The 288,358-nt window shown below is 40.6% G+C and overlaps 1 protein-coding gene and 1 long non-coding RNA gene across 2 annotated transcripts; both read left to right on the forward strand.

The window, feature by feature from the left end:
- Positions 1-41,117: 41,117 nt before the first annotated feature.
- On the forward strand, positions 41,118-42,002 carry LOC134210159 (uncharacterized). Its single transcript, XR_009978809.1, has 3 exons — positions 41,118-41,307; positions 41,660-41,773; positions 41,851-42,002. It is a non-coding gene; the product is annotated as an uncharacterized LOC134210159 (long non-coding RNA).
- A 40,926-nt stretch (positions 42,003-82,928) lies between these two features.
- On the forward strand, positions 82,929-239,975 carry LOC134210164 (transcription factor Sp9). Its single transcript, XM_062686190.1, has 4 exons — positions 82,929-84,388; positions 237,931-238,226; positions 238,296-239,086; positions 239,147-239,975. Exons 1-4 carry the CDS (start codon positions 84,281-84,283, stop codon positions 239,548-239,550), a joined length of 1,599 nt encoding a protein of 532 aa, XP_062542174.1. The 5' UTR covers positions 82,929-84,280; the 3' UTR covers positions 239,551-239,975.
- The last annotated feature ends 48,383 nt before the right edge of the window (positions 239,976-288,358 follow it).

Below are 288,358 nucleotides of genomic sequence, written 5' to 3' on the forward strand. Positions count from 1 at the left end.
AAAAATGTTATTTGGCCAAACGGCTGGATATTTTCGACCATATTATCCGTTAAGTAGTCAACATCGTTGTTGGACCAAATGTCATTTTCGACCAAATGGCCCTTTCTGTCAAATAACCATTTCGGTCGAACGACATTTTCGGCCTTATAATCTATTTGGCCAAACAACCATTTCATCCAAACGACCTGTTAGAGAAAAGTACTTTTTCGGCCAAATTACCAATTCGGCTGTATGTCGCTTTGGCCAAATGAAATTTTTGGCCAAACTGTCTTCCGTTATCTTCCATTTGCCCAAACGTTCAATTCGGTCAAATACAATTCGGCAAATACAACAGGCTTTTTTAATAATTTTCCATTGAATTTCCGAAGAATTTCTTATGGACAAACAATTCCCTGCAGAAATCCAAAAAAAAAAATCTTCATAAATCTGATTTTTTCGTTGAAATACCGAACGAATTCCGTAAAAAATTAAAAAAAAAATCACGAGTAGTTCTAAATAATTCTGGTTAGAATTTCGTAATATTCATTGTGGAAATTTCAGAGAATTTTCCAGAGAAAATTTCGAAAATCCCATGCGAATTCCTATGAATTTCCTGTGAAAATTTCAAACAATTCTCCGTTGTAATCCAATTTTTATGGTGATGTCCACATTTTGAACAATATCCCCCGGAAAATTTAAAGAATTTTCTGTGTAAATATCGAAGAATACTCAACCAAAACTTTCCGTGTTTTTTCGGAACATTTTCCTGTAGAAACTTGAAACAATTTTCCTTAGAAATTCTAAAGAATTCCAAAAACTTCATAGTATTTGCCATGGAAAATCCGAAAATAATTTTCAAATGAATATTTTGGAGAAGCTCAGAGAATTTTCGGGAAAAGTTCATCAGATTTTTCCGTCTAATTTCAAAAGATTCTTCCGTTGAAGTCTTGAAAACATCCTTAAAAATGCAGAAAAAAGAAATCCTAAAGAAATTAACATAAAAAATCTCCACGCCGAAAACGCCGCTGCCGCCGACCAAAATTCTGACAAACGCCGCCGCTGCCGATTTTCGGACCGGCGCACACCTCTACTGGAAATACTGCGGTTTGATATCAGGCGTAGTTGACATGGTAGACAAATTGAACTCAACTCCCGGATAATTTGGAGAACCTAGAGCATCTGCGTTGTACTTATTTAATGATGAAGCATTCGCATGGGCTCTTAGGACTTATATGGACACGCTGGGTCGCTGTTGGTTTGATATCAGGTGTAGTTGACATGGTAGACCAATTGAACTCAACTACCGAACAATTTGAAGAACCTAGAACAACTGCGTTGGACTTATTTGACTGGTGAAGCATTTGCATGACCTCTAAGGACTTATATGGGCACGCTGGGTTGCTCTCGACTGGATACTAGTCGTAATTGACCTGGTAGACCAATTGAACTCAACTGCCATACAATTTGGAGAATCTAAAACATCTGCGTTGTACTTATTTGAATGATGAAGCATTCGCATGGGCTCTTAGGACTTATGTGGACACGCTGGGTCGCTGCGGTTTGATATCAGGCGCATTTGACCTGGTAGACCAATTGAACTCCACTCCCGGACAATTTGAACAATCTAGAACATTGTACTTATTGGAATGATGAAGCGTTCGTATGGGCTCTTAGGACTTATATGGACACGCTGGGTTGTTGTCGGTTTGATATCAGGCGCAGTTGACCTGGTAGACCAATTGAACTCAACTCCCGGACAATTTGGAGAACCTAGAACATCTGCGTTGTACTTATTTGAATGATGAAGCATTCGCATGGGCTCTAGGGACTTGTATGGACTTGTTGGATCACTATAAGTTCATGCTTCAGGCACATAAAATTTTAATTTATTCAGAGCAACTAAACCACAATCTGCCAGATGTATTGGGGGCCTTGAAAAAGCTTTTGTTACATTATTTGCACAAATCTCATAAAATTGAATCATATTGAATAGCTCTGTGCATACGGGTTGTTAAACAGACTATTAAATCTCCAAATATGACCAGTTTCATATACACTCAACCCTCTTTTTACGGCAGTTTTTTATACGTCACTTCGTTTTACGGCCTCCTTTTTACGGCACGTGACGTAAAAATAATTTGAAACATTATTGACATCCAAAAGTAAGCCTATAAGAAGGCACTCTTAGAAACCCATAGAACAAAGAAGATGCTTTGTATATTCATCATTTGCCTTCAACAATTGTTCCATTCCAGGCCATCCAAGAATTTTCTTGAGTCTACACGCCTTACCAAGAACCTAAGGTCTACAAGCTTTATATGTTTTTAAAAAGGGTTCCCTAAGAAAGGTGCTCTATTTGATATATTAAATCAAATTCCGTTCCAGGTCATCCAAGAATTCCCTGGAGTATAGGTCTTGAGGTCTACCCGCGTAATCGAAGGGCTGTTATCTTTTTTTAAAAATGGTTTATGACCTATATGATCTATTAAACCAAACTCCATATGTCTTAAGCGGCCGTTCCTTTCCAGGTCATTCGAGAATATGTCCTCCGAGTATTTGTCTTTCACTTGCGTCTCAAATGTAGGCAGTTGCTCTAAGATCTCCAAATTGTCCTGGAGTTTGACTCAAGCTGCGGTAACAACCCAATTATGTCCTCCAAGTATTTGTCTTTCACTTGCGTCTCAAATCCAGGCATATGAGATGTTGTAAGATCTCCAAATTGTTCTGGAGTTTGAATCAAATTTTCTGCCGAATCAATTAAGGCTTCCATGATGTCCCATGCCATGGTGTCAGCTGAATTATGTTCTCAGAGTATTTGTCTTTCACTTGCGTTTCAAATCCAGGCATATGAGTTGTTTTAAGATCTCCAAATTGTCCTGGAGTTTGAATCAAATGGTCTGCCGAATCAACCAAGGCTTTCATGATGTCCCCAGCCGCGGTATCAATCCAATTATGTCCTCCGAGTATTTGTCGTTCACTCGCGTCTCAAATGTAGTCTCAAAATATGAAATGTTCTAAGATCTCCAAATTGTCCTGGAGTTTGAATCAAATGGTCTGCCGAATCAATCATGGCTTCCATGATGTCACCAGCTCAGTAACAATCATTATCGTAACAACTGATAACGTTGATCACAATCAACTTTACCGGCGATAACGATAAATTAACGATTAGCAACCCTGAAAGGAAGGTACAAGGTGGTTTGATTTGCTCATATACCGTCGCATGCGGAAAGGATTTCTATCGACGTGTACTGGCGACGAGCAATTAGAAAACAGTTAAGATTGCACTGTTATAATTAGAGCATTTCAAGTACAACTTCATTAGGATTAGATTATTTCCCCTATAGCATCATGCAAACAAAGGCACAATTTACCGTCAACACCTCGTTAATTCAATTTTAATTGCTAGAATTTTATCCATCATTTTCAGTCATATCAAACACCATGGTCACATGCACACGGGTCCTATGCAAACACTACTTTTATTCAATCTTTGTTGACATTTCTCTATACTAATGTCCTCCACTTCATTTCAAGTACTTGTGCTGTGAACTGGCCAGCAGTTAATGATCCTCCAATGCGAATTCCTGTCCAATTTGTTATTCGTACCTAAATGATTGTGGTCATTTATAACCCATTCGCTGGTTGAAAATGTGAATGGGACGACGACTTTTGAATGGTGTGTTTGCTCATGTTTTTAAATGAGTTTAACATTGTGACAACGATTTGTCATCAGTTGGGCTGTAGTGACACGGCCATCGATGCACCTACATTGGAATAGCGAGTTTGTTATACATTGTTTCACGAAAACTCCGTTGTTTCTGCTTCAGATCCGCGCTCCCTTTGATATCCGACCGAACAAAAACACCCCAAAAAGGAATTCCCATGACCCGTCGCGAATCGAGTGCAGATTTCTGATTGATAAATCACATACTTGGCTTTCAATCGAGAGAGAGAGGCCGGCTGCCGTTACGAACGCTACAAATTGATTGTTAAAAGTACCCATCAAGCATTCATCGACACGGTAATAACTATTATTAAAATTTTTACACATTTTAACAGGTTTTCCCCCGTGGCCCGGGATGCCTTCCGCTGCCGCGGAAACTCGAGCAGCCAGGGCTGCACGTGGTAATGTCTGCCGCCTGTTATATCAACCGGGGAGGGCAGGCCGCCGAGGCGAAAGTCTACAATTTTAGAGCACCCATTTTTCCCATGGCTAACATTTGGGCATTCGAGACTTGCAAAGAGGCAAATCGAAAGCGAAAATCCGCAGATCAATCCATGGAGCAGTGGTAGATTCTTTCTCATATCGAAATATTTTCAAAGCTGTATTATTAAATATGCTTCAGTCAGTTGTTCTTATTACATTGTCTTTCTCCCTATGTTCTAGCTCATATTTTATTTTGCATTCGTTCCACTTCTTTTTTTCTTTCCATTAGTTTTTGACGGGACCTTCCTTAGCCGTCCGGTAAGATGCGCGGCTGCAAAACAAAGACCATGCTGAGGGTGGCTGGGTTCGGTTCCCGGTCTGGCCTGGGAAATTTTTATATTGGAAATTTTCTCGACTTCCCTGGATATAAATGTATCATCGTGTTAGCCTCATGATATACGAATGCAAAAATGGTAACTCGGCTTCAAAACCTCGCAGTTAACAACTGTGGAAGTGCTTAACGAACACTAAGCTACAAGTGGACAATGTCCTAGTGAGGGATGTAATGCCAATAAGAAGAAGTAGAAGCTTTTGACGGGCTTGCATTTCCATTTCCAAATCAAACTCCGCAACAGTTCACGTTGCGGAGAACCAAAAATCCAAAAAAATGTTTCGTGAATTTCGAGAAATTTATACACGGAAGAAAAAAAGTACCCAAAATTGAGTATTTTAAAACTTACTTTTGAGTTATTTTTTCTCTTCTCTTTTATCCACATTTGGGTGAATAAATTTTCCGTTGGGTACTTTTTTAACATGGGAGTAAAGGCAAACTACTTCGACCCTACTTACTCAATTTTGGCTTCCCGTACGGATGTTCGAGGTTGGGTGAATGTGAGCAGTTAGTAGAAGAGAAGAATGCAGCATGGGCGAGATTGCTGCAACACCGCACGAGGGTGAACGAGGCACGATACAAACGGGCGCGGAACATTTTTTGGGGGAAAAAGCGCCAGCAGGAAGATCGAGACCGCGAAGAGACGGAACAACTGTACCGCGCTAATAACGCACGAAAGTTCTATGAGAAGTTGAACCGTTCACGTAAGGGCCACGTGCCACCGCCCTTTATGTGTAAGAACATAAACGGGAACCGTCTTACAAACGAGCGTGCGGTGATCCAAAAGTGGCGACAGCACTACGAAGAGCACCTGAATGGCGATGTGGCAGACAACGGTGATGGTATGGTAATGAACCTAGGAGCACGCGCGCAGGACACAATTTCACCGGCTCCGGATATCCAGGGAATCCAGGAGGCAATCGGCCGGCTGAAAAACAACAAAGACCCTGGAGTTGACCAACTACCAGGAGAGCTGTTTAAACACTGGCTAAAGCGGTAGACTGGGGAATATCCAAGGAGGGTCCCATCTACAAAAAGGGTGATACGCTGGATTGTAGAAACTACCGCGCAATCACATTGCTGAACGCTGCCTACAAGGTATCCACCCAAATTTTATGTCGCCGACTAACACTAATTGCAAGGGAGTTCGTGGGGCAGTATCAGGCGGAATTTATGGGTGAACGCTCTACCACAGATCAGGTGTTCGCCGTACGTCAGATATTGCAGAAATTACGCGAATACAACGTGCCCACATATCATCTATTTATCGACTTCAAAGTCGCATATGATACAATCGATCGGCACCAGCTATAGCAGCAAATACACGAACACTGATTTTCGGATAAACTGATACGGTTGATCAAAACGACTATGGATCGGGTGATGTGCGTAGTAGTAAAGTTGCAGGGGCATTTTCGAGTCCTTTGAAACCCGCAGAGGGTTACGGCAAAGTGATGGTCTTCCGTGTCTGCTATTCAACATTGCTTTGGAGGGAGTAATACGAAGGGCATGGATTGACACGAGTGGTACGATTTTCATGAAGTCCCTCCAGTTATTTGGTTTCGCCAACGACATTGATATCATGGCACGTAACTTTCAAAGGACGGAGGAAGTCTACATCAGACTGAAAAGCGAAGCTAAACGGATTCGACTAGTCATCAACACGTCGAAGACAAAGTACATGATAGGAAGAGACTCAAGAGAGGTCAATGTAAGCCACCCACCACGAGTTTCTATCTGTGGTGACGAAATCGAGGTGGTTAAAGAATTCGTGTACTTGGGTTCACTGGTGACTGCCGATAACAATACCGGCAGAGAAATTCGGAAACGCATCATGGCAGGAATTCGTACGTACTTTGGACTCCGCAAAACGCTCCGATCGAATATAGTTCGCCGCCGTACCAAACTGACTATCTACAAAACGCTTATTAGACCGGTAGTTCTCTACGGACACGAGACCTGGACGATGCTCGTGGAGGACCAACGCGCACTGGAAGTTTTCGAAAGGAAAGTGCTGCGTATCATCTCTGGTGGGGTGCACATGGCTGTAAAACCCTTGATTTTCTCAGTGGATGGTTATTCTACAGGGTCGGAGCTAAACGTAATCGAGTCACCACTTCCACTCCTGGAAGGCTGCCAACAGAACTCACGACAATTAGGGTGATCACATGAACAAAACTCGGTGACCGAAAACTATTGGTATTTGCCAAATGATTGAATCCGCTCAAAAGCCACAGGGTTAAACCTAGTTCAAAACAAACCGCTAAGGGAGGGAAGTATGGAGACCCCACTTGGGTCCGAAATACGTTACCAAATTTATGAACAGTAGTAAGCTTTCAAACACTATGAAAAGTTTCCATGCCAGAGTTGAATTGCATATTAACAAGTATTATATTATACAATTATAGGGTACGAGACATAATTTTGGTACATTTTTGCTTAACCTATTGTGACGTCACATGCTACTTGCGGTTTCTTATGATGGTGGTTATGGGTCATTGTGGGTGGTGCTGATGTCGATGATGGGTCAAATAATCCAGCGGCTATCGGCCGGTGACGCTCTTGGCCGACCGCAGGGAGATGGTTCGCGAACGTTGTCACGCGGCGTGGGCCACGAGTGTCGACCTGGGTTTTTTGGTAAGATGACGGCGGAGGGCCGGACGAGTGACGTTGGTTCACAAGCGTTGTGGAGCCGGCGTGGGCCACGGAAGTCGAGCTGGTTTTCTGGCCAAGGGGACGGCTGTGGGCCGAACGAGTGACCTTGGTTCACAAGCGTTGGTTTACGACCGGCCGCGAAAGTCGAGCTGGATTTCTGGTCAAGGGGACGCAACTTGGTCACGGGGATCTGGCAACGGACCACGGGAATAAAACCTGGTCACAGGAGTCTGACTATGGACCACGGGAATGGATCTTGGTCACGGTGGGGGTCCGGCTACACACTACGGAAGTCCTCTGTTGATTGGTGATAGCCTCTACAAGAGTGGACATGCGACTGGAGCCGACTAATGACCGACGATCGTGCCCGCTATAACAACGTGCTCCCACGTTTCCTGTGTTTCTTTCGATTCACAAACACAATAGGTTGCGCCCCGTCAAAATGGCTATCCACCATTGTTAATATTTCTGGCCTCATGTCTAGTAAATCCCTCCTATAACCACCTTTAAACCACAAATTTCACAATCTTATGATATGCATTATGAAAATTTACCTTTTTCTTATAGAATATATTGTTCGGTAGTAGTGACCGTTGGGAGCGGTTTGACTATATTTGGAGCTACCCTAGAAGTAAAAGGACATTGTTTTTAACTATGATTGCAATATTTAACAGTTTATCTACTAACTATCCACTTATTGCACTTTTTGGACCCTATATTTAGCACTACTATACACCGAATCGTTTCTTTTTGTACCTAAGGAGACTAAACACAGTATAAGAAAAACTACTACACGTTTTTTTCACTTGATGTGTAACTTACAGCTAGAGATCTAACGCGACGCGCACTGAGGCTGCTCACTAAGGCGGTCTGAAACGAATTAATTCTAACTCCTGCTAGCCAGCCAAGCCAAAGCCCGAAAATCATAAGGCAATACGAGTAAATCCGATGATCCTGTATTTAATTATTTTTTTTTTACCATCGTTGTCGGTCCCCTGGCCCCGCTCACGAATTACCCCTCTTGGGTGAGTGGAGCTTGGTAACCGGTTTGAGTGAGTGGTGCTTTGGAATCGTGGAAGGGTACGGGAAATGAGACAAATACAGGGTGGAATTCAGGTTGCGGCCACATACTGTTATACTGTTTGCTTGTGATAAAGTATTGCGAGAAGATTGAAAAATTCGAACAGGGGTCCGACGGTCGACTGTCGGAAAGCTGTTCCGCAAACGTCAAATCACTTGTTGCACGGTAAAATTTTTTGGTTTGTTTTTTCGGTGTGAATGTTGATTATTAAATTCAAGGGGAATATGCAACTTTAAACAAGTGTTACATGCCGCTATATTTTTTAAACAAGTTTTATAATACTTTGAAGGCATTTGGTCATATATTTATGTGATTTTGAAACATTTTAGATTTCTCGAATATTCTTGATATCAAGAAATATCAACACTTTTCGTACAGTGCATGCCATTTTGAAGTTTCCGACACTCAGTCTGCTTCTTCTTCTTTGCTCCGCAAAATTAGAATTTTTTTCTTTTCTCGCAATAACAAGCTCATAATGTTGAAACCATCGGTTACATGGCGGACGGTACGTGGAGGCAGCGATGCCAGAACTACGGAAATTTGAAAATTTCTGCGGAAATCTACGGTTTTTTTTTACTAGCACACTTTTAGTTTCAATTGGTGTGGTTTTAAAATCTAGTTGTTGCTAAGTATGAAATGGTTCTAAGTTAATCGAAGTTGGGTAAACAATATGTAAGTTCCTGATATATGGGTTTCAATTTAGAGGGAAAGACCGTTACAAATATTTATTGAAAATTATGTCCTATTGGGCTCCGAAAGGTCAAGGGGAGATAATATTAAATATTTATGAAATGGAAAAATCAAAAACTCCGTGGATTTATTAAAGAATATCTTGAAAATTCTCAAAAAATGGAAATTTCATTGTTTCCCCCTCAATTTATTAATTTCGAACAAAATAATCTGAGGGGGGGAATGTTTTTTGTGTGTCTTTATTAAGGAGACTTTCAGCCCGAGGCTGGCTCGTCTCCGAAATGGTGGGACATGTTTTTGCCTTTCTCGTATACAAAGTATACGTAAAGGCTATAGGATCACTCCAAAACCGAACTTTTGATAGAAGGCTCGGAGACCCATAGTGTTATATACCAATCGACTCAGTTCGACGAATTGAGGTGATGTCTGTATGTGTGTATGTATGTGTGTGTGTGTGTGTGTACAAAAATGTGAGACACACTTTTTGGTACTTAGCAATATTCGATTTGCTCGCAACAAGTTGCAGTCGACGCGGATTGCGGTCTAGTTGTTTCCTATTGAAAATTGGCCCGATCGGTCATTGCGTTCCAAAGTTATTGGAAAAACATTGTTTTTCTGCCAAGGGTCCCCCCTTGGGAAAAAAAATTCAAAAACGAAAAAAAATTTTTTTTTCGCGAAGTTTGCAGCAATGCATTCAAATGACCGCAAATACATATGAATTGAAGGAAAAAGTAAAATCTACCCCCCTAAAGTGCTATTTCGACCTCTCTTATGTGATTTTCTTATTATTTTAATGCGCGAGAAAGGCACCACCAACGCTAGGTGGATTGATCTGGGTTTTTAATAATTATATCGGCTTAATTCAATTTTAAATATGAATATATAACTCACAGACAAATAGGCTATACGCATAAAAATCTTAAACTGGATTTATTCGTAGGAAAAATGGCGCATTCATACACCAAAACAATTAAAAAAAAATCGAATCTCTTTGATTTAAGGGATGTGTAGATTACTTCTGCATAAGGTTAACCGCATTTTACAAATTTAATTTATAATAAATATGTAGAAGTGGATTTTAAAAAGCGAGCCGTGGGCAATTTTCGTTAGGATTTGAATCGAACGAACTTTTATCAACCTTCCATTTGAAGAGAAAGGAAAGAGTATCAGCGTTGAAGAGAAATCAATTTCCACGCTAATACTATTTATGAATCTTAATTTTTTTTTTCTGGTCGATCATTGACCGAGATTACCAATGCCTAAAGTCTAGTAAAGAATCACATTGAAAATAATTCTTGTGCATGATCCATGAAGCTTGTTGCAAATAACCAACTCATTCAGTGAAGTCGAACATCCTATTTAAATTCTTGAATAACACTCTTGCTCTTGTGTTCTAATCCTGAAGCTAAAGGGGTTAGACAAAAAGGTTGAGATAAAAAAAAAATTGTCGAAGTTCAAATCAGTATAACTTTGTGTAGAATTATCTGATTTCGATGAAATCGGGACCTTTGGACGCGGAAACTCTTTAAGTATACTGTACCCATGTAAAACCTCAGATTGGTCCTTGGCCACCGGAGATGTTCCGGGTTTTCCGATGATATGTTAAAAATGCATTTTTTCTTCTGCTTGTCGTTTTATCTGACGTTTACTGCCATCATGTTTTATACTTTCCCTGGAAACTAAAACTAATATGCTGACCAATGCTGGCTGCAGATCGAAAATCCGTTACGTATACGCAAAGATATGGCCATTTTCGTAAAATCGGTAGGGGATTGGCCATACACCCTGAACAATTGTCACTTTCGCAGAGCACCCGACAGTGGCAGTGGGCACTATCATTCTGGAAATGTTTCTGTTATCATAGTCTCGCAAAGCCATGAAGTTAGATACTCATATTTGCATTATACCGATCTGTTATCATTCCATAATATTCCCGGGACCGTTTTCACGGAAATGACCATATCTTTGTGTAGTTTCGATGGATTCTCGATGTACAGCCACCATTGGTCGGCATATTAGTTTTAGTTTTTGGAGAAAGCATAAAACATGATGAAAGTAAACGTCACATAAAATGACAAGCAGTGGAAAAAATGCACCTTGGACATACCTTCGAAAAACCCAGAACATCTCCGGTGGCCAAAGACCAGCCTCGGTTTTTTGTAGAAATTCCCTTAATAATCGTAGCATAGCATAGCATATGTGATTGTACAAATCGTGGGTGGCTATACAATGCTCAATTGAGCAATCTACTGTATATTGTCGCAAATTGATATTTGGTATTAGTATCATTTCCTATACAGAAGCAGTTGCATACCTGGCCACGTACTCACAATCACGGAAGGAAGGAAAGGAATGTTAGTTCGACATCTACTAGTGAAGATGCAGGAAATCCATACTACCTGCATATATGTCTCGGGAAGGAAAATTTGTTTTAGTGGGAAAGGTGAATAATAGTAAGCTCTATTCGACAATATAGAGCGTTTGTCAATAACAGTATATGCTGTAAAAATAATGAAATATTCATCAATTTACTTACGAACCGTCCTAAGGAAAAACAAAACAAAACACAAAATTTCGGCAAATCGCGCGATCGTTCGGCCGTCCGAAACGCGAGAGCCAACTCGCACTGAACTAATTAACTTTATTACCGGCCGCGCAATGCAAAACACAAAACTTCGAAAGCAACTCCTTTATGATATTCCGAAGAAGTTTCTGAATTCATTTGCGAAGGATTTTCCAAAGGAAGTCTTGTTGGAATATTGAAATGAATTCCTGGAATAGTTTTTGATGGAATATCTAGAGGATTTCTGAAGGAATCCCAAAAAAATGAAGGTATGCCTGAAGAATGTTTTGGATGACTTACCGAATTAATTCCTGGAGGTTTTTCTTATAGAATTGTTTAAAGTATTTACAGAAAATGTCTAGAAGACTTTCCAAAGAATTTCTGGATAAATTTATGAAATAACACCAGGATGATTATTTCAAGATTTTTTGCGAGGAATTTCTGGAGGAGCTCCTGGATTAAATAGAAGTTTGATAATAGATGGATTGTAATCTCGATATTTTGAGGGATTTCTTCAAAATAGGGTTTTGTTTCTCTTCTGTACTGGATTAATAGTTGTGACGCCAAATTATGAATGAACTAATTACGTCAAAATTGTTGGTGAACCAACATTACCACAACTATTGGACCGCCAGCGCTACAGCTCAATAATTTGAAATGTTTTGAAAAATAAGAAGTCCATAATATTAAACTGATTCTATGTTGAAGTTTTCAACAGAGCTCAATCAATAAAATGTGAAAACGGTAGTATCAGCTTTGGAAACAGTTACTGACAAAAATATGTACAGCAACTGCCATTACGGCGAGTGTGGAAGTATGGGTATAGGACACTATGCCTTGAATTTATTTCCTTTTTGGTTTTTCATGAAATTTTGGATATAACAAGAGCAGTAACTAATTTTGACGGTTAGTGTTCTTGTTTTTATCTAATTTCTATGCATTGAAAAAAGTTGGAGATCAGTCGTGTAATGTTCTGTATACTAGGATTGTGGAGGAGCGCCGAAATAGGGCCAGCCAAAATTTTTGAGTGAATCTACGGAATCGATGTTGAAGCAATCTGGCATCGCTGCGTGGAGGAGGCGAATGAACAACGAGTTGCATGACTCGTTGAGAGAACCATCCATCGTTCATACCGGAAATGTCAGAATGTCGGACAGTAATCCGGTGAAAATGGTTCTCGACAATGATCCGACAAGCACAAGAAGGTGAGATGCACAGCAAGCAAGTTGGATCGATCAGGTGAAAGACGATTTGCGGACCTTCTGCAGACTGCGTGGTTGGTGAAGTGCACCCATGGACCGAGCTGAATGAAGAATACTTTTATGTATTGCACAGGCCACTCCGGCCTTAGTCTGGTAATAAATAAATAAACTTTTAGCGCCATTTAAATGTTCCTTGTAGTGCTGCTTCCACCTCTCGAACACCACACGTTGCGTTCGTCCGTCAAGATGCTTCCATCCTTATCCCTGCTCATTTCGGCTCGCAGCACGAAGCTTGCGGGATGAGTTGAGCTTCTGATAGAACTTGCGTGTTTCTTGAGAACGGCACAGCTGTTCCATCTCATCACACTCCGCTTTTTCCAGGCGGTGTTCCTTCTCCTGAAAAAGGCGGGTCTGCTGTCTCCGCTTCCGTCTTGTAACCGATCGTTACAATAATTCATTTTGTTGGCTCCACCACAAAACATATAATAGTATATTTTATGAGTGTACCAATAAGATTGTAAAGTAAGTGACCGCTCTCACGATTCGGTGAGGCTCTCACGTTCTCTATCTCAATCCATTCGCAATGGATATTGATACCCATGTAACGCTACCGAGCATACATTCAAGAGAATATGAATTAAGGTATAGGAGGTAAGTTGTAAATGTCAAACATCGGTGGTCAGAGTCGATGTTAGCGCCACGATTTGTCCTGACGTCGATAATGTCGGAGAAGTGCCATCCATCAATCAGAACGTGGTCGATTTGTGATTCTGTCTGCAGTGGTGATCTCCAGGTGTACCGATATGGAAGGCTGTGTTGGAAGAAGGTGCTGCGAATGGCCATATTCTTGGAGGCGGCGAAATCAATTAGCCATAGACCGTTTTCGTTCTAAACTCCTCCTTTTGGCCAACCTAAGCGTTCAAATCTCCTATGATGATTTTGACGTCGTGGCTTGGGCAGCTGTCGTATTCACGTTCCAACTGCTCGTAGAATGCTTCCTCATCATCATCAGTGCTTCCGAAGTATGGGCTATGGACGTTGATTATGCTGAAGTTGTAAGACCGGCCTGTGATCCGCAACCTGCACATTCTCTTATTGATCGGCCATCACCCGATCACGCACCGGCGCCTTTGCATATCGCCCATCACTATGAAAGCTGTTCGCAGCTCGTGTATGTTGCCGCATCTCTGGTAGATGGTATGATTACTTTTAAACGTTGGCACCATTGATCCCTTCCAACAAACCTCCTGCAGAGCTACGATGCCGAATCCACGGTCCTTGAGCACATCAGCGAGTATGCGTGTGCTCCCGATGAAGTTGAGAGATTTGCAGTTCCACGAACCGGGTTTTCAATCGCTAGTCTCTTTTTGTCGCCGATGGTTCCGATTTGTACTCTCTTGTTGATGGTTCGTTGCGTATGTTTTTTTAAAGGCTGGCTTGCCGACCCAAAGCCCCTAATTTCCGTAGGACCATGGTGCACAGTTTCACTTAGAGTCCATCGCTGGCACGGACGATTATTAGCCGTTCCTAACATGGAGAACAGACGCTGCTGTGAGTCGCTCATGACATGGAGAACAGACGCTCAGTAAGATTTGCACCTTCGGAGAGGAATTCGTTGACCTGCTCCAGAATGATGCGGAGCCTGACAATATGGTCCACACAGGATCTTCCGGCACGGAATTCGGCCTGCTGCCGCCGGAGAGTCGCATCGATCTTCTCCTGAATCCGGGCTAGGATAATTTTGCATATAACTTTGAGAACGGTACACAGCAACATAATGCCTCGCCAGTTATCGCATGCAGTCAGGTCACCCTTTTTGGTACCTTCACTAAGATACCTTGCATCCAGTCGACTGGGAAGTTGCGGTGTCCCAGAGATTGCGAAATAAATGATGCACTAGTTGAGCGGATGTCATGGGGTCAGCTTTAAGCATCTCGACTGATATGCGATCGACTCCTGGGGCTTTATTCGATTTCATGCTTTGGATTGGCTGTTTGAATCTCTAGCAGTGATAGAGCTTCGGTATTGACGCGTGTTATACGTCGGATCCTAGGCAGATCATGCCGAGGTGGTGGTAGCCTGGCTGGAACTTGAAAAAGTTGTTCGAAATGCTCGAGCCAGCGTTTCAGCTGGTCAGTTGGGGCGGTTAATAACTGATCATTCGCGTCTTTCATCGTTGCATTCATCTTCGCCCCGCTTAAGGTTCGTGAGATATCGTAGAGGGGGCGAATGTCCCCGGTTGCTGCGTCTCTCTCTTCTTCGTCGGCCAGAGAGTCCGTCCACGCTCGCTTGTCCTGTCGACATGAGCGTTTTACTTCCTTCTCGAGAGCCGAGTATCGTTGACGGGATAAGTTGATTCCATACCAGTAAACCATCCGTCTTGCTAACTGCTTCATTTTTACTATTCCTGAATGGTTGTTGTGCAATAAATCTAACACCCGTTTTTGGTATTTCTGTGGGATTATCACTCTGTCAAAATACAATAATCATCTACCAGCTCTAAATCATGTTGATTTGCAAATACATCAGCATATCGCTTGAAACAAAAATCGAGTTTTTACCCGCCTTGTTTAAAATGTCTACCAAGGGCTTAAGATCTGTATAGATTGTGAATTTTTGTCCATATAGGTAAATTTGAAGTCTCTTTATGGTACAAACCAGTACTAGGGCCTCCAAGTGCAGTATTGGGTATTTTTTTTGGGCAGGTTTTAAGGAAAAGGATGCAAAACTGATAGGCTTTTCCACTCCGTCAACTATATGGGCTATCAATCCACCAAGTCCGTAGCTGGAAGCATCCGAAATAACAACCATACGTTAATTAAGTACCGTCCATTTAATTCCACCAGTTAACTGGTGGAATTAAATGGACGGTACTTAATTCGTCTTAGACGGTTTAATACATTCCACTAAAAGAGCCTTATATATTTTTCTGAACCATAGGTTTTTTTGGGCCCTCCTTAGCCGTGCGGTAAGATGCGTGGCTACAAAGCAAGACCATGCTGAGGGTGGCTGGGTTCAATTCCCGATGCCGGTCTAGGCAATTTTCCTCATGATATACGAATGCAAAAATGGTAACCCGGCTTAGAAACCTCGCAGTTAATAACTGTGGAAGTGCTTAATGAACACTAAGCTGCGAGGCGGCTCTGTCCCAGTGTGGGAATGTAATGCCAACAAAGAAGAAGAAGAAGAAGGTTTTTTTTGGGTCAAAACATTTAAAAAAAAATCTGTTCTTACAAGCAGCTTTTTACTCTCCTCAAACGCTCTTTGGCAATTATCATCCCAGTTTAACTTCACATTATTTTTTAATAAATTGTATAAATAATGCAGTTTGGTTGATAAATTTGGTATGAATTTGTGATAATAGTTCATGAGGCCTAAAAATGAATTCAACTCTGATTCGTTTTTGGGGACTTCGGCTTCTCTATTGTTAAAATTTTATCTTGGCGACTCGGTGATTCTCCACAGGGTTTCATTGATTCCGTCGGGATGTTCTGGCCCGTAAGACTCGTTAATTTCGAACCACTGCTGCGTTTCCCTGGATGAACAAAATCGCTTGTTTCCAGGTGATAAAAATCGGTGATAACAGCACACTATGTATTTATTGTTTGCACTACTGTTACCTATCTGAATAGAACAAAAAGAAAGCAACTCTTAGTTTTTGTTTAATTAAGTAGAAATCACCTTTTGGTAACCCTATTGTAAATCATCAAAAAAGATCCACTTAAGAATATGATTCTGTTTCTCTCCCTCAGACAATAGAAAACCAAATAGAAGAATGACGATATCGTATAAAATGGCTACAGCACTTTCTAGAATTGTCCTCTTTCTTTGCACTTTACTCGCCTTACTTTTTATGCCGGATGAAAGCTCCGTGTGCGATGCAAAGCTAGCTAGTCAAATCCGCAACGAAGTTCACTGCTTCCCAGTTGGTCGGTAGTTCGTTCTAGCTCCGTCGGAATGATGTTGATGTTCCGACTCTGCCACCGAAGATGGTATCGAACTGTATCGAATTCCTTGGCTCCTAATGCATCGCAACTCCGATCTACTCGCTGGGCGTCTTAGCATCAAATTACACCTTTATATTAAGTTTTTGAAATTTTCCAACACTTTTCTCGCTCGTCGCCAATTTAAAATCTTTTAGAACAAACCGAAACTGTGATAAGTTAAGATGATGGATAAGATTTAGTTTTTCGACTTTCTGCTTCAGAGTATCTGAAGTAACTAACATGTTATTCAACTTTCTCGTTACAGGTAAATGAACATATCAGACATCGCACGACAAACGTACGAAGTTTGACAGTGATTGAAGATCGCTGATTTTCGAATGTGCAGGGTGAGCTACATATACAACAACTATAAATTACTTCTAAGAACAGATAATCTTCTTCTTCTTCTTTTTCTTCTTCAGATAATATGAGTTCCAAATTTGGTGAAAATAGGTTTCCAGAAAATCGGGGTACAGAAATATTTAAAGGTACCATTTGATTTTTAACCTTAGTTAGTTATAGTTTGCTAGAAATCAAAGGGGAGAAGGTTTGTCCAGATGGATCTTACGCTATCTACCAATAACATGTCGTTGGCGTAAATATCAATGCTGGCTCGCGTTTTGTTGGTATCCCAGCCTTCCTGCTGCCTTCAATTTTTCCAAAAGAGGGTAGTTGACAAACCTTTCCGTGTTCTTACAAACACAGGAGGTCAGGAAGATTGAACGGAAATTGGCTGCATCCCGGGCAAGAACGTCATAATGGACTGGGAAATTTGTCCGACATTCATCCGAAAAAGATCATTTACGCCAAGTTTCCTTTAACAAAGCCCTCCACAACCACAGACAAAGAATGTCATAGTGGAAACTAATGCCAAATTTTGTATGACTCGATACTATCCTTGTAGAGTTTCATAAAAGTGGAGTGATATTTCAACCTTTCTGATAGAAAATGACAACAACTGTGCCCGCTCAAAAGGAAGCTCATACAAAACATCCAGAAACAACCACCACCATGCATCATGCATCCATCCATCGTGAGGTAACATTTTTATTTTGACTTAGGGGCCGTCCAGAAACCACGTGGTCATATAGGGGGAGGGGGTTTGGAAAATGACCACGATAAGCCACATGGGGGAGGGGGTGTTGCTCTCGAACCACGTGGTTTTCTTTAACACGAAAATTTTTGGTAAATAACAATAGCGGTGTAAAAAGACAAATCATCAAAATTTAATGATTTAATCATTAAACGCAAAGCGCATCTTAGGGCCGATGCCCACGTATCGTCTTTTCAACTCAGTGTTAAAATGAATTTAGCAGTAAGCATCGAGAAAACCCGGTAACGCAGCGTCGGTCGCAACGCCGATGCATATCTGAGTTATTTGGCCAACTTAGCTTAAGATCCTATTTCCATAAAAAAAATAAACGAAAAAGCAGGTTACGTTTCAGTCTCAATTTTCACCAAAAAAAATTGGGAAAGAAAAATGAAAAAATATTTTCTAAAAATTCCGCCGCAGATGGTTTTTGGCATCACGCCGCACATAGGGGTATTTTCGCAATCTAGCCGGAATAAATTATTTTATCTCTCAAATTGCTATATTTCACCTTATTTTATGATACTGTGATGATAATTTAGCTGAAATATCAGTTATCTTAATTTTCACTTTTTGACCCATGTGCTTTACCCTTTACAACCCTGAAAAACATTAATAATTTCAATGAATTCGTTCTCGCCATTGCTGCTACCGAAATCAGTTCAACTCTATTTGTTTGCAAGGGGAAACATAGAGCTAAAAGATGGTGTCAAGGAAACTGCTGTATGACTCTTCCTCTTTTCATAGGGATGTTGAATGTATGATATAGGTCATAAATGCCTTAAATACAGTACCAAACTAAAAACATCCGCTTTCAAAATGGCGCAAATTTGCGCAAGATTTTTCTTCGGGATCCTAAAAAATAGACATAAATGCGTCCTCTCTATACTGAAATATTACCGAATATCATCGAATAAGTGTTTTATGCTTATTGAAAATATGAGGAACATTAATTAGATTTAGCTCGAAAATCGACTTCGAATTACTCTTTTGTATTTCTATTCAGAATCATTTATTCTTGTCAAAAACACGTTTACATGATACTATTTTGTCTACTTTTTCATGGTATGTACTGATCTGTGGATTAAAGTGACAAATATTTGACCACAATAGAACATACCGAACGTAATCAATTTCAACAGAGAAAACCGGAAATTTCCTTAATAAAAAACCTCTAACTTTCTAGAAGTGTAGTGGTAAAACTTTAAGTCTAAATAGAAAACCTAGTACTAGGAGTGGCTCGTCTACTATTCAGAGAAGTTTGAGACATATTTAGACTGCTCTAGGACAATTTTGAAAATTTAACTTTATTCCGGCTAGAATGACGAAATACCCCTATGTGCGCCGCCGACACTTTTGCATCAGCGGACTACAGCTACAATTTTGAAAACTGTTCATGTTTTTACAATAATTCAAGAAATTTGTTGATCAAAATCATTATCATATCAGGGGGGAAGGGGAATTTAATTTCTTTTTGCTCTTTTTTCGTTTCAGAGAGCGAGCAAAGGCGCTTAAACCTAGGCTATTAGCCAGGGCAAGGCTAATACCTTCGCCCCATCCGAGGAAAATCATCGGCAAGGATAATGGAGTGACATAAATTTCTTAGCAAAGTCACTCCCAACGTATTTCCACAAATTTTCTATCATTTGCTTATAATGATACTCCTACTACCCCTACCCCTACCCACCATCCAATTCCTTGACATCTATGAGGGCGTCGGTGAGTCGCTGGCCTCTCGTTAAGTAGATGTCATATCATCATTTCCTTCCCTTTCCTAGTAACGGAGAAGATGGGCGTGGCCGGCAATGATAGCTTTCATGTTGAATCCCAAATGGAAATCCATAAGCAATTGGGGTAAGAAAGGTAAAGAATATACATGACAACTATCAGTATGCAATCTACGAAATACTCCGTTACAACGCAACGCAACAATAATTCAAGAAAAATCTTCAAAAGAATGTCTTGTGGATATTCAGGAAAAATCCAGTAAAAAAATTTCCTGTAAAAACTTTGACCTTACTTCATACAATCCTGATAAAGTGCTAGCATTCAGAATGTTTTTGAAGAATTCTCTCTGGAAAATTTTGCTACAAATTGGTCATGAAAAAAACAAAATATCGCCAGTGTAAATGCCGAAAAAATTCCATGTGAATTCTGTCTGAAAATTCAAAACAGACTCGTGGGAAATACATATAATTTTTGGTGGAAAAAATGTTCATATTTTCATATTTTTTTTACATTCTAATGAATTTCTTCGACAAGTTCTTCCGAATCTTCACCAGAAATTCTATTTCATTTCCAAAATAAGTTTTTCGAGCATTTTAGGGAGTGCACTTCAAAATGTTTAGTCTTCAGTTAGCCTTACGAGCAAAGGCATAGGATTGCCAATCCGGAGATGACGAGTTCGATTCTCGTTCCTGTCTAGGATGTTTTCGGGTGTCAAACATTGTCGACACCCTAGGTATAATGTATCCTTCGTACTTGCTACACAAGATATATAATCGTACAATTGCTGGCATTTAAAACTTTCAATTTATAACTGAGGAAATGCTAATAGAATAAACTAAGTTGAAAAGCAGACCAACTTCCAGTTGGAATATGGATCCATAGAAGAAGAAGAAGTCTTCTAAATTTTTCAAGAAAAATCTTCTGAATTTTCATGAGAAATTAAATAGCCAATGCCACATGAAACACTTTGATATTACCGTTGATTTTTGTTTTTGGATTTTTGTTTTCAAATTTGGAATTTTGAAATGAAATTTTTACGCTCTTTGTGAGTTCTATCACATTTTTAAATTTTCCAAATATTTTTTTATTCAATGCATTATTTAGAATTTCCACGGAAGAGTCTATGGATTATCTTCAAAAATACTTTGGATTTTCAAAGAATAAATTTTTAGAATTCTCAAGGTTCCTGTTTTTTTAATTTGCACCATAAATTCTTCCAAAATTTCATGGAAATTCATTCTTCTTCGGAAAGTCATTTTGATTTCTTTGTAGGTTCAGCTAAACATTGCTTTAAATCTTTACCATGCAAAGAAGCACAAGAAATGATTTAAAAATTTTAAGGAATTTTCACATCAGAAAATCTTTCAAATTTTGATTTAATTTTCTAAGGAATTCTATTGGAATTGCTTCTAAAGTACAACCTTCACAAGTACTACAAAAGTGCAATTTTTTCGTTATTTCTACTTGAAAAACATCGAAATATCCTCGGGAAATTCATTATTGGTGTTTTAGATGAACTTTTTTTCGATTTTCTACTGAAATCTTAGGAATTTCCATCGAAATATTTTGGTATACTCCAAATAATTTCTTTTTGGAAATTAAAAAACTGCTGAAAATTTCTAAGATTTTTTTTGAAAACGAAAAATTTCCATTGGAAATTTAGAAGAATTTCCTTTGAAGATTCATTAAATTGGCCCAGGATTTTGAAAAATCTTTAGAGATTCTGTAAAAAAAGTAAGCTGGATTTTTTCTAATTTATGCCGGAAGTTCTTCGGAATTTGATGTTTATTGGAATTTTCATGCATTTAGGATCCTTCTACGGATTCTTCTAGTTCTTCAAAATTTCTACCGAACCTTTTTAGGAACTTTTCCATTGAATTTCGAAAAAAATCGTTGAAATACTGAAGATTTTTTCGTGGAGACTCCGAAGAATTTCTTCTAACTATTCTGAAGGGTTTCCTTGCAACTCCAGAATAATTATTCTTGAAAATTAGGAAGATCTTGGAATTTAAAATTCATCCAAGAAATACATGTAGGCAATTATTTAGGATTAAGAAGCCTAGTTCTTATGATATTGAATAATTAGGCTAATTGATTGAAAAATTTAATAATGCACCTAATTAGAACATTTAGGTGCATTTTTAAATTTTCGATCAATAATGCACAAAATTCTAGTAGTTCATATGAAAAGGTTATGACACAGAGAAGTTTGCATTTAAAAAATCAACATGAAATTCTAAATAAAATGCTTTTTAAATTCATAAAAGGATCTTAGAACTAAGAAGAGTCCTGCGATATGAAAAAAAGTGGCAGTGTTCCAGAAAAAAAACTCCAACTCCTAGGGTAATAAATAGTGTTATAATAACGATTGAAATTGAATTCCAAAACAAATCTCAACCCTTTCAGGACGGATGGGTCATATATGCCCAGCGTTTTAGATTGGCTATTAAATCACAAAAGAGAGCTAGACCACCATTTTCTTCAGTAAAATTGTTCATCTAGATATTGGTTTTACAGAAAAAAATATGGGAGCTCAAATTTGACTGACCCTGAAAACTCAGTTATCCGAAACTTTGGGAAGATTTCAATTCTAAGAGCATGCAAATGAAGTTGAAATGTTTGAATCATTCTGAACACTCAGATAAGATGGGTCATCCTGAACGTTAAGCCAGTGATTGCTCTCAAGTTCAGCCCACGACTTCAATCATGACATTTGTAATGTCCTCATCATCGGTATGTACCCAATCCGATGAAATAAGCATATGATCCTAATTTCCATTAACATGAGATCTAAGAGACAAGGTACCCAAAATTATCTGGAGTCAACATCAAGCTGCACAATGACTATGCTTTTTTTGTAGGGCCTTAGAAGTACTGGGTTCACGGACTTGAATGATTAAGTAGTTCAAACATTACGACTTCCAGGACGTTTTTTAAAACCTAAAAGTTTTGTATAACCTAAGTCGAGTCAAGTACGAAACACTGAAGACGACCTTACTGTTGAGGTCGAAATACGTATCTGTCAAGGTACAATCAAGTGGTGGAATTAAATGGGAAGGTACAAACTCGTCTTATGACAAGTAAAGACATTCCATTAAAAAGCTCAACATTTTTTTTTTAAATTAAAAAGTCTGTAGTAGCTTGTACAAATAACAATTGCCATATCAACCCAATGGACCTAATGGGATATTATATCATACATCATTCATAATTTGGTTAATTGGATAAATCGAATGATCCGAACTCCAAAATGATAATTGATCTATAATACATTCATTCTTCTATGAGTCCACCATTGACTGAAGCATATTCGAGATATGGAATAGAAGTTCCTTGGGAAATTATTCGAAAGACATCAGAGTGAACGAGAAAATATGTTTAGTATGGCATCATTGGATTCCACGAGTCAATATCAAGATAAAATTTCAATGAAGAATTTGAAATTTTGAGAGATGAGCCAGCTCTAGATTATTTATTAGAGAAAAAATAGAATCTTCGAAATAATGAAAATTTATAATTTCCATGCTGGGTTTTAGTTTGATTTTGAATCAGTTGAAATTGTCCATCTTTAAAATTGATCGGATTAACCATATGTTTTAGTTACATAAGTTTTTTTTTAAATTTTTGTGCTTGAAAAAAAAAACCACGTGGTCAAAGGGGGGGGGAGGGGGTGTCTGCCAAATGACCACGATAGACCACATGGGGGGAGGGGGGGTTGAAAATCTTCAAAAATATGACCACGTGGTTTCTGGATGGCCCCTTACGACCATTGCCACCCCGAGGGTAGGAAAATTCTCCTCCACCCAACCTTCAACCATCATCTCCCAGACCGGGCCTTGCGCTCGTGCTCAACACGATTGGTCATTCCGATCAAGCCCAAGTGGGACCCATCAAACTCGCACACGAAGCCTGTCTCTTTCCATCCCACGGCCATAAAACGGCTTAGCAGATTGATGCTTTTGGGTGACTCGATTTTGGCGTGCATTAAAACTTGAAAATCCTGATTCTGGCTTTTGTGTTTGGTTTAAATGCCGAAGGGTTGAGCTTTGCTGTTCATTCGAGTCCATTATTTAATATGGCTGCATATAATAATAATTATTATTATCGTATCCAGATTAACATTTAAATAAGTTCCGCCTGGTGATAAAAAAAACATCGATCTTCTTCATCAAATGATCAGCTTCTGTGTGAACCAAATCATTTCAAATCTATTAATTTGCAAAACCATCGTTATGTTTAGTTATGTATTCATGTATTGCATTATTACTGTTTCGTAATAAAAGTTAATCTATTTAAAGCAGCTGCTTAAATGCAAGAAGCTGATCCGACTTGCAATTTCCTTCCGGAGAAACTTTGCAGATCATTATTACGGAGCAAAACCATTGTGTGTGGTATCAGCCTCTTGCATGAGCATGCTTAATAAAATTAAAACTACAACTGATCTCGTTCCAAATTTTGTTGCACCTTGTCAAAAGTCATGTTCACAATCCATCTGCTTCCCGTTTGGTTCGGCGCGGCTCCATTCGGTACCGTACCCGGCCGATGACAGGCGTCGATGTAGTCGTTAAGTAAATGACGACCGCAATTGTCTATTAATTATATCAAACGACCGAAAGGCTTTTAATTGCCGCCACAACTGTGTAAAAGCTTAATGACGTTCGCCCCCTTTTCCACTCGTGCTGGATGGGGATCCCAACATTGTAAAAGTTGTAAGCTGGCTGAGGCTTAGCGCGGTTACGTGATAGATCGTGTCTTCTGGACTCGATGCTGTTACTTTATGGTAATTTTCGTTCCAAACAGCCTTTTGCCACGGTTTTCGCCGGTATGCGGATTTTCAATTTTGCTATCACCCGTTCGCGATCGGACGCATCGTTCGATTTACATTAGTACATACGGTTTGAGATAATTTTTCCGCATCAGAGTTGGTCCCCCCAGAGAAGGCCTACATCATCCAGTCTGGCAACGAACAGTCAGCAGCAACTTTGGAGATCTTACGTTCGCTCAAGAAGCGAGCATAAGATTTTAATTAATTGATAAGCGGATGATGTTGGACTCGGCTGCGCTGGGCTCGGCGCAGCACTTTTCGTGAGTAATTGCAAACATAAACAATTTCGCATATTCTCGCAGATGTGGCCAAGTGCGTTCGAGCCAAACAGCAGCGTCGACGGGTCCATCAACAGCAGTGCTGCCAAGTTTGATCGTCTGATACTAAGGTGCTGAAGAGGTTTTTGGTGGCAAGTACTTCGAGAATATCATTTTCCTCGTTGTTGTGCGATTTAAACATTTGATTTAACAGGTCATTCAGCCAAACAGATGACCAGAGCCGTAAACTAAATTTCAAGTAGTAGTAGTCAAATTAATTTTAATTTTCATTTTTGTTTTTGTGGTACAATAAATTTAACAGTATAAGTGTTACTGCCCTTAGGCACTTCATCTTTATCTTTCACTTTCACGAAACTTAATTTCGTTTAAGAATAATATTTTTATAGCAATTTGTTATTCTAATGTACATTCCGGCTCGCAAAGAGCTCTGATAGTTTTAAATTCGTTAATTTGATAACCTAACGAACTATTCAGATGGTGGACCTCATAAGTTTGTGTCCTGGGAGGGGTGTTGAGGATCATCCTCAGGAATTTGTTCTGCACTCTTTGGAGTTTGAGTTGATGGGTTTTAGCGCAGCTCTCCCAGACCGGCATGCCGTATTCAATCATGGGGAGGTGATTTGCTTGCAGACAGTAAGCTTATCCTTCAGTGACAATGACGACCGGCGGTTGATCAAAGGGTACAGTAGTTTCAACACCTGTAAACCTGTTGCCTGAAAATAAGCTTGCTGTCGATGGTCATGCCAAGGTGGTCGGCCTCGTTGGCCCATTCCACTGTCGTGAGGATGATTTTGCAGACGTCAGCCGGAACAAGCCTGAGGAATTTCGAGTGGGGGAAGATGATGATCTGGGTCTTCGCCGCGTTGATACAGATCTTCTTGCTGGTTAAATAGTCTGTCAGGACATCCGGGCCTTGTTGGAGTTTTGCCACGAGCACTCGTATGAATCGTCCCCTGTAGACGATAGAGGTGTCATCTGCGAACAGTGACAAAGTGCCACCTTCTTGAGGTTCTGGCATGTCGGAGGTGAACAGGTTGAACAGCAGGGGCCCGAGGATACTACCTTGCAGGACGCCTGCGACGATGTCGTGCGCATTGGAACACGCTCCGCTGATTGAGACCCGGAAAGTCCTAGCCGACAGATAGTTGCGGATGATTTTCACTAGGTAGCTGGGAAGATTGTTGCGATGTAGTTTGTACACCAGACCATCATGCCATACATTGTCGAATGTCTTTTCGACATCGAGTAAGACCATGGCGGATGTGTGAGAGACATGCTTGTGCCGTCTGAGGACGTTGTTAACTCGGGTCAGTTGGTGTACGGTTGATCGACCACGTCGGAAACCAAACTGCTCATCGCGCAAGATGTTATTTTGTTCGGCAGACTCGAGTAGACGGTGGTAAATTGCTTTTTCAAACAGCTTGGATAACCCTGAGAGAAGACTGATGGGACGATAGCTTTTTGGAGAAGAAGGATCCTTCTCAGGCTTCCTGATGAGAATGACTATCGCAGACTTCCAGGACGATGGGTAGTAGCTGAGTCGCATACACTGATTGAAAATCAGCGAGAGGGGTTCAAAGAATGGAGCACTCATGTATTTGAGCTCAAGATTTAGGATGCTGTCGAAGCCTAGGGCTATTGACACAGAAACCAGTCAGCAGTCCATCCCTATCCACCGTCTTTGAGCGAAGCGACGCGTCTATAAACGAAGCGCTGCGTCGACTGTCAAAGCATTGCGTCAATTCAACGATAGACGTTAAACTCAACCTTCATCGAGCTGCTTACGATCGCTTCGTACAGTTCTTTCCGGATCAACAGTGCAACTGACGAGGTGGTTTAACTTCAGTGAAGTTATTATTATTTATTTATTCAGACTAAGCCCGAAGTGGCCTGTGCGGTATATAAGAGTCTTCTCCATTCGGCTCGCCAACCACGCAGTCTACGGATGATCCGCAAGTCATCTTCCACCTGATCGATCCACATTGCCCGCTGCACCTCGCCTTCTTGTGCCCGTCGGATCGTTGTCGAGAACCATTTTCACCGGGTTACTGTCCGACATTCTGGCTACGTGCCCGGCCCATCGCAGTCGTCCGATTTTCGTGGTGTGAACAATGGATGGTTCTACCAGCAGCTCATGCAACTCGTGGTTCATTCGCCTCCTCCACGTACCGTCTGCCATCTGCATCCCACCATAGATGGTACGCAGCACTTTCCTTTCGAAAACTCCAAGCGCGCGTTGGTCCTCCACAAGCATCATCTAGGTCTAGTGTCCGTAGAGAACTACCGGTCTAATGAGCGTTTTGTAGATAGTCAGTTTGGTACGGCGGCGAACTCTATTCGATCGGAGCGTCTTGCGGAGTCCAAAGTACGTACGATTTCCAGCCACTATGCGATCCGAATTTCTCTGCTGGTATCATTTTTTGCAATCACCAGTGATCCCAAGTACACAAATTTTTCTACCACCTCGATTTCGTCACCACCGATGCAAACTCGTGGTGGGTGGCTCACATTGTCTTCTCTTGAACCTCTTCCTATCATGTACTTCGTCTTCGACGTGTTGATGACTAGTCCGATCCGCTTAGCTTCCCTCTTCAGTTTGATGTAGGCTTCTTCTCAAAGTTACGTGCCATAATATCTATGTCGTCGGCGAAGCCAAATAGCTGGACGGACTTATTGAAAATTGTACCACTCGTGTTAATCCCTGCTCTTCGTATTACCCCTTCCAAATCGATGTTGAATAGCAGACACGAAAGACCATCACCTTGCCGTAACCCTCTGCGGGTTTCTAAGGGACTCGAGAATGCCCCTGAAAGTCGAACTACGCACATCACCTGATCCATCGTCGCTTTGATCAACCGTGTTAGTTTATTCGGAAATCCGTGTTCGTGCATTAGCTGCCATAGCTGGTCCCGATCGATTGTATCATATGCGGCTTTGAAGTCGATGAATAGATGATGATTGGCGAATGGCGAACACCTGGTCCGTGGTGGAACGTTCACTCATGAATCCCGCCTGGTACTGCCCCACGAACATCCTTGCAATTGGTGCTCGTCGACGGCATAAAATTTAGGAGAGTACCTTGTAGGCGGCGTTCAAAATGTGATTGCGTGGTATTTGCTACAGTCCAGCATATCGCCCTTTTTGTAGATGGGACACACGACACCTTCCATCCACTCCTGCGGCAAAACTTCCTCCTCCCAAATCTTGGTAATGACTCAGTGCAGCGCTCTAGCCAGTGCCTCACCACCGTGTTGGGGGTTGTTGTTCTTCAGCCGGCCAATCTCCTCCTGGATTTCCTGGAGATCCGGAGCCGGTAAAATTATGTCCTGCGCGCGTTTTCCCAGGTCCATCACCATACCGCCATCTTCGTCTGCCACATCGCCATTCAGGTGTTCTTCGTAGTGCTGCCGCCACCTTTGGATCACCTCACGCTCGTTTGTAAGAAGGTTCCCGTTTATGTCCTTACCCATATCAGGCTGTGGCATGTGGCCCTTACGTGAACGGTTTAATTCTCATAGAACTTTCGTGTGTTATTAGCGCGGTACAGTTGTTCCGTCTCTTCACGTGACGTGTATCGTGCTTAGTTCGCCCTCGTGCGGTGTTGCAGCAATCTCGCCCATGCTGCATTCTTCTCTTCCACTAACTGCTCACATTCGTAGTTTTACCAGTCGTTTCTCTGATCCGGGGGCACCGTGCCAAGTGCAGCGGTTGCGGTGCTACCAATAGTTGATCGAATATCTCTCCAGCCATCTTCAAAAGACGCGCCTAGCTGTTCTTTCGTTGGGAGTGCCACTTCCAGCTGCTGCGCGTATTCTTGGGCTAGTTTACCGTCTTGTAGCCGCCCAATGTTCAGCCGCGGCGTCCGACTCCGACGCGTGTTGTACACCGTCGAGAGTTTTGAGCGCAGGCATACTGCAACGAGGTAGTGGTCGGATTCAATATTCGCACTGCGGTAAGTGCGGACGTTCGTGATGCCGGAGAAGAATTTACCGTCGATTAGAACGTGGTCGATTTGTTTTTCCGTTTCTTGGTTAGGTGATCTTCATGTAGCCTTGTGGATATTTTTGCGGGGAAAGAAGGTGCTTCGGACTGCCATTCCGCGGGAGGCTGCGAAGTTTATGCATCGTTGGCCGTTGTCATTAGATACGGTGTGCAGACTTTCCGGTCCGATGACCGGTCTATACATTTCCTCCGTTCCTACCTGTGCGTTCATGTCACCGATGACGATTTTGACGTTTCGCAGTGGGCATCCATCGCATGTCTGCTCCAGCTGTGCGTAGAACGTTTCTTTCTCGTTGTCCGGTCTTCCTTCATGTGGGCAGTGCACGTTGATGATGCTATGATTGAAGAAACGGCGTTTAATCCTCAGCTTGCTCATCCTTGCGTTGGTTGGCTGCCACCCAATCACACGATGGCGCATCTTACCCAGCACTATGAAGCCGGTTCCCAGCTCGTTGGTGGTGCCACAGCTTTGGTAGAAGGTAGCCGCTTGATGCCCGCTTTTCCACACTTTCTCTCCTGTCCGGCAAATGTCCTGCAGCGCCACGACGTCGAAGTTGCGGGGATGTAATTCATCGTAGATCATCCTGTCGCAACCTGCGAAACCTAGCGACTTGCAGTTCCAAAAAAAATGCTATCACCCTTTTCTTCTGCATGGAAAAAAAATAACACCCACGACATATTATGTATCATTCGGTTACTCTCTCATCATGACACGAAAGCATCTTCCAGTAAACAACCATTCCCGGCACACCATTGTATTGCCAGCATCTCATTCCATAATCGAAGAACACAAATAGTGGCACACGTAAACATGGAAACCACTCTTAATGAACTCCCGTGCAGTGGGCGTCTCGACTCGCAATTGTACTCGCAACTCGTGAAGTAATATTTCACTTGTACTTCAAATCACTACCACTACTTCTACTTTTTTCGAATACATGTCCAATCCACTGTGCATTCACAGTTGTGAAACAACCAGCAACAAAAACCATACCGCAAGTAAAAAAACAGCTCCAAATCATGGCCGAATATCTATTCTCAGTTGAATCAAACCTTCCGTGTACCTGTGACCTTTCGGATTCGCAACACCAAACTACTTGTAGGCCATCGACCATCGCTGAGCAAGAGGCTCTTGGATAAACTGTGATCACTCCAATCCACAATAACACCGTTCTTCTTGCGGGCGTCCCACCAACGCAGAGGAAGAAACACTTGAACGCGAACATTCACCACGCAGAACTGTGATTCGCGTGATTCGTCTACAGCTACAACAATCAAACTCTCATTATTAAACTCTATCGCTCCCCAAGACAACGCATGCGAAAAAACGATTCTCCTTTTTCATGTTTTGCCTTTTATTCTTCTTCTTATCCCAGTTGACCGCCTTTTCATAACGGTATAAGTGATTCCAATTCGCGAAAGGGTAATTTATATTTCACAATGGTTTCCATATCGGGATAAAACACATTCATAGCTATATAGATTGTACGACAATTCCCCGAAAACCAATTCCCCGAATGCAATTTCCCCGAATGCAATTTCCCTGAATAACAATTCCCCGAATGTAACATTTCCCCGAATGCTTCTCTCTCTTCTTTTTGAGTTCGGCACAAAGCGATCCGGAGGTTGCGAGTTCGATTCTCAGTTTGGCTTAGGATGCTTCCGGGTGAGAAGCATTTTCGGCTCTTTGAGCACAGTGCGTCCATTGCACACAAGACATTCATGTAACTGGCAGACACGGGAAAGCTTTCAATAACTGTGGAAATGCTAGTAGAACATTAAGTTGAAAAATAGCCCAAGCCGAAGTGAAGAGATATTGCTTTCTTTAAATGTATTAGTATCCTTGGTATGATGAATTCATCTGCCCAGTTTAAAGCAAAAGGAAGTGACAATGTCTCTCTCACATTTGCCCGGTATAAGGCAAAGATGATAGATAGTCCCTTCTTTAAATGAACTCGTTTGTCTGAAATAATGTGAATCAATGAGACAGTGCCTTCTTTAAATGGTCTCGTCTTCCCGATGTAATGCTAATGGAGGAGATAATGCCTTCTTTATATAAACTCGTCTATCCAGTATAAAGCGTCTCGAGAGAGAACGTCTGTCCATAATGAGGCAAGAATAGGAGATAATTCGTTCACTATATGAGCGCGCTTGCCGGATATAATAAAGAATTGATATGGAGCAATTATATGTTTCAAAACTGCTGCTTTGTTACACTTATCCAAGAAAAAGCCAATTTTAAGAACAATTTAAAAAAAAAATGCCTAATGCTATTCTGAGAAAATGAATTCGGCAAAATGTTTATCGATAAAATGTTATACATTCAATACATATTGCTTATATATTTTTTCCTTATTCTGGCCAAACTGGTATCAAAATAAGATAGCACATTAATCCTTATTATCACTCTCAATTCATTCATATTTGCATTATTTCGAGCTAACGCCTATTTCTCAAGAAGGGATCACATCTACCATTGCCTTAATTCGTGGAAATGATTTCTTTTAAAGAATGGATTACATCCATATTATCTTATTTCAGGAAGATACGTGTTATTAAAGATAGAATAATAACAATAATAATCTGGGGAAACACTCCCTAAAGGAGCGACGCATTTACCATTGCATTAGTCCAAGCAAATGCATTATTTTTAAAGAAGGAATCACATTCACCATTGTCTTAGTCCGGCCAAACGCAATATTTTTGTTTAAATGGATTCACATCAACCATTGCCTCAAACTTCTTAAGAAGGTATTTACAGGACGGGAGTTGAATTTCGAAGATAAAAAAATATTTACCAAAAACGTTTTCAATCGGAATTGCCGTTAGCGATTCTGCTTTTAAAAAAACACAGCCGTTGTTCGACTATTGTAGATCAAAAAGCACCTTGGAAATCATTGTACCCTGATATTTTTATAATTTAAAAACAAATCTTGGAGGATCAAAAATATCTAATACTACCAAAGGATATTGAGCTGATAAGCGTAGCCTAGTGTACTTTGTAGATTGGACACTAGTGATACTCATGTTTTTCTTTTGAAATGCTTATTCAAATTGCTATCAGAAATCAAGGAAGGTGTGATCCTTGATTTCAATCTAGGATTAAAATCACAAAAGCGAGGATTACTACTCCTGGCCACGCCCATGTTCACCAAAGGATATTGCGCTGGTAATGTTCAATAAGACACACTTGAACGTATCTTTAAAATCTGCTTTTTTGACGGACGCATACAGTCGATTGCGAATGTTTGTAAGACGTACCTACTATGTTTTCGGGGAATTGTTCCATTCGGGGAAATGTTACATTCGAGGAAATGTTACATTCGGGGAAATTGCATTCGGGGAATTGTTACATTCGGGGAAATTACATTCGGGGAATTCGCATTCGGGGAATTGGTTTTCGGGGAATTGTCGTACAATCAGCTATATAATATCAGGAATCACGGCTATGTTGGAATACTCTTCAAAGGGGAGAAGCTTTCGATAATCAAAGGTAATTCAAAATATTTTATTCGAGATGCTAGATGCATCTGATTATTCGTGGTGGTAGCGTTTGGCTGAATGCAGATGACGTTTCATTTGAAAAAGATTCAAAGAGTACCCCGATCTTTCGAAACTCAGCCAACCTTGTAGCCGACACTAGCTATCAACAAAGTAGAAAATTTCTGTCACACATTCCAATCCATTGCACTTATATTCAAAGAACAGTACGAAGGCGTGTTTTTGATAATTCAAACCATTGTAATCCAACTTTCCTCGCTCGCCATAATGGAGGCTGCTATAATAAAAGTGACATTAACTGCATCCCGATCCTAAACTGAAATTCCGGTCGAAGCAATCGTTGAATATTCTGGTAACCAATGACTTCAAATGAGTTGTTTATTCCTCTATCAACAAACAATTTGAAATCTTATAATTTATTACTTTTTCTTCTATTTTTACCTGGCACTTTTCTATTTCAGCGATTATTGGATAAAATAAAACAATGTGACCCCAGATGGAACATTCAACGTTCATCCCTGATGTGTAAATTATTATGCAGTATTCAAGCACATTCAATGCCGCCGTCTGAATTTATTGCGAAAGGATTCACTTAAAACGAAAGGTGAAGCTTAATGGGCTTTCGGAACGATGAACATCTTTCTGTTCATAAGGAATCCATCCAACAGTCCGGCATGACCATTCAAAAATTGCCGATATTGGGTAGACATTCTATAAAACTATTCAATTAGTCACGTCAAAACTACAATTTCCCGGATAGCTGTACGTTTGATGCTCATACGCTACCTAGTCCAGACAACCACGGATGAAAGTTCGTAGGATCTACATTATACAGTAAAATTTGATTCGTTCGGTCTTTTATAAAAAGCGGCTGCAGTCTATTATAGATTTGATCATCTTATAATGTTTGCAATCTATTTCGATATTCAAACATTGATGTTTGCTACATTACTATACACTGTGAAGTATTTCCTACAAATTTGATACAGGTTCTGGTACCAAGTACTGTGCAAACTAATGTGGTCTCATGTCACTAGTAATAAAACATTCTTCAATCAGATACGCTTCTCAAACAGATAGATTTATCTTTTTCAAGTTTGATATTTTCTACGAATAGTTATTCAGCTCTTCTTCTTCTTCTTCTATGGCTTTACATTCTATATCCTCGACCGGACCGAGAATCGAGCTCGCCATCTCCGGCTTGGGAATCCTACGTCTTTGTTTGCAAGGCTATCTGGAGACCATGAATTCAGCTATTTACCCATATTTTTTACGTACACCGGAACTTTCTTACAAATCTGATTCATTTAAACTTAGACTCTTATAGGTCTTAAAGTAGGATACGGGAGATTGTATAAAGCAATACACTCATTTATAACCATTCGAAACCAGCATTCAATATCTCAATTCAGTCGTTAAATAGCGCTAAATATTCGGGAAATCATCGCCAACATTCGCTCAAATAAATGACTTTCATTAATTCTAAGACAATAATTTCCCATTACGCTGGGATATGGATACTCTGACGTAGTGAGTAAAAGTGTAAAGCCGGTCATATCGCCAGGCTCGGTACTGGCACTCGGTATAACACTGAAGCTGACAATATGACGTCCCTAATCCTGAATCCCAAGGTGTCAGGCGACCCGTGCCGAGGGAATGAATGGCCTGGGGGGTGAAACAATTAGCCAGACAGTTAACGGAGCCTGTAATGCTGGGTAGACACTCTTCGTGTTGCATTACGGAGTAAGATCTACCACACTGTGCTCTAGTTCTTACTATTCTTGTTAATACTTATGAGTGATGGTCGAAAGAGTATGGAACAACTATAATTTGCTTTTAGATTACCCATATTTTGCTCCTTTTGGATGGAGTCAATGGAGTAAATTGTAAAAACGTAACTCAACCTTAGGCTGGTTTTCGAAGCCGACGACATGAATCTCCAAGCTCCAGAGCGCTGATTAATTAGGAAAGAAGCGGATACGAATTTGGTGGATCTGCTGAACCCTCTGACTGATTAGAGCTCTGTGTAAAGGTGAGATTCGGAAATGCCAAACGCAATGAAATCAGATCTCTATACAAAAACGAATTCGGAACTCATAAGAAGAAGCAAAATATGTTTGAACTTCAGTACCGATGCATGGTCAAAATCAGTATTATCCCACTTATTGTTGAGCCGAAACTGATTGAGGGGCGCGCCTTTGAGAGTTGGTATAAGCCGTTTTTCGAAGGGTATAAATAGCGGCACCTTAATCCAGAGGTTCCCGAACTGTGGGTCGCGACACCCAGGGGGGTCGTGGGCTGTTCAGTGATGGGTCGCGAAAGACAAATTCTTAATTCATAATTTTGTTACTATTTTGTTCCAAAAATCTATTCCATATTTTGAACCAGGATCAAATTAATGATTGGATGATTGAAGAACAACAATCCTGACGGGGTCAACGGCCTTTTTTTGTTATACGATATTTGGGCAAGTAGAAGAAGTCCTATACAATCCAAATGTAAGCCCCGAACCCAATCCAAACGAATCCTAATCCAATTCGAATCTAATGTAAATCAAATCCAAATCTATTTAAAATCCAATCCAATTCTAATTCAAATCCAATCCAAATCTAATTCAAATTCAATCCAAATCCAATCCTAATCAAATCGAAATCCAATCTGAATAAATTTTAAATCCAATCCAAATTCAATTCAAATTCCATCCAAATCCAATCCAAAAAATTGACGAATTTTTGACAAATACAATGATAGGATATAAACCAATTGATTATAATTTGTCCAATCTAACGCAAACTCATTTTTATCTAATTTCACAAAATCAATGCATCTGGTACCTGGTGGGTCGCAAGCAATATGGGATTCTGCTAGGTGGGTCGCATATCCGAAAGATTGGGAACCTCTGCCTTAATCGAAAGAGGCCTTACATTAAGCTTGAGAAATATATGAATAAAATATGAATACTTCATTTCTTCTCAATAGAAATGGAGAATAAAGACATGCACTAAATAAATGACATGGGTTTTAAATCCAAACAAACGTTCAATGAAATGGACGCAGTGGTTCATCCCGAACAAAAAAAAAAGACAATTGATTCATTGACTGGCCTCCTCATTCCATACTGATAAACTATAGACAAATGTATAACCGGAAATATTTTTTTTGAGAATTAAAATAGATCAAAAAAGCAGGGAGAGGACCAATTTCATGACGTTGAACCAAAGATGATTTAAACTTTTTAGTACGGCATCTGTCTTCAATAATTATTGTCAAATTGTTCCAATAAATTAGCTGAAATGTGCGTATATGATAAGTAAAATATTTCACAATTTTCCAAACAGACTAAACTTGGCAAAACGAACAGTTTTATAGAAGGATGTTGCAAACAAAAGGATGTTCGTTGTTCCAAAAGCCCATGAGGCTGCACTTTTCGTTTTTAGGGAATCATTTCGCAACAAGTTCAAATGGCGGCCTTGAATATGCTTGAATATTGCATAATAGTTTTTGACATCAGTAATGAATGTTAAATTTCAAAATTCAATCTGTTCTCATATTGTTTCACTAATCGCTGAAGTAGAGAATTGCCAGCTGAAAATAGTTAAAAAGATATTAAACTTAAAAATTTAAATTCTGGTGCAAATTGTTTGTTTATAGAGTAATAAACAACTCATTTGAAGTTATTGGTTACCAGAAAATTCAACGATTGTTCATATCGGAATTTCAGTTCAATGTCGGGAAGCAGTTAATGTCACTTTTATTATGGCATCCGCCATTATGGCGAGGGTGGAAAGCTGGATAAAAAAACTCTTAAACATTATAACATTTAGTTTTCAAAATGAACTTGTTGTGAAAATAAAACTTAGAAGTTGGGAGCAACACGTTCTTATTGGTGTATTTAAGCACATAACATATAATATAACAAACATTGGAAGGCGAATTCCTGTTAAAGCAAGCGTTTCCTGACAGAATCACGGAATGTAATCGACAGAATAAGCTTCCCTCTATCAGATAAGGGAATTAGTTTTAGAGAAAAACGCCCACATTCAATGGAATTCATAAAACAATGTTTGTTTACAAAATAAGTTACGCCCAAATCGCAAAGCGGTCCCGATATGTGTAACTTGGGTAGCAAAAGTTGTACCCTTATAACACTTTTTATTTGTTATACGGAACATCGAAACGTCAGAAGATAGTATAACAGTATTTGATCTAACAAGGGGTCACGCGACTTATATTGTAGGGGAAAAGCTGGTAAAATGAACAGTTGGCTATATTGAGATTAAAATACTAATTAGGCGTATGTTAACCATGCACAAGTTTTCTTCTAAATAACATGAGGTCTTCTTCTTCTTCTTCTTATTGGCATTACATCCCCACAATGGGACAGAGCCGCCTCGCCGCTTAGTGTTCATTAAGCACTTCCACAGTTATTAACTGCGAGGTTTCTAAGCCAGGTTACCATTTTTGCATTCGTATATCATGAGGCTAACACGATGATACTTTTATGCCCAGGGAAGTCGAGACAATTTCCAATCCGAAAATTGCCTAGACCGGCACCGGGAATCGAACCCAGCCACCCTCAGCATGGTCTTGCTTTGTAGCCGCGCGTCTTACCGCACGGCTAAGGAGGGCCCTCAAATAACATGAGGTACCTAAGCTAATATTTTGGTTTTGAGACCGAGCGAATAGCTATTACTATCCAAAATATCAAACGAAGCCGTGAAAATTGGGTCTGATGTAATTTTCAACCATTTTTCCGTAAGCTTTAGTTCTTAATAAATTCATCATAAAATTGGTTCTAACTACAGCGGCAAATATGACAACCTTCACAAAGATGTTGCAGGGGTGAATAGTAAAATTACTGGTTTGCATCGTTATAGGAAGAGCTATTTATCACATGGCATTTATGCAGGTAAAATGAACACTTGTATCAAACTTATACAAATTTATAATAAAAGTTGTGCAATTGTGAAGCGGAAGTTCAAGAAACAAACCATATCAAATAATCAAGATAAAACTTTTAATATCTAAATTTAATTTCAAAATAACTGATATTCCAAAACTTTTTTCCTTCTTTTTATTATTTTGATAATTAAGAGCTTTTCAAAAGATAAACCAGATTTTTCATAAGGCTCTCGTAATCTCAATTGGTTATATTTACGGTGCTGAAGTTGAAAAAATGAAAATTAAATGTTACTAAAGAGTTTTTGAATCGATGTTCATTTTACCCCCAGGAAGTGTTCATTTTACCCGCACTATTTTTGTACATACAAAATTTCGATGTTTTTTATTTCGAAGAAAAACCACGTAAAACGATGTTTATTAGCGAAAACAATGTTCAGTGCAATAAGAATATGAGTTAAATTGTTGGTCTAAGTGGTAAAACTAGCAAGTTATTCTCGTATTATTATTTTATTCAACGCAGGTCCTTAACGTGTTCATTTTACCACCTTTTCCCCTATATCTGAATACGATTCGCGTTGGAATTATACAAAAGATTTTTCCTAGTGGCGTTGGGTGTTTAGGAGCTGAAATTGTTTTTTTATAATTAATTGGAGATTGGGGTAAACAATATTAAAGTAGAAAAGAAAGGAGTTTAGGGTATGTAACTGATTTAATTATTGATATTGATTCGACAAACTCGAACAAAATCCATTCGTACGCCGCGCATGGGCTCTTAACCAGTAAACGATGAATTTGTTTGATGTTTGGTTGAAATATTATGTTTTTATTCGAAAACCGTATCAAATGCTCATTCATTGCTATGAGCATATTTATTATCCGCATTTCTCAAACATTTCCCAGCGCACCCGAATTTGACTTTTTTCTAACATGTATGTAACCGACTTTTTGTCTTTCAAAAGTCTTCTACACTATGTTTCCTTAAACTATCAATAACAACAAGTAGAGTTTCATTTATCGGATTATTTTGAAGGAATATCGATTTTAAAAAGTTGATGCCTCACCTGGATTTACCTGTTTTTGTTTCCTTTTTACATGTCGTTGAAATTGCTCTACTTTTGGTAGAGAGTATTCGGAATACTATCAACCCAAAAGCAATGTTCTAATAATGAAAAGAATGCCATGAAAAGAGATGACATTAATATCGTACATCGTAATAACCTAATAACGTAATAATCAAATTACGTGCATCATGGCATGATAAAGATTATCTTGATTTCAATGTTTAATCATCACATTTTCATTTAATATGATATCCAAATTCGAATCACCTCACAGTTGCGATGCTCTCCTGCTTTATGATAAGCGCAGGAATCAATATTCGAGCAACGCCTAACAATATACCGTTTGTCGTCAACCGAGTTTGTTACTGACAAACGCACCCAGCGACAGATCTTTATCAGAACCCGAACACAATATGACAAGAATCATTTGCCTTGCTGGCTCTGAAATTTCCAAGAATACGATGGTAATTTTGTAATCATTGTTCGATTCTAGAATATTTCCATAAAAGCAGAAACTATGATAGTAAGAAACCGAAATTCGCTTTAGAAATAATGCGAAATAACGGAATGAAAAGTTAGCAACAAGATTGTCTTCTTTTTGTTGCTGACAAAAATTTCCGAATCTTTGTCATTATTATCCCCGACAAAAACAAAGCTTTGTCATTGGTTCTCTTTGTCGCTTGTTTCGCAAGCGCGTTTCAGAAAAATTGATTCCCTGGATAAGCTAGATTGATTTCGTACGATTGATAATTTATAATGTTGCTTCTAATCTATCTATTTTGTGATTGTTGCGCATCGTAGACAAACATTGGTGTATCCCTCGTCATCCTTTCGAAAAAAACCGAAGACTGCGTATATAAAGATTCGTTCTCAATGTAGAACAGTTCTAAGTAATATACTTTTCAACACATGTTGAATAAAATCTAGATTTTTACCATGCTGACTCGAAAATATTATATAAATTTTAGAGGAATTTTATTTTCGTATGATAAATAAGTTAAAATGGATAAAAGACGAACATTTCATCAAAAATCGCCTGAAAATAGAAGTTTACCCTACAAATAAATCAAATTAGATTTCATCAAATATAAATTAGCTAGTAACAGCATAGGAGAGACCTCCTTTTGGATGCAATCCGTCATTTTTAAAAGCAATGTAAAAAATTGATGATAGAAAAATAAATATCATTATAATTTGGCTACAGATCTTGCTCTTTGTAGTCTTGGAAAAAAGTGTTATAATTTTCGGATCATATGGTATTTTCCCTTTTTGTGGCACAGACCTGTTGGTCCATATATATATATGGTAGGGTATCTGTTCCCATATTAATAACAGCCCGTATATTAATCCCAACCGTCGATAAACCAAATAAAAAATCAATTTATTTACAATTTCTCACATCGTATGTACACAACAATGGATGGAACACATTCTTGAATGTTTGGAATATTATTCAAAATTTTGTTTGAGTAATGTTTTAATTCACAAGAATCAAATTATTAAAAGATAAAATTAGAAAGCACTTTTATTTGCATTTTCCTACCTTTGAACTGATGGTTTGATGCACTGCTTGATTGCTACTAGCAGATTCATTTGTTTTCACGCCAGTGTTTTCCACTCAATTTCGGGCTAAAACAATTCTATCCCTTCGAAATTCACTTCACAGCACATAAAGCACACCACATTTTCACTATGAATATAATTATATTTTAAAAACCAACGCGATTTCCTATAGTTTGATATAGGTTTCTTTCGAACAACGTCTCAATTATCCTTGTCCGTATTCCAAACTGTTTACATGGCTGGCAGTATCTGCAAGGGTTGCCGACCAACATTTTTATTTAAAAAAACTTTCATTGTGAAATTCAACTCTTATGTTTGTGAAATAAATTATATCGAAAAGATAAATTATGACAAACACAAAATTGAACTGATAAGATGGAAAACTGCAACAAAAACAGCAATTTTGTAATTATATTTCAACTCAAATACAAAATATTGAAGAATTCAGCATCACTGCAATCATATCGTTACGTATACACACATGTAATAGTGTGCGTATTTTATGTTGGAAACAGTATTATTGATATAGGTACAGGCATAGGATTAACTGTTTTTGAATGTTATTGAAATAGGTGCATGGCGGTAATGATGTTTTTAGCTAAATACTTCTATAATGTGATAAAAATTTCATTTTTGAAGTTACCAAATTGTTTTCAATTAAAAATTACATGAGCCGAGCATAATTATTCACATGTTTCTTGATTATTAGGTGAGAAATCAATGCATTTCATATGCGCATTGCCTTATTGTTATTGATATAGGAACAGATACCCTATTTGTTTACACTTGAAAATGACAGAACGATGTCCCCGTTCCCAATTATAACAGTTTTGGCTCATCAAAAGGGGGTCAACTTTTGGATTGGATTCCCGGATAAAAATTTACAGTTCTTTGTATGGTATGATCCATTGGAATTCAATTGGTTGTATGGTAAATAATACAATCTATTGTACTTTTATTGTAGATTTTTCACGGTTGTAAAAATCCTTTATTGTACTTACTTTAAAAGTACAATACATTCAAATGTGACCGATACATTCTATAATATTTTAGTTGTTCGCTTATGTTTTATATTGCTCATCCAAAAATTAAACAAATTATAAAAGTATTCCATCTCGGTGATCAGATAATCCGTTTTAAAATAAAAATATAATTTTAGAATATTTCATTGATTCATTATGTTGATGGAATAACAATTGAAAACAATAAAATAACAATAACTTTCATTGTTACATGAAAATTCTACCGATTTTCAAATATATGTTTTAATTGCAGGTCTTGAAATATTCATGTTCTGATCAATTTAAATTTAAAAATTCAAAGGAACTAAATCTTTCACTTTTAATTTTACTTGGAGAATGACTGGATTTAGATGAGCGTGTACAATTTCCTTTTATAATCGTCTATCCGGTACAAAGTTAGTACGCTTTTTATATCGAAGTTGGATTTTTCTCCAGATACAGATTTTCTCCCAACTTCGGAAGTAGTGCGCTGGATTCGCCTAAAGATGCGCTAAACAACACATCAATTAGTTTGACAGATAACATTTCGGAAGAAAGTTCGGTTCGGAAGTCCCGACTTCCAAATTCTAAGTTGATGCTACGCCGACAATACTGATTCTGCGAGCAAGCAACGGCCGATCATTTCCCGCTGTACCGTGGTGAGTATCTATCAAGGTATCTATATTAGTGTTATCATCATGATACCGGATCATTTTGATGTGGGATAAATCTTTCAACACGTAAAGAAAAAAAACTTATAAATTAAAACCTTATAAGCAACAACCTATTCGAAAATATCAATACACTAATTCATTATGCCATCTGATGAATGATCCCATACCAAAAAGCAATAACATTAATAAGTTAATGAAAAGTATAAGTTTTGGAATGTATGTGCCTAGTAACATTATTGTTTTTTACGTGAAAGACCTTCAGGAAGGGGTCCCTTGATTTACACCGCCGAAGCAGTTCGCAGATTTTTTATTAACATGTATCCTTGTTCCTTTTCAGAAATTGAATTAATGATAAAACACTGCTGCATGCCACCATCACTGATGATTCAATATCGTTCGGCGACTATCATCGAGCTATATCACCAACGGGATACAATAAAAAATTAAACAGGTAACTTTTGTTTTTCTTCTCGGCTTATACTTTTTGTAAGAAACCTGACATGATCTTATAATTTACGTCTTCCACAGGAAAAAAATGCGAGCAGCATTAGTTACAGCGGCTTCAGTGAGTATAGCCGGTTGCATCATTGGCGACTGAAATCTACGTTTATGAATCCCGGTCTGAATAGCAGTTAACGCACTTAACAATACCACTAATAATTTTAATTTTAATTCGAACACAAATTGAACTGAAATTAAATTAAAGCTGAATTGAATTTAATTAAAACTGAAGTAGAATTATCTTAAAAATATATTAAAATGAAACAAAATTTAAATTTACTGATTACAAATGAAATTTAAACTAAATTATAATTAAATTGAAATCGTATCAATAAAATAATTTGTACAACATTGTAAATTGTATTGTATTTTATTGTAATATTATTCCATTGTATTTCTACTGTAGAACAATAAAAAAAGTGAGAGAAGACATTTGAAATACACTGTTTTCTATTGTTTTGTCCTTCGAAATCATCCCATTAAGAACTGTAAAATCAATTGTTTTGCTCTGAATTTTGTATGACAATTTTTTGATTTTTTTATTGTAAAGATACATAACAACCCCCCTTTTTTACTGTGAAAGTCCCATTTACCATTCATTTAATCGTGGAAAACAATTGTCTCTGATGAGATTTAGTTGGTAAAATTCCATTACATTCAATGGTAATTTCTATGTTTTACATGGTGATGTAACAGTAAAACGGATTTTGTTCGAAGATCCACTTATGTTATGTGATTTAAGTCTATCGCCAATCATACACTTGGTTAATCTATTAACAATCGAATCAAATTAGCGAGATCTGATCTAAGAAACTACTTCTCTTAACAAATTGAAAGAGACTTTGGCAAACAAGCATATCTGTTTGCGTTCCAACAAAAACGATACAAACCTACTTCATTCAATCAATTTGCTCATTACCCATCAGCAGACCAAAACAAACTAAGATAGTGAAATCGTCCCGCAGAAGTAACTTTTTTTGACATGTACATAATAAAGAGTGTTTACAAAAAACTAAAACATAATCGTCACAAAGCTTCAAAGTGCTTTGAAGGCGAAACATACGGACAACTTCATGGGGATGACAAGCTACGCCATCCATGTCATATCCTAACAAACAATTTAGGCTGAACTAGCTAGTTTTTTAGCTGAAGAAGGCTATTTTTGGTTGAATAAGCGCTCTATCCCCTTCCAATGTTTGTTGGGGTCTTATTTAGGAAATCCTCAGAAGACACTTCTCCGAAAACTCGGTTAGGATCTTCATCGGAAACTGTTGCGGATCAAGCAATCGTTGGTCACTAAGGGTGACTACCAGTTGTTTATACCAACTAATAACTACGGACTATTTTTTCATTCTAATTCAAACTGTTAATCCTAACACACGTTTAAAATAAAGAGCTGTTCCAAGTTGAGCAATTCAACATCGTGCAGATTAATCACCCATCATGTTTGCACTACCTGCACTCGCGGGATCGACTGACTGCGAATATGTATACTCACGATGACAAACTGGATCTGTTATTTGACACATGCTTGCTAGGCCTGTTTATGATAATAGGCCTATCCAATGCCACACAGGAAAGAAATTTAAGAACAATATCAGCGCGGAGACACGCGACGCCTTTTCGTCTAATTTCAACGAAAATCGTATTCAGATATACAAAATAAGTCGGTATTCTAAAAATCTTTGAAATCGAGGCTTCGTTTGGGGGTATTGGAAACTCTAAAACCAAATTCCATCAGTACATTCAAAGTTAATTGCCTATATGCCGGGTATTAAGCCACCCGGAGTGGAAATTAATTACTATGTCTGAATTATGCATACACAACATGTGATAGATTTAGTTCGGAAAAGGTATTGGAGGTAACCGCCCTTCGGTGGGGTTTGATCCACAAACCTCACCGAAGGGCGGTTACCTCCAATACCTTTTCCGAACTAAATCTATCACATGTTGTACATATGCATAATCAAGTTTCAGACATAGCAAAATTCCATGTTGATTTCAATCTTAGTTACTTGGTCTTTGTTTGAAGTCTTCGGTTGTGATTAATGAAAGAAAATCTGATCTGGGAGATTTTCGGTGAGGATGGTAGAAAAATCGCTATTGAGAGCTGCATCAAATGTAGGAGTGCTGGTTGATTGCTTGGCCGTTTGAGTGGGAGTAGGTATCGAAGCGGTTTTGGGGAAAACGTGGCTCTGAGAGAAAAAGCTCTGCTGTCATGTTCCTTTTTAATTGTTTGTTTATAATCTTGAAGCGGAGAGATTCCAGCTTGTGAATGGCTCGCAGCATAATTGGCAGGGCAGACACGTCGTCAGCTACTGGTGTTGGCTGGCAAACGTTTGTTGGGATGAGATTTCTTTGGGCGGCTTCAGCGTAGGACCTTTCCTTCCTCTTCTCCTGTTGGAGGATCTTTCTGGTCTCCGGGTAGGTGTAGCCCTATTCGACATTGATCCTCTGGAAATCGTTCTCAGGCTTATACTGCCGCTAACCGCAAGTCAGACTTATCTGGATATGACGTCCATATACAGATAAGTCTGACTTGCGGTTAGCGGCAGTATAGTTAAAGTATAATCGTCACGAGGTGTCAGGTTAATCACTGTTACACTATCGCCGAATTTCTGGAGGTCACACCTCCGTTCCTGCCTGCGGGGCCTGAGGGCGCGGTAAAGTTATTTAAGGAGGGTGCAGGTTCAAACGAAGTTACTGACCTGAAGGAGGGGAGGGTGGTCCACTGTCCAGGTTCCACTGGCTTCCACGGGGAAGCAACAACTGCAACTAATCTTCCGCGGTGGTCTACTCCTGGCCTCTTCAATGGCCGAAAGGTGCAAAGACGATAAAACAATCGAAACACCACACCAGGATATTTTTATCGGGAAAGGCAATTTCTAGTCTTGCAACCAAGGCAAAAAAAATCTCGGAGGGGCACCATCAAGATCGGCGCATCAATCAAAAGCCTTAAGGGAAGATCCAATAATTACGTAACGCAAAAATTGGGCATTTTCAACCCCCCTTCCCCCCTATGTCACACTTTTTGTATGAAACATCTGGAATTTTTGTATGGACCGTCACACTTCGCTCAACCCCTCCTCCCCCCTCTGAGCGTTACGTAATTTGTGGACGTTCCCTAATACACAAAACCAAAAGCATCTTAGAACAAATTGCCAGTTTCAAATTCTGCTGCGTGTATCAACAGTAATAACATAAATTCTTACAAACTCTTAATGAATATTCATTTAAATTATACCAGAAAACACCTTTCTATTTCCACGGAAAATTCCCTTATTCCCTTCCTCAAACAATTTTCCCGGCTTTCCACCAAAATTTCAACTGAACAAGAACCACCACAGGAAATTCACCTGGTTCCTCGGTTCGAATGTTCCCTAGATCTGGCATCACTGACCGTCACACACGGCACAGGTTGTTTCCACAATCCGCAGAACGAGAAGAAGGTCACCCAAGCGGAGCCAATGAAAAATGCGCCTCTTTCTGTTATTCTCGGCCGTGTACGTTTGAATTCCAAATTTATGGAAAATGTAATTAGTTGAAGGAAAAATGTAAATAACTCTTACCGCGCATGTTGGCCGATGATGAAGCGCGTGTAACCGGGCCTAATCATTAATCTATGCTGCGATGAAAATCGATTAATCGGGCGAATTTAACGGCATCAGGCAACTGCAGATTAGTATGTAAACCAGGTGGTGGCACGATCGACAGAAAATTATAACGTTTGGCTCTGGAAATTGTTTAACACTAGACTGATTGGTGAAAGGGTCGTTTACTGTTGATCCAATTAGCAGCGAAAAAACGGTCTCTTTCCAATTTTCGCCCAGCCACATTCCAGTCTAATTAGCGCTTCGAAAGGCGCACTTGCCGGGCTAAATTTTATCGATCCTCAAGTGATTGCCTTTCAGTTTCGCCCAATAATTAAAACATCAATCGTTCGATTAAAATACGAACTCACTCTAATCACATGCTTTATCCGAATTCGGTAGCAATACTGACAGTTTAAAAGCGCACAGTTTTCATTATCTGACCTCCAAAATGACCACTTTCATGCATCAAAAATCCTGACACAACTCTCAACGCTGCCGGGCTGCAGTGCTGATAGCCTTCGAAGCGAGATATATCTACCTGCATGTACAAAGGAGGAAGAAATAAAGCAGAGATCCGCACCACAAAGAGTGAAGCTAATCAACGATTGGCAAGCGAACCCTTGATCTTTTTATCGGGAAAAGCAATTTCTAGTCTCGCAACGAGGGCAAAAAATCTCGGAAGGGCACCATCAAGATCGGCGCATCAATCAAAGGCGATGTATAGAGGTCCCTACGTTTTGGTGGAGAGCATCAAATTTCGCGAAAGGATTGAAAGCGAATTCGCCTTCCGGCATTGGGCAGTCACGCTCGTCGTCGCTGCCATTTGTGGGGATGATGATGATCTTCGATCGGATTTTGATACGGTACAGAGGACAACATGCTTTGAATCTCAGAACATATCTTTTTTCAAAGCCTTGAGGTGAATGATTGTGCCGTAATGCTTCAAATAAGAACAATTTATTACTCTGATATTTTGTCCCCCATATTTGGACTCATACAAAATGCATGCCTCGAATTGGATAATTCCCTAAATTATAGCTCAATAAACTATTCATGATCCCGAAAAGTCAATTCCTTCAACTGAAATCAAATCATCCCCAATTGTCCATACCCGCGCCAGAAACAGATGATACCATGAAAATGTTTTCTCAGAACTCAACTACAGCTTAAGTTCGTGACTTCACTTTCATCATTCTGCGTGGAAAATTGAGACACCACATCCGAGAGCCACACAAGCGACCGCCACACACAAGCGGGAAGCACCCCGCCGAGTGAGAAGCAGCGGTACACGCCAGGGAAAACTCGACCATTTAATTTCCCAGCTGTCATCGCGGTGAATTACGAACTCGGCCGGTGCTGGTCGCACGTGAAATAAAATATTAAAAAAAAAACAACAACAACCTCTCAAACTGGGAATTATTACGATTCTTGTACACATTGCTGTAGAGTCATGTCTTGCGGTCGTAGGACCAGCATGATAATGGGGGTGCTCCCTGGGGGAAAATGTGGTTACTTTATTAGAGTAAAAGTAACTTTTTAATTTCGTTTTGATTCGGATTTCAGATCCTAACTTTTGGATATGGAAATTCGACTCCAATGCAATGCACGCCGTGTGGACAGTTTCAGAGTCATTCCGTCCCTTCCTACGACGGGTACTACGACGAGCATTTTTCCATTCGTTACGTCCATGGGGTGGAACAGAACGAGTTCGCTGAAGTTTTGGACGAGGCAAGTCGCATACCTTGTAATTATTGAAACAAGAGCGCTCAACCGATTGTATACGACGAGTGTAGTACCATCGTAACGTGTAAATCCCCCGTCGGTCGCCGCGTTCATACTGCGGGTTGGCTAGTGTTGGGTGCAAGTAAACCGCGGCGTCACACAGTGTGATCGGTTGCTACAGAAAAAAGTCATGAAAAAATGTTTACAATGAAAGAAAATTTAAAAAAAAACATCATTAGTGACAAATTAATTACTTTTTGACTTTCTTGACTAGCGGCATAACAATTTCCCGAATAAATTCTGCGGAATTTTCAAAATCCTCATAATCTCGAAGAATTTTATCAGAAATTTCTGAAATAAAAATCTTTGTGAAATGAAGAGTAATTTCCAAAGTATTTTTTATGAATCCTTTGCAAAACCCAGACCTGTTATAAAAAATCTTTTGCCAACGGTTAGTCTTTTCAAATTTCTCCGGGCTTCACAATTTTCTTTTGAATATCAAAATCTTCCTAACTTTTTAAATAACCGGTAGAAATTGTGAAAATGAATTCAGTTCTTCACTTGTCATGGTATCGCCCAAACTAAAGTAGCAACTGGCTAAGGTAGTCGTGAAAAACGAAGGCGCATCATCTGTGGAAGTCGGGCTTACTACGGGCTCTAGAAGAAACTGCGGTCAAAACAGATTCACCACCGCACCAAATTTGTCATGTACAAGACGCTGATAAGACCGGTAGTTATTTACGGACATGAAACATGGACAATAGGGCAGTTCAAATTTCAAAAATGTTCGAAAATTCCAACTCCCATATGTCATTGACAAAAATGGAGGTTGGGGATGGTTATTTGAATTCATCACGATTTAAGAGTTGCAGTGGGATTAGAATAAATTTTAAGTTTTTCCCATAAAAAAATTCCATATAAACACAAATTGACTTCGCGCCACCCCTAAATGGCCACCGAATTGCCTGAAATTTTGTCGGGACTCCCAAATTATCAAAATGATGCTAATAGACATATGGGAGTTGGAATTTTCGAACATTTTTGAAATGTGGACAATGCTCGAGGAAGACTTGCAAACACTCGGAGTATTCGAGAGACGGGTGCTTATGACCATCTTTGGAGGTGTGCAAGAAGACGGTGTGTGGCGGTGAAGAATGAACCATGAGCTCGCCCAGCTTTACGGCGAACCCAGTATCCAGAAGGTAGCTAATGCCGGAAGGGTACGATGGGCAGGGCATGTTGCAAGAATGCCGGACAGCAACCCTGCAAAGATGGTGTTCGCTTCCGATCCGGCAGGTACGAGACGGCGTGGAGCACAGCAAGCTAGGAGGCAGACCAGATGCAAAACGACTTGGCGAGGGTGGGGCGCATTCGAGGATGATGAGATGCTGTCTCGAACCATGTATTGTGGCGTCAAATTTTTCGATTCAGAGTTAACTGTTTAGATGTAAACTAAATAAATTAAATGAAGATAGCAACTGGCAGGGGCAAGCCTTCATGGCAGGGGGCTGAAAGCAGCATCCCTCACGTCCAACCAAGCGATCTTCTGCAAGCCAATGAAAAAAAATACAGTACAGAAAAATTAACAAAGCAAATTATAGCTACACACTTAAAAAAATACATTGAAATTAGTTGAAGTGTAAGAGCTGGACGGAAAAGCGGGACAACGACATAGATCACGGTGAGTCCCCATCGACAAACTTCGGCCGGGTGGTCATCTGTGGCTGATCGGCTTTTCAGGAATCTGATGATCCAATGGTTGAATCGCGGTGTTCTCCGAACTGCAGTCGGATAGAAACACCAATCTTAGCGCATAGTCATAGCATCAATCTATAAAACCAACCAGAAATGGAAACCAAAATGAGAACTTTTCAGAGCGAAGGACCTCCGCAAAAAAAAAACATTTGGAGCGGAGGGTTTCCGCAAAAAAAAAAACTGATCAGAACCTCAGTTAGACGAAGACGATATTCAGATCGCAGTCAAGCAAAAGGTAGAGCGAAAGTGAAAGCGACAGTTTTCGTGTTCCTGCTACAAGATTTTGTTGGTTGGTGTCAATATGAGGAAACGAAGGTAAGGAAAACCCCTCCAGCTGACCTTGTTGATATGATAGTTTAGGAGCAGAGGACTTACGACCCATGTGGTGGTGCCCGGGTAGCCTGGTCACTATGGGAGGAACTTACAACCCAGGAATAACAAGGGAGGCTCGCATACCTTCATGCCATCCACAGCCATCCATGTTTGAGGAAGCAGATGAAGGCTGATAGACAGCCAAGGCATCTCGTATATTCGTCGATATCTCGTAGCTGGATCGAGGAATGTCAAACTTTGGACAACGGCAAATCACATGTTCTACTGAGTTTTCTACTTCTCCGATTTCACAAACGATCCGAAAGGGCCTTTTGCCGAAAATATGTGAGAATCGGGTGTGCCTTGTGCGAAGGCGGGAGATTACTTGCTGGTCCTTGATACTAGGCATGTCGTTTCAGGGTGCCGTGGATCCTTTTACCTTAGGTAGCTACGTGCTCCTGGATGCCGCCCATTAAGGGTATGCGATAACACACTTTTTCGTGACGAAACGAAACGAAACGAAATTTAAAATGCCTATGTTGATTCGGATCGAAACGAAACGAAATATAGATTTTTTTCGAGACTTCGAAACGATACGAAATCAAGGTTCATTTAATTCGAAATTTTTCGAAACGAAACGAAATTTTGATTTTTTTTTTCGCGGAATTTTTATTGAATTGGTTTTACATTATGTACGCAATTCTGAGTTCACTTTTTCGAAGTCGAATAACTGTTTTGCAACCAAAATAGTTATAATAACTTAGGAGGCAATCTGTGATAAATCGCCACATTCTCGCCGCATATACCATTGGCGATAAGGCAATACCCCAGCATTTGTGCCGCTTTCAAAGGAATTCATCGTGGAGCGTGTGCTCCTGAATCTGATCAATTTTATATCAGTTTTATATAAAGTATATAAAAATAAAGAAATTGTGGGATTTTTCATATACGGATTCAAATTTTGTTTAAAACCTTAGTTCACTTAAGAATTATGTAATTATGCTGAAGCATACTTCATATTGTCCCCAGCCAACACACGATCGTATATGATGTCACATAAGATGCTAAAGTGGAGGCCATATAGGTACTTCCCCATACAATATGTACGTATATCGCCTCCACTTTAGTGTCGTATATTGCAGCATATACGATTTTGTGTTAACTGGGTCTTGTCAGCGTGGTTTCACAGAATTGACTTAGTCAAAATTTGAAAAAGAATGCTTAGATTTATTTTTTTATTTAGTTAGATACTTAACTATGTATCAACATCTGTCAGGCGTATACGCAGATATAAAATTGATATTACTAGATCAACATTTGAAAAGGGTGTATCTGCCAAAATTTATTCCTTCTTATTCCTCGTCTACATATGTAGGGGGAGATCCCCCAGTGCCGGACACATAAACCATTTAACGAAAAACTCTCTAAGCAAACGGATTATGTTTACTTGTATACCATTGTACACAAAATATGATCATTGATGATTCATACAAACTATATTTGATAATTTGAACACGTTTTTGGACGGTGTATTTTGATGAAGAATTTTGGTGAAAATTTTCACTGCTCAGAAAAGTGTCCCCGAGTACCGGACATATATGACAAAGTTCCTATTACATGAGTAAAGACATCATTTAGGATAGTAATATTTTTCACTTGCTTCAAGTTGTAGATATTAACACTCGAGCTCTACTTACAGAGCTTATTTGACTCTCCAGCTCAATTGCTTACATTCTGCTCAAAATTCCTTCCATTTTCAATGACATCCTTTATTTCTGCTTATTTCTGTGGTATTCTGATACCTCAGAAAGAAAAAATAAATGAATTGAAGTAAGTTAACCAAAACAGGTGCAAAGAATGGCTATTTTATCACATGGAAAAACTCACTGTCCGGACCCGGGGGACTACAGCTAGCGGATGCAGAAATTTGGTTTTGCACCATTGATACATTATATATCTAACAAATCATGCTTGCCATTTAAAATATGATTAATATTGACCATCTTGACATAATCAACATGCATTCGATTGATTTTAATATTGTTGATTCAAACCTTCTAAAATAAGGCGCAACATGAAACTTTTTGACATTTTTGTTTAATTTCAAATTCTGTAAAAAGTTTACAACATGATAATCTGATATTCTATGTAGGTAAAGGACTTTTCAATAGCTTTCTTTTGTACTATATAAGATGATGGAGGGATCTCTGCAAGTGCCGTTTTTGGAAGTGTCCGGTATTGCGAGGTGTCCGGCGCTGGGGGATCTCCCCCTATATAGCATTCATTTGCTCACTAGAAGAATCCTGTGCACCTTTCTAAAATGCACAAAGATATGTATTGAATTTCACAGACCGATAGTCTTATATGCAATCAGCTCGACAAACTGAGCTGTGTGGGTGTGTGTGTCCTTGGCAGATGAGAACAGCTGTTATGGTCAGTATGAGCTGAAAGCAATCATAAGTAAAGAATTTACAGCAATTTTAATGATCTTTCAACCCATTCTGGATTTTTTTGCAAATTCCATGCGAAGATCTAGAAATGCCCACAAATCTGCAATTAGAGTTTCCATCCCGGGACAAAAAATCCCGGGATTTAGGAAAATTCGGGATTTTCCGATTCCCGGGATATTATTTTTGAAATCCCGAAAATCCCGGGATAGCCGGGACAAAAAATTCTGTTTCATTTCCGGTTCGCAAACAGTGTAATTTTTCTTCTAACAAAAGTTATTTGTTTTGAACGCGAAACCTAACTTAGGTGATAAACTCATATCATATTTTTATACCTCCCATCAGACATGATTGTTTTCCAAGTTCGTTTATTTGGTAGGCTCAGTCATGTATACGGAGCCAAGGTTCTTTGTGATGCACAATCGATATCATCTTATTATTAAATTAGTAAGAAAGAAACAGACATGAACATATCGGAGATAGTTAATAGAACACCTTCACAAAAAATATTAGATTCCCCTATACTACTAAATGGAGGGCTACTGACTGGTACTTTTGACGTAAACTACGTCTAAGGGGAAGACTCAGATACAGGATGTAAATCCGAAATTTCCAAATTCGAGACCGTCACGAAATTAGGATAGATTTCAAACGCTAATAGCGTCTTTATCTTTTGATGGATTCTCGAGATTTGCTTATCAATAGATTCGGAAACTCTCCAGCAATTTGCCAATTCTATTGATACTATTGATTATCAACGTTAAACTATTGAAAATGTTATTTCTTTCCAAATCGGGTGAAAAATTCAATTCCGTTCATAAATCCCCAACACGGACATCAGATTGCAGTAAGGTACGGGCCTTTTGATCCACTGCTTCGTTTTTCCTGTGTATATAAAGCCCCGTGTTTCGCGTGCGCGCGTCATTTTCATTCTGGATGTCACGGAGAACGGACCAGGGCGGTTCAAGCGATAACGCCTGTGGTTTGGTCTGTGGTGGTAAAAACTCAAAACTCATGGACGATTCTAATCAAGCGTGAGTTGAAACGCACCCAACTCAGCACCTTAAAACTCCTGGATGAGTTGAATCATCGTATGTTTTCTTTTGTTCTCCTTTGTTAAAAACAGTGAATTGACGTTTCTCGCTTAAAAAAATAGACACTCTTTCATGTATAAGCATTAAATTGCCCCCAAATTAATTTCGAATGCGTTTTAAACCAAAATGATGTTTTGGCAAATGAGCGGAATGATGCGTTTTAGCATTACAAATTCAAGCGTGATGCATTCCTGATGATGCATTCCACAGATGATTTCGTTCGCACGGGAGGGCTCGTTGATTAAAATTTATGAGTGATGATGCGGATGAAATTTTTCGTTGGGTGGTGGTGGCGGTCGTGGCAACAGCAGTACATCTTTACTTCCGTGTTCCCAACAGCATCTTTGAATCTGGCAATCAACGCCGTGTTGCTGAGGCGCATAAGTGGAAATGAATCGGTTCTTTTCAGGACCACCATTATGTTTGGGAGGATGATTAAGTTGAAATAATTTTTTGACGTAAACTACGCCTAAGGGCAAGACTCAGATACGGGGTGTAAAACGGAAATTTTCAAATTCGAGATCGTCACGAAATTAGGATAGATTTCAAACTATTAGCGTCTTTATCTTTCGATGGATTTTTAATCACTAACTCTGCAGAAGTAAAATGATGGATTGAATCTAATGAACTTTTGCGTAACTGCTGCCGATTTAACGCAACCATCTCATGAATTTACTCTCAATCAAACCAAATTCCTCCAATGAAAAATTTAATGCCCTGAAAAGGACAGATTTCAGATCATGCGGATTTCTAATCACCAACACAACAGCAACCATTCGATAGTCAGAATATCACAAGAGTATTTCACTTAAATGCAGATGCTGGCTCTATGATTTTACCGCTACACTGCAACATATTGCCATCGTTGGATTCTCTGTCGCGACGATCCTGTTACGAGCGCTACCTACGCCATCAGTGTGAACGAAGACCGTGCGTCAGAAGGAGAAGCTGCGAAAATGTATTCGCATCCGCATGGATGGAAATTAAACCTGAAACAAGTAACAGTCTATCTACTAAAATTATAATCTTGACGGGAAATTTCACTGGTATTGATGCTATCCATGCGAATAAATTTTTGTAGCGTCCCTGACGCACGGTCGTGATTCCGCCACCGACAGAAATATACACCACCATAGCCGCCATCGTAGAGAAACACGCAAGAAAAATTCCATCTCAGTGTTGTTGATGCTGACGACGACGATCGCGCGACCCACACCATCGCCGGGAATAAAATTTCCGGTAGGAGCTCCGCCGATGCCGAAGGTGGTATCACGGTCTGCTCTCCGCGATATCACGAACGAAATACCTCGCGCGCGCGGAAGAGCTGCTTTCTTGTAATCAATAAAGTTGAACCTGTAGCCACGCCCCTTTGGTGAGTGTGTGACGGTTACACAATATTTGCAGCCATACCGGACAACAAAGAGGCGGGACTAATGAGCCATCTTTATTGATTATAAGAACTCCTCTCCCGCGCGCGCGAGACATTTCAGCACCTAAAAACTCATGGATGAGTTGAACGATCGTATGTTTTCTGTATGTATGTAGAATCTAGAATCACGAGCGCGCGTCTAACGGAGGAGCTGCAAACATTTGTTTCTTACAACAAACATGATTTTGAAAAAGTATCACCGGCGCGTGCTTACTCGAAATCTACATGCTGATACATTTACAGTTACATCAAACAACTGAAAACCGAAATACGTCACTCCAAAATTACGAGGTGACAATGTTAGAAAAAGACAAAAGATAGGAAAAATAACACGGTGTGTAGTGCCTCCCCGAGTCACCAACTGGTGCAAAGGACGTCAAAAATTAAGCAAAATCAATTTTTACAATTAGCCCTGATATCTACACGAAACACGCGGATTCTATTAGCCAGATACTGAATCGTGCCGATCCCTGCGACGTCATTGTTTGCCTTGGAAATTACAATCTGCCGAATCTAGTCTGGCATTTCGATGATGAAATTAACGGATACTTGCCTATCAACGCGTCAACTAAGCAGGACCTTGCCCTATCAGAGTCCTTGTTATTCTCCGGAATGTATCAGATCAATGATCTTCTGAACGCGAACGGCAAACTTCTTGACTTGGTGTTCGTAAGCGATCCATGCATCATAGATCTCCTCGAGTCGCCATCTGCTCTTTTAAAAATTGACCCTCATCACAAGCCATTAGTTTTAACCGTTGACGTCCGTTCTCGCGATAAAAGATCAGTGCCAATATCTACCGTTGACTACGACTTCAACAGGTGTGATTATCAAATCGTCAATGCACGGATTGCTGCCCTTGACTGGAATCATGTTATGAATTATGCCTCAATCGACGACTCTGTTACCGCGTTCTATCGCACAATCGAACAGATCATCCAAGAAAACGTGCCGGTCAAAATTTGCCGACCATCGAAGAAGTACAATCAACCCAATCTTCGCAATCGTCTGCGGGAATGCAGGAAGAAGTTCTTCCGAAACAGGATTGAAGCGAATGCGGCTAATCTGCGGTTAGCTGAAGAAGAATATACTCGTATGCAGCATTGTCGGTTCCGTGAGTACATGGAAAGCCTTCAAGCAAATTTGAAAAATGATCCTTCATCATTCTGGGCCTACATTAAAAAAAGGAAGGGGTCGAACAATATCCCTGTTGACGTCACTTATCGTACGCTTTCCTCCCGATCACCTGACGCAACAGCAAATTTGTTTGCCTGTTTGCCAGCTTCTTCCGCTCAGTACATGACGACAATCCTCCTCCATTGGATCAAAGCTACATCGAAAGTCTTCCGTCGTATTCCGTCCGGCTTCCTCAAGTCACTTTTAGCAATGCGGATATTTTTGAAGCTCTCAGCTCGCTTGACACATCAAAAGGACCGGGACCCGATCACTTACCGCCCACCTTCATCAAACAATGTGCTTCATCGCTGGTAATGCTCATTGCTTCAATTTTCAATCGATCTATAAGCGATAGTGCTTTCCCGGAAGCTTGGAAGCTTGCTTCGATCGTTCCCGTGTACAAATCCGGTAACATACATAGTGTAGAGAACTACCGTCCGATATCAATCTTGAACTGTTTCGCCAAAGTTTTTGAGAGTCTTTTGCACGAAGTATTATACTTAGCAGTACAGTCTATCATATCCGAGTATCAACATAGGTTCATGAAAAAGCGCTCGACGACATCCAACCTAATGGCATTCACTCTTACAGTGCTAGACGAATTGGAGAACCGTAGCCAGGTCGACGCTATTTATTTAGACTTTTCAAAGGCGTTTGACAAGGTGCCACATGCACTAGCGATAGGAAAACTTGACCGACTTGGCTTACCTACTTGGATTATTCGGTGGTTAAAATCGTACTTATCCTCTCGCAAGGCTTTCGTCAAAGTACATGGCGCCAAGTCTGATGCCTTTGACATTCCCTCTGGAGTACCGCAGGGCAGTATTCTAGGTCCGCTCATCTTTATTCTTTTCGTCAATGATCTATGTAGCAACCTGAGCTCTGGAAAACAGCTTTATGCGGACGATTTGAAAATATACCGTGTCATAAAATAGCTCGTAGACTGTTGTGCTTTACATACTGATATTGTGAATGTTACAAACTGGTGCAAGATCAATGGTATGCAGATGAACCCGACTAAATGCAAAGCCATAACATTCACTCGTTGCCGATCTTCTATAACCTATGACTATTGTCTGAATCACACAGCCCTTCAGAGGTTTACATCGATCGAAGACCTTGGAATCGTTCTCGACAGTAAGCTTCGTTTTACGGAACATTTATCTGACCAACGCTAAGGCCAACGCTATGCTTGGATTCTATCGGCGTAATACAGCACAGTCGATGATGTTCATGCTCTAAAATCATTATATTGTGCATTAATTCGGAGCATACTAGAGCATGGAGTGCAAATCTGGGCTCCGTATCATTCCGTTCACATTGAACGCATGGAGAGAATACAGAAACGCTTCATCAACTACGCCTTGCGCCGCTTACCATGGAACGATCCATCAAACCTGCCTCCATACCGAAATCGTTGTGCTTTGATTGACTTACAACCATTGGCAGACCGTCGAGTGATGCTTCAGAGGATGTTTATTTTCGACGTCATGTCATAACGTGCAACATAGACTGCCGTTACATCCTGGAGAATGTTCGATTTCATGCACCGTCTCGTAAACTCAGGAATCGTCAACTGTTATGGATCCGTGGTCACCGCACACACTACGGTCAAAATAATCCATTGGACTTATGCTGCAGACTATTCAACGAAGTGTGTTGTTTTTTCGACTTTAATGTTTCCAAATTAGTTTTTAAAAATAGGATTAAGTCAAACAATCAGTCTGTGCAATTTACAAGTTGAATACCATGTACAATAGAGTGATTCAAATTTTGACTTTTTGGCTCCCCGATGCTTAAATGATTGCATTTCCCATTTTAATGATCCTCCCAAATTTTTAGCTAATTTGGATGTAATTTGAGTGAGCACGAACAGTTTGAAGTTTGTATGAAAAACACTATGAAAAACCCAGATTAATCCACCTAGCGGTGATGGTGCCTTTCTCGTTTATTTCGAGTTAGTAATTTCTACGCACTTTTGGTATGAAAAAAAGTATTTTGTCCATAACTTTTGAGCCCATAGTCCGATACGACAAATTTTCAATAGGAAACAATGGGACAGGATTCTTCGTCGAACGCAACTTGTTGTGAGTAAATCGGTTAAGGATAAGTGCTCAAAAAATGAGCTATACTTTTTAATGTACTTTTATATGAAAAAAAAATATTTTGGCCATAACTTCTAAGCCCATAGTCCGATCGGGTCAATTTTCAATAGGAAACAATAAGAAAGGATTCTTCGTCGAATGCAACTTGTTGCAAGCAAATCCGTCAAGGATAAGTGCCTGAAAAATGGGCTAGACTTTTCCACTCGTTGTTGTCTAAACAAAAAGTATTTTGACCATAACTTCTGAGCCCATAGTCATAGATTTTCAATAGGAAACAATGGGACAGGATTCTGCGTCGAATGCAACTTGTTGCAAGCAAATCCGTTAAGGGTAAGTGCCTGAAAAGTGGGCTAGACTTTTGGCAAACTTTTGCGCACATACACACACATACACACACACACACATACACACACACATACACACACAGACATCACCTCGATTCGTCGAGCTGAGTTGATCGGTATATAACACTATGGGTCTCCGAGCCTCATATAAAAAGTTTGTTTTTGGAGCGAACATATAGCCTTTACGTATACTTTGTATACGAGAAAGGCAAAACAGTAACTTTTGTGGAAAGCCGTTCCCAACTCTTCCCTTTAAGCTCCAAAAATATATGATTACATTGACAACATAGTAAATTTATAAAGGAAGCGGATCGTCTTTGTTGCGAAACGTTTTGATGCTTGCAAGAAAAGATATTAAGAAAATACTGAATCGAGGGAAATTTAATTTAACACGTAAAAGAATAATATCAATATCAATAATGAGCATTTTTGTTTCTTTTGTAACTTGACTTTCAAACGACAATTTACAATGTTATGAAAACTCATATGTGAATATGTACGTTATGTGGAAGATATTGATTTGGAAAATGTATTGGAGGTAACCACTTTCCCTTCGATGGGACTCGAACCCATGACCCTACAGTACGCTAGTCTGGTGCTTTAACCAACTAAGCTACGAAGGACCTCCGTCGGCCTTCGCAACCTAGTGGCTACTGAACGAGCTCGAGATTCCCAAATTGGACGCATAGTCAAATCACTCGCAATCCATTTCTCAAGCCAACTCTACCACATGTGTATAGTACACGTTCACATTGGAGGAGCGTGAGTATTTAGAATGTTTGGCGGCTGTACACATTCTTCATCAGCAACTGTACTGATCAAGTGAGGTTGTGTAAGCTATTTGCCAGTCGGTCGTCAAGCTCAGACCCGACCGCATTGCGTAGGCAAGAGCACGCTTCGCAAATCGCTTCGCAACAACAACTGCCTTTCAGCTTAGGAACTATTCTATGTAGTCAACGTGTTGATTACCATTAAATAGTTCATGGGCAACCTCACGGAACGATCTTTCACATAAGGGTCAATTTTCACGGTAATTTGCATGCAAACATCAAATGACGTGTGCACAATCAAACTACATCCAAATTTGCTAAAAATTTATCAGGATTATCAAAATGGCAAATGCAATCGTTTAAGCATAGGGAAGCAAAAAAGTCAAAATTTGAATCACTCTAATGTACAATACATAAATAAATAAATTATGCTTTGTTTGTTTTGGAGGAGATCGATGGTTTTATCGTATCATATGAATATACTTTATCGATATGAACTTGGTTTGCGGTGATTTGATTGGCCATTTGGCATATAAAGCACTAGTGCGACAACTGGTGCTATTGCCACAACTGGTACATCTAGCCAATATGTTTCTTTAAAGTACAGTAAATTACCTTAGTTTTGATGTATTAACCTTATTTGTATGTCAACCCGTTACTTAGATACAGATGTTTTATTATTCCGGATTCTAAATGGACATAGCTTAACCTGACGTACGGTGAACACCTGGTCTGTGGATGAGCATTCACCCATAAATCCCGCCTGGTACTGCCCCACGAACTCTCTTGGTGGTTAGTTGGCGGCATTAGTGTTGGTGTTGGTGTTAGTTGGCGGCATAATTGGTGTTAGGTGTTAGTTGGCGGCATGAAATTTGGGAGAGTACCTTATAGGCGGCGTTCAGCAATGTGATTGCGCGGTAGTTGCTATCACCCAACCAGCGGATGGCAGATTTTAATACAGTACTGCATAGGAACCTTACAGAAACTGTATAATAATTGGGCATATACAATTTTTGGAAGATTTTAATACAATCGTTGTATTGAAATTATACAGATTTGTATTATTTTAATACAATTTCTGTATAAAAACCTTACAGATTTGTATATGCCACGTTTTTATACAATAATTGTAAGATCTGTTTTTTGGGTGTACAATCCAGCTTATCGTCCTATTTGTAGATGGAACACACCTTCCATCCACTCATGCGGCAGAACTTCATACTCCCAAACCTTGGTAATCATCCAGTGCAGCGCTCTAGCTAGTGTGCCTCACCACCGTATTTAAACAGCTCTCCTGTTAGTTGATCAACTTCAGGGGCTTTGTTGTTTTTCAGCCGACCGATCTCCTCCTGGATTTCCTGGGGTTTCGGAGCCGGAAGTCGCATGTCCTGCGTGCGTGCTCCTAGGTTCATTACCATATCGCCACCGTTGTCTGCCATATCACCATTCAGGTGGTCTTCGTAGTGCTGCCGCCGCCTTTGGATCACCTCACGCTCGTTCGTAAGAAGGTTCCTTATGTCCTTACACATATCGGGCTGTGGAACGTAGCCCTAACGTGAACGGTTTAACTTCCCATAGAACTTTCGTGCGTTATTGGCGCGGTACAGTTGCTCCGTCTCTTCGCGGTCTTTTGTCTGTTCCGCGCCCGTTTGTATTGCGCCTCGTCGCCCTCGTGCGGTGTTGCAGCAATCTCGCCCATGCTGCATTCTTCTCCTCAACTAACTGCGCACATTCGCCGTCATACCAGTAGTTTCTCTGATCCGGGGCCACCGTGCCTAATGCAGCGTATAGACCAATGGCGGATCGAACATCTCTCCAGCCACCTTCAAGAGATGCTGCGCCTAGCTGCTCTTCCGTTGGGACTGCCACTTCCAGCTGCTGCGCGCTATCTTGGGCTTGTCTACCGTCTTGTAGCCGCCCAATTTAAAGCCGCGGCGGACGACTCCGACGCGTGTTGTACAGAGTTTTGAGCAGACATACTGCAACGAGGTAGTGGTCGGATTCAATATTTGCACTGCGGTAAGTGCGTACGTTCGTGATGTCGGAGAAGAATTTACCGTCGATTAGAACGATTAGAACGATTGGTTTTCCGTTTCTTGGTTAGGTGATCTCCATGTGGCCTTGTGGATATTTTTGCGGGGAAAGAAGGTGCTTCGGACTACCATTCCGTGGGAGGCTGCGAAGTTTATGCATTGTTGGCCGTTGTCATTCGATACGGTATGCAGACCGGTCTATACATTTCCTCCATTCCTACATGTGCGTTCATGTCACCGATGACGATTTTGACGTCCCGCAGTGGGTTTCCATCGTATCTCTGCTCCAGCTGTACGTAGAACGCTTCTTTCTCGTCGTCGGGTCTCCCTTCGTGTGGGTAGTGCACGTTGATGATGCTATAATTGAAGAAACGGCCTTTAATCCTCAGCTTGCACATCCTTGCGTTGATTGGCTACCACCCAATCACGCGTTGGCGCATCTTTCCCAGCACTGAAGTGAAGTTATTATGCTAAAATATTTTGTATTTGACTATTTGATTCAAATCCCGAACAGACTTATGTTACGAACAGTCGTTTTTGTTTAGAAATATGTCTGAAATATTTGATTAAAACTATCTGGACATGTCAGAGTATATAAGTGGACAGATTTTAGGCCTTTAAGGGCAGGCCTTCCGGAATCCAAAATCAAATACACTCTCGTTTTCAAGGACACCCCATTCAAAACGGGAGTCACACACAACTGTCATTTTTTTTTATTATTCGTGGAGTAATAAAAATGACAGTTGTGCGTGGCTTCCGTTTTGAATGGGGAACTCTTGAAAACGGGAGTGCATTTGGACCGTTTGTTTGCGAAACTGCATATATGTGACATTTTTGGACAAAATAAGTATTTTATATAATATGAATCCTCGTCCGAAATTAGGGTAGAAGCACTATATTTCGCCACCCTAAACGTAAATTTGTCTCTCAAATTGTCGCAAAATGAAAAAAAAAATCTAATTATTGTGGAGAAGTCGGGAATTTTATGTAAAACTGGTCCTTACCTAGCAAATCTGATTTAATAATGACGATAAATTATTGCTAATTTATATAAATATGCCGTTTAATTAGCAAGTATTCTGATTCAATTTTCGCCACCTCCGTGATCTAATTTTCGCCACCCCTTTCTTGTCCTCTTGAAATGGTGGTTTGAACGGATATTGAATCCACTAACGCCCGAAGCTTAGGCAACACGTATTGCGGGCTCACATAATCGATTTTAAATAGGCGAATCCAAACAGAAGGAGGATCGTAGTAGTCAAGGCTCGCGAACTGACGCGTTTTTCCTGTCAGCAAGAATTTTTAGTAATAGAAATTGTGTTATAGGGTGAAAGTTCCGATAGTCGTGGGTGTTCCTATAGTTGCGGTAGTACGGTTTGTAGGGAATCAACAAATTCAACGCAGTAACCCACATTACCAGTCAATAAGTTGACCTGTCATAACACGATAGAGACAAAAACAACATTGGAATTCCATTTAAACTGGTAAAGTATCTTTAAAATACTTTATTTTTTTCTCTCCCTTGCGCCAATAGTTGCGGTAGTGTTCCAATAGTTGCGAATCCCATATAAAACCTATGAGATTCGCAACTATAGGAACACGAATAACAAAATACCGCAACTATTGGAACACGGCACCAATAATTGGAGGATTGATTTCAGGTAACCAGAAAGGATTTTGATACAATTATGGCACGCTCTGGATAAAATTGAAATAATGAGCTTTCGGATGCACTCTCAAGGTAAGGGAAATGAAATATAGATTAGAAGTAACCGAGAAATTAGTGTTGGAACGTGCTTAGTTCCTCCACTATTGGGTCTTTTACCCTAGTGGATTTCTTTGAACGACGTGATTGAACAGACAAATGCTGATCAAGATGTTGCGATCTGTTTGCGCCATCCACAGTAGAGAAGTTCAACGGTAACGAAGAGTTGCAGGTCATCGTTATGGAACGGGTGGAGAACACCAACGGCCGGCGTCTTATCATCACCATGAACGCCGGAGCCTTCATTCCGACGCACACCTTCCCGGCAACCCCCTTGTTGGATGTTCTTTGGTAAGGTAAAAATGCTGGACGCAGACTGCATTCGTGGGGTAAGTTATCTGATAAATCCTTAAATTGAATTTTAAACTGAATTTTACAATTTTGCTTGTCGTTGTACGTTGTTAGTCCAGCAAATGTTTGAGCTTTTTTTTTGTTTGTGTTTTATTAGAATGATTTTTTTACACATAGAAAGTTCATCTCTTGTTGGTTTTCAGTTATTCAAAGCATTAGAAGCATTATCAAAAAGTTGATTTGTGGTTCCATGTGGTTAAGTGGATTGCTTTTTATTTGTCCGAAATAATGCCGGAGTGGACTTTATCTAAAGATTAAAACAACAAGAGTGTCGTCAGTTGTAGGTGATTACGTTTTATTGGGTGTAGGTCGTGCTTTGAGCGTTTTTAATCGACACCGAAGCTAACGTGTCTGTATTGTCGAAAGAAATTTGACGCTAAAACTGGAATGTCCCCTTCTACGGGTTCCCCGGGGACAATCCGTAGGTCCCGGAAGCGGCCAAAGGCGTCAATGTTCCACTTTATATTCATACCTCGCTTCTTGATAGGAAACCATGAATAAAGAATTGTCGAACGACTAGCTTTGGTGCCAAAACTGAAATGTCCCCTTCTACGGGTTCCCCGGGGACAAATCCGTAGGTCCCGGAAGCGGCCAAAGCCGTCAATGGTCCATTTTATACTCATACTTCGCTTCCTGATAGAAAACCATGAAAAACGAAACGTCGATTGGCTAGCTTTAATGCCAAAACTGAAATATCCCCTCTACAGGTTCCCCGGGGGCACTCCAGCGACTTCAGAATCTGTCTTTATGGTTGGTTTTTCATTATTGACATGATATAAAACTTCTGGAATATAATCATAATGGAAGATCGGTCAAAAAGCTTGATTCAAATGAATTTGTGGCCTGGTCCCTTTTAAAACTCCCGATCGGCACCGATTCTATACAAATGGCCATATCTCACTTGATTCTGGTCTGATTTCGAATTTCAACATATGGTTCAAATTAGAAATAGCCCTACTTTATTTGTGGTTACTAATATTATTCTGTTTTTAACCACAACTTATCCTACCTTCGAAAAAAACGGAATTTCTCCGGTATACAATGGCCATGGTCGGTTCCATGGACATATGATGAAACCACATTAAATTTCTAGTTCAGACATCCCTGAATTGTCCAAATCGGATAATAAAATTTGCCCATCCCAGTTATTTTGGACATCCCCTGTAGGTATAATATACTAAATCATAACTTTAACTACGAACTTTTAGGCCTAATATGTAAGTTCAGCTAACTAATTGAATTTAAAAAGTTTTGGCATTATAAAGCCACATTATTTTATAACTCAATCCCATTGTTCAACGAGTCGAGAAAAAATGTAGACACGAGAGAGACTACTAAAAGTGAAATGAAATGAATTTTAAACAAAAATATGAACTTTTCACGGTGTGGTTGTGGGACATAGCGTTCCATCGAGCGCGGACATTGCAATGGTCACGGTGCTGTTGTTGTTTCTGCCGCTGCTGCTGTTTGTGTCGTATATCATCTGATGGAGTTGTTGGGAAAGCTGCTGAAAGAATGTTAGTGGGACTGGCAGGGAGAATACTCTCCAAAGCAATCTACAAATTGTTTATAATTGCTCTCCGAGCAATTAATTCAAGTTTCAATTTTATTACTTTTTCATGTTGGCGACTATACCGCTGATAGGGTGAGGTAGGATGGCATAACTGATAATAATTGCTGATCAACTGTATAATAACAGAAGCTTTTCTGTGCCATCGAGGTTTGGAATTATTTGACATTAAATTCACTAACTTTCATTCTAATCCAGAATACATCTGTCACCCGCTCCGAAGCATATTTAGACGACCTTCGATGCATTAAAAATGCGATAGCTAAACGACTCGCATAATCACCCCAGATTTCAACTTACCCGCAAAAAAGTTTGTCCTGCCCATCTGCTCGTGCCGCGCCAAACCCTCTGCGCCATGCCCGTTCCATTTTCCAGTCCAACCCATCAACGGTCGACGTCAACGGGAGCGGCCAACTGCCGCGCGTAGTTTGTACACATTATTAGGTAAGTAGGTTCGCAATGCAGGCAGCAGCGCGCAGTAGCAAAAAGGGGGCCGTCCACCGGGACACGTGTTCGAATCTTACCGCCGGAAGTGCAGTGATTTTCCGCTTCTCTTCCTTCGTCGCCGCTCCAGCCGGGATGGGCTTTCACAATGAGTGCCGTCCGTAGCTCGTTTCTCGCTTCCAATAGCCTAGATCTGCACCAATCGATAAACTCGGCAAGACAATAATGCAATTGAATAGCGGAGTGCGCGGCGGCACCTTGTGCAGTCGATCCTCCCAGGGTCTGAGATCGGTCATTCATGGATCAAAACCTGGCAGCCACCGAGCACGTTGCGTTGTTCGTTGCTTCGGAAACACAATGCGGCTCAGTTCTATATTGAAGCGAAGACGAAAACAGAAAACCAAGAAGCAAATTGCTCACACCCAGTTCCGGTATGTCGTATCATATTTTTCGCTTCCTCGATGGTGAATAGGTCCTTTGCTTTCGATACACCTTTCGTCTTTATCGAGAGCAACAAATGCCGTCGCACATATTACATGCACTGATTGGTGTAAGGGTTCCCATTCAAAGGTGGTTAACTATTATTGCATTACTTGGTAAAAAAAATTCAAAAGCAATCGTCTCAATCCCTTTTTACGTTATCCTCATGCTGTTTATTTCCTTCATAGTAGAATAAATAAAAGCCTACCAACGAACGGCCAACGAATGTCGCTTACTGAGCACTGCTGAGTCAGAAGGAAATAAAGCTGCTGCTCTATTTTGTAGAATTTATGCGATTTGGCTGTTTCTTTGCACTGGAGTGGATTAAGTTCCAACGCCTTTTGTTACCCTTTCTGTTCATTTGAAAGTGTTCCTGCAGTTTCTCTAATGGGTGGAATATACAATTCGTCTTTTCTGGCAAATTTTGAATCTGCTGGAGAGTATTATCAAAAAGGGTCGAAGAGTTGTACTTACAAAGAAATAGATTTTCCGTTACAAGAATCCTTATGCTTTGTAGTTATAGATTTATTGTAGGATGTCCCTTTTTTGTAACTTTGAAATGGTAATAGGTTTAGTCCCAAGAACTCACTAACTAACAGCAAGTTCTCGGCATTTTTCTTTGTCAAACACTAAGTACAAGTTAAAACTAAGAATAAATCTTTAAAAGAAGACGCACCACCACAGTTTTTATTGGCAATGGTTCAGTTTTATTTTTGCTGTACCCTATACTATATTTGTTCCATAATTAATAACATGCGCTCATATCAATAACATTCGCAAAACGGGCGATTTCGGTTTGATTTATGTTAAATTTTAAAGCTATCGTGCGTCTCACTGCTGAAAAGAATCACACAAATGGGAACAAAGTGATTTGCACTAGACTTTTAGCCAAGTATGCAGCCCATAACTGGCGGTCGATTGTCATCGTCATCCATCCGTGGAAGCGTGAGTATTGACACTTAAGAGAATCAGAGCAATGTTTGCCGCCCCTTCCCAGATGTCAACTCACCATTTCGTAGCCCCCATATGTCCTATTCACAAGAAAGGACACTGACTCCCTGACTCGATCAACAACGATCAAGATCAACAACGGACCAGATGTTTACTGTGCGACAAATTCGTGATAAATTCCGGGAATACAACTTGCGGACTCATCATCTGTTTGTGGACTTTAAGGCAGCGTTCGACTCAGTGAAACGGAACGAATTTTGGTAGATGATGCTAGAGCATAGTTGTCAGGCAAAGCTTATCAGGCTGATTCAAATCGAGCGTCAGAATATCTGACAATGTGCTCTCTAAGGCGATGATCTGGTGTGCAAAGTAACGGAACCATCATCAACAAGTCTTACATGTTCCTTAGTTTTGCGGATGTCATCGACATCATTGGTCTTTTTTTATTTCACTTTGTCTTCAGCTATGACTGTACAGACTGATTAAAGCTTACATATCTAGTTGTTCTAATATCGAACATTTAAAAGAAATTCTACTCACATTAAAATCAAAGCCAGATGAAATCAGAAGCGTAAAACATCTCTCAACCGGGTTGTTTTGTCCAAAGGTTGTACGATGGCGTGCAGTCCAAAACAGCAAACGCTGGCGTCGTAAAGCGAAGCGGAGGAAGCAACGTTGAACTCTTTCAATTCTAGTGATGTGTGTTTCTTGGTATGGTGCCCAGACTTGCACACCCTATTCTAGAATACTTCGAACGAGCGAGTAGTATAGTACCACCACAGACAAACAGACGTAACATTAGAGAAATTACCATCGACCTTGACTTTAACGATCAATTTGAATTTGATTAATTGCGCGTTTCACAACTTGAGGCGCTGGCATCGTAATCCTTCGAGTTTGACATTTCACTCCAGCGTTTTCTGGCGAGAATGTCACACGAAACATTGTTTCGTGTAACATGCTCGCAAGATGGTGGTTGAGCGATGGATTTTTCAGAAAAATGTTCAAACCGTTACGTCTGTTTGTCTGTGCTGTACCATGAAACTCGGATGCATTGCGACGAATGAAGCCGAGTACAGCGAAAGCCTTTGCGGTTGCCGTGGTAATATGCTCGATGAAGTTTAGCTTGCTGTCCATTATTACGCCAAGGTCTTTGATGGATGATACTCGCTCCAGTGTTGCATCGTTTACAGTCTATTCCCGTTCGAAATACACCGATCTCTTGCTGTAGACAGGGTTGCCACATTTAAATCTGTATTTTTGTCCCAGAAAATCTTTATATCTGTATCTCAAGTCAAAAAATCTGTATTGCAAATCTGTATCCATCTGAATCAAATCAAATTCGTCTTTAATATAGTTAGTTTTGAAAAGATAAATTCCGGAAATACTATGCGGAACTACAAGTCCTCGTACAAGTCAGACATGACAATATTCAGCATTTTTTGCACATTTCATTCCAAGGATTACAAATAAATGGAGTAAAGCGGATCGACCGGTCGTCAAAGTTTAGTTTTGCTTTGCGCGGGTGAGTAAATAAATCAGAAAGTGAAAGTTTGTTTCTTGTCCGGTCGTGTTTCTCCAGTCAGCGGATCGACCGGTCGTCAAAGTTTAGTTTTGCTTTGTGCGGGTGAGTAAATAAATCAGAAAGTGAAAGTTTCAGACAGCGAGAGTGTTATTTCCCATCCCATAGATCGCATCACTTACCAAAGTGAATCCAGATAAATTATCCTTTGTAACTAAAACGATATCCTATCCCAAGACAATCGTGGAGATGCAGAGGTGTTCTCGGTCTCTAGTAGCAACGAGAGTCGGACTAACAATCCTTCCCTTCCTATATGGCCGTAAGGACGTGGCCGGCGCCGTTATTGACTTTAGATATTTGAGCTCCCGAAACGTGTACATTGAGAATGGGTAGCTAGTCCCAAGCCCCGTTTATTGTGTTCTCTGTACAATTTCGCAAGTTCTAGTCAATCAAGGAGTAGCAACTACGAATTGTGCGGTCATAATGCTCATGCTCATGCTCATTTCATTCCAAGGATTACAAATAAATGAATACAAGCAACAATGTTTGCAACAGTATAGCCAGATGCACAACAACTTTATTGGACTAATATTCAGCCACACAGAAAAGAATCACTGATAAACTGTGATAGTTAGACCTGATTTTTAAGTATTATTTTTAGAACATTTTCTAAGACCACATGTATTAAAATGTAATCTTAACAATTTCCTCAACATAATCTGATCGAATTTTAAAATCATTGATGTACATGACTTGCCAATTAAGAACAAAACCTACCAGAGACCACATGTTCTGTATTTTTAAATTGAAATAGTTAATCTCAAAATGGTTCTTAATAAGATAATTTTAGATTAGCATAACAGAAATTTACAATAATTTTTGGTACTAAAATTCTCAAGAAATCTGTAAAATCTGTAAATTTTCCAAAAATCTGTATATCTGTATATACAGATTCTTGGTCACAGCCTTACCTCAAAAATCTGTAAAATACAGAAAAATCTGTATATGTGGCAACCCTGGCTGTAGAGCAGCACAGTCAATCAGTGTACTGACTACACGGTAGATTTTCAAGTCATCGGTGTTGACAGCACAGACGGTAACTCAGGTCGTTGACAAACAGTATGAAGATCAGAGGCCTAAGGATAATTCCTTGTGGAACACAGGAAGGTGTGGCGAAGCGGTTTGACTCAGTGGACATGAGTTTCATGTAGGCAGATCTTCCAAATAAATAGGAGCGCAACCAGTTGAGAAGCCATGCTGGAAACCCTAGCCGATCGAGCTTTCTTATTGTTAAATCGTGAGGCACTTTGTCAAAAGCTTTGGAGAAATTCACGTAAACACTGTCGACCTGGCAACGCATGACTTGAGCGTGCTAGTATACACCTGGGTACTGCGGATAGAGCTGCTTTTCTGCGCTCAAGCGAGCAGAGGGATATTTTGAAATCACTCCCATAAACAAAATTATTTTGCAGTTACTTGGCTGTCAAACATTTCCCGCTCTTCGAATTTCTATTTCCACGCTGCATGAGAGCGCACAAATGCGCTAGACTCTACATGACTTCACTATTGTTTATATACATTCATACTCCAACCAGCTGCTGAATCTCGTGAAATTTCGTAACGAGTGCTTTTTAGTTGCATTCCCACTAATTTTCCACTCGAAATATAATGTGAGAATATTTGTTACAAAGAATACAAAACTCAAACAAAGTTTATTTTTATTTTTTCCCAAAATAATAACAATACTTGTGATATGTGCCATCACAAATATTGACCTCCGCTCGCTTTCAAATCGACTTCTATAAAAACATTCTTCATGCCTGCCGTATCCTAACGGAACTATCAATTCTATACTTTCGCCTCTAATGCTATCATGAACATGTACGTCCGAGTTTGGAAGATGATATTAGCATTTCCATATCATTGTAAATCGTTTAACTTCACGTAGAAGTAACACACACGAAATCATTAATTTAGTGTACTACCCTTGGTGGGGGCATCCATCAACTCAGCTGTTATTGGTCGACGGTACAGCAGCAGTGCCTTCTCTGCTTTGTTCTCTCCGAGGCAGCCAAGTTGGTTGCGACGAGACGGACGCAATGAGAAAACAGAACTGTGCAATAAAAATCCTATTCGACTAAATGCTGATGTCATATTAGAAATTCGGAGACAGTACTCGTCGATAGCAAATCCTTCCGCACGCGATGGCATATGAGCAAGTCAAACCACCTTCCTTTTGCCAGTGGAGATATATCAGCTTCCACACTGATATTCTTCCCTCCCCCCTTCATACGGGAGCTTGGCAGAAGGAAGGTCGTGTGATATGTGCCATCACAAATATTGCCCTCCGCTCGCTTTCAAATCGACTTCTATAAAAACATTCTTCATGCCTGCCGTATCCTAACGGAACTATCAATTCTATACTTTCGCCTCTAATGCTATCATGAACATGTACGTCCGAGTTTGGAAGATGATATTAGCATTTCCATATCATTGTAAATCGTTTAACTTCACGTAGAAGTAACACACACGAAATCATTAATTTAACAATACTTCTCAATATTAGATCAGAAACGAACATAACCACAATCTTCAATGTTTGGCTCCGGCACAATAGAAAATTTTGGCTTCAGTTTGACAACCAAATCGATTCTATCCGCACCACCCAGGTATACACCATTAAGTTAGTTGTGCTCGAACAGTTTTTTTTATAAATCCGTGTTGACTATAGTTTTCGACGTGACGAATGTTTCCGGCTTTGTGTATAGGAGTAACTGCTGCCAACTTCCACACATCCGGAAAAACTGATTCCGCCAGCGAGAGATTGGAGATACCGGAGCTCCGAGAACATCTGCGCATCGTTGAATGAATACGGGAGGTAGTTTGTCCGGTCCCGGACCTTTGAAAGTATCGACAGAGTTCAATGATCTGACAACGTCTGCTACGGTGAACGATGGGCATGGAAGGCTAATATCGTAAGATGGAAGCATGTTTAATTGCTCGTGGAGAGTCAGTGTTGTAGACAGTTTTGCGAAAAGTTCGCCATAGTCGAATTCGTCTATGCTAGTTTCGTCACCAAAAGACATATCCGGTGGCATATGTTGTTTATTTTTTGTCTACTACGGATGTGACGCCAAAAACAAGAAGAATCTGATTTGACCGCCTCTTCAACACGAAAAATGTATTCACGGAAAGAGGATGACAAACAATCGTCATATTCTGCTTCTGAACTGTCTTGTTTTCATCAGAACGGTGTCGAAGAAAACGTGCTTTACGAAGAACGTTACAACGGTGTCGAAGCTCGGCGTTCCACCATAGATAGTTGAACGAATTACTAGGACAGTTTCTCCCGAGTGGAGTGTGTTTACCAATTATGCCGAAGAGTACATCGTAGAATAAGGATACGGCGGTATTGGTATCAGCGTCGCGGAAAAGTTCCTCCCAGTTTACCAAGCGTAACTCCTCGGTGATCAAGATCCTGGTCTTCTGCGATCGACTCTGGGCACTGCGATGCACTTAGTGATGTAGAACGCAGAATAAACGGATTGTGGTGTCGTCAGACGGTAAGATCGCAACTGGGGCTTCGATCAGCTCAATTTCGTTACTGTTGCTCACAAAAGCAAAGTCAAGAATTCTGCTGTTGTAATTACGAACGTCAAAAATTTGATGCAGTCCACTGGCAATCATGTTTTTAGTGAGTACAAGCTCTTGCTCGGTGGATGCGTTAGTTGGCAGTTAAGAATCAGTATCTCGATCGTATTATCATAGTAACCTGGGTAGATTATAGTCACCAACAATCATGACGGAGTCGTTGTCGGCTGCCTCACTCATGATTTGTTGAACGTAGAAATGAAGACGTTTCGAGACGGAAATGAGAGCCTTACGAAAACTTGTTCAAGCGAATCGCATATATCAAGCTCAACGGAAGCGCTGGAGGTGGACTTTTCAACTGCAATTGGTGTGCTTCTACCTATCTGGAATCGACTAGTGGCACTGCTACGGTCACAACGATAAATGTCTTAGTTTGACGATAATTCTGTGTGGCTGACGTCGTCTCGAAGCCATGTTTCAGTAAGGACGATAACATCGTAGTCACTAGAAGCAGTCGCTAGAAAAAACTGATTAGTCTTGGAGCTTGGTCCACCGGCGTTCACTGTTCTCTGGGCAGATAGATGAGGAGTTGCCACTGTGCGTACACTGGGAGAAGAGGGATTACTTAGTCCAGGTAAACAAAGATTGCCATGACAAGCAGCCGGATTGTTTGCGGGACTAGCATCAGCTCCAAGATCTACCGTTATACAAAAAAAGGTCCTGCTGGTGTGTCTGTTCGAATGCAAGGATTCGGCGTTGTATTCGGTCACCATAAAAACTTGCTTGTTGCTCCCGACATTTACAAAATCTTGAAAGCGAATCCAACGGGGCCAGGCAGTTGATTTAAGTTCAAGCGGCAATACGATTTTATATGACATGAAAGTGAACGATCTAGTGTCTTTGCCAGGGGGAACAAGTTTTATCACCCGGAGATCGGATGTGTTTAATTTGCTTTCCACTAATTTAGTTACCTTACTTTCCAGCCAGAACTTTTCAGAATGTTCGTTATCGTCTTCCGGAACAACCAGATTTGTGTCAGTTGTACTGGTACCGATGCAGCACAAAGCCTTGGCGACGACAAGTAACGTCCAAGGGATATTGTTTGGAGTATTTAAATGAAAATCCTTTGAGGTTCTAGAAGAAATTATTTGAAATGTCCGCGGATTATTCTTCGGAATTTGTTCCAAATTTTCACAGAAAATACATCGGACTATCCACGGGAGATTTCACGGGAAACTCCACTGGAAATTATTCAAAATTCCCAAGAAAAAATCCTATGGAAACTCCACAGTTTCCGGGGAAAATGTTCAAAATGTGAATTTCAACCAGAAAAAAATTATTTGGAATTCGACGGGACCTTGTTCAAAGTTTCCGAGGAAAATTCTAATACAATATCACGGTAAATTGTTAAAATAAAATGTTGTTAAAAAAAATTTTCGCTTGGTTAAATTGAACGTTTGACCTTAAGGGTTATTAGATCGAAAACGGATTGACCGAAAACGTGATTTGGCCGGAATCTACATACGACAGAGCGAAATTTCGGTTAGCTGAAGGTCATGCATTTTTTTTCGAATACTCGGAAATTGGATTATAGCTCGAAAATGGTTTGGCCGAAAATGTCATTTGGCTGAAAATGACATACGGACAGAAAGGAAGCATATACTACCAAACTGGTAGTTTGTCCGAATTTTTTTAAATTTTACAGACGCCTTGGCCAAACAGGTCATTTTGACGAAAAAGTCGTTTAACCAAACGGCCGAAAATGTAATTTACGTCACATGGCAAACAATGTCCACCCGTTTGACCGAATGGCCCATTCTGACAAACGATTATTTCGGCCAAATGATGAGTCCGGTAAAAGGACACGTTCAGCGGTATGTCTATTTTAGTCAAACGATATTTTCGACTAAACGGCATTTTCAGCCGTGTGTCAGATGACTTTTATAAACTTGAATCAACATGGACAATTTTTTGATCAGCTGGTCGGGGTTCAGCCAAACCGCACCAAGCAGCTTTTCGACTGACTTGTGATATTTTGTTCGTAAAAGGACAACGGAAATAGTTTCATGTCAATTTAAACCAAGGATGTTAACGATCATTCAGTAATTTGCGTTCGATCATGTAGTAGTTTATCAATAACACATTCCAGAAGCTGAATTTCAAAATATGTTGTATGGTGGACTTCTAGTGCGAAGGTTTTTCGCAACGCAAATTACTGAATGATCGTTAACATCCTTGATTTAAACGTACATTTGCAGTAGGATATCCACAGTTATGGAGTTGAGGGATATCCGATACGATTTATGATCAATTAAATCTGCTAAACGAAAATTTTAGCAGAAAAATCGGTAATTTTTCGTTGGTGCTTGGTGGGTTTTGGTTGAACCACGACCAGCTGTATGACAGATTTTAAACGGCGGCACGCCGATGCAAAAATGTCGCTTTCTTTGTTGTAACGCTTCCGCGCTGTATTTCTGCTCGTCTTGACAACTCTGATTTTTGTTAGTTCTTTTGATTGTAAAAAATATTCATTATTTAAAAGGATTTCCAAAGTTTTATTGTTTCTACTTTGTTAAGACTAATTGACCGTAAATTCGGGTTGCTACGTTTTTTTTTATAGATTCTTTGAAAACCGTGCTACCGAAACTATAGGAACGCCCATGACTATCCGATCCTTTATAGGGCACTGCACGGACTACTTTGTCTCTTTTTCGCTGCAAAGAAATTAGAAAACAACAAGGCCAGTAAACGTCAAAATGTATGAGGAACGAAAGAGAAAGAGATGTTTCCGTGCAGTGCCCTATATTCAACCACGCTGTACAGTAAGCCTGGTGTTTGGGCACTGCACGGACGAGCTTTATCTTTTTCTCACTACATAGTGCATAGAAACTAGAAAACAACAAGGCCATTTACAGTCAACATTGACTGTTACTGGCCTTGATATTTCCTAACTTCTATGAAAAACGAAAGCGAAAGCGAAGAGATTCGTTCGTTCAGTTGATTCAAAAATATAAGATTGCTAATGTCGCTCCAAATCGCGTGTGAGTAACATCTAGTTTGCCACTGCCTGCCATCCAAAGTACCGGTACCTAAAGTGTCAAGCTAATATAGGGTAAAAGATCCGTTAGTCGTGGGTGTTCCTATAGTTGTGGTAGTACGAATTTAAGATAATTAACAAATTAATCGCACCTACCAACCAATTAGTTAATCTGTCATAATACGTTAGAGAAATGAACATCGTTGGAATTTATTTGAATTTGTAAATTATCTTTGAAATAGCTTATATTTTTATCTCCCTTGCGCCAATAGTTGTGGTAGTGTTCCAATAGTTGCAAATCTTCTGTATATATAAAACAAAGTTGGCATTTGTATGACCGCGCATCTTTCAAGAATAGACAACCCAATTTTTGCTGATTTATATACCTTTTCTTCTCCTATTTACGAGGAAAAATGTTAAGATGAAATGGAAACTGTAAATATCAATGCCCAATCTTTTCGTTGAAATGGTTTTTCGTACAATTTTGCATGATTTTTTTTCAATTTTGATCATCTATATATATAAAACATTTGTTGGCATTTGTACTACCGCGCATGGCTCAAGAATAGACAGCTTAATTTTTGCTAATTTATATCCCTTTCTTTTTGAAAAATTGACAATCGAAATAAAATCTCTCCGATGAAATGGTTTGTCGTGCATTTTGTATGATAATTTTAAATCATGTCATCTAAGTTGACATTATCATCAGATAACGGAAAGATCGATTTTTGTTAATTTTGGTTTGGCTACTAAATTAATTCGAAAAGTGTCATGATAAAATAATGTCAAAAAAAGGAAATCTTAGTTTGAAAAACCGGTTTGGTTTTTAGATAAATTGTGTACGTAAAAAAATATATCAGCAGTTTTGGGCGAGACAAAGTTCGCCGGGTCAGCTAGTTCCATATAAAATCCCGGTACAGTGAACGTCCCCTATTTGTTTTTTTCTAGTTGGAGCACTTTTTAGTTAGGGGTTCGGTAATTGGGGCGAAACCCAATTAAAAAGCAGCTAAACGTCAGAATATGATGTCAAAAACGCGTTGACGTTTTGTTTCCGTGTTTGGCCGGATCGATATTTTCGGGCGGGTAAAATTTTCCTTTGTTCAATGCAAAAAGTAAACAACATTGACGCTTGTCAAAACGCCCCAATTAGCGAACGGCATTCGCTAGTTGGGGTGAGGTCGTGCCCCAATTAGCGAACGATCACTGTACTCAGTAATAGACCTATGGTTCATTAAATTCAGACCTGGCGGTTCATTAAATTCACTCACCCGATGGATTTTGACATTTGAGCGGGTCGTCTTCTCGAACAAAAGTTCATTTTGCGTTCATTATGCGACCCGCTCAAACGTCATAATTTCTTGGGGGAGTTCATTTTGCGTTAGTCTATGTTATTGGAACTCGCAGTGCGTATTCTATGAGTGGTCATGACACCACCTTTTTGTTATACAATATTGTTTGATGATCAAGTTGGAGGAACAGTACCTCTGATGCCACACCAATTCAGATGATTCATCCTTCTTCTTCTTCATATTGGCATTACATCCCCCACTATGCACACATAGCTAGTGTTGGTAAAATCACTCATAAATCTCAATCAACGAGCGCTCCCGTGCGAACGAAATCGTCTGCGATTTTAAAGGAATGTATCACGCTTGAATTTTTCATGCTAAAACGCATCATTTCACTCATTTACCAAAAAATCATTTTGGTTTAAAAACGCATTTGAAATCAATTTGGGGGCAATTTATTGCATATACATAAAAGAGTGTCTAATATTTTATGCGACAAACGTCAATTTACTGTTTTTAACGAAGGAGAACAAAAGAAAACCTACGATTTGAGTGATTTGAGTTGAGTGAGTTTTGAGATTTTGAGTTTTTACCAACACTGCACATTGCTATGGGGTATTTCCGCCTCGCTGCTTAGAATTCGTTCAGCGTTTCCACAGTTATTAACCGCGATGTTTCTAAGCAAAGTTACAATTTATGCATTGGTATATCATGCGTCACAGGCTAACACGACGATACATTTATGCCCCGGGAGGTCGAGACAATTTACAAATCAAAAATTGACTAGACCAGCGCTGGGAATCGAACCCTGCCACCCTCAGCATTATTTTCTTTATTTATTACCAGACTAAGGCCGGAGTGGCCTGTGCACTACATAACCATTTTCACCGGATTACTGTCCGACATTCTGGCTACGTGCCCGGCCCATCGCAGTCTTCCGATTTTCGCGGTGTGAACGATGGATGGTTCTCCCAACAGCCGATGCAACTCGTGGTTCATTCGCCTCCTCCACGAACGTCCGCCATCTGCACCCCACCATAGATGGTACGCAGCACTTTCCTTTCGAAAACTCCCAGTGCGCGTTGGTCCTCCACGAGCATCGTCTAGGTCTCGTGTCCATAGAGAACTACCGGTCTCATAAGCGTTTTGTAGATTGTCAGTTTGGTACGGCCACCCTCAGTATGGTATTGCTTTAAAGCCGCGCATTTCACTGCTAGGCAAAGGAGGGCCAATGATTCATCGTTTGAAGGAAAATAATTATGGAACTAACGACCATTTTCAACTAATTTTCCCTAAGAAAAACCAACAAAGAATTCCCACTAGTAGTTGGCTTTCATATGTTTTACTTCATTCTGGTATTTTCGGCGATTTATATTGTGTTCATTATGGGAGTGGAGCCTAAGCGATACTACTTATGCTAGTTTGAACTGCTTTTGGTTGCAGAATGAATTCTTTTGAAATTGGTGGTTTTGCTCTGATTATCTATTTTTGTTTATGTTTCAATGTGTATAGTGTAAATTTATGTTCAATATTCCTGATTCTTCAATGAATTTTTCAATTAGGTACACTTGCTAATTGCTAGAGGTTAATAAAAGATATTCTCGATGTCGTTCAATGATTCTAATTTCCTGTAGCGCAAAAGTCTCTCATTGAAATAGTCATCAGGATTTCACTCACAAAATTCACAATTATTTTATTAAGCGCACAAGTAGCGCAGACAATTATTTTGTAATATTCAAAATGTTTTTTCAAATGATTTGAACTACGACTTCAGATTGTTCTGGTAAGCACTAGTTCAGATAGCAAGCTTTCAAGTAAGACTTGTTCAGTTCAAAATGCAGAATTTAAATTAAACAGTTTCACCGTTATACAGCCATATTAGAGTGGGGCGTCATGGTAATTTTTTCAAATCAATGGTTTTTCGATACCATTCGGGGTCCCAAACAACTGTGCTGAATTTTGGCCCGATTGGTTGTTTCCTCGCTTTCCGCATCGCGTTTGAAGTTTGTATGGAAATGTGTATGGGAAAACGTACATTTTAGCATTTTTACTTCTAGAGGTTCCAGTTCATTGTAAACCAAGTGACACTTTGTGTTGAAGTATAACCCAAAGGATGCCGAAACATATTGCTGAAGAAGGTACGTCATTAGAATGTTCACAAAAAAAAGTTATAACCCTTTGAAGATTACTTGTTGAAACCAAATGCAAAAAAACGATTGTTCTGCCAGCACTGCCGAACTACATAGAACAATAATTTAACTGATTTAGCTGATTTTTGACCTTAGGGGCCACCCACAAAGAACGTCATGCCTCTAGGGGGGAGAGGGGCTCACAGCAGTGTGACGATCCATACAAAAATTGTGGTGGTTTCTTACAAAATGCGGGTTAAGGGGAGAGGGGGGGGGTTGAAAATCGCCAATTCTTGCTTGACGTATTTTATGGATCTTCCCTTATAGGGCTGGGATGCTAATTGGAGTTATTCGGAATCATTTTTGGACGTTAAAATCGGGTCAAGAATGAAAAAAGTGTTGCCCAAATATCCATTGCAGGCATTGAAAGCGTGAGTGAAGTGAACGAGCATTGATCTAATTCAATCATAGCATCCTATGCCACTGATTGAACAGCCTTGCTCAGATGGATACCAAACAATGATTATGAGCGATCGTTGCTGCGTAAACAACGAGCAACAGAGTTCGCCAAGCCAAACTTGGTATGGTATCCAGGGAAGCTACGACTGAAGCATTTGTGTTACACTTGCTCTACTAGAATAAAACCAAAACACATTAGGTGCTCTGCTTTATTCACTCTGCTTTCAAGTTGCTGGGATGGAGGAGAGAAAGTATCAAAGCCTCCCGTGCAGTGTATCAGAGTTCCATTCTCATAGCAGATTTAATTTTCTCAATGTCTGAATAGATTTTTCAGCGTGTGGTAACAACACTCATTGTTAGGTTACCAAGTGATTCGCCTCGCTCAGTTGTCACCCATTGGTGAGCGATGAAGATCTTTAAACTTTGAATCAACGAACGCCAAATTTCAACGATCTAGAAAGCATCAGCGATTAGGCCGCAGTAGAGCATCAAGTTGGCATGAATTGAGCCGATTTTTACTCATGATCTGATTTTTTTCAATGCCTGATCCATAGGAAGCTTGGTAGTGCTGGCAGAAACATTGATTTCTTCCATATGGTTCGAACAATCAATCTTCGAAGCGTTATAACATTTTTTGTAGACGTTCCAGCAACGTACCTTCTTCAGCAAAGTGTTTCGGCATCTTTCAGACTATATGCTAACGAAATGAGTCACGTGATTGTCGATAAATTGAAGCCGCTAAGAGCAAAAAACCTTGATCTCACTTGATTGGATGAAGTTTGTGTTTTTCCATACAACTGCGCCCCACTCTAACCCATATTCTTGTTAACTTACGTATGCCATTTGAAACGAAAGTTGGTGCGCATTCTTGTCTACGCCAGCAAAATCAATGGGGGAATGATTCGAATCAATCGGATTTGTTCGAAGTAGCTGTCTTTCTTAAACGATAATACGAGTGATTAACTGCAAAATTTTCAAGCCATCCTAAATATTGTACGTCCCTGTCAAGGGCAGTACCGGAAAAGGTCATGATCGTCATATTAAGACAGAGAGCAAAGCGCCTTTTTCTGTTTCAAGCGAACAAATAAAAGAATCGTTGGTTATTTGATCAATTTCGCATGAAAAGGAGTCGTGAAAGGATGTTGTCAATGTTGTGTTTTATAGTAAAATTTAAATATCAATAAAAATAAAAAAATATTTTAATAAGTAAATGCGAAGAATAGTAACTAGTCGATAAATTAATCATATTACTTTAATTCACCGAGTTGAAAGTGATAAAAAAAAACAAAAATAAAGCAAATATTGCACCCTTTGATGCGCTGTCATGGAATAAATATTTTTTTGAGATTTTTGTAGCATGCTTTTCATCTTTCGCGTTTCTATAGATCAAGCTCTATCTGGAATAAGGGCGAATGTCGCAAGAGAGGATTCTCTTCGCCGACTTCCCCTCTTTTTAATAAAAGTGGCAAGCAGTGGATTTCTTAGTGGTTTATCACCTCAGCACGATAGAAAACAATGCGAACTTACATTCTGAGGTGATAAACTGCAAAGGAACCCTCTGCTTGTCACTTTTATTCAAAAGAGGGGAAGTCGACGAAGAGAATTCTCTCTTGCGACATTCGCCCTTTTACCAGATAGAACTTGAGATATTGCAATTGCAGTACTGGTCAAGGAACATACTCCCAATCCAAAATGTTTACCTTACGTAATGGAAATGGTAATAAATTGCAACGACGTGATCTATTCATTTGCTGTAGGAATTCTTTATTTTTTTAATCAAAATTACATATACGAATTGGATTTGAACTTTATTTTCATTTTTTGACATTTCTCGGAAAATCCAGAACATGACTCATTTTCCTAACACTTGCGTTTTAGAGCCCCAAACCTAAATATTTCATCGGTTTTCTGTACGTAGGACCTAGATTATACACGAGTTCGTGATGCTACACGATTGAGGCTGAAATAACCATATTTAAATGCGAGTATGTATTCGAAATATGTGTCATATTCGGGATTTGGGTCAAAACGGTGTAACCAATTTGACAAATCCAATAGGCTGAAGAGCGAAGGTCCTTTCGCATACGTTTAGGTTGCTTTTGAAATCTATCTAAAGTCAAACGTAGCACAAACATATCTTATGCGTGGGATATCGTGGGAAATGAAAATTACAATAGTCGTGGGTGTTCCTGTAGTTGCGGTAGTAAGATTTTTTAGAGAATTAAGAGCTGAGTAGCATAGATACGTTTGCGTACGTTTGAATAAATTTAACGCAGTAGCCCACATAAACGGTCAATTAGTTGAAGTGTCATAATACGACAGAGACAAAAACAGCATCGGAGATCCTTCTAAACTGGTAAAGCATCTTTAAAATACCCTACCTAACAAAATACCGCAACTATTGGAACACTGCACCGATAATCGGGAGAATGTTTCAGCCTGCAATAATGGATTTTAATGCAATAAAACAGAGTAAACGAGCTTCCGGAATCCGGATGCACTCCCAATGTAAGTAAAATGAAGTAAAGATAAGGTGTAATCGATTTATTAGTGTGGTGCTTATCCGGCTAATATGCATTGCGTATCAAAAATAAAAAATATTGATATCCTTTTATAAAGGTTATAAATTATAACAATTCAAATTTATCATTAAAGGACTGGTGAGTTGCATTGGATATCGCTGGATACCAGATTTGTTGTACATTGGAACCATATAATCTATATAATAAAAATGAAATGGTCTGTAACATGTAAAACATGTCGTATCCGCATAACTCAAAAACGGCTGGATGGATTTTCTCCATTTCTTCAGCAAACATGTTCGTTATCGTTTCCGACGGGTTTATATGATATTTTCTCATGCGAAAATCACGAGTAAGGGTGGAAAAACTATGAAAAACTAAAACTAAAATATTTCGCATGGGAAGTTCACAACGCGCATTTTCGCCTACTATGCAGGACAACATCTGCCGGGTTGACTAGTCTTCTACATATATGTATAATAAAATGAAATGGTCTGTGTTCGTATCCGCATAACTCGAAAACGGCTGGTTGGATTTTTTTCATTTCTTCAGCAGAAACATTCGTTATAGTTTCCGACGGGTTTATATGATATTTCCTAATGCGAAAATTACGAGTAAAGTTGAGCAAACCGTGAATAACTAAAATTGTGATTCCTATGCGAACTTTGCATGGGCAGTTCGGAACGCACATTCTCGCCTACTGTGCAGGACAACGTCTGCCGGGTCACCTAGTGAGTACTAAATTGTTCAAAACACAACATCTTCTTGATGTGCTCTAAACATCTATAGATAATGACGAAAAGCTGAAAGAAATAGTCGAATTTATCATTTTCCAGGATTCTTTCACGAACGGGCTATGTACGTTTAGACTGGACTAGACTGGTCTAAATTAATGCTTGTATTGAATATATGCGCTGTTTCTTGAGGAAATTTCGTCTAGTTGTGTGCCAACTTACCCATTTGTTTCCAAACCACATACTAAGAAATTCATGAAATTTGTGTAGACTTCAAAAACATGCAAGTTTTTTTATTTGGAGTTGTGCCAGTACCGTACGAAACCAACTAAAAACAAATAAATGAGGAGAAAATACCACTTAAAAGGTAAAAAGACGGTATTCGACCGACGGGTAACAAGTCAACCCGGTTTTAGATAACAATTCTAATGCATTAACTTGAAACTGTAACCGACTGCTCCTATTTCATGATTAATAAATTACAGTTTCGTTTTATGTCTTCTAAAAAGCAAACAGCATCAGCATTTAAAACATTTAGTCACTGCCTTCCAATATATCTTTTTATTTAAATTTAAAATTAAAGATACACTTCTTAAGAAAGAAAATAACGACTATCGTGGAAACAATCTCACAGCTCTTGTTAATAGAATAAATCAGCAAACATTTCTTGACTAAAAGGAAGATTCTGCAATCTCAATTTCCATCTGAGCAATTCGCACAAAAACATTTCTTTTCCAATTGACTCGCAAAGCAATGTACATATTTTACCCTTTTTTCTGTGCAAATACACAACAACAAGCCTTCATTTTCATTGCCTAATAAAAATACCGAACCCAACCATCATCAACAGCGGGAATGGTAAAAAAATGAAACAAAAGAGTTGGGTCACCTCCCTCTCCCTTTTGGGAAAACGTGCGCCGCTCTGTCGCACACTCTCGTACACAGCTGGTCGGTCGCCGTATAGTGTGGCCGTTGCGCCGACTACAGTCAATAGCAGCAGCAGCTGGTTGGGTGGAAAAGAGGGCGTGATTGGACCCCACCGAGAGCACGCGCTCACCTCTCGCTGTGTGCGTGCTCGCCCCAGCCCGAACCGACCCGACCCGGTCTCAACCAGCGGAGCGGGGCTAAGTGGGCGTTCCCTCTCCCGCCGGGTTGCACCAATACCAACCGCCAGCACCCAGCGGCCGGTGTAGTTGTGTCCAATCGCCAAAACTGGTTTATCCGGGCGTTGTGGCTGCTGCGCAACAACACCAGCGAACGATCGGTTCGCCTTCGGGACCGGTTCCGCGGTGCGAGTGTGTTGAGCGATGAGAGAGAGAACGAGCCGGGGGTGTGTGTGAGTGTCTGTGCACTTCGCTCCGGAGCGTGCTTTGGGTGCGCTGCAGCGGCACTCGATCGTGCCGTGTGCTCTCCCTCTATCGTTCAAGTGCGGGCCCAGTCGCGGTCGAACTCGTTTCGCTTCGGCTGTTGTATGAGTAATTTATCATCAAACAAGTTTTTCCATATTATTCAAAAAACTATTCAAGTTAGTTGAAAGAATAATCTTGTGAATGGTGAACGTACACGAACAAAACTCTAATTTATCAATGGGAAAGCGCTGCTGCTGGTTTGCCGCTGGGTGCTAGTTTTTCGGTGCCGTGGGTACCCCTTTTTGCATTAGGCTATCGTGTTCGGGTTTGCTGTACACTTGGTCGTCTCCCGCGTATCGGAAAGCAGTGTTCCGACGCGTCAAACTGTGCGAGTTACGACGAGTATTGTGTGTTTTCATTATTTTTTTTACCGTCGAGTTCCGAGTGTACGTAAGCCCTCCCGTGCGGTGCGCCGTTTGCGTCGATTGTTTGGGAAAAGGAAAATAATAAATTCTAATCTGTCATCCGGAGAAGACGGATCGGGAGGAAAAAAACACATTTCTGCAACCCGCCGCGCGCTGCGTACGAGTGTGACATTTCCGGCGATCGGAGCGCCATCTCGGAAGACGAAGAAGGAGATATCGGAAGATTAATTGATTAACATTTTTCGGTGCGTAGATCAAATGACCGTCGTGACGGTGAGTGACCTTTTTGTCATCGATTAAAAGAGAAACGACATTGTGATAATCGTTAGCGGTGATTGATGGCACCAGTGATAAACACGTTTTGTGCGGTGAGTGTCAGTGCGGCTGTGTTCTCTATTGTTCGGTAAAAGACCAGAGGAATTCTCCTGTGCGAAAACTAGACAAGCACGGAGTACGACGAACATGTAAAATTGGTGCTCATTGTTGTTTCCATAACGCGCTATTAGCGAAGTCGAAGAAACTTCAAAAGGCAACTTACTAAAAAAGAAGTTAATAGCTCCCAGAGTTTAAACGGCGTAGAAAGAAACGAAAAATTGAATAGAGGGAAATGTTTTAGAAGTTGCCGCTCGGCTATCGTTTTCTAAATATCAAATTAAACAAATAAGCGCTAGCGCGGAGGAGGTGAGCGAGCCGAAGAGAGCGCGAAGAAGCAAAGAGAGGGAGCAAAAACTGAACGCTTAACAAAAAGTGTTTTAAGATGACTCATTTTATTTAATTGTACACTCTTCTAAAAATTACTGTTCCAAGCCGTGGAGGAAGTTTAGTGAAGAAGCGTTGATCGGTGCCAGAAAAAAAAATACACGCAAAACCTATCGACATTTGGGAAATATAGAGTAAAAGTGATCATCATCCATCGTGAAAGGTCGAAAGATAAGAAGCAAAACGAGTAAAAGTGTGATAGAAGTGGCGAAGAGCTTTTCTCGGCAGGCGCAACTGTTTTGAAAAACGCTAGCCAAAACGTCGGATCCCACGCGGAGGCTCGAGCATACGGCGTTCAGCATGTTGACCGACATGAGTCCGTCGGCAGCCGGACAGTTCTACGGCGCGCAGATACCGGCCATGGGCATGAACATCACCAACATCGCGACCCACATGCAGAAACCATCGGTAAGTGTTTTCTAGATTTCGCCTATTTCTGTTTTGCCAAAATTTCCGATTTGTTGACCCCTTGACGGCGACGGCGGCTGCAAAGCCGTGTACTGATCAAAACAAATCACCGCCCACGAACGATTTGACAGGTGACAACTTGCTTTCACCAATGTTTTAAACAGATCGCTCAGAGCAGGTCGATCGGCGGAGTCCCATTTCGGACACTGTCTTCGCCGAAGACAATAACGACTGGGAGACCCCCCGTCGACCGAACGCACAGTGTGATTGGCATTTTAAGGAGGCTCCCTGCCGGGAGAACAAGAAAACAGAACAAAAGAGCGACGGCGGCGGCGGCAACGTCGGCGTCGACCAATCAACTCATAATAACGCAAGGACACATCCGTGGCGAATTGGCGAGATGATTTGTGTACGGTGGGGGATCGTAAACTGGACCATCCTTGCCGCCGGTATCATCCGTTGCGAATGTGTGAAACGGATTGAGTGACCGGGCGGGCGATGTGGGCCGACAGCAACGTTGTTGGCGCCTAGTAGGGTTCTTTATCCGTTTGTGCATTTGGCATCAGTTCAGCTTTCGGATGATATTTACATACTTTGAGTTGAGATTTGTAAGAAATTGTCACTCGATGTATATGATAAATTCCCGTAGTCACGTCAGTTTAATCGCTTATAAGTCCATTTTCTAATGTTTGAATTGAGAAAAATAAAATATATCGTTGAAACAATTTTTAAACAGCGAATGACTCCACGATCTGACTTATCAAATAGTTTAATTTCAAATGGTGATTCACACTGTCACATTTTAATTGATTTGAATCGTTTAGTTGGCCAGTCGACAGGGCCGTTGGGACATTAAAACGGATAGCCAAAATTACTAAGTTAAAAGGACAAACGCAAAGACTCTTTAGTCCATGATCGATCTAATTACTCATCTATACATTACAGAAATGATTAGGAGTGACTGATTTATCTCAACAGATCAAACATTCGCGAATTGAGTATTATTAGATAGATATTATTAAACTAGGTCATATGAGTTCTGTGCGCAATACTGTGACGATGCCACTCAAATGGAGCAATGCTGTGGCCTTGAAACTAAATTTGTTTTGAGCGGAGCTTTTGAAAGCAACAAATCGATCTCCGGAAAATTCCATACGGCTCAATTTGCTTTACAACTCCTACATTGAATGAATTGAACAATTTCTCAATCAGTTGATTGCCCAGCTATGAAGGCACAATGCGTTCACCTTGTTTTCGAATATAGTGAGGTTTTCCCTGAGGCAGCTAACGATGGGGAATAACGATTTCATCAGCATTCAGCGGGCACTATTTCCCCTTAATAGTGGTTGCTCAATTATTCATCGATCATAGGCGTCAGAACAAACACACTGTTATGGGTTTATTTAATTATTAAAGCGCCGAAGTGTAAATAAACTCAGTTCTGTGTGGAAAATTGTGATTGACATTGGCAATGTGAGTCAAAAGTTATGAACCTACAGTTCAGTATTGACCAGACATTTCAACAGAAAAAGATAATCGATTTCCGATGGTGAAATCAATGGTAATGTCAGATCACTTGTTTTCGACAATAAACCCCAATGGCGATCAAACAGTTCATCCGTGTAACGCTCACATTACGTTGTAACCACATTTAGAGCACGTGTAGCAATTAAACATTTTACTCTAATGCCTATACATAACTACATAAAAAATCAAACATCTACACGGAATCATATCCACGTATGTCACCAATGATAGCTAATTTGTAACATAAGACATTTTGTAAATTTTGTTTTACGTCTGTAATCAGTTCAAAAAGTTGCTTACCACAGAACAGCGAAATAGGGTAAAGTTTACGGTAAACCAGCTGACCAGTATTTGAATAGTAAAGCTGCTTTTGCAGAAGAGCGGGCTTGATAGTCATATGGCAGGCCTGGTAGCGAGGTAGTTTTTAGTGACTTGGTCACTTTTTTCGGGCAAGTCACTGAAAAGTCTCGTTTTTCGACCTCAAGTCACTAAAGTCACTTTTTCTCGCAAAAAGTCACTATTTTCAACTATTATTTAACTATTGACTAAGATTTTTATATAAAGCTCTATGTATCCGTTGGATGATGCTTTGTTCATGGCGGAAATGAAATTACGGATCTTGGAAAAATTATCGCTCTGAAACTTCGCCAGCCATTTAACTCGCTGCTCTTATTGGCATTTCACCAGTAGCTAATTGAAGGTATTTTACGTCACAATTTATAAATTGGTATACAGTCATGCAAGCAGGAGACCTGCCGACTTAGATTTTATACAGTAGGGGAAGGTGGGGATACTTGATTCCTTGGGAGACATGACCCCTTGCCATAGCAGCACAATTAAAACCTATTTGGTTGCGGTGACTCAAATGTGACTAAATTCGGTTGCATATGGGTCACAGAAACTTTTGTGTAACATGTGTGCTACTCGGGTGGGAGACTTGATTCTCCCCTGTTTTACCCAGAACTATATATTGTTATAGCGTATTTTCATAATAGATCCTCTAGACAAATGATCGTTATGTGACGAGTTATTTGACAACCTTATTTACTCTATTATTTACTGTGTTTTGTCTCTCCCAAAGATGTTTTTAGTGGCCACGCAAAATTTCCCAAATGCTAAATGACCAACCATACTACAGAACCATATCCTAATGATCTTCACTGATAAAAATTTCAGGATATTTGGATTTTAAGTTGTTGCCTCAATATGAGGAGACTTTTATTAAGTAGATATCATAGAAAGGAGATCAAGTCTCCTCAATTTTGAAGATTGCATGCGCTGTCGAATTCCATAGCAAAAATCTTTCATGAATACGCACAACAAGTCGGAAAATTTGCGTATTTTGGAGGAAAAATATTTTAAAGTTCAGAGAGCATGTTCCTGCATTATAAGCAGCGAGTCAAGCGCTTAATCCCAGGCTCATTGTACATGAATCTTCATAATTTATGTTTCGTTTTCTACCAAAACGATCCGTACTGTTGCTCTTTTTGCACTAAAAATTCCAAAACTTCCGTGGCACCTATGACAAATCGTAGAGTTCTCTGTATCTTTCTTAAGTAGGTGTTCAGCTAATCCAGTGATCGTCATTTTCACTAATTCTCACGAGAAGCATTCTCATTCACGCAGATTTTCTCCGAGAAATCATTTTTTGGGAAAGATATTGAACATGATAACCATGTTTCGCTCACTTCCAGTGGCGTAAAAATTTGTTTTGCTTCCAAGACTACTCATAGTTTTTAGTAGTCCTGCTTGACTGATATTGAGTAAAATTTCCGTGGGATTAAAACAGAGGGCAATACAATTTTACTTAGTCTTTGAGTAGATAAAAGATAGCGTGTACGATTTTCATTTCTCTTCTGAGTTCGCTCTAAAAAAAGAGTGATGAGTGAAAGATGTTTTCCGCCACAAAAGAAAAGAGAAACAAAGATTCCCGTTCATCCCAAAAACGCTTGATTTCGTCTCATCGAACTTGCAACTTATTTATTTATTTGCCGTCAATCAAATGTAGACCAATTATACTTAGTACAATAAATACTTATTATCTAGTCTATGTGTAGTTCAATCATTACCTAACTTGTCAAAAGAAGAACACTTGTTTTAGATCGGCTTTACTCATCGTAACATCAATTGTTTCACAATGTGCATTATAACATGGCATCATTCTATTTATTGGGCCATTTCTGCCATAGTTTGTTTTTTGATTATTGATATAAAATAGACTTAGGCAACTGAAACTGAAAGTCACTAGTTGGTCACTTTTTCGGCAACTGAAAGTCACTATTTAATCCCTTTTTTCGTCAGATTTGGTCACTAAAGTCACTATTTTGAGCGGTATCGGTCGCTACCATCCCTGAATGGCTACTCCTTCTGCCTCATATACACCTGATTTTTCTTTGTTTTTTTGTGTATTTTTCCGTCGGGTTAGGTCATAAACGACTAAAACCAAATCGTGTTAAAAACCTGGGTGTATTAGAAATTCTATCAGTTGCTTTCTCCTATATATCATCACCCAAAAATTCCAACAAATTCCGCATGAATTCGTGGCAAGCGCAGAGGTATATTCCGTTTGCAGTGGGCCAGTGATTGCTTCATCATTTCCTCCCCCTTCCCTACATTGACTTGCATTCTGGCGTGGCAAGCTCCAGTAGGACCTAACAAATGAGATCACCAGTACTTGTCCATTGAAGATGTGTGCTAGTCCCAAGCAAACATCTATTGGTTCTCTGTGCAAGAACAGCTGATCTGGTCATAATGGAGTAGCAACTACGAGCAGCCAATCAAGCTCAAGAAAAATAAGCCAAGAAGTAGAGCTGCTTTTGCATAAAATTTTCAGAATAAACAAAATACGAATGTTACAAATATGCGACCATCGGCAGTTTAAATGTATGTGCGCTTTTCTTCAACGAATTTGCTCGAAACATTTGTGTTCAACGTGGAAATCGATTCGATTGTCAATCTTTACAAACTTAGTTATTATTAATATTGTCTTTATTAAACAGGTTTTCAGCCCTAGGCTGGCTTGCCTCTTGTTCTTAAATTTGGTCTTAAATATCATATCGACAATGGCAATAAATTGAGGATAAATTGTTGACGAGAAAGGTCAATGCATTACCTACTGCGTGAAATTTAAATGAATGGTTATACCACGATATACTCATAACATATTATATATTTATTATATATACATTTATAAAGCAAAGTTGGCATTTGTACGACCGGGTATCATTCAACAATAGAATGCCCAATTGTTTGCTAATTTATATGCGTTTTCTTCTTCTATTTACGAGAAAAAATGTTAAGGTGAAACTGGAATACTATCAAAATCAAAACACAATCTTTTAGATGAAATTGTAACAGAATATTGATCAATTTTTGGCAAGACAAAGTGCTCTGGTCAGCTAGTATTCCCATAAAGTGCTATATTTGGCATTGCTTATAATACTATGGTTTTCCTATTACTTCCCACACCGCACGAGTAGGGAATCATTCAAATGTTTCACTACTCTTCATGGAAAGAAAGAACGAAAATCAAAATGCCGTCGGCTTTTTAAAATATGGAGATACTGCTCCAGTTATTTACCTCATAGCTCCCATATTCACTCCTTTTCTTCTTCCTGGCCGCCTTTTCAACTTATATTATCAGTATTCTATTTTTATATATAGCATTTCCTCAGTTATTAATTAAAATCTTTTATATGCCCTCCATTAAATGAGTAGATATCTTGTGTGGCAAGTATAATGGATACACTTTGCCCAGGGTGTCGAGCAATTCAATTTGCAAAAAAAAAAGATCTAACCGCGGTGGTACTCGGTTTCTGATGGCATTTCCGCAAACGTGACCTTCAAGTGGTCTTGCGTTGTAGGGATTGTCACGCCTATCTAGAGAGTAGGAGGTTGAGGGTTCGAGTCCCTCCAAGACACGTGGATTCTTTTTCGCAAGTTTCGTATCAATTTGTCGATTTCGAAACATGTGCTGTGCATATGCACACTGCACAGCCAAGATATTTAACAAAAAATAACTCTATTTCAATTACCCATAAAATCAGAAAAACGAATATAGATTTCCTAAAGATTTGACAGACGTCTTGGAATAATTGAGAATCTGTAACAGGGGCCTTCCTTAGCCGTGTGGTAAGACGCGCGGCTACAAAGCAAGACCACGAAATCTCAACAACAGCACTGTTCGGTAATTATTGCACCGATTTTCTACGAGTTTTTCCTTTGTTCAACTGTCAAAATCACCAAAAATCTGTAAAATTGTTTACCGAACAGCTCTGCTGTTGAGATTTCGGTGAATTTCATAGAAATTTGCGATTTACTTTAAGTGTACAAACAATAGTAAAAGAGTAGAAAATAACACAAATGCTAATGGTAAATAGAAGTGAGTTTAGCCGAAAACTTCTCAAAACCGGGTAGAAGTCGGTCCGATATTCGGCGGCGACGGTGGCTTTTCGGCGTCACGCTGAAAGCCATTTCAGCCAACGGCGGCGGCGTGAATCGGCTGACAATTCTTCCGTTGCACTATTAAGGACTTTTTTTTTGCTTTTTTCGGGATATTTTCAATTTTCGGATTTTCAACGGAAAATTCTTTAGAATACAGAAAGGACATTTTTGGGGCAGCAAGATCGCAAAATCTAAGTTATGAATTTTTAACTATCATTTTACAATGTATGTGACAGACATGCCTACACAATAACCATAATCGAGAGATATGCTTGCTGATGGTTTATTATTCAACAAGAATTAGGAGAAAATTCAACATAATATAAGGAATGTATACATATACGAGAAAGACAAAAATCAAAAAACAATGATTCGAGAATCAAACCCACAATTCTCGAATTGATAAACACCTTTCTGTGTTGAAGCATATTTCTTCCCTCCATTCCACAAGGAGAATTTTCATTTCCTCAATATAATCTCGATCGATATAGGGGGAAAGACGGCTTTGGCAGGTTTTGTTCTATTATTGGCAGGGGGGTTTTTGTCGACCAAATTTTATGAAATTTGGCCACAATATTCTTTGATATGCAAAGAATGTTTAGGCCAAATTTAAGCCTAGTCAGTCATAACAAACCCCCCTGCCAATAATAGAACAAAACCTGCCAAAGCCGTCATTCCCCCTAATACTTTATGTGGTGTGCGGCAACCCTCGGGTACTTATTTAAAAGGACGTATGTGATTTTGTAAACGATGAAATGTCTATTTGTCCAATCTGATAGCCCACGCTAACCAACACCATCAACAGGTAGCGGAAGCCTCCCCATTTCTATTAAGGTCGCATTGTCCTGGCCATTTTTGAAATCCATTTTATCACGACATTTCGACTTTACCCTATACGGCACATTTTGCATGGAAATACTAGAATAAAAGATCGGCGAAGACGCCATCTTGTTTCCAATCGATCCATCAAAAGCGGTTCCCATTCGTCTTGTTTTCATTTTATATCCAAAAGGAGCTAGCAGAAGGCTCAAGTTCTGCCAGTATTATTTTCACGCTTTCATGCAATTTCATACGTTGCCATTTCGACAGTTTTTTTTACCCCGCCGGTCTCTGGTTATAGTATTGCTAATATTGCAGAACGGCATTCCGTGGAATTGGACATTCCGTGAAGGGAACAATCCGTCAAATGTTTTTTTTTTTTAGTCTTTATTAAGGTGTTTTTTTAATCTACAGACTAAGTTCAACACCGAGGAATGCGTCAAATGTATTACCGCGAAAAGTTGCCTTCCGCCAAATGTTTTCCGGTAAATGTTCAACCACGACCATGTATTCGATGCAATTTCATGCAATTGTCAGCGTTAGAATCAACACACTATCGAAATGGCTATCGCTCGATGGTCAATCAAGATCACGACTGCTGAAGCCGGTCTATGGTCAAGCTCACGTCTGCCATTCTGACGTCCGGAATGGTGACGTTCGCCTCGTGTTTTATTAGTTTACTGTTGAAACAAAGCATCAATTCCGTAGGTTCTTTTCACTTAAATGGTTTCTTGAGAATTGCTTAAAATACTGTACCTACCAAAGTCTGTTTAAAATTGTTCACCATGTACTTTTCCCTCGATCTTTGATTGCTTAAAAGAACTGTGCAATGCCCGCCAAAGTACTTCCTGTTTTGACGGCATGTTTTGAACAACTGTTGATGACTGAACAACATGTTGGAGTAAAAGTGTGTGGGCGACATGTTCTGAATATTTTAGGCATTCATTCACATAAGGAAACATTTCTAAAAGCATTGATGTCCTCAAAGAAAAGTATTGAAACAGTGAAATTCCCGTTCTATAGTGGCCACCCGATACACTGAGCGTAATAAAAATAACACTCTCATATTTTCTGAAATTATGAACAGATGACGATAATTTCAGTCCAAAGTGTAAGCACTTATTCATGCGAACCATTTACATTTAAGCTGAAATATTCATGAAAAAGGTGCGAAATAAAAATAGCACCACTTCAGTTTTTAATCAATGTTTGGTAATTATTCAGCCAAAACCATTTTTAAATACATGATAAAGTACTGTGTGATGACAGTAGAAGTCATTCTCTGGAATTACTTTTAAACAAATCGGTATTTTTTAAACATAATCATTTTTCAAAACGTGTTCGGCTCGCAATGCTCCCAACATTCACGGAAAACTAATTTTATCATATTTATGAAGTCGAATCGTCAAAACACTGCATATTTGTCTCTACAAACCTTGTGCTAGTAAACTCAGAGTTGTAAGCCGTTGCATGAACCCATGAATGGTTTATCGTGTTTGATTAAGCTTATCTCTAGCATTCTGATGTAATCCTTCGACTTAATCATCGTCGATTCCCACGTCGATAACAGATTGTCTCAAAATTAATAAGCCCTCATCTTCTTCTTCCTCAATGGTTCTACATTCCAACTGGAACTTGGCCTGCTTTTCAACTTAAAATTTTATAAGCATTTCCTCAGTTATTATTTGGAAGCTTTTCTATGCCCGCCAATGCATAAGTATGTATCTTGTGTGGCAAGTACAAGAATACACTATGTCCAGGGTGTCGAGAAAGTTTCCAACCCGAAAATGTCCTAGACCGAACCGAGAATCCAATTCGCCATCTCCGGATTGGAAATCCTACGCCTTTACTCGCAAGGCTACTGGAAACCCCCGAGGATAGGGTGCAAAATGTCAATGAAGGAAAAATACAAACGATTTGACAGTTCGGTACCCAATATGTTTCGGACAGCAGAACTAAGGGAACCGAAGCGACAATTTTAATCTTGTAACTAAAATATCTTTTGAGTACAGTCCTAAATGAATTGTACAGTCATAATGCATTTGTAGTTTTGCTTCTTCAAGATGTGGATCGATTCAGCTTACTATCCGGTCGAACTAAAAGATGCTTGACCGAGTTAATAAAAATAAAGGGAAAGAACCAAATCTGCTCCTTTCCATTTGGCAGAATTCAGTTAGAAAAATCATCGTTGCAATTAAAGCAATGAAAGAAGGCAATGCTTTTTTACGAGCGCATCTGGCTGGTATAAGGCAAAGTAAGGAGATATTGCCTTTTTGAAATGGACACGTTTGCTCGCAATGAGGCGTCTGCCCGGTATAAGGCGAAAGGAGTGAAGAATGCCTTCTTTCAATGAGCACGTTTGCTCGGTATATTTAAAAAACATAGATTTGCATAACTGCAAAGCAAGACTAAATATGCTCAAGGTGGCTGGGTTGGACTCCTAGCCCGGTTAGGAAATTTTTCGATTGGAAATTGGCTCGACCTTTCTGGGCATCAAAGTTTCAACGTGTTAGCCTCATGATATACGAATGCAAAAAAAAATGGTAACTTGGCTTAGACACCTCGCAGTTAATAATTGTGGAAGTGCTGAATGAACTAAGTGCTAAGGCGCTAGTCGGCATTGTCCCAGTAAAGCCGAGAAGAAGAAGCTGTAGCTGAAGAAAAAGAATAAGCCATTACTAATCTGAGAAAATGACAATCTGCTGAATTCTGCACCATTCTTAACAGAAGATCTGCCAAATGCAATGTTCCGCAAAAAGGTATTCCATGAAATGGTACATTTTGCCAAAAGTCATTCTGTGGAAAGGTACAATCCGCCAAATGTTATTCCGCAAAATGTTCAACCGCGAAAATGGTTTTCGGCGAAATGTTATCCAATCGGCCTTTCATGTTGGTAATACACAGTTCGATAATAGCATGGAATCGCGTGTGGGAATCCGAGCTTTGGCTTGAGTTGTCCTCAGAGAGAAGGACACCACATCCCGGTCAGCTGCTCGAGTCTTACGATTCTGAAGTCCAGAATGGTGACGTTCGCCTCGGGTGTTATCAGTTTCCTGTTCAAACGAAGTATCAATTTCGATGGTTCTTCTCACTAAAATCCACTTGCTACCAAAAATCACAATAATAAGAAACAGCCTTGGCGCTTTTCGTAGCCTAACACTTTTTGGTTTGAATGCAAAAATGGAAATTCGGTTTTGAAACATCGCAATTAATAACTGTGGGATTGCTCGCAATCCCATTTGCTTTTTATTTCTTCATTTTTGATAGTATCGAAAATTTAAACACGATTTACGACAATGATTTTTTATAATGATTGTTGGTAAAAAAAATCACGATTTATCAAAGAGGATCATGGTAGTGGGACGATACTTCGATTGTTTACATGTTATTAAAGATATAACTTGAGCAAAGTAATCATTGAAAGTACACCCAGTTTTTTACACGGTTTGGTTTTAATCGATTAACACCTTTAACGTTAATGAAACAATGAGTTAAACCCAGGAAAAAAATCACAAAAAATCATAGCAAATTCAGCTTATTCTATTTATGGCTTTCTATGGATATCTGAGCTAATTGCATTCGAGGATTCCCGACAAGAGTAAACCAGCAGGTTTATAATAGGCCGTGTTATTTAGTTATATACTTTTTTTGTAACAGAATCTGTTATAAAATGTGTCTCATTAGTAGGTACAATAACAGAAAATTATAACAAGCCAAAAGAGTGAACAAATCCTGTTTTAAATTTTGATAAAATATGTTTTCGGAACGAATGGGAAGTACTACAATTTATCAACAGTTGTTATTAATATCTGACGTTATTACAATTTGATGTAATTTTGTTTTGTCATCCTGGTCGCACATTAACAAAATGGCTGTTAATTACATGAATAATTGTATTGTCCAGATTTTGAGGACGTATGCATAAATATCCCAATTGATATCACTCCATAATTAAATGAAAAATCTTACAAATTAACTTACTCGCTGTTTAAAATAAAACACTGAAGTAAAATTCCATGAGCTCCACCAGTTTATTTCAATTTCTGCTTACTGCAAGAGGAAGGATACGATGGTTCTGTTAATAAAATGTTAATAAAATTAACATAAAATTATTTCAAGAACTGTCTCTAAATGACTGCGAACAATAGCATTCTTTTAATACGAAAATGTTCTGAAGCAGTTCTCCCTAGTTTTTCAAGACATGTTGTTTCCTATGCAATCCCTCTTATCCTTGAATTGCCAAACCGTGACAGATTTAGATGAATTAGGTACCCAAATGTGTGTTCGTTTTCCTTTCGAGCTGACATCAACTTCCATGACGTGTATAAAAAACAGCCCTTGGGCAAAACTACACAAAAAATCAAAAACCAAAAATCCTGACATTTGTTTAACAGGATTCTTTCTCTCTTCCCGGCATTATTGCCATCCACGAATCACGTGTTTTGTGTTGTTGATTCCGAAATTTCGGCACTTTTTCCTAGCCCTCAAAACAGCCAACCAAATTTGATTGACTTTTGCCCTCAACGGAACGACCCGAGCTGTTGATCCTTCGTCAAACAGTGTTCCCACTTTGTTGGACGTTTTTCCTACAAATCAAATACCTCTCGGGGCATTTATGGATTAGCTTGTTTGCCGAATTGAAGTTAAACTTCAAACAACAACGAATTCTTCCTTTTCCATTTCGCCCGTCTCCTTCTCCTGGTGCTGATTGATGTCATCGTCGACGTCGTTGGTCGTCTGATCGGACTGATTGGCTCTAATTGGGCTAATTTTCGTCTGCAATTACATCTCAAATCTTGCGCAGACGGTAACGACTTCTATGTGACCCCTCCATCTATCAACTCACATTCGGTTGCTTCCCGTTCGTTTTCAGTTCAGTCGATCTGAACGACCTCGGAACGAATCTCCGGAGGAACTCCAGAATAGATGAAGATACGCGCCGCGCGGCACTTTCTTCTGCAGACTGTTTGGATTCGTTCGTCTAGTTCTTTGGTTTCTCTATCGAGGAGCCAAACGCCCCGGAAAGATTGATCTGCGCTCGGCTCACTGGCCGGGGCTGTTTATTGTTTGTCGAAGGCGCCACGTTAACTGACTTTTTAACGCCCGATTCTATTCCACACCGTCGGTATAAAAACATCATCGCTCGCTTTATCTGTACTGCCATTATTGGACGGTTCCCGGTTTCCATCTCTTCTACTTTTAGTCGGGTCTTCGCCACGGTTGGCTGCCTCCTCGGCCCGTCGCGGCCCGGTTAGGAGAGTCGTAAAACGATAAAGCTGATTGTTACTGGGAGTGTGTTTGGCTTCGGAGGAGATGGGCTTCCGTCCGTGTTTATTGTTTTATTCCCCCGGTGTGGGATGGTTTTGGGTCACGGTGGGATTCCGAGTGTCGAGTGGCTGTACGACAAATGGGAACCGCGATGGTGTCACCGTGATAATGTCGTCAACTCCGGTTTGATTGGTTGGTTGGGTGACGACGGGCTGTCGAAAGCGTTTATGGCATCATTAGAAAATGGTGAAATGCTTTTGCCGTTAATCGGAGAAAATAAGATACGGAAGTTTTATAGCCACTGTATTACTCAATAAAGGAATGAGTTGCTAATAATTCACTATATTTACAGTTTGAATCGAATCGCCACCATGTGTGGTAATTTTGACGCTGGAAGAAAACAAGTGTTACAAAAGCTACAATCTATCAAAACATTCGTTTTAATAAACGTTTTCGGCGATCGCTTTTGTTTTCTACTACATATTTTCAAAATTGTTCTTAGTGATGCCCCTCCGATAAATATCCTCAATACTCCATGGGATATTATTCCAGTTTGATTCGCTTTCAAGCTACTCACCGATGCATGATCGAAACAATGAAAATGTTTAAGATAAAGATGCGATTAGAAGCCTTGGGGTTGAAAATAAACATTTTCTTTTTTATTGCACAGGCATGAACGATTTTGCATTTCAAGGAACTCAAGAACGGCTCCTAATCTAGATTATCGATCCCATAGTCAGTCACAGTGCTGCTCAAGAACAAAGTGAGCAAACACTGGACCAGTACTCGAGCTTGAGCACTTTTTGTCACTCATTCTTCCCCGAACAAGGAAGGAATCAGCATCGAGGGAAAGACGGCACACAGCATGCGGCAAATAATAACACACTGCACTAATGCCACTCGAAGCGAAGAAAAGGGAGCCAAGTACTCGAGTCCTGAGAGCGCACAAAGTAAGCAAATCCAGCATCACAAAGTGCTCGTCGAGAAAAAAAAATGTCATATTTGTTATTATTTGTCCAGCACCCAGCTGAGGCATTGATCCGTGTGCTCCGGTGAAAATGAAAAGAACAACAGAAAAGCCGGGGATTTAATCGCACGCTGCACAACAACAACAGCAGCGGTCCAAAAGCCATCACAGCCTCTTCAAAGAGACCTAATTTCGGCACCCGAGAAGGGCGCAACCACGCCACGGACGAAAGGACCCCTTCGGGTGTTGTGTTTTTTCTACGGTTTTATTCGAGCAAGAGCCAACCTAGGTACCCGCTTCGGCTTAGCAGCACAGCGTTTTGCAAGTTTGTTCAAGTCAAAATTGTGCGTGTGGTGCATGTTTTGCATTGATCGGAGGATTAGCTGCGCTTTTGGGTGCTTCTGCGAATACAGAAGGTAATCTTGAGAGTTTTGTACGCGGAATGGTGACAGGTAAATAGTGAAGGTGCACCAAATTATAAGTAACTAGCTAGCTCTTTTATCATAACATTTTTCTTCGTAAATAGAAGGGAAAAAAATGAATATAAATTTTCAATAACTAGGCTATCTATTCTTGAATGATGCGCGGTCGTACAAATCCAACCTTTTCTAACGCCGCCGCCGTCATCAAAAATGAATTGGCGCGCCGCCATCTGAAAAATTACCACGCCGCCGAGTATGTTTTTACCACGCCCTTTGTTATCAAAGGAACATTGAAGCAGTAGAGTTTCGTGCATGGTTTCAAAAGTTTTATCTTGTCCAAAATATAAATTTTCAGACATTTTTCTTATTTGTATAATTTTCATCTGACTCAGTAGTTTACATGAAGACTTAAAACTAAAGATTTGTCATTCGATGTACAATCGCAGCAAACGTTGCATAAATCCTGAAGCGCTGATGTCGAAAACGAATAGAACGGAACCTTCGTTGAAACGGCGAATAATGGCGACTAAACGTTGGCAGCGTAGTTTGTGCTTTGAACTTGCTCATATAGTGAAGCTCTTGGCCGAAGTGTTCGAGAAGGTGCGTCAAGTTGAATCCTGGCTAGTAAATCGGACACGTCGTAGGGTAATTGATCCGATAGTCGTGGGTGTTCCTATAGTTGCGGTAGTGTAGTTTTTATCAAATATACGCAAATAACGCAGCAACCCACATTGTTTATCAATTAGTTGACCTGTCATTAAGTGAAAGAGTTGAAAACTGTTTTCGATTTCCTAAAAATCGGTAAAATATCACTGAAATACTTTATTCCATTCTCTGCTTTGTACCAATAGTTGCGGTAGTGTTCCCATAGTTGCGAGTCCCGTATGAATACAATGGGATTCGCAACTATAGGAACACGAATTAGAAAATATCGCAACTATTGGAACATTGCACCAATAATTGGAGGATTCATTTTAGGTAATAATGACAGGAGCTGCTGCCATCGGAATACTTTCTACTAAAAATATAAAAGAGGAGCTTTCGGATGCACAATTTAGGTAAGCGAAATAAATTATAGCTTCTGTGCATGCGAGCAAACAGTGGTGGAACGTGCTTAGTTCCTCCACTATTGGGTCATTTACCCTACTCCGATAGCAAAATTTTTGCTATTAAAACTGCTTGCGCCACATTTCTCCGTTTGCTAAGGGTATCCAGTCCCAGCAGGCGACAGCGATCAGCGTATGGTGGCAAATTGATCGGGTCCCTCCAAGGGAGATGGTGCAGTGCGTTGAAGACGAACTTATGTTGAACAGCTTCCAAACGTGCTGTCCAAACGGCCTGATACGGATTCCAAACAACAGAAGCAAATTCCAAACGAGAGCGCACCAACGAGCAGTAAAGTGCTTTGAAGCACAAAGGATCACGGAATTCACTGTAAATTTTGAAGATGAATCTAAGCTGACGATTCGCTTTATCAATAGTAGTTGATAAGTGACAGCTGTAGGTTAGGCTATCATCCAACAAAACGCCAAGGTCATTGTTATGGTCGACACGTGCGTTGTAGAGTAGTTCCTGCAATATTATAATCGAAACCATGGTATCTACAGTGCGATGAAAGCTTATCACGCAGCATTTAGGAATGGCAAGAACCATCATTTTTCGATCGAATCAATCATTGAAGACGTCCAAGAGTTTCTGTAATTCAACGAGGTAGATTTGTAATTCTGTACAACGAGGTAGATTTTGAAATCATCCGCAAACAGCAGCAACAGTCCTCCACGTTGTAAGATAGAGGTCACGTCATTCACGAAGAGCGAAAACAGCTTCCTTGGGGAACTCCGGAGCCGTTCGAGAAGCAACGAGATGAGTGGTTTCCAATGTTACTTGGCGTTGCACTTGGTAGGAACGAAGCCAGTTGCAGAACCTTGAAGAGCATCCAATGTTTTCCAATTTAGCAAGCAGTATGTCGTAATTAACTTTTTCAAAGGCTGATTTGAGATCTGTATACACGGCGTCAACTTAAAACTTTTTGCACATGTTGTCCATACAAAACGATGTGAAGCTCACGAGATTTGTTTCTACAGATCGACAAGGAAAGAAACCCTTTTGGAACGTGCTGATATCATTCTTGCATGCCGCGAATAATCTCTCATAGGGAGTGAGTGCTAGTACTGGACCCCGTGCGTATAATGGATCCCCTGAACAAAAACCAAAAATTAACGCTGGAATCAACAATTTCCTGCAAATTTCCATTGGGCAGTTGTTCCATGCAATTGTTTTGGCTTGGGATACTAAAATTACGGTATATGAACTAATTTGTAAAATTTGTAAATGTCATGAGTCTGACTCTAGCGAAGCGATTGAAGTAAATTTCCGTCCTTAAGGGGTCCATTACTAGCACTCACTCCCTAATGCCCCGATAGTTTCTTACGTCAGTTTTGTCTCCTTTTTTTAAATACAGGGAACATGGTAGAGCATTTACATTTAGTAGGACATTTTTGCTGACAAAACGAAAGGTTGAATAGTATGCACAGAGGGGTGGCCAAAATGTCGGAGCATTTTTTTTTAACACTGCCGAAGGAATTTTGCTCGGGCCAGCAGGGAAGGACGGTTTGATCCTTTTTATAGCCGATACAACCATTTGAGTTTCAATGTTAAAAACGTCAATGTTGATGGCATCGTCAGGAAGATCACTATTTTCACGTTAATTTTCAGCTTGTGACGGCGAAGCGATTGAGAAGACAGATGAGAAGTGCTCAGCAAAAAAAAATTGAATTAGTCCTCAGCATTTTGTGCAACGTCGTTGTCCAGGAATAATTTAGATGGGAGACCAATTTCTTTCCTCTTAGTGTTAACAAACGACCAAAATTATTTGGGATGGCGTCGAAGATTCTGATGTATAAGACATACGTACCGTTTGTAGAGTTGCTTGTTATGGCGGCGATAACAATTGCTGGCAATTGAAACCCTTCCTTTAGTTTTTTTTTTAATTTTTGAAATTTTTTCCCAATGTTTTTTTAATAACTTTGGAACGCAATTACCGATCGGGCCAATTTTCAATAGGAAACAACTAGACCGTAATCTGCGTCGATTGAAAGTGAGCTGGTGTGAGTAAATCGGATAATGTTAAGTACCAAAAAGTGTGTCTCACATTTTTGCACCCACACACACACATACAGACATCACCTCAATTCATCGAGCTTAGTCAATTGGTATATAACACTATGGGTCTCTGAGCCTTCTATCAAAAGTTCGGTTTTGGAGTGATCCTATAGCCTTTACGTATACTTTGTATACGAAAAAGGCAAAAAGGCTATTTTGCAAATTCAAATCGCGTGTGTTCTGCTTGAATGAATAAATTGAAGTATAAGAATTATATTCATTCAAACTATTAAACCAGAAAAGATAAAAAAAGATTAATATATACAATAAAATGCGATGGGGTACAAAAAAAGCCTTAATATATGCAATATCGGGATCAAGTGCGTCCAAACTGATGGGGATCAAGTGTGTCCATGTTGAGTATTGACCTTTGTTTAATTTTGAATTCAAAGTGAATTAAGCAGTTGTCGATTAAATGTGTTAATGCAATTCTAATTTCAGTAGCGCGAAGTAATTTATGGGAAGCTTTTGTATTTGTAAAGAAAAATCTAATTCTAATCGAATTTCTAGAGTAGCTCCTAGTGGATTTTCTGGCCAAACTACTGAAACATTTCCCAGAAAAAATTCCTGAGCAATTTATGGATGACCTTTAGGATTCATGGATGAACTTCTGGAGGAAAACTAATAAAATAATAAAATTACATCCAGTCAAACTTTGACACGTTTCGGTTGAAAGTATTCAGTGTTATAAAAATTTTCTCCTATGAAGAAAAAAAAAGGATTGAGAACGCTAAAATAATAAAACCTTTCTAGCACCCAAGTACATAAAGTAACTTATATCAAATCAAATCGCCTTAAGACAAGTGAAGACATTAAGTTGGATCTGGATAATTTTTCAGAGGAGTTTCTGAACAAAATTTTGGAGGAGTTCCTGGAATAGCTTCTGAAGGAATACCTGGAGAAGCTTTCAAAAGAATTTCTGGAGAAACTTCAGAAGGAATTCCTGGAGAAACTTCCGAAGAACTTCCTGGAGGAACTTCCGAAGGAATTCCAGGAAGAACCTCCGAAGAAATTCCTGGAGGAACTTGCGATGGAATTCCTGGAACAACTTCCGAAAGAAATCCTGGAGAAACTTCCGAAGGAATTCCTGGAGAAACTTCCGAAGAACTTCCTGGAGGAACTTCCGAAGAAATTCCCGGAGGAACCGCCGAAGAAATTCCTGGAGGAACTTGCGATGGAATTCCTGGAACAACTTCCGAAAGAAATCCTGGAGGAACTTCCGAAGGAATTCCTGGAGAACTTCCAAAGGAATTCCTGGAGAACTTCCAAAGGAACTTCCGGAGGAACTTCTGAGGAACTTTCGAAAGAATTCTTCCCAGAGGAGCTTCCGGGTATATTTATTGTACGGAAATTTAGGGGGAAGGATCATTTGGCCGAATGCCACTAGGCCGAACAAGCCATTAGGCCGAAACCCATCTGGCCGAACAAGCCATTAGGCCGAAAGTCATTTGGCCGGAAGGGTCGTTTGGCTGAAAGGGTCGTGTGGCCGAAAGGGTCGTTTGGCGGAAAGGGTCATTTGGCCTAGAGGGACATTTGGCAGAAAGAGTCATTAAGCCGAAAGAGTCATTAGGCCGAAAGGGTCATTAGGCCGAAAGGGTCATTTAGCCGAAAGTGTCATTTGGCAGAAAGGGTCATTTCGCAGAAAGGGTAATTTGGCTGAATGGGTCATTTGGCCGACATAGTCATTTCGCCGAAAGGGTCATTTGACCGAAACGGTCATTTGGCCGACAGGGTCGTTTGGCCGAAAGGGTCGTTTGGCCGAAAGGGTCGTTTGGCCGTAAGGGTTATTTGGCCGAATAGGCAATGGGAATGGGAATGGGAATGCATATCGGCTGTTGGCGATATGGTGTGCTCTAAAAAAAGGTGTACAGATCGATACAGATCAATAGATCAACTGATGGAGCTCCGGCAATGACGGGAAAAACACGTTCGTTGAGACCAAAAAAGATCTATGTGCAAAAGCAATAGATATTCGTAATGTAGCGACGTTCGTTATTTGAAAATCAACTTTACCTACGCGAGGAAACTTAACCACCACTAATTTTAAATTACGTTAACGGAAATGGAAGCACAATACGGAAATTTTGTGTGTTGTTACGAAGTTCGTTATACCTTTCTTGGGAGATTTTATTTCCTTCGGAAGGAAATCACACTGTTTTTGCAAGATAAACCAAAATTAATGCTCAAGCTGTAGGATCCTGAATGGGTGAATGGCTGGCCTTCATAGTAACTAGATGTCATCAAACGTCTCATTGAGTTAAACATAAAGCTGCAAATCAGGGATCAACACGTCGAACTTTTATTATCCAACATGCAAACTTTTGAAACAATTTGGCACTGTTGTAACGTTTCTCTAAGCCTGTAGAAAACAGTCAAGGCCTTACAAAATAAATGTTCAAGCCTATTCGCTAATTTTTGAGAGCATAGTGCCTTAACTTCGTTCTCTGAGATGAATAATGTATTCTTGGAATGTTTCAAATGGAGATAATTGATCTCAAATTCAACAACGAGCTCGAATTTTAATTTCAAAAAGGCATCTATTATAAGCTATTTTCTCTCCAGAAATACATACCTGTGGGAAAAACTTTTATCATAATGAAAGCAGTAAAAAGAAATTGTTGATCCTCATTATCTGCTTGCGAAATTCGATCACCGATTGTGGAATCAATTTGCATCGAGTAGTGGAAAGAAGCCAGCAATTCCATTTCCTGTTACGTTAAAAAAAGAAAATTAGCACAAACAAAAAATTGTTCTAACGCAATTAAATCGTGTTTAGTTTTTCTTTAAAACAATTTGAGCCATTCTATCAAACTAAATGCCATTCTGAAAATTGACCCCTGGCTTGATAAGATTGATCGGGCATGCATTATAGAAAATAAATAAAGAAACCACTTATGCAAGTATATATTGGACAGTGAATTAAACAATTCTTAACTATATGTTATGGCAAATGTTTTATATGTTGTGGCAAAAAAACATTCGAAAATACTTGAATCATTTGTTTGAGAAACTGCATAAGTCCATTTTACACTATTTCGAGAAAACCACAAAAAACTGTTTTTGATTAAACTTGCACCGTATATATCGATTTCTTCGATACAGATCAATAGTTTTTGGCAAAACTCAATACCCTTGGGCACTTTCAGTGCAAAAAAATGTAAGCAGTACCTGCAATTCGACATTGTTGTTTCAAAACGGCGAAAGTCGCAAACGTAAACATTGGCTTCTTCCGCTGATTTCAGGGAGATTAGAGACTTCTGGCGGTATTTTCCACTTCCGTTCGATAGAAGGCGCGGAGCGCCACCAGTTCCAAGTGGTTGTTAGCTGGGAGCAGTCCTAGTTGTTGAGGAATTTGCAGGAAAAGGCATTGTTTACGTTTGCGACATTGGCCCTTATGAAACAACCGTGTCGAATTGCTCTTTAAAGTACGTGGACATATGTAGTTTCTCAAACAAACAAAAAATTTTTCATACATTCCTGAACAAAATTTTTTTTTTCGTATTTTTTGCCAGAATACGTATTTTTAGATGAGGATTCAGAATATATAAAAATCTCATTTTGGCCAAAAATGTTACATAGGGGAAATGTTCCGATCTCCATCCCACTGTACATATATCCATCTCATCGCTAAACAAAGAAATACGGCACCAAAATCGTCGCTTCTTTTTGTCAACATGCGTGCTCACTGCTGAAAAAAATCACAAAAATAATAAACAAACCAAATTCCTTTCCATTGCTTTGTTTTTGATGGGATGGAGATAGGAGCTATGAGATGAAGTGGCGAACCGTTCCCCTATGCAGTTTCTCAAACAAACGGTTCACTTATACTCTTCATTATACTACCTAATGAAGGATCCCTTATCAAAAAGCTAATAACATTCATAAGTTAATGAAAAGTATATGTTTCGGAATGTATGTGACTAATGCGATGTATAAGTTTTTTCTTATACATATCATTAAGCGCCTGTTTTGGCAAAAAAGTATTAGAAATCTTCATAATAAATAACATTTTTTGCCTTTCTCGTACAACTAAGTTGTACCGAAAGGCTATCATTTCACTCCGAAAACGAACTTTTTATAGAAGCCTCTGAGACCCATAATATTATATACCAATCGACTCAGCTCGACGAGCTGAGCACATGTCTGTCTGTCCGTGTGTATGTATGTGTGTGTGTGTATGTGTGTGCACAAAAGCTATAAAAAACATTAGACAACTTTTCGTATAGTAATCCTTAACCGATTTTCTCGCAACAAGTTTCATTCGACAGGGGACAAAGCCTTGTTGATCACTATTGAATTTTATAATGATCGGTCATTACGTTTGAAAGTTATGAAGAAAATGGTACATCGGACCATATAAACCCCATATAAGGTTGGTGTTTTAACTAAATGCGAGAAAGGCACCACCAACGCTAGGTGGATTAATCTGGGTTTTTTTACTTGCACTTGCTGAACAAATAATTAACTGAGATGTGATTCTTAGATATTTTGGCTGAAATTTTTTTCTAAATTTCAACCCAATAAATATAACAAACTCAATATAATACCATATTGTTAAACATTCAGGAAATCAATTCCAGGATATAATTTATCAGCACACTTTCCGCTGCAGCGGCATTTATCCACTTCTGAACTAGCCGAACGATTTGTTTTAAAATTTCCCCCCTCAACCATCATTCTTCCCGAAATCATTAATCACATCAGATTCAGACCAGACGGAAACCCGACTAATGTCTGTGCGATGTTCCGATGCGGTTCTGTAGAATCCTTTTCGCTTGTTATGAGCTCAGTTCAAATTTAAACCCATCTCCATAGCACGTTAGGTAAAATGCGTGTGGTTTGCTGTCTTATCCCGGCTCTTACAAGGACACCAGAAACGGTACACGGAAACCCTTCAAAATTAACCGTGAAAATTAAAACACACAGCCATTCCCGGGTTTCGGTTTGTTGTATTGCGAAGAGGGTGCGAGAAATGACTTTTTAAATTTCATGCCTTATTCTCTGCAGAAATGAGTTGGCCTAGGCTCGAATCCGGAAAATCTAAAGGAACGCTTATTTGAGTTTAGGATTTTCGGCCGTTCTCATTGTAGGCGATTCGTTCCGGAATTAGGCGGAATTTCCAGTCCTGAGTACCTGTGGCGAATCGTGTCCTCGTCGCAATACAGTTTTGCAACGAATGCGATGGGTGCTTGAAAAATGATGACACGCCAAATCAATTAATATCCAATAAATCAAACCGGGCGAGTCAAACCTTCCTCATCAGTTGGCCCTGTGGCAGTTGAAGCGAGAATAGAAGCACGGCGGACCTTGGCGGTGGTCGATTCAATTGGCTTGATATCAAGCAGTGCGCTTCTCCGATGATACTAAAATGAGCTTTGCAGCGGTAATGCGATGTCGTAAGCGTCACATAGCCGGCAGCTATTTCGTTGCTCCACCATCGCGTATGTGAGTGAAACCGGTCGGGGTAACATCAGTGTTGAATGTGGATGATAATCAATCTAATGCCTTGAGAAGTACTGATATTTAAAATCTATTGTGGAAAACGAGTTGTTTTTGTAGGTCCGACAGAAGACTGGTGTTATCGGTGGATTGGATATTATTGCTTTTGGCAATTCCTTTATCTCTGTAAAAAAAAAACTCACGCTGCTGAAGCCTATGTAAATCGTATGAAATCGCGCATGCCCTTGAATATTGTAAAAAATATAAACTAAACATTTCTAATAATTTAAATCAGTAGTCCCCAGAATTCTTACTTTCAGGGACCGCACATAAATTTCGAGCTGTTGAAGCAGGGCACAGTATAGGTATTGCTTTTAGTTCATATTGCATATTACAAAACATTGTATGTTGTATTGTATATAATATTTTATCCTGTGAATAATAAATAAAATATTTACTTGTAAGGACATTTCGTTCTACAGGTTTTATCGCCGTAGCTGACTTTGGGTTATTAGTGCCCTTTTAGCAGTAGCGGACTTTACACGAAACATCATCAAAGCATCTTTTCGGATTAGTTAGCAGAACATATTTTAGGCGTTTTTTCCATATAATCATAATATGTCTGTCGATTCTGTGATTTAGATCTCATGTTGTTTATAGAAGACGTCTATTGTGCTTTATAACTTGTCGTAGCAAATAACGAAGGGTTCTGAGAAAAAATTCCATATAGAATTCTAATTCTTAGCAGCATCTGCTCGAAGAAGCATCCACGCAAGATTCAGAGCAATACTCGTTCGCGACTCTAAACAGAATCCGCCTGGAATTCTAAACAGAATTCGTTTGGAATTCTAAACAGAATCCATTCGTGATTCTGAACAGAATTCCTATCGAGATTCGGAGCAGCATCCTTTCGGAATTCGTTTGAAATTTCCGATTAGGATTCTGTTTGAGTTTCTGAACTATTACTATCTTTCGGTTCGGAATCAGCCCTACGCTCTTAAGAGACCGTACTCTCGGGAATGATCCACGGGGTATCGACCTACGAAATCAACTATTCACGGTAGATTGGTGACCGTCGAGATTCACTTTTCTGACGAGGGCCTTCACTTCTCCTCCGATTGTTTACCTTAACGAACGGTACGAGCTCTCCATGTTTGTTTGATGGGCTACAGCTCTTCGATGAACCTACGCCGAATGGAGTATCCTTCTCCACTAGACTCGATCCTGGGCCAATCGCTTCCAGTCGCCCTGAACATTGAGCGCCCTCAGGTCCTCTTTAACTGCAAAAAGCCATCGTGTACGCGGCCTTCCACGAAGCCTGCGGCCTCTTCCGGGTTCTCTACTAAATAACGAGCTCTCCATATCCTTAGGATAAAATGGCGAGCTTTGAAGATGCCAAAATTATCACCGTATCCGACTCCGCCCGCTAATCCTCTAAATACTTCATTAGATTAGTTTTGTTCATTTCACTATATTTACGAAAAGTTCGCGAAATTTGAAATATACGTAAGTAGAGATGTGCGCCGCCGCCGACATTCTTGCATCGGCGCGCCGCGGTTTAAAATTTGTCACCCCGGTGGTCTATAGTTTTCCACGCTGATTCAAACTTGAAGAAGTCCTCAGAATTTTCCTTGGAAATTCCACAGATTTAGTTTTCAACTGATTCTTAGAACATCTCGTAGAGCTCCAGAGATTTTTTTTTTCGTGGAAATACTAATGATTTCCTTCAAAATTCAATACAATTTCTCGTTAGAAAACTCGAGTGTAAATTTCAAAGTTCCCGTTGAAATAAAAAAAATAATACTCGTAGAAACAGAATTTTTAAACGAGAAGAGTTTTTTTTTTGGCAGAAAGCCATTTTGTCGAATGACGCAACCCAACAAATATTGGAGGTGAATGGAGCGCTTATATGACGAAAATAGTCCTGTATAGCTTATATTACTAAAATTGTTTGTTGGTATTGCTAAAAGTTGTTTGGCCTAATACAGTGATCTCCAAAGTGCGGCCCTCCAAGCCTTTTCTTGCGGCCCGCGAATGTTTTCTGAGAATTCACTACATATGGCCCAATTACAAGCATTTTTATTATTCCTAATATGTATCTCTATCAACAATGGATTCTTTCAAATAACCATTCGAATTCTTCTCAGAATCGCAAGCAGATTCCGTTCAGAACCTTCAATCGGATTCAGTTCAGAATCTCAAACAGAATCATAAACGGATTCTATTTGAAATTAAATTCCGAAAGTATTCTGTTCGGAATAGCGAATGGATTCTCTTTAGAATTCCAAATGGATTCTGTTTAGAATTTCAGACGGATTATGTTTGGAATCTCGAACGAATTTTGCTCAGAGTCTAGATGCTGCTCTGCATCCCAATAGAGTTGTTCAAAGAACCACTTCGATATTTGCTACGACAAGTTATAGCGAACAATAAACATAGGATCAAAATTACAAAATCAATTGCCAATGAATATAATGAATATATATTGATATCCTTAAAATCAATGATCATATCTCGGGTACTTATTCAAAAGGACGTATGTGATTTTGTAAACAAAGATTCAAACCAACACCACCAACAGGTAGCCGAAGGCTTCCCCTACCTGTCTGTGGTGATGGTTTGCGTGGGAGTGCTATCAGATTGGATAAATCGACGTTTGAATCTTTGTTTACAAAATTACATACGTCCTTTTGAATAAGTACCCGAGATATATTTAGGAAAACAGTATAGAATAAGTCCGCTACAGCACAAACGGAAGAATAGACTAAAACTCGACTACGGCGATAAAATCTGTAGAATGAAATGTCCTAACAAGTTCATATTTTATTTGAAAAAGATTCACTGAAAACCAAATCTTGCAAATATACTGCCGCCCGCTTCAACAGTCCAAAACTTTTGTGCGGCCCTTGATAGTAAGTATGCTGGGGACCACTGGCCTAATATGTCGTTTTACCAATCAAACCATTTGGATGAAGCCCATCTAGTCTAAAATCATTTTACCGAAAATGTTATTTGGTCGAGCAGTTCCTTGGCTGAAAAAAAAATCGGTTTGCCGAATAACACAATTCGGCTGAAAGTGTCGTTCTGCTGAATTGGTCATTTTGTCGAAAAAGCCGTTTAGCCGAAATGGTTGTTTTGCAGAAAGGACATATTAGGGTCAAATTACCAGTTCGGACGAATGTGCCTTCCGGCTACTTGTCGCTTTCGGACAAATGTTCGGACCATTTTCGACCTAATTCCGATTCGGATAAACGTTCAATTCGGCCTAATGGAATTTGGCTGGATTTTTCAGCCGAAATGGACAAACGGCCGAAAATGTTTTTCGTCCGATAGCAATTTGGCCAAAGAAGTCGTTTGGCCAAAAAGGTTTTTTTTTGCCGAAATGGTCATTTGGCAGAAAGGCTATTTTGCCGAAAATGTTATTTGGCTAACCAGGTAATAGTTTTTGACCATATAACTCGTTCAGTAATGGCCGTTGATCCAAATGGCATTTTCAATCAAATTGCCCTTTCTGTCAAACAACCATTTCGACCTTTTCGGCATTATAATCTAATCGGCCAAACGACCATTTAAAAAAAAAAGACGTGTTAGGGAAGAGTGCCTTTTGGCCAAATTACCAACTCGGTCGTATGACGCTTTGGGCAAATAAAATTTTTGGCCAGTTTGGCTTTCCCTTATATATCCGTTCCACCGAAACGTTCATTTCGGCGCAATTCAATTCAGCTTGATGATTTTTGACTTGAAGTATTATTCGTCCAAATGGCTTTTTGCCAAATGATTTTCGGCCAAACGACACTTCTTTTTTTATAATTTGTAGAAATCCAATGAAGTTCATTGCCTTCAAAATTCCGATTTTTTCTTCGTTGAAATACCGAATAATCTTCTCGTTTCTCACTGTGTAAAGTGAGAAGTGCGGTTCGAGAAAGGAGATATGAGAATTGAGAAGTGAGACGTCCCACTTTTTCCCATTTTTTCAAGTTTCACTTCTAACTTTTATTCTAGCTTCTCACTGTGTGAAATGAGAAGTAAACAACGAGCAGTAAATGTGAGATGTGAGATTTAAAACATCTCGTTTCTTACTTCTCATTTTCACTTCTCATTTCTTCTCCCTCACTTCGCACTTTTCACAGTGAGTGAGAAGTGAGACGTTTCTTACTTTGCACTTCTCCAATTATCAATCATCACTTCAACACGATATTTACGGTCATATCCTCAAACAACAATTTGTGCCATATGACACGTTCGGCCAGATGACGTTTTCGGTCATATGCCCTGTTTAAGTAGGGGAACAGGTGGTAAAATGAACACGTTACGGACTTGCGTTGAATTCAATCTTAAAACGAGGATAATTTGCTAGTTTTACCTCTTGGTTTAGCAATTTAACACATATTCATATCCCACTGAACATTTCTTTCGCAAATAAACATTGTTTTATACAGTTTTTCTTCGAAATAAAAAACATCGAAATTTCGTATGTACAAAAATAGTGCGGGTAAAATGAACACTGCCTGGTGGTAAAATGAACATCGCTTCTTAAGCCCTTTTGAAACATTTAATTTTCTTTTTTTTTACTCTGGCACTGTATATACAACTAATTGAAATTACGAGAGCCTTTTGAAAAATCTGGTACAACTTTTGAAAAGCTCTTATTTATCAAAATAATAAAAAGAAGGAAAAAAGTTTTAAAATATCAATTATTTTTAAATTAAATTTACATATTCAAAGTTTTATCTTGGTTATTTGATATGGTTTGTTTCTTGAACTTCCGCTTCACAATCGCACAACTTTTATCATAAATTTGTGAAAGTTTGATACAAGTGTTCATTTTACCCCCATACGTGCCTTGTGATAAATAACTCTTCCTCTAACTATGCAAACCAATAATTTTACTATTTACCCCTGCAACATCTTTGTGAAGGTTGTCCTATTTGCCGCTGTGGTTAGAACAGGTTTAAATCAATGTTATTATGAATTTGTTAAGAATTAAAGCTTGCGGAAAAATGGTTAAAAATTACATCAGACCCTATTTTTACGGCCTCGTTTGATATTTTGGATAGTAATAGCTATTCGTTTGGTCTCAAAACCAAAATATTAGCTCAGGTACCTTATTTTATTTCGAGGAAAACGTGTGCATGATGAACATACGCCTAAATAGTGTTTTAATATAAATATAGCCAACTGTTCATTTTACCACCTCTTCCCCTACTTATTTTCAGTACAATAAGTCGTTCGATCAGATGATCATTTCGACCAATTGACTTCTTCGACCGAACAATACAATTCCGAAATGGCCGAAGATTTGGCTAACTTGGCTGTTGCTGCCAAACGACCATTTTGGTCAAATGATCTATACGACTGAAGGAAGACGTAATTTGACGGAACGAGTCCAACTTGTTCAGTAAAAGACTTTTACGGCCAATGGTCTTAATGGTCTTTTCAGCCAAATGGCTCTTTTTGCCAAATGGCATTTTAGGTCAAATGACCATTGGCCAAACGACTTTTCCGATCAGATAAACGAAATAAGAGGGATAATGTTACAAGTTAATACATGGCATCTTCATTTTATAGAAGGTCAGCCTTTAGTTTTAGTATTTAAATTGTAAGATTGAGTTATGCTGTCGAGTTGCAAAGGATCGACAAGATTTTCGCTGCTCCAACTAAGTCGAATTCAGCCGTCTACTGCCAGACCCAAGACAGTTAGTTTGGGAAATCCGTCGAAGTTGTCAATCCTCATAGTTATGCTTGCAACTCTGTATTTTTGATACATTTCTAACATTTAGTAATGTGGTAGTGATGTGAGTGGTTTGTTTATTACGGATGGACAGACATTTTTTGCTTACATCAGAAATGTTGCTGCGTTCCAATGTAACCGAACGGCTGTTTATGATAAGAATACCGGAACAAGCCATGAACAAAACCTGGAAAAAAGTAGCGGTTTTCGAAGGGGTTTTGACGATCTTCACGCCTGGTCTCATTCATCAAACTCTAAAAGTTATGAGGAGTTGATATAGTTGACCTGCTCTTCTTATATTCCAAAACTTCAGATTGGATTGTGAACTGGTCACAATATTTATACCTTTCTGAAATTTCTATTAAAACGTCTTGAAAATATACACTGGGGTCGCTTTTAACGCGAATTTCGGGATTTACGCGTTTTTTTTTACAAGGATTATTCAAAAAGTTTTTTTTCGTGTTTTTTTTTAAAATTTCAGAAAACACGTAAAAATCGTAAAACAATGATTTTTGGTCAATTTTTGAAAAAAAAAGAGTTTTAAGCGCGAAATTCGGGTTTTACACAGTTTTCGAAAAAAATATTCTACGTCTTTTGCAAAGGAACCAAAAACACTTGGAATATTTTTTGGAAGAATGATGGTTTCGAAGATCATTTTGTATACCTCAAAGCAATATGGGTGTCTATCAATCGAGATCGATAAATTGAGTTTGAAAACCGATTTTTAATGCCATTTTGGAAATCTTGGACCAAAATTAAAGATAATAACAGTTTCGTGGGGATCTCAGAAATAAAGCCATGCAATATTCAATCGAGATCGATGAATAGAATTTTTACGATCGATCTATATTTCACGTCATTTTGGTCAAGAAGGCAGATCAAAATTCATGTTTGTTGCAATTTGTTAGTGATTACCATTGATTAGGGTGCCAATGAAAATGACGTTTTCGAATTTCAAAAAACGACATTGCTCACAGTTTCAAAATTTGAGCTCAATCGGACACGATTTAGAGGTGCCTAAAATTCATCAAAGTTTTGAAGTTTTTACCCATGGAAAAGTCGAAAATTGAATTTTTGTTTTTGATGCCAGATGACTTAAAAATGAGATCTGATCTACACTCAAGCTTTTTTTACGGCAGTTTTTTATACGTCACTTCGTTTTACGGCCTCCTTTTTACGGCACGTGACGTAAAAAGAATTTGAAACATTATTGACATTCAAAAGTAAGCCTATAAGAAGGCACTCTTAGAAACCCAAAGAACAAAGTAGATGCTTTGAATACTCATCATTTGCCTTCAACAATTGTTCCATTCCAGGTCATCCAAGAATTTCCTGGAGTCTATACGCGGAACCAAGGACCTAAGGTCTATAAGCGTAACGAAAGAGCTGTTATATCTTTTTAAAAATGATTCATGCTCTATTTGATATATTAAAACAAATTCTGTTCCAGGTCATCCAAGAATTTATCTTTCACATGCGTCTCAAATGTAGGCGTATGAGTTGGTCTAAGATCTCCAATTTGTCCAGGAGTTTATATCAAATGGTCTACCGAATCAACAAAGGCTTTCACGATGTCCCCAGCCGCGGAATCAACCCAATTATGTCCACCGAGTATTTTTTTTTCACTTGTGTCTCTAATCTGGGCATATAAGATGTAGTAGGATCTCCAAATCGTCCTGGAGTTTGAATCAAATGGTCTGCTGAATTAACCAAGGCTTCCATGATGTCCCCAGCCGCGGTAGCAACCCAATTGTGTTCTCAGAGTATCTGTCTTTCGCTTGCGTCTTAAATCTGGGCGTATGAGATGTGTTAAGGTCTCCAAATTGTCCTGAAGTTTGAACCAAATGATCTACCGGATCAACCAAGGCTTCCATGATGTTCCTAGCAGCAGTATCAACCCAATTATGTCCTCCAAATATTTTTCTTTCACTTGCGTCTCTAAACCAGACATATGAGATGTAGTAAGATCTCCAAATCGTCCTGGAGTTTGAATCAAATGGTCTGCCGAATCAACCAAGGTTTTCATGATGTCTCCAGCCGCGGTAACAACCCAATTATGTTCTCCGATTATTCGTCTTTCGCTTGCGTCTCAAATGTAGGCATATGATGATGTTTCAAGATCTCCAAATTATCCAAAAGTTTGAACCAAATGGTCTACTGAATCAACAAAAGATTCCATGATGTCCCATGCCGCGGTATCAGCTCAATTATGTTTTCAGAGTGTTTGTTTTTTACTTGCGTTTCAAATCCAGGCATATGAGTTGCTTCAAGATCTCCAAATTGAGCTGGAGTTTGAATCAAATAGTCTACCGAAGCAACCAAGGCTTCTATGATGTCAACGGCCACGACATCAACCCAATTATGTTCTCCGAGTATTTTTCTTCCACTAGCGTCTCAAATCCAAACATATGAAATGTAGTAAGATCTCCAAATTGTCGTGGAGTTTGAATCAAATGGTCTGCCGAATCAACCAAGGCCTTCATGATGTCCCCAGCCACGGTAACAACTCGAGCAGCACAAGTCAGACAATTTGATTGTGACTAAATCCGGTCATATGAATAGGGCCATGCCCTTTTTAATCCATAGAACCAAAGTGAGCACGGCTTCAACTATTGTTTTATTGCAGATCATACATGAATATCATCAATCCCTGAAATATAAGCCTGTCGGTCAACACGTGTAACCAAAAGGCTGTTATCTCTTTTGAAAAAACTTGCTCGTAACCGGTTTGATCCATAGGACTAAATTGGATACCTCTTCAACTATTGTTCCATTCCAGGTAATTTAAGAAAGTCATGAAGTACAGGTCTTAAGGTCTACAGGATTATTATTTTTGAATGGTTCATCCGCTTTTGATCCATAGATCCATATTTGGGAAGATCCAATAATTACGTAACGCAAAATAGGCCATTTTCAACCCCCCTTTTGTTTGAAGCGTTTGTAAATTTTGTATGGATCGTCACACTTCAGGCAACCCTCCTCCGCCCCTAAGCGTTATGTAATTTATTGATGTCCCTTAGATACGTATTCAACAATTATTCCATTCCGGATTATCGAAGAATTCGCTGGAGAGAAGGGTTCAATATCTACACGCATAACCAACAACGGGTTGTTATCTTTTTTCAAAAATGGTTAATGCTCTTTTTGTTCCATAGAATTAAATTGCAAACATCAGAACCAAATTGGATACATCCCCAAAAATGGTTGCCTTAACGGCTGTTCGATCGTCGTTTTTGTGATTTACAGAACCGAATTGGATTAGCCTTAAACAATTGTTCCATTCTGGGTCATCGAAGAATTCCCTAAAATAAAGACCTTGAGGGCTACACACATAGGCAAGGGCTGTACGACAATTTGGAGATCTTAGGACACCTTATATGTCTTGTTTTGAGACGGAATTAAAAGACTAATACTCGGAGAACATAATTGAGTTGATATCGCAACTGAAGACATTATGGAAACCTTGGTTGATTTGGTAGACCATTTGACTCAAACTCCAGGACAATTTGGAGATCTTACAACATCTTACATGCTGAAATTTGAGACGCAAGTGAAAAACTAATACTCAGAAGACAAAATTAGGTTGACACCGAGGCTGGGGACTTTGTGGAAGCCTTGTTTGATTCGGTAAACCATTAGATTCAAACTCCAGGACAATTTTGAGTTCTTAAAACATCTCATATGCCTGGATTTGAGACGTAAGTGAAAGACAAATAATCGGAGGACATAATTGGGTTGATACCGCGCCTGGGGGCACCATGGAAGCCTTGGTTGATTTGGTAGACCATTTGATGCAAACTCCAGGACAATTTGGAGATCTTACATCACCTCATATGTCTTGTTTTGAGACGCAAGTGGAAGACAGATACTCGGAGAACCTAACTGAGTTGATACCACGGCTGAGGATATCATGAAGGCTTTGATTGATTCGATAGACCATTTGATTCAAACTCCAGAACAATTTGGAGATCTTACAACATCTCATATGCCTGTATTTGAGACGTTAGTGAAAGACCAATATTTAGAAGACAAAACTGGGTTGACAAAATAATAAAAATAATGTGCTCAAAATAATAAAAAAATGTTTATTTTTCTAACCAAGGGGATTTTTTTTTGTTTTATGATACCGAAGGACTCAAAATGCATGAAACTTTCAGATTTATATTTTTTGAAAAAAAAACGACTGTTTTTGGACTTGGGAAAAATTTCTTATGGCGAAAACTATTTTTCATCGAATTCAAAAACCGGACGCTTCGCAAACATTTCCTAAGCCCTACAATATGCCCCTATGCAAAATTTGAGCTCCATCGGACATGATTTAGCGGTGCTCAAAATCTTGCTATTCAAAATTACGCGGTATCGCGTAAAAATAAACCTCAGTGTAATAAACATTGCCTAGCAATCTCATAATTTTCTCCGTAAATCTGATCTCAAAAGTTTTCAAAGTTACAAACAATTCAAAACTTTGATAGCAAGGTCGGGAAACACGTGATAAACGCAAAAAAAACGATTTTCAGTAAAGTCGTTTTACGCGATTTTTTGGATTTACGCATAACGTATCCTGCGCGTAAAAACCGACTCCAGTGTTTCTATTCCATGGTCGTACTATTCTATTTGAGTTTCCTCTTCAGGAAAGATATTCATACTATTGTTATAGCAGTTTATTAAACCTGCTTTAGCCTTCTCCTCACCGGTAGTCCGACGCCGCAGGTCTTCATGGGCCTAAGGATAGGCAATCTTCTCATCTGTCAGCATGCGATGGCCGGAGTTATGACTGTTATACTCTCTACTATGACTGTGCAATGATATCGATATCAAAGTCCAAGTCTATCATTTGTAATAGGCCATAATAGGTTTAAATTTTATAAAAAAAATATTTATAAAAATAGTTTGGAAATAATTTGAATTCCCGGACTGTTTGCCCCTCCTTTCCCTTACCATCTGCCTACAACAATGAGTAAACCGAATCGAAAGCAAACGAAGGTCTAAGAAGGGATCAGCAAAAACAACATCGGATAGGATATTCATGCGGAAGAAATTCGCTTCAAGGGTTCGGCGGCGTCGTCATCGTCGTCGTCGCCGCTCCGTTTTCTGTTCAGGTTGGATCCCATTTCTCATAGTCCCCAGCCGGCCGGCCGGTCGAGTCCCATTGTCGTGTAGAAGGTGGTAGAACAAAAGAGGAAAATTACCACCAGAGCGCCGTACCTTCGTTGCTGGATGGTTGTTTGAGCCCGAATCAAGGGGGTGGGTGTTGGGCGGCAGTCCATAAAGACGGCTTCGGGCCAGTTGGGAAGCGGGGAAGCATGATATCAACATTGAAAGTCAAGTACACAAAAGGGTATGCAGAACAAGCAAAGCAGATCGGAGGTTTTTTTTTCGGCACCGTCAGCGCTACGACGAGGAAGTGGGAACCGACGGGGAACGCGCATAAAAATATGATAATCAACACCGTCTGGTGAATCGAGATTGAATTCGAAATCAAGTTCCTCGAAATAGGTGTTCCATTGACATTAACCCGATCCGATTGTTCGGATCCAGTTGTGTAGGGTTATGGTGCTCTTCGCGGATTGTTACATATGTGCGAAAACAGCATAAAAATAACCTTAGACAATTAGATAGAGAATCATCAATAACCATTTGATTCATACATTTGAATTCATTTGTATGACGTTGAAGAGGCTCGGCATCTAGAGAGTTCGGTCATTTGAATTTCTATGCATCTCATACATAGCGAGGTCGTTTGTATTGTGTATGAAATATCGCTTAATTTCAAATCCACTCCAATGTGACTCTTCCCGATAGATCATTTATTTTCAAACAGCTATTGTGGACTTCTATCTTCTCAATGTGGTATTTATTGCTTTTATTAGAAAATGTAGATTTTTTAAATAATAGTTCTACACTTCCATTCGATTCTTCGTTTTTGTCTTTCAAATTAATATTAATAAAGCATTTGACAATAACATAAAAATGAGAATTATTGGAATAAAAAGTAAAACTATGTATCATGAGAAACTAACACAGGTAATGGTAAGGAAAGTGTTCAGATTGAAAAATAAACTTGTCATTTTCATTAGATGTATTGAAACAAGGCGGGTTTCAACACTTTTGCGATTTCTTAAATTCTGCTGCGTCAAAGTCCAATTAAAAAAAACTACTTTTTGTCTTGAAAACTCCACACCCGATCTGGCAACGTCATCTACTCCCGCTAGGTACAAGCAAATTTCGACTCCACTCGGTCGTCGTTCCAATGACATTCGGTTGGAGTGATTAATATTTATTGCCCAAGTCTGCGCCGATGGAAATCGAAAATCGCGCAAAAAAATACACAAGCAACAAAAATGATCTCCCTTCCGATTGCCGGGGTTGAAAGTCATATCTGCAACTCTCCGGGAGATTTCGCACCACCGCCACGACGATGACGACGACGGTACGAGCACCTGAGCTGCAAAAGCCGCCCTCGGGCCAGATCGATAATGAAAAACGACATCCATTCGCGGTGCCACCGAGTCGAATGGTCAACTTTTGAAGAAAATCGCAGATCGTCGAGGAGAGTCACGCAGCAGTAATCGGTGGCGTTTGGAAATAAATGAAAGAATAAATTTTTATTACAATATTCATTAATTTATTTTGGATTTGTTTATATTGCCGTTTCTGATTGCCTGCCGAGCTACCGGTGTTTTGTTGCGCTTTTTTGCTGTTACCCGCCAAAAGGAGGTTGTGTATGCAAATGTAAACATTAATTTGCTCGGGGATTGCGAATCTGTCTCGCTCGGCCCCGCGGTTCATGAGGACGGGGTTCGGTTGTTCGGTTTGTCCGTCCCCTCGGGGGATACAAATGGACTACCGGTCCTGCAGAGAACAATAATTTTTTGGCAGATATTAAAGCGTAGCCTCTTCGTACCATGGCTGGCCCGGTGAAGTTATGGTCATTTGCGTACACGTATGTGAAACGATGAGAATCGTGAGGTTGTTAATCATCTGCTGATGGTTGGAAATTGAACGAAATGTGAGAAGGCGATTTTGTAACTGCTGGAACTGTACCAAAAGACGTAATGTTACTTCTCCGGTTACCAACTTCTTTGTTCCCATATTTATTTGAAAGACTGGATTTTTAAAAATGGGACGCCTGAAAATGGTCACCAACAGTACATCTTAAGTTGAATTTTCAAACTTTTAGTAATTAAGCTGCAATATTATAATCGGGTTCCTACTATTTTGCTTTATTAGATCTGTTTTATTTCCACCATGTCATTGAGGCCACTCCTGAACGGCCAAGTGTGGTGAGGCAACGTGAAATTGACCGTCCCAGCAACAGGTTTGTGTCTATGTGTTGGAGGCAGTTGGGTTTTCAACAAAAATCATGTGTACCACATGATTTTTGGAGTAAATCCGATGACATCTCGATAAGCTATTGACAAATTGTGATTGTATTGGCTATTTATAACCATATAACCATTATAACTATGACTAGTTTCAGTCGAATTTTTAGATTTTTTTTTAAGTTACAAACCATCAATTTACAGCTTGCGAAGCAAGAAGAAATCGAGGAGGATGTTGCTAATGAATCCAAAATTGTTTTGCTTGAACTGAGCTTGAACACTAAATGTGTATGCAGATCTAAAAATGCAAATGGCAGATTCCATCACGTTTTAAGCTAAGATCGCCACCGCTGGTGTCGCCAGACGGATCGTGAAACGACTAAACAAATGTATGCGCGCCAAACAGAAGCGTGATTTAAAATTACAATAATATTTTTGAAAATTCGAATAATTTCGAAGCGCGCGGTCAATCGAAAGATCTGCCCTGCTTGTTATGCGCCTGTACCAACAGTCGGACCTCACGTTGCACGATTGTCGTTGAATTTGAAGGATCTTGTCTAAAATTAACTAATTTTGCTACGCTGTTGCCTGGTGTTATACAGACATTTGAATAATGTCGAAAATTACGGAAAATCGCTTCATAGGCGGCTGGACTGTTCCTTCGTTTCAATAACAAATTAGAGTCAATAGATTTCGTACAGCTGTGTGCTTTTCGCACGCGGAGTGCTTAATCAGATGAATTAATTGTCTGCCCGGTCGACGGGGAAGTCCGTTTGGGCCGTTCTAGTATTTAACGAAAACGAATTCAGCTCATCAAGGTGAGCGGCCTCCGGAGCCGAAGAAGATTGATGTCACCAGGACGGAGATCTCGTGGTTGGTTAACGTGACAACGTTGATGGAATTCAGCAGCACAGCCTATGAGAATGCAGTCGAAATTGTGCGCAACGAAAGGCGAAACATACATTTGCATTGCGAAAATCAGAAAGAAAAAAAATCTGGCGGGACGCGTCTTTACGCCTTTCAAACCGGTGTTCGAACATAGCACAGCGGTGCGAAGGCAAAGCGTTTGGAACATCAAACATGCTGGTCGCTAAACAGCTCGTTGAAAACCACAAATCCGTTGCGGAAGACATCTGATTGAGTGAAATCAGACCAACAAGAATCAAGATTAATCTTTGTAGCAGTAATTTTCAGACTGTTTAGTAAGAATATATTAGATTTACTTTAGTACATAAATGAATTTAAAAAGTAGTTGCTTACATTACATTATAGATAGTAGAATCTGTTCTATTATCTTCTTCACTATCTCTAGATCACACGAGAGATATAAAAAATAATGTTTTGTGTTTGGTTTTAATTTAGTCGTCACCAAAGTAGATCTGTCTATGTAACGAAATTATCATCCATGATAGCACATAATAGCATTGGTTTTATAGAACTGATGGGAACAGACAAAGACATCGAACTTTAAAGTGTGAATATTAAAACGAACATAAAACCTCTCGGTCCAACCAACTCTCGGCCTGAAAACGGTTGAAATCGTCTAAATACCAAACATAAATCACGCGCCAAAGCAAGCCACCGAAAGGCGAAGAAAACGAGCAGTACCTACAATATCGCACATGATGATGCTGCTGCTGCTGCCTTACCATCAGTGCCGTCAGATCTACCACAACCACGCTGAGCCGCAGCGTCAGCGAGCCGAAATGTTTTCAAACATGTTTACATCGCCGCCAGGCACATACGCGGTATGTGCGGTGCTGCGGCCATCACAAAGACTCCGTGCTGCTGAACGTTGAAGCAGACTGGCATCCACAACGAGGCCGTCGCATCTCGGTGGAGAATGAGAAAGGTTTCGGCAGGCATTCCGAAATTTGTCAACGAAACAATTCCGAGTGCGATAATTAATTGCGAGTCAAGTATTCCGGATATTGTCGGGCGGCTGCTGGATGCTGATTTGGTTCATTTGTGGTGAGGATTTTTCGTTTAAGATTTAGAGCTCACTAGGAATTCTTTTTCGTATTGTGTTTTCAACAGAGAAATATTTTCAATCAGTATAATTTGGCACATAGAAACATTTTCAATCAGTATAATTTGGCAAACATAAGTCTATGTCAGGGATCGAATCCAAAAGTGAATAAACCAACCCCGTGAAACAAGCACTAGTTCTTGAAGCCACCGTTTGTTGGTGTGGCGCTAGTGCTGTTCTTGAAGTTTAAAGCTCCGTTCATATTGTACCGTACATTTCGCGCGGGTATTTAATTATGTATCGCAAAATGATTTTCGATCATGATAATTGAAATTTCAATATTTTAAGTTATATTGTTCTGTTTTCATCGATAATCTAGCATTTTACTTGTGACAATAGCTGCCACAATATAATTATCATCAAAATCAGCAGAAATTATCACCGAAAAAAAACAATAAATTAATTTCGATAGCCGCCACAATCTAACATGTTCTGGTGAGGTGCAATCTATTTGACGTTTGTCTTGTGTCGTTTGTCATCGCAGCGATCATCATCATCTTCATGAATTTGTCATTATTGGCGAATGAAGGTTGCATGAAGAAGAAGAAGTCTAAGGATAATATTTGAAAAAAACTTGCACGAGGAAACATACGGGAAGTTTTTTAAACCTCTTCTCAAAAATTTTAGGAGCAATTTAATTCAAAACGGTTAGCAGTACGGGGCTGGACTTTCCTTCTACAGCATAATAAACGCAATTTTTCGATTTCATATTTTATTTTGTGATATCACACTTGATACACAGTATGAGAAAAGTCCAACCCCGTACTGCTTTCCGTTTTAAATCAAATTATTTCTAGACATTCCACTAATAGAGCTTAAAATAAGCGGGCATTAGCGCTCGTATAATGCTGTAGATGACCACATTAACTGGGTTAAGCAAATTTTGAGAGAAATTAAATAAATATATTGTAACTCTGTCAATTATCATCCGGTTTTCACAATTTAGGGGTGCCTGAACCGGAAAATTAATATTGATAAGAAAATTATTTTGAGCTTTTTAGCGGAATGTTTTCACCTGTCATAAGACGAGTTTATACCATCCCATTGAATTCCACCACTTAATTGTATCTTGACAGATACGTATTTCGACCTCAACAGTAAGGCCGTCTTCAGTGTCTCGTACTTGACTCGACTTGGTCGAGTCAAGTACGATTAATGGTGGAATTCAATGGGATGGTATAAACTCGTCTTATGACAGGTGAAATTAATATTGTTCCACAGTTAGTTTACAGGGCCGGCTAAGGTCCTTCAAGAAATAAGTTTATCCTGTTATCCTGTTGATATTTTATTGATATCTAAACTAAATTCAATGCCGCTGCTGAATCCCGCATGGTCTTTATGCAAATAAGATTGCTGCGAATGTGTTTGACTAGTTACCTGTGCGAAAATAACGATATTTGGATGAAATGTTAATGAAATCAATTTTTTCAAGAAGGCTAGCGTTACAATGCGTTACGTTCCAAAGCATACATCAATGAATATCTGCTCTGCAAGCAGATAATTATTGAACTGCCTCTATGAGATATGAGCACACCTACTTTTCAGTTGACGAACTCAATTCATCTATTTGATCTTGACGAATTAGCTCTTTGGTTACAAACTTGAGCTCACTAAAGCTATGTCCATTTAGAATCCGGAATCATTTATTGTATTGCAGCGGCACGGAAAGTAACCGCTGCAAGAATTCTTTTACAGCGGTTTGTCTACCTAGGCGCCCACTTGCTGTGGTATAAATTTCACGAAGTTTCGTGCAGCGTGTCAAAAATTATTCCAGATGGAAGCCGAAAGGAGAGAAAAAAGTCTGCACACCCACGTTGATAATCCTGCAATCGACGATGGAACCTACGTCAAAATGGACTTCGGACAGCTTCCTAGCCGAAAATTCTACATGGTGACGGCACGAGGAGTAGTTCCTGCGAAGTTTAAGTTTGCTTTTTGGACAAACTTGCAAAAAAAACGGATGATTTTGGCAAGGGATATGCAACTGTGGGGCAAAGATGTAAGTGTTTGTGACGAATAAGACTATGGACTCGAAGCTGTTCAAGGAGGAATGTCTCAAAAACCGCGGTCGACCTTCCATAAAGCCCATAAATGTCCCGTGAAGTTTTGGCCAGATTTGGCGAGTTGCGATTACAGCCGGGAAGTCATCCAGTGGTACCACGATAATAACGAAGATTTCATCGATAAAAACATAAATCCACGCAACTGCCCACAGCTCCGGCCCATCGAGACATTTTGGGCAGTAATGAAGTGGAAGCTTAAGAAAAGTGGAAAAACAGCTCGGGACGCGACTCAGATGACCAAAATGTGGAACAAATGTGCCAAGGAAGTTGACTCCGGAGGTGTGCAACTTTTGATGAGAGGAATAAAGAAGAAGGTGGGAATTTTCACTAGAAACAAGAAGAAATTATTTGTGTCAATATTTTTTCCTTAAAGTACAGTGAATTACCATTGTTTTGATGTATTAACCTTCCCAGAGTAACAATCTGTGAGAAGTTAGACACTGGTTAGGGTCTGTTAGTTATGTTACGGCTCGAATACATAACCATTTTTATGCTTTTATGCTGATTCCATTTTTTCTTTAAATTTTGACAGTTCTTTTCGTTTCACTCCGCCGACCGGCTTCGGTCGGTGCACAGATACTGAAGAAAAGAAAGGAAAAAAGGAAAATTGATTTCACGTGTTTGTTTCTCGTGGTTTCCCAGCGCTTCTTCGACCGACAATAATTGACATTAAAATAAAACTTATAAGGATAAATGAAGCTCAGCAATGCAACTATCATCACTAAGTGGTAAGATTGGATCCAAATAGTCAGGAAAGGGGAACTAACTTCTGGAAGTGTTTTGTTTTAGGTATTTGGCAAGGCTTCCTGTAGGAAGCTTCTGGAGAAATATCCAAAATAACTTCTGGAAGAATCTCCGAATGAGCTCCTGTAGGAATCATCGGAGGAACTTCTGAAGGAATCTCCGAAGGAACTTCTGAAGGAATCTCCGAAGGAACTTCTGGATTAATCTCCGAAGAAATTCCTGCAGAAATCTTTAAAGGAATAACAGGTGCAAACTGCAAAGTAACTCCTGGAGGAACCTTCAAAGGAACCCGCGGAGGAATCTCCGAAAAAAACTCTTGTGGAATCTCCGAAGAAACTTTTGCAGGAATCTCTCAAGGAGACCGTAGGGGAATCCAGTGGAGTCCCCGAAGAAATTTCTGGTTGCATCTCCGCGAGAATCCTTGGAGGAATCTCCGAGGCAACTCCTGATGGATTTCCTGGAGGAATTTCAGAAGGATCTCATGTAAAAATCTTCCAGGAATTCCTGGAGGAATCTCCAAAGGAACTGTTAGAGGGATCCCTCAGGAATTTTAAAAGGAATCTTAATTCTTGGAGAAATCTCCGAGGGAAATCTTATACACGTAAAAAAATAACCTTATATGTTATGGCAAAAAACCATTCGAAAATACTTATACTCTTCATTATGCCACCTAATGCATGATCCCATAACAAACAGCTAATAACATTCATAAGTTAATGAAAAGTATAAGTTTCGGAATGTATGTGACTAATGCGATGTATAAGTTTTTTCTTATACCAATCATTAAGCGCCTGCTTTGGCAAAAAATTATTAGAAATATTAATAATAAATAACATTAATTTTTTTTACGTGTAGGATTTTCTTCCACTGAAGGATTTTCTGGAGGAATCTCAGAAAAATTTCCTGGAGGAAAAATCTTCCAGGAATTCCTGGATGAATCCTCGAAGGACTTCTGCGGGAATCTTTAAAAAAATTCCTGGGGTAATCTCCGAAGGAACTCATACGAATCTCTGACGGAACTTCTGGAGGAATCTCCGGAAAATGTAATTTATGTAAAAAAAACTTCCTGTTGATCTTGTTTGATATTTCATTTACATCCCATTGTCATTCGAGGCAGTTTGGTTATGTATTTTCACGATTTTCACAAGTACATAATCATTCTGCCATGAATGGCAGCTGGATGTAAATAAATCAGCATAAAAGCCCTTTTCAAACAACCCTAACAATACCCTAACCGCCCACTGCGAAACATAACTAACTTCACTCTAAAGTTAGACTAGCATGTTAGATCAAATCATGCAACAAACATAAACATACCTAACAAAAGTGTTGCAGATCTGTCTAATTTTAGTCTCATTTTACCCTAAAGTTAGTGAGAATATTAGAGTAACTTTCTAACAGGTTACACTCATATTAGGGTCAAGTTAGAGTAACCTTCCTTGCTGGGTTATTTGCACGGAAGCGATCAAGTACCCATTAATGGGTATTTTCGTACCCATTTCGAAGAAAAGCGGCATAACTCATTTAATGGGTAAATCCGATATACCCATTAATGGGTATTCGAACCAAACTTCAAATAATGGGTACTTTTCATACTTGGCTTTAATTGCAAAAATGGGTAAATTAACCCCATTTTTAGCTTCGTTAAATTGAGGTTATGTAAGGAATATTTCGTGCTCCACCAGAAAGTATTCAGAATTAAAACAAATATGAATATTACATCGTAAACAATGATTTTATTAATATAATTAAAAAAAACGCAACTTTTGAGCCTCGATTTGAACATTGTAGCCGGAACCGATAGCCGGAAGCATTAATTGTAGCCATTCTATTTGAGCATTGTAGCTGGTTGATTTGAACAAAACTGGAGGATTCCTTGTGTCCGGATTCGGCCAATTTCTCCTTGTAGGGTGAATATCCGGGAAATACATCAAATTCTTTTGGCTCCTAACTTGGATGCAAACTGCTTGGGGATTGTAGAAGTGAAGAACAGCCTACAAAAATATGTTATATAGGTTACAAAAGGTAAGCGATTAATGAGGGCAAAGAAAAACTTACTTTTCAGCTCAGTTGTCGATGTTTTCCGTTATTTCTTGGAGTTGCGGATTTTAACAAGGATTTTAACTAATGTTTTTCGGACCATCGCACATTGGAATATGTGCGAATAGATGGAGAATCTTCAAAAAATATTTTCTGGTGGACTTCCTTGGTTATTTCACGCACGGACTATGACCGAAGAAAAAATATGGCGGCGTTGAATATTCAACAACATGGGCAAAATTTACCCATTATTATATGTATGTAGAGATATTTTATTATGGGGTAAAAACATTCATTTTATGTCATCAGAAAAATGCCCACTTTTTGACATTCCAGAACCTTTCTAAAAAATGAGTACTCGATACCCATTTAATGGGTACTTCCAAATGTCCGTGTGTACGTCAATCCGTTACCGAGATACAGATGATTTTATTATTCCGGATTCTAAATGGACATAACCTTATAATGTGGGCGTCGAAACCAAGATAAATAATCTACTTGGTCATTGTACGTGTCATCGACAGGTGTTTCATGAAACACTATTGGAATCTTTTTTCTTTACATTTGATCTGATCCAACTGGAAGTGGATGTCGCATTGTGAATAAAATTTTGCTTTAAACTGGACAATTTGTGTGTTGGCAGAATAATAGTTTTTTGAAGCATAATGGACTTAGCGTAATATTCAGGAGATTTAAAATAATAACTATCGAGCTGCCAATGATCATGCACCGGAAAAAAAGTTCTTTTAGCTGACGAGAAACCTAACCATACTGATCATGTCGCAAATGTGTAACATTTGAATTTTTGTCGATTATGAGTTAATCTCAAGAATCCTAAAAAACCTAAGCATTAAATCAGATTAGTAGTGATTCAAATTGTTCTGCTACATTTAATTTTAATATGAATCTGAAACATGCATTCTCCCAGCAGCTGCCTCAGATTAATTTAAGTTCAGGTTCAAAAGCTCAAAACAGCTTTGTTCTATTTTCTGCAGATTGAATCACGGGATTCAAATTTTGTATGTTTTGGCGATTGAACGCGTTATCTTAACTACGGAATTTGGATCAATGCACTTTGCAATTACGTCGCATTTCTGAGCAGCAAAATAAATAAACATGAACAGAAAACTGTTGGAGATACCTGCGTTTTTTTTTTATTTTGCTTCAGATTCCAACGAGAATAGTGTTCTTAAATTTGATCAATCAGTTAATTGGCTTGCAGTCTTATTTTTTCTACTTGCAAAAATTTGATTTTTTAACAGAACGATGCATTAGAATTTAAAGGCCCACTCTTTATCACAATGCCAAATATTTGTCAAATTTCTTCAGACATCTATCAAACCGTTAAGATATCGACATGGGTATCAGGCAGACTTGACTAATTTGTTATTATTAATAATTTGGTATTTGTTATTGTGACAAACACAGTGCTGATAACTTTTGCGCTATAACGAAACATGTGTATCTGAAATTAACGAATCAGCTATAGAGATAATTGCAATACATTTATGATACATATTAAAAAAAAACTGTTCCTTTATTTTTTATTCGAATTAAATCTCTCCTCGAGCGATATTGGCGCATGCGTCACTGTGTTCCGTGCTTAAAGCCACAGCTTGATAGCTAGCACCAAGTTTAGCACCAAGTTTTTGGCTTCAATCATATTGTATGCAGATGACAGCCGTTTCAGGGGGCTGGAATAAACAAATCTCTCGCATATCATCTCTGTGCACATTTATGATATGTAGCATACCGTGAGAATCTTTTTTTGCAAACTGTCATAATAAAGAACTGATTCGGGGGGCTATACACTATAATAAATCTTTTATTTATGAATCTGTGTCAAAAGGTGGACGGTCAAAAGGTCGAAGGACAAAAGGTCGAAAGGACAAATGGTGGAAAGGACAAATTGTGGAAAGGACAAATGGTCGAAACGACAAAAGGTCGAAAGAACAAAAGGTCGAAAGGATAAAATGTCGAAAGGATAAAATGTCGAAAGGACAAAGGGCCGTAGGTGAAAAGGTTAAAAGTCAAAAAATAGAAAGGACAAAAGGTCGAAGGAAAAGAGGGTCGAAAAAATGAAAGAAGGTTGAAGGAAAAACAGGTTGAAAAAATAGTTGGGTCAAAATATCGAAAGGACGGAAGATAGAAGAGACAAAAGGTCTCAAAGAGATTGGAGGTTTCATTTTATTATGCATAGACAGTTCTTACTTCTGTTCTTCTGTTAGATATGCCTTATATTTTAACAGGCGCTGTTAAACACCAAATATTTGTTTTTGCTCAAAATCACCAATCTGAACACATTTTAGGCAATACATTCAAATTGGTGGTTTCATCACTTTCACCTTTTGAAAATTTTGTTTTTCTAGTTTAGAATTATTTTAAAGAAGATTCGAACAAGCATTAAAGTTTATATTATTGTTCGGCATCAAACACTTTTTGTAATCTGAACAATTAAAAATTACAAAAAAATATCAAAGAATCCCGTCTAAAAGCGGTCTTAGGTGTTAAAGGGTTACTACACGGAGAAAAGACGTGCCAGAATCAACCGTATTCTGCTTCAAATCAACAATATTTTTGCATTGATTTATAAATAACAAAATTTTTGGTTGATACAACCCAAATAGGGTTGCTTCAACCATACGCGAAAGTTGTATCAACTTTCGTATACATATATTTGTTTCAACTATGCTTTTCAGCTGTCATTGTCAAATAATACATCAGAAAACAACAATATCCACGGTTGTTTTAACTTTCGAAAATGCAGCGAAACTACCTTATCGACTATACGATTACATCGACTAGAGAGTAAAAAGTGACAGAAACCGAATCGAATTAGTGACACGGGGAGTAAGATTCATCCATCTTACCACTGCTCCATGCCCGCTTCGTGTAGGTCGGATGATTTATGTTGATTAGTTTATGCAGTTTTTCCATTTTATGGAATGATTGTCGAAAGAACGATACTAATGTTGTTTCAATCATGCGATGTAGGATTGGAACAACAATAATATTTATTGGCAGAATAGGCTGTGGGAATCTTTGGATACCGGGTACGAACCGTAAAATATACGCGAAAGGTACTTTGGAGACACGTTAAGTTTAATAAAGTTTTCTGACAAAAGATCAAAGCATATAAAGTTATGTCACATAGTAGTATTGCTGCCAGTCTTCTTGTACGGTGAGCATCACTTAAGGCAATGGTACCGCCAACACTCCTCCTTGATGTTCAACTTGATTGCTTGTTCCTGGGTGAACCATCGGAACCAGACCCAACATGTCGACGAATTTCCGTACCTTATTAGCTGCCAGAGGCTTCGTCATGATATCAGCCAACATGTTTTCCGTAGCACAAAACTTCAGCTCCACTGTGCCATTTGAAACAAGGTGCTTGGTGTAATGGAACTTGGTATCAATATGTTTGGATCGTCTATTCTGTCGTTCCAGGCACGTAAAATCCATACAGCTCCGATTGTCCTCCCATATGATTGTTGGATTCGTCTGATGCACGCTTACTTCATCAAGCAACCTCCGTAGCCAAACCAATTCCAGAACAGCTTCGGCTAGGGCTAGGGCATATTCTGCCTCCATGGTTGAAATAGAGACACAAGACTGTTTGCGGCTCGCCCAGCTGATTACACCGTTACCAAATTTGAAAACAAATCCGCTATTTGATTTACGGTCACTTGCATCACTGGCCCAATCGGCATCACTAAAGCCTTCTAGAATTAGTTTATCGGATGATCCAAGCATAAGACTGTAGTTTGCTGTACCGGACAAGTACCGCACAATACGCTTCAACTCTGTCCAGTCAACCTTCGTCGGATTTTTAATCTTCCGACTCAGAATTGAAACACTTGCTGTAATGTCTGGTCTGGTGTTTGTCGAAATATACAACAGAGCACCGATTAATGACTGGTATTCCTCATTGTTCGGCAAACTCTCGGAATCACCCGTGTTCTTGTAGTATCCAGTATCCATTGGTATTTTAGATTTTTTAGCTTCACAAAGATTATACTGCTTCTCTATTTTTCTTATGAACGGCTCTTGATTAATTAAGAAAACTCCATCCATACGCCGAGTTACCACGATTCCGAGAAAACTGCTTATATCGCCCAGCACAGTAATTTTCATGTTCTTTCGCAGGATTTGTTCTACCTTCCTTATTTCGGATTCGAAGCTGCTAACTACAACGATGTCGTCTACATAAATCAGCAGGTAGACCCACTGACCAGCCCCAACTTCCTTCATAAATAAACACGCATCGGCTTTAGATTGCTTGAAACCAGCATCTAGTAATACTTGCTTGATAGTGTGGTTCCAAATCCGAGCAGCTTGCTTTAGTCCATACAGACTACGGTTCAGCTTACAAACGAGCTCCTCCTTTCCTCGTACCTTGAATCCTTGTGGCTGTTTCATAAATATTTCATCATCTAGTCGGCCGTTGAGGTAGGCAGTTTTAACGTCTATGTGTTGTACCAGCATCCGTTTATGACTTGCCACAGTGAGAAGTATTCGGAACGTAGTCTGCATAGCAACAGGAGCAAATACCTCTCCATAATCAACTCCGAAACGCTGCGCAAATGCCTGCGCAACTAATCTTGCTTTGATGCTGCCATCGTTCTTTCTTCGATACATCCATCGACAACCGATAGGTTTCCGACCGTCCGGTATCCGAACCAACTTCCAAGTTTCGTTTTCAATGTGAGCTTTGAGCTCTTCCTGCATGGCTATTTGCCATTTAAACTTGTCTTCACACTCTAAGTCCTCAGAATAATTTGCTGGCTCATTCGAACACGCAATTAATCCCATTGCGTAATCACGAAATCTCAACGGTGTAGAACGGTAGAACCTTTGTTGACTCTCGACGATCGGTGTGCGAAACTAGAAAGAAGCCTATGATTAAAAGATTAAAAGAAGGAAAAATTCTACAATAAAATATAATCATGACTAATCTATGACTACAAGAAGGAAATTTTTCACAATGAAATACTATCAGGTGAAACATAAATAAACATAAATGTGCAAAAGAATGGTGGATTAACACTCGACGTTTTGCCTATTTTTTCGACCTTCGACCTTTTGACCTTCGAGTTTTTGATCTACGACTTTTTGACCTTCGACCTTTTGTCCTACAACCGTAAATTCTATCTTTTGTTCTTTCGACCTTTTGTCCTTTAACCATTTTACTTTCGACCTTTTGTCCTTTGACGTTGTTACTTTCAGACTTTTGTTCTTCGACCTTCTGACTGAGATTTTTTGTCTTGACCTTTAGTCCCTTCGACCTTTTGACTTTTCGACCTTTTGTCCTTTAGACCTTCAACCTTTTGTCCTTCGACCTTTTGACTTCGATTGTTTTGTTTCGACCTTTTGTCGCTTCGACATTTTGACTCTTCGACCTTTTGTCCTGTCGACCTTTTGACCTTTGGACCTTTTGTCCTTTCGACCTTTTGACCTTCAACCTTTTGACCTTCGACCATTTGTCCTTCGATCTTTTGTCCTTTCGACTTTTTGACCCTTCGACAATTTGACCCAGATTTTTTATTTTGACCTCTTGACCATTCGACCTTTTGTCCTTTAGACCTTTTGACTTTCGACCTCTTGACCTTCGAGCTTTTGACTTTCGACCTTTTGACCTTCGACCTTTTGACTCCGATTTTTTGTGTCGACCTTTTGTCCCTTCGACCGTTCGACCTTTTGTCCTTTTGACCTTTGATCATTTGTCCTTCGACCTTTTGACTCAGATTTTTTGCTTCGACCTTTTGTCGCTTCGACATTTTGACACTTCGACCTTTTGTCCTTTCGACCTTTTGACCCTTCGACCATTTGACTCAGATTTTTTGTTTAGACGTTTTGTCCCTTCGACATTTTGACCTTTCGACCTTTTGTCCTTTCGACATTTTGACTCAGATTTTTTGTTTCGACCTTTGTCCCTTCGACTTTTTGACCCTTTGACCTTTTGTTCTTCGACCTTTTGACTCAGTTTTTTTGTTTCGACCTTTTGTCTTTTCGACCTTTTGACCCTTTCGACCATTTGACTCAGATTTTTTGTTTCGACCTTTTTGTCTTTTCGACCTCGTGACTTTCGACCTCTTGACCTTCGAGTTTTTGACTTTCGACCTTTTCACCTTCGACCTTTTCACTCCGATTTTTTGTTTCGACCGTTTGTTCTTTCGACCTTTTGACCTTCGACCTTTTGTCCTTCGACCTTCGACCATTTGTCCTACAACCCTATATATGTATGTATGTATATACGTATGTTCGCTAACTACTTCTGAACCACTTGACCGATTTCAACCAAATTTTGCACATATATCAACTATTGGTGGACGATTATATGAGTGGTTAGTTTTGGAAAGGGGAGGGTTTGGAGGGAGGGGTATTGCATTGAGAATGAAGAAAATCAGTGCTGCTTCTGAACCCGTGAACCTATTTCAACCAAATTTGGTGCTCATATTCTGTATCTGTATCTGAGTGCAGAAGGCAGAAGAAAGATGAAAGAAGAAAAAGAAGAAACAATAAAAGAAATAGAACAAGAGGAATGTTTTTCAATCTCTTGTAGTATTGTGCCTTGCAACAAAATGACAACTCATGATCATTTTCCAAGGCTCTCATAGATGGTGGCGGTACACATATTACGTAAGCACTTATGGGGGAAGGGGGGTCTGTCAATATCTTACGCGCCATATAAATAAAAAAATCTTTTGTGTGGAAAAAATCTTATATGCACACCAAAAAATTATGAATATTACATGTGACGTATTTGAATAAAATGACACAAAACCACATGACATAAACTGAATCATATATTTTTCATTGTCAGGTGATTGAAAATTACATGTCTCGGAACCTAAACACAGCACCCGATGCGATGCACCTAACGCACAAGCAGCCGATGGCTTGATGCAGTGAAATACTTGTCCAGTGTAAATCGTGGAACCTGTTTTACTTCGATCACCCCTCTTTCAAGAAACGAAGATAGCTGAGTGGTAAGGCGTTGGGCTCTCACTCAGCGGGCTTATGTTCGATTCTCGTTCCAATCCTAATTTTTTTGTCAATAAAGTCGTGATGTAAAATTAAAGTTTCACCTAAATTTGCGTCAAAAGTCACGCTCGTATATGTCAGCATCCCAACACCTAAAATTACATGAATATTTTTAGGTGTGTGGGGGGAGGGGGATCGAAAAACCCAGAAAAATTGCTTACGTAATAAGTGTACGGTCCCATGTGTAAAATTTATCCGCAGTACAAATAGCACTTGCTATCAAAGCATTCATCGCCAGAATCCACCACGTGGCGACCAAATTTTCAAACATATCAAAGTAGCTTTTTTGCTGGCGGTATGTGCCTTGCCTTGCGATTGTTTTGCTTTCCTCAACCACTGACCCAAAATTGTATTCCACCGATTTTTAACATTTCCCCGTCAGCTTTTTGTATATACAAACCTTACGGATCCCAAGATGAATCGATTAGGGAGGAAATTTTGCAAATCGGTCAACCCGTTCTTGAATTAAATCGTTAGGAAGCGAATTTGAACTCATTTTATTATACAGAAGAAGAAGAAGGTTGAGCCAAACAGCCTAACACCAAATAGGAAATAAAGACAAACCGCTACAGCCGCCATATTGAGAAAACGATCGCAGTGTACACACCGAGTTGCATCTATGTAAGCAAAGCCGAGTTTATAAAGCTAATCTATATAATAAAAATTAGTTGAGATTTCCTCCCTGATGATTTAACTCGCGAACGGGTTAACCGATTTGCAAGATTTTTTCCCTAATCGATTCGTTTTGAGATTCGCAAGGTTTGTATATACAAAAAGTTGGTGAATTTAACGGGGAAAGGTAAAAAATCATTAGAATACAATTATGGGTCAGTTGTTGAGGAAAGCAAAACAATCACACGGAAATTGATCTAGAGTGCGGTGCTGGAAATAATTCAGTGTGTGACATTTGCAATATAAACACCCGGGCAAACCTGGGTATTTTCGCTAGTTTGTTATAAAAACGAACAGTGTCTGTAAAGATACATAATATGTCCAAATCTCTCACATCACCTAATTTGGATAAAAAATCTGTGATAACAGCCCAAACATTATTAAAGCAATTTAAAAAAACTGAAGGGTTATGTAGGTCGTCAGGGGTAACAATGGGTCTGAGGGTAGATAATTAGTCAGTGCCCTCACCGACAGTCTGCAGGTCGGACAACAAAATCAAGGTCTCTTATTATTCAGTTTTTTTATCCTCAGATACAATAAATCTAATTCAAACATTCTATGTAGTTGAAACAGTGTCCTATTCTCACCCCCATTTGACCCATTGTCTCCCCAAACGACGGTACGATAACTTAAAATTTCCACTTTAAAAGCCCAATTGGTAATGATGCTTCGACTTAGTGTGGTTAATGCATCCAAAGGTTAATTGCCTACATTGTCAATAGAAATAAGAAGCCTTTGAGCAGCACCCCCTTTTCCCATCCGCAACGTTTATTAATCAAAAGCATTACAACTAACTATATTATCTTGAGTTTTTGTACATCACTAGTGTAGTAATATATAGGTCGAAATAGTGGAGCATGATTCACTGGACGATAAAATCTAAAAAAAAGTTTGTATTCGCAATGCTCATGTGTTGCATTTGTAGTTCTCGATCTCAAAAATCGGCTTATTACTGGCGTTTGTTATTTGATTGGGGAAATTCCGAGATTATTTGGTCACCAAGTATGAAGGGGATCATCGCTTTAACGGCGTTGAAGTCACTTGCATGTTAAGTTAAAATACTTATAAAAAATGCATGAAAGGTCGAGATCTGATGTTATCTCAAAAACATTTTTTTACAAAAACTTCGAAGCTTAGGGTCCATTGGCATCAAAAAACAAAACAATGTTTCCCCCTTGTGAGAAAAAAAAAGTTTTAATTAATTTTGAGCACTCCTAAATCATGTCCGATTCAGCTCAAATTTAGCATAGGGGGATATTTTTGGCTATGAAAACGTTTGCGTATCGTCCGGTAATAAAATTCGATGAAAAAAAAATTCATCATCTGAAAAAAAGTCTGTCATCTGAAAAAGTCCCAAAAATGTTCTAAGAGAAAAAATCGATTTTTTGCGCGCAAAAAATAGTATTTTGGCAATAACTTCTGATCCCATAGACCGATGTGATAACTATTCAATAGCAATTCTTCCGAATTTCCGAAGGGAATTTTTTCCGAATTTCCGATGGGAAATTCGTCCGAATTTAAGAAAGGGAAATTCTTCCAAGTTTCCGAAAGAAAATTCTTCGGAATTTCCGAAAGGAAATTCTTCCGAATTTCCGTAGGGAAATTGTCACCTCTAGGACATTATCCCAAATGCAATGCGATCAAGATTGAATCCACCTTCAACAGCGTTGACTTTTCGGCATTGTAATATTTCAGTCGCGCTCCGCTCTAATGACGCCCCTGTCAATCCGATGTAAGGATCACCACTCAGCTAGATTCCGTTTCGATTCGAGGCGCGATTCTGATAGTTATCTTAATCACATTTGCATCAGTTGATATCCATAGGTGGGCAGGGAGGTAGGTTGTTGCTTACATTAGTTACCCTCATGTTCCATACCAGGCGGCCAAGGCTTCCCCCCGTTGCCTACGCGCGTTGTACTCCCCGAAAAAAAAGAACCCGACAACAAAACGACGAGGACCCTCTGGGCACGCGTTCTCCACCGATTGCGCAGATCGCACCGAGTGCTTCGAAAGCGAGTTATTGATGGTTTGTTGATGTTAAACTTGGGACCGCGCACTACCACCGGGAGGTTCCAAATCGGAACCGATACGAGGAACGGAGTCAAAAGCCGAACCGAGCCCGGTGGCGGTTTTCTTCGATCGAGTCGGTGGTGGTGGTGCCCGGTTGCGTACTCACCGCGCCGCCAACCCGCCGAATGCTAATGCGAGGGATAATTTATGCCGGTAAGGCACACGGGGATCGAGGACAAGGAGAAACACGATGGGACCTGCGCATCGACGACCGATCATCGCGCGGAGATAATGCTTGTCGTAAATAGTTTCTTGCGTGAACGGACGGATGAGTGGGGCCAAAACCCTTAGGTGGATTACTTGTCGTCCTGATTGCACTGGGGTTCAACAAGGAAAACAGTTAGTTGAACTGGTTTTCATAACTGAGTGCGATACGATCATTTGTGCGAAAGGTATGTCGGTGTTGTGTCTGAACATTCAGCAAATGTAAATTTTGATCTAGCAGGTTCGCCACTGCATTAGCTTTCATTTAATTTTCTCAGGCAAGACCTAATCGCGATGAACTTCGGACAAACAGATAATGTCCATTAGGTAGTTGGCAAATCAACTATTTAGACATTTCACTAAGAGAGTAAAGATTTTGTAATTCAACGTGGCAACTAAAAAAATTGTACTATCGAGGGTTCACAATCTAAAAGGCATCATCTGTCATCAGGAGTTATAAGCGAGCAAGAGACCTACAGAATGTAAAAACTGCCTTTGCCAATATAATAATAAATAATCATTTGATATTGCTTTCCCGGCGTAAAATACACACGCGGCAGCGAAGGTGGCCCGGAACGGAGCTGTCAAAATCGTTTAGTCGAAGCAACACTCACATTCCGGCCCAACCATTATTAAGTGCGCGTCAAATGGTTGTAGGTTCACACAAAGCCTACCACAGCTGGGCTGCGAATGGCTTTGCTTTATTGAATAATTATTGTAATTATCTTTGTTGCAATTTATTATCTATCGCAAAAAAAAAAAGAGAGAAGTCAATTTGCATACGATTAGCATGCAGCAATGCAGGGGATCAGATGGAAAGTGAAACACGGGAGCACTCCAAGCTTCTGGGGAGCGAAACGATTTGTTGACAGTGCTCCACTTTGCTCCGACAGCCCACTCTGTTTGGTTTATTTATGACCCATTCTAAGATCCGTTGGGTTTTGACACGACGACGCGATGCGCGGCAAGCTAGATTTACGATGACGGATACATTGCTGGAGCAGCACTAGGTAGATCGAACGAGCAAGTTGACGCACCTTGAGAGTCGCACCTGCATTTATTATATTTTATTTGTGTCATAAAATTTATTCAAAGTTGAAATTAACAGCACTATCAATTTGTCCATTAGCAGCGGTTGCACGGTAGTCAAAAGGGTGCCACTTTATCGATTTTTAAAAAGATTTTTGTGAGCTGCCGCCGTTTTACTGAATTTACAGAGTGGGGGGAGTGGTTCTAGAATAAAACCTCGCGAACAAAACCCGTTAGACAGGTATTGCACAAAGTGTTGTTTTTATGCTTGATATTATCAATTACTTCCTCCACCCACCGTCGCTGACCCTGGCCGATTGAACCCCTTCCGGATGATCGCACGGAACGATCTATATGTGCAACTGGAGGGAGGTGTTGGTGTGTTTAAAGCTTTGATTGTTTGCCGGGTGCTGCTCAACTAAAAGTGTTCAGACTTTTAGGTGTAATGATAGACCTCGGCAATGGTGGCGGTGATGATACGATGGTCGATGAGCAGTTTGTTGAATCGAGCCGTATCGGTTCATCTGCCTGCTTTTCTATGGAATGGTGCTTAGGTTTAATAGGTGGTTTGCGAGGACCCTCCCTTCACAGCCTGTGCAAAACGTGAGTAGGGCATCCTGCCAGGCCTCACCAGACTTTAGTCAGTCTAATACTACTGACCATACATACCATGCGAGGCTTACATGTGTGCTCACACATACATTCGGTCCCTCAGTATGTGAGGGGAATTTCCCTTCGGAAATTCGGAAGAATTTCCGTTCGGAAATTCGGAAGAATTTCCCTTCTGAAATTCGGAAGAATTTCCCTTCGGAAGTTCGGAAGAATTTCCCTTCGGAAATTCGGAAGAATTTCCCTTCGAAATTGGAAGAATTTCCTTCGAAATTCGGAAGAATTTCCTTCGGAAATTCAAAGAATTTCCTTCGAATTCGGAAGAATTTCCTTCGAAATTCGGAAGAATTTCCTTCGAATTCGGAAGAATTTCCTTCGAAATTCGAAGAATTTCCTTCGAAATTCGGAAGAATTTCCTTCGAAATTCGGAAGAATTTCCTTCGAATTCGGAAGAATTTCCTTCGAATTCAAGAATTTCCTTCGAATTGGAAGAATTTCCTTCGAAATTCGGAAGAATTTCCTTCGGAAATTCGGAAGAATTTCCTTCGAAATTCGGAAGAATTTCCTTCGAAATTCGGAAGAATTTCCTTCGGAAATTCGAAGAATTTCCTTCGAAATTCGGAAGAATTTCCTTCGAATTCGGAAGAATTTCCTTCGAAATTCGGAAGAATTTCCTTCGAAATTCGGAAGAATTTCCTTCGAATTCGGAAGAATTTCCTTCGAAATTCGAAGAATTTCCTTCGAAATCGGAAGAATTTCCTTCGAAATTCGAAGAATTTCCTTCGAAATCGGAAGAATTTCCTTCGAAATTCGGAAGAATTTCCTTCGAAATTCGGAAGAATTTCCTTCGAAATTCGAAGAATTTCCCTTCGGAAATTCGGAAGAATTTCCTCGAAATTCGGAAGAATTTCCTTCGAAATTGAAGAATTTCCTTCGAAATTCGGAAGAATTTCCTTCGAAATTCGGAAGAATTTCCTTCGGAAATTCGGAAGAATTTCCTTCGAAATTCGGAAGAATTTCCTTCGAAATTCGGAAGAATTTCCTTCGAAATTCGGAAGAATTTCCCTCGGAAATTCGGAAGAATTTCCCTCCGAAATTAGGAAGAATTTCCCTCTGAATTTCGAAAGAATTTCCCTCAGAAATTTGGAAGAATTTTCCTCCGAAATTCGGAAGAATTTCCTTTTGGAATTCGGAAGAATTTCCCTCGGGAATTCGGAACAATTTCCTTAGGGAATTCGGAAGAATTTCCTTAGGGAATCCGGAAGAATTTCCCTCGGGAATTCGGAAGAATTTCCCTCGGGAATTCGGAAGAATTTCCCTCGGGAATTCGGAAGAATTTCCCTCGGAAATTCGGAAGAATTTCCTTCGGAAATTCGGAAGAATTTCCTTCGGAAATTCGGAAGAATTTCCTTCGGAAATTCGGAAGAATTTCCTTCGGAAATTCGGAAGAATTTCCTTCGGAAATTCGGAAGAATTTCCTTCGGAAATTCGGAAGAATTTCCTTCGGAAATTCGGAAGAATTTCCTTCGGAAATTCGGAAGAATTTCCTTCAAATTCGGAAGAATTTCCTTCGAAATTCGGAAGAATTTCCTTCGGAAATTCGGAAGAATTTCCTTCGGAAATTCGAAGAATTTCCTTCGAAATTCGGAAGAATTTCCTTCGAAATTCGGAAGAATTTCCTTCGGAAATTCGGAAGAATTTCCTTCGGAAATTCGGAAGAATTTCCTTCGGAAATTCGGAAGAATTTCCTTCGAAATTCGGAAGAATTTCCTTCGAAATCGGAAGAATTTCCCTCGGAAATTCGGAAGAATTTCCCTCGGAAATTCGGAAGAATTTCCCTCGGAAATTCGGAAGAATTTCCCTCGGAAATTCGGAAGAATTTCCCTCGGAAATTCGGAAGAATTTCCCTCGGAAATTCGGAAGAATTTCCCTCGGAAATTCGGAAGAATTTCCCTCGGAAATTCGGAAGAATTTCCCTCGGAAATTCGGAAGAATTTCGGGAATTTGGAAGGATTTCCCTCGGGAATTTGGAAGGATTTCCCTCGGGAATTCGAAAGAATTTCCCTCGGAAATTCGAAAGAATTTCCCTCGGAAATTCGAAAGAATTTCCCTCGGAAATTCGAAAGAATTTCCCTCGGAAATTCAGAATTTCCTTCGGAAATTCGAAGAATTTCCTTCGAAATTCGAAGAATTTCCTTCGAAATTCGGCAGAATTTCCTTCGAATCAGAATTTCCTTCGAAATTCGTAGAATTTCCTTCGGAAATTCGAAAGAATTTCCTTCGGAAATTCGAAGAATTTCCTTCGAAATTCGGAAGAATTTCCTTCGAAATTCGGAAGAATTTCCTTCGAAATTCGAAGAATTTCCTTCGGAAATTCGGAAGAATTTCCTTCGAAATTCGAAGAATTTCCTTCGAAATTCGGAAGAATTTCCCTTCGGAAATTCGGAAGAATTTCCCTTCCAAAGGAAAATTCGAAAGAATTTCTCTTCGGAAATTCGGAAGAATTTCCCTTCGAAAATTCGGAAGAATTTCCCCTCGGAAATTCGAAAGAATTTCCTTCGGAAATCGAAGAATTTCCTTCGAAATTCGAAAGAATTTCCTTCGAAATTCGAAGAATTTCCTTCGGAAATTCGGAAGAATTTCCTTCGAAATTAAAGAATTTCCTTCGGAAATTCGAAAGAATTTCCTTCGGAAATTCGGAAGAATTTCCTTCGGAAATTCGAAGAATTTCCTTCGGAAATTCGAAAGAATTTCCTTCGAAATTCGAAGAATTTCCTTCGGAAATTCGAAATTCGAAGAATTTCCTTCGGAAATTCGAAAGAATTTCCTTCGGAAATTCGAAAGAATTTCCTTCGGAAATTCGAAGAATTTCCTTCGAAATTCGAAAGAATTTCCTCGAAATTCGTAGAATTTCCTTCGGAAATTGAAAGAATTTCCTTCGAAATTCGAAGAATTTCCTTCGAAATTCGAAAGAATTTCCTTCGGAAATTCGAAAGAATTTCCTTCGAAATCGAAGAATTTCCTTCGGAAATTCGAATTAGAATTTCCTTCGAAATTCGAAGAATTTCCTTCGGAAATCGAAAGAATTTCCTTCGGAAATCGAAGAATTTCCTTCGGAAATTCGAAAGAATTTCCTTCGGAAATTCGAAAGAATTTCCTTCGGAAATTCGAAGAATTTCCTTCGGAAATTCGAAAGAATTTCCTTCGAAATTCGAAAGAATTTCCTTCGGAAATTCGAAAGAATTTCCTTCGGAAATTCGAAAGAATTTCCTTCGGAAATTCGAAAGAATTTCCTTCGGAAATTCGAAGAATTTCCTTCGAAATTCGGAAAGAATTTCCTTCGAAATTCGAAGAATTTCCTTCGAAATTCGAAGACTTTCCCTTCGGAAATTCGAAAGACTTTCCCTTCGGAAATTCAAAAGAATTTCCCTTCGGAAATTCGAAGAATTTCCCTTCGGAAATTCGAAGAATTTCTCTTCGGAAATTCGAAGAATTTCCCTTCGGAAATTCGAAGAATTTTCCTTCGGAAATTCGAAGAATTTTCCTTCGGAAATTCGAAGAATTTCCCTTCGGAAATTCGAAACAATTTCCCTTCGGAAATTCGAAACAATTTCCCTTCGGAAATTCGAAGAATTTCCCTTCGGAAATTCGAAGAATTTCCCTTCGGAAATTCGAAGAATTTCCCTTCGGAAATTCGAAGAATTTCCCTTCGGAAATTCGAAGAATTTCCCTTCGGAAATTCGAAGAATTTCCTTCGGAAATTCGATGAATTTCCTTCGAATTTCGAAATTGGAAGAATTTCCTTCGGAAATTCGAAAGAATTTCCTTCGGAAATTCGAAGAATTTCCTTCGAAATTCGAAGAATTTCCTTTCGGAAATTCGAAAGAATTTCCCTTCGGAAATTCGAAAGAATTTCCTTCGGAAATTCGAAAGAATTTCCTTCGGAAATTCGAAAGAATTTCCTTCGGAAATTCGAAAGAATTTCCTTCGGAAATTCGAAAGAATTTCCTTCGGGAAATTCAAAAGAATTTCCTCCGGGAAATTCGAAAGAATTTTCTTCGGGAAACTCGAAAGAATTTCCTTCGGGAAATTCAAAAGAATTTCCTTCGGGAAATTCAAAAGAATTTCCTTCGAGAAACTCGAAAGAATTTCCTTCGGAAAATTCGAAAGAATTTCCTTCGGAAAATTCGAAAGAATTTCCTTCGGAAAATTCGAAAGAATTTCCTTCGGAAAAATCGAAAGAATTTCCTTCGGAAAATTCGAAAGAATTTCCTTCGGGAAATTCGAAAGAATTTCCTTCGGGAAATTCGAAAGAATTTCCTTCGGAAATTCGAAGAATTTCCTTCGAAATTCGAAAGAATTTCCTTCGGAAATTCGAAAGAATTTCCTTCGGAAATTCGAAGAATTTCCTTCGGAAATTCGAAAGAATTTCCTTCGGAAATTCGAAAGAATTTCCTTCGGAAATTCGAAAGAATTTCCTTCGGAAATTCGAAAGAATTTCCTTCGAAATTCGAAAGAATTTCCTTCGGAAATTGAAAGAATTTCCTTCGAAATTCGAAAGAATTTCCTTCGAAATTCGAAGAATTTCCTTCGGAAATTCGAAAGAATTTCCTTCGGAAATTCGAAGAATTTCCTTCGAAATTCGAAAGAATTTCCTTCGGAAATTCGAAAGAATTTCCTTCGGAAATTCGAAAGAATTTCCTTCGGAAATTCGAAGAATTTCCTTCGAAATTCGAAGAATTTCCTTCGAAATTCGAAAGAATTTCCTTCGGAAATTCGAAAGAATTTCCTTCGGAAATTCGAAAGAATTTCCTTCGAAATTCGAAAGAATTTCCTTCGGAAATTCGAAAGAATTTCCTTCGAAATTCGAAGAATTTCCTTCGGAAATTCGGAAAGAATTTCCTTCGAAATTGAGAATTTCCTTCGGAAATTGGAAAGAATTTCCTTCGAAATTCGAAAGAATTTCCTTCGGAAATTCGAAAGAATTTCCTTCGGAAATTCGAAGAATTTCCTTCGAAATTCGAAGAATTTCCTTCGGAAATTCGAAAGAATTTCCTTCGAAATTCGAAAGAATTTCCTTCGGAAATCGAAAGAATTTCCTTCGGAAATTCGAAGAATTTCCCTTCGAAATTCGAAGAATTTCCTTCGGAAATTCGAAAGAATTTCCTTCGAAATTCGAAGAATTTCCTTCGGAAATTCGAAAGAATTTCCTTCGGAAATTCGAAAGAATTTCCTTCGAAATCGAAAGAATTTCCTTCGGAAATCGAAAGAATTTCCTTCGGAAATTCGAAAGAATTTCCCTTCGGAAATTCGAAAGAATTTCCTTCGGAAATTCGAAGAATTTCCTTCGAAATTCGAAAGAATTTCCTTCGAAATTCGAAAGAATTTCCCTTCGGAAATTGAGAATTTCCTTCGAAATCGAAAGAATTTCCTTCGAAATTCGAAGAATTTCCTTCGGAAATTCGAAAGAATTTCCTTCGGAAATTCGAAAGAATTTCCTTCGGAAATTCGAAGAATTTCCTTCGGAAATTCGAAAGAATTTCCTTCGAAATTCGAAAGAATTTCCTTCGGAAATTCGAAGAATTTCCTTCGAAATTCGAAAGAATTTCCTTCGGAAATTCGAAAGAATTTCCTTCGGAAATTCGAAAGAATTTCCTTCGAAATTCGAAAGAATTTCCTTCGAAATTCGAAGAATTTCCTTCGAAATTCGAAGAATTTCCTTCGAAATTCGAAAGAATTTCCTTCGGAAATTCGAAAGAATTTCCTTCGAAATTCGAAAGAATTTCCTTCGGAAATTCGAAAGAATTTCCTTCGGAAATTCGAAAGAATTTCCTTCGGAAATTCGAAAGAATTTCCTTCGAAATTCGAAAGAATTTCCTTCGAAATTCGAAAGAATTTCCTTCGGAAATTCGAAAGAATTTCCTTCGAAATTCGAAAGAAATTGAAAGAATTTCCTTCGGAAGAATTCGAAAGAATTTCCTTCGGAAATTCGAAAGAATTTCCTTCGAAATTCGAAGAATTTCCTTCGGAAATTCGAAAGAATTTCCTTCGGAAATTCGAAAGAATTTCCTTCGGAAATTCGAAAGAATTTCCTTCGGAAATTCGAAAGAATTTCCTTCGAAATTCGAAAGAATTTCCTTCGGAAATTCGAAAGAATTTCCTTCGAAATTCGAAGAATTTCCTTCGGAAATTCGAAGAATTTCCTTCGGAAATTCGAAAGAATTTCCTTCGAAATCGAAAGAATTTCCTTCGGAAATTCGAAAGAATTTCCTTCGAAATTCGAAGAATTTCCTTCGGAAATTCGAAAGAATTTCCTTCGAAATTGGAAATTTCCTTCGAAAGAATTTCCTTCGAAATTCGAGAAGAATTTCCTTCGAAAGAATTTCCTTCGGAAATTCGAAAGAATTTCCTTCGAAATTCGAAAGAATTTCCTTCGGAAATTCGAAAGAATTTCCTTCGGAATTCGAAAGAATTTCCTTCGAAATTCGAAAGAATTTCCTTCGGAAATTCGAAGAATTTCCTTCGAAATTCGAAAGAATTTCCTTCGAAATTCGAAGAATTTCCTTCGAAATTGAAAGAATTTCCTTCGAAATTGAAAGAATTTCCTTCGAAATTCGAAAGAATTTCCTTCGAAATTCGAAAGAATTTCCTTCGAAATTCGAAAGAATTTCCTTCGAAATTCGAAGAATTTCCTTCGGAAATTCGAAAGAATTTCCTTCGGAAATTCGAAGAATTTCCCTTCGGAAATTCGAAGAATTTCCTTCGAATTCGAAAGAATTTCCTTCGGAATTCGAAGAATTTCCTTCGAAATTCGAAAGAATTTCCTTCGAAATTCGAAGAATTTCCTTCGGAAATTCGAAAGAATTTCCTTCGAAATTCGAAAGAATTTCCTTCGGAAATTCGAAAGAATTTCCTTCGGAAATTCGAAAGAATTTCCTTCGGAAATTCGAAAGAATTTCCTTCGGAAATTCGAAAGAATTTCCTTCGAAATTCGAAAGAATTTCCTTCGGAAATTCGAAAGAATTTCCTTCGGAAATTCGAAAGAATTTCCTTCGAAATTGAAAGAATTTCCTTCGAAATTCGAAGAATTTCCTTCGGAAATTCGAAAGAATTTCCTTCGAAATTCGAAAGAATTTCCTTCGGAAATTCGAAAGAATTTCCTTCGGAAATTCGAAAGAATTTCCTTCGGAAAATTCGAAAGAATTTCCTTCGGAAATTCGAAGAATTTCCTTCGAAATTCGAAAGAATTTCCTTCGAAATTCGAAAGAATTTCCTTCGAAATTCGAAAGAATTTCCTTCGAAATTCGAAGAATTTCCTTCGAAATCGAAAGAATTTCCTTCGGAAATTCGAAAGAATTTCCTTCGGAAATTCGAAAGAATTTCCTTCGAAATTGAGAATTTCCTTCGGAAATTCGAAAGAATTTCCTTCGAAATCGAAAGAATTTCCTTCGGAAATTCGAAAGAATTTCCTTCGAAATTCGAAAGAATTTCCTTCGGAAATTCGAAGAATTTCCTTCGAAATTCGAAAGAATTTCCTTCGAAATTGAAATTTCGAATTGGAAAGAATTTCCTTCGAAATTCGAAGAATTTCCTTCGAAATTCGAAAGAATTTCCTTCGGAAAATTGAAAGAATTTCCTTCGAAATTCGAAAGAATTTCCTTCGAAATTCGAAAGAATTTCCTTCGAAATTCGAAGAATTTCCTTCGGAAATTCGAAAGAATTTCCTTCGAAATTCGAAAGAATTTCCTTCGGAAATTCGAAAGAATTTCCTTCGAAATTCGAAAGAATTTCCTTCGAAATTCGAAAGAATTTCCTTCGGAAATTCGAAAGAATTTCCTTCGAATTCGAAAGAATTTCCTTCGAAATTCGGAAGAATTTCCTTCGAAATTCGAAAGAATTTCCCTTCGAATTCGAAAGAATTTCCTTCGAAATTCGAAAGAATTTCCTTCGGAAATTCGGAAGAATTTCCTTCGGAAATTGGAAGAATTTCCTTCGAAATTCGGAAGAATTTCCTTCGAATTCGGAAGAATTTCCCTTCGGAAATTCGAAGAATTTCCTTCGAATTGGAAGAATTTCCTTCGAATTCGGAAGAATTTCCTTCGAAATTCGGAAGAATTTCCTTCGAAATTCGAAGAATTTCCTTCGAAATTCGGAAGAATTTCCTTCGAAATTCGGAAGAATTTCCTTCGAAATTCGGAAGAATTTCCTTCGAAATTGGAAGAATTTCCTTCGAAATTCGGAAGAATTTCCTTCGAAATTGGAAGAATTTCCTCCGGAATTCGGAAGAATTTCCTTCGTAATTCGGAAGAATTTCCTCCGAAATTCGGAAGAATTTCCTTCGAAATTCGGAAGAATTTCCTTCGAAATTCGGAAGAATTTCCTTCGAATTCGGAAGAATTTCCCTTCGAAATTCGGAAGAATTTCCTTCGAAATTGGAAGAATTTCCTTCGAATTCGGAAGAATTTCCTTCGAAATTCGGAAGAATTTCCTTCGAAATTCGAAGAATTTCCTTCGAAATTCGGAAGAATTTCCCTTCGGAAATTCGGAAGATTTCCCTTTGGAAATTCGGACGAATTTCCTTTTGGAAATTCGGACGAATTTCTCTTCGAAAATTTGGAAGAATTTCCCTTCGGAAATTCGGAAGAATTTCCCTTCGGAAATTCGGAAGAATTTTCCTTCGGAAATTCGGAAGAATTTCCCTTCGGAAATTCGGAAGAATTTCCCTTGGAAATTCGGAAGAATTTCCCTTGGAAATTCGGAAAAATTTCCCTTGGAAATTCGGAAGAATTTCCCTTGGAAATTCGGAAGAATTTCCCTTGGAAATTCGGTAGAATTTCCCTTGGAAGAATTTCCCTCGGAAATTCGGTAAAATTGGAATTGGAAGAATTTCCCTCGGAAATTCGGAAGAATTTCCCTTCGGAAGAATTTCCCTTCGGAAATTCGGAAGAATTTCCCTTCGGAAATTCGGAAGAATTTCCCTTCGGAAATTCGGAAGAATTTCCCTTCGGAAATTCGAAAGAATTTCCCTTCGGAAATTCGAAAGAATTTCCCTTTGGAAATTCGAAAGAATTTCCCTTTGGAAATTCGAAAGAATTTCCCTTTGGAAATTCGAAAAAATTTCCCTTTGGAAATTCGAAAGAATTTCCCTTTGGAAATTCGAAAGAATTTCCCTTCCAAAGAATTTCCCTTCGTAAGTTAGAAAGAATTTCCTTTTTATTATTTTATTTTTTAAATTTGGCGAATCTTTGTTTGAAAACTAGGCAGAATTTCCAAACGGAAATGCAAAACTTCATAAGAATTTCCTTTCGGAAACTGTGCACAATATTTCTTCGGAAATTTTTTACGAAAGAAATTGCCCTTCGGGAATTTTTCGGAAGGAATCTATTGGATAATATAATTTGATGATAATCGATCGCCAAGATTTTTGGGGTTTTTGAACGGCCTTGGAACTTGTCACGATTTACTCATTTTCCCGCAACATTATGATAGGGCTAAACGCTCGAGCCCCATCCCTGTTACCGCCATTGCCCACGATCGAGCCCAAGGACGGAAATCAAAATGCATGAATGCTTGCATCGATCGCAAATCGCATCGATTGACGACAACCGAGAGCCCTACCGTCCGTGTAGTCATCTGGGCCCACATGTAGATGTGTATCTACACGAGTAGATTAGTAATAAATCGTGAATAATTTATAATTATTGATCGCACAAGGCTTGACGGGAGCAAATGTGCGCTGATCCGGTACCGTATGATGACCAAGCTTGTTCAGCCTCTCCCATTTTACGTTAAATGCGCGTAACGAAGATTTTATTCAAATCGGTTCTTGTCACACAGTTTCGAGAACGCAACGGTTTCCATTCCAGTTACCTCCGGCTCTCCGGAGGAAATGGGCCTCTGTTTCAACAAAGTTGCAACCAATTAAACGGTACTCAATTGGCCTCAATCGTACCTTCAATATGTACGAAGAACCTTACGATTCAGCCGGCGTCAATTGCGTTGTCGCCATTGCCGCCGCCATGGTCGGGGGCTAGATCAACCAGTTCTTCACCCAAGGCACGACATCGAACATCCGTCCCGGTGCCGTTGCGCATTCCGCATAAATCCAGAGTAGTGAATCAACTCACTCGACCCGGCCCGGCGGCAGATAATGACTATATCGTGACGCTTTATGATGCATTCACGGTTCTCTATAGATCCCCCGGAACCCCACCACCGATTTTTTCCCACCGCACGCGCAGGTGAACCCAACCTTTTTTTTAATGATACGTTATCGTTTTGCCTTGCATTTGAAAACGTCATCATCATCATCAACCTCACCGTCTGTCTGTCCGTCGTCGTTGGATGGAACGATTGTCCGACTACTGCTGGGGCATGGCCTTGCTTTGCTGCAACCTCGAGGGGCTACAGCAGATATGATGCGAGGGAAGCATCTCCACTTGTAGGATCGTTCCCTATTTCCAAGAAGCTACCACTTCCTGTCATTTTATTGATTTTGCACTCTGCTGCTACATTGTTTCCCTCGGTGGCGTTTTTCTACCAACTATCGAATCCAACATAATCTCATGCTTTTCTTTTTTTCATCTTTCTTCCAGGTAAGTTCGAGGATGAGTAATCCGTCAGCCCCGTTGTCAATCAGCATCGCATCGATCCATCTCCAGCGGACGGTAATCCACGCTCTAATAACAGACTACGTCACTCCGTTATCCGTCGAATTCCGCAGAACCTCGGGAGACAAATTAGGACCGAATTAATCACTCACTGCTGCTGCTGCACTCTCATCCGTGAGGATGAAGGAATATGTCACGCTTGCACCGAAGTGCAATTCGCCGCGGCACTTTTGCGACCAATGCAACCCCCGCTGCGATGATTAAACAAACTTCGCCACCACCGAAAAAATGACTCGCCCGGGTACCGTTCTAAGCATTATCGCCCATGGTTTCGGAATTGAAATTCTAAATGCAAACTTGTTACAGCTCTCGCGGTCGGTGGTAGCTCCCAGCGGGCGGTTTTCCGAGCTGAGATCTCACGCTGTTCGGGAGGACTCTTTGGTGCGCAGCGGTGCATTCGTTCTGCTAAATAATCCTACCGGCAGGATCGAGCGCGAGCGCGCACAGTCAGAGGATGGTCTTTTCATCACTCGAGTAAATGATGTTTTAATCGTGTAATTCGGTAGCCTCTTCACTGGTTCCATGTTTCGATTTCGGTACGTTGTTGTGCTTTTTGCCAAACAACAACGACATTCGTTGTCGTCGTTGGCTCCCGGCGATGGATTGTGGTGGTATGAAACGGTGCACCATTTCGATGGAGATGACAACGACGATGTTGGGAATGTGATATGGAAGCGACAAACATGGTGGCAGTGGTGATTTATGGGTGACACAGGCACTTGAGGCCCGTGTACGATATATTTTAGATAGTATTCTGCTACTGAAGTTTTTAAAACATTTCATAGAACATGTTTACAATCATGTGAGCTAGTTCAATTTGTTTGCATGAGTTTCTTCTGTATAATAGACAGAGATCATCGGAGTTCTTCTTTTCAGTATGTAATTTTTTTAGATTAAATTATTTTTTTGATTTAAACAGCATTTATGCCGAGAATTTGGTGGCAAAGGCCACTTTTTGGTTCCTAATAAAGTTTGGAAGTAACAAATTTACGGTAACCTCGAAGAAAAAATACTGAATTGTCTTTATTTTTATATTAATTTACCCAGAATAATTAATAGAGAACAAATTTACAGCAATCGCAATATTTTGTATATTAAGTTGTTATTACTCGCTTACTCGCTTACTCCCTTAGGTTTTTTTTACAAGGGAGAATGCATTTACACACTAACCCAGCACACTTGCATTGTAGTTGCCAAACTACCACACGGAAGTGCACTGGAGTGTCGGACTCGACCGTACCGGTAATACCGACTAAACTCCCTTGGGCTCCGCCATCGTTTCCCCCAGGAACTACCTCCTAGTACTACTTCTGGGGGATGGCAGTACTTAACGTACTCGCTCATTCTCGCTCACACAGGCACCCGTCCCATCGCACCCTCAAACACACCCTACATACTCTGTTGCACCTCTGTCATGCCATGTGGGTCTGACTTGTATGCCTACCTTTATCATACCATGTGAGTCTGCTCACCTCTTTCATTCAGTTCGCGCTGACCAGGGTAGAAATATTTCACAGTCAATGCAGTGAAAAACATGGATCTCAGTATAATCTGCAATCGCCTTCTTCGCCGCCGTGGTAAGTGCGACTGGGTGCAGCCGAAAAATCACTTCCAACACCAACAGTTCTATTTCGCATTCAGCCACTCACAAGTCGCTCTGACAGGCTCCTCAGTTCGCGCCGTACCGTATGACTGTGAGTGGCCCATTTAAACGCGTGGTGATTTTTTTCAATTTGCTGGGTGAATGTGTACATTTTGCTGTGGTGAATTTCATCTTCGCGGCGCAGTGGGTGATGTGAGTTCTGTTGTTTACTTTTCTGCCTCTCCGGGAATGTGAGGATGATTTCAAAGCAGGAAGAAAATAAAAACATGATATAAAAAAACATCACCTTCATCCAGTGCTGCCGAAAATTTACAACCCTGGCGCTGACACATACTTCTCTAGTCATTCGACCTAACACTCCCTCTGGCATCCCTTGTGGGACATTTCGCTTAGGTTCCCACTTCTGACATACCATGTGAGTCTGACTCACCTCGTTCATGCCATATGAGACTAGCTCAACTCGACTCAACTCATTCCTTTCGTACCATGTGAGACTGACTTGGATGCTCACCCACACTCCTCTGCCACGCCGCGGGGTATCAATAGTCGTAGGAACCAACATTCCAGCGCGGCGTGTGCAGTCCATACATACACCTATTCATTCACACTTCTGCCATGCTTCGAGGTGACGATCTCGGTTGCCACCCGCTGCGCCATTACCTCTGCATGGGCAGACCATTCACACACTTCTTCGCGTTCGGCACTTTCGCTCTAACTAACCAATCACAAGTTAGTCATGCTTGACGATTGTTGCTCGGCGCGCCAGATTCTCTGCAAGCTGCAGGCAATCTGAGTGGTTGCAGTCGAGACTGCGTTCCACTTCTCCACCGCTTGACACATCCTCTGGATAAGATTATCCGGAGTTGTGTCCCGGCCGCAAACGTCTAGCATTGCTCCTCTTTCGACGTCGAAACGAGGACATACGAACAGTATGTGCTCTGCAGTTTCGTCAACACCTGGGCAGTCAGGGCAGACGGGGACCTCCGCGTGCCCAAACCTGTGGTGGTACTGTCGGAAACAGCCATGGCCTGACAGGAATTGTGTCAGATGGAAGTGAACCTCCCCATGGGGTCTCCCCACCCAGCTTGATATGTTAGGAATCAGCCGGTGGGTCCACCTACCTTTCGAGGAGTTATCACACTCGCGCTGCCATCTGGTAACCGAAGTCACCCTGGTACGCTCGCGGGCTCCTCTGGTGCCACGTAGGTCAAAACACTCCTCGTCTTCCCGGATGGCCAGCCCGACTGGCATCATACTCGCTATCACGCAGGATGCCCTGAGACACATCAAGCGGTAGGTGCTCTCCAGTTTCTGCAGGTTACTGGTTACCCCCAGTGCTTTTGCCCAGGACGGGCCGCCGTACCTAAGAATAGATGCGGCAACGCCTGCCAGTAGCCTACGTCTACTGGCGCACACCTTGGAGCTGTTGGACATCATCCTCGATAATGCCGCCACAGCAGTCGAAGCCTTCTTGCACGCATATTTGACATGGCTACCGAAGGTAAGCTTGTCGTCTTGACCCCAAGAATCTTCAGACTCCGCTTTGAAGTGATCGCGACGTCTCCCACGTGAATAACCACCTCCGTCTTATGTTGAGCGAACTCAAGGCCTCTCGCACTCATCCAGTCCGCCACAGTGCTGATCGCGTGTTCTGCGGTTAGTTCTACTTCGGGGATTGACTCCCCGTAGACTTCTAGGGTTACATCGTCAGAAAAGCCGACGATCTTCACACCAGGAGGGAACTTTAGCTTCAGAACCCCGTCATACATCAGGTTCCATAGTACCGGGCCCAGGATTGACCCTTGCGGGACTCCTGCGGTAACAGGAACACTTTTCTGACCGGCATCGGTCTCGTATAGCAGCACACGGTTCTGGAAGTAGCTTTCCAAGATCCGGTACAGTCCCACCGGCAGGCTAAGCCGGTGTAACGAGAGCGCGATGGCATCCCAGCTTGCGCTGTTGAATGCGTTCTTCACGTCCAGTGTCATCAACGCACAGTATCGAATTCCTCGCCTTTTCCGTTGGATCGCTACCTCTGCAGTCTTGAGCACTGAGTTGATAGCGTCCACCGTGGACTTACCCTTCCGAAAACCAAACTTGTTACTCGACAGGCCATCCGTACCCTCTGCGTACGGGACGAGCCTGTTGAGGATGATCCTCTCGAGCAGTTTACCCGTCGTGTCGATCAGGCAAATTGGTCTGTACGCCGATGGGTCGCCCGGAGGCTTCCCGGCCTTCGGCAGCAGTACCAACTTCTGCCTTTTCCATCTCTCAGGGAAACGACACTCATCCAGGCATCTCTGCATAGCTAGCCTGAACATATTCGGGTTCGCTATGATCGCTGCCTTGAGTGCACTGTTTGAAACTCCATCGGGGCCTGGAGCTTTGTTCATTGCAAGGGTGTTAGCCACTGCGAGTAACTCTTCGTTCGTCGCCGGAGCCACCATTTCGGCCACACTCCCAGCGCCTTGCAGCGCAGGAGGAAGCCAGGGACTTGTGGCTCGGGACGGGAAGAGTACTTCGATAATCCTCGCCAACCGGTCCGGTGACCGTTCGGGGGGTGAAGAGCCCCCTTTGGTCTTGGCTATCACGATCCTATAGGCGTCACCCCACGGATTCGCATTGGCACCCTCGTACAGGTTGTCGAAGCACGCTCTCTTGCTGCTCTTAATGGCCTTGTTAAGAGCCAGTCTCGCAGCTTGAAACACTTCCCGGCGGACCGCTCTTTCCTCCTTGGTGCGGGCTCGTTGCGCCCTACGTCTAGCCTTGAGGCAGGCTGATCGTAGGGCTGCAATTTCGGCACTCCACCAGTATGCCGGGCGTCTGCCATTTCTTGGCAGGGCTTTCCTTGGCATAATAGCATCCCACGCGTGTGATAGGACAGCTACCAACGCATCCCCGCTTAAACTGTCGGTGTTGGCCTCCAGTCCCAGGGCCGCGGTGAAAACTTCGCTGTCGAAGTGATTGGACTTCCACCCACGGACCTGACAGGGATTACCCGCCCTCGGACGCTGCACACCATAGTTGATCTTGAAGCGAATTGCTAAGTGATCACTATGGGTGTAGCCCTCGTCTACCCTCTAGTCCAGGTCGGAGACCAGACCGGGGCTGACAAACGTTATATCTATCCACGACTCGGCCCCATACCTACGGAATGTGCTACTGGCTCCGTCATTGACAAGCACTGCGTCGAGTTTTGCAAGTGCCTTGAGTAACGCTTGTCCCCTCTGATTGGTGCAGCGGCTGCCCCATTCCACTGCCCAAGCATTAAAATCTCCCGCTATAACGAATGGGCTCCGACCTACTAGGTCGGACGATAGCCTGTCGATCATCTGGTTGAACTGTTCCATTGGCCACCTTGGTGGGGCGTAGCAGCTACAATAGAACACCCCATTGATCTATCGCGACACCCTCCGCGGAGGAGTGTACAACCTCTTGAAACGGGTACCTTCCCGTTGTGCAGATTGCCACCGACCTAGATCCGTCCGCCACCCAGTTGCCGTTGTCGGCAGGGACGTTGTACGGGTCGGACAGGAGGGCGACATCGGTCCTCGACTCCGAGACCGCCTGCCACAGCAGTTGCTGGACAGGTGCACAGTGGTTCCGATTCAGCTGTGTTACTTGCACGGCTTTTTCCGATTGGCTTCTCCGAAGGGACACGCAGGCCCGCCCATAGCATGGTTCCAGGCCTGCTTCTTACTGGCGCAGATAAGGCACCTAGGTGCCTTGTCGCATTCCTGCGCCTTGTGTCCCTCCTCGCCGCAGCGACGGCACATCTTGCTTCGGTCGGGCCCTTGCAGTCATAAGACTTGTGCCCGGACTCAAGGCATCGGTAGCACCTGTCCACTGAAGGTGTCTGGAGCACGCTTACTGGGCATACTGACCAGCCGATCTTCAGCTTCCCTTTCTCAGTGACTTTTTTGGCATCAGCCACCGGTAGTCTGAGATAGGCCACCTGCGTACCAAAGAGTCCCCCTCTTAGATGTACAGAGGGCCGCTCACTGGAGGGTCATTTCACCGTTCTTGGCACGTCTGACGCTGCGCACATCCTGGCCCAAGGCCGATTGGCTATAGGCCACTCGCAGTAATTTCAGGACATCGGCGTATTTGTCCTTGTCGGTTTTCACCAACAAGGCCTTGCCTCTGTCTCTCGCCTTCTTCGCAGGTCGAGGGGTGTTTGACTTTCGCACCCTACTGACCAGCTGCCAAGGATTTGCATCCCCTTCGGCGGATACCGATGGCTGGCTGGGGCCAGCTTGTGGCTCAGCAACTTGTGCCTGTCTAGTGCCTTTCGCCTTCTTGGGCACACGCCCTTCAGGTTCCGGTGCACCATCCAGGCGACGCTTTGCCTTAATGGTAGCGCGTTTGGGTCGCTTCGAGCTTGGCGTTTTCTTACCCTCACTGGCCGTAAGGGTGGTCGCCTCTTTCGCCGCAGTAACACTCAGTTCACTGGCAACACGGCTTGTGGTGATATAAACGGTGTATTATTTTGCTCTGTATTCAATCTCGATTAATTTTATTAACTAAAGCAGTTAATTAATCTACTTTTGTGCCTAAACTCGGAAACCTCGCTGTGAATACATCGGTGCAAATTTGAATCAAAGTTATGTCGTAACTAAATGCAAAATCGCATATGATTGTGGCAGTTCAGTTGGCTTCTTCTATCATCACCTATGCCATATCTCTTATATATTGATATCTGCTTTCTATTGTTGTTGCTGCTGCTACTGTGTGGGTTTGTTGTTGTGTTGTTTCATGCACTTGGTTCTGTTTTATGCAATTCCCTTTTTATCGCGAGTATTATTACTCTGTTCCGTGGCTCGAACATTATGACGAGGTATTGCTGCAATTGTTTATAAATTGAGTACGTCTCGGTCATACACAGTGAAAACACCGTGGTTTTGCTTTGCAGGCAAGGGCCTATGCTCAATGTATGACGCTGTGCTCAGACAGTTGTGTGCACTTGAGATGGCTGTGGTCGGAAAGAAGCAAATTCAATGATTGAGCGGAAAGAGGAATGAATAACGTGGCTCCTTGTTGAAATTAGTAGTATCGTGGGACCTTTAGATCGGGAACAACTGAGACAGTTCTAAATTCGTATGTTAGTGTCTTATTTGTATGTTATATTTCTTTTTTGTTCCATATCTATTTACTTACGGATATCTGCAAAAGGGTAGAATTAGCAGGCCAGCTGTAACCAATCCTGATACCGACTACCAGCGATTCTAATCTGTAGTTTATTCATAATTTGTGGATTTATTTTAAACTGTTATGTTTCAAACCTTAAATGTATAGAGTACATATTTGTTAATTTATTTATTTATTTATTATTGTTCATTAATTCAACTAAAATCTAATTTTATTTTAAATTTATTTATTTGCTTTTAAACTGTTCTGTATAAGTTCATTATTATTTCTTTTCGTGTAATCTAGCGTTTCGTGCTGTGTTAAAATGCAGCACAATAGTGTTGAGTGTAGGGTTTGCAAAGAAAAAGATGTTGATATTAGAACTTGTGTAACTTGTTTTTATTGTTTCTCTAGCGCTCACTATACATGTAAGAACATTTCTCGCAAAGCAAAACAAAAAATAGAACAAAATGGATATTTTTGCACTCCAAAATGTGTTGATTTGTACATACGCATTACAGCGAAACATTGTATGCAGTCTCCTGACATTACCCTAGTGAGAGCAGAAATTAAATCCACAGTGTCCCAATTTGCTAACGAGGTTAAAACTGTCAATGAGGAGGTACGCTCAATAACAACTGCAATTGAGAAATCACAAGAATACTTATCGTCCAAGTTTGATATTATCGTTGCCGAAATTAATAAGTTAAAATCTGAAAACATATCACTTAAACAGGACATCGAAGTGCTAAAAAAATCAGAAAATAATTTGAAGAAAAGCGGACCATGATTCACTTTCTAAGCATGCAATGTTTTTTGGGCTTCCATCAAAGCCGAATGAAGATGTTGCTGCTCTTGTACACAGAACGGCACGAACATTAGGAGTATCGCTAAAAACTCACTCGATTGTTTCAGCTACAAGGCTGGCTTCAAATAAGAAATGTAATGCTTTAGCGCCAATAAAAGTTATCTTCAACTCAAACATTGAAAAAGAGTCAATATTAGCCAAGAAAAAAGAAATTGGTAAAGTTATGTCTACCTCTATTGATGAATCTCTTCTTCTTGATGGTCAACCTACATACATTGTCATTCGCGATGAATTACCACATTCAACAATCGAACTGTTAAGAGAACTTCGTAGTATACAGCGACAGTATAACATTAAGTACATTTGGCCTGGAAAGGGTGGCATTATTCTAATGAAACTAAAAGAAAACTCGAAGCCACAAATAATAAAAACTCTTGATGACTTCAAACGTGCGATGGCTATATCTTAGGTACTTGGCTTAAAAAAATCCTTCATTAGTATATAAGAATAATGTTTAACTGAATGCTTGTTTTGTCTGTTAATTTCAATAATGGCTAATTTAAAGAATTTATTCCATGACACCGTCGATGTGTTCAATGAAAACGCTGAACATTGTTCAAGTATGTTACGGATATTACAATGGAACGTTAGAGGTGTAAATAATGTGGCAAAATTCGATAATATTTTAGAATTTCTGGACAATTTGTGTGTTCCAGTTGATGTGATTGTAATTGGGGAAACATGGCTCAAAAACGTAAATTGTTCCCTTTTCAATGTTCGTGGATTTAAATCAATTTTTTCTTGTCGAGATTCCTCCTCTGGAGGTTTGGCATTATACGTTAGAAATACAATAGAATATCAAACTTTCGAAAATTTTTGTGCAGATGGGTTCCATCATATTCATGTTGGTCTTAAGCTGAATGGCCTTCGTTACGATATTCATGGTGTATATCGTCCGCCGTCATACGATTATAACAACTTTCAAACGATGCTTGAGAACTGGTTGTCTCATGCATCTCAATCTTGTCCAACATTTATTGTAGGCGACCTTAACATACCCATTAATATATCGAACAATAATGTAGTTACCAAATATAAAAATCTCATGGAGTCATACGGCTTTCTCTGTACGAATACTTATACTACCAGGCCTGTCAGCTCGAACATTTTAGACCATGTTGTATGTTCTTTAGAGTATGCTTCATTAGTTCAAAACGATACAATCTTTAGTAGGGTTAGTGATCATCTTCCAATTATTACTAGTTTCAAAATAGCAACACAAACCAACCGAATAGAACTGCGTAAAAGCATAATAAACCACAATAGATTAGATAACGAGTTTAAAGCATATCTTGATAACATTGATGAAATTAATGATGTGAATTTATGTCTCAGTGAAATAGTTGAAAAATACAATAACTTAATACAAACTTGCACTACAATAGTTACGAAAAAAATTAAAATAAAAGGCACTCAATGTCCATGGATGACTTTGGAATTGTGGCAGCTTATAAAAATTAAAAATAATTACCTAAAAAAAATTAAACGTAACCCTCGTGATCTTCATGCTAAGTCTATGTTAGATCATGTGTCAAAAAAAGTAGAAAAACTTAAAAGAACTAACAAGAAAACCTATTATGAAAGTATCCTAAATAATACCACCCACAGCAAACTTTGGAAACACATTAATATTATTTTTGGTCGATCGAAATCATTGAATAAAATATCTCTAAACATAAATGGAACCAATATAGGTGATGATACTGAAATATGTGATTCGTTTAATGATCATTTTTCAAATATCGGATCAAACCTAGCCAGTAAAATTCCGCCGTCAGGCAGGAGAAATCCATTAGATACTCTTAATCCTATATGCGAGTCCATTTTTTACAACCAAGCACTCAATGAAATTATTAACATAATAAGCAAATTGAAGTCTAATAAAGCGGCTGGGCCAGACAACCTTCCAACACACGTAATTAAACGTAATGCAACTAGGTTTTCCAATATCTTGAATAAATGTTTCAATTTAATAATTTCAACAGGGCAATATCCTGATTGTCTAAAAATAGCTAAAGTTGTACCGGTATTTAAATCTGGGGATCCATGCTCGTTGGACAATTACCGACCAATATCGACCCTTTCAATCTTCAGCAAAGTATTTGAGAAATTAATAGTTGATAGATTACTAAACTTTTTCGGAAGGCATAATCTACTTTATAAATTCCAGTATGGGTTTCGACAGACTTGTAGTACAGCAACGGCATTGACAGAGCTAGTCGACTACATAGTAAGCAAGGTTGATAACAAAAGATTGTTGGTGCCTTGTTCATTGACCTAAAAAAAGCTTTCGATACACTAAATCATGGCATTTTATTGGACAAACTTAACTATTGTGGTATTAGAGGTGTCGCAAATAACCTAGTTGAAAGCTATTTGAGTGGACGATCACAATATGTTACTATCAACGAAACCAGAAGCTTGATAAAACCGATAACAACCGGAGTCCCTCAAGGTAGTAATATCGGTCCTTTGTTGTTCCTGGTGTATATAAATGACCTAGGTAATTTACCACTGAATGGAACAGCTAGATTATTTGCTGATGACACTGCAATATTCTACCCTGACACCAGCCCATCGTCAATAATAAATCAAATGAACCAGGATTTGGAAAAGTTAAAGGTATATTTTGCAAGTAATCTACTGTCTTTAAACATTCAGAAAACTAAATATATGATCTTTAGATCTCCCAGAAAAATATTACTTCATTATGTTGATCCTAAACTTGGGAATACTGTAATAAATAAGGTAGACTCATTCAAATACCTTGGCGTACATTTGGACTCTACATTTTCTTGGGAAATTCAAACCAAAACATCGAGAAAAAGTAGCAGCATTATGTGGAGTTCTTTACAAAGTGTCTGATTTTGTTCCAGCACATGTATTGCTAAAGTTTTACTATGCACATATCCATTCACAACTTCAATATGTAATAATAACTTGGGGTCGTGCATGTAAGTCCAAATTAATGAGGCTTCAGACCTTGCAGAACAGATGCCTTAAAATTATTTTCAAATTACCTCTGCTATATCCAACTATTGAATTATATAGTAATAATACGCACAACATACTACCGCTTTTGGGTTTATGCGAATTACAAACACTAATTATGGTACACGATATTATCAACAACGGAGCATATTCGAATATTATTTTACCTACTGGGAATCAATCCCGTTTTACGAGACAGGCTGGAAATCTGGCACTCACTAGGGCATCTTCCAATCATGGTCAGAGACGCATTTCATATGTTGGACCCTCCAAATTTAATTGTCTACCTAATGAACTGAAAATGATAACCGATAAATGCCAATTTAAACTTAGAGTTAAAATACACTTGAAAAGAAAAATTAATGAATTTATACTCTGAGCCATTTATAACATTACAAGCCGTCAAAATAAATATTCTTTAGAACCATGAGAAAATATTTCCAATTTAGTCTTAATTTTTTTTTTTAATATTCTAATTTAGTGCTTTGCAAGAATCTAATGAATCCCTTAAAAGGAGAAAACTCCACTGGGATTCTGGAAGCTAATTAGCATAGAATTCTCTCTCTTACACATTTAATTGTTATTTGTACTCAGCTCAAGTAAACTAAGTCAAGTCTTTCTTTTTAATTTTGTCTTTTGTTGCCAGTCGAGCTGAGCTAGTTGCGTCCATTACCAGGAAGCTCAATTTTGAGTTTTTTGGTGTGGGGGAGAGTGGCGGGTAAAAAAAAAAAAAAAAAAAAAAAAAAAACACCGCTAGGGGAGGAGAGGGCCTTGGTCTGCGTTCCTTTGGCTACCTTCTCTGCTGCCGCTACACGAACAGTTTGCCGAAGCACCAACAGGCTCTGCTTAAGCTCCTTGTTGGTGTTCTGCCTGCCGCTTATGAACTCGATGATCTCATCGAGTCGCTCAGCCACCACCCGTATTTTGAAATTTTGAAATTTTGAAATTTTAAAATTTTAAAATTTTGAAATTTTGAAATTTTGAAATTTTGAAATTTTGAAATTTTGAAATTTTGAAATTTTTTTATTGTTGTTCGGAAAACGAAATTTACGGTCATATGACCTGTTCGGCCAAATGACCATTTCTGCCAAAGAAGAAGGTTCGTACGACCGAAAGTTATTCGATTGATTTATCGAATCAGACGTATGGCAGAAAAGGTCGTTTAGCCGAACGAAAAAAAATACGGCCGTATATGTCATTCGATCAAACTGGTAATTTGTCCGAAAAAATCGTTTGGCCGAAAATGTCATGTGGCAGATCGGGTCATATGGTCGAATGTTCAAATGGTCGCTCGGGTTTCGCTGAAAAGAAACAAGCGCAATCTTTCTTCATGCTTCCGAGTTTGTGTAGAGAAACTGTAGTCGTTCGGCAGCAGTTTCATGTTTTGGAATTCCTTTCCTCTAGGCAAACGGATTTCGAGAGATTCAACAACCAAGTCCAGTGACAATCCGGATGAAACATCAGTAGGAAAGGAAGACATGTGACATGCAAGGATAGCCATCATCTACTTCAATGCTCCGCATTTCAAAAACTTTATGTGGCAGTGGCAACTCTATTGAAATCCCATGGACTTCGTAGGAATTATTTCCGACCTGGGTATCAGGCGAAGGGTTGTCTATCCAAATTCTGCTGTTCGTTTGTTTTCAATCGAAAAATGGCAATACATACTGTATCGGGCGTAGAGGACGCTCGGGGTAGTCATCCTCCAAACACCAAAAATTCCCAGGAGTCATCATGTTCCAGTTCTATTCAAGTAGTGAATATGGCAGCGAAAGACGTTTCGGGAAGCGTTGCGACAAACCAAGTTACGTCACATCCTATTAGCAACAGCGAAGGCCATCGTCGAGGATGGCGTTGGCGAGTGGTATCATGCTCGTGCTCTTCTTGATTGTGGTTCAGAGACCAACTTTCGTTTCATAGCGCCTAGTACAAACGATTAAGTCCAAGTAGCATACATGTTACACACAGCAACTGTAACCAAATTCACTTCACTTTTGCTTCTAGGGACGTTTCATTCCTGATCATAAAACAACGAGCCGCCAAGCTCATGCTTCAAGTAGTCGCACTTCTTGCGAGCCATGAAGTTCCTAGTATGACTCAGAGAAACAGAAGGCCTACATACAACCTCAATCAGTATGAAGCGGTGGGTTCTACCAAAAGATATTGAGCTTGCGGGTTCGGCATTCTTCACGTCCAAAGAATTCGACCTTGTTTTGCGCGAAGGAATTCGAATTGGCAAAAGCTAAAGTCTTTCAAAGTCAGTATTTGGCTGGGTAGTTTGTAGTGGGTGTACAACTCCTAGAACATCAATTATCACTTCCTAACATGCAAGGGTCTGGAAAATTTGATAACACTATTCTGGTCCTATGAGGAGGTGGAGATTACAAAAACCTGTTCGCTAAAGGATTTTCCAGAGTAGAGTTCAGTGATGTCCAAAGGATCGTTACGTTGTTCCACAGTTCATTACCTAAGAACAGGGATGACCTTCCACACATAGGCGAGCCTAAGAAAATCGCATTCCAACGTCTTCTTGGTATGGAAAGAAGACTGGCGCGGTCAGGGACGCTAATTTGCGGGTAAAATGCGTTGTTTTTCTAGACGAGTAACTGAACACTGGGACACTGGGACACTTGCGCAAGGCTGAGGATACTGCGGTTAAAAGATGCTTTCAACCGGTGGTCAAGGAGGCCAGTACCAATTTCCAAAGTCAGGATGTCCTGGATGATGCAGAGCTAGCCGTCAGTACTATAGTACTATGAATTTAATCGCTGAAATGATGTTATTCGGTGGATGTATGCTCCGGAAATAGGTTTGTAATGATCCAGAAGTGGTGTACCCGAGGAAAACCTGACAATACGAGATCCCATGAGGATCATTCTAGATTCTCAGTAATCCATTACGTCAAATACTGTCACAAATCGCAAGATTATTCTTTCCACTTTGCCTAATTGGTGCCACGACTTCATCAGCTCAGATTTTTATGCAACAACTTTGGTGGACTTTTACTGTTTCGCAGATGATTCGTTCAAGGCGTATGGTGGTTGCATTTACTTAAGAAGTCGAGTTGGCTCTACTCCGCTGCTAATCTATCCCGATTGACGGTTTAAAGGTTTCAAAGCTGAACGGACTCAATTTGCGTGTTGTGCCTGGTTGAATCACCACCAACCGCGTAGACCACGTAGGCGCTCAGATGTGCATTCAGACCATGCAATGGTACGAACTTCGAAATTGAAATTTTCTAAAATTTTCCAATCCGTTGATAACAATGATTACATCCAACAGCATTCCAACAAACTCACTAGGTTTTACCCGCTTTTTGTCAGAAAGTTCTCCACTCTGAATTGGTGCAATCGACTGCACATGCCTCGTGCATCCCCCACATGCCTTCTACTGGAGCACGGATAGTTAATCGCGATAAGCGAACACAAGAATCCAATAAAGAAATCCCCGCTGCTACTAGATCTGCCCCTCCTCGTCACCAATTCATGCAAAACCAGAATTACATTAAAATACAACTGAAATTAAAAGCCACCATATAAATTAGTACAAGTGACGGGGACGACCAGGACCTGGCCGCGGTGACCGCTCTCCACTCGCGACCAAGAGCAACACATGCGCTTCGGCCAGCAATGCAATGAGACCGGCGGAGTCGAGCAGGTAATAAAACAAGACGTATGCCCACTCGGTCGTACTGACTTTTGACGTTTCCGTGCGTTACAAATTACACTCCGGCATTCTCGGAAAACCTTCATCAGCAACGTGCAAAAAAAAACGGAAAAATGCTCGGATAAAATAGTTTTTTCTCCTCGTTTGTGTGTCTATCTGCCGCGGACGATTGACTGCCATTGCGGTGAACGAATAATCCACTTAGCAGTGACCAAAGACAACTTGTTTCACTCGACTCGTGAATGCAATGAAATGACGATATTTCTCCTAAGATTAATTATTACATAGTTTAGATATTTAGAATTTGTTTTCCGTACGATTCTTCAACTTTCGAGTGCACCGAATTTCATGGGAAAAAGCGAAAATGCAACCGCAATAACGGCAAGCAGACGGGCAGCAGAGGGCTCTCTCCATTTGGGGTAGTTTTCTTGGCACGTTTGCTGCTGCTTGTTGTTTTATGACCAAAAATCACGATTCTTGTGTTTTTTGTGATCGCGTTTTTCTTCCCGTAATGGTGTTGCTTTTATTACTTATTGCGAAAACAAAAGCGAACGGCAAGGTGGGGGCCCGGCACCACCGGGGTGCGGTCTTGTTGATGGACGATGTGGAACTTTGCTTACGTTTACCCACGTGTATAGGTTTCTCCGTGGTGCAAGACAATCTAAATTAATTATATGCATTTGTGTTTCACAGCTAGTTGAACTTTTGCTCCACTTGGTAAATCAATTTGGCGGAAGATAGTAGCGATTGAATATGGCGTTTACGACTGTCTGTCTGGATAAGAGTGCAGGTTGATTCCGCATGAAAAAGCTCTTTTCAAATGTTTTGAACAGGGAGCTGCAATCATTATTAATTTCTTCCACCCAACAGTGAATAATTGTGTGTTTGGTAAATTGTTGTTGGACTTATTCTTTTGCACAGATAATAAGAATAAACTAATAGTACATTCCTATTTGGGACAAATGGCAACTAGGGGGTGTATTAAACATCTTTTTCTGAATTTTAGGCATTACTTAGGGTTCTTATATCAGGGTTCATTCACTTCGACAGTAGATGGGAGAGATTAGCGCGGGGTGAAAAATTAATTTTCAGTGCAAAACGTAAACAAACTCGGGGCTGTCCTATAAAACAAATCCAAGATGGCTGTATCATGAAATTGTTATACTGCAACACCTGTTTGTACTCATTTTACTTAAACACTTCACTACACATTATTTGGCCGAAAGGGTCATTTGGGCGAATAGGACATAAGGCCGAATAGGTCGTTTGGCCAAATAGGTCATTTGGCCGAATAGGTAATCTAGCCAAATAGGTCATCTAGCTGAATAGGTCATTTGGCCGAACACATCATTTTGTCGAATAGGTCGTTCGGTCGAATATGTCATTTGTCCACATAGGTCATTTGACGTCTCACTTCTCAATCATCACCCAAGGAGCACAAGTTCAATGAAACTGGTTACAGCAACCTAATTGTGACTAAATCAGGTCACACATAAGCTACTTTAATCTATGGACAAAATGTGTGCTGCTCGGACATTTCAATACTAAATTTTCAAAACGAATTATCTGGTTGTGTAAACAAAGATTCAATTGTCGGTTTGAGCAATCTGATAGCACTCCAACGTAAACCAACTCCATCAATGCGTAGATGAAGACTTCTGTTATCTGTTGATAGGAGTGCTACCAGATTCGTCTAATCGACCTTTGAATCTTTGTTTACAAAAGCAGATAAGTCGTTTTGAAAATTTAGTAGCGTTTTGGCTCAAATCCCAAACATGACTCATGTGGCATGTGCATCACACGTGTCATCGAACCATGCCTAAGTCCAACAGAATTCTAAACCTTCGTTAGTCAGCACCCCATTAAGTCGATGGCCCTGGCCCCGGCAGAATTTTCCATAAGGAAGTGCCATTTTACAAGGGTAATTACTTTATGACTTACTTTATGACTGTTTCCAGGCAAGGCTGTTCCCACGCCGCGTGTGACGTGACAGCGCCGAGTATGCGGATTCTCTTTAGCATACTCTCTCTCTCTCCCGATCAGTGCATCGATCACTGATTGGTTACACAATACATAGGCTTTCAGATACCTCCAGTAAATAAGAGCTAGGTTAAACTAAGAACTTGAATAAACGAGGATTGATGTTTTAACTACCGAGTGGAATAGTCCTTTTACTCGATATCACACCCATAGGAAGAAACATAATAACGAATCGAAAAGTAATTCCACACTCATGTTTTGAACACTGGCGTTTTAGCGGCCTAAAACTAAAACTTTCATTAGTTTTCCGCACTGAGGATAAAGATTACAAACGAATTTAAGCTCTAGGAGCTTTAGCTTCTTCCTTTAGCTTTGTGGAGAAAATTACACGAATAAAGTCAAAAGCGAGTGTTCGGAATATGAGCCATGTTCGGAATTTGAGTCAAAATGGTACTGAAAGTAAGAAATGAGAAGTTAGAAATGATGAAAAAACGAGGCGTCTCTCTTTTTACTTCGCTCTTCCCATTTTTTACAGTGCGAAGTGATATGTGAGAAATGAGGACTGAGCAGTATTGGGAAAAACTGAAAATCTCAAAACTCATGAATGATTTAGATGAGTTGAAACGCTCCCAGCTCAGAACCTAAAAACTTATGGCTGAATTGAATTATCGTTTTGAATCATCGTACGTTTTCTTTTGTTCTCCTTTGTTGAAAACAGGAAAATAACGTGTGTGGTATTGCACAATGGATACTTTTGCGTTTATGAACAATAAATTGCCCGTCAAACCGTTTTTGGAGCGTAATAATTTCTTGAAAAATTAGTGAAACGATGCGTTTTACTCAGGCATGATGCGAATTTCCAAATTTGCAAACGAATTTGCTCATATGGAAAATCTCGATTAATGAAACTGGGAGTGAGAAGTGTGAAATGGGACTGGGAGTGAGAAGTGAGATGAGTGAAATGAGAAATGAGACTTTTCACTTTTCACAGTGAGAAGTGAACAATAAGGAGTGACGTTCTTTTCTCACTTCACACTTCTCATTAGTCACTTTGCATTGTGAAAAGTGAAAAGTGCGAACTACGTCTTACTTCTCACTTCGCACTAGATCTGTGCGCCGAATGAAATTTTATCGGCGGCGGCGTGATAGATCATTTTCAGCCAGCGGCGGTGCCGTGACGGCATCACGGCGTGGCTAATTTCATGCTTAAAAATTTTCCAGATTTTTTTCGGAAGCTCCTCCACAAATCCTTTGAAAATTCCTCCAGGAATTCGTCCGGAAGTTCCTCCAGGAACTTTTCCGGAAGTTGCTCCAGGAATTCATTCGAAAGTTATTCCAGGAATTCCTCCGATAAATTCTGCTGGAATTCTCCGGGAACTTAATGCAAGAATGTCCCTGAATCTTCTTCCAGGAATTCCTCCGTAAGCTATTTCAGGATTTCCTCCGGAAGTTCTTTCAGGAATACCTTCGAAGTTGGTTCAGAAATTCCTCCTGAAGGTTGTTCAGAAATTCCTCCGTAAGTTGGCCTAAAAATTATTCTGAAAGTTTCTTCGGGAATTCCTCCAGAAGTTCTACCAGAAATTCCTCCGGCGTGGTCAATTTTCATACGGTTGCGCGCTGATTCATTTTTGACAACCATTTCTCACTTCTCCCTTCTCGCTGTGAAAAGTGAGTACAGCGTTCGCACTACTCTGTTTTTATAGTTAGAAGTGAGAAGTGAGAAATTAGAAGTGAGACTTGAACTCGAACCACTTCTCACTTTTCACAGTAAGAAGTAAGTTAGAAGTGAGATGTTTCGCTTCTTATTTTGCACTCCTCACTTTTCACAGGGAAAAGTGAGAAGTGAAACGACTCACTAATATTATCTTATTTCTCACTTCCCACTGAGAAAAATGGGTAGAGCGAAAAGAGTAAAAAGTTAGACGTCTCACTACTCACTTTGCACTTCTCACTTTTTACTGTGAGTAATGCAAAGTGAGTAGAGAGAAGTCTCCCTTTTCGCAGTGAGAAGTGAAAAGTGAGACGTCAAATAACCTATTTGACCAAATGACATATTCGGCCAAATTGGCAGAAAACTTGTTCGATCAGAAGACTTATTCGGCCAAATGACCTATTTGACTAAATGACCTATTAAATGCCAAATGGTAATTCATAAGTAATTTGAGTAAAAATATACACGACAGTTTTCTGTATGCAATTTAACAAATTGTCCGCAACATATGAACCTTTCGGCCAAATGGCCTTTCCTTTTAAATTACTATTTCGGTCAAATAGTATTTTTGGTCAAATGATCTGCAACCTGTCAAACGATTTTCCGGCCAACCATTCATTCATTTGTTTAGTTTACATCTAAACAGATAACCCTGAATCAACAATTCAACGCCACAATACACGTTCGAGGCCGCATCTCTCCATCCTCGGATACGCCCCACGCTCGCCAAGTCGTTTTGCACCTGGTCTGCCCATCTCGCTCGCTGCGCTCCACGCCGTCTCGTACCTGCCGGATCGGAAGCGAACACCATCTTTGCAGGGTTGCTGTCCGGCATTCTTGCAACATGTCCTGCCCATCGTACCCTTCCGGCTTTAGCTACCTTCTGGATACTGGGTTCGCCGTAGAGTTGGGCGAGCTCATCGTTCATTCTTCACCACCACACACCGTCTTCTTTGCACACCGCCAAAGATGGTCCTAAGCACCCGTCTCTCGAATACTCCGAGTGCTTGCAAGTCCTCCTCGAGCATTGACCATGTTTCATGCCCGTAGAGGACAACCGGTCTTATAAGCGTCTTGTACATGACACATTTGGTGCGGTGGCGAATCTTTTTCGACCGCAGTTTCTTCTGGAGCCCGTAGTAGACCCGACTTCCACAGATGATGCGCCTTCGTATTTCACGACTAACGTTGTTGTCAGCCGTTAGCAAGGATCCAAGGTAGACGAATTCCTCGACCACCTCGAACGTATCCCCGTCTATCGTCACACTGCTTCCCAGGCGGGCCCTGTCGCGCTCGGTTCCGCCCACAAGCATGTACTCTGTCTTTGACGCATTCACCACCAGTCCAACTTTCGTTGCTTCACGTTTCAGGCGGGTGTACAGTTCTGCCACCTTTGCAAATGTTCGGCCGACAATGTCCATGTCATCCGCGAAGCAAATAAATTGACTGGATCTGTTGAAAATCGTACCCCGGCTGTTACACCCGGCTCTCCGCATGACACCTTCTAGCGCAATGTTGAACAACAGGCACGAAAGTCCATCACCTTGTCTCAGTCCTCGGCGCGATTCGAACGAAGTGGAGTGTTCGCCCGAAATCTTCACACAGTTTTGCACACCATCCACCGTTGCTTTGATCAGTCTGGTAAGCTTCCCAAGGAAGCTGTTCTCGTCCATAATTTTACATAGCTCTACGCGGTCTATACTGTCGTATGCCGCCTTGAAATCAACGAACAGATGATGCGTTGGGACCTGGTATTCACGGCATTTTTGAAGGATTTGCCGTACAGTAAAGATCTGGTCCGTTGTCGAGCGGCCGTCAACGAAGCCGGCTTGATAACTTCCCACGAACTCGTTCACTATTGGTGACAGACGACAGAAGATGATCAGGGATATCACTTTGTAGGCGGCATTAAGGATGGTGATCGCTCGAAAGTTCTCACACTCCAGTTTGTCGCCTTTCTTGTAGATGGGGCATATAACCCCTTCCTTCCACTCCTCCGGTAGCTGTTCGGTTTCCCAGATTTTGACTATCAGTTTGTGCAGGCAAGTGGCCAGCTTTTCCGGGCCCATCCTGATGAGCTCAGCTCCGATACCAGCCTTACCAGCTGCTTTATTGGTCTTTAGCTGTTGAATGGCATCCTTAACTTCCCTCAAGGTGGGGGCTGGTTGGCTTCCATCGTCCGCTGAACTGACGTTGTCATCTCCTCCGCTGCCTTGACTTTCACTGCCTGTACTCTCAGCGCCATTCAGATGTTCCTCGTAGTGCTGCTTCCACCTTTCGATCACCACACGTTCGTCCGTCAAGATGCTCCCATCCTTATCCCGGCACATTTCGGCTCGCGGCACGAAGCCTTTGCGGGATGCGTTGAGCTTCTGATAGAACTTGCGTGTATCTTGAGAACGGCACAGCTGTTCCATCTCCTCGCACTCCGCTTCTTTCAGGCGGCGTTTCTTCTCCTGAAAAAGGCGGGTCTGCTGTCTCCACTTCCGTCTATAACGTCGTTCTGCCGGGTACCTTGCTGCAGCGCGACCGCCCGCGCTGCGTCCTTCTCCTCCAGAATCTGTCTGCACTCTTCGTCGAACCAATCGTTCCGTCGACTTCGACCCATATACCCGACGTTGTTCTCCGCTGCGTCGTTAATGGCTGCTTTGACTGTATTCCAGCAGTCCTCAAGAGGGGCCCCATCGAGCTCACCCTCTTCCGGCAACGCTGCCTCGAGATGCTGCGCGTATGCAGTGGCGACATCAGGTTGTCGCTCTAGGTCGTACCGCGGCGGTCGTCGGTACCGAACATTGTTGATGACGGATAGTTTTGGGCGCAGTTTAACCATCACCAGATAGTAGTCAGAGTCGATGTAGCGCCACGATACCCTAGTAGCACATTTATTTCGCATAGGTTATTGCAACTCATATGTGACCAGATTTAGTCACAATGAAGTTGCTGCAACCATTTTTGTCTGACTGGTGCTGCTCGGGTATGTCCTGACGTCGATAATGTCGGAGAAGTGCCGTCCATCAATCAGAACGTGGTCGATTTGTGATTCTGTCTGCAGTGGTGATCTCCAGGTGTACCGATACGAGAGACTGTGTTGGAAGTAGGTGCTGCGAATGGCCATATTCTTGGAGGCGGCGAAATCAATTAGTCGTAGGCCGTTTTCGTTTGTCAGCCGGTGAGCGCTGAGCTTTCCAATAGTCGGTCTAAACTCCTCCTCTTGGCCAACTTGAGCGTTCAAATCTCCTATGATGATTTTGACGTCGTGGCTTGGGCAGCTGTCGTACTCACGTTCCAGCTGCGCGTAGAATGCGGCCTTATCATCATCAGTGCTTCCGGAGTGTGGGCGTCCATAGATTATGCTGAAGTTGAAGAACCGGCCTTTGATCCTCAACCTGCGCATTCTTTCATTGATCGGCCATCACCCGATCACGCGTCCTTGCATATCGCCCATCACTATGAAAGCTGTTCCCAGCTCGTGTGTGTTGCCGCAGCTCTGGTAGATGGTATGATTACCTCTAAACGTTCGCACCATTGATCCCTTCCAACAAACCTCCTGCAGCGCTACGATGCCGAATCCACGGTCCTTGAGCACATCGGCGAGTATGCGTGTGCTCCCGATGAAGTTGAGAGATTTGCAGTTCCACGAACCGAGTTTCCAATCGCTAGTCCCTTTTCGTCGCAGTGGTCTTCGCCGATGGTTCCGGTCCGTACTCTCTTGTTGATTGTTCGTTGCGTGAGTTTTTTTTTTGGCTGGCTTGCAGGGCCTGACACCAAACCCCCTAAATTTCCGGAGGACCATTCCTCCTTATTTCCGGTGGACCATGGTGCACAGTTTCACTTAGAGTCCCTCGCTGGCACTCGGACGATGATCAGCCGCCCCTAACATGGAGAACAGACGCTCAATAAGATTTGCACCTCCGGAGAGGAGCAAACCCCCCCTTCCTGTCAGCATACGACCATAGTTCCCACCGGGGTTGGTTACCCGATCTTCCCAAAGGTTGCTCGTATCCCGGCCAGCACCGCGGGGAGGTAGGGATAAGAATTGCTGGGTAAGAGGCTAAGGACCACGAGGTGGGGTCTATTTTATTCCTTCAGGTACGCGAAGTACCAATGGTGCGCTTTACCCAGCATTTGCCGTGCCAACCATTTTCGACCTAAAAACACTGTTTCGGCTAATTTCTAATTAGACTTAGAAGTTTTAAAACTATAATTTTTTTTAACCTTGCACAGTTTTTAGTTATTCCTAATTTCTAAATTTTCAAGTTCTTGGTTTTTTAATGCTGGTTTTTTGAACTTTTAAAATTTTTAAATTTCTCCGTTTTTTTTTCATTTGTATTTGAAAAATTTCAATTTCTTTTTACATCTACAACTCTCAAAATGTTGTTATTTTAAATTGAAAAAAAATATTCAAAACTTAAAAATTTTAAATTTTAAAACTTTAAAAATGTAAATATGATCAAATCTACGTAATGAAAAAAATTAAGAGTTAAATTAAATTCAAAATAGTTCAAGATTTATTTTCAAAATTTTAAAACCCTAAATTCAAAATTTTAGTTTTCAAAACATTAAAAAAAACCAGATTAAACCACCTAGCGGTGATGATGCCTTTCTCGTGCGGTAAAAAAAATATAGTATTTTGGACGAGATTTTGGGCATTACTTCTGAGTCCATTGTCCGATCCGGCCAATTTTCAATAGGAAATAATGAGATAAGATTCTGCGTCGAATGCAATCTGTTGCGAGGAAATCGGTTTAGGGTAAGTGCATCAAACGTGAGCTAGACTTCTTTACGCGCTTTTTTATGAGAACAAGTATTTTGGCCATAACTTCCAAGCCCATTGTCCGATCCAGCCAATTTTCAATTGGAAGCAACGGGGCAGAATACTGCGTCGAATGCAATCTATTGCGAAGAAATCGATCAAGGGTAAATACAAAAGGAGTGAGCTAGACTTTTTGCTCTTTTGGTGCGCACACACACACACGCACACAGACATCACCTCAATTCGTCGAGCTGAGTTGATTGGTATATAACACTATGGGTCTCCGAGCCTTCTATAGAAAGTTTGTTTTTTGAGCGAACATATAGCCTATACGTATACTTAGTATACGAGAAAGGCAAAAAGATAAATGCAAGGGATCGTACACTAATTACGGAAGCATTTATGGCGGGAGAGGGGGTCTGCCTTTTTCTTACGTTCCATATAAATAAAAAATGATTTGTTTGGGAAAAATCTTACAGGTTTGAAAAACCCAGGAAAATTGCTTTCGTAATTAGTGTACGGCGCCTAAGAGTAAAAATCTCAAAAAATTAAAATGTAATAATCTTAGAATTCTATGAATTCTATAAAAATGATTCAAAATTCAAAAAAATTAAAATTTGAGGCCAAACAAAAAACAATAATATAAAGATAAAAGTTCCCTACTGATGCACTGGATGTTGTGTAAATGTCCTGTCCGTTGACTCATGCTAGATGTTGAGTGTTCAGTCTGTGCAAACTCTGGTCTAAGGAGGTGATTCTGTCTTTCTAATCTGGATTTTTAGTGCATCATGATGAAAAAAATAAATCATAATATCAATTAGTGCCAAAGTTTTGGATCAAAATCAAAATGGTGTCCACAACCGAACCTCTCCCCCTATATTTTGAGGAACAAATAAATATATCGAGCAATGTGTTTGAATTTTTGAAACTAAATGCAAATTGGCAATGCTATATTGTTTTGAAGCGAATAAGAACGGTAGAAAATCCTCAAACCTTGATTTGTACGTCATCGATTGAACAAGTTTAAATTTATTGGGAAAGACCTAATAACCTTGGATTTTGTTGTTCTTCTTTTTTTTAAACGACTTTCTCAATGAAAATTTATGTCACCTTTCATCTAATCCCCGGACACTGTGCATCGCTTGTACCCTTTAAGACAAACATCGCGGCTGTTGTACAAGTTGATCGGATAAACTCTCGGAAAGCGCAGTGAGTTTACAGTTTTATTTATTTTTTTGCCAGAATCGATAGACGCACGTGATTGGGCGTGCTCCGGCGGTGCGGTAACGGGGGAAGTGCTGGTGGGTACTCACTCCAATTGAGGCAACAATAACTTTGAACTACTTGAAAATGAGAGTTAAGTTGAAAATACCTATAATTTAGCCACGACGTTGTTGGCTGCCGGTTGAACTCACAGCGCAGGGGCCTAGAAATCTCGTGCGGTGTGGCGTGGAACTGGTTGTGTGTGCCTTCCAGAGCGAGAGAAAATGTGTTTTAGGCAGCCGTGTGCGATATCTCCGTAGACCAAGCCAAGAGTGATGGCCTACGAGTGGGATCAGTAGTGCAGCGCAGTGCGGTGGAAGATCGTGGCAGGTGGGCGGGTAAACACGAGTACCCGAATAAGTGCTGTGATGAACTGACAGACGACTGAAACGGCTCTGACTGCAGCACTTCGAAAGGGGGCTTCAAATAATGCTTGAGATTGGTTGCTCACCGTGCTCGCATTTGGTTTTCCGATTTGAAGCTGATTGGATAGCACCATCACCACTGGCGTCGAGGAAGCGATAGGCAGTGCGCCGTTGATGTCGGATAGCACGGGGGCTAATTGTAGCACTTTGGTGGTCTATTGTGGAAGCGAGAGTCGAAGTGATTATTGGGAAATTGCTGCATTCAGCTACTACATTGTGCGGTATGATATCGAGGTAATCAAGTTAACTACTGTTGAGTTCATTTTTTGGGATCGAGGATTTATTTAAACTTAACCAATCATCAAATGTGTTTCTAAGTAAGTGAGGATAATGTGCAGTATTTTTCAATTTCATGAAGTTTATCTCGACGTTTTGTTCCTCTCTGACTCTGTCTTTTAACCCAATTAATATAATAGACTCACGCTGAAGTCACTTACCTTGCGCAAAGTAATGGAACGCTTCATTACAAAGTCGCATTCCGTCAAAGCGCAGAAAACCCCCCGGCAAAAAAGGGAATAAATCTATTGACGACTTGCGGCTCACATTTCCCATGCCTAGATGATGTCCCCCGGAGGCGTGAACCGTTGACAGATCATTTGTGTGCCGGCCCCGGCGGCAGAGAACCGGTCAACCTTGCCGGACGGACCGCACGCATTCAAAACAGTTGAATAAACTAATTTAAATTGTTGCAATGTTGCAACCTTGCTGCCGCGGAGAGGCTCCTTCCAGGAACTCATCTACAGCTCGTTCCAGCGCTGCTCTTTCAACTGGCTCAGCTTTTTATGGTGATTATTTCCATTCATTATTGCCGATCAATTAGACCCGGGAACCTTTCGGCGAATTGCGTCAGTAAACTCGAATTGGCGCTCGTACCTCTTGTGCCTCTTTCGCACGAAGCACTGATCTGACCGGTCTCCGTCACCAGTTTGACAGATCTTTGTTTACAAACAAAACCACGCCAAGGTCTGACTCGGCTGCCAACCGAGACATGATTGCATCTTCCCGCAGGGAACCATTCGTCCGCACACGAAACGGTTCTGAACGGGATCGTTCCGAACACGAAACACCAACAAGAACCAGCCAAGCTCTTCGCTTGGCTGATGGGGTTGCGTGCGTTCGTCGGCAGTGGTGGTGGCGGTGGTGCTGTACGATCCATTACCGGGAATACCGGAGTCATTATCGCACTCAACACGCGATCCTCGATTGTTACCCGGTTCTTCGAGCGCGGTTCACCTCTTCCCAGAGGGTGCTTCCGCACTCGCAACAACACGGGGCCGATAGTTGGATCATGATGGTTCGAGATCCATCGATCGCATTTGAATCTCCGGAGCACACGATGCAGTGTTTACATCTCCAACACAGAGTGCATGTACCACGGAATGCCGACTACATTGTAAATAGCACCGAAGACCGAACTGCACTTTGTTGGCTGCTGAAGGGAAAACCCGCATAATCAAGGACCATACGTAGACCGCATCTGTTATAATTGAAGAGAATAGGTGTTATTGTAGCAATGGTCTCACTAATAGTAGTTAACTATAAATGGACAGTCTCATATACTATTTCAACAGTAGCTCAGATGGTAAACGGCCAAACGACCATATGAGTAATGGGCGGTTAAGTATAATTAACATTTAAAACCGGTCGTTTTTTCGAACAAAATTTTCGATGTACCATACATCAGTTGGTAGATGTACAATTGAAGAACTATATAATTACACATCGACAGCATGTTATGTATTAACCGTAAGTGTTGATGTAGGGTTGGTATGGTGAATCAAGCTTTAAATTGTATGCTAACAATGAAGTGAATAGTGACAGCATATCTTATACCGCAGATGTAATTTTGACTGCATGGTATGTCGTTTTTCATTATGCGGGAAAAGCGTGAACCGGTGGCTAATGTTGTGGGCCTCTCTCACTTTGCGCACCATCTCAGACCCAGCTCTCGCTCGTTAGGCGTAATTTCAGCGTGCTGGTGCTGGTAATGGGCCTTGCTTCCTTCAGCTTACGGGAGGTGTGCTGACGAATTAGGAATGATAGTAAGAGCCGAGCAACAAAGTTGTAGTCAAATCCAGATGCATTTATCTTGTCGTGATTAATGCGGGAATTATGTGGATTTGTTATTCCAGTTAGCATTCCTGCATCCGAAGGGAGAGCTTATTTTCTTGAAAACATGTCAACATATATTGATGCACACATCCAGAGAGCATTCCTACATTCTTTCTTCACTTCTCGTACAATGGAAAATACATAGGAGATAGCTCCACACTGTTTGTAGCCATCAGTAGTGATTCAAATTCTCTTGAAATATTCTAACACATTTTTAATTGAAATCAGTAACAGAATAGAACACAATCACTGATATCCACTAGTTCTAGTATCATCTTCCAAACTTAGACGTACATGTTCATGATAGAATTAGAGTCGAAAGTATAGATTTGATAGTTCCGTTAGGATACGGCAGGCATGAAGAATGTTTTATAGAAGTCAATTTGAAAGCGAGCGGAGGGCAATATTTGTGATGGTATAAATCGTACGACCTTCCTTTTAAATCGATTTCTTTCAAACATTCTTCATGTCTGCCGTATCGTGACGGAACTATCAAATCTATACTATCGCCTCTAATTCTATCATGATATAAGTATCCAGAAGGTAGCTAAAGCCGGAAGGGTACGATGGGCAGGACATGTTGCAAGAATGCCGGACAGCAACCCTGCAAAGATGGTGTTCGCTTCCGATCCGGCAGGTACGAGACGGCGTGGAGCGCAGCGAGCGAGATGGGCAGACCAGGTGCAGAACGACTTGGCGAGCGTGGGGCGTATCCGAGGATGGAGAGATGCAGCCTCGAACCGTGTATTGTGGCGTCAAATTGTTGATTCAGTGTTATCTGTTTAGATGTTAACTAAATAAATGAATGAAATATATCATGAACATGTACATCTAAGTTTGGAGATGATATTAGCTTTTCCATATCAATCAAAATAATTGTTATAAAAATGTTCAACTTGTTGGAACTCCAATCAATTTTGAAAAATTCTTCCAGAGTTCACAAGAAACTCAGTTAGATATGTCAACAATACTAGAGAAAAAGTGTTAGTGGAAAATCATTATTTAAATAATCTGTTGGAACTATTGGATAAATTTAATTTGTACTCTCTCTAAGTATTTTGTTCATAATTTCATATTCCTAGTTAGGATCTGGTATGTAATAACACTCTAAAAATGAAAAAGTTCACTGAATATTCATAAATTTTAGAATATAAACAACATTAAATAGTTCAGTAGAACAGGAGATAGTTAGGTTCGCATCGTTTTCAGAAGTGAAGAAGGTTTTGGAAATGCTTTAAACACTATATTGGCCTTAATCAATTTCAGTCAGAAACATTAGTTAGGGCAAACTTCCTTCCTTTTTAGCGAATATCTTCATCGTTAGAAATAAGAAAGCTTACTGTCAGTCGAATAATTATTCGTCAAATGGGAACGAATGAATCCTTTTTTTCAGCTTGGGGCTCGCAACAGCTCCCTAATAGTTTCACACACATTATTGTGTCGGTACTTTGGCCGAGCGTTTCGGTATCAAACCCACAACTGTGAAGTTCATAACGAATTTTTATGATGAAATTCATTAGAATTTCCAAATGACATTCATTCAATTTTTCACGCGATGGTAATCCGAATTTCCATAAAAAATTCACCCACATTTTCATAGTTAATTCATCTGAATTTCAATCAGAAACTCATCCGATTTTCCATCGAACATTCATCCGAATTCCCACCGAAAGATCGTTCGAATTTTCGAAGGAAAATTATCCGAAATTTCATCGTCAAATCATCCAAATTTTGGTCGAAAATTCAACCGTATTTCGATTGAAAATTCTTCATCCAAATTTTGATCGAAAATTCATTCGAACTTCGATCGGAAACTCTTATGTATTTTGATCGCAAATTGATCCGATTTTCCGCCAGAAATTCATCCAAAACTTGATCAAAAATTCAAATGAATTTCGATCGACGATTCATCCGAATTTACATAAAAAATTACTTCCAATTTTCATCGGAAATTTATCCAAATTCGAATGAATTTCCGCTGATAATTCAGATGAAACATTGATGGAAACGAAAGTTCATCCTAATGGATGAAATTCATCCGAATTATGATCAGAAATTCATCAGAAATTTATCCAAATTCAGATCGAAAATTCATACCAATTTCTATCGGAAATTTATCCAAATTCGAAATTAATCGAAAATTCATCCGAAATTCGATCGAAAATTCACCCGAATTTCGGTTGAAAATTCATCCAAACTTCAATTGAAAATACAACTGAATTTTCATAGGAAATTTTAATCCGAAATTAATTCAAATTTCAAGCCAAAACCTACGGAAATTCATACGAATTTCGAACAAAATTCCAACCGAAATTTTCAGAAATTTATCCAAATTTCTATCGAAAGTTCATGCGTATTTCATTCAAATTTACATCTGAAGTACAGACGAATTTTCAGTGGAAAGTCATCTGAATTATAATCAGAGAATAATCCTATTTTCGCTCTAAAATTCATCTGAGTTTTCACCAGAGATTCACCCGAGTTTCCATCGGAAACTCATCCGATTTTCCATCAAACATTCATCCGAATTTCCACCGAAAGATTGTTCGAATTTTTGAAGGAAAATTATCCGAAATTTCATTGACAAATCATCCGAATTTTGATCGGAAATTCATTCGAGCTTCGATCGGAAACCCCTATGTAATTTGATCACAAATTTAACCGAATTTCTATCGGAAATGCATTCGAATTAAAATCGGAAATTCGTCGGAATTTCCATCAAAAATTCATCCGGATTATTATAGAAAATTCATTCAAATTTCGATCAGAAATTCATCTGGATTTCAATCTCATATTCTTCCGATGTTCCATCGAAAGTTCATTCGGGTTTTCAGCGGAAATTTTTAATTGAAAATTCATCCATTTGGCTTAAAACTTTTGGCGGAAACTCATATGAATTTCGATCGAAAATTCATCCGAAATTCCATCGGGAGTTCATCCAAATATTCAGGGAAAATTCATTCGAATTTTGATCAGAAATTCATCCAAATTTCGATCAAAAATTTCAAACGAATTGATTCGAGAATTCATTCCAATTAGGATGAATTTCCGCTGAAAATTCATACAAATTTTGATCAAAAATTCATCCGTAATTTCATCGAAAGTTCAGCCGAATTTTCAAAGAAAAATTACCCGAATTTCGATAAAAAATTCATCTAAATTTCGATCGAAAATTCATTCGAATTTCGATTGTAAATTCATCCGAATCTCTATCGGAAATTTTGATTGATCCGATTATTTATCTGTCGGAAATTTCTACAAATTTCGATCGGCAATTCATTCAAATTAGCATTAAAAACTTATTCAAATTTTAATTGGAAATTTATCTGAATTGATTCGAAACTAATATGAATTTTGATCGAATATTCATCCGAATTTTAATTGGAAATTCATCCAAAATCCCATCGGAAATTCATTCAAATTTCGAACGGAAATTCATCTGATTTGGATTTCAATCACAAATTCATATTGATATATTGATCGAATATTCATCCGAAATTTTGATCAGAAATTTATCAGAATTTTTGGTCGGAAATTCAGTCGAATTTTCTTCGATAGTACAGCCAAATTTTAAGCGAAAATTCATCCGAATTTCGATCGGAATTTTTTATTGAAAATTCATCCCGATCGAGATTTTTGTTTGGAAATTCATCCATAAGAAATTTATCCAAATTTTGATCATTAATAAAACCGAATTTTCATCGAGAGTTCAGCCAAATTCTCAGCGAAAAAATCACCCGAATTTCCATCGTAAATTGTTTCGCATTAGATCGAAAATTCAAACGAATTTCGATCAAAAATTCATCCGAATTGCGATCAAAAATTCAACCGAACTTCGATAGGAAATTCATCCAAATAAACATCAGAAATTTATCCAAATTTTGATCGGAAATTCATCTGAGTTTCGATCCGAAATTCATATGAACTTTGATAAAAAATTCATCCGAAAATGAATCGGAGATTCATCGAAATTTTCATCAAATGTTCAGCCGAATTTTAATCGAAAATTCATATGATTTTCATCAAAAATTAATCCGAATTTAATTCGAAAATTCACGCAAATTTCCATCGGGAATTCTTTTGAATTAAACTCGTAAATTTTTCTGATTTTCTATCCGAAATTCTTCTGAATTATCATTGAAAATTCATGCAAATCTCGATCGAAAATTCATCTGGATTTCAATCAGAAATTTGTCCAAAATTCTATTAAAAATTCATACAAATTTTATTCGGAAATTCATTCGAATTTAATTCGGAAATTGAACCGAATTTTTATCAAAAATTCATCCGAATTTCGATCGGAAATTCATCTAATTTGGATTTCAATCACAAATTCATCCGAATTTGCATTGAAAGTTCAATATCAATATCGATGGCGAATATCGATTTTGAGGCGGCTCTGCGGCCAGTATGGGGATGTAATGCCAATAAGAAGAAGAAGAAGAAGACGGTCCGATTCATCTAATTAATAGTGTGTGGAGAAACCAGTTTTGAGTTGAAAGTTTGAACTCAGAACTACAGCAACAGTTTGCTAACTGGGCGCGTTTTAACTGGACTGTTTTTTAACTGGGCCAAGCCAAAGCCCAGTTAAAAAGCAGTTATCCGTCAAAAAACAAACAACAAAGACTCGGTGACGAGGGGACTCTGAATGGTATATTCTTTAAGATTCATGTAAAGCAACGTACACACCAGTCAAACAGTTCGACGAACATTGACTCCGCCCCCAAGAAAACGCTTCGGTTGCTGCTTTGTTTGAACGTGTGTGAAGTTGTTCGAACAATCATTTGACAGTTGGCGTCTCGGTTGGAAAAAAATAAAATGTTTTGATTTTGGTTTGAGTTGTCGGGGGTGGAGTCAAGGTTCGCCGAACATGTTTGAGCTTTTGTAGTGAAGTTGCACAAACCCCCATATATTTTTTGATGGTTGGTGCTCAAGTTGGCGCTTCGGTCGTTCGTGTGTGATATTGTTGGTCGAATAAATTGATTGTTCGTGCCGATCTGAGAGAGAGAAGCCAGCTCACTGACAGATCGTTTATTTACTATGTCTTCTTCTTCTTTATTTGTGTGGAAACCGTTGAAACTCGACAAATCGAAGTAACATTTTATAACGTCGGAAGCAACATTTTTCACTTCAATAAAAACTTGTTTGAATTAGCTGATTTTAATGATTATGAACTTCCTAACGTAGAACAAAACCAATTTCTCATAATACGGGATCATTCACATTAGCCACCCTATAACCAGAGACCAGCGGAGTGAAAAACTGTCGAAATGGCAACGTATGAAAATGCATGAAATAGTGAAAATAATACTGGCATCACTTGAACTTTTTGCTTGCTTCTTATGGATGCAAAAAGTAAACAAGTCGAACTGGAACCGCTTTTGACGGTTCGATTGGAAACAAGATGGCGTCTTCGCCGATCTCTTATTGTAGTATTTCTAATTCACATGGATAATTACGGGTTCAATTCACTGTAGCAGATATAAGAAAAGTTGCGAACATAAATTGCCAAATAAATAATTTTGGTTACGACCATTTTAAGTTGCATCGCAGTGTTTACTTTCTCGGTTCGCAGTGACTGGATCGCGGTGACATTAGGATGAATGTAAATAAAGCGAGCTGTCTTCTCTCTCTCAGGTGCCGATGTTGGTAAAATTTGATGGATGTTTAAATAAACGAGAGGTGGAGTCAATGTTAGTCAAACTGCTTGACCGTGTGTACGTTCCATAAAACATGATCACAACAATGCATCGCGAATTCCTTCGTCAACCCAGTTAAAAAGCGGCGTTCGTTAACTGGGCTGGTGTTTTAGCCCAGTTAGCGAACGGATGCTGTATTCCAATAAATTTCTTATTTCGGTTCAACGATATTCGTTATTCTGAGAAATCATGAGGTTTAGAAAACAAAATAAGTTTGATTAAATACATATTTTGTTGGGCAAATTATTAAAAACAAACAAATCAACATCAATCAGTTTTTACGATTACATGCGACTGCTGATCGCTGGCGATCTTCGGCGTTAAGTTCTTCGAAACGGGCACGGGTGTAGAGGTTGATGAATCGATTTCAATGCTGGCCTGGGTCGATTACAAGAGAGTATGATTTCCGTGTTCGCATTCTATATGGATACGACACAGGGCGTCGATAGGTCCTTCTTATGGCTGCGCTTGCATTTCTGGATGAAGTTCTCCCCGCCAAGATGGATGTCATCGAAAGCTAGAACGTTCTGCTCGTCGGCATTCTTCTTGTCCAGATCGGCCGTAGACAATGACAGTGGTTGTGTGTTCATTGACGATACGAAATATTTTTTCCCTTCAACCAAAACAGTCCAGAAAGTGTCATTCCTGTGTGGCATCGGAAACGGACCAGCCGAATACGTTAGGTATTTATCGGAGACAAAATAGTACTTACGTGTCGTCCGTAGCTAATCTAGTCTAGTCTACACTTACACAGCCATCACTTGGAAGAATCCTGGAAACTTGATTTCACATTTAAGTCATAGAACGGGGACATCTCGTACCAACCGCTCCGTTTATAGCATTCGGTTATGTTTGACGATTCGTTGGGAGTGACTTAGCTAAGAGGATTAATGTACACTCCATAAGTCCTCCACATCCTGGAATGGGCACAGTTTTTAGTCTAGTGCCCTGGCCTATACAAGCCTAGGTTTAAGCGCGCTCTCTGAAACAAGAAAAAGCATACCAACAAAGAGGCTACAATAGCCATAAGAACATATATTAAATTGAATATAATGTCTGCATCTCACTAATATCAGTTGGGAAATAGCGAGTTTTAAGTACATATAAATGTGAAACGAGCAAACATGAAATAAATTGGAAAGAGCTCACCGAAGTCCCGTTAGACTCATCGCTGGATGGCTTCCGTTTAGCGACTGCTTTGGCTTCGCATCTTTGTTGAGCACCGTAGATGTACCGCCTGGTGGTGCAATTAAAACGCCATCCTGTTCCTCTCCCTCATGAGCAGCGTCGGTCAAGCATTTCACCTATTCTTCGCTGACCACAAAGCTTTACAACGATGTGATGGTAACACCTAACTTGATTCCGCTTTCCTCGTCCAACACTTTGCCACCGCACTCCAGCAAACAGTGGGTAGTCTTTTCACCCCTTCAGCTCTTCATTCATAGGAACGGAAACTTTACATTCCTCCATCAGATCCTTCATCGAATGCGGGGTAACAAGAACCATCAGAGTCAGCAACACAATGATGCCCAAACATCAAGCAAGCCACCATTAAGTAGCAATTTGAACTTTTTTATCCGATTCCCGTACTGAATTTGAATGAAAACTTTTTTTTCCTTTCATTTTCTAGTATACTGCCATTTTATCAACAAAACTAAAATTTGACGGAAATTTTCATGTCCGTCTTGTAACAGAGCACACTACGATCCTTACGTGTCGTCCGTAGCTAGGGAAAAACTGGTTGCTTTGCAAACGTGTTGTAAATCATGGCCTACGCTCAATCAATTGGTTCAGCCGAATTTTCAGCGAAAAAATCAATTGAATTTTCACCAGAAAAGCATCCTAATTTCATGAGCATGAGCATGAGATGACCGTACAATTCGTAGTTGCCACTCCGTGATTGACCCGAACTAGCGGAATTGCACAGGGAACCAACAGATGGGACTTGGGATTAGCACTTCATCCTCAATGTGCACGTTCCGAAAGCTCAACTTTTAATGGGTCAATAACGGCGCCGGCCACGTCCTTACGATCATCTAGGAATGTTAGTGCAACAACCGTTGTTTTAGAGACCGACGAATCGTCTGCATCTCTACGGTTGTTACGGGAAAGAGTATTGTAAGTAGGGAGAGGAAGTGTCATTACTTAGATCAGGATTCACCTTGGTAAGTGATGTAATCCAAGTAACTAGCATGTTAATGTTAACGCAAGAACAAAGTATAAATCAGTCACGACGTATTTTGTTGTGTTCTTGTTCACCCAACGTAAAGGCAGACAATCAATCGCTCCGGTAGAGCTATTGTTAATTTATCTAACGCGAGGAAAAATAATTAATATCTTAGCGATAGACTTGTTTATTTGTACTTTGGGTTGACCACCTACGATGATTATGAATTACATCTATGTGTTTCCAAAGTGATTTCAAACAATCATTCGTTCGCGTTGAGTGATTATTTATTAGTGTTTTGGCTAAATGCGGCGATGTTTTAGGTACTCTTTAGTCATTTTCTCAACTCGATCTCAAACAATCAATCGGAATTCACGGAAAGCTATTGTCTATGCCTATTCTGAACTAGTTGATTTCTATTCAAAAATATGAATTATTATTACAACGGATTCATCTGGAAACCTGTACTAGTTACTTTTGATTCCGGGAGATAGAAATTGCTTATTCGGGTCAATTTTGCATTTTTGGTGTGAAACCTAATCCTTTTGATATTTTGGTTACGATCTACACGCTAATCTGAAACAACCCAGCGGTCGGGTCGATGCTACCCGGATTTTTTTGATATTAGCAGTTGTCAAAATCTGGGTATGTCAACAAAATGGATATGAGTCAGACGAACCCGAAATCTGGGTAAATGGGGACATAAACATTTTCGGATACAGCAACATGGCACCGACGACGCATTCCGAAGAAAATGTTGGAATTTTTCGTTGTATGCAGCAAAAATAAGGTAAGAATGGTTAAATTTATCATGGCGGAGCATTGTCGGCACAGCTGGCAAATGATATACGTTGGAGAAAACTGTATTTTTATTTTTTTTTATTTATTTATTTTTTTTTTCAGTTTGCATTTTGCCGTCGTTGTAGTCGGACGAGCGAAAAGTTCTCTACGCGTGATTATAGGTACGGTAGGTACCGAACAGAAGTTTTTTGCCTTTTGTGTGCTCAGTTTCAGCCAGTTCGTTCGTTGTTCGCATGATGCTTGCGAATACAGTGCAATTCCGATTTCCGCTCTCCGCTCCCCGTCCGACATGGGCTGAGATAGCGGGTTTTGTAAAACAGTTGGACACTGATGTAAAGCTAATGGACACTGTGTACAAAACGTCTGAAGACAGATCTTTGTGCGTGAAATTCACCTCGACGGATGCCATGCAGGACGCGTTACGTAAGAATCGCGAACCACGGAAGTTTTGTTATTCGAGCGGAAAGACTGTGGAAGTCCGAATGATTGTTGCGGGAAGTAACATACGGTATGTTAGGGTGTTTGATCTTCCACCAGAAATACCGGATGAGAATCTATCTTCGGTTAGGGTGTTTGATCTTCCACCAGAAATACCGGATGAGAATCTATCTTCGGTACTCGGACAATACGGTACAGTGGAGTATTCAGTGCGAGAAAAATTTCCCGTGGATTTGGGCCTCGATCACTTGTACACGGATGCATGTCCTTTGCGAAATAAACGGATGACCAAGAAATCGGCAATCACGTTTGCCGAAATAGTAAACGAATGCCAGAACAATGGAGAAGGTATTGATGAGGAAGACATTGAGGAAGGAACGATCGAAATTCTGGATGAAGCGATGCAGCAATATGTGGGAGAAGAAGAAGAAATAGAAGAAGAAGAAATAGAAGAAGAAGAAATAGAAGAAGAAGAAATAGAAGAAGAAGAAGAACTGGAAAAAGAACAGGATCCAACGAAAATAGTATTTAAAAATAAAACGGATCAGTTGTGATACGAGCGCAAAGGAATTCTTAATTACACCGAGAAAAAAGAGAAAATGTTGCGGGAATATGCGGAGGAACAACGGAAGAAGAAAGAGGAGGATCTGAGAGAACAAGCAAAATACGCGGCTCGCAAAAAAGCGCGAAAAAATGTATTGTAATTATGATAACTTTGTTATTTAATATGTTTCTCGGCTCCGTAGAGTTTTATATAAAACAAATGAGCCTCAAATAAATGAATTAAAAAAAAACTGTATTTTTTAACATTTTTTATACATTAACAATATTTTGGAGCGGAAAGAGCTGGGTACCGGATACCCAGATTTTTTCGCTTATACTGTTACCCAGATTTGAGTTTAGGAACCCAAACCCAAATTAGTGTAACCACGGTTTTGCTGAATTTGGGTCACTTTGACATAATTCTGGGTAGGTCCATGTTAGCGTGTAAGGGTGACGCAAAGGCAAACTATAAAAAAACACAAAACTACCGTGAGCCCCCAATCCCGAAGTACCCATTCATGATGAATTATAGTATACATACCTAACACTCATCTCCAGCATTTATACAAATAAGACTACCGGACAACTATCTCATTGTGCGTTGTTTCTGATAGTAAATTAGTTGACGCTTATTGCACAAAATTATCTGTTTATCTCATATAAACAATTCCAATTACATCGCTAAATCAACTCAAAAGTAATGAGTCATCCGCATGCTCTGCCCATAGACACGGTAGCTAGGACTGCGTGCACAACCGAACCCAAAACGATCCGGCAATCGTATGAAGATTGAAGGTCCACATAAAACCTAAATCCCTCCCATACAAACACAATTCGCTACAATTCTTCACCAATTTGAACGAAACACTGCCAAACCGTAAAAAATGCCAGAACAGAAGACATACGGAAGCTAGAACCCTCAAACCTTCTATAAAATTGAACGATCCTAATGTTCAATTATCTGAACCAAACTGGCTGCCACATATTATCACAACAGCTCATGTAAGTATGGGTCTTCATGTGAGAAATAATAAAATAACTTACCGAACGAGTCCTTCACAATTGGTTACCTTTAAAGCTTCCAACTCAAATCCGGCATCGCTGGATTCGCTGGACAACATATTTGATTTTCTCAAATTGTAGTGACATGTCGGGGAGAGACTCTTTCCGGTTTAAGCGTCAGTATTTTGGCCGTCTATTCCAAACAACTTGAAAAACATCGTAATTTTCTTTTTTTTCTAGTTTGAAATTTTTTACCCTGAAAATAGAGAGAAAATCTGTCAAGCGTGAAAAAAAAAACGTTTTTCCTGCCCCAGAAAAGCATCCTAGTTTCCATCGAAAACTCATACGAATTTTGTTCGAAAATTTATCTGAATTCCGTTCGGAAATTTATCCGAATTTCGATCGTAAATTCATCTAAACTTCCATCGGATATTTATTCCAATTTCCATCGAAAATGCATTCGAAATTCCATCAGAATCTCATTCGATTTTCCATCGGACATTTACCCGAATTTCCATCGAATGCTTATCAGCGGAAATTTATCTAAAACTTCATCAGTACCTCATCCGGATTTTTATCGAAAATTCATTAACATTTCGACTGAAAATTCATCCTAAATTCTATCGGTAATTCATCCGATTTTTCAGCAGAAATTCATCCTAATTTTCATCGAATGTTTAGCCGAATTTTCAGCAGAAAATCATTTGAATTTCTATCGGAAATTCATCCTAATTTCTATAGAAAATTCATCAAAATTTTCATCGGAAATTCATCCTAAATTAAATCGGAAATTCATTCGAACTATAATCGGAATTTTAATGCGAATTTCCATCGGAAATTTATCCGAATTTTCTTCGAAAATTCATCAAAAAATTCAGCGGAAGTTCATTCAAAATTCCATCGTAATTTCATTCGAATATCCATCGAAAATATATCCGAATCTCCATCGGAAATTCATCCGATTTCATGTCAGACATTCATCCGAATTTTCGTCGGAAATTTATATGAATTTTCATTGAAAATTCACTCAAAATTCCAGCTGAACTTCATCTGAATTTCTTTCGGAAATTCATCCATATTTTCATCGAAAATTCACCCAAAATTCTAGTGGAAAATAATTTAAATTTGCATTGGAATTTAATCTAAATTCCAATCGGAAATTCATCTTAATTTACATCAGAAGTTCATCTGATTTTCCATCGGAAATTCAGCCAAAATTTATCACAATTTGCTTCAGAAATTCATTCGATTTTCATGGAAAACTCATATGGATTTCCATCACAAATTTATCCGCGAAAATTAAACCCATTTCGCATCGAATATTCATCCTAGTTTTCATCGTAAATTCGCTGCAGAAGTTCATCAGAGTGTTCCCAATTTGACGTGGTCGTATAAGGACGCGGAATAGTTGAGAAAAACGGGTTTGTGCCGTGTGTAGTGCAGAATTGGACGCGTTTTATATAAGACACGAAATATTTGCAAACTCTGCGCTGGCCGGTTCGTAAGTTAATTTATGAATATATTTCAATACATATCCTTTCATCATATATTTTATTGACCAACGCTCCATTGACGAGCTCGGTGAGCTAGTGATTAACGCGTCTGCCTTACAAGCAGGAGGTCGTGGGTTTAATTCCAGGCTCGTCCCTATTAAAAACAATGTGGCATGGACTATATATCACTTTCCTTGGTGAATCTTCGATCTATGCTTCAGTGTATCTGCCCTGCCCAATAAACAAAACCTCCTTTCCGTGATATTGTGAGGATGCAGACGATATTCTCGGTCTCTAGGAGCTACAATAACTACACACTAACTGACTGTGAAGACTTGGTCGGCGCCGTTAATAATCTAACTAGATTTGCGAGTTGCTGAAACGTGTACTTCGAGAATAGGTAGTAAAACTTGTTAAAACCTAACCTCTATTCACTTGGATCGTAGTGCAATTTACATCAGCTATGACCTATCACGGACTAGCAATCATTGACATGTGTTCCAATTACGGAAGACAAGAAGACAGGAGTGAAAAATTCATTTTCAGTGCAAAACGCAATTAAGGTGAACCGCATCGGAATCCAATTTCAAAACAACATAGCGCTTTTAGGAGCACATAACTTTGAAAGAAAACGACAGACAACAGCGAAAAGTAGTTTTTCATGTTTGCTCATTTGCAGAATACAAAAAAAGGGGATTGCAGATGTGCTAATCTCCTATGAAATGGCATTTGTGCGAGGAAAAACGCGAGGTGAGAGCCAAAACGTCCATTGTGGTAGCCATTTTTGGACTCTGTCGTGATTGTCCCTCAATTCACTGGCTCTCCCATGCTAAAATTAAAGATGGCTAAAAATTCCGGCATAATTTCATCAAATGGAAGCGAAAACTCATTTAAATTTCCATCAGAATTTCCATGGCATATTAATCCGAATTTCCATTAAAAAAATCATCTGACTATTCACCGGGAAATTCATGTGATTTTACAATGAAAAGTCATCTGAATTTTCACGGGATGATCATCCTATTTCTTTCGGGAAATTCTTTCGGAATTTCAAGGATAATGGGCTGTCCATATACCACGTGGACAGGTGTCATAGTTTTAGACAGTTTCATAAATACTTCCCTTCACCTTCGTAGACATTTGCTCATATACATTTTCATAATTTTGTGTGAACCAATGCTGGGGACAAAATTTACCCCTTTGCCACCTTTGCGAACCATTTCAAAGATTCGATAGAATTTTAAGAAATTTTCTTATATACTGCGTTCCAGCATTATTTATATTTGTTCTTAACAAATAATACAAACAATAAACAATTTGAGTCTTCATCATGCGGTTTTTGAACACCGAAAAACCCCTCCAGGCTACACGTGACAAACCGCCCAAACCACACACATCCTTCCAAGTCAACGAACCCTGAAATGACCCACTTTTCACTTAGTCCTAACACCCCGGCAGCAGAGTCACGCAGCCAGGACAACTGTCGCACCACACTTTCCTTTCGATTGAGCTGATGGTGAAAACCCTGCTGTAGGCCATCAGCAGGCGACAGTTGGCTGAAGAGGCCTTCGCCTTCGCAGCAAGAACAAGAAGTCCTCCGTCACGGTTCAGCGCCGGAGATCGGTCGTCCAACTGTTCCAATTGAGTGCACCTTTCGGGTTCTCGCCATCATCGTCGTTCCACCACCGCACCGCCGCCATGTCTTAATGTTTTCATTTGTTTCCAAACGAACTTTCCCCTCGATCGATCGACCGATGCGATGCGGTTGAACTCCGTGTAGTGCTGCCGTGTGGCCACAAAATCGCCGCTGCTGGAACGGATGACGCCACCTCGCTGGCTGCTTGAAACCGCATCGCCGCTAATGGGCTTCTACTTTACTCGTTTCCCTATATCGAACCGCTGCTGCTGGGCTGAGACCAAGAAACAAGACGACGATGACTATTCGTAGCGTTGCCCCGGCGCTCGGTGGTCGATTTCACGCATATGTTTTATTTGTTTTAAGATGTATTAAAATGTTTGCCCCTCCCTTCTAGAAGCGGTCACTTTATTTCGCCTGTCCTCCCGCTCTGTCCACCGTGCGAGCGCGGCCGCTCAAGGTCCAATCGATTCGGTAAGCGCGGCAGCGCCGCAGCGGAGGCTTTTAAATTTTCCAATCTTGCGCGCGGTCCGTTTTCTGCAGTTCATTTTTGTATTATTTGGCTGCTCCTTCCTGCGGAGCGGCGGTGTCCGTCGGCCGATACGATGCCACGAGTGTGGTGGGGTGGGGTTGGTTCTATTACTTAAACCTATATTAAGCGAGCTATGTAATTATGTTGTCTTGAGGTTTCAAATTTATGTTTAAAAGCACTTTCCGCGCACTTCCACCCCCACACGTCGTACTGTTTCGTTTGTGGTGCACGGCTTGATTTCGCGTAAATCTTCTTTTTGGCGGTAACCGCAGAGTGGCACAGTCAGTGTGGCGGCACACTACTTTAGTGCCAAATGCTTTTACTCGCTGAGCAGGCGGTTTGACTCACACTTCCTGCATAGATGGACTCCGGAGAGCATGAGATGTGGAATCCTTTTCGGACAAAGAATATTAAATAAATATCGAATCATTTCGGTTTTTGGCGGAAGCGATTATTTTACAGTATGTCGTGTGTCGCAACAAGAATCCGAATTATTTTGAGTACACTATGAACAATCAAATATTTCAATGTCTTCATGATGTCCACGATCTGGGGATTACGTACAATGTTGGTCTATTTCAAACTACTCGGACATCAAATAATAATCAGAGTTAGATCAAATGAACAACCTGGAAAATTATGAAGAATTCAGTGTACCAGTTTATCCGAAAACATTAGATTGTGCGCTTGTTTCATATGATGTTGCCCTTACCACTCTGCTTGGATCTGGAGAATAAAGATTGTTAAAAAGATTCGTAACCTACATTCAACTTAAAGCCTCTTCCTACTTAAAGAAAGGACTTGTTCAGTCACATACCATTTCTGTCAACATATAAAGATCGAGCTCGGGATAATTTTATTAAGCAAAATGAATTCAAGCAAACTCACACCTAACGAGAGATGAATTACTGTGGGAAAAAGTTTGATTTTCTACACATCTTGGGGCGAATAATTGCTCTTGGCATAGTTCCATTCCGAGGATGGGATGTCGTGCGTTTACAGCTACTGTCATGCATTGACATTTCCCATCCAGTGCCGCTTACATCGAATGGAGCATCTTTAAAGTTTTGGTGGGAGTCGGATCCGATTCTTTTGGGCAATTAAAACCTCTTTTCTTCTCGGCCGACAAGACCAGAATTGTTATGATTGACGTTTGTTCGTCTTTTTTTATGAACTGATGAGATGATTGAGGACGCGCCAGTCGGAAAGATTTTAACTTCTCGCTTTTCGGTGGTTCCTCATCGACTGCCATATGACTTGCACGGCAACAAACAATCAAGCTGGCAGAAATGAGTCAATTTTTTGTAAGTCATAAAATGCACGAGGGTGATCTGCGATTATTGTTTTTGGCAGTGGAACCTTGCACGAGTAACTTTAGACGAGGGTCATGTTCGAGAGCATGCCATTCGATTCCGGGAACAGCTGTAGTTCTTATCAATCCACAATACAAATTTCTTCGACAGTTTTCTCACGAATAAATTATCATTCGTTCCGCGCAAGAACTATCTCGCGATCGTTCCCTCGTCGATAATTGAATCATCATCAAGTGTCTGAAAAATTGAAATTCTACGCGATTTAATCACTGTGTCGGCGGCGCTTCTTTCGTCAGTTTTTTTGTGCCGCTTCAAGTGCCGCCCCGTCATGCCATTGTTCCTCTCGGTGAGCGAAGTTTGGAGCCGTGACGCTTTTGTCCGCACGTTCGTCCGAAATTCATCTGATTAATTAACTCTCGCCTCCCTTCGCCATTGCCACTTCCACTAATGTCCCACGGTAGAGCATTCCGCTTTCCGATACGGTGCTGCCGAGTTGGTTCGGCTTGCCGAATGAGTGAGCAGTTTCGAGAAAAAGAGGTTAGACAGAATGAAAAAGAAAACTGCGGTCGCCATGATTTAGCGATATTGATCGTCCCTCGCTCGAATGTGGCACTTTAACGACGATCAGAAACTATCGCGACAACGCGCCCGGCCGGATTCGCGCTGATTTCTACCAGAATAGTTTGAGGAAGGGCCGTTTGGCTGAAAGTCATTTAGCCGAAAGTTATCTCCTATCATATCTCCTCGGTTACTGATTGCCATGCTCTCCAAGGTGCATCTTCCTAGCTACGAGGATCGCTGTCGTTTGATTGCCTTGGAGCCATTACGTATCCGCCGGGATGTGGGCGGAGCCTCTGTGGTAACCGATGTACTTCAAGGAAGAACAGATTGCGAAAGAATTTTATTTGTTTTGCGTGTTTTGAGGACCGCAATGGCGTGTTTGGTGGACCGCCAAGTAAAGATGGAATGATTTTGTGGGTTTTGATGACCGCAATGGCGTATTTGGAAGACCGCCAAATAAAATTGTAATGATTTGCGTGGTTTGAGGACCGTCAAGTAAAGATTAAATGATTTTGCGTGTTTTGGGGACCGCAATGGCGTGTACGGATAACCGAAATATAAAATTGTAATGATTTGTGTGTTTGGAGGACCGAAGATGACATTGTCGATCTAACCAAGCAATGTTTGCAAGTCAAGCCGCTCATGTTAAAAGGGCGGCATTATCGACGTTATCGTTTAGCTTCTCCAAGGTTGGTGTCAGTCAAGAATGGAAATCAAAAGCACTGGATCCATCAGTTTGGCCTCCGGAAATTGAATTTCAGGAATTTGTTGAAACTAGCTCCAGTGTCCGACATTTTTGGAAGCCGAGCCATCACGAATTCCATTCAAGTCCTTCCGTTCTCTGCGATTGTCTCAGACACTTTAAGCCCGGTTGCAGTGTCCTCAATGGAACCGAATCGACCCGCTTCTTTTCCACTGAGAGTATACTACTAGAACGTTCGGGGTTTAAGAACAAAACCGTTACTCGATTGCGATCTTGACATAGTCGTTCTGACAGAAACATGGCTCCACGCTTCCTCTGAATTTGCCAGTAATGTAATCGTAATCTCCGTAGAGGTGGCGGCGTACAAATCGGAATTGTGTTTCGGGGAACCTCGTCGATTGTGATTGCCTAGAACCTAGGATCCTAGAACAAGCCGCTGTTCGCATTATTCTGCCCAAATTCTCGCTTTACGTAATCTGCATCTACATTCGCTCAAACAGTTGCCCTGATATCTGCACGAAAGACGCGGATTATATTAGCCAGATACTGAATCATGCCGATTCCTGCGACGTTATCGGAGATTATTATCTACCGAATCTAGTTGGGCATTTCGACGATGAAGCTAATGGATACCTATGCCTTGTTCTTGTCCTGAACTTAAATCTGTAGATTAAAAAAACCCTTAATAAAGATTTAAAAAAAAATGTAAAAAAAGGTCAACATTGCACTTTAGGGGGTAGATTCATTTATTTTTAACATTTCACATTTATTTGCATCAATTTGAATGCATTGCAGTACACGGAGACAAAAATGTGGTCGAATCAACCGGATTTTGCTTCAAATTAACAATGTTTTGCATTGATTTATGAATACTAATATTCATTGTGGACACAACCACAAATATGGTTGAATCAACCATAAGCGATAGTTGATTCAAATCTCGTATCTATTTGTTTCAACCATTCTCTCCAGCTGTCACTCTTAAATAATGCATCAGAAAACCAGGGGCGTCTCGTGGACTTTTGGCACACCTGTTCTACCATCCTGCTAAAAAAATATGCATTAAGCTGAGTGGTTTCGAATGAAATTTGTGCATTTCATCTAATACTGCATCCTTCTCTTGTACAACTTATCCAAATATTAGAAAAAAAAATAGAAAGGATTTACAAAACAATAAATAGCTTATCAATCTCTTTTGTTACAAAAATGTTTTAAATTAAGATACACTTTAAATTTCGTCCGAAATCTAACTTGGTAACGGTTGGCGATATTGCTCAGAAAAGGGATCTTTCAAAGAGCCGACTCTTTCCACCATTCGGGGTACATAGGACCCATCGCCGCTAATATTTAAACTCTCACCTATTTTGTTGCTACAAGGGGGGTCCCGTAGCGTAGTTGGCTACACGTTCGCCTTACAAGCGGATGGTCATAGGTTCGATTCCCAGCCCCTCCACCAAACCCTCGTCAATCGCCGGATCCACAGCCCATACGGTGGCGTTTGGGAGACGCGCCTTACCGTCACGGCTGCCTGATGACGACTGACAACTTGTTCTTCTCGGAGGCATTTCTCCAACGCAGTGTTGCCACATTTTTATCTGTACCATGTGCTTAAAAATCTTTTTCATCTGTACCGAAATCTTCAAAAATCTGTACCATAATCTGTACCAGGCAGTATGAAAAATTTGTGAGTAAATATCTAAAAACCATAGGACAAATGCAATGCAACCCAATTTATTATTGAAAAAAGTTTTTTTTTAATTTGGGTGATTTTCTTTGAGAGCGTAGATGAAAAAATTTTGGTTAACTTTTGAAAAGTATCTCCAAGTTTTTTTTTCACAACATCTAAAAGTGTATACAATTTGTTTAATATCTTATTTGGAATATTTTTTCAGAGATGAACCAGCCGAGGGCTGCAAGTCTCTTTAATAAAGACAACAATAATAATAATAATAATAAAATAATTTTCTGGAGCAAATACCTCTAAAAAAATTTGCTAGTGTTTGAAAGAGTAAATTATTATGTAAGTCGGACACAATTATCCGGAAATTTAAAAAATAAATTGCCAAACAAATTTTATAAATAAAACATGTTAATTTCCATCTGTTTCTGATTGTCATCCTCTCATATACAATCAAATATAAATGTAGATTTAAGAATCTGGAATGTTTGTTTTGTAAATGTAATAATACAAGCGATATAGTCAAGCATTTTTTACGGATAATCGAGCCTTCCAATAATCAATACTGAAATGTTGTTAGAATTTAAATATTAACAAATTTGGATTAGGATGTTCGTCTGAATTAATAACGATGAGTTGACATTTCTTTAATCACGAATTAACTATCGAGAGGATTATCCGTTTTTCAAAAAATCCTTCTTGTTTCAGTAGTGTTTATATGTGAATATAATCTAGGAAAAAATAAAATATATATGACTGTAGTATGAAATACGTTGTCACGATACTATTGAAACTGTAAAACAAAATATAATACGAACTCTTCGATTTGATTTCCATTAATTGAATATTTTTTATAGCAGAAGCAACTATTTGAAGAAAAATGCAATGAAATATTTTTTTCCAAGGCTTGGTTTGTAAAAAAATCTGTACCAATCTGTACTTATTGGAGAAAATCTGTAATCTGTACCGTACAGAATCTGTACCAAAATTTGCCAAAAAATCTGTACCTTTCAAGATAAATCTGTACATGTGGCAACACTGCTCCAACGTTACCCGGATAAATGGCAATCGAACAATACAACGATCATTGGATACACGACATGGACAAACGGACACAATGGACACATGATGAGATGCACTGGCAACGACACGATAATGAGTAGTGGAAATCTAAAAATAAACTGGATTCTGTACAGCAGAATATCACAGTAGATCTCAGCACAGTAGCGGTTAAGTAACACAGAGTGCCTGAATAAATAAAGACAGGAATAAAAAAAAATTTTGTTGCTATGAAAGAAATGTTATTAGTCATTATTAGTATAATTGTTTGATGCGACCCCCGATTGTGACGACCAATGAGTCACATTTAGAAGCTGAAATGTTTTCCAGTTATTAAATTTTTCAAATTTAGTGAAACTTTTTCACTATGTTGATTGAATTTGAGTATTTGTTGAAACAGTATTATTTGATGTCTCTTATGGAAACTAAAACTTTAATTTATTATTGTTCTTGATGCTTTGGATATTCATCACGAAAAAAAATAAAAACTAACTTTTCCCAATGTTCGGAGTATGAACGAAAGCGTACGCGGTGCGCCTTTCGGCAAAGCACATCCCGACACTCCGACCGAGTCTAACCGAAGGTACGTCGCGTCGTTGATTGTTCTCGCAGCGCGTCGAACGGGTTGGACTTCTGCGCAGCATAGCAGCACTTGCATCTAAGGGTCGATGCCCACGTAGCGATTTTTCAACGCTGCGTGCACGTGGCGTTTAAAAAACGCAGGTGTGCAGCGGTGCGGCGATGCTGCGTTACCGCTTTTTCCCAATGCACACATGCGTCCTTTTAACGCCGTGTGCACGCAGCGCTGAAAAGACGCTACGTGGGCATCGGGCCTAAACGTGCTTGCTTTGCATGCGAAAGAGGATGGTGTGAGGAAACGGAAAAAGCTGGCAACGCTCACGCTGGTTCTCTGCGCGCGGAGAACGAGTGAGCATACCAATAGGAGGAAATTATTTCAAAACATTTGTCATGGCTCAAAACTTTAAATTTGACTTCTGGCAGCGCTGCTGTTGGTTCTTTATTATGAATCGTACGACTTGCAAAAGCTTTCTGTGATGTGGAATGTCAGAGAAACACATATTTAGCTGTTATTAGACTGTACGCCAAGCATGTGGCGTTGATTTGATCTGCCTACGCAATATTTTGTTTTGTTAGATGTTAAACCATCATTGGAAATATTACGTGGAACTTTGTTTAAAAAAAATTACTGTGTAAATTATTTGCCCTAATTATTTATTGCCAAAAAATTAATTTCCTACTTCTGAACTAAAAATGGTTACCTGTTCCATGAACAGGTAGAACGTATAGACGAGGCGCCTCTGCGAGAAAACAACAATATTCACAAAAGAGGAAAAAGTGATGGGTTAAAACTACATTGAAAGTCTCCCGTCGTATTCCGTCCAAGTCTCAGGTCTGTCGACACATCAAAAGGACCGGGACCAGATCGCTTTCCGCCCACCTTTATCAAACAATATGCTTCATCATTGGCATTGCCCGTTGCATCAATATTAAATCGAGATCTATAAGACTATAAGCGATTGTCTCTTTCCGGATATTTGGAAGCTTGCTTCAATCGTTCCCGTGTACAAATCCGGAAACAAACTACCGTCAGATATCCATCATGAAATGTTTTGCTAAAGTTTTTGAGAGACTTCTGCACGGCGTGTTCAGTTCATCATTTCCGAACAATAACATGGGTTCATGAAAAGCGCTCGGCGACATTCAACCTAATGGAGAACCGTAGCCAGGTCGATGTTATTTTTTTTAATATTCAAAAGCGTTTGACAGGATGCCTCGTGCACTAGCGTACAAAAACTTGAACAACTTGGCTTACTTACTTGGATCATTTGGTGGTTAAAATCGTACTTATCGGCTCGTAAGGCTTTCGTCAAAGTACCTACATGGCGCCAAGTCCGAACCCTATGACATTCCTTCTGGAGTACCACAGGGCAGTCACCTAGGGCCGCTCATCATTATTCTTTTTTGTTTATGATCTATGCAAGGAATGTAATTGTCGCTGAAAAATGCAAAAAACAAGCGACAAAAGAGAATAGCGATAACTCTTTGTCCTCATCTTCAGAGGATAAAGACATTGTTGCGTTCCATTTTATTTGCAACAAACATGGAGAGGTAATTGTTGTGAACTTTTCAAACTGCGATAACTTGTATATTTCAGAAGTAAAACGCAAATCATGTCAATAGACGGTTAAGTTTATGTCTAATCTATGATAACTGATACTAATTTAATCAAAAACATCATCGGAAACCGACTACTTCTCAAAATGCGTGGCAGGCGATCATTGTCCTATTCTGTTGCAGTTTGGGACAAACGCTTATTGCGAATTGAGTTTGTCCCAACATTTACAAGAGAGGATAATGTTGTTGTCATTGGCAATGTTGTTATTTTACATTCCTTGGATCTATGTAATAACCTGGACTCCGGAAAAATGTTGCGGACGATCTGAACATTTACCGTGCCATAAAATTGCTTGTAGACTGCTGTTCTTTGCAAACTGAGTTTGAATATGTTTCAAACTGGTGTAAGATCAATGGTATGCAGATGAACTCGACAAAGTGAAAAGCCATCCCAAGCAACCAGAAGTTCAGATTTTACTTAAATTTACTCTTAACCGAACTAATTGGTTCACAATGGTTCACATCAAGTTCCAAGCATCCTTAACGGAACTTTAAAGTTCACTTTTACGCTCCCACCATACAAAAAATTACTTAAAATGAGAGCTGATTAAGCCAAAATAGCCCTTCTTATCCGAACTTCTGGTTGCTTGGGATAACATTCACTCGTTGCCGATTTTCTGTAACCTACGACATATTGTCTGAGTCACACAGCGCTTAAGAGGGTTGCACCGATCGAAGACTATGGAAACTTCTCGACAGTAAGCTTCGTTTTACTTAACCCTCTAAGACCCGGGACGAACGGATTTTTTTCAAATGGCTCGCATTCAGCACCTGATCGTCGGAATTCCTCGCGGTTTCGTTTGTGCTCAATGGGAATAGCTATATTTTTGCTCTGATACATTTTCAAAAAAAAAAATTTGTTCAGGTCCGAGTTATTGCTAAAAATAAGTGTGCGCGGGGGTGTTTTTTTCTATAATTCAAACATCTCTTCAATATTCTGGACGTGTTCATGCCCAAAATTTATCAAATCACCCATCAAACCAACCCAAAAAGATATTTGTAAAGATTTTTAGTCGATTCCGATGTTTTCACCATTTGAGTAGGGCAGGATTGACTGAATTCAGGGCCGCATTCAGGGGTTACAATGGTAGAGTATGGGCTAAAAATTCAATTACAATGAAATTTGCATGAGCATGCGGCTGCACAAATTTAAAAATCAGGAGTTTTAAATATTTAATTTTCAATTGAAATTGACTTTCTGAAATTCTTATCAGGGCCGGATTTAGGGGTCGAAATGGGGGTGACCGAGGGCCATATCACCAATTGCAATGAAACTGGGCATGCGACTGCTCAAACTTCATGAAAACACATCAGGAGGTCAAAGAACTCTGTTTGAATTTGAAATTGACCTTCTGTAATTTTGACCAGGGCCGGCTTCAGGGGTCCAAATGGGGAGGGCAAGGGCCATATCACCAAAAGCAATGAAACTGGGCATGCGACTGCTCAAACACCATGGAAACACATCAGGAGCTCAAAGAAATCTGTTCAAATGGAAACTGATCTTCTGAAATTTCAACCAGGGCCGGATTTAGGAGTGAAAATGGGGAGGGCAGGGGCCATATCACCAATTGCAATGAAACAGGGCATGCGACTGCTCAAACTTCATGAAAACACATCAGGTGCTCAAAGAACTCTGTTTGAATTTGAAATTGACCTTCTGAAATTTTGACCAGGGCCGGATTCAGGGGTCTAAATGGGGGTGACCAGGGGCCATATCACCAATTGCAATGGAACTGGGCATGCGACTGCTCAAACCTCATGAAAACACATCAGGAGGTCAAAGAACTGTGTTTGAATTTGAAATTGACCTTCTGTAATTTTGACCAGGGCCGGCTTGAGGGGTCCAAATGGGGAGGGCAAGGGCCATATCACCAAAAGCAATGAAACTGGGCATGCGACTGCTCAAACACCATGGAAACACATCAGGAGCTCAAAGAAATCTGCACAAATGGAAACTGATCTTCTGAAATTTCAACCAGGGCCGGATTTAGGAGTGAAAATGGGGAGGGCAAGGGCCATATCACCAATTGCAATGAAACAGGGCATGCGACTGCTCAAACTTCATGAAAACACATCAGGAGCTCAAAGAATTCTGCTCGAACTTCAAATTGTCCTTCCGAAATTTTGACCAGGACCGGCTTCAGGGGTCCAACTGGGGAGAGCAAAGGCCATATCACCAATAGAAATAAAACTGGGCAGTTGGCATGCGACTGCTCAAACTTCATGAAAACACTTCAGGATTTCAAAGAACTCTGTTTGAATTTGAAATTGACCTTCTGAAATTTCAACCAGGGCCGGATTCAGGGGTGAAAATATGGAGAGCGGACTGCTTAAACATCATGAAAACACATCAGGAGCTCAAAGTATTCTGATTGCACTTGAAACTGCTCTGATACAAATTTCAGGAATTTCTCCGGAAAATACTCCAGGAATTCGACCAGAAGTTCCTCCGGGAATTCCTCCGAAAGTTCCTCCAGGAATTTCTCCGGAAGTTCCTCCAGGAATTCCTCCGAAAGTTCCTCCAGGAATTTCTCCGGAAGTTCCTCCAGGAATTTCCCCGGAAGTTCCTCCAGGAATTTCTCCGGAAGTTCTTCCAGGAAATCCTCCGGAAGTTCCTCCAGGAATTCCTCCGGAAGTTCCTCCAGGAAATCCTCCGGAAGTTCCTCTTAAAATTCCTCCGGAAGTTCCTCCAAGAATTCCTCCAGAAGCTCCTCCAGCAATTCCTTCGGAAGTTCTTTCAGGAAATCCTCCGGAAAATCCTCCAAGAATTTTTGCCGAAGTTCCTCCGGAAGTTCCTTCAGAAATTCCTTCGGAAATCCCTCCAGGAATTCATTCGGAAATTCCTCCAGGAATTCATTCGGAAGATCCTCCAGGAAATCTTATAGAAGTTCCTTTAGGAATTCCTCCGGAAATTCCTCCAGGTATTCCTCCGGAAGTTCCTCCAGGAATTCCTCCGGAAGTTCCTCCAGGAATTCTTCTGGAAGTTCCTCCAGGAATTCCTCCGGAAGTTCCTCCAGGAATTCCTCCGGAAGTTCCTCCGGAAGTTACTCCGGAAGTTCCTCCAGGAATTCCTCCGGAAGTTCCTCCAGGAATTCCTCCGGAAGTTCCTCCAGGAATTCCTCCGGAAGTTCCTCCAGGAATTCATCCGGAAGTTCCTCCAGAAATCCCTCCGGAAGTTCCTCCAGGAATTCCTCCGGAAGTTCCTCCAGGAATTCCTCCGAAGTTCCTCCAGGAATTCCTCCGGAAGTTCCTCCAGGAATTCCTCCGGAAGTTCCTCCAGGAATTCCTCCGGAAGTTCCTCCAGGAATTCCTCCGGAAGTTCCTCCAGGAATTCCTCCGGAAGTTCCTCCAGAAATTCCTCCGGAAGTTCCTCCAGGAATTCCTCCGGAAGTTCCTTCAAGAATTCCTCAAGTAGTTCCTCCAGGAATTCCTCAGGAAGTTCCTCCAGGAATTCCTCCGGTTCCTCCAGGAAGTCCTCCGCAAGTTCTTCCACGAATTCCTCCGAAGTTCCTCCAGGAATTCCTCCGGAGTTCCTCCAGGAATTCCTCGGAAGTTCCTCCAGAATTCCTCAGAAGTTCCTCCAGGAATTCTCCGGAAGTTCCTCCAGGAATTCCTCCGGAAGTTCCTCCAGGAATTCCTCCGGAAGTTCCACCAGGAATTTCTCCGAAGTTCCTCCAGGAAGTTCCTTCAGGAATTCCTTCGGAAGTTCCTTCAGGAATTCTCTAGGAAGTTCCTCCAGGAATTCCTGGAGGAACTTCCGGAGGAATTCCTGGAGGAACTTCCGGAGGAATTCCTGGAGGAACTTCCGGAGGAATTCCTGGAGGAACTTCCGGAGGAATTCCTGGAGGAACTTCCAGGAGGAACTTCCTGGAGAAACTTCCGAAGGAATTCCTGAAGGAACTTCCGAAGGAATTCCTGGAGGAACTTCGAGGGAAATTCTTGTAGGAACATCCGGATGAATTCATGGAGGAACTTCCGGCGAATTCCTGGAGGAACTATCGAAAGTATTTATGGAGGAACTTCCGGAGGAATTCCTGGAGGAACTTCCGAAGGAATTCCTGAAGGAACTTCCGGGAAATTCCTGAAGGAACTTTGAGGGAAATTCTTGTGGGAACATCTGGATGAATTCCTGGAGGAACTTCTGGAAGAATTCATGGCGGAACTTCCCGAGGGATTTATGAAGGAACTTCCGGAGGAATTCATGGAAGAACTTCCGGAGGAGTTCATGGAGGAATTCATGGAGGAATTCCTGGAGGAACTTCCATAGGGTTTACCGGAAAAACTTCCGGATGAATTCCTGGAGGAACTTCTATAGGATTTCCTGGAGAAACTTCCGAATGAATTCCTGGAGGAATTTCCGAAAGAATTGCTGGAGGAATTTCCGAATGAATTCCTGAAAGAACTTGCGGAGGAATTCTCGGAGGAACTTCGGCAGAAATTCTTGGAGGATTTTCCGGAGGATTTCCTGAAAGATCTTCCGGAGGAATTCCTGGAGGAACTTCCGGAGGAACTTCTATAAGATTTCCTGGAGGAACTTCCGAATGAATTCCTGGAGGAATTTCCGAATGAATTCCTGGAGGGATTTCCGAAGGAATTTCTGAAGGAACTTCCGGAGGAACTTCGGCAGAAATTCTTGGGAGGATTTTCCGGAGGAATTCCTGAAAGAACTTCCCGAGGAATTGCTGGAGGAACTTCCGGAGGAATTCCTGGAGGAACTTCCGGAGGAACTCCTGGAGGAACTTCCGGAGAAATTCCTGGAGGAACTTCCGGAGGAATTCCTGGAGGAACTTCCGGAGGAATTCCTGGAGGAACTTCCGGAGGAACTCCTGGATAAACTTCCGGAGGAATTCCTGGAGGAACTTCCGGAGGAATTCCTGGAGGAATTTCCGGAGGAATTCCTGGAGGAACTTCCGGAGGAATTCCTGGAGGAACTTCCGGAGAAATTCCTGGAGGAACTTTTGGAGGAATTCCTGAGGAACTTCTAGAGGAATTCCTGGAGGAACTTCTAGAGGAATTCCTGGAGTATTTTCCGGAGAAATTCCTGAAATTTGTATCAGAGCAGTTTCAAGTTCAATCAGAATACTTTGAGCTCCTGATGTGTTTTCATGATGTTTGAGCAGCCCGCTCTCCATATTTTCACCCCTGAATCCGGCCCTGGTTGAAATTTCAGAAGGTCAATTTCAAATTCAAACAGAGTTCTTTGAGATCCTGATGTGTTTTCATGAAGTTTGAGCAGTCGCATGCTCACTGCCCAGTTTTATTTCTATTGGTGATATGGCCTTTGCTCTCCCTTGAAGCCGGTCCTGGTCAAAATTTCGGAAAGACAATTTGAAGTTCGAGCAGAATTCTTTGAGCACCTGATGTGTTTTCATGAAGTTTGAGCAGTCGCATGCCCTGTTTCATTGCAATTAGTGATATGGCACTGCCTTCCCCATTTTCACTCCTAAATCCGGCCCTGGTTGAAATTTCAGAAGATCAATTTCCATTTGAAACAGATTTCTTTTAGCTCCTGATGTGTTTCCATGGTGTTTGAGCAGTCGCATGCCCAGTTTCATTGCTTTTGGTGATATGGCCCTTGCCCTCCCCATTTGGACCCCTGAAGCCGGTCCTGGTCAAAATTACAGAAGGTCAATTTCAAATTTAAACAGAGTTCTTTGTGCTCCTGATGTGTTTTCATGAAGTTTGAGCAGTCGCATGCCCAGTTTCATTGCAATTGGTGATATGGCCCCATGGTCACCCCCATTGAGACCCCTGAATCCGGCCCTGGTCAAAATTTCAGAAGGTCAATTTCAAATTCAAACAGAGTTCTTTGAGCACCTGATGTGTTTTCATGAAGTTTGAGCAGTCGCATGCCCTGTTTCATTGCAATTGGTGATATGGCCCCTGCCCTCCCCATTTTCACTCCTAAATCCGGCCCTGGTTGAAATTTCAGAAGATCAATTTCCATTTGAAACAGATTTCTTTGAGCTCCTGATGTGTTTCCATGGTGTTTGAGCAGTCGCATGCCCAGTTTCATTGCTTTTGGTGATATGGCCCTTGCCCTCCCCATTTGGACCCCTGAATCCGGCCCTGGTCAAAATTACAGAAGGTCAATTTCAAATTCAAACAGAGTTCTTTGACCTCCTGATGTGTTTTCATGAAGTTTGAGCAGTCGCATGCCCAGTTTCATTGCAATTGGTTATATGGCCCCTGGTCACCCCCATTTCGACCGACAAATCCGGCCCTGATAAGAATTTCAGAAAGTCAATTTCAATTGAAAATTAAATATTTAAAACTCCTGATTTTTAAATTTGTGCAGCCGCATGCTCATGCAAATTTCATTGTAATTGAATTTTAGCCCATACTCTACCATTGTAACCCTGAATGCGGCCCTGAATTCAGTCAATCCTGCCCTACTCAAATGGTGAAAACATCGGAATCGACTAAAAATCTTCACAAATATCTTTTTGGGTTGGTTTGATGGGTGATTTGATAAATTTTGGGCATGAACACGTCCAGAATATTGAAGAGATGTTTGAATTATAGAAAAAACACCCCCGCGCACACTTATTTTTAGCAATAACTCGGACCTGAACAAAAATTTTTTTTTGAAAATGTATCAGAGCTAAAATATAGCTATTCCCATTGAGCACAAACGAAACCGCGAGGAATTCCGACGATCAGGTGCTGAATGCGAGCCATTTGAAAAAAATCCGTTCGTCCCGGGTCTTAGAGGGTTAACATGTCTCAGTTATCATCGCTAAAGCCTAGTATGCAGTTCTCAAGGAAAACGGTCAAGGAAAATTTCGAGTTATTACCAAAGGAATTTTGACAATTAAAAACAGTAGGCGAAAAACAATATATTTTCTGTGTTCATTCGTTAGTCGATTTGGTGGTGTTGCGAGTCAAGCGGAGCAAATACAGTACCAAACGCAAAAGTTTCATGATGCCTGAGAGCTGCTTTATTCGCAACCGACTTTGTGAATCATTTCCGTTTTGCCCATCGGTGAACGGAATAGATTTGAAAGGTTGATAGCTTCAACGGCGTTTTGAAAATTATCGTGTTTTCGTAAAGGCAATACCACCGGTCGTCAGCTTCTGGAGCTGCCGTAGCCGCGATATTCTGCTGTGTTTCAATCTAAATCTTTTTGCAGATTTTGTATCCAGCTCTGGCCGTCGCGGCTTCACTTCCGTTCCCTAATCGGGATCGGCTATCGGCAGTACATCGAGTGACTTCTGGTACTACACTGTTTTACAGCAGCGATGGCAACTTCTGGGAACGATGACTTCTTCTGTATTCCAATTGGTTACTCGTGACATATTAAAAAACTCCTTACAACTCGAACAAAATCATGACTTCAAACGACCAAGCGCAGGGGTTTTTCTTCAAGTTATTCCAAAACAAAAATCTTGTGGATCGATGAAAAACGAATCAATTAGTGCAGTTACTAATTGCTAGTTTTTATCTCATTTCATTATACAAGTAAACATTTTCAAAGCAAGGGTACGAGTAAAACCATGGACAATTTTGCTGAGAAAGAGCATCTGTATTGAATAATTGAATATTTGTTCAGCTCGTATAACATAATAAACAAATCACCGACCAATTCCCTAAACAGTTTGGTTTTTGTTTCTTGACGAGCCTGGATCAAAAGGCGACCATCGACCAGCCCACTCCAAAGTTGTATTTTACTGACTTCTCTAGTTCGAGCAATGCTTTCTCACCATATTGACAAACTCACTCCGGTTTTTTTTTGACTCAATTATGCCTCCAACTTCTCAGACACAAATGGGAAAATGGAGTCCACGCTACGGCTACCGCAATCATCTATTGATGAACATCGCCTACGATCGCATATCAGTTCCACATGGATTTTAGTCATTTTCAAATTTGAACCTGTAATTGTCATATTTCTCATTCTTATTGTGACCGTTCAATACGAATATTTATTTGATTAGAAAATAAAAAAAACCTTTTAGTTTGTCCCATATGCCAGTGTAGTCGTTGAGCTTCCGGATAAACTTCTGGGAGAAATTTTAGATTAGGTTAATTTTAGGGGGAATTTCTAGAGGAATTTCTGGAAATATTCCCAAAGACATTTCGGAAATAATTTCTGGCGACATGATCGCAAAACTTCCTGGTGGCATTCCTGGAGAAATTTCTACTAGAGTTCCAGAAGGAATTTCGGAAAGAATGCCTGGATTAATTCCTGATGAGTTCCTGGAGGAACTCCTAGAGAAGTGCTGGAGGATTTCTTGAGGCAATTAGTGGAGAATTTCCTGAAGCAATTAGGTGACCTATTCCTGGAGGAGTTCCTTGAAGAAACCCTGGAGAAATTTCTGGAGGAAATCATGGAGGAAGTCCAGATAGCAGTGCTGGATAAATTCCTGGAGCAATAAGTGGAATTATTTTTTGAGGAATTAGTGGATGAGTCCTTGAACGAAGTCCTAGGTAATGCTGGAGGAATTCTTGAAGTAATTAGTGACGGAATTTCTGAAGAATATCCTGAAGGAATTGTTGGAGAAATTCCTGCAGAAATGCCTAGAGTAATTCCCGGATTAATTTTGAAAGGAATTTCCGGAGCAATTATTGGAACAATCCCTAAAGGAGTTCCTGGAGAAATTCCTGAAGCAATTGATGGAGGAATTCCTGAAGCCTTTAATAGAACTATTTCTGGGAGAGCTCCTGGATCAATTAGTGGAAGAATCCCGGGGCCAATTAGTGGAGAAATTCATCCTCCGAGAATTTTCTCTGCAAATTCCCCTAAAAATTCCTCCAGGAATACCCCCAGCAAACCGGGAATACTCCCAGGAAGAATTCCCGAAGGAATTCATGGAGGTATTTCTGGAGAAATTTCTGAAGGAATTCCGGGAGGAATTCCTGGAGGTAATCCCGGATGAATTCCTCGAGGTATACTCGGAGGAATTCCTCGAGGTAATCCCGGAGGAAGTCCTTGAGACACTCCTGGAGGAATTCTTAAAAGAAATCTTGGGGAGAATATTGGAAGAATTCCTGGAGAAATTATAGGAGGAATTTGTGGAGGAATTCACGGAGGAATTCTTGGAGGAAATTCTGTAGAAATTCTTGGAGGAATTCTTGAAAGTTTTCATGAAGAAATTTTAAGAGAATTTCCCTGGAAAATTCCTGGAGGAATTAAAGAAGGAATTCCTGGAGGAAATCCCGGAAGGATTCTTGGAGAAATTCCAGAAGGAATTCCTGGAGGAAATCCCGGAGAAATTCTTGTAGGAATTCCTGGAGAAATTCTCGGAGGAATTCTTGGAGAAATTCCAGAAGGAATTCCTGGAGGAAATCCCGGAGAAATTCTTGTAGGAATTCGTGGAGAAATTCTCGGAGGAATTCCCGGAGGCATTCCTGAAAGAATTCTTGGAGGAACTCCTGGAGGTATTCCAGAGGAAATTCCCGGAAAAAATCCTAGAGGAATTCCCGGAGGAGTCCCTAGAAAAATTCCTGGAGGAGTTCCTTGAGGAATTCCCGGAGGAGTTCCTGGAAGAATTCCCGGAGGAATTTCCGAGAGAAATTCTGGAGAAATTCTTAGGGAAAATAGCTGGAGAAATTCCTGGAGGAATTCTTGGAAGAATTCCCTGAGAAAAAATCCTCGGGAACTGCTTCGGGAATTCCTTTGGAATCTCCTCTGGGAATTCCTCCGGGAATTCCTCCGGGAACTCTTCCGGGAATTCCTCCGGAAACTTCTCTGGGAATTCCTCCGGCAATTCCTCCAGGAGTTTTTCCGGGATTTCCTCCTGGAGTTCCTCCAGCAATTTCTCTGAAAATAAGTCCAGGAATTCCTTCAATAATGTCTTCAGAAAGTCTTCCTGGGAATACTGTAGGATTTCTTTCGGAAATTCGTCCCGGAGTTACTGCGGAGATTTCTAAGAAATTCTAGGATTTTTTCAGCATTTCCCACGAAAATTCCTCAAGGAATTCGTCCAGGAATTCATCCAGGAATTCTTTCGGGAACTCCTGCAGGAATTCTTCCAAGAATTTCTCCAGGAATTCCACCGGGAATACCTCCAGCAACTCCTCCGCGAATTCCTCCTGTAATACCTGCATACTTCCCAAAGGAATTTAAGGAAGAACTCTCAGAGGAACTGCAGGAGAAATTTCCGGAGGAATTCCAGGAGGAATTCTCAGGGGAATTTCCGAAAGAATTCCCTAAGGAATCCTCCCAAGAATTCCTCCAATTACTCTTCCAAGAATTCCTGGGGAAAATCCCAGAGGAATTATTGGAGGAATTCATCCCGGAATCAAATCCCGGAAAAACTCCTGGAGGAATTCCCGGAGGAATTCCCAGAGAAGTTTCCGGAGGAATTCCCGGAAGAGTTCCCGGAGGAATTCCCGGAGGAATTCCCAGAGGAAATTCCAAAGGAATTCCCGAAGCAGTTCCCGAGGATTTTTTCTCAGGGAATTCTTCCAAGAATTTCTCCAGAATTCCTCCAAGAATTCCTGCAATAATTCCTTTGGGAATTCCTCCAGGAAATCTTGGAAAATTCCTCCAGGGAATATTGGGAAATTTCTTAAGGAATTCTAAGAGGAGTAATTGAAGGGATTACTGTAGAAATTCTCTGAGGAATTCTTTGAGGAATCCCTGCAGAATTGCTAAGAGGAATTCCCTGGGAAATTACTGGAGGAATTCTCGGAGGAGCTCCAGGACGAATTTCCGCAGAAATTCCTGGAGAACTTTCGCAGAAATTCCTGGAGAACTTCCCGGAGTAATAACAAGAACCCCGGAGGAATTCCTCCGGGATTGTCTTCGGGAATTCCTTCGGAAATTCCTCCAGGAATTCCTCCGAGAATTCCTCCATGAATTTCCCAAGGAATTCCTCTCAGATATTCTCCAGGAATTCCTCCAAGAATTCCTCAAGGAATTTCTCCAAGATTTTCTACAAGAATCCTTCCAAGAATTCCTCCAATTACTCCTCTAGAATTCTTCTGGGAATTCCTCTGGAATTCCTCTGGGAATGCCTTTGGGAATTCCTCCGAATTCTCTGAATTCCTCTGAATTCCTCCACTAATTCCTCTGGGAATTCCTCCGGGAATTCCTCTGGGAATTCCTCCGGGAATTCCTCTGGGAATTCCTCCGGGAATTCCTCTGGGAATTCCTCCGGGAATTCCTCTGGGAATTCTTCCGGGAATTCGTCTGGGAATTCTTCCGGGAATTCCTCTGGGAATTCTTCCGGGAATTCCTCTGGGAATTCTTCCGGGAATTCCTCTGGGAATTCTTCCGGGAATTCCTCTGGGAATTCTTCCGGGAATTCCTCTGGGAATTCCTCTGGGAATTCCTCCGGGAATTCATCTGGAAATTCCTCCGGGAATTATTCTGGGAATTATTCTGGGAATTCCTCTGGGAGTTCCTCTGGGAATTACTCTGGGAATTTCTCTGGGAATTACTCTGGGAATTCCTCCGGAAATTCTTCTGGGAATTCCTCCGGAAATTTTTCTGCAAATTGGACCGGAAATTCCTCTGGGAATTCCTCCGGGAATTCCTCTGGAATTCTTCTGGGAATTCCTCTGGGAATTCTTCTGGGAATTCCTCTGGGAATTCTTCCGTGAATTCCTCTGAAAATTCCTCCAGGAATTCTTCCGGGAATTCCTTTGGGAATTCCTCTGGGAATCTCCTCTGGGAATCCTCTTCTGGGAATTCCTCTGGGAATTCCTCTGGGAATTCTTCCGGGAATTCCTCCGGGAATTCCTCAGGGAATTCCTCCTGGATTTCCTCTGGGAATTCTTCCTGGATATCCTCTGTGAATTCCTCCTGGATTTCCTCTGGGAATTCCTCTGGGAATTCCTCCTGGAATTCCTCTGGGAATTCCTTCGGGAATTCCTCCTGGAATTCCTCCGGGAATTCCTCCTGGAATTCCTCCGGGAATTCCTCCTGGTATTCCTTCGGGAATTCTCCGTGGAATTCCTCCTTGAATTCCTCTGGGAATTCCTCCGGGAATTCCTCCGGGAATGCTTCCGAGAATTCCTCCGGGAATTCTTCTGGGAATTCATCCGGGAGTTCTTCTGGAAATTCCTCCGGAAATTCCTCTGGGAATTCCTCCGGAAATTGCTCTGCAAATTCCTCCGGGAATTCCTCTGGGAAGACCTCCGGGAATTTCTCCAGGAATTTCTCCGGGATTTCCTCCAGGAATTCCTCCGGGAATTCCTCCAAGAATTTCTCCGGGAATTATTCCAAGAATTCCTCCGGGAATTACTCCAATTTCCGGAAGAATTCCCGAAGAAATTTTCAGAGGAATTCCCAAAGGAATTCCCGGAGGAATTTCCGAAGGATTTTCCGGAGAAATTCCCGAAGGAATTCCCGGAAGAATTCCCTGAAAAATTCTCGAAGGAATTCCTCCGGAGCTGTCTTCGGGAATTCCTCCAAGAATTCCGTCGGGTATTTCTTCGGGAATTCCTCCTGGAATTTCTTCGAGAATTCCTCCTTCCTGAAGGGAGTCATTCCCGGAGGATTTGATTAAGGAAGTCCCGAAGGAATTCCAGCAGAAAATCCCGCGAAAACTCCTGGAGGAATTCCAGAAACAACTTCCGGAGGAATTTTTGGGAAATTTTCGATGGAATTCTCCAGAAATTCCTTCAAGAATTCCTTTGAGAATTCCTCCCAGAATTTCTACAGGAATTCCTCCAAAACTTTCTCCAATTAGTCCTCTAAAAATTCCTCCAGGAATTTCCCAAGAATTCCTGGAGGAAGTCCCAGAAGAGTATATTCTTGGAGAAATTCCTGGAGAAATTCTTGGGGGTGGATCCAGAGGAATTCCTGGAAAAAATCTTGGAGGAATTCTTGGAGGGATTCCTGGAGGAATTCTTGGAGGAATTCCTGGACGTATTCCCGAAGGAATTCCTGGAGGAATTCTCGGAAAAATTCTTTGCGTAATTCCCGGAGGAACTCCGGGGTAATTCCCGGGGGAACTCCGGGCTAATTCCCGGAGAAATTCCTGTCTGAAACCTCAATCCATTCCTTCGATAATTCCTCCGGGAATTCCTTCGAGATTTTTTTCGGGAATTCCTGCGGGAATTTCTTCGGGAATTTCTGCGGGAATTTCTTCGGAAATTTCTCCGGGAGTTCTTCCAAGAATTCCGTCGGGATTTCCTTCAGGAATTCCTTCGACAATTTCCTGAAAATTCCTCCAAAAATTGTTCCAGGAATTCCTCCAGGAGTTTTTCCGGAATTTTCTCCTGAAATTCCTCCTGTACTTCCAGGGAATTCCTCCAAAAATTTGGTATTCCATCGGGAATTCCTCTGGTAATTTTTTCGGGAATTCCTCTAGAAATAATTTCCGGAGGCATTCCCGGATAACTTCCCGAAGGATTTCCCAATGGAATTCCTGGAGGACTTTGCGAAGGAATCCCCTGAGGGTTTCACGGAGGAATTCCTTAAGTAATTCCCGGAGGAATTTCCGGATAAATTCTCGGATGAATTCTCGAGGCAATTCCCGGAGAAACTCCCCAAGGAAATCCCGGAGGAATTCCTGAAGAAAATCCGAAGGAGAGGATTTTGGTTTTCTCCAGGAATCCCATCGGGAATTCCTCCTGGAATTCCTTCGAGCATTCCTCTAGTTCCCAAAGCTATAACTTCCTTTCTTCCTTCCTTCGGGAATTTCCTAAATATTCTTCCGGTATATTCTTCCTCCAGGAATTCCTTCGAGCATTTCCTGAAAATTCCTCCGGAAATTGTTCCAAGAATTCCACCAGGAGTTTTTTCAGGATTTCCTCCTGGAGTTTCTCCAGGACTTCCTTAAGCAAATCCTATCAAGAATGTCTTCGGGAATTCCTCCGGGAAAAACTCTAGGAAGAACTCCGCTATTTCGTCCCAAAGTTCTTGTGGGAGTTCATATGAGATTTCTTCCAGAAATGGCTGCAAGAATTCTTCCGGGGATTCTTCCGGTAATTCCTTAAGGATTTCTTTCTGGAATTCCTCAAGGAGCTCCTCCGGGAATTACTCCTGTAATTCCTTCCACAATTCCTTCGAGAATTCCTCCCAGTTTCTTCGGAAATTTCTCCAGGAATTGCTCCTGGAATCCTCCAGGACTTTCTCAAAGAATTTCTCCAACAACTCCCCCGGGATTTTCTTCGGGAATTCCTCAGATATTTCTTTCGGGAATTCTTTCTGGAATTCTTTTGAGAATTTCTTAACAATTCCTCCAGGATTTATTTCGGAAATTCTTCCAGGAATTCTACTAAGATTTTCTCCAGGGATTTCTTCAGTAATTCTAATGGGAATTCCACTTAGAATTTCTTCAGAAATTTCTCATCGAATTTCTCCTGTAATTCCTCCGGGAATTTATGCAGGAATTCTTTCAGGAATTCCTTAGGGAACTCTTTCATGAATTTATTTGGAAATTATTCTGGAATTTCCCTGGGATTTTCTTTGGTACTGCCTGAAAAAAATCATCTGGGAATTCCTGCATTAATATCTGCGGGAATACAGGAGTTCCTCCGGGAATTTCTCCGTAAACTCCTCCAGGAATTCAACCTGGATTTTTTCAATCTATGTTATTTATGCTGTGGTTTTTACGTTGGACATCTTTTCAATTATTTGTTTTTATAGGGTTAAATAATAATGATAATAATAATGGAAAGAATAAAACTATAGAAAAGCATACCAATATACGCAATTCAATATGGTAGATAACTTGATAAAGAACTACAAAATCTACTTGACTAATATTCTCTTGCCGATTAATCTTAATCCTACGAACACTTATTGACACTCGCAAGCATTTATTGCACTCACATGATCTTATTTCCAATTTATTCATATTTTTTAGTATTTTTATGTACTATAGATAATATACTAAAACATAGCTATCTCGTTCACTAAGTTTGGGCAATATCACGTATTAAGTTTTCTTACGAATAAAATAAGTTTCTAGTTATCAATTTCCTACGGTTCAATTAATTTCATACTCCTTCTATTTTCTTTCTCTTTCTATTTTCAAAAAGTTGTTCGATGAGTTTATAGATTTTATTTGATATAACATTCATGTTCAACATGTTTTAGGCAAGGGCATACTTTTAAGTGGTATTTGACCTCATGCCAAGCAACTTTTATCCCTTCATCGCCGGTCGTGATGTGAGCTTTTGTCATTTGCTGACAGGGGAAGGCGTTTATTTCTCTCCGGAGTTGAAAACCTGATCGGACGTCTGTTCACCAAGAAGGTGCGATCGAGCCTCTGTTCCCCTTGTTAACCTTCCGGGACTCGCATGGTTCTGCGAGGGATTGTTAGCAAAACTAACACTAACATTGTAGCGCTGCATGAAGTACGTTGAAAGCGATCAATTTAACAAACGTTTACCAGTGCTGCGACAACACGCACGAGCAGCGATAAACAGAGATGCAGGTACTCTGCGAAAGCACTGATGACGATAAGACACTGGACATGCAGCTCAAACGCGAGTAACAGCTGCCCAAACTATGCCATCCAAATCTTCATGGGGTTTATAGGCACGCTCAGGTTGGCCAGGAGAAGGGCTTCAGAACATCTATTGGAAAGTTCAGCGGCTTTTAGTTGACGAACAAGAACAGCCCAACAGATTACGCTGATTTCAAGTACCTGGCCAATGGCAGCCTCTAGTTTCAGCATGGCCTTCCGTATCGGTACACCAGAGCCGAAAAAATAGTGCACCTAAAATGAATCACAAAAAAAACAAAAGCTATGTATAGAAAACTTCACAAAACGTCACTTTACTTGCGGAATAATGTATCAGTGCATTATTCCGCAAGAGAAGATGCCAGTCTGTGTTTTCTCGATTGCCACGCGCCTGCTATTGCAGAATTATTCGTTTTCCTTGTCAGCTCCGTACTGTGCAAGGAATTTAAGCAGCAGAATCATTCCTTGACCGCTACTTGTCCTATCTATTTGCACAGTACTTTAGAAGTCCATACCACCCTTAAGGCCGCAACACTATGCTCGGATTCTTACGGCGTAATACAACACACACGCAAAAAAAGCGTTCCCGAATTCCTGAACGATCAAAAATACACCGTGATTAAATTCATGGATTCGGGAACATCATTCACGTTTTCCAGAACGTTCCCGAAAAAATACGCCGTGAAATTGTTAGTTCACGAATTCATGAACGCGAGTTCACAAATCCCTGTACATATTGTGCATTAATTCGTAGCATACTCGAGTATGGCGTACAAATCTGGGTACCGTTTCATTTCGTTCACATTGACCACATCGAGAGAATACAGAAACACTTCATCAACTAGCAATCCAGCCCACCTTCCTCCATATAAAAAACGTTGTGCTTTGATCGACCTGCAGCTACTTGCAGACCGTAGAGCGATGCGTCCAAATGATGACATCATAACGTGCAACATCGACTGTAGTTACATCCTTGAAAGCGTTCGATTTCATGCATCGTTTCGTCAGGTCAGAAATCGTCAATTGCTACGGATCCGTGGCCACCGCACCCATTACGGCCAGAACAATCAATTAGATTTATGCTGCAGACTTTTCAATGAAGTATGTTGTTTTTTCAACTTCAATGTTAGCAAATTGGTTTTTACGGGGAAGGGTCGTTTGGCCCAAACCCATCTGGTCGAAAGTCATTTGGCCGGAAGGGTCGTTTGGCCCAAAGGGTCGTTCGACCGAAAGAGTAATTTGGCCGAACGGGTCATTAGGCCGAAAGGGTCATTTAGACGAAAGGAGCATTAGGTCGAAAGGGTCATTTGACCGAAAGGGTTATTAGACCGAAAGGGTCATTAGGCCGAAAGTATCGGTTTTTACAAATAGGATTAAGTCAAACAATCACAGTCTGTGCAATTTATAAACTGAAGATGGTGTTAAATAACGCATATTTACAAGAACTTTTTCTGGGGAACATCTAGAGGTGGAACCGTAAATGTTTTATCCTAGGCTACACTTGGCAGCTATTGGATTCCTGCTTCCTCCTCCGCGCACCTTGAGAGGTACTCTTAAACGAAAGTTGTCAAGGTTAGAAGTTTCGGCTGAGCACTCAATCCCGCAATCTTCTACAGACAACTCTCGTTAATGCTGAAGCTGCTCGCAGAGGTCCTGATATCGCAACGTTTGTATAAGAAGGACTACACTGTCAACTAAATGACCTCGCATGATACGGGCTTGTGATCCAGATCTACTCGTTGAGATTTCAATTCTTCGCGATATACATTCCCCGTCCGCAGTAACTGGAGCTGATCTTTCTGACCATGAATCTTCAATTGTTTGCCAACGTCGGCCAATCGTTAACCGCACACCCGTTCCATGTCTTGTGTGACCCTTTTTCTGCCACCTATCTTCAACGTTTATTGCATAAGTACGTTAGGAATAAAAATGCCCAAAATAACTGCCCATGGGATGAATAAGGCAGAATTATGCCTCTTATGCAGACGTCGCGGACCCATCCTGGTGTGCTCCAAGAAGATGATCCACAAAATTACATACAGCCAGGCCAAATTTCATAAGCGTTTCCAGTCGATCTTAACGAGGTGGTTGTATCGTGTGGAACTAGCTGTGAGACATTTCTTCCTTCCTGTTTTAGGAAACACGCACTGGACTCCAGGGATTTTGTAAAGAATTCTACATGAGAACGAATCATGTTTTGAAAAAATGTACACGCTAAAAATGAACTACTCAAAATTGAGTTGAATCCGACCCACTTTCATAAAAACATTTTATTGAAGTAGTATCTTTTACTCAAATTATGAGTTGTCCCGTTTTCATGAAAACGAGTCGGATTCGACTCAATTTTAAGTAGTTTAGTTTTAGCGTGTATGGTAACTCGTAAGCTGCATCGCCGCTAGAAATGAAGCAGCGCGTACATGTGGGGTAGAAAGTCTATCAAGATATGTTTTTCTTTGAGTGCTTGTAATGGCACAGTCAAATAGAAGTAATTGTAAGCACGCCAGTCCGCAACCGAGATGAACCATTTTGCTACTCTTTTCCTGCTATCGGAGACGGAACCGCCCCTAACCACCAGCTTCAGCTGTTTGTTGAACAAGCGCACCTTTTTTTTAGAGATTGCTTCCTATCACATTGGTCCCAGCCGTCAATTTGACAACACAAAAAAAAAAAAAAAGAGAGATTGCTTCCGGATGTGTTGTTGACGCGCCCGTACTTCGTTATCTTTGTAAAGTTGCAGTTCTCGTAGCATTCTTTCCGCGTCCAAGAGGCTTTTGCGGTCCTCGATTACCAACTGTGCTTGTTCCTCCATGACTTTGTCTTGATGCAAATCTAGGTACTTTCGATGCACCAGCATTCCACAAAGTCGTCGTCAGCCTATATCCAGTTCGCTGTTAAATATTGTTTTCGCTATTCTTTCTTCCATTCGCAACAAGTGACCACCCTACTGAAGTCTATACAATTCACAATATTTTCTACTTTGTACACAGGTTGTATCGTGATTTATGCGTCTGCCACACACACCAATCTCTTCCCACCGAGTACAGTTCGCAGTACTTTCGTACCACGGCACACCTATTGGAACATCTACGCTCCTAAAGGCCACCGGTAGAATCAGAGTTTTATGTAGAGCAGATTCGGTTCCCGTCTGCACGTTACGGACCCTAAGCCGGAATGTAAGCCGTAGCAGTCCTTTAATTTCAAACACATTTGCATCATCTATCTCTAACCGCAAGCATGTACTTTGTCTTGGTAGATTTAAAGTTTAGCCTGTTCTCGCTGTCTCGCTCTTCAGTAGGACAAAAGTCTCTACAACTGGTCGATGTTAGTTCCGTTCCTCTGCACGCCAGATCTACTAATCGCCTCCTCGAGTGTAATGTTGAACAATAAATTCGAAAGCTCATCAAAATGCCTCAATTCATCTAAGGCCACAAACGAGGTTGACGCTTCATCTCAATTCTTACTTTTCGTTCTAACTTCTCACCGTAGGAAGTAAAAAGTGAGAAGTAAGAAGTGAGATGTGAGACGTCTAATTTCTTACTTGTTACTTCTCACTACTCACTTTTCATTTCTCATTTCTCACTTCCCTCAGTGAAAAGTGAAACGTTCTCAGTCCAAAATGAGAAATAAGAAATGAGAAGTTAGATGTCTTCTCGCTGAGACTTCTCATTGATCACTTCACACTTTTCACATTCACTATTATTCGGCAAACAACAATTACGGTCGTATGATTAGTTCGGTCAAAAGACATTTTCAACCGTATAGCCCTTTCTGCCAAACGACCATTTCTGCCAAACGGCATTTTCGGTCAAATGACATGTTTAATCAAATGACATTTGCAGCCATATGGTTTGTTCGACCATAAGTCCTGTTCGGCTAAAGGACTTGTTCGGTTGAATGGCTTCTTCGGCCTTATAACCGTTTCGGAAAATGGAACTCGGCTAAATGACTTTCGGCCTAATGTGCTATTCGATTTTTTAAATCTACAAATCTCACTGTGGAAGCCAAACATCGGTAAATTATTGCAACCATTCATCACGAACCGACCCTTGACAATGATTATCACCGCCCATGAACAGTGCAGCTAAGCATCGACATCGACTTCTAACCTTTTGCACTAAACTCATAAAAATAACCCTGAATAAGCTGAACTTGCATCAATCAGCCTAAACACGAACTCCGTCACTCACCTGAGCACGTAACCCAATCTAGAACCGCTGCGCCACACGGCCCGGGTATCCAAACAACAGGCGCGCACACTTAAAAACACGTCGTCGGTCGGGGCAATCGTGGCCACGACCTCCTGATTACCGACCGTGGTGGCGTAGCCTTACCGATGCGATGCTGCTGATGATGATGATCGTTCGTCATCGGCGCGAAGGTGGCGTCGTGACAAATGGCTTTCTAATTGCACTGCGAGGGAGCCTGAGTGCTCGTGCTCGCAATCGCAACTCGTAGGATAGTGCGCCGATGAGGTGATTATTCATGAGATGAGGTGATGAGAAATTTGCCCCCCATCTCCGGTTGGGTTCAAAAACTGAAACTGAAAGCAATCTGATGGGGCCGAAAACAAATGCCAATTAGAACAGTGTTAATGAAGTTGTGCCCACTATCATATGCATTATTTGTTCTACGTCTAGTGATGAAGAATGATTTTCAATGGCCATCATTTGTCACATGACACTAAGTTTTTCAAGAACAAAACGGTAATTAGTGGGTGCTCTTTTCATCATACATACGACCTAAAGAAGTTAATCGTATGGGTGCCGTATTTTCTCTAAAATTGTTGTCAACGGGGAAATTAGCTTAGAGGTTGAACAAGTAAAACGCCATCAAAATCGGTGTACTTTAGTTCCTGTATGTGTTTTCTGAATTATGGAGTTAGATTTTGGCTCGGAATTTCCTCGAGGTGTTCTTTTGCATTAATCAACATTTCTCGGGTACTTATTCAAAAGGACGTATGTGATTTTGTAAACAAAGATTCAAACGTCGATTTGTCCAATCTGATAACACGCCCACGGAAACCAACACCACCAACAGGTAGCCGAAGGCTTCCCCTGCCAGTCTGTAGTGATGGTTTGCGTGGGAGTGCTCTCAGATTGGACAAATCGACGTTCGAATCTTTGTTTACAAAACCACATACGTCCTTTTGAATAAGTACACGAGATTTGTCGCATTGTTTATCTATCGCTGCTAGACTCGATCGACGCCATATCACATATTCTTGTTGGCTAATGCGTCGATTCCAGAATGAACTCATCCATCTTGCATCCGACCAGCTGATTGGAAAGACATCGTTCTCGAAAATTACAGCACTCCAAAAAAAAACACAATGCAAATTGTTAAGACCGTTCAAACGTCATTATTCAAATCAGCTTCAGAAAGCGGGAATTGACTCCTAATTTCAGCGCCCCTTGAGGCGATCCGCTGTCCTACATTGTAGCGGCATCCAAACTAATCAATTACCGCCACGCTCTCTCACGCACGCACAAGTACGTGGCTGCTTGTTCCCAACGTGGAAATATCTTCCGACGGACCCAGTAACGTCGATGTCCATCACCGCCGACAAGATGCTCGGACAGTCCAGCAGTAGTGCCAAGTGAAAATCTGTTTTAAAATTCATCTCTAATTGTTCCTCGTCATCCACATGGGCTCCATGCGATGCGACAGAGCGCTACTGGGCTGCATAAACTACCGGCCGCCACAGATCGAAGGGATGTTCTGCTTAGAACACTTTCCTAGGAAAATTGTCAATTGACAGCACAACCAGCTCCTCATGACTACTTTTGTTGTCCACTCTGTGCATTATGTGGTGTCCAACTTTATAAACAACTCAACGCAACGTCGGCATGTCTGTGATCCGTTGTTAGAAAATGATCGAGAAGCTGGACCGAAGTTGCGTGTTTTAATTTTTAACTGCAGTTAATTGACGTCATTTTTTCCCTCGCTGCTGCTGGTGGAAGAATTTTTCCATCTCTCGTCATCTTCGGCCAGGTTGAAGCGTGGTTGCGTTGCAGTCGCAACTTTGTATCTTTCGAAGAAGCCACGTTTACGTCCGCCGGTTGTGTTCCTGGCTGGAAGCATTTCGGTGGCAATCGCGTAACGAAAGTCATCGACCTCAACAACGCACGGCGGCCGGTCGGTTCTAGTGCAGTGGTGGCTCCGATACCTGTTGTTGTTGTTCTAGCGAAATTGTTGAACTGCGAATTCTAGCCGGGCACTAAAGGCACATATCCATCGGTCCGACGATGCATTCGATGACAGACAGCCGTTTAGCGATAGTCTGTTATTATTTTGGGGGAGGAGAAGGGCCCCGATGAGCCGCCGTGCCCGGTAGAGCGATCTACGTCCGCGCATCTACAATGTGGTGTCCGTATCGGGCTGGTAATATCTGACCGGGGGGAAATGACGGACCGCTGGTTTTAATTACAGATTTTTCCTCGTAATTAAGAGTGTAGTCATCGGCATTGGGGAGGTTCCGTACAAGTTTACCATCGGAGCGCTGATATGCGATATCTATGTGTGGCATCTGACACTCCTGTGCAATTGAGTGGACATTGCGGAGTGCTCATCAGACGAGAAGTGGACAGGGGAACCCCCGCTCATCATGTTTGGAATATCATTCATTATTATCTGTTTAGAATGGATTGTTGTTATTCAGTTCATGTTTCTATGATATGAATGGAAAAATTAGTCATTTCCAGAATTGTTTCTCGAAAAGTGCAAAACTTTTTAAAGTTTAATTTGAATGCACTTGAATTATCAAGCCGAGAAAAAAGTAATGGTTTTTTTTTCTTCGGTCACAGCGCGCGCAAGAGATGAAGCTTTTTCCACGAACCCTAAAATAATTCAAGGACAGAACCTAAGAATATCGAAATGTCTAAGAATTCGACAAATTTTCTTCCAAACGTGTATATGTCAAGTCCAATTTTAAACTGTTTAATAGTAAGCATTTGGACATGAGGGAGATTTCTGACCCTCTCCCCCCTTTGATACCCTTGGACCTGTGACAAGTGAAGAACTGAGTATTCAAAATTCACATTTCACAAACCAGATAGATGTATCTGTCCTTGTCCTAAAGACCTAAAGGTTTGCTGATCCAAAATTTCAAAGAATCCTCGAGGAATTTCTTCAAAAGCTTTGCTGAACCTCTTCAGGTATTTCACAGTACTGCCCAATCAGGCCCGGAATACTTCGTCCAATTATCAATAGGACTTCTCCAAAAACTTTACGGTTCCTGTCCCAAAGAACTATCCGAGCAGCTTGAATTAATCTCTAAAGACACCTTTTTTTCAAGAGATATTTATAAGTTTTTGGTAAATTTCCAATTACTAACCACTGAAAACAGTTTCGTAGCTTTTTCATAAGCTTCGTGGAAGACAAGGGAACGATTTTTGGATGTGTTTCGAAAGCTACAAACAACTCATGCTCAATTATCCAAATCTTTACGAAACATCATCAGAGTTTCTTCAATAGCTCCGGACATCACCAATAGTTCTGACTACTTCATATGTTTGGCAACACTTTTTCAGCAATGGTACAAAACTTTGCTTCGAATTACATCTCCACAAAAATTCAAAATCTTCTCAACTACTCTTTTAAAGTTTTAAAACGTCACAAAACTTTTTCAAAGCATCGCAGAAGTTAATTCAACAACGATTAAAATGTTCACCAATTTGTATCTGTTTCGGAAGCCATGGGTTCAACATTTTGAGAAATAAAAAACAAGAAAGACACTTGAATGACATTTTCAAAACTTAATAATGTGACGGGGTTTCTTTGCATTTCGAGTGAGTGGAAATTGCATTTTCATTTTGATTTCACTCCAATTCCAAATCAAATCAAATCTGTACTCAATTCGAATTCAACTCAAATCTAAACCAATTACATTCCTAAACCAATCCAACCCCAAATCTAATCCGATTTAAATCCAATTCAAATCCAATCCAAATCCGAATCCAAACCCAATCCAAATCCAATCCAAATCTAATCCAATCCAAATCGAATTCAAATCCAATCCAAATCCGATCCAAATCCAATCCAAATCCAATCCAAATCCGATCCAAATCCAGTTCAAATCCGATCCAAATCCAATCCAAATCGAATTCAAATCCAATCCAAATTCAATTCAAATCCAATTCAAATCTAATCCGTATCCAATCCAAATCCAATTCAAATCCAATCCAAATCCAATCCAAATCCAATCCAAATCCAATCCAAATCCTATCCTAATCCAATTCAAATCCAATCCAAATCCAATACAAATTCAATCAAATTCAATCCAAATCCAATCCGAATTCAATCCAAATCCAATCCAAACCAATCCAAATCGAATTCAAATCCAATCCAAACCAATCCAAACCAATCCAAACCAATCCAAATCCAAGCCACATCCAATGCAAATCTAACCCAAACCAATCCAAATCGAATTCCAAACCAATTAATTCAAATCCAATCCTAACCAAACCAAATCAAACCAATCCAACATCGAACCGAATCCAAACCAATCCAAACCAATCCAAAATCCAACCAAACCAAATCCAATCCAACCAAACCAACCCAAACCAATCCAACCAATCCAAACCAATCCAAACCAACCAAACCAACCAAATCCAATCCAAACCAACCAAACCAACCAAACCAATCCAAACCAACCAAACCAACCAAAACCAATCCAAACCAATCCAAACCAACCAAACCAATCCAAACCAATCCAAACCAAACCAATCCAAACCAAACCAACCAATCCAAACCAACCAAACCAATCCAAAATCCAACCAATCAATCCAAACCAATCCAACCCAACCAAACCAATCAATCCAAACCAATTCAAACCAATCCAAATCCATTCCAACCAATCCAAACCAATCCAAATCCAATCCAAACCAACCCAAACCAATCCAAACCAATCCAAACCAATCCAAACTCAATCCAAACCAATCACATCCAATCCAAACCAACCAAACCAATCCAAACCAATCCAAACCAATCCAAACCAATCCAAACCAATCCAAACCAACCAAACCAACAAACCAATCCAAACCAATCGAAACCAACCAACCCAAACCAATCCAAACCAATCCAAACCAATCCAAACCAATCCAAACCAATCCAAACCAAATCCAAACCAACCCAACCAATCCAAACCAATCCACATCCAACCAAACCAATCCAAACCAGTCCAAACCAACCAAAACCAATCCAAACCAACCAAACCAATCCAAACCAAACCAATCCAAACCAATCCAAACCAACTTAAACCAATCCAAACCAAACCAACCAAACCGATCCAAACCAATCCAAACCAATCCAAACCAACCAAACCAACCCAAACCCAATCCAAACCAATCCAAACCAACCAAACCAACCAAACCAATCCAAACCAATCCAAACCAATCCAAACCAATCCAAACCAACCAAACCAATCCAAACCAATCCACATCCAATCCAAACCAATCCAAACCAATCCAAACCAAACCCAAACCAATCCAAACCAACCAAACCAATCCAAACCAATCCAAACCAATCCAAACCAATCCAAACCAATCAAGATCCAACCAAATCTAATCAAATCAACCAAACCAATCCAAACCAACCAAAACCAATCCAAACCAATCCAAATCCAACCAAACCAACCATAATTCAATCCAAACCAAACCAAACCAATCCAAACCAATCCAAACCAACCAAACCAATCCAAACCAATCCAAACCAATCCAAACCAATCCAAACCAACCAAACCAACCAAACCAACCAAACCAACCAAACCAACCAAACCAATCCAAACCAATCCACATCCAATCCAAACCAACCAAACCAATCCAAACCAACCCAAACCAACCAAACCAATCCAAACCAACCAAACCATTCCAACCAATCCAACCAATCCAAACCAATCAAGATCCAATCCAAACTAATCAAAATCTAATCAAAACCAATCCAAACCAATCCAAAACCAATCCAAACCAATCCAAACCAATCCAAATCTGATCCAAACCAATCCACAATCAATCCAAACCAAACCAACCAAACCAATCCAAACCAACCAAACCAATCCAAACCAACCAAACCAATCCAAACCAATCCAAACCAATCCAAACCAACCAAACCAATCCAAACCAACCAAACCAATCCAAACCAATCCAAACCAACCAAACCAACCAAACCAATCAAGATCCAATCCAAATCCAATCCAAACCAATCCAAACCAATCCAAACCAATCCAAACCAACCAAACCAATCCAAACTGGTTCAAACCAACCACATCCAATCCAAACCAATCCAAACCAATCCAAACCAACCAAACCAATCCAAACCAATCCACATCCAATCCAAACCAATCCAAACCAACCAAACCGATCCCAACCAACCAAATCCAACCCAAACCAATCCAAACCGAATCCAAACCAACCAAACCAATCCAAACCAATCCAAACCAACCCAAACCAATCCAAACCAATCCAAACCGATCCAAACCAACCAAACCAACCAAACCAATCCAAACCAACCAAGATCCAATCCAAACCAATCAAACCAATCCAAACCAATCCAAACCAATCCAAACCAAACCAACCAAACCAATCCAAACCAACCATATCCAATCCAAACCAATCCAAACCAATCCAAACCAACCAAACCAACCAAACCAACCAAACCAATCCAAACCAAACCAAACCAATCAAAACCAACCAAACCAACCAAACCAACCAAACCAATCCAAACCAATCCAAACCAATCCAAACCAACCAAACCAAACCAAACCAATCCAAACCAATCCAAACCAATCCAAACCAACCAAACCAATCCAAACCAATCCAAACCAATCCAAACCAATCCAAACCAATCCAAACCAACCAAACCAATCCAAACCAATCCAAACCAACCAAACCAATCCAAACCAATCCAAACCAACCAAACCAATCCAACCAAACCAACCAAACTGGTTCAAACCAATCCAAACCAATCCAAACCAACCAAACCAATCCAAACCAATCCAAACCAATCCACATCCAATCCAAACCAACCAAACCAATCCAAACCAATCCAAATCCAACCAAACCGAACCAAACCAACCAAACCAATCCAAACCAATCCAAACCAACCCAAACCAATCCAAACCAATCCAAACCGATCCAAACCAATCCAAACCAATCCAAACCAATCCAAACCAACCAATCCAACCAATCCAAACCAACCAAACCAAAATCCAACCAAACCAATCCAAACCAATCCAAATCCAAACCAACCAACCAAACCAAACCAACCAAATCCAATCCAAACCAATCCAAACCAATCCAAACCAACCAAACCAACCAAACCAAACCAATCCAAACCAAACCAAACCAACCAAACCAATCCAAACCAACCAAACCAATCCAAACCAACCAAACCAACCAAACCAACCAAACCAATCCAAACCAAACCAAACCAATCCAAACCAACCAAACCAATCCAAACCAACCAAACCAAACCAAACCAATCCAAACCAACCAAACCAATCCAAACCAATCCAAACCAACCAAACCAATCCAAACCAATCCAAACCAACCAAACCAATCCAAACCAACCAAACCAACCAAACCAATCCAAACCAACCAAACCAATCCAAACCAACCAAACCAATCCAAACCAACCAAACCAACCAAACCAATCCAAACCAATCCAAACCAATCCAAACCAACCAAACCAATCCAAACCAATCCAAACCAATCCAAACCAAACCAATCCAAACCAACCAAACCAATCCAAACCAATCCAACCAATCCAAACCAACCAAACCAATCCAAACCAATCCAAACCAACCAAACCAAACCAACCAAACCAATCCAAACCAATCCAACCAAACCAATCCAAACCAATCCAAACCAATCCAACCTAATCCAACGCAAACCAATCCAAACCAATCCAAACCGATCCCAATCCAATCCAAACCAACCAAACCAATCCAAACCAATCCAAACCAATCCAAACCCAATCCAAATTCAACCCAAACCAATCCAAATCGAATCCAAACCAATCCAAACCAATCCAAACCAACCAAACCAAACCAAACCAATCCAACCAACCAATCCAAACCAATCCAAACCAACCATATTCAATCCAAACCAATCCAAATCGAATCCAAACCAATCCAAACCAATCCAAACCAACCAAACCAACCAAACCAATCCAAATCCAACCAAACCAACCAAGATCCAACCAAACCTAATCAAAATCTAATCCAAATCCAATCCAAACCAATCCAAACCAAACCAACCAAACCAACCAAACCGGTCCAAACCAATCCATATCCAATCCAAACCAACCAAACCAATCCAAACCAATCCAAACCAATCCAAACCAATCCAAACCAACCAAACCAATCCAAACCAACCAAACCAAACCAAACCAACCAAACCAATCCAAACCAATCCAAACCAATCCAAATCAAACCAACCAAACCAAACCAACCAAACCAACCAAACCAATCCAAACCAATCCAAACCAATCCAAACCAATCCAAACCAATCCAAACCAACCAAACCGACCAAACCAATCCAAATCGAATTCAAACCAACCAAACCAATCCAACCAAATGCAACCAAATCCACAATAACCAATCCAAACCAATCCAAATCCAATCCAAACCAATCAAACCAACCAATCCAAACCAATCCAAACCAATCCAAACCAACCAATCCAACCAATCCAAACCAACCCAAACCAACCAAACCAATCCAAATCGAATTCAAACCAATCCAAACCAATCCAAACCAACCCAAACCAATCCAAATCCAATCCAAACCAATCCAAATCGAATCCAAACCAATCGAACCAACCAACCAATCCAAACCAACCAAACCAATCCAAACCAATCCAAATCCAACCAAACCAATCCAAACCAAATCCAATCCAACCAAATCGAACCAAACCAATCCAAACCAACCAAATCAATCCAAACCAATCCAAAATCCAACCAAACCAATCCAACCAATCCAACCAAACCAACCAAACCAATCCAAACCAATCCAACCAACCAACCAAATCCAAACCAATCCAACCAAACCAACCAAATCCAAACCAACCAAACCAACCAAACCAACCAAACCAATCCAAACCAATCCAACCAACCAACCAATCCAAACCAATCCAATCCAAACCAACCAAATTCAATCCAACCAACCAATCCAAATTCAACCAAACCAACCCAAACCAACCAAATCAACCAACCAAACCAATCCAAATCCAACCATCCAAACCGAACCAAACCAATCCAACCAACAATCCAAACCAATCCAATCAAATCCAACCAATCCAAAACCAATCCAAACCAATCCAAAACCAATCCAAACCAATCCAAACCAATCCAATCCAATCCACATCCATTCCAAATCCAATCCAAATCCAATCCAAACCAACCAAACCAACCCATCCAATCCAAACCAATCCAAACCAATCCAAACCAATCCAAACCAATCCAAACCAACCAAACCAACCAAACCAATCCAAACCAATCCAAACCAATCCAACCAATCCAAACCAATCCAACCAATCCAACCAACCAAATCAATCCAACCAAATCCAACCAAATCGAACCAATCCAACCAATCCAAACCAACCAATCCAAACCAATCCAAACCAATCCAAACCAACCATTCCAGTCCAAACCAATCCAACTCCAATCCAAACCAACCAAACGAATTCAACCAATCCAATCCAATCCAACCAATCGAAACCAATTCAACTTAATCTCAATTCAATCCAAACCAACCCATATCCAACCAAATCAATCAAAACCATCCAAATCCAATCCAAATTCAAACCAATCCCAACCAACCAACCAACCAACCAATCCAAACCAATCCAAACCAACCAAACCAACCAAATCCAATCCAAACCAACCAATCCAACCAATCCAATCCAACCAATCCAACCAATCAATTCAAATCCAACCAAACCAATCCAACCAATCCAAATCGAACCAAATCGAATCCAAACCAATCCAAACCAACCATCCAAACCAATCCAGATCCAACCAAACCAATCCAACCCAGTCCAAATTCAATCCAAATCCATCCAACCAACCAAACCAACCAACCGAATTCAAATCGAATTCAAATCCAATCCAAATCCAATCCAAATCCAATCGAAATCCAATTCAAACTTAATCCCAATCCAAATCCAACCCATATTCAATCCAAATCCAATCCAAAACCAATCCAAATCCAATCCAAATCCAATTCAAACTTAATCCCAATCCAATCCAAATCCAACCCATATTCAATCCAAATCCAATCCAAATCCAATCCAACTTCAATTCAAATCCAATCCAAATCTAATCCAAATCCAATTCAAATCCAATCCAAATCCAGTCCAAATCCAACTCAAATCCAATCCAAATCCAATCCAAATCCAGTTCAAATTCAATCCGAATCCAAACCGAATTCAATCCAAATCCAATCCGAATCTAATCCGAATTCAATCCAAATCCAATCCGAATCTAATCCAAATTAAATTTAAATTTCAATCCAAATGATAACTAAATCCAATCCAAATCTGATTTTAATTCAATCCAAATCCAATTCGAAATCAAACTAAATCCAATACAAATCCACTACAAATCCAATCCATATCGAGTCCAAGTCCAGTCCAAATGCAATCCACATTTCAACCTAATCTATACCACAGATAACAGATATTTAAGCTAAAACCAATTTTATTGAAAATCATGTGTAAATAAAGGTGAATGAGTGAGTAAGAGTGAGTGAGTAAGTGAGTAAGAGGTAGTGAGTGAGTAAGTGAGTAAAAGTGAGTGCATGAGTAAAATTGAGTGAATAAGTAGGATAGAATGAGCGAGTAAGAGTGAGTGAGTGATATGAATGAGCGAGTAAGTAGGAGTAAGACAGTGAGCAAGAGTGAGTGAGTGGGTAAGTAAGAGTGAGGGAGTGAGTAAGAGGAAGGAGTGAGTTAGTAAAAGTGAGTAGGTGTGTGACAGGAGCTGCATGAGTAAAAGTGAGTGATTGAGTAAGAGTGAGTGAGTGATTAAGAGTGAGTGAGTAAGATTGAGCGAATGGTTGAGAGTAAATGAGTGAGTAAAAGTGGACTACTGAGTAAGAGTGGTTCAGTGAGTGAGAGTGGGTGAATGGATAAAGAATGGGTGAGAGAGAAAGAGAGAGATCTTGTTTGTCTTCGATATAATATAATCGATATAAGATATAATCTCCTCAGTCTGCCTTATACCGGGAAAACGCGATCATTTAGAGAAGTCATTATTTCCTCTGTGTGCCTTATACCGGGCAAACGCGTTCATTTAAAGAAGGCATCATCTTCTCTGTTCGCCTTATACCGGGAAAACGCGTTCTATTGAAAAAAGGCTCTCTATTTATTTTCTATCTCTATTTATTTTATTCTTTGCCAAGATTGTCATTTTGCGATTCATTGATATCTGTCATAAAAATAGAATACTACACACTCGAAACGTTTTCGGGGTGATTTCGCCTTTCGGGGTAATGGGTAATGGATTTCGAGTTAGTGTCCTTCAGGGTGATGGTTTTTGGGGTACTGTCCCACTCGTGGTAGTAGCCTTTGGGGTAATGGGGTTCGGGGTAGTAGCCTTCGGGGTAGTGGGGTGGTGCCTCCGAAATGTCATCTAACCATTTGGCCAAAATAGTCAAATGTTAGAAAAGGTCGTCCGCCCGAAAATGTCATTTGGCCGATCATTTGAAAGTGAAAAAGGTGATGAAATGAGAAATAAGGAATGAGTCGTCTCAATTTTCGCTTTCAATTACTCATTGTTAGATGTGAGAAGTGAGAAGAGATGAGTAAGAAGTGAGTAGTTAAACGTTGCACATCTCACTTCACTCAACCATATGACGCCCGATCGGTCAAACGACATTTTCGGCCAAAAGGCTCTTTCTGAAAAACGACGTTTTCGACCAGATGTTTGAAGGAGATTTTTATAAGGACAAGCCTTCCGGAATCCAAACTTAAATCTATTCGCGTTTTCAAGCATGACAATACACAACTGTCATCCTTTTTTTAGCATTTCTGCGTCGCTGCATGCTTGAAATAATTAAAATAACAGTTGTGCGTTGCTTCTGTATTGACTGGTGTGTCATTCTTAAAAACGCTAGTAGATTTTAATTTGGATTCCGAGAGGTTTGTCCTTAAACAAATTTTAAAATTTTGCCTCGCAAAATCCCATATAGACATAAAGTGCCTTCGCTCCACCCTTAAGATGATACCGAATGTCGACGCATGCTGCTGTTCATGCACATTCCGTCTTATTCATTCTGTTAATTAAATTTAAAGGACTAGCGACTTGATTATGTGCTGCTTGTCACCTGTTTGAGTGTAGTTGAAGCGACTTTTTCTGTCCCTGGTCACCACCAAATTTCCTGAAGTTCTTCTAGTACTCCTTAATCATCAGAACGGATTGGAATTTACGCACATTTTTTTAATTTAAATTACCCTTTGCTACGAAGTTCAGCTGAAAATCACTTTTGCTTGGCCCTCTAGCTTCAAATGATTTTCCCAGAAACTCTACTGACCATTTCTACTATGCTTTCTATGCTTTCAAAAAGCTTCGCCAGTTTTTCTGAAGGTTTGCAGGCCCAATTCAAAATATTTTTTTCAACTTATTTCTCTAGGTCGTCAGAATTGTAAGGGTTTGCAAATCTGTTTTTTGCTTGTGCCCCAATATTTTTTTTCTAACATCCTCATAAGTGCCCTAATGTTTGGTTTCCTATTACCCAGTTATTTAGCTATTTTACTCTTTCTTATTTCCAATTTACTTCTGTCGTTAATCATCCTTGCATGAATTGCTAAACCATCTTATTGCTATTACAATTTCTGAAATCTGGAGTCGTTTGTCACACACAAATCGACGACAAAATCACCCACAGTCAATAGCTCAAATTCCAGCTGACCGTAATCCAACTCCAATTAGCACCAAGCGGCTGCCTTTTACCAGCTCCCTCACTCTCTCATCATCGGATCGCCAGCCAGCCAACCGGTCAGTCATCATCTTCGGATGAACATACCCGCGCGCCACTCGACACCCAAATTGGCCCTCCAAATTCGAGTAATCGGCGACCTTAATAGAGGGTTGAATTAATTAAAGCAAGTCCATCCCCGGCCGAAGTCGTCAGTGGATCAAATTGAACCCTTGAATCGGATTGCATCTTCCGCCGGCGGCCGGTTTGGGGAATCCGCCAGGCAGTTGGGCAGTGGCCGTGTGCGCAAAACAGAAAGCCGATAATTAGTGCCATTATTGGCAGAGCTCGGCCCGACCTGGAGAGTTGCGTTCCTCTTATTAGGGAGCTATGCAGACCAGGCAACAACCCCATCGTAGAGGGACTGCTCCGGTTGCAATTATTATTTATTTGATCTTTTAATTTGCCTCGGTGCGCTCTTGATCCTCCTACATCCAGCTGATGCCGACTCGCACTCGCACAGCACAACGCCAAAAACTGGCGGCACTCTAACTATCGGCTGCGGGGCAGCGACTTGCTCGGAGGGGGTGAGTGCTATAAAACGTGTTAATGATTTTGACTTTCCAACAGTTCGCAACGAGAAAGTGTCGGAACGCAGCGGCCCTGTAATTATGAGAGTGCACTTTCGACCTTTTTTAGGCCGGGGAGCTCCTATTATGGGTTGCGAAGAGCGCTAACAAGGTTCGTAAATTGATGGTGACGACTCCGATGGGTCCGGGTGACAACCATCTTTGTGCCGCAAATGTCTACGCACCTCCATCAACCGAAGGACCGGTTCATTAAAAGCTCGTAAATTTGTCACCTCAAAATGAGGTGCTCCGAAGCCATCATCAATCTACACACAAGTGGGCCTGCAATCGAGGACGAATAAAACAAAACTAATTTGTCATAATGCCATTAGGGACGGGCATTCGGAGGCGGGGCTGGACGTTGTTCATCCGGTCTACAACCCCGGGCGTCCGTCCCACCCTACGTCCATCCGTCGTCCGTTCGATCATCCATCCTGTCCTGAGGATGGCTACGACGTCGACGACGACGACGACGACCGGAGGTGACAGTCTAGAACGGAATACGCGCCGCGCGGCTCACGTGAAACGACTAAATTGAGTTACATTATGCCGATGCTTATCGCCATGCTTTGAGTGCGCGTTGCGGCGGCGGCGGCGGTGTCGAACAAGACGGACGACGATTATAATGTCGTTGTTGCCGTATGATGTGTTGGGTAACACGTTTGCCGCATTTTTGAAATGGTATAATGGAAGTGCTTTTGTGTGACGTATTATGAGTTTGTCATCGATAAATAGGTCTTACAGCAGATCAAGCTAGTGTGGAAAGCGATAGCAAATTATGAACATTAGAATTCTAAGGACAATCGAAGAATTGATAGGTGATTATTACCGACATTTTCTTGTAAAATCTTCATCATAAGAGAATGTAATGACTTTATGTCAGCAAAACTTTACGTGGACTTTCTGTGTTTTGTTGTTGATAATGAATCTCAGAACCAAATGTACCAAATTTTATTGAATTTAGAAAATATGTCAGGGCATCATCATCAGAGCATCAGAGAATAAAACCTTTGTTTCTTATACGTAACTGGTTGAAGATACCTCGAAATGGTGCGTTATAGAGTAAATCTGGTCATATTGCCAGACACATTCCTCGAAGCTGGTAATATGATCCCCAACCTTTAACTACAAAGAGTCATCATGCATCCCGTATCGATGGTATGCATGACATAATGGGTGAAAAATACCAGTTCGTCAACGCAACCTGTAGGGTACATTAGAGCCAACACAGCAATGTGATCTTGCTTTGGTAAATAGCTTCGTAGTGATGTGCATATGTTGCGTCGTTCGGCCGAACTGGTTACCTAACCGAAAAAGTCATTTAGTCAAAAGGTCATTCAATAAGTCATTTCGCCGAAAATGGGTATTCGACCGACCAGGACATTTGGCCGAAAACGTCGTTCGTTCCAATTTGGCTGATAATCCCTGCATGACCGAAATGTTCGTTTTTCAGATAGATCCATTAGACCACAAATGTCTTATGGTCGAACAATACTTTAACGGGAAAAGTGTGAAGTGATTCACGATGATATATAAATGAGAAGTACGAGGTAAGAATTTAAAAATTGAGAGTTGAGAAATGAGTAGTGAGAAGTGAGACATCCGTCACTTCACTCCGATTTCTTACTTCTTACTGTGGGAGAAGCAAGACGTCTCACTTCTCATTCTGCAATTCTTGCTACTTATTACAAACTTCTCACAATGATAAGTTCGAAGTAGGAAACAAGAAGTGAGAAATAAGAAGTGAAAATAAGGAAGTGAGATTTTCACTTCTCGCATCTCAGGCTGCATTTCTAGCTTATCACTTTTTAGTATAAAAAGGGAGAAAAGTGAAGTAAGAAAACAAATGACAGGTTAGAAGTTCTCACATGTTAAGTCTAATTTCTTACTTCATACTTCTCACTTTTAACTTTTCACTTCTCACTTCTCAATTATAATTAATATCTTCACTTTTTATACATTTACTAATGCTCAGCCATACGACATGTTAAGCCGATTGACCGTACTGCCGAACGACCATTTCGACTAAATGATCAATTTACTCGTATCTAACTTTCGGCCCAATGGCTTTCGGCTGAATGACTTTCAGTCAAAAGTTTTTGAGCAAGACGTCCATTCTCTTAAATTTTAAAATTTTGAATGATTTGAATTGGATTTCAGACGGATTAAGACTTGTATTGGATTTGGGTTTAATTTGAAATGTATTAGGAATCGATTTGGTTTGGATTTAGATTGGATTTGTATTGCATTAGGATTTGAACTGGATTGGATTTGGACTAGATTTGGATTGGATTTGGATTGGATTTGGATTGGATTTGGATTGGATTTGGATTGGATTTGGATTGGATTTGGATTGGATTTGGATTGGATTAGGTTGGATTTGGATTGGTTTGGATTGGTTTGGATTGGTTTGGATTGGTTTGGATTGGTTTGATTGGTTTGGATTGGTTTGGTTTGGATTGGTTTGGATTGGTTTGGATTGGTTTGGATTGGTTTGGATTGGTTTGGATTGGTTTGGATTGGTTGGTTTGGATTGGTTTGGATTGGTTTGGTTGGTTTGGATTGGTTTGATTGGTTTGGATTGGTTGGATTGGATTGGTTGGATTTGGATTGGATTTGGATTGGTTTGGATTGGTTTGGATTGGTTTGGATTGGTTTGGATTGGTTGGATTGGATTTGGATTGGTTGGTTGGATTTGGTTGGTTGGTTGGTTGGTTGGTTTGGATTGATTTGGATTGGTTTGGATTGGTTTTGGATTGATTTGGTTGGATTTGGATTGGTTGGTTGATTGATTTGGATTTGGATTTGGATTGGATTTGGTTTGGTTGGTTTGGTTGGATTTGGTTTGGATTTGGTTGGTTTGGATTGGTTTGGATTGGTTTGGATTGGTTTGGATTGGTTTGGTTTGGTTTGGATTGGTTTGGATTGGTTTGGATTGGTTTGGATTGGTTTGGATTGGTTTGGTTGGTTTGGATTGGTTTGGATTGGTTTGGTTTGGATTGGTTTGGTTGGTTGGTTTGGTTGGTTGGATTGGTTTGGATTGGTTTGGATTGGTTGGATTGGTTTGATTGGTTTGGATTGGTTTGGATTGGTTTGGATTGGTTTGGATTGGTTTGGATTGGTTTGGATTGGTTTGGATTGGTTTGGATTGGTTTGGATTGGTTTGGATTGGTTTGGATTGGTTTGGTTGATTGGTTTGGATTGGTTTGGATTGGTTTGGATTGGTTTGGATTGGTTTGATTGGTTTGGATTGGTTTGGTTGGTTTGGATTGGTTTGGATTGGTTTGGATTGGTTTGGATTGGTTTGGATTGGTTTGGTTGGTTTGGTTGGTTTGGTTGGTTTGGATTGGTTTGGATTGGTTGGTTTGGATTGGTTTGGTTGGTTTGGTTTGGATTGGTTTGGATTGGTTTGGATTGGTTTGGATTGGTTTGGATTGGTTGGATTGGTTTGGATTGGTTTGGATTGGTTTGGATTGGTTTGGTTGGTTTGGATTGGTTTGGATTGGTTTGGTTGGTTTGGTTGGTTTGGATTGGTTTGGATTGATTTGGATTGGTTTGGATTGGTTTGGATTGGTTTGGATTGGTTGATTGGTTTGATTGATTTGGATTGGATTTGGATTGGATTTGGATTGGATTTGGATTGATTGACTGGATTGGTTTGGATTGGTTTGGATTGGTTTGGTTGGTTGGATTTGGATTGGTTTGATGTGGGATTTGGATTGGATTCGGTCGGTTTGGATTTGATTTGATTTGATTTGGTTGATTTGGATTGGATTGGTTTGGATTGGTTTGATTGGATTTGGATTGGATTTGGATTGGATTGGATTAGGGTTTGAAATGGATTCAAATGGTTTAAATTGATTTTGTTTTGGTTTGAATTGAATTCGTAACGCTTTTGGATGGATTTGGATTGGTTTGGATTGGTTTGGATTGGTTTGGATTGGTTTGGATTGGATTAGGATTGGTTTGGATTGGATTTGGATTGGTTTGGATTGGATTGGGATTGGTTTGGTTGGTTTGGATTGGTTGGATTGGTTTGGATTTGGATTGGTTTGGATTGGTTGGTTTGGATTGGTTTGGATTGGTTGGATTGGTTTGGATTGGTTTGGTTGGATTGGATTGGATTTGGTTTGGATTTGGTTGGATTGGGATTGGTTTGGATTGGTTGGATTGGATTTGGATTGGATTTGGATTGGATTTGGATTGGATTTGGATTGGATTTGGATTGGATTTGGATTGGATTTGGATTGGATTTGGATTGGATTTGGATTGGATTTGGATTTGGATTGGATTTGATGTGGATTTGGATTGGATTTGGATTGGATTCGGGTCGGATTTGGATTTGATTTGAATTTGATTTGGATTGGATTGGATTTGGATTGGATTTGAATTGGATTTGGATTGGATTTTGATTGGATTGGATTAGGTTTGAAATGGATTCAAATGAATTTAAATTGATTTTGTTTTGGATTTGAATTGAATTCGTAACGCTTTTGGATAGGATTTGGATTGGATTTGGATTCAAATTATAATGGTTTTGGATTAAGTGTTCTTTAGAGTTGGATTGGATTTGGATAAGATTTGAATAGGATTTTCCTTAATCTTTCTTCCTTCTTCTTTCTTACTTCTTCCTTTTTTTGCTTCCATCCTTCTTATTTTTTTTCTTCTTGTTTCTTCCTTCTCACTTCTCCCGTCCACTTTTTTACTTCTCCCTAACCCCTCTTCTCACATCTCACTTCTCACTTCCCGCTTTTTGCTTTACACTTTCTATTTATCTCTTCTCACTCCTCACTTCTCACTTCTTATGTCTCACTTGCCACTTCTCACTTTTCACTTTTCATTTCTCATTTCTCTCTGCTCACTTTTTATTTCTCATTTCATCACTCTTACTTCCTAATTTTCATTTCTCGCTTCTCACTGCTCATTTCTCTATCCGCCTAAAGATCATATGGCCTATTGAGCGTTCCACCCGACTTCGGCTCGAGGTGATGAACTTATTTACAATAAAAAATCACGTTAAAAAGAAAAAAAAAAGGACTTCGGCTCAGTTACCATTCGGCTTAATAACCTCTGGCCTAACTACATACATAGCATCGGATTTGGATTACATTTGCATTGGATTCAATTCAAATTGGATTTGGATTCGACTTACGTTGGATTTGGATTTGATTAGAATGGATAGGATTTGGAAAATAAATTGGAGAAGTTACTTCTTATGTTCACTCCATACCCTGCAAATCTGACTTCATTTGTTTCCTCACTTTCTCTTCTTTCGAATTTTAAAAAGTGAGAAATTTAAAGTTAGTGAGAAGTGAGAAGTAAGAATTGAGGGGTCAATCTTTATTTATTGCTTCTCACTTCGTTCTCACTGTTTCATTTTTCACTTGTCACTGTGAGAAAATGTGTAATGAGAAGTTTGAAGTGAGTAGTAATAAGTGACTACTTTTTTTTACTTTACCCTCTCACTCCTCATTTTACACTGTTCTCGGCGCGAAGTGAGAAGGAAGAGGTGAGTAGTCAGGACTTATTCCTTGTTCACTCCACATTACGCAATTCTGTTCATATTCATTTATCACACAAGTAAAAGGTGAATAGTTTAAAGTTAGAAGTAAGAAATAAAAATTGAAGAAATCTTCTTCTTCTTACTATGAGAAGTGAAAAGAGATAATTGGGATGAGAAGTAAGAAAGGAAGAACCTCACCTATTCGTCCAAATGGGTCGTTCTGTCAAATTATTTGCTCGACATATTCCGAAAATGTGCTCACTGTTACACGTTTTTGCTACACTACGTGTTGGCAAAACTTTCAAAAACAATTTTTTACCTGTAGGTTTGCTTTTCTTATGCGAATATCTGAAGCTCATTTTGTTTATGCTGAATAATATCATTCTAGAGAAATAGATACAATATTCAGAGAAATCGTCTGCCATTTCTATATATTTGGGATTACATTAGAAATCCAGAATCTCTTATAGTTTCTTGTATTTAAGCTCCTGGCTTTAAAGCTTCTATGAGCAGTACAACAAATCATTCTTCTGATAGCATTGACTCAACAGAATTTTGTGAGAAAGGCCTCAAACTCACAGCGTTATCAATGACTCATCAATAAGCGCACTTCCAAACAGCACTTAGCTACTGGCCCTCGCTTGCGATTGTAAACGTTCCGCTCCAAAATCCAACTCGACAAAATCCAGCTCTATCGTCCCGGAGAACCCCATGTTATGCAAATCCATTCTTGCTCTTTCGCCTTACCATAATTATGCTTACACATGTGTCTATCGAATAAAAGCTTTTCCATTATCAAACATTCCCCCTCCATCGGAACCTCCCGCACCGCAACACTACATCAGGGACCGTTCGCTCCTGGAGTAATAATCCAACACGCAGCACAGTCAACAACTGCCCGAACCACTTATTGTGATACCGATGCTTGCCATCGTCCGCGCGAGCGTCATCGTAACAATTCGAGGCAACCGTTTTAACTTCAATCAAACCAGGGCATGCTTCGACCAGAAGCCAATCAAAAATCATCGGCATCTTTGATGATGGACACTTCCAGACGATGAGACTATCCGATACCAGTAGGGTTGCCATCCGACTGTCGAAAACAGAATCTTATTTGTCTGCAATGGAAACTATGCAAATAGTGGAATACTTGAAGAACTGTTCAAAATATTCTTGTAATTTGGCCAAATTTTAAATACCAACCTGGGAGCTCTAAATATAGTTTCTCCACATGGCCACATCAAAACAGTGGCGCTTCTGTTTCGAATGAATTGCATCGGGAGCAAAGTTGCGTTCTCTGTTCAATCTGTAGCCGGCAATTTATTGTTCTCCTGGCGAGTTATGAACCATTTAAACATTTTAACAGGTGAAACATTGTTGTTCGATCGCTTCAGCCGCCTACTCATCGAGACACTTGTTAACTCGGACTGATCTCTTTATGACCATTTATAGCACCGCGAGATTGTTTTATAGCCTGTAGTAGTGACCATCTCATCATATGCCATAAATGTAGGAACAGTGGTCCTATTTTACACTTTTTCGAATCTATTTTGTTTTAAAACAGCTATTTTTGTTTACGATCATTTAATTAATGAGCAGTGTGATTTATCAACAAACCAATCGAAAATTCAAATTAGACTCGTGAGACCAAAATAGGAACACTATTCCTAGGAATATTCATCAAGTCTCGTCTTTAGCACGCAACTAAAGAGCCCGCCTGTGTCCGATCTCGGCGCGTAATTTATTAACACTGATTCCAAGGAACGGACGAAGGTCCGTCTTGCAGCGCAGCTTTGCGGGCCGTAAATGAGGTTATGAGCGCTAGAAATTGGCCCATAAAAGCTGCGCACCCGCAGCTTCGTGGGGGTAACCAACAACGTCATAAAATCGATCCCTCAACCGCGCCGGCCGTGCCCGTCTGTCTGTTCGTGGCCCATAAACGGAAGGCGGAAAGCGGCCAGCGTGTGCAGAAGACGCGTTATGAATAAATATTCCTCTCGCAATGATAAACGCCGCGTGTCTGCTGATCTTCGTCCGTCTAGCGCCGGGTCGTTCCCAACCCTCGGCCAACCGTTCCCGATCAATTTTTGGTGGATGTGCGTCTCGGCTTTTGGATTTGTTGTCTTTCAACGCTTGCCCCTCTCGTTCCGTGCGGCGCTGAAAATAATGACTTCCTCCCGTTCTGATTCTTGCACTCTGCGGCGACGCCGGGGCTCTCCTGTCTGTCAGTCAGCGTTCATTTGGCTGTTTGAGGTTCCCGCCGAACGACCGACCATCAACGGCCGCAAAGAGGAGTTTGAAAAATTAGGGTAAAAAATTAGGCACGAAATTAATGAGTTTTGAGCTGCGCGAGAAAACGATTGAATTAGTTCCTCCGATGCTGGAAAGAGGACTGGATTTACGGCCAGTGCAGAGACAACCACTTCCGAATAATCTTTTGCCCATTTTACCGATTTGTGTTTGTAGGAAAATTGGCTTTGTTCTCATTATCAACCGAACGATTCTAACGAGTTTTTTCTTCTTCCCTTCTTTTACAGGAGCACCCTGGCTTACGAGGCACACCTTTGGCAATGTTGGCTGCGCAGTGTAACAAACTGTCCAACAAGTCACCTCCACCTCTAGCGGACGCCGCCGTGGGCAAAGGTTTTCACCCGTGGAAGAAAAGCCCCATATCGTCCGGCCCACACTCGCCCAACTCGCTCGGAAGCCCTCAGACGGCGACCAGCAGCAGTTCGGGAAGCAACGTCATACAATCCACGCAGCGAACCCTATCGGCTTCGTCGGCATCGTCCGCATCGTCGACCGCCAGCCCAATGTCCAACTTAACCAACAGGTAAGTTATGTCCCGCTACGCGCAAGCGAGACCCCACCGTTGTTCCTGACGTGTTGTTTCATCTTACAGTCGCCCGATAACGTCGTCGTGTTCGGCGTCCACAACGCCGTCCTACGGCAGTGACTTGTATTTCCCGGGAGCCACCACATCGCCGGCTTGTGCCGAGAATCCACACATGCAGCACGGTATTCTGGGGAAGGTCGAGGGTGCGACCCTCGGGTCAGTATACTCGCGCCATCCGTACGATTGGCCTTTCAATGCCGTTTCGGCAGCGACGGCTCACAAGACCGATAACATGAACTCCGGCTGGTGGGATATGCATGGAGCGGCCGGCGGCTGGTTGGACATGGGAAGTGCCGGCATGCACGCCGCTACCATGGCAAACTACGCAGCTACTGCTGCCGTTAGTTCTGACTATTCGACGCTGACACATTCACTCACTAACACGGCACACCTGCTTGGCACCGGGCAGCACCTGCTGCAGGATACATACAAAAGTATGCTACCATCCCAGGGCGTCGGAGGCTTCGGCTTGCCACACACACCGCCTTCACCGGCACCGCCAACGCCGCAGGCCCCGTCTCCTCGCAGTCAGCGTCGCTATTCGGGCCGTGCCACCTGCGACTGTCCTAACTGTCAGGAAGCAGAACGGCTCGGACCGGCCGGAGTTCATCTACGCAAGAAGAACATCCATAGCTGTCACATTCCTGGCTGTGGTAAGGTTTACGGGAAAACAAGTCACCTGAAGGCTCACCTTCGATGGCACACCGGCGAGCGGCCATTCGTCTGCAATTGGTTATTCTGTGGCAAGCGCTTCACCCGATCCGATGAACTCCAGCGCCATCTACGCACACATACAGGTGAGAAGCGATTTTTATGCCCCGTTTGTAACAAGCGATTTATGCGAAGTGATCATTTAGCAAAACACGTCAAAACCCACGGATCATCGACGGCCGGTGGCAATGGCAGTGCCGGGACCGGAGCGACCAAGAAAACTTCATCCGACTCGTGCAGCGACTCCGAGGAGACCAACCAAACCGATATCCACCAACAGCAGCAGCAGCAATCCGGTGGAGGCGGCGGCGGCGGCGGAGCTCCCGGAGGAGGCGGTGTTGGCGGCAGCCCTGGGTCGGCAAGTCACGTCGGTCACGTTGGTTCGATGCCCCCGGGGATGCCCATGGTCGGCCATCCCGGTGCGCTGAGTCATCCCTCGCAGCAACAGCAACAGCAGCAGCAGTCGGGTGCACCTCACCACCACGCCCACACCCCTAGTCCCGGGCTGGATCACGTCAGCCAGCTGGACGTGAAGCCGGGCATTGTCTGAGGGATGCTGGGGGCGCCCCTTTTTGGCCACCACTCGGGCGGCCAAGTCATGGGACCCTTTTGAAGCGAGAATTTTCGGATAGGAAGGGGGGGTTATTTCATGCTTTTTTTTTGGGGAGTGGATTGCGCGTAAATTAACGACGGGTACAAAAATAACAATTTGAAGGGGTGCCCATTGGAATGAGACTTATTTTTCGAATGTTTAAATTGAATTCTGGTAAGCTTTGGAAAAACGTCCTATTTGAAGTGATTAAATTATACAAAAAAATAGAAAGAAATAATTGAATAGAGCTATAGCGGCATCGAATTTGGAATATATTCTTTAGTTTTTTTTTATTCTACAGAAAGCCTTTTATGTCCTTTGAATTGTCCGTTCACTCTCCAACATTGAGGTGCGGAAATCGTAGGATAATGAAGCGGACTATGTTGGAAAATCTATAGAAGAGTTAAAATACTTGTGGGGTCGACATTTTCGTAAACACCTAAATTATTTTGCTAAGATTCCACAGCCGAGATCTCGGAAATATTTTTGACTGGCTTTCGATTATTCCTTAGGCTTCCGAGCCTGTTTAAAGGAGGCTGCCGAGCCTCTTGGAAGGAGGCTTCCAAGCCTCTTGAAAGGAGGCTTCCGAGCCTCTTGAAAGGTGGCTTCCGAGCCTCTTGAAAGGTGGCTTCCGAGCCTCTTGAAAGGAGGCTTCCAGCCTCTTGAAAGGAGGCTTCTGAGCCTCTTGAAGGAGGCTCTGAGCCTCTTGAAAGGAGGCTGAGCCTCTTGAAAGGAGGCTTCTGAGCCTCTTGAAAGGAGGCTTCTGAGCCTCTTGAAAGGAGGCTTGAGCCTCTTGAAAGGAGGCTTGAGCCTCTTGAAAGGAGGCTTGAGCCTCTTGAAAGGAGGCTTCTGAGGCCTCTTGAAAGGAGGCTTCTGAGCCTCTTGAAGGAGGCCAGGCCTCTTGAAAGGAGGCTTGAGCCTCTTGAAAGGAGGCTTCTGAGCCTCTTGAAGGAGGCTCTGAGCCTCTTGAAAGGGAGGCTTCTGAGGCCTCTTGAAAGGAGGCTGAGCCTCTTGAAAGGAGGCTTCTGAGCCTCTTGAAAGGAGGCCTGAGGCCTCTTGAAAGGAGGCTTCCTGAGCCTCTTGAAAGGAGGCTTCTGAGCCTCTTGAAAGGAGGCTCTGAGCCTCTTGAAAGGAGGCCTGAGCCTCTTGAAAGGAGGCTTCCTGAGGCCTCTTGAAAGGAGGCTCTGAGGCCTCTTGAAAGGAGGCTTCTGAGCCTCTTGAAAGGAGGCTTGAGGCCTCTTGAAAGGAGGCTTCTGAGGCCTCTTCTTGAAAGGAGGCTTCTGAGCCTCTTGAAAGGAGGCCTGAGCCTCTTGAAAGGAGGCTTGAGCCTCTTGAAAGGAGGCTTCCGGAGCTCTCTTGAAGGAGGCTCTGAGCCTCTTGAAAGGAGGCTTCCTGAGCCTCTTGAAAGGAGGCCTGAGCCTCTTGAAGGAGGCTTCTGAGGCCTCTTGAAAGGAGGCTTCTGAGCCTCTTGAAGGAGGCTTCTGAGCCTCTTGAAAGGAGGCTTCTGAGCTCTTGAAAGGAGGCTCTGAGGCCTCTTGAAAGGAGGCTCTGAGCTCTTGAAAGGAGGCTCTGAGCCTCTTGAAAGGAGGCTTCTGAGCCTCTTGAAAGGAGGCTTCCTGAGCCTCTTGAAAGGAGGCTTCTGAGCCTCTTGAAAGGAGGCTTCTGAGCCTCTTGAAGGAGGCTGAGCCTCTTGAAAGCAGGCTTCTGAGCCTCTTGAAAGCAGGCTTCCGAGGCCTCTTGAAAGGAGGCTTCTGAGCCTCTTGAAAGGAGGCTTCTGAGCCTCTTGAAAGGAGGCTTCTGAGCCTCTTGAAAGGAGGCTTCTGAGCCTCTTGAAAGGAGGCTTCGAGCCTCTTGAAAGGAGGCTCTGAGCCTCTTGAAAGGAGGCTTCTGAGCCTCTTGAAGGAGGCCTGAGCCTCTTGAAAGGAGGCTTCTGAGCCTCTTGAAAGGAGGCTTCCGAGCCTCTTGAAAGGAGGCTCTGAGCCTCTTGAAAGGAGGCTTCTGAGCCTCTTGAAAGGAGGCTGAGCCTCTTGAAGGAGGCTTGAGCTCTTGAAAGGAGGCTCTCGAGCCTCTTGAAGGAGGCTTCTGAGGCCTCTTGAAAGGAGGCTCTGAGCCTCTTGAAAGGAGGCTTGAGCCTCTTGAAAGGAGGCTGAGCCTCTTGAAAGGAGGCTTCCTGAGCCTCTTGAAAGGAGGCTTCTGAGCCTCTTGAAGGAGGCTTCTGAGCCTCTTGAAAGGAGGCTCTGAGCCTCTTGAAAGGAGGCTTCTGAGCCTCTTGAAAGGAGGCTTCTGAGCCTCTTGAAGGAGGCTTGAGCCTCTTGAAGGAGGCTCTGAGCCCTTTTGAAAGGAGGCTTCTGAGCCCTTTTGAAAGGAAGCTCTGAGCCCTTTTGAAAGGAGGCTTCTGAGCCCTGTTGAAAGGAGGCTTCCGAGCCCTGTTGAAAGGAGGCTTCCGAGCCCTGTTGAAAGGAGGCTTCCGAGCCCTGTTGAAAGGAGGCTTCCGAGCCCTGTTGAAAGGAGGCTTCCGAGCCCTGTTGAAAGGAGGCTTCCGAGCCTTTTGAAAGGAGGCTTCCGAGCCCTTTGAAATGAGGCTTGAGGCCCTTTTGAAAGGAGGCTTCTGAGCCCTTTTGAAAGGAGGCTTCTGAGGCCTCTTGAAAGAAGGCTTGAGCTCTTTGAAAGGAGGCTTCCGAGCCCTTTTGAAAGGAGGCTTGGAGCCCTTTTGAAAGGAGGCTTCCGAGCCCTTTTGAAAGGAGGCTTCCGAGCCCTTTTGAAAGGAGGCTTCCGAGCCCTTTTGAAAGGAGGCTTCCGAGCCCTTTTGAAAGGAGGCTTCCGAGCCCTTTTGAAAGGAGGCTTCCGAGCCCTTTTGAAATGAGGCTTCCGAGCCCTTTTGAAAGGAGGCTTCCGAGCAGTGTTGTAAAATGTCATTTGCATTCGTATGTATAATTTTCCCAGAACTTTTTTCAGAAGGTAGCTATCAATTCATGTTGTATGACGAACTTATAGCGGTTAAATGGGCCTACAACTTTGTCTAACGAGACTTTGCTGTAAATATGTAATCTGGGGCGTGGGAGGCAAAATGTCATTCAAATGACATTATGTCAAATGACACGTGACATTTGGAGAGTTTTCACTCTCCAGCCTTTGATGTTATACTTAGAGCAATGTACCCTTGGACAAAAATATAACCCTACTCAAGCGTTATGAGAACATTCAAAATTATGGAAGAAATTTTGCTTGTAAAGAAAGTTATGAACAAATTAGTCAAATGACATGCAGATGACATTTTACAAGCCTGCTTCCGAGCCCTTTTGAAAGGAGGCTTCCGAGCCCTTTCGAAAGGAGGCTTCCGAGCCTCTTGAAAGGAGGCTTCCGAGCCTCTTGAAAGGAGGCTTCCAAGCCTCTTGAAACGAAACTTTCCAGCCTATTGAAAGGAAACTTCCCAGGAGGCTTCTCAACCTCTTGAAAGAAGCTGCCAGCACTTGCCGTAGCGTGAAAATTTGGAGCTTGTACATGGCTCGCATCCACCATGTTCTACCAACAGCGGCGCGAACACTCAATTTATTCGACCAACAGTATCACACACGAACGACCGAAGCTCCAACTTAAACTCCTACCATTAAAGTTACAGAAAGTTAGAAATCAGACCAAGCGGATCGAAAATGGTCATCAAGACACGTAGAACTTCCCGCTTCGTTGTCCTTTGTTCATCTTCTAACAGAGCCGTATCGTATCAGTTACACTCCCCTTTATAGATGATGGCGTTGTCCGTTGTATTCCTCCACATGCCCAGAATCATTACCGTTACCGGTACGAAGGATAAATCGATAAATTTTTTGGTAAATGTCTACTCCTTGTAGCACTGCCAGAAATTTTCTCGAGTTGCTGGTCCAGCTCGAACTCGAACTCGAACTCACCTTGATGTTGGATGTATCTTACGTCCTTGGACAACTAGATAGCTCTTCGGAATCCACGGTAACAACGTCATGGGACTTAATAATGCACCGCTGGATAGTCGTTCGCTAATCGGTCAGCATTGGTATTCTTCACGATCTGCGCAGTTATTGGAGTTGACGTACCCTTCCGTTTCTCCACGTTCGTTCTTCCAATAGAAACACTGGTTGGATTGGTCTTCTGCGCGGATCTGCACCGGTGAGTCCAACATACGTTCCCGGTACTGAAGTGAAATCGTGAAGAGGTTGCGCAGCAGACCCTCGGATTCTGATTGCAGAACAATGTAGGGAAGAACTCAAAATCTCAAAACTCACGGACGATTCAAACCAAGTGTGAGTTAGAACGCATCCAAATCTCATTATCTCGCCTTAAAACTCATGGCTGGATTGAATCATCCATTTGAATGATTTTTTGGCAAATGAGTGAAACGATGCGATTTGACATGGAAAACTCAGCCGTTCTGCATTCCCTCTTATTTACAAACAAGTTTGCTCGCTCGGGAGGGCTCGATTTGTGAATGACTTAACCGACACTGTTTGCCGCTCCGGTTCCTTCTCCATCCGGTTGTTCAGGCATTGGAATCGCCGTAGCTCCGTGGCTTGACTATGCGACTATTGATCTTCTACGGATAGCAGCAATTTTTGCAGTATTGTAACTCAAAAGAGAACTACTTCTTCGTCGCTTGGAGGAGATTCTCATCTGCGTCAGTGTTACATGGGCAGATGATGATGCTGAAGTAGATTTGCTTCGCGCCCATCGCCTTGTCCTCCACAGATGGCCCAGCCCAGCTGTGACTTGGCTGTGTTTGGCAGGCCAAATTATCCTTCCTTGCTTGGACAAGACCAAGAAGAGTGCTTTGTTCCGAACAGTTTTAAGCACAGCTCGGTAGGAAGCGTTCAGCAATTTTCAGAGGTTTAAGCGAGCTACCGCATAGAGTATGTTACTTCTCAGGGTGGATTGTTTACAACTTTACCTTAAACCAACTTTACCATAGCGCCTTCTACTGGGTTTACTTGTCAGCCAAAAGTCCAGTGTGAAAACTCTGATCCACTGAAGACCCAGGGTAGTGGTGAAAGTACGTGCAAGGTCTCTACCACCAAAACTGGCTCAAAAGCCGTGAAAAAATCAATTTGGGGACAACTTTCGGAGGTTAAGGCTTGGTGGCTCCTTTGCAAGCAAAAACACAGCGAAAACAGCAAAAAGTTAGTGAAAGCTTATTTTTAACCAAGTACCTTTGCGCAATTTGATTAAGTTTTATACCTGGTTTGACTTAACATAACATAGGTTTTTTTTTTGACCTGGTGCCGTATTCTATACATACAAACGTCACATATTTTTGGGGTATCTGCTCTGTATGAAATGGCCGCTAGCAGCCAGTGAAGGTGATTGAAGTGGATTTGACGGAATTGTAGCAGCGAAATGGACGGTGTAGGCCAAGATTCATCTTGGTGTAGGCTACTGAAACTGGTCGGTGGCTTTGCTGGACCAATAGTGCTACTGCAGCAGTTCTGTTCGCTTTAATGGTTTGTGGTCCTGGATAGGAGGATGAAGTGGCTACGTTGGGGGATTGGCCTCGCCTAATGTACGTGGCACCCATGGTACTAAAAGGGAACTGGGGCTGATGACCGGTATTCACGTGATACCTCGCTACGGAATACCTTCTAGGCCTAGCCGATGCCCTAAGCCAAGATGGCTGCACGCACCTCACTGTACTCACAGAACACTGGGGTTCTGGAAAATGACTTCTCGGAACAAAAGTCGGTCTGTTCAATGACTTCTTCTCACTCACTGACTATACGCTTCCACTCTGGTTACTCCACGAGTTGGCTCCTCAGAGTCGCGGAATGGAATGAACTTCCGGGCATGATCTTCGTGAAGCACGAAGTTTGACAATATTTACTCCTACCTTGTGTTTGCTTTCTCTCTAGCTCCTGATGGTAACCTCTATTTATGATTTTATTTAGAGTCATGTGTTGATTTTGGCAACCCACCTGCACTGCTGTCAATAAATTTCAGTATGAATGATTAAATAAGTTAAGTATCCAGCCTTCCGCGAGCAGTAATGGCCGCCAGCTTGCCTGTGAGTTAGTCTCTGATTTGACGTTTTTGGAGGTCAACTGCACCCACCGTTCCGAGCATTATGGACAATGTTGTAAATAAGAAGGCGTGAATCCACTGCATCAGCACCTTCTTATTTATCACATTGGTCAGAATGCTCAGAACGATGGGTGCAGTTGACCTCCAAAAACGTCAAATCAGAGACTAACCCACAGGTAAGCTGGTGGCCATTATCGTTTGCAGAAAACTGGATAATGTGGGCCAGGCAACTGTCAAACGGGGGACTGGGAAGAGAGTCTGACAGGGCCGGCAATCACTTATAAGGCTTGTTGACGTTTAATCATCTTGCTCTTGCACGCGCAGAGGAAAAATTGGATTTGTTTTCATCAGGAAACGCTTCAGAAACGTTTCCCGATGAAAACAAATCCTATCCTTTCTGTGCGCATGCAAAAGAAAGATAATTAAACGTCAGCAAGCCTCATAGAAATGTAGAACAAACTAGGAAGTGACAAAGTCAATTTACGAATTACTGTGGAGCTAGCAACCAATTTGTAATGTTGCGGTAACTTCAGCTCCTTTACCGTTTGCACATCGTTGGGGTCGAACCGCTCGCTTCCCATCTTGGCTCTAGTGACTTGAAGATTATAGGCTCGGAAATCTGGTGCACAGCGCTCAGTTCCTTCGGTCGAAACTCTTATCCAACAAGGCGTACGAGTGAACTACATTCGTTTTACCGTACAATACGAAAGGGAGGTTGCGAAACAGTACTAAGCTGGCAGCTGACTGCTGAGTGTTACATTCGGTTAGGTTCGGGCAGAGTGGGGCGGATGGTCTACTCTACTCTACGAATTGACCACTATTGCGGTGTTTGTGGCTACTCCTTCGAATCCTTTTGCCGCATGAATTAGCGTTGCAGTTTCCTTTGTGCATCCGTAGATAGGTACGACAAAATCCGAACTCTCCGATAACAGCTCAACGGAAGAGGTTGGAAAAACGCCTACACTTGTCAGCGGACTACAGATTTGTGCAACCCTGCTTCGCCGGTGTTGGTTTTGAGATCGAATCTTCCCTTAGCGAATTTTTCTTGCTCTCCTCGGTAGATGGTGTTTCGGAATAAGCATTGAGGTTCGCATTACGTTTCTTGGAACCACGAGCTTCGTTACGAGAAAGCTTTTCGGGCTGCACGACGACCCAACAAACATTGGGTTAAGTGGCTTATAAAGCCAAAAAAGCCCTCTTCAACCAAAAAACTAGCTTATTCAGCTTATATTGTTGGTTTGACACTCACTTTTCAGATCCGCGACTGGATTATGACTGCGGGTTGCTCCTAAGTTACGATTCCGGGGACCATCAGACGACTTCACAGCTTCATTAGCTTTGTCTTACAGACTCTTCTGTAGCCGAACTAGGTTCATCTCCCCGGTAAACTGTCACTTCGTGGTCATACGATTGAACATCGACATTTATTCGGGGTTTCCGGAAAACGTTAGTCGGCTTGTCTAGCCGCCACATGGGACCGGGCAAGCTGGAATCCGTCTCGAGACTCCTCTCGAAACGATCCGGAACGGGTTCTGTTGGTGAACACCACTCGCAGAAGAATCTTGTACATCATCTTGAATCAAACAACGTAGATTTTGTTGTTTCAATCTTCAAAGATGTTTGATTATTGTTGTTTTAATCCTACATCGAATGATTGGAACAATAATAATATCATTTTTTTGAATAAACTGATCATCATAAATCATCCTATTTGCATGAAGTTAGCATGGAGCAAAGGTTAGGTGGGTGACTCACACTCTCCATTAAACTAGTTCGATTCTGTTTCTATCACTATTCCTCCTTTGTTGATGGCATCGTATTGTCGATAAAGTAGTTTCGTCGCATTTTTTTTCCTTTGTGATGTCTGTTGTCAGACGGCTGGGACCAATCATGTGGTCCATCTCGCCAATTGTCGCCGCATTTTCAAAAGTAAAAACAACCGTGCATATTGTTGTTTTCTGATGTATTATTTGACAGTGACAGCTGGAAAGCATGGTTGAAACAAATCATGTATGATTGATTCAACTCTATTTGTGGTTGTATCAACAATAAACATTGTTTTTTTTTTTAATTTTGTTTATTTGGTAGGCTCTGGCGTGTATAACACTTTACGGAGCCATGGTTCTTTGTGATATATACTATCAATTTAATTTTATTATGAAATTAGTGAGAGAGAGGTAGAAGCCAACGCACTCGTGGTGACTCGAGGATAGGTTTACAAAAGAATGGAAGGGGATTAGGATTCGGAAATCATGGAATCATCATAATCAAAGATTGTCAACTGCTCATCCGATCATTTGGCGTCAGACGAAAATAAACGAAATAAATATTGTTATTCATAGATCAATGCAAAAATATTGTTGATATGAAGCAGAAGCTTAGTTACGAGGGGACGGAAGTGATTTGGTACCCGTTTTGACTCATATTCCGAAACAGGCGTTCTAGCGTCCTAAGGCTTAAAAATTCATCGGTTTTGGGTACTGAGGATCAATATTATGAACAAGTTCAAGATCCTATGGAAAGAATTGGCTGTTGTACGTTATCCCTGTGACAATCATACGCTTCTGATTCTTCCTGCTGTACTTGACAAGCTCTTCGTACACATGCATCCACTCGACTTGAGGCTTCATTGTGATTTTTCGATGCTTTTGCAATTTTTCATGATCTGTTTTACGAAACTCTTCCTGCTGCTTCTAAAATTCCTTTCTATGGCACATAAGCCCTAGTTTAATGGAGTGCTCCGACAATGTTTTTGCGGCGTCCACAACCGGAAGATTGTTCCCGTCAGGAAACTACTACTGATGCTTCTGTTGATTGGTCTCCATTTGACTGGTTTCCGTTTCCGTTCACTGGTTTCCATGTACTGTTGATTGGATTTTGGTACAGAGATGCAGATTTTGCCGGAAGAATCACTAGATTGGCGTACGTTGACCTGCTATTCATTATTAAAGAGGATTTCAGTCCAAGGCAGATTCATCTCTAAAGGTTGGGGAGTGATTGCAAAATGTTTTGGATAGGATTGGGAAATTTTTGACAAAGAGGGGCTCTGACGCGGTTATTTTTTTTTTCTATAATTAAACAATAATAAATTGCTTAATTTTGTTAGTCGGGGTGGACTTTCACCACACTGACCAAGTCGAAGGCAGTTAGATTGCGCTCCGCTCTGGATCAGTGCATAACCTTGAGGATGGCCGAAGCTTCTGCTGAAGCCACTGAGCAGTGGTTTGGTAGACGGCAGAAAGCTCCTTCGATAGCGTCAAGGCGACATCGATGCCGATGCTGCCTTTGGCTTTTGACCCGTCCTTGGAAATGATCTCGGAGTCCGGATTGTTCGTGGTTGAACAGGGTCTGATCCTGGGGCCAGATATGATTTTTCTACAGCCTCCTATTTAGGAAGAAGTACGTTCCTCTGCCAGCTTCTTGGTCCTAAGCGACGGAGGCCGGCAATCCCAGAAATGCGTTTCTGGCACAGCTTGCTGACTGCATTTTAAGCTGCAGATATTTTCTCTTCAGATTACCAACTGATTAGCTGCAGAGGCTGCGGTTGCCTTGTGTCGGAATGTTAATACGGCGGCTTAGGTACGTGCAGCGTCCGCCGGTGTCGACGGAAGGAGTCCGAAGATCATCCTGATGGCAGGGTTAGATGTAGGAGCAAGTATTGGAGGACGCCCAGCAGTTCATGCTTGTCAATTCCAACCTGTAGATGAGGCAGCTGTCGATGATAGCACTGGCAAGTCACAGCCGTGTGGGCTATCACTTCTGGTCCTGCGTTGAGAAATGGATTTGAGCATATTGGTCTTATTCGAGTAATCGCTCCGGACCCGATTAAGTTGGCCGCGGAAGGTCAGCCGCCTGTGCACTATGATGTTTAACGTTCTGGTGGGTGTGACTGTATCGATAGTGATCGGCTGAGCAGGAAGTCATAGACGTAGGTTCTGACAGATTTTTGTCCATATTTGGTAGTCGGTGGACTTAACCCATTGAGATGTTTCCAGATACGATTAGGTAAAGTCGTCCAGGTAAGGGGTGGAACACATATTACGTACGTAAATTTGTATGGATTTTTCAATCCCCCCAGCCCCCATGTAAGATTTTTTTCATACAAATGATTTTTTATTTATACGCAGTTAGTACAGCTCTAGCTCTAGTCGGCAATGTCTCCAGTGGTATCCGCTCCCTTGCATGACTTGCACGAATATCAATCAAAGTTTTCATCCAGAACTTCTGGAATCTCACTACACTTTTACCACATTTTTTTTTTCTTTCTTCTCGTGCGATTTGGCACTTCCGCGATTGAACATCACGCTCGTCCGTTAACGTAAGTTATAACGGTGCCAACGGAAGCTTCCGAAGTTATGATTCACCACCATGGAAATTGTCGTAACCCGATGTTGCAGACTATTCGCCAGAAGGATTTAAAATTTCATCGGCCGAACAGCTGGCACTTTGCTCCATTGAGCGTCGGCGATCAGCCAAAAGTACGAAGGCACCAGCCAAATCATCACCGGCAGAATATGGATTTTGTTCCTTGCTCGCACGTCCGTTGCTGTTAACAGTATTCGTAAGACTGCCAACTCAATTTTCAATTTCCTTGGTCTTTCAAAATCAGCCTACTGTGATTGAATCACACCAATCACCTCAGAAAACAGACTACTCGATGTAATTTTAAATTTTAATCAACACGTGGTGTATTTAAGCAGTGATTGCTATGATGCCACGTGCTATTCGAACTGCAGATAAATCTTGTCCATAATAATTTCTGCTGTTATACGCACAACTGTCCCCAGTGCATAGGAATTTCTGCAATTATTGGACAAATATGCATATGACGGCCGAATACCCAATATTGGAATGTCTTTCGAATTTAGTTTTTTTCTGTTTTAGATTTTCTTATTGGCATTACATCCCCACACTGGGACAGAGCCGCCTCGCAGCTTAATGTTCATTAAGCACTTCCACAGTTATTAACTGCGAGGTTTCTAAGCCAAGTTACCATTTTTGCATTCGTATATCATGAGGCTAGCACGATGATACTTTTATGCCCAGGGAAATCGAGACAATTTCCAATCCGAAAATTGTCTAGACCGGCACCGGGAATCGAACCCAGCCACCCTCAGCATGGTCTTGCTTTGTAGCCGCGCGTCTTACCGCACGGCTAAGGAGGGAGATAAGTAACGTATTAAATAAATTTCTAAATTGAATCGTTTTGATATATACATTTGCTACAGAAATGAAAAAAAAATAAGGAACGTTATCCATTGATAAATGGGAGAATATAATTTCCCAACAGAAGGATATGAATAACTTATTAACTACACAAATACCCCAGTCAACACAAGATCGTATATGATGTTACATAAGATGCTAAAGTGGAGGCGATATAGGTACTTCCCCATACAATATGTACGTATATCGCCTCCACTTTAACATCTTATGTTGCATCATATACGATTTTGTGTTGACTGGGACGTAATCATTGTGGAATTTCTTTTCATGCAGCTGTAAACTTTAATTAATCTGCGTGAAAGGTCTTGCAATCCCTGCTTCATAATGGATACGGGTGGGCTTTTTACAAATGAATTATGACATATAATTTGTGTGCAATTGACCTTTGCAGTCAAAATTTTTCATTCGTTCGATTCTTTATTTTTTTAAGGTCAACTTTCCCAAAGAACCCATATTTTTTTACGCCGATTTTTATCAAATAATTTTTACCCATGGTGACACCGTGGCGTAGTCTCATACTTATTATAAACGCGTATTTTTACTGACTGTATTTTTATCCGAAATGTTTTTACTTCTCACAACGTTGCGAGTTCTCAGCAAAGATCATAGTTCGATCATTTAAAAACAAAATTCTACCAAAAGGCTCAAAACATTCGAAAAATGTCTCATCCCAACAAGCAAGCCTGGTAACCCGAACGTACAGCAAATGACAGCACCAGGGTTGCCAATCCAACAGATCAACAATTTGTGATGTCTCTAACTGTAAATAATCTATGATAAATAAAAACTACACACCGGTCAGGAACGACCGGTGCTATTATTATCATTATTATTATTATCTAATTAATGTGTCTATTCGTATATAGTTAATCTGTTATGAACAATTAAGAAACAATGAGAACAAACCCACATCTACGTAATACTGTTAAATTATTTGCTAGTAGAGGAACGAAAACAACCAACTTATTATTATTATTAAAATTATTATTACTTTTAGTCAAGAGAAAAAAACAATCGAGCAAATAGAGCTAAGCGACGATAGAACCGACCACTCCTACGAGGGTCATAAAACCGTAGAACCGAAACGAATTAAGCAGATCGTATAATAAAATTAACAATTGTATAAAATTTTCCGCTCGCTTTGTATCCCGAGAGGAGATAAACCTAACCTAGCATAAACAAATTCTTAGACACGAACAAAGCGCTATTTTTGTTTTATTTTTATGGATATGGATGATAAGCAAACAAAAAAAAAATAAACAAAAACTCACCCACCCTTACCCCACAGGCAGACCAGGTGGAATCTCACCAGAAGTAACTTTACCCTATCTTAGCGAGGTGTACTCCCATAGCAAAGGGAACAATTCAACATAAACGTTATGACTTAATGTAAATTAATTGTAACATATCAACAAACAGTGAAACAAAATCGAAGGAACACGAAAATGAAATTGCGCAGAAACTAAATTAAAACCTCAATTACAGAACAGAGATAATTTTCCTGGTAAATTGATTGATTCGATTACTGAGCACCGTGTGTGCGTATGCGTTCTGTGGTGCATTAGGGTGGTTCAAAAACATTTTTTTTTTTTCAAATTGAAAGTTTTCCTTAACTCTAAAATTGAAAGTTTCTTGAAACTCTATTTTTTATGTTTTAATTTTTCACACAAGACGTAGATCAAACTCTAAGAAAATGAATCAATTTGTTTGAATCACTCTAATGCATGCACCGATCGTTGTCGTCGCTAAAGTGCACTGCAATGTGCATCCTGGAAAATTGCTAATCGAAAAAAATGTAGCTAACGATGCGACGCGAAACGTAAGCCGTTCGGCGGCGTTCGTCGCCGCCGTCGTCAGGTTGATTGTTGTTTTTTTTATAATTCAGCATCGAAGAAAACCAATTAACTCCGTAGACGTAGGGGGAAGGGCCGCAAGGGGAATGTAAACAAAGTTTAATCGAACACGAATGAGTCAGAGGCGCTGCTGCGCTGGCTGCATAAATGATCATGATCAACAATAAATTTAATTTCGAAAAAAAAGTGAAGAGCGAAGCATGAAAAAATTAAAATAGTTGAAGTAATTGCGCTCGAGGTGGAGAGAATTGATCGGGTGCCGAGTGTACAGTAAGTGAAACCGTGAATTTATTAAATATATTACTTATTATTCTAAACACGCGAACACAGAGATGAATAAAAAGTTTAAAAATAAAATTTGAAAATCGCATGTGATTAAATGACTTATCTGATTTTCATTGAGAAGAGATATCACCTACTTATTCTAAATCGTACCGAAAATACTAATTTATCCACCTAGTAGTAGTGGCAATGCCTATTTCGTTTGCTAATCGACCGTTTGTGGCGTATCAGTAAGTATATACCATACTCGAGCAAAGCTTGAGATCAAATCTATAACTTGTTTTTATGTTGTGGAACCGTTGATTTTGATTATTCAGATGGATATCGATGGCCGTTATAACGGTTAAACTAACAAAATGTAAAACAGAAAAATCTTACTGATGAGAAAATTGCAAACTGATTTCGATGTGTTTTGTTAACGAAATAAGTAATCAGTTTCCGTATCCGAGGATGGAGAGATGCGGCCTCGAACCGTGCATTGTGGCGTCAAATTGTTGATTCAGTGTTATCTGTTTATCTGTTTATCTGTTACTAAATAAATGAAAAAGTAATCAGTTTGAGATTAGTTAATGTGGTTTAGAAATCAACAGCAAACTAAAATCTAAATAAGTAATCAATTTTGAAGAGCTAAATTTGAAAACAAATTTATCCAAGTAATAATTTAGTAATTTTTGATATTATTGTCCCAGAATGTTGTACAGATGTTGATAAATGTTTGCGAAACAATAACTAATGAAGTCAATTCGGGACCGCTTTGCGATTTGGGCGTAACTGATTTTGTAAACAAACATTGGAAGGCGAAATCCTGCTTAAACAAGCATTTCATGAGGAAACCACGGTATGGATCCGACAGATTAAGCTTTCCTCTACCAGATAAGGGAATTAGTTTATGATGAAAACGCTTGCATTCTTCGGAATTCATAAAGCAATGTTTGTTTACAAAATAAGTTACGCCCAAATCGCAAATCAGTCCCGAATTGTTTTGTGATTTATTGAGTAAAATACGATTTTTAAATACTTCTGAATAGGGCCGATTCTAAACATTTCCAAACCATACTCGATAGCACAACTAGACAAGAGTAATTATGTTATTTGAGAATCAATGTGACAATACATAGGAGGAGATGTAGAAATATTCTTTTCTCAAGGGATTGTGAAAGCTGTTTATCAGCATATAAGCATAAAAGGATATGGAGACGCATGGTACATTTGTGCCATGATTCATCTTGTGACTAAACTTTTTCATCTCATCCTTTTTATTAAATAAATGAAAAAGTGTGCAAGCATTTGCATGGAACTTGTATTATGGGAAACTTGAACCATGTTGTTGGGAAGTACATGCTCATGGGTAACATGTCAAATGCGGTTCCAAGGGTATGCGATAACACATTTTTTCCTAACGAAACGAAACGAAACGAAATTTAAAATGTTTATGTTGATTCGGTTCGAAACGAAACGAAATATAGATTTACTTTCGAGACTTCGAAACGATACGAAATCAAGGTTCACTTATTTCGAAATTTTTCGAAACGAAACGAAATTTTAATTTTTTTTCCGCGGAATTTTTAATAAACTGGTTTTACATTATGTACGCAATTCTGATTTCACTTTTACGAAGTCAAATAACTGTTTTGCGACCAATAAAGTTATAATAACAGAAGAGGCAGCCTGCCATAAGTCGCCGTATTCTCGCCGCATTTGGTACATCGGCGATAAGGCAATACCCCAGCATTTGTGCCGCTTGCAAAGGAATTCATCGCGGAGCGTGTGCTCCCGAATCTGACCAATTTTATACCAGTTTTATATATTAACCTTAGTTCACTTAAGAATTATGTAATTATGCTGAAGAATACTTGTCAGCGTGGTTTTATAGTATTGAGCTAAGTCAAAATTAGAAAATGAATGCATAGATTTATTTTTTTTATTTAGTGGGATACTCAATTATGTATCCACATCTGCCAGGCGTATACGCAGATAGAGAATTGATACTACTAGACCAACATTTGAAAAGGGCGTAACAGCCTAAACTTATTCCTTCTTATTCGTCCACACATATATATATATATATATATATATATATATATATATATATATATATATATATATATATATATATATATATATATATATATATATATATATATATTAGACCTCTTCATGTTTTCAAAAAGTATCGAAAATTCAACCGGTCAATCCAGAATCACAATTCTTATGCTAAAATTAGTCTCCTGTCAAATTTTCAGCTCATTCGGATAAAATTTCCAGGTGGCTCAAGTCGATTTAGTGTTTTTGGGCTATTTTCAAAGTTACCAACCAACCCACCACGTCACATCAAGTTGGCAACGATAAAACACCAAACATCCTACAAACACTATTTGGCCCGAATCATCAAAAAGCATCAACCCCAACAACCACGTGAGCGACCGGCAAACGCATAACAGCCTACAGCACATTTACCTTTTGACGATAAACTGCGGCATCAACAAAATAACATCCGGACAACGACGACAACAGTGATCGACCCTTGGACAGGCTTCGGAAAGTGTAGGTCAGCTAGTATTCAGTTACATAGGTTAGCTCTAAGTAGAATTGAATATAATTATCATCCTTGGTTTAACAGTGATTTAGAGTAGACGTTCTTTTTTTAAAAACTCATGTTCGAATCCCCGTGATTTAACTGGCGCAGTCGGTAGGATCCGCGTCCGAGTCCTTAGTTCGCGAGTGAGTGTGTTCGTCGAAAAAGACATCTTCGAGGGAATATCGAAGACTTGCAGCACATCCCAGAGAAGAAAAGGCCAACGCGGATAATCATAAAGAACCAGAATCTGTCGAAGGAATATCGACATCCCGAGAGAGACCAGCATCGACGGATAATCGGACACGTCCTCTCTACTATCGAAGGAACATCGATAACAAACTTAGGTAAGTGAATTTTTAATTTCTTAAAGATACAAGTGTAAGATAAAAGTGATTCAGTGCTTAACAGTGTTAAAATAGTGCGAAAATTGCCCGAAGAAGTAATAATCGGTTTGATATGGCGAGAAATTTGCAAGACCAACAAATTGAGGAGCTGCAACGGCAACTCCAAGAGTTAGCTCAACACGTGTCTAATCGCGACGAAGAGCTAGCGCACGTTCGAGCTCAAGCCGAACAAGCGCTCCACCAACATGCGAATGTGCACCCAGCACCAACCGTTGGTAATATTGGGAGAACAGAGAGCATTTTAAAATCTCTCCAAACCCCACAAATTATACGGGATCTTCCCTGTTTCGATGGGAACCCAGTGAAATTAAACTCATTTATCAGGGCAATCGACAACATAATGCCTTTACTAAATGAAGCGGAAGGAAGTAACGTGCACAATGTGTGGATCCAAGCGGTTCGCACAAAAATTATTGGTGACGCAGACAACATACTCGAGTTGTATGGCACCAATTTAAATTGGAACGAGATGAAACAAAATCTAATTACTCATTATAGCGATCGACGAGACGAAGTGTCTCTAACTCGTGATCTTTTCAAAATTTATCAAACAAACAACGTCGAAGAGTTTTACAGCAAGGTGTCCCACACCATTTCATTACTGATCAATAATTTAAACATTATTGAAAATAATGCAGCAGTTATTGCCTCGAAAAAGGAGTTTTATCAACAGATGGGGCTAAAAGTCTTTTGGCTGGGTTAAAAGAACCCTTAGGTCCAATAATTAGGGCACGCGGACCAGATACAATGAAGGATGCCCTTCGATTGTGTCTGGAGGAACAAAATTATAATTATGCGAAACCAAATTTCAAGCCGTTACCACCAGTCCCAGCCAAACCAACATTTGCTCCGCGCCATCAAACACATACTCATTTCAACTCATCTCAAAGATTTCCACCGTCACCAGGACCACGTCCACAACGACCACCTTATCCCAATAATTACATGCCTCAAAGATTTCCTCCTAGAAATGTTTTTCCACCAGCGATAGCCCCAAGACCATTCCCAAAACCAATTCCAAAGGCCGTCCCGATGGATGTCGACCCTCTACTATGAGCAAACATGTCAATTACATGAATCGACCCTACCTAATTACAACCAATTTCCCCACGAAATCATTTTTCACCTCAAGCTAACAGATTTCATGTTGAAGAATTAAGAAACATCGAATTAGCCAACCACTACTATCCATATGAACAATATCAGTACCCAGAAGAATATTACCTAGAAACAAATCCATTTTATTCTAACGATGTTAGCAACCATCTCCACAGTGATAATGAACAAGGAAACACCATTGATAACTCTGCTTGTGTAACCAATGAATCATCAGAATCCCTTGCACCCAATGAATCGTCGGAAACCCCTGTTGACGACGTAAATTTCGAACAACTTCCGACTTAATAGAAGAAAAATAGGAAGCAACAACTTTCTGCCTTATATCAAACTTAAAACAGAATTTGGTAATCTTAAACTCCTCATTGACACGGGAGCCAACAAAAATTATATCGATCCATCATTAGTAGGTACATCATGGATAAAATGTCAAACCCATCGGTAGTAAAGAGCATCAACGGACATCATAAGATAGACAAATACATAAAATTCTCTCCTTTCAAAGGGAGACTTCCACTAACTTTTCACCTCCACAAATTTCACTCCTTTTTGACGGACTTATAGGGTATGAATCTTTGGCCGATTTAAAAGCTAATATTATCACTCACTCCAACAAACTACAGTTTCCAAATTGCACTATACCCTTGAAAAAGAAATATCCTGATTCATACACAGTTTGCGTTAATTCCAACGAACAAATAGGTATTACATTGTCCACTGATGTTACAAACGGGGATTTTTCATTGACAACGAACTACCTCTGACTGATGAGATAGTTGTACTCCCGGGAATTTACCACGCGAAAATAATAAAACGACAGTGATAATAGAGAACAAAACGGAGGACATTGCCAAAATAAATCCAAACAGGCTTGTGTTTGGAGAATTGAATAATTTTGATACAAAACCCATTGGGACTAAGTTAGTCAGGAAAAGACAGAGATACAGTTATCTAATCAACTACGATTAGACCATCTCAATACTGAAGAGCGTGAAAAACTTCTAAAGATTATTCGTAATTTCGAAGATATTTTTCACAAAGAAGATAAAACTCTTACGTTCACTAATGGCATTAAACACTCTATCAAAACCAAAGATGACGTACCCGTACATTCTAAATCATACCGGTATCCTTTCTGTCACAAAGAAGAGGTACAACGGCAGATCATGAAAATGCTTGAGCAGGGTATTATCAGACATTCAAATAGTCCTTGGTCCAGCCCAGTGTGGGTAGTTTCATGAAAGATGGATGCCTCTGGTCAAAAGAAATGGCGTTTAGTAATCGATTATCGAAAACTGAACGAGAAAACTGTTGAAGACAGATACCCTATTCCTAATATCAACGATATATTAGATAAGCTAGGGAAATGTCTCTACTTCACCACCCTCGACTTAGCCTCTGGATTCCATCAAATTGAAGTCCAAAAGAGGACATTGCAAAGACAGCATTCAGTGTCGAACATGGGCATTATGAATTTTTACGTATGCCCTTTGGATTGCGAAACGCTCCATCCACCTTTCAGAGGGTAATGGACAATATACTTAGAGAATACATTGGCAAAATATGTCTAGTTTACATGGACGACATAATTGTGTATTCTACTAGTCTCCAAGAACACTTGGAAAACTTAACAAAGATCTTCATTTGTTTGCAAAATATAACATGAAGATTCAATTAGATAAAAGCGAATTCCTACGCAAAGAAGTCGCTTTTCTTGGACATCATCGTAACACCAGAGGGTGTTAAACCAAATCCAAGCAAGATTAGTGCAATCAAAACATGGCCCATACACAAGACCGATAAGGAACTTCAGGTTCTTAGGTATTCTAGGTTACTACCGCAAATTTATTCAAGATTTTGCTAAAATTGCAAAACCACTCACCAACTGCCTACGAAAAGGTGAAAAAATTAAGCACACTGCTGAGTTTGTTAATGCATTCGAGAGATGCAAAAACATTTTGACTAGTAGTAGTATCTTGCAATACCCAGATTTCAACAAAAATTTCATACTAACAACCGATGCTTCTAACCACGCAATTGGTGCAGTAATCTCCCAAGGTACTATTGGAAATGACAAGCCAATAGCGTTCGCATCACGAACCCTAACAAAGTCAGAAGAAAACTATTCCACCATCGAAAAAGAGTTATTGGCTATTCGATGGGGATGCAAGTACTTTAGGCCATACCTTTTGGTAGACAATTTGTGTTATACAAAGACCAACAACATTTAACGTATGGACTAAACCTCAAAACTCCAAATAGTAAACTTATCAAATGGAGACTCGAACTTGAGGAATATGATTATGAAATTAAGTATAGACCAGGCAAACAGAATATTGTCGCAGATGGTTTATCTCGAATTCCGCATGAAGTAAACTTAAACGAAGAAGACGAGTCAGATGACGAAACCGTTCATTCGGCAGATACAGATGATAGCGAATTCGTTCCAATGACTATACGCCCTCTCAATGTACATTCTAATCAAATAATACTCCGTATTAGTGACCATGATGAAAATAAAGTAGAAGAAATCTTTCCACGCATTTTTAGGCGAACAATTTCGAGAATCACGTTTGGCGTACCTACTCTAATCAACATCTTCAAAGAATACATGAACCCCAAACAGGTGAACTGCATTATGTGTCCAGAGTCAGTCATTCCTACCATTCAAGTCGTGTACAAAAACTATTTCAGCAGGAATAAAATTCTTAAAGTCAGGATTTCTCAAATTTTACTGGAAGACGTACAAACCTTGGAAGAGCAAAACGAGTTGGTTAGAAAAACTCACGAACTTTCACATAGAGGAATTTGGGAAAATTTTAAGGAACTGGCAGGAAAATATTACTTTCCTAAAATGAAGCAAAATATTAGAAAATTCATTTTACTTTGTGAAACGTGCAACAAAAATAAATATGAGCGTAAACCATACAAGATTAAACATGGGGAATCGCCCATTCCAAAAGCACCTTTAGAAATCATTCATCTAGACATACTAATATCCCAACCAAACATGTTTCTATCAATAGTAGACAAATTCTCCAGATTTGCAGTCATATTGCCATTAGCTAGTAGGAATATCCAGGACATCAGGAAAACGCTTTTAAAATATTTCAGCACCCACGGTAAGCCACAGCTAATCATCTCAGACAACGAACCAGCAATGAAATCCATTGAGGTTCGGGGACTGTTAGAAGATTTACGGATTCAAATTTATTTCACACCAGTAAATCGTAGCGAGACTAACGGTATAGTCGAAAGATTTCATAGTACTCTCGCTGAGATTTACAGGTGCATCAAGGATAAGTATAATGACTTAAGTAGCAAAGAAGTTTACATGATTGCTTGCACTCTGTATAACGGAACAATCCACACGGCAACAAAATTAAAGCCCAGAGAGATTTTCTTTGGTATAAAAGATGGTGAAGAACGCCCACTTGATATGGATCAAATTTTGGCAAATAGAAACAAGATATACGATGACGTTGTCATGCAATTGGAACGAACCCAGAAAAAGGATCTAGATCAACACAATCAAAATAGAGAAGAGGAACCTGAATTGCAGGAGAACGAGAAAGTGTTCCACAAAGTGCAAGGAATCAAATGTAAAACCAAGAAAAATTTGACGCGGTTCAAGTTATCCAGAATAGAAACAAAACATTCATAGATAACTCGAATCGCAAATTACATAAAAATAATTTAAAAAGAATTCGTAAATAACGCTTACTATTTCTATTTCTAGGAAAACCATGCTGATCTTAACCATCATAATTCCACTGTCCATTATGAAGACCACGCAGACGCAGACTATACAAATACAGGACCTTTCGAACAATCCAGGACTACTGACAATAACAACAGGACATTGTTTCATAACCAAAGGACAAGACAGACTATATCATGAAATAGATCTCGACCAATACCAAAAGTTGTTGGATAACATCGACAAGATTATACGAGGACTCACGCATTTCGACACCTTCAAAGATTTGACTATTTTGCTATCCAACAAATTTGATGACATTTTGAGGCTCTACGAAAACTTACTGCCCCATAGGAGATTAAAAGAGGAGCATTTAACTTGTTAGGGTCAAGTATTAAATTGTTAACAGGTAACCTTGATGATAATGACCTTGTAAAAATAGACCAAGAAATCCAGAATCTGAAAGTTAGTGGAAATAGTTTAATATCTCAAAACAATCTTCAGATTAGGTTAAACAGGAAATTCGAGAATCAGATAAATAAAATGATAAAAACATTTAATGACCAACAAACTATTATAACCAGAGAACTTATAAATATTAAACGGGGCATCAATAATAACACAGGAATTAATCACGTATCTTTTCTCATCCAAACATTCAAAACAACTTACCAATTAGAGCAAATAGAAAAAGAGCTAGAGTCTATTTTTGAAACTTCTCAATTAGCAAACCTTAACGTAATTTCTAAAAACATTTTAGGAAAATCAGAACTCAGCCTTATTAGAGAAAAACTCGAGAGTCATAACATTACCTTTCAAAGCACTGATCAAATTTATGAAATGTTAGGATTAGCTCAGTATTTAGGAACCAAAAGTTATACTTCATAATCTTTATTCCACAGTTAGAATCTACTGTTTTCAATCGAATCCTTATGGAGCCTATACCAATCGACGGAAGAATCATCGAATTGCCCTCATCATCTGCACTCATCGGACTCAACAAGACTTTTCTACTCAAATCGGAATGCCGTACTGTAGGACAAAACGCTTTATGCGATAAGGATAACTTAGCGGATGTATCTCAAGATGATTGCTTTTCCAAGATACTCAGAGGAATCCCAGGTAATTGCTCATTTACCAAACCCACCAAAAACTACAAGGATCTTAAAAGGCTTACTGAAAACTACATTGTTGTGAAAAACTCATCGTTAACCGAAATGTCAACAAATTGCAACGTTTCCAACAGAACCTTGAAGGGCACATTTTTGATATATTTCTCCAACTGCTCAGTGACCCTAAATAACTGTACATACAGCAATTCAGCGTACAGCTATAAACCACACCAAACTATTATCCCATTGGATGGAATCAAAATCGAGCAATTTACCCTCGAGCCAGATATGACTATCAAAAAGCTACATGAGTTGCATATCCATAATCGTCAGAAACTTTCTGACTTAGAAAACGGGAATATCAAATACACCTACACCAGTGTAGGCCTTTCAACTTTAGTATCCTTTCAGTGCTCCTTGTTACCTCATACATCATTATCAGGAGACGTTAAACAACCAATACACTAATCGTAACGGACCAATACGATCTCAACAGCGGCGCAGTTACCAACCAACCCACCACGTCACATCAAGTTGGCAACGATAAAACACCAAACATCCTACAAACACTATTTGGCCCGAATCATCAAAAAGCATCAACCCCAACAACCACGTGAGCGACCGGCAAACGCATAACAGCCTACAGCACATTTACCTTTTGACGATAAACTGCGGCATCAACAAAATAACATCCGGACAACGACGACAACAGTGATCGACCCTTGGACAGGCTTCGGAAAGTGTAGGTCAGCTAGTATTCAGTTACATAGGTTAGCTCTAAGTAGAATTGAATATAATTATCATCCTTGGTTTAACAGTGATTTAGAGTAGACGTTCTTTTTTTAAAAACTCATGTTCGAATCCCCGTGATTTAACTTCAATTTTGTAAAAAATTTAGCAAGAGATATAAACGTCGAAAACTATCGCAACATCCTCTAAACGGAAGCTTTTGGTGTGCTCTACAAGTCTTGTAAACATTACGTTCACGTTTTGTCCATGTTAAAGTGATTTTCAAGCTTTTAAGTGCATAAAAATACTGTTTCCGCCAAACGTCGTTGTTTTACAAAATTCTAGAATTTATAACAAATGATTGCTAATTTGTTAGATTATTATTCCTCTTTTTTCCCTGGAAATTTGAGTAATATAATTGCCAATGTGCGATTTACCGTTAAATTCTTAAAAATCCGAAGCTGAACATTTGCACGTTAGCTTTTCTTCAAACAAGTTCATCGAACAAAACATAAATCAAATCATATGATATTTGATGCTTACAACAAAGGACTTCCAAATTTGGTAATTTCTCCATATGTCTGCATGCTTTTAACATCGAGTGCATCGTAGTAACAAGTGAAATCGAAGCTTCTTTGTTTGAACAACTTGTTTGAAAAAATCTTAGCGTGCAAATTTATGACAAATGTTCAGCTTCTGATTTTTAAGAATTTAACAGTAAATCACACATAGAAAATTATATTACTCAAATTTCCAGGGAAAAAAGAGGAATAATAATATAATAAATTAGCAATCGTTTGTCATAAATTCAAGAATTTTGTAGAACAACGACGTTTGGGGGAAACAGAATTTTTATGCACTTAAAAGCTTGAAAATCACTTCAACATGGACAAAGCGTGAGCGGAACGAGTTGCAATGTTCACAAGAGTTGTAGAGCACACCAAAAGCGTCTGTATAGAGGTTGTTGCTATAGTTTTCGACGTTTATATCTCCTGTTAGATTTTTTCCAAAATTGAAATTAGCCCAAAATCACTAAATCGACTTGAGCCACCTCGAAATTTTATCCGAATTAGCTGAAAATTTGACAGGAGACTTATTTTAGCATAAGAATTGTGATTTTGGGCTGACCGGTTGAATTTTGGATACTTTTTGAAAACATGAAGAGGTCTAATATATATACAACATACTTTTTCTCATTAGAAGAATCCTGTGCACCTTTCTAAAATGCATAAAGATATGTATTTCAGATTGAATTTCACAGACCCATAGTCTTATATACAATCAGCTCGACGAATTGAGCTATTGTCTGTGTGTCCTTGGCATATGAGAACAGCTGTTATGATCAGTATGAGCTGAAAGCTTTCAGCTTTTAGCAATTTTAATGATCTTTCAACCCGTTCTGGTTTTTTTTGCAAACTCTATGCGAAGATCTAGAAATGACCACAAATCTGCAATGTTCCTTACATATTGTGCAAATAGTCAAATAGCTTGATTAACTGTACACATCGTAGTTGCTAATCATGATTGGCCGAGAAACAGCAAATATGCACAGCTCACCAATTAAATGATATTCTTGGTAAATGAAATCAAATTATTAATTATCAATTAAAAAAGTTATTCTTATTGTATACTTTCTTCAGAGTATCCAATTCATGACCAATACCTAACGATGCTCCTTACTGTCAATTTAGGATTAGGAGCGGAAAATTAGTTTAACACTCATTGTTATAAGAGACCGAGGAATGCTCTGCATCTCCGTGAGCGCTACGGGAAAGGAATCATTGGTTAGTTGAGATGGTAATTCATGTGAAGCCCCTTGGTAAGCGACTAAACGAGGTGAAGGAACTCTCATCGCAGCTAAATGCTCTCTGACAAGTTTGTCGGTTCATCTACCGGAGAGTGAAACACATGAGCAAGTTGTTGTTTAGGTTATGCTCACCAATAAATCCGTTTACATCTGTGGCATTGGCTTGAGGCCGAACAGTGATCCCGATAATTTTGTTGCGCATTCCGACTGTGTAAATCAAATCGTCAACATAGCTACCCCATGTGACACTGTAATCGTAGTTGGGGATGACAACCTTTCTAGGCTCAAATGATTATATGATGACGAAGTGGAAGGATACTTGCCAACCAACACTTCTTCCGAGCAGGAGTTAACTCGAACTGAAACTTTGATTGCAAGTGGCTTGAAAAAAAATCTGCAATTTATCAAATTAGAACGGAAGACTTCCCGAGCAGCATAAGTTGGACAAAACTGGTTGCAGCAACTTGATTGTGACTAAATCTGCGCTAGGAGTCTTCCCAGATGAGTGGAAAATATCAGCAGTTACTCCAGTTCATAAGGCGGGTAGCTCCCATAATGTTGATAACTATCGTCCAATCTCGATTCTTAATTGTCTGGCCAAAACACTCGAACTGCTGATTCATGAACGTATGTATGTGGCTGCTAAACCTGTTATCTCTGCGTACCAACAAGGCTTTGTACGAAATCGTTCAACTGTAACAAACCTGATGACCTACACTAGCATGCTGAATTCTAACCTGGAAAAGAGATGTCAAATTGACATCATTTACATCGACTTTTCGGAGACTTTCGATAAAGTTCCTCACGGATTAACTTTAAACAAATTAGAACGTTTGGGTTTTCCTGACTGGATTGTCACTTGGCTGCGTTCTAACCTGATTGGTAGGTCATCCTTCGTTAAATTAGGCACTGTCCCATCCAATACATATCCTACGCCATCCGGAGTGCCACAAGGCAGTCCCCTAGGGCCGCTGATTTTCATCATCTGCGTGAACGACTTATGCTGTAAACTTCGATCTCATCGCCTCATGTACGCCGATGATTTGAAAATATTTCGAATTATTCGATCATTGACCGATTGTCTTGTGCTGCAACAAGATCTAGATGTCATAGCCAACTGGTGTTGTTTAAATGGTATGCAACTATGCGTACCATATGCGACGAAATGCAACTCAATAAGTTTTACCAGATGCAGAACGCAGATAAACTTTCGTTACTCATCATGCGGAAACGAACTGAAAAGTGTGAGCTCCATAAAAGACCTGGGAGTTACGTTTGACCGCAAGCTGAATTTTAATGAACATATTGCAACAAGTACTGCCAAGGCTTTCGCCGTACTAGGCTTCATGCGCCGGAACGCTGCAGATTTTGATGACGTTTACTCCCTGAAAAGCCTGTATTGCTGCCTCGTGCGAAGTGTACTCGAATATGCTGTGCAGGTGTGGGCGCCCTAAATTTGAATCAGTGTTTCACTGAAGACGTTTTATCTTGCGTTTTATAGAAGAAAACTACATACGTATTTGTCAACCGTTAAATTTCGTTAAAAGCTAGATTTTTCTAGCGAAATTTTTGCAATTTTTCGAAACGAAACGAAATCAAGAAATCTGATTTCGCCATGCTCAAATTCCGCGAATTTCCGCGGAATTTCGTTTCGAACCACCCGAAACGAAATTTTTCGAAATACCGCATATGCTTAGTTCCGACGTCTTCTACGCGATTTTCACAATTCTTTCACGGTTATTTTATCCATCTCATCTAGTTTCCTGTAGTTTGCTAATTTGTTATGTTTCTAGGGATCCTATTTGTTTATGCTAGATCAGTTGGAGTACGGATGCTGTCATTTAGAATGTAGAAAACTTTGATTAGCAATTTCAATATGAGTAAAATTTACCGATTAAGAAAAACTTCAAAAAAGAAATCAATCCAGCTTGTCCCTGCAAGCCCCTAAAGCCCTTGCGTATTATTTTGCTTTGATGCAGATGTTCAAGGTTCTCCAAATTGTTCTGGAATTCAGATCATTTGGTCTAGTAGGTCATCTACGCCTGGTTTCAAACCGAAACCAAACCAACATTGCGTTTCATGTGCAGTCTATATTAGTTTGAAGCAGTTGTTCTTAAAAATGCCTTGATTTTAAGATCATTTGGTCTGGCCTCTGGCCTTCTGGTTCATTACCTCTGGTTTCAAACCAAAATCAATCCCTGGTATCAAACCAAAATCGGCGCTTTACATGAGTGTGAAAAATAAAATTTATGCAAATGCTGTGTGGTTGAACAACGAGACTGACACTTGTTTTCCTTCACCACAGTTTGTTTCGTAGCCGGAAATTTCGTACTGACAGCCATTAGGATAATCACGGGAAGGAAAGAGATAGGTGCGTTCCACACTGACAGTTCCATAAACGAAAAGCAGTAGCAAAGAGACTGCATCTAAACTACGAAAACACAATCAAAACATCAGACCCCTGGGTTGAACAACACGAGACTCTCAAGCAGCAACAAACAAACAGTCTGAAGAAAAACAATGTTGCCGTACAAAATAGTGTGACAATGTTGCCGTACATTCTTCGGTACACTGTCTTGATGTGTCCATAGCACGAAAATTAAACAGATAAAATGTAAATAGTCGGACAATCATTGAGTTCTACTGTACTTCTGCCAAAGCTGTATATAACTAACTTAAACAGCAAATAATATGCAAGGGCTCTTGGAAATGTATGGATATGCTGAATTGATTTCAGCTTTATACCAAAGTTGTTTAAACAGGCAAACCACTTAAAAAGAATTTCAGTACAATTAGGAGAATCTAAAACATCTGAATTGAACCAATTAGAACTGCACACAATAGGAAACGGTCCCTCCTTAGCTGTATGGTAAGACACGCGGCTACAAAGCACGACCATGCTGAGGGTGGCTGGGCTCGATTCCCGGTGCCGGTCTATGTAATTTTCGGATTGGAAATTGTCTCAGCTTCCCTGGACATTAAAAGTATCAACGTGTTAGCCTCACGATATACGAATGCAAAAATGGTAACCTAGAATCATCGCAGTTATTAACTTAGTTTTACATTATTTTTTCAGCAATTTCCTCTTAGATGAATTTTCCTCTAGGTGAAATAACTCACGAGAAAGGACACTCGGAATTCTACCAGCTTTTCATCTACTCTCATTGCTTTACTGCCTATTTTCACATTTTCATTTTTGAAAACATTCCGTAATACTTTTAGTTGTTTGCCCTTTTTGTTTCCAAAGAAACGGATACTATTTTCAATAAAGCGGGATTTGCGCGATTTCCACCAAACATATCTCCCGAGATGTGCAAGCGTTGGTCATCCCCCTTGGTACAAACGAACAAAATAACGTGCGCCTTGAGTTATTCCAAATTAATTATATAAATATATTTAATTTATCAGTATTCTTTTCAATAATTACAATCGAAATGAAAAAAATTACAAACATTTCGTACCGCAAAAAAAAACAGAATAACTGTTAGAAAAATACTGAGAAATCTGTAAAACTGATTTTTTTTACACGAGAATTGTCTTGGAAATTACCGGAATGCTCGCTATTATTTTACTGAGTGCTCGGTGGATTTTACAGAACATATCGGTAAAATTTGACACTTCAACGGATAGGAAGCAATACCGAGGGCTCGGTTGTCGATGTAGTTTACCAAGCTGACAACCGAGAGCTCAGCTGTTGAGATTTCGGTAATCTGATGACCGACCCGTTAAAAAAAAAATGAGTGTGTACGTGATGAGTGATAAACAATATTTCGGTAAGACTTCTGCGGCCCTTCTTAAGACTTAAAGGGTGTATTCGATAAAAATGGCACACAGTTATTCATACAGTGGTTCCAAACACATAGTCAGAACAAGAAATTTCCAGTGAAAAGATTTTGTGCACTTACTATCGAAATCCGGAGGCGTCCCACCGATCGATTGCAAAACGCTTAGGATTGCAAATTCAACTGTATCTCGTGTAATAAGAACCTTCAAGGAGCATCTGAGTGTTCAATGGAAGGAAAGGAATAGTTGTAAAAGCGGTCCAATGGACAGTAAAATGACCAGGAGTGGTAGAACAGTTCAACAAGTTTCCAAACGAAATGTTACTAACAAGTCCAAGGTGTTGGTTGGTTTTTGCACAAACACCATGAAACGTGCTGGGTTACATGTTTACAAAATGCAAAAAGCCCCAAACCGAAATGAAAAGCATAACACCACTGCTAAAACCCGCGCTCGGAAACTTTACACGAAGTTGTTCACCAAATCCTTTTGCATCGTGATGGATGATGAAAACTTCGTCAAGGCTCACTTCCGTCAAGTTTCAGGGCATGACTATTTCGTTGTCAAGTCTAAGTTCGACATTCTGGAGAATGACCGAACAAAAAAGTTATTAAAAGTTGCTAAAAAGTCAGCCGATTTGCGGATGTGGTGAAGTGAGCGCTCCCTTCATTACTTTCGGAACATTCAACAGTACGATTTACACCGAATAGTGTCTCAAGAAGCGTCTTTTGCCATTCATAAGAATATACAACGTATCAACACTGTTTTGGCTTGATCTGTTGTCTTGCTACTACGCTCGTAACGTATTGCAGTGGTACCGAGCTAACGGAACTAAATTTGTGCCAAAAGATATGAACCCACAAAATTCACTGAAACTTCGCTCAATTGAAAAATTCTAAGCAATTGTGAGGACGAAACTTCGCAACTTCCTAAAATTATTAAAACAGAGCTGCAAATGAAGAAAATTTGGTTAAAAACAACAAAAACATAGGAAAAATCGATTGTACAAAATTTGATGGGTAGAGTGAAAAGGACGGTGCGCGCATTCGGGATGGGCAATGAAATCAAATAAGACAAATAATGTAAATCATAACTCATTAAAAGTTTTCCATTCTCTGAAAATTTCAAGACAATCCGATAATCGGTTTAATTTTGGTGAGTAAATATGTGTGTGCCATTTTTATCGAATACACCCTTTAAGACTTAAATGGATTCCACAAAACATAGAGTAGAAATGTTAAACAAGGTGATGGTTGATTAAATTAATAATTCATAGTGTGATAAATTGTATGTAGGTCAAACAAAAATATCTTTAAATGTAAGGTTCAAATAACAATTTGCAGAAGTAAGTAAAGCTAAGAGGAAACTGATAAGAAATTAATTCATGAAATTAGATCTAATGTACCTGAACGTGTAGATCAGGAAAATCATTCAACTACGACATCAAACATTAAAATTTTAAGAAATGCCTCTTCCCGTGGAAACTTTATGTTGCTGAAGATGTGAAATCTACCGCAAGGTACAAACGCGGTTGTTGAATAAAGATCAAGGAAATGGTAGCTCCTGGCGCTTCAAGCACTGTAAGCACTGCAGTAACTACATGTAAACATTAAGTTTTTCTGCAAAATCGGGCACCGCTGTAGCTTAGTAAATTGCAAAACTGAACTTCCGCAGAAAATTTGGATTTTTACTGATTTTTAGCAAAATGTTTACCGTATCTCAGCAACAGAAACGTCACTTTTACTGAGATTTCGAAAAATTATGTTTACTGAAACTCGTCGAAAAAAATTAAGTATATACTAGAATAAGTTAATGTACTTAGACAGTACCTACGCCTAGTATAAATAGTATAAGTTTAATTTTCTTCAAGTTGAGTCAAGTACGAGTGGTGGAATTAAATGGGATGGTACATTGAAGTAAAGTAAGTAAACTACTGAAGTAAACTACGTCTAAGGGGAAGACTCAGATGCAGGGTGTAAAACGGAAATTTCCAAATTCGAGATTTTATTCGTCTTTATCTTTCGATGGATTTTCCACATTTACTTATCAATCGATTCGGAAACTCTTCAGCAATTTGCCAATTCTATTGATACTATTGATTATCAACGTTAAACTATTTCTTTCCAAACCGGGTGAAAAATTCAATCCCGGTCATAAATCCCCAACACGGACATCAGATTGCAGTAACGTACGGGCCTTTTGATCCACTGCTTCGTTTTCCCTGTGTATAAAAAGCCCCGTCTTTCGCGTGCGCGCGTCATGCGTTAAAGCGTGATGCATTCCTTTAAAATTGCAGGCGATTTCGTTCGCACGTGAGGGCTCGTTGATTGAGATTTATGAGTGATGATGCGGATGAAATTTTTCGTTAGGTGGTGGTGGCGGTCGTGGAAACAGCAGTACATCTTTACATCCGTGTTCCCAACAGCATCTTTGAATCTGGCAATCAACGCCGTGCTGTTGGTAAGGCACATAAGTGGATCGGTTTTTTTCAGGACCACCATTATGTTTGGGAGGAAGGTTAAGTTGAAATAATTTTTTGACGTAAACTACGTCTAAGGGAAGACTCAGATACAGGGTGTAAAACGGAAATTTCCAAATTCGAGACCCTCACGAAATTAGGATAGATTTCAAACGCTAATAGCGTCTTTATCTTTCGATGGTTTTTTAATCACTCACTCTGCAGAAGTCAAATGATGGATTGAATCTTATGAATTTTTGCGTTACTGCTGCCGATTTAACGCAACAATCTCATGAATTTACTCTCAGTCAAACAAAATTTTTCCAATGAAAAATGTAATGCTCTGAAAAGGACAGATATCAGATCATGCGGATTCCTAATCACCAACACAACAGCAACCATTCGATAGTCAGAATATCACAAGAGTATTTCACTTAAATGCAGATGCTGGCTCTACACTGCAACATATTGCCATCGTTAGATTTTAAGTTTTGAATATTGCTCGAAACCAGTGTAATAAAGTATCAAAAGAACAATTTTGTAATATTCATGAATGATGAGACTTGCTAGGTTCTTCATTTCACCAAACGGTTTTACGTAGTTTACGTCGGGCGGTCGTGTCTTGTACACAACCCTCATGATTTTTTGTTCGAATGAAATAATGTCGCAGTCTGGACACCAAAGCGAGATCGAATTTCTTGTTCAAACTCAATGCTATGGATTTGACGTTCTTATCAATTCTTAAGACTTCATCGATTAAACTAAGTTTTGCCACCCAAGTAGTTTAACCTTCTTTCTCTTCAAGCAACAATCTTGCTTAAAACCTTCTCTTATCCTCTAGATTTTCCCTACGGTCCACTAACTGTCCACGCAACTTCAAATCAAAATTCACTTCGTCTTCTAGCAGATGTTCTGCAACCGGTAAAATATACCGAAGACTCATTTTCGACTTCTTTTCTTACTTGAGATTATGAAAAGAAACAAAATTTATAAAGTAATTCAATTCAATTAAATATTCAACTAACCTAAAAATCAAATTCAAAATAAAAATCTTAACTTATAATAAATTCAATTCTATTCAAAAACTTAGCCTAAAAATTAAAAAAAAAATAAAATTATAAAATTACAAAATAGACAAAAATTCAAAAATTCTGATTCAACTGAGAGAATTAGTAATTTTGACGTTGGGCGCTACTGTGACCGTTCGCGAATTGTTTCGAGGTGCTTTTAAAACACGGTGACTTAAGCGCCACTCTCGAAGAGAGACCACCGGTCGTGTTCTCTATTTGCTCGACTTTTACAGACCCTTTACCTCTGGGGACTCTCTAACGGTCGCTGGCTCCAAAATTACTTACGCTTAATATTTACTTCCTCACTTCCCACCTACCTGAACTCGCTCAACCCACTGAAAAGAGAACGGAAAGCAACTTTTGAAGCTAACTTTCAAACTGTAGCCACGGAAGGAAGACTACTAACCGTCGGTTCGGGTTCGGTCCAGCGTACGGTTATTGACGACGTACGTGGACCGCACTCTCGGGAACGATCCACGGGAATTGGCTTGGGGATCTTACCTTCGACGGTTGATTGGCGACCGCCGAGTTAGTCCTCGCTCGGTGAACCGGAAAGGTACGCGAAGCCGGGTCGTTAGGGAAAGGAAGCTACTAGCTTGAGGGAACGGTTATTCCGGACCATTCCGAAATCGGAAGCCTCCCGTCCAGCCGCCACTCCCTCCGCATCTTTAGTTACAAGTTCTTATCAGAACACCTATGCGGCATTGTGAAATATCACTAAACAACCAACAGAACACCTCACTGTTCAAGATTCTGTAGAGTGTCAGGCATTAATTCTAGAGTGTATCGCTTCGATCAAAATCAACTCTGGTCAACAGGCTGCAATCAATTTGTCCAATTCTCGGCTTCTGTCAAAATTGTATACCAACTTTAATCGCGTAATCTATTAACCCCATTATCGTTAAATTATCGAGTTACTTACGTTAAATTATCGAACTCCGATAATAATTGAGTTGATTCATCTTTATCGCAGCAAGCGATTACGTTGAACACAATTAACTTTATCGGCGATAACGATAAATTAACGATTAACATCAAGATTAGGAAGAGCTGCAGCTCTTGGCAAAAGTATCAATTAGTAGCCTGCCATGGGTTGGAGGATACCCTAGTATTGTGTTTCCTTTGTGAGGGGGTTTCCATATATCCAATAGGTTATGGGCCCAGTACGATTCCATTGCGCATCTTCCATTTTTCGTCACTAGCGTACTGAATGCAATTTCAGCAACTGTCTATACTCAATGCATATCCAAAATAATGCAAACAATCAAGCTGACTTCAACCGCCAGCGAACCCTTCTTCTCGGACTCGGCGATCATATATTCCAAAAGGGTACTCTACCTTCCGAGAAAAACGTGAATATTATTTGCTTTTTGAAGTCGTCTTTTTAAAGAATCGATTAGTTCCAATTTGAACTCTGTATTATCTGACCTTTCTAAAATATGAACTTTACCCCTGAACATTAAAAAAAAAAAATGTAAGGAAACATCGGAAAATCTCGGGATTTTCCGGGATATACGAACAAGTTCATCCCGAATCCCGGGACAACGAAAATGGCCGGGAAATGGAAACACTTTTGACACCAAAAAATAACAATTTCACAACCATACTCAATATTTCAAATATTTAAATATTTCAAATATTCTATCAACAAAATTAGTTACCAACCTATCACCCCATCAAAGTTTTATCTGGTTCAAATGCCTAAATTTCTTTAAATTTGATTTTATTGAAGAAATATTATTTGACCGGTGTTTCATAATTGAACCGTTTGTTTGAGAGACTGCATATGTAACATTTTTGGCCAAAATGAGATTTTTATATATTCTGAATCCTCGTCCAAAAATACGTATTCTGGCAAAACATACGAAAAAAAAATGTTTGTTCAGGAATGTATGAAATTTTTTTCGTTTGTTTGAGAAACTACATATGTCCACGTACTTTGAAGAGCAATTGTGGAGTACTGCTTACATTTTTTTTGCACTGAAGGTGCCCCAGGGTGTTGAGTTTTGCCAAAAACTATTGATCTGTATTGAAGAAATCGAAAGATTCGGTGCAAATTTGTTCGAAAACAGTTTTTTGTTGTTTTCTCGAAATAGTGTAAAATGGACTTATGCAGTTTCTCAAACAAATGATTCAATTGTGACCATGACAATATTTCCGCACAGGTTAGGAACAGTTTAGTCTTTCCTTTATAAATCTAAATCCTTATCATTTTTTTTTGTCGAAATCCAAGATCAAAAGCAACAAATGTAAGCCTTACTTACTTCTGCAATATGTTCTTTGAACCTTAAATCTAAGGATCTTTTTGTTTGACCTACATATACTTTATCACACTGTGAACAATTAATTTGATAAACCCCTGCCTTATTTAAAATTTCTACTCTATCCTTTGTGGAGCCCAACAATGTCTTCAGTTGATTACTGCTGGAGAATACTAAATCGGTGCTGAATTTTCTTAGTTGATGGCGTAGCTGGTGGGCGATGTGTTGATCATAAGGGACCGATACCCTCTTCAGCGGTTCATCGATCGGTGTCAGTGTTGTCAGTGCGTTTCTTCGTAGGTTCCTCTAGTTGATGATTGCTTGTATTGTTCTCTCCTTGTATCCGTTGATTTTCGCTGTTTCCATGATGTGGTGTAGCTCCTTCGATTTTCCCTCTCCGGTCAGGGGTCGGTCTTCGTCTGCATCCTGTGGATCATGTGATGAAAAGCTACCATTTTATGCAGATACGAATGATTTGATGTGTATCGAATGACTCTCAAGGTGTTGGTGGGCTTCCGGTAGATTTCGAAGTTTAAAGTTGCATTTGTTCCCTTGATAAACAGTAGATCTGAGAAAGGTAATTCACCTCCCCTTTCCTCCTCGTGGGTGAATTTGATGTCTTTATGCACGTTGTTTATCGGTTCTAAAATCCTGGGTAAATGTTTCCGGTTGATAATGCTAAAAATGTCGTGTCCACGTATCTCCACCAAATCTCGGACAGTACTCCTTGCTCCTGGGAACCTGTAAGTGAGAGGATAATCGTTGTCAGATGTAGAACACGGGTCTGAAACCTTACTTTTATTCAATGTTATGCGCCAACTGATGCTGCAAGACAAAGAGAACTTCTACAACAACTACAACAACTCGAACCATGAGCGCATTATGGGACGCCATGGTCTCGGAGAAATGAGCGGAAACGGAGAGTTGTTCGCAGAATTTTGTGGTAATAACGACATGGTGATCGGGGGATCGCTCTTCCCTCATCGACCGGTTCACAAGGTCACGTGGGTCTCCCGTGACGGCTTTAAAGAAAATCAAATCGACCACATTTGCATCAGCCGAAAATGGAAACGGAGCCTTCTTGATGTACGGAATAAACGTAGTGCCGATATTGCGTCTGATCATCACCTCCTCATCGACGAAATACGCCTGCGCATTGCGCGCATTCGTCGGCAGGAGGAATGAGTTGGACGACGATTCTACACACGCCGACTGGAAGATGCCACGGTGAAACGGTCCTTCGTTGAAGAACTGGAGACGCGTGCTGCAGATATTCCGGAATGTGGCAGCGTGGAAGACCAATGGACCGCCATCAAGAATGCCTTCATCACCACCAGCGAGAATAATCTGGGCGAACTACGCACCCAGAGAAAACAATGGATCACCGATGAGACCGATGGAGAAAGACAGAGGAGCGAAGAGAAGCCAAAGCCGCGATAGAGCGATCGAAAACCAGAGGAGCCAAAGTCTTAGCCCGTCAACGATACGCGGTTCTTGAGAAGGAAGTAAAACGCTCATGTCGACGGGACAAGCGAGCGTGGGCAGACTCTCTGGCTGACGAAGGAGAGAGAGCCGTTGCAACTGGGGACATTCGCCTCCTGTACGATACCTCACGACGCTTAAATGGGGCGAAGATGAATGCAACGCTGCCTGTGAAAGACGCGAATGATCCGTTACTGACCGACCCAACCAACCAGGTGAAACGCTGGTTCGAGCACTTCAAACAACTTTTTCAGGGGCCAGCCAGGCCACCACCACCTCGGCATGATCTGCCTAGGATCCGACGTATAACATGCGTCAATACTGAAGCTCCATCACTGCTAGAGATTCAAATAGCCATCCAAAGCATGAAATCGAATAAATCTCCAGGGGGGGTCGATCACATATCAGCCGAGGTGCTCAAAGCTGACCCCATGACATCCGCTCAACAACTGCATCGTTTATTTCGTAATATCTGGGACATAACTTTCCCGGTCGACTGGATGCAATGTATCTTAGTGAAGGTAGCCAAAAAGGGTGACCTGACTGTATGCGATAACTGTTGAGGCATTATGTTGCAGTGTACCGTTCTCAAAGTTCTATGCAAAGTGATCCTAGCCCGGATTCAGGAGAAGATCGAGAAGACTCTCCGGCGGCAGATTCCGTGCCGGAAGATCCTGTGTGGACCATATTGTCACGCTCCGCATCATTCTGGAGCAGGTCAACGAATTCCAAGAGTCCCTTTACTTGGTATTCATTGACTACGAAAAAGCTTTCGACCGTCTCAATCACGAGAATATGTGAGGCTCCCTGAGACGCAAGGGGGTTCCTGAGAAAATCATCGGCCTCATCGAGGCACAGTACGAGGCCTTTTCGTGTAGAGTGCTGCACAATGGGGTCTTGTCCGACCCAATCCGGGTCGTAGCTGATGTGAGGCAAGGATGTATTCTATCACCGATACTGTTCCTCATCGTAATCGACGAGATTCTGGTAGATGCGATTGACCGTGAACCAAACCGCGGGCTGTTATGGCAGCCTATAACCATGGATCACCTAAACGACTTCGAATTGGCTGTTGGCGTTGCGCTCCTCGCTCAACGGCACTCTTATATGCAGAGTAAGCTCAACGACCTTGCCGAGCGCTCCCCGGAAGAACTTCTGAAGGAATTCTAGGAGGAACTTCCGGAGGAATTACTGGAGGAACTTCCGAAGGAATTCCTGGAGGAATTCCTGGAGGAACTTCCGAAGGAATTCCTGGAGGAATTCCTGGAGGAACTTCCGAAGGAATTCCTGGAGGAACTTCCAAAGTAATTTCTGGAGGAACTTCCGAAGGAATTCCCGGAGGAACTTCCGCAGGAATTCCTGGAGGAACTTCCGAACGAATTCCTGGAGGAACTTCCGAAGGAATTCCTGGAAGAACTTCCGAAGGAATTCCTGGAGGAACTTCCGAAGGAATTCCTGGAGGAACTTCCGAAGGAATTCCTGGAGGAACTTCCGAAGGAATTCCTGGAGGAACTTCCGAAGGAATTCCTGGAGGAACTTCCGAAGGAATTCCCGGAGGAACTTCCGAAGGGATTCCCGGAGGAACTTCCGAAGGAATTCCCGGAGGAACTTCCGGAGGAATTCCTGGAGGAACTTCCGAAGGAATTCCCGGAGGAACTTCCGAAGGAATTCCCGGAGGAACTTCCGGAGGAATTTCTGGAGGAATTTCCGAAGGAATTCCTGGAGAAACTTCCGGAGGAATTCCTGGAGGAACTTCCGTAGGAATTCCTGGAGGCACTTCCGAAGGAATTCCTGGAGGAACTTCCGAAGGAATTCCTGGAGGAACTTTCGAAGGAATTCCTGGAGGAACTTCCGAAGGAATTCCTGGAGTAACTATCGAAGGAATTCCTGGAGGAACTTCCGAAGGAATTCCTGGAGGAACTTCCGAAGGAATTCCTGGAGGAACTTCCGAAGGAATTCCTGGAGGAACTTCCGAAGGAATTCCTGGAGGAACTGTCGAAGGAATTCCTGGAGGAACTTCCGAAGGAATTCCTGGAGGAACTTCCGAAGGAATTCCTGGAGGAACTTCCGAAGGAATTCCTGGAGGAACTTCCGAAGGAATTCCTGGAGGAACTTCCGAAGGAATTCCTGGAGGAACTTCCGAAGGAATTCCTGGAGGAACTTCCGAAGGAATTCCTGGAGGAACTTCCGAAGGAATTTCTGGAGGAACTTCCGAAGGAATTCCTGGAGGAACTTCCGAAGGAATTCCTGGAGGAATTTCCGAAGGAATTCCTGGAAGAACTTTCGAAGGAATTCCTGGAGGAACTTTCGAAAGAATTCCTGGAGGAACTTCCGAAGGAATTCCTGGAGGAACTTCCGAAGGAATTCCTGGAGAAACTTCCGAAGGAATTCATGGAGGATCTTCGAAGGAATTCATGGAGGAACATCCGAAGGAATTCCTGGAGGAACTTTCGATAGAATTCATGGAAGAACTACCGAAGAAATTTCTGGAGGAACTTCCAAAGGAATTCATGGAGGAACTTCCGGAGGAATTCATCGAGGAACTTCCGAAGGAATTCATGGAGGAACCTTAAGGACTGAGGGAAGCTCTCTCGCGGTAGAGCGCTATTTTCGTACTAAAATGTCTATAACTCGGAATTGGGAACGAATGTCGCTTATCCCAACTGACAATCCCTTTGAAATTTATCAAGGAGTGTTCCTACAAAATTTCATGGACCTACTATTTCCCAAATTTGAATTAAGCTCTAAATACTGAACTATTGTAGAACTGAAATTTTCGCTTCTCAGTACCTCTCTCCGATTATTTGAGGCACAAAGGAACCAAATTTCGCAAAACCCAACTGACAAAAGTTTTGAATTTTTCCAACGATCATTTTGATGTAATAAAAAGTATATGTCACCGCAATAAATTTTGCAGGAAGCTCTTTTTACTTCAAGAGATTGAGAGCAGACAACAGTATATTTTTTTGTGGTGCACGGCAGGAAAGGAGCGATGAGAGCGGTAGAAAGTCCGTCAACTTTGTATCTAGCGTGACACTAGAAAAAAGCGTATTCATATTTGTGAACACAAGGATACCAAATATATAAATTGAAATCAAATATAGGAATTTGATGAGATAAACAATCGCAAATAAATGAAACAAATAAGACAAATAGAACACATTTGTCTTATATATATATATACTTCCTCCGGAAGTTCCTCAAGTAATTCCTCCTGGAATTTTTCCGGAAGTTTCTACAAACATTCCTCCGGAAGTTCCTCCAGCACTTTCCTCGGAAGTTCCTCCAGGAATTCCTCCGGAAGTTACTCCAGAATTTACTCCGGAAGTTCCTTCTGGAATTCCTCCGGAAGTTCCTACAGTAGTTCCTCCGGAAGTTCCTCCTGGAATTCCTTCGGAAGTTCCTCCTGGAACTATTTCGGAAGTTCCTCCAGGAATTCCTCCGGAAGTTACTCCAGAAATTAGTCCGAAAGTTCCTCCTGGAATTCCTCCGGAAGTTCCTACAGTAATTCCTCCGGAAGTTCCTCCCGGAATTCCTTCGGAAGTTCCTCCAGGAATTATTTCGGAAGTTCCTCCTGGAATTCCTCCGGAAGTTTCTCCTGGAATTCCTTCATAAGTTCTTCCACGAATTTCTTCGGAAATTTCTCCAAGAATTTCTCAGCAAGTTTATCCAGAAATTCTTTCGGAAGATCCTCCAGAAATTATTTCGGAAGTTACTGCAGAAATTCCTTCGGAAGTTCTTCCAGGAATTCCTTCAGAAGTTCCTCCAGAAATTCGTTCGGAAGTTACTGCAGAAATTCCTTCGAAAGTTTATCCAGAAATTCCTTTGCAAGTTTCTCCAGGAATTCCTTCGGAAGTTTCTCCAGGAATTCCTCCGGAAGTTTCTCCAGGAATTCCTTCGAAAAATTTTCCAGATATTCCTTCGGAAGTTCCTCCAGGAATTCCTTCGGAAGTTTTTCCAGGAATTTCTTCGGAAGTTTCTCCGGAAGTTCCTCCTGGAATTCCTCCGGAAGTTCCTCCAGTAATTCCTCCGGAAGTTCCTCCTAGAATTCCTTCAGAAGTTCTTCCAGGAATTTCTTTGGAAGATCCCCCAGGAATTCCTTCGGAAGTTCCTCCAGGAGTTCCTTCGGAAGTTCTTCCAGGAGTTCCTTCGGAAGTTCTTCCAGGAGTTCCTACGGGAATTCCTCCGAAAGTTCCTACGGGAATTCCTCAAGAAGTTCCTTCGGAAATACCTCCGGAAGTTCCTTCGGAAATTCCTCCGGAAATTCCTCCGGAAATTCCTCCGGAAGTTCCTTCGAAAATTCCTCCGGAAGTTCGTTCGGAAGTTCCTCCGGAAGTTCGTTCGGAAATCACTCCGGAAGTTGCTTCGGAAATTCCTCCGGAAGTTCCTTCGAGAATTCCTCCGGAAGTTTCTTCCGGAATTCCTACGGAAGTTCCTTCGGAAATTCCTCCGGAAGATTCTCCGGAAGTTCCTTCGGGAATTCCTCCGGAAGTTGCTCCGGGAATTCCTCCGGAAGTTGCTCCGGGAATTCCTCCGGAAGTTGCTCCGTGAATTCCTCCGGAAGTTCCTCCAGAAATTCCTTCGGAAGTTCCTTCGGAAATTCCTCCAGAAGTCTCTTCAATGCCTCCGGAATTTTCTTCGGGAATTCCTCCGGAAGTTGCTTCGGGAATTCCTCCGGAAGTTCCTTCAGAAATTCCTCCGGAAGATCCTCCAGAAATTTCTCCGGAAATTCCTTCAAAAATTCCACCGGAAGTTTTTTCGGTAATTCCTCCTTCGAAGAAACTTCCAGAGAAATTCCCGGAGGAACTTCCAGAGGAATTCCCGGAGGAATTTCCAGAGGATTTCGTGAAGGAACTTCCAGAGAAATTCCCGGAGGAATTCCTGGAGGATCTTCCGGAGGAATTCCTGGAGGAACTTCCGGAGGAATTTCTGGAGGAACTTCCGGAGGAATTCCTGAAAGAACTTCCGGTGAAATTCCTGGAGGAACTTCCGGAGGAATTCCGGAGGAATTCCTGGGGGGGAACTTCCGGAGGAATTCCTGGAGGAACTTCCGGAGGAATTCCTGGAGGAACTTCCGGAGGAATTCCTGGAGGAACTTCCGGAGGAATTCCTGGAGGAACTTCCGGAGGAATTCCTGGAGGAACTCTCGGAGGAATTCCTGGAGGAACTTCCGGAGGAATTCCTGGAGGAACTTCCGGAGGAATTCCTGGAGGAACTTCCGGAGGAATTCCTGGAGGAACTTCCGAAGGAATTCCTGGAGGAACTTCCGAAGGAATTCCTGGAGGAACTTACTTTATTTTTCTCCTTAGTCTTATCTTTCTTATTTGTCTTATTTGTTTTATTTGTCTTATTCGTCTTATTTGTCTTATTTGTCTTATTTGTCTTATTTGTCTTATTTGTCTTTTTGTCTTTTGTCTTATTTGTCTTATTTGTCTTATTTGTCTTATTTGTCTTATTTGCCTTATTTGTCTTATTTGTCTTATTTGTCTTACTTACACTAGCACCACTGTTATTACCCAAATACTTTTCAAAGCTTGTGTGAAAACCTTGTACAGAAATCCTTCCACGATATGGCTCATGTTTTCATTTTCCAAAACCAGCTGGAGTGTTTATTTTGATCTCCTCATTGCATGATTGCTTTTCTCTCTCCGAACCACTGCATGAGTGATAAATTTCTTCCCCATTGTTGCCAATTCTTTTGGTTCTACGTTTACGGCAAATTCTCAAGCAATTGTAAACTGCATAACGATGAAATAATTTTGGCGACACTGACAGCGTCATTCTGGCGGGCTGAATTGGGCAATTTTCTCTCTCAGAGAGTGCTACCACGTGCTTTTTTAACGGAAAACCCTTCCCTCAGACCTTAATCGATTGCTTCAGTAAAGGTGTGGGCCAAAGTCCTCTAAGTCTGTAGTAGTCGAAAAAATAACGTAAACATTGCCACCCACAGTGGGTGGGCGAAATGAAACGTCCCGTCTGTTATGAAAATTGTACTGAGTATGCCAGACGTGACGTCACATTCGGCCACCTTCGGCCATCTTCGGCAACCCAGCTGAGAGTTTCTCTCTCAAAAGAGCGAATTTTCGTTAAACAAATACTACTTTGGGGTTTGGGCCACACCTGTAGTAAAGCACATCGGACCTTAATGATCTGTACTGATGAAAATGTCAACATTCCCTGGGTGGTGCGGATAGAATCGATTTGGTTGTCAAACTGAAGCCAAAAATTTCTATTGTGCCGGAGCCAAACATTGAAGATTGTGGTTATGTTCGTTTCTGATTTAATATTGAGAAGTATTGTTATTATTTGGAGAAAAAATATAAAAAAACTTTGTTTGAGTTTTGTATTCTTTGTAACAAACATTCTCACGTTATATTTCGAGTGGAAAATTAGTAGGAATGCAACTAAAAAGCACTCGTTACGAAATTTCTTGAGATTCAGCAGCTGATTGGAGCATGAATGTATGTAAACAATCGTTAAGTCATGTAGAGTCTAGCGCATTTGTGCGCCCTCATGCAGCGTGGAAAGAGAAATTCGAAGAGCGGGAAATGTTTGACAGCCAAGTAACTGCAAAATAATTTTGTTTATGGGAGTGATTTCAAAATATCCCTCTACTCGCTTGAGCGCAGAAAAGCGGCTCTATCCGCAGCACCCAGAACATTCCATACAACTTTTAGGATATTTGGATTTGAAGTTATTGCCTCAATATGGGGACACTTGATCCCCTATTTCTTCTTCTTCTTCTTCTTATTAGCATTACATCCCCACACTGGGACAGAGCCGCCTCGCAGCTTAGTGTTCATTAAGCACTTCCACAGTTATTAACTGCGAGGTTTCTAAGCCAAGTTACTCCCCTAAATTTTGAGATTGAATGCGCTGTCGAATTCAATAACAAAAATTGTTTATGTATACGCATAGCAATTCGAAAATTCCGCGTATTTTGAAGGAAAAATATTTAAAAATCTGAGGGCATCTTTTTTAATTTTATCAAAGCAAGTTCGTGGAGAGGGATCATTTTCCCCCGAATATTTTAAAAGTCAATTTTTTAAAGCACTTCAAAAAATCGATTGTGTTTTAATAACAACAATAATTTAAGGACTGGCAAACATCAGTAAAGTTAAATACTATATTTTTTAGAGAGTCTGTGTGGGAATCGCGTATGTTTATTTGTTTTTGGCTGTGATATATCGGAAATCAGAAACGGGGATCAAGTCTCCCCAGCCTCCGCTTCAAAGTTATAAAACAAATCGACATAGTTGTTTCATAAGGGCGCAAGTCGCAAACGTAAATAATGACTTTTTCAACAGATTCCAGGTTTATTGCGGCATATTCGCGGTATTTTCCACTTCTATTCCAAAAAAGGTGCGGAGCTCTAGCAGTTCCCGATGGCAGTTTACCGGGTTGACAAATTATTGAGGAATATGCGCCCTTATGAAACAACAATGTCGAAATCTTGCATAATCTGATTGGTTAGAAACTGTTAGAAACTTCCCACGACATGTGCTCTATTCTCAATTCACATACTCAATTCATATGTGAACATAAAAATAGCGGACAATATAAATAGCCGCCTTTGGGAAACACCTCTGCACACACTGCGAAGGATCTTAATACCATTATTTTGCAGAAACACGCACCCGAACTCGTGAACTGGTAAAAATACACCCTGATTTAAGTCACCGATTCGAGAACACCAGTCACGTTTTCCAGAACGTTTCCGAAAACATGACTGCTGTTTTCGAACCCGTGACAGAAGATCTTGTTAGTTCACGAATTTGTGAATACTTTTTTGTGTGCATTAAATGATGAAATCCATAAATTTGTGCCTCAAACAGCATCGTTATAAAGCTTCATGCCACGAATTATTGATATTTCGAGATCATATTGTGGTTAGACGACAGTGGTTTGATAAGCATAATAAGAGAACTCTATATTTCCAATATTAATTTGCGTGAATTGATTAGACATTCAACTGAATTATGGAATTGAACAGAATGGTTTATGTTAGATAGTTTTCCGTGATTATGTTCAAAGATGTTCCTTGTTTTGAGCAATTATGCCATCAATCAAACGCTAAAGCTTCTGATTCTGTGTCAAGCCTTCCATCCAGCCTATCGAACAAACTGAAACGATCAATTTACAACCCTGATGCATTGTTCTCATCCCTAATCCTACAATTCGACTGTTTACCGAAATCCTTCACTATCCATTCCCGTCGATCTCCATCTGGTCCTATCCGTTTGTAGAGAATTCAAAAGTTAAAAAGTCCAATGCCGTCAAGCTGACAGCAGCCCGTTTTCATGCAATCAATAATGTTGCAAGAGAAAAGAGCGTCGTGCTTCCTTTGTGTTAAGAAACGCACGGCGATGCTGGAAGAAACCGCATTTTCCCATTTCGGAATGGTGCACCAACCAACTCGGACACGAAAGAATAGAACGACAAACTTCGGAATCCTCGGCAGGGAACAAAAGTCCCATGCAACGACAAAGCGAACTATTACGGCAGTAAATTAAGTGCAATTATCGATTGCCCCTATTTCTGGTATGCCCTGATGGGGGTATGCGATATTTGATTTGGTGGTGCAGAAAAGGAACCAAGCCACTTGAAATCAAATCCAATACCTAGATGTTGCAAGCTTCCCAAAATTAAATTTATGGAATAATAAAATCCAGGAATTTCCATAAGAACTACTTTTGGATTCTAATTCTCTTATTTTAAATCCTTTAGAGTGTGGTGATTCATATTTTAAGAAATAAAATTATTCTTGATACTTCATTCTCTCACACCTTTATGTCTCACTGCGTTGCGGCGTGAATGAGGCAACAGTTTTCCGAAAGGGACGCTTCCTTGGGTAGAATTATTTTGTCAGCAGCATGCTGCCATTCAGCTTCGATAGGAGCAAAAATTTACGACGATGATTAGCAAAATTGTACAATCGATTGTAAAGTTTGCTTTAGAAATTTGTAAAAGAGCAAAACCACCGAAAAACAAAATTCGCTCGAAGAACGACCCGGTGTCGGGGTTCGAATGCCCAAATGTCATCCGTTTGGTCGCTTTTGTTTCCCATGGCCGGCCGTTTGAGGTCTAGCGCGATGATTAATTGTTGTTTGCTTTGAGCGCCAAAATTTAGCACACTGACCGCAAACTTTAATGGCAGTTTTGGTCTCTTTCTTCGACTGGCATCGCATCGCAGCGAGGGAATTCAATCGAAAAACCGCACTCGACCAAAGGAAACCAGCAACGTGCGTGACCAACTGTTTTGAGTTGATTGCTTAATTTTCGAGGGGAAAACATTTGTTCTTACCGAGCTAATGACCAATCGATTGTTTTTGAACAGTCATTAGCATAATTTTAATTGCGGAGCACAGCCGACTTGTAGCTCGTTCATTAATCAATGGTCAGTGGGTTGCAAAATTATGGTTCTGAAGTAGTGAAACCGAATCCACGTTTTTGTGCAAACAACCACAACAATCGCTTTGGTCAGAAGGCAAATTGAAACTTCATTAGTGATAATGTGCTGTGAATTAGATCTGATGCGACAAATCCGAATGTATGGCACCCTATCGAGCTGGTATCTCTTTGCAGTAATTTAATCCTATCAAGATTAATGGTCTTGCTATGATTTCCTCTCGCTATTTTCCCTCGGGGTGCTATAGAGAAGGCTGTTTCGTAACAAAGAGGGTTATCCCTAAACATCCAAACGATTCAAACAGAGCAAAATTCAATTGTTGGGAATTATATCAGCAGAACATTTTGGGTGGAGGAATAACGAAACTAGCGGCGGCGGTTCGATGTTCCAAAGGATGAAAAACTGCTTGCAATACTGACCAAAGTTGTTCAGGATGGATTCTTGGACGGTTGCGGTGAGCTCATACCGCTTAAATAGGCCGATCCGGATGACACCAGGGACGATCGTTGAGTTGGCCATACTCCGATTGACGCTGGGGAACGCTGGACCAGTGAGGGTTGCCAGATAGTACTTCTACAAAATGGACGGGATCAGTATCGAAATACGCTTGAGTCGATGGACCCATGAACGTGCGGGATTCTTGGTTTTGAGCATCGAATAGACTGACGGGACTTCACAGGATCTTGACTGACGAGCACATTTACCATCACAGAAGCATGCTTGTCTTGGAACGTTGGACTTCAAAAGGGGACATTAGGGATCCGGTACCGGGTAAAACAACGGCTATGGGGTATAAAACTTCGATTTCTTTTTACAAAATGATGAAAAACAAAAACTAACTGGAATGCGAAGACCACTGGGACCTCCGCGGTGCCGTAGCACCACCGGTAGAGGCGAATTATGCCTCATCGTTGGAATAATTGGTGTTGTACGGAAGTACGCAAATCTTCGAGTATAACCCACTGCTAGTCTACACATCTACCACCCGAATGTTGTCATCAGAGCCTCGGACCATTTCGATAACTCGACCTAGGTTCCATTTCAATGGCGGAAGCCGCTCGTTTATCAATACGATCAATGTTCCAACTGTTTTGTTCTCTCGTCACTTTGTCCGCTTCGTTCGATTGTGCACGTCGGAAAGATACAGTGTTGTCCACTTCTTTCAGACTTGCTGGCTATACGCTTGAGGAGGCTGCAAGAAGGACCCAAATAAGGCTCAACTGTAGCTGTGAATGGACGTTGCACCAGGAAGTGTCCTGGAGTAAGTGCTTCGAAGTATCCAGAATCATTACTAATTGGAGTAAGCGGTCTAGTGTTGAACACTGCCTCAATCTGAATGAGAACTGTCTGCATCTCGTCGTACTGCAACGTTCGCGATCCAATGACCTTTTTACAGTGGTCTTGAAGCTCTCCACGGCAGCTTCCCAGAGACCGCCAAAGTTTGAAGACATTGCTGGGATGAATTTGAATTCAATCCTTTCAACTGCGGATTTGCAGGCCACATCGTTGTGAAACTGCTCCTGCTCGAAAAGACTTAGAACGAACGGCCCGACGAAGTTTTTAGCATTGTCGCATATTATCAAAGCCGGATGGCCACCACGACGACTTGAAATGTTTAAGTGAGTTGCACATGACATCTGGGTTTGATACGGAAGCTTCCTTCCGTACCAGTTTACACATGTTCGGAATCCAAAACCTTTCTCTGGTGCTAGCAATGACAACTTGTTGTCCAGAGTGAAGCATTTTCAAATGATAGTCGCGGACTACAAGCGAGGCGAAATAATGACGATAATCATTGGATGCTTCCGATTCTCCGATACAGCAGCGTTCAGGAATCGACTCTTCTAGTGCCTCGATTGACACTCTGCGCATTGTGGTGAAAGCGACAAATCCAAACTACCAACCGAACTAACGACGACAGCGACGAGCTTTACAAGAATATTTCATTTGTTGGAATTGCTTGCAGCGGTAGCTATACAATTTTCCATTTTTCGAGAGTAGGTGGATCAAGCTGCTCAATGCCAAATTCAGCGTTCCCGGGCCTGAAGTTTCGTTTTTGGTGCAACCAAACGGGTTCGTAGAACCAAAGTTATTGGTACTCCTTGGCTGACCTTTTCGTAGAGGTGACTGAGGAGCAGTGCGGACGAAAGTTCGAGACGGGCCGTTGTTAGCGTTTCTTTGTCTTCACATCCTCCAGTGGCATCACTCTTGACTTTGACATCACTAACTGAACACGAACATAACGTGGTACATCGCAAGTACGCGCCGTATGCGCTATCTTAAGCGTCGCAGAAGCCGTGCCATTCGACCCTTACTGTAATTGACCTATCACGGAATGCTAATGTATTATAAAGGAGCAAGGTTCTTACGATACTCCAACCAAAACTATTGAAGGCTTTCAGGAAGCAAATCTTCCCAACAAGCTTGTAGTTTCCACAACGTTTGGATGAAAATCTTGGCTTCGACGATTACGGGTCCAATCAAACCCAATGGATCGAACAATCTGGACGCATCGGAAACAACAGTCCTCTTCGTCACCTCTGTTGTCGTACTCCACTGGAAACAGATAAGCCGAAACTATCGGTTGAAGAACACTACCCGAGCAGCACAAGCCAGACAAAAAAGGGTGCAGCAACTTAATTATTGACTGAATCCGGTCACATATAAGTAGTAGTAACTTATGTGGAACATGTGTGCTGCTAGGGTATACGAGGCCAGGTGTTTTGAAGGCAGTTGGCGATGGAGGATCCATCTCGACTACTTCCTAAATATCGCGAAAATGCGGCTGCTGCTCGGTGAGGATTTCTTCACAGTTCAAGTTCCATTTACGTAACGAGAATCCAGCTGAGTCTGTCAGGCTAACCATTTCTGTGACTAGCTTCTTTCCTTCCTCTGGATTGTCGACACCCGTGATCATGTCTGCGACATAAAAATCTTTACGCTACACCTGTGCTGCTACTTGATGAATGGAGTCTCCGTCTCCTGCTAGTTGAACTAGACAACGAGTGGCAAGAAACGGAGCCGTACGTAACGGTCGCTAGATGGTTGGTCTGGATATAGGTCGTAGCAGGTCGAGATAGTATTCGGCATCGATGATCATGTCGATGCTCGACGATTGAAAGAAGTGCGAATCCGCTAGTATGATTTCGTGAGGAGTTCATTTGCACTGTTCAGCTTTCACCACACTATTCACTGCAGCACTGTTTTTACTGCACTACTGACTGCCTATCGACCTATCGACCACCCAAGGATTGAAAGCAACAGCGGAGGGGGAATCAACCGGCGAATGAAAGAACCAACCAGAGTCCAGCAAAAACCAAGACCAACTTTCTAACAAAAAATCACAGGGCTGGTTCCACTAAATAATACTAATACATTATCTCTCATGCAATTTCTTTGTTTATTGTCAATCAATAGCTTCAATTCATAATGGATCTTATCATACAAAATGTCACAGACA

This window comes from Armigeres subalbatus, chromosome 1 (assembly GCF_024139115.2).
Source record: "Armigeres subalbatus isolate Guangzhou_Male chromosome 1, GZ_Asu_2, whole genome shotgun sequence".
NCBI classification, from domain to species: Eukaryota; Metazoa; Arthropoda; class Insecta; order Diptera; family Culicidae; genus Armigeres; species Armigeres subalbatus.

Coding starts and splice junctions, on each gene's coding strand:
- LOC134210164 (XM_062686190.1), top strand. CDS start 84,281: ATGTTGACCGACATGAGTCCGTCGGCAGCCGGACAGTTCTACGGCGCG. Junction 238,227..238,295: donor ATGTCCAACTTAACCAACAG/GTAAGTTATGTC, acceptor TTCATCTTACAG/TCGCCCGATAACGTCGTCGT. Junction 239,087..239,146: donor CCATCTACGCACACATACAG/GTGAGAAGCGAT, acceptor GTGATCATTTAG/CAAAACACGTCAAAACCCAC.